Source organism: Sciurus carolinensis, chromosome 14, assembly GCF_902686445.1.
Source record: "Sciurus carolinensis chromosome 14, mSciCar1.2, whole genome shotgun sequence".
NCBI lineage: Eukaryota > Metazoa > Chordata > Mammalia > Rodentia > Sciuridae > Sciurus > Sciurus carolinensis.
In genome coordinates, this window is record NC_062226.1 from 87,146,785 (window position 1) to 87,435,142 (window position 288,358).

Below are 288,358 nucleotides of genomic sequence, written 5' to 3' on the forward strand. Positions count from 1 at the left end.
TGTGCTTAATGTGTTTCTTCCTCAGTGTCCCAGTCTGATACAGGTCAGATGGCTCTCAGGTGTCAGAATCTTTCCTGTATGACTCCCCTTCAAGTTGTCACTCAGGGACCAAGGCTCCTTCCTTTCTCAAGATGTAGCCTCCACAAATACTGTAGCATGAAAACAGAAAGGGTGTGGAGGTTCATGCAGGGGATAGCTATAGCTGGTGCTGGGAATGACATATATACATCTGTTTACAGTCCATACCCAGAATGTAATCTAGTGACTTCCAACTCAGTAAAAAGAGACTGGAAGTGTAGTCCACAAAGAAGGTACAAGCAATCTTAATTTTACTTCCTCATAGACCAGATCTGGTTAAGAAAAACCCAAGGGGTCCTTGCCATTTTAAGCAATGTCTTATAGACTCGGGTTTGACTCTGAACTCTTCCCATCATTGGGTGAAGTAGTGTGCATATTTGAGCCAGTCTTCAAGGCAACATTTATTCACATGATATTTGATTATATTAATGAATATAAGATTGACTGTGCATTTGTAATATGTATTTGGTACAAAGCTAGGCACTGTGTTGAGGTTGGTATACACACACACACACATACACACACACACACACTTATTTGGTCCCAATCCCTTACTTACCCCAACATCCAGTTCCAGGAACTGTAAAGCATTAAGGAGCCAAAATTAGTTTACATAAAATGATAATGAGCAAAACTAGGAAATCCACAATTAAGTGTTGAGGTGTAAGGATCTGAGGGCAATTCAAAAGTTGCAAGATGTCAACCCATCTACTTTGTATCACACAGAGTGTCTTGTTTAAGTAGTCTGAATTCACATTTAAAAGTACAGAAGATTTTTATATAAAATTCTATTGGACAAATAGGTAATCTGGTAACACCTTGCCCATGATAATGACTATGATGGGCTGACAGATTTGGTTCCATGAGAATGTTATAGGCCAGACTCTAAGGGAAATGACTAAACAGACTCTGTGTTGCTCTGAGACTCCATGTTATGTAGGAAATAAGCTTCTCCCATGGGAACACCCTGCCTCTGTGCCCATCATCAGTTACTTGGTGTGACATGTTTAATAATATACAATGGCAACTTCTATGTAGTAAAGAATTGCTCTCTTTTGATTCCTATTGCTCCTAAACAATGTACCATGTGAATGGTGATTGTGTGGATGTTAGCAACCATTCTTTAGTTTGTACCTAGGTAAGGGTCATTTTTACCCACTTCCCCCTCTGTCAATGATCTCATGATGTTAATGTGTAATTTCAAATCATAGCAACAGACACTTATGATTAATGTGATTTTTGGTATAAGAACCCCTACAACCCTGTGGTTGGGGCTGTTCTCCCAATAGCCATTTTTTGGGGGCATTGTGTGAGACAGTCAGCTGGCCAGCTTAATAAGACTCTCAAATTTGGACTTCTCAGTGGTGATCGGTCTGTTCTTAAGTTGCGCCCCATAACATGACCATGGGAGTTCAGCGATAGCTGGTCCCTTGAAACAGGGACCATGTCTCTATCAAAATTATAGGAAATAAAAATTAGCACAAGAAAATCTTGTGTTTCACAAAATATGGGGACAGTTATGTCTGTGTGGTATTGAAGGATGTTTTAAAACATCTGCTGTTTAAAAAGAATGTGTCTCTATCTAAAACATATAACATGTGACTGTCTTTATTACTATCCTGGCCTGACAGACACTTCGACTTTATTGAGGTCTAATTTACATATCATAAAATTTACTTGTAATATAAGCATATCATTCAATTTTAGCAAATTAATCAAGTTGCACGACTATTACCACAATATAATTTTTTTGTGACATTTTCATCGTGTCCCCAATTCCCATGTGCCCAGTTTTCAGCAATATCCTGCTTCCACCCTCCATCCCAGGCAATCACGGATACCCTTTCCTTCTCCATTAACTAGACATTTGAGTTCTCAAATCATGCTCAAAACTGTTGATTCAGAGGAGGACTTTATTCCAATCTGGCACAGGAAGGAACTACTTAGAGTATTTCTTTGATGGTTTGCATGGATAGATGCTATCAAAAAAGGAAGGTGTCCTAAGGGTACTCTCATTTTTTGCTAAACAGTTATTATCATTTTTTTAATGGTAACAAGAATTGAATACAGGGGTACTTTGCCACTGAGCTATATCCCTAGCCCTTTTTATTTTTTATTTTTGATAACATATTCTTCCATGGAATAATTTCATTAGTGACCCTAGATTGATCCTAATATTTCTTTATATTTATACATAAGTTGAAATAAAAAAAAAAACACAAACCATATACTAGTGTATTGAAGTTTTTCATTGTTTTTTATATGTAAAATAAATGAATCACATGCAAATCAAATGCCTTCAAATCATTCTCTTCTCCCCTCTACCTGTTGGGGAATCAAAGATGTTTGAATACTCAAAGCATTATCTTCCACAGATCTAGCAAAAATTACTTTAACTCCAAGTAAATTTTCTCTTTTTCAGACGTCAAACACATACAATTTGTACCACTTGGTAAGCAATTGATCAGCATTTACTCCTGTTCCATATCTTCTATTGTTTCTTGTGCTATTAAGTTTTTGACTTTACATATGCTCAGGTCATACTGAGCATCCATATGCTAAATGTTTAAGAGTTTTTACCTTTGTATTCTTTGTACAAAACCTTAATCCTCTGCTTTTCCTATAGTAAGTGTTTAATAAAACTTGCTGAAGAATAAATGTCATTTATGATTTGTATTTAAGGATTATAATTTGGTTATTCTTCAGCTTTATATGCAATAAAAATAAAATGAGTTGGCTGAGTCAATTCAGACAGGATTTAGCAAGGGTTTTTTGTTTTTGTAATCATTGGAGCTAAAACCACTGAAACAGCTCAATGACAAGAGAATAGTCTGCTTATTTTAGTATCTGAACAATTGAATTAGATCAACTATTTAATTTAATCTATTGTTCAAAGCTGAACCATTTAGTAAGTTAAACAAGGAAATTGGGGACCAAACTAGAAGCAGTGTTGCCCTTTGCTACTTTTCTGTTGCTTCTGCTTTATTTGTTTCTATTTTGCTTTGCTTTTCTCTGCAGCTTTATTTGTGTCTATGTTTTCCATCCCCCTCTGAGTCTCTCTCTCTCTCTTCTCCTTGACCCCTTTGTCCATTTGCATCTCCTTGGTCTTGGACTGGCTTGTACAGTGTTAGCATCCCCCAAGTTCAGAGACATTTTCAGAGTGCAAGCAAAAGGCACAGGGCAAGATCAAGAAGGCATTTGTGCGTTCATGATGGGTCATAGGAGACATGTAGGCAGTTTTTAATTTCCCATACAATTATTTGTGCTAATAAAAATATTTTTTAAAGATGAAGAAGGAACAAAAGGAAAAATAGTAAATTCTCCAAATGGGAAAAAGAGGAAAAAAAAAAAACCTGAAAGATTTTCGAACATACGGAAATGCCACATCATAAAATCTTCATCTTTCATTTGACTCCAGTGGAATTTATTTAGCAAAGGCCATGTAATAGGAAAGCACCAATATATTTAAATGAACTGCAAATTTGTATTAAAGGGATATGATTCATCTTCTTTCTAAAATAGCATGATGTTTCTCTCTCAAAATATATAGACAATGCTTAAAAAAAAAAATTGTAAGATCATCCTTTCAGGCAAGATTATAACTTGATTAGAGAAGTTACAATTTGGAAAGGATTTTTTCCCCAAATGTTTGTGTGCATGCCTGTGTGTGTGTGTGTGTGTGTGTGTGTGTGTGTGTTCACCCTCATCTCATATTCTCAATCAAGCCATTTTGAGATCTTGAAAAAAAAAAAAAAAGTTTTGTAAATAAGAAAGCATTCTTTCCTGGAGGAAAAGAATTCCACGGATGTCCCATCCTCACCCCACAACAAGACTGTCCCCGCAAACCCTCTGGTTTTCCCACTACTCCATATTCATTAATTAGTCTGAGGTTTTCTTCGTGTTTCATTTACAAAGCCACTTAAACCCACGCACCCATTTAACATATTTATGACCCCAGTTTTCTTTCTGTTCTCTGAGACTGTACCGTAATTGTTCTCTGGACCCAGGGACTGCAGAGAGCCTTCCCTGCTGAAAAGAGACAACATAAAGAAGGAAATGAATGTGTGCGGGTTGAATACCTTCAACAAAACGACTGGGTGCAGTTTGGCCCCTGCCCCCCCCCCTCCTGGGGTCACTTTAATTGAGTGGAGCCTCAACCTCTATTGAGTGTATGGGAGACTATTAACTCTTAACAACGCTCCGTCTCAGGTTATTTATTTATTACTTAAATGATTTGTTATTGCTACTTGAATTTAATACACCCTCTGGGAACCAAGATGGCAGCATCATGTTACAGAAAAACTACAAGTTATTTTAAAACTGTAATTGACGTTTTATGAGAGCCATAAAATCTTTCTGAACAAATAACTTACCATTAGTCAGAACCTTCAGCAGGAGATCTGTAAAATTAAGGATATGGTAGAACAGTACTGTATTTGTGTGTGTGTGTCTGTCTGCTGTGTGCTGGGAGGGGTGAGCAGGAGACAAGCAGGGAAGCAGCAGAGAAATTGCAATAGACATTTTTTCATTGCTTCCAAGTGTCTCGATTTAAATGAACACATGCATGAGTCAGAGGGATCTGAGAAATGATGCAAAGAATGACCTATATCTGACCTACATGTTTTAGGTGACTACTCTTGCTGTTCATTGAGACAACTTTCCAACCAGAGAGCTGGTGTATGGTGGTAGTTTTCCCCAGCTTAGCTGATTGAGAAGTTACCAGTTAGAACAGCACACCTCTTTGGGCTCCTAGATCTAATCACATATGGATTCTTAGGACTTTAACAGGAGCCACAGGAACTTATCATTGACAGTTTGAGACCATTGCATTTTCTAGTCCAACAGAACTTATTTTTTTTAATTTGTTCTAATTAGTTATACATGACTAATTAGTAGAATGCATTTTGACATATCACAGGTGAATGGAGTATAACTTCTCATTCTTCTGGTTGTACACGATGTAGAGTTACATGCATCATGTAATCATGTATGAACATAGGGTAATAATGTTCAATTCATTCTACTATCCTTTCTACTCTCACAACCCCTCCCATCCCTTCACTCTCCTCTGTCTAATCCAAAATGCCTCTATTCTTCCCTAGTCACCCCCACTTATTGTGAATTTGCATCTGCATATCAGAGAGAACATTTGGCTTTTGGTTCTTTGGGATTGGCTTATTTCACTTACATGATAGTCTCTAGTTCCATCCATTTACCAGCAAAAGTCATAATTTCATTATTCTTTAAGGCTGAGTAATATTCCATTGTGCATTCTCTTTATCCATTCACCTGTAGAAGGACACTTAGGTTGGTTCCATAGTTTAGCTATTGTGAGTTGAGCTGCTATAAACACCGATGTGATTGCATCATTGTAGTATGTTGATTTTAAGTCCTTTGTGTATAGGCCAAGGAGTGGGATAGCTGGGTCAAATGGTGATTTCATTCCAAGTTTTCTGAGGAATCTCCAAACTTATTTCCATAGTGGTTGCACCAATTTGCAATCCCACCAGCAATGTATGAGTGTACCTTTTTCTCCACATCCTCACCAACATTTATTGTTGTTTGTATTCTTGATGATTGCCATTCTGACTGGAGTGAGTTGGAATCTCAGGGTAGTTTTGATTGGCATTTCTCTAACTGCTAGAGATATTGAATATTTTTTCATATATTTGTTGATCAATTGTTTTTCTTCTGTGAAGTATCTGTTCAGTTCCTTGGCCCATTTATAGATTGGGTTATTTGGTTTTTGGGTTAAGTTTTTTGAGTTCTTTGCATATCCTGGAGATTAATAGAGCTTAATATTTTTTATGTTACTTTGAGATAATAGGATAGACTTTGACTGTAAAATCCCTAATTCCAAAAGCAGTATACATTCCTTTTTTTTTTTTTTTTTTTTTCTATGGATTGCTATACCAGGTGTCACGCAGATTTCTATCAGGATTGCAGTACTCATTCCTCACCTTGACCTGAGTGTTAGCTGCTCAAGGCTTCACACTAGGGATTGCCTTCAACAGAAGTGAGATTGTCTCACCCAAATTACACAATCTCCTCCAAAGTAGTTCAAAACCACTGAAAGCATGGAAACCCAGTGTTCTTGCCTTGCTGTTGGACATCTCAGAATCACCACCCTGGTTCCAGAATTGCAACGCAGCACAAATTCTTCTCCTGCCCTGTCCTGCTTGCTTGGCTCCCTTCCTGATATAGTTCCTGAGAAAACTTCCCAATAAACCTGTGCACCAAGTGTGTGTTTCCAGGCGACACAACTTGAGAAAGGTGTTCACTCTGCCTTCACTAACACATTCAGTCATCTGGACACCCTTAGGAATCACTCATCCACCAGCCAAAGGAGTCCCAAGATTATTTCACAAATGGCAAAGGAAGTCACCAAGCTTCTAACCTATTTTTCCAATGATCTTGTCCCTAGTAGGTTCCAAATGCTCAACTCTGAAACCTTCACCAAATCTCACTCAGGATCCTGGATTTAGGTCACACTTTTGTCTTATGTGTATCTTGACTTTCCAATTGGTTTTAACTTGGTCTACATCCTGCACCTTCTAGGTGATTTTTATAACCAATAGTAAGGATCTCCTCACAATAAATGAGAGAGGAATCCAAACCCTGGTGCTGATACCTGTCTAGTTAATGCTGGCATCTGTTCCTGTAGAGGCCTCCACACCAACTTCCCACACCACCTTCCTTCATGTGCTTCTGAAGCAAGCACATCAGAGAAAGATTAGGAACATTCAGAATATGATATGCTATATGGTCTTCATGACAGGTGAGTATGATATTCAGATTTCGCTGGGTTTAATCTTTAAAAGTATTAGCAATGCATTAGGCAGTGCATTGTGCATAGTACACAAAACTGAATATAATTGTACAGGCAAAGAAATAAATGCACAACATCAGGTTTATATTTGATGTGTCTAACTATGTAGACTAGTACATATAAGAGGAAGCTTCAAGGACATCTTGGACATTAACTTCCTTCCCTGTCCCCCAGCATACACATTCACAACATGTTCAATTTCCTTTTCTGGACAGCTGACATCTAATTACTTGTATGACATGGTATGACACAACTCCAATGACCTAACTTTCTCCCACTAGGTACCACCTCTTAAAGGTTCCACCACCTCCCAATAGCACACCCTAGGGACCAAGCCTCTAACACATGGGCCTTTGGGGAACACAAAGCAGTGTGTCATGAAGAAAGGGTATTGAGGAGGAACATGCAGTGTATTTAACCTCCCTTAAGGCTTTAAAGTTCATTCCCATGACTCCCCAAGACCAACACCTCAACATCATCTTTGACTTTTCTCCCTGGATGATTGATTTATCAGTCTATCTGTCTCAAACTTCCATATAATCCCCAGGTTTCTAAATGTCATTTGTCCTGACCATTACAATGAATGAAGTTCTGTCTTCTATGCTTTCTTGGACTTTTGGAGGTGTCTCTTCTTCCCCAGCACAGCTTCTTCCAAAGCCAGTTTCTTGATGTTCATATCACTCCTCTGCCTTAAAGCTTTCAATAATTTTTGATAGCTTATTAGTGAATGCCATTAACTACCACTGACTGACCACTTTTTCTGTGGCAGACATCACTTTAGTTCAACCTCACAACTACTTCTCTGAGATGAATAGACTTCTGCCTTAGTTATAGAGGTGGAAAATGATGTGACCCAAAGTTAGAAAGACAGAAAGTACAAGCACAATACTTTGGTCTCTTATCTGTCTGATATTCGAGACAATGTTCTAAATGAGTATACTCTACTACCTTCAGAATGCTACTGTAATCTTCTAAATCCCTCATTCTGGAAGTTATGTTCCTAAAAAAATCAAAGGTTCAAATTATTTCTCTTCACTTGAATTCTCAACTTCATCCCAAACTAAATTATTTCTCTCTCTGAGCGAAAGTGATGAGCCACTTGAGTCTCTTTTTCTATCTAGTCAGAATATTAGCTCCTTCAAGACAGGTGCTCTGTGCTATACTCCCTTCTATCTTCCACAAGTCACCTCAAAAAATACTTGCTTTTTAAGAGGAACTCATTCTTTCTTCAAGAGATTCAGCATATTTGCTTTTGTGGTTTCTAATGACTTTCACAGTTGCAGTCCTGGGCTCTGTCTCTTTTGGAATGTTAGAGATGCTTTCTTCTCTTGAGAAGTGTCAGAAAAAAGGCACAATGAAGCTGCATGCTAGACAGGGTCTTAAAAGTTGTAGATTTATGCCATAGCTTGAAGCATTTACTCACATGTTTTATAAAAGAAGATGAAAGATGTTTCTGTAAAAATATCAGTGTGTAGAATTCCAATGTGTGGGCCATATGAACACAGGATTGTGGGGAAATAACAAAACTGCTTACAGGGTCTCGAATTGCTTATGTAGACACCTTCCAGGCCCAGTTGTACACTTTTAGACAAAGGAAGGGAAATATTGTCATTGTCATCTTTGCTGAGTGCTTCCACATTGCAAGAAACAGTGGTATGTTTGGGCTGATTGGCATGATGATGGTGATGTAAACAGGTGGATGCCTAGAGGGAACCAGAGAGCATCTTCAAGACATGTGGCAAAGGGCAGTAGTCATATCCTTGGAAGCATTCACCTGCTGCTCCTTTCTGGAACTCAGAGATGGGGGCCATTCAGCATCAGCTACTTCTCAACCATCTACTGACTTTCCTCCAGGAAATGATTTTCAACCTCGACTACGCAGTGGAGTCGTCTGGGGTTTTAAGAGACTGATGCCCATATTCCACCCTCAGATTTTTACAGACTTCCCAGCCAATCCTAGTACTCAGTCACAGGCTATCAAATAAAAATCAGCATTTTAACCAGATTCCCATATGATAGGTAATTACATTAAATCCTGAAGAGAATAAGTCTAGGTTTTTTTCTCTTCTTTTATAATTTCTGGCCTCCTGAGTCTTTGAAACACTCATGGCTTCTAATAACTCCAAGGGTTTTACTCTGTTTCCCTGCTCTGGGTTGAAAGGTGCACTGGCAAGTGAGTTACTTGTTTTCTCTAGGAATTAGCCAGCCCTGGGAGGGTAGGCCCTGCTTTGTTCCCTGGATTGCTAACTGTCTGCAAGTTTCAGAGTAAATCAACCTTCTGCCATTCCCTCCACATCCCCTCTCCACAACCTCTAACATCCTATTAAACAGAACCATTTATCCCAGGAAGGCAGAGCTGCCTCAGGTCTACTGGTCAACTTTGGAGCAGCTACATGGAAGAATTTCCTCCTGTCTAATTCACTTTGGCCAAATTCAGAAACAGTGTTATGGGACTGGGTTCTTCTGGGAAACTGAGGCATCAGGAAGACCCCACTTCAAATCCCAGAATCTTGTGATCTACCCAGAAAGATTTCAGACATGTTGCTCAGATTAACAGGCAATGAGCTTACTAGAAGGGATAGGAAAGGAGAAAAAGGGACATTCTCAAGTGAGAGAGTATGTCCGCTCAGAGAAGAGAAGGACAGTGTGCCTCTCCTACTGCAGTTTTATTGGGGATCCCAGAGAAGTTTCCAGAGAGTCCCACTCAGGTTCACCTCTTGACTTTTGACTGATAGCAAGAAGACATCAAACTTTCAAGTCTCCACTGCCACGACAACTCTAGGTGATTTTGGCCTGTGCTGACCAGTTCTAATTGACTTCTTAACCACAAATTCTTACAGATTTTATGGTTAATAGGAATTATTCTTATCTCTTCGAGTTTCAGGATCTAGTCTGTGGACAGGGTTACAACAGTCTCCCCCTTCAGGATAACCTGTGTTGCTCTTATCGACATTATTTGGGGCCTGCATCTCTCCCCCAGATAACAGGTACTCTGCTGAGGAATGTGACATATCCTATCCACTTAAGCCAGGCATGGCTGCAGGTAAATTGCTTCTTGGAAAAGAAAGCATGTGAGGGTCAGCACAGTGGGTCCATTTTATAGAATTGTTTCCTTAACCTCATGTTTCCACCATTTGCATCTGTCTGTCCCCTATCAATAGTACTGGAAGCCAGCTTTCCCAATGTAAGGCTTTGGGCCAGGTAGGTATCCACAGAGGCCCCTTTTCTCTAAACATTTCCTTTTAGAGTTTTCACCCTTGGAAATCACTATAATGTCTCACATTGGACTAAAAAGTTAAGAGCTTTCATTGCACTGTCCACAACTAAGAGTTGCTCACACTGGTGGAATGGAATTTTGGTGTTGATGAACAGGGTCTCTGAAGTTAAATGACCACTGGTACGATTTATCCTGGAAACCATGCCCAAGGGTGAGACTCAAGCAGCCTGTTACCAAAAGCTAGTGAGTATTTTCAATTCTGAGTAAGATCAGAAATAGAAGGTAGGAATACGAAGCAGCTGGTTAGTTACAAAAATAAAAAAAGTTTTTGCAAAGTGTGCCTAAATCTTTATTGAAAGTCAAGACAGATGAACAGTATTGAATAACCACAGGTTATCATTAAAAGAAAATGCCCTTGGAAGAAAATAGTCAGATGTTAGGAGTTTGCAAAGAAGATAACTATGAATTGACTTTCCTAAACCCCCTGCCCACTGCTCCCCCACATTCTGGACCTGTAATTATCTTTTTTCTTCCAACAGTTCCAGTCTTCCACAGCAAGCAGTTAGGGATTTTACTAATTAGACTCCTACCAGTCCCAATGCCTGGTGTTTTTTTTTAGAGGCAAGCAAATAAGGAAGTCATTCGTGATTGTTCATTTGTGTGTCAACTATGCTGTGCTCTGGTTCCCACCTGTCTGGTGAAAACCCCAGTGTAGGTGTTGCTGTAAGGATCAGTTTAAAATGTGATTAACTTTTAAATTGGTAGACTGAGTAAAAAACTCTACGCTTCATAATGTGAGTGTGCTTAGCCAATCCATTGACGATCTTAAAAGAAAAAAAAATAGGTACTGTAGTCCCCCCTTTTATCCTTGTGAGATCCATTTTAAGACTCACAATGAATGACTGAAAACTTGGATAGTAGCAGACCCTATATATACCATTGTTTTCCTGTGCTTACATACCTAAGATGAAGTGTAATGAATGAATTAGGCACAATAAGAAATTAACAAGTAATAATAAAATAGAAACATTATGAAATATACTACAATATAAGTTATATGAATGTGTTCTCTCCCCAACCCCCTCTCTCTATTTCCCTAATATCTCTCTATACTGTACTCACCCTTCATATGATGATGTGAGATGAAAATCCCTATGCAGTTGACCTCTAGTAACTGAATCCAAGGCAACAAAATCAAGGCTAAGGGGAGAATACTGTGTTTGCTTTGAAAGGATGACTCTAAGGAGAGCTATGATCTAAGGAAAGGACAAGCTACTTACAGGTATTTTGAAGAAAGTTGTTCAATGGTTTGCTTCTTTGTGGGCAAATCATTTTCCTCCCAGGGTCATCTTTATAGTAAGGATTGTTCCAAACTCTGTAGAGAAGCAGAACAAAGCAAAGGACTACCACACATTAGGTTTAATTTTTAATTTATTTTTAGTTTTACCTGAAATGACTTATTGTAAATGAACTTAGGAATTTATGTATTCATAAATATGCCAGAAACTACTTGCCATGGGGAGGTTCATAATCAACCAGCCATCTTCAAAGCAACTTGCAGGTGTGCCTAAGTTTAGAAAAAATAAAGTTAAAATGGAAACTATAAATTCAACTAGGGAAGGACTGTACTGTAAAATTCATACCTGAACAGTAAGAGCCTCCGGGTTTCTCAATTTAAAATAATAACCACTTTCACAAGAAATCTGTGAGACAGAGCGAGAGAGAGAGACAAAAGAATCAATTGGAACAATTGGAAGTAAATACAAAGTGAAAAGTAAGTCCCCCAGAAACATCATCTGTATATAACTATCCATAAATATAGTTCTATTGACAAAGAAAATTAAAATATGCAACTTGAGGTGAAAGAATCTTTATGTATGTACTGTGCTATGGTCAGAGTATTTGTATCCCTTGCCCAAAACTCACATGTTGAAGTCCCAGCCCTCAAGGTGATGTATTCAGAGGTTTTGAGAGGTAATGGATCATGGGGCAGAGTTTTTTTTAATGGAATTGTACCCTTATAAAACAGGCTTAGGGAAACTCCCTGTCCCTTCTACCAAGGCAGGAAACAGTCAAAAGACGACTGTCCATGAACCAGCAGCAATCCCTCATTACCTACCACATCCACTAGAAACCTAATCTTGGACTTCCAGTCTCCAGAGCTGTGAAGAATAAATTTCTGTTGTTTCTAAGCTACTCAATTTATGATATTTTTTATAGCACCCCAAAATTCTTTTTATACACCCATATATAAAATGGCATTGATGTCATTTTTATTGGTGTATTCTCTTTATATCTTTTTCTTTTTGTGTAATATATGTGTTAGTCAGCTTTCATCACTGTGACCAAAATATCTGACAAGAACAACTTAGGGGAGGAGAAGTTTATTTTGGGCTCATGGTTTCAGACATCTCAGGCCATGGTTGGTCTACTCTATTGCTCTGGGCCTGAAGTGAGGCAGAAGAACATTATGGTAGAAAGGTGTGGAGAGAGAAAGCTGCTCAGCTCATTGCAGCCAGAAAGCAGCCAAGGGAGTGGATATTAAGGGAAAGATAAACCTCTCCAGGGCATGCCCCACCTGTGACCTACTTCTGCCCACTAGGTTCCACCTTCAGGTAGTCCTTTCAGCTATCAATGGATCAATCCATCCAATGGATTAATCCACTGATGAGGTCAGAGCCCTTCTGATCCAATCATTACCTAAAATCCCTGCTTCTGAACTTAGCTGCAATGAGAACCAAGCTTCCAACACAAGCTTTTTGGGGTATGTTCCAGATCCAAACCATAGCATTCTATAAACCAAATTGTAAAATATCAGACAGGCCTCTCTCATTCTACAGTACAGTTGGTTCAAGCTCAGTCATATGAGGGTGTGGCAGATTGTATTTTCTAAAAATGGTCAAAGAATATATTCTATTCCACATGCTATATTACAAATATGAATTTGACAGTCCTCTTATAATCTTATCATGGAGAGATGAGATATCTCCCCTTGAACCTGAAAAGGCATAAGTGCCTCATGTGACTTCTTAGGCTGGGTCTTCTTGAATCTTTTGGGACACCTGCTGTTGGATACCAGTCACCATGCTATGAGAGGTAGCCCAACTAGTCTTTGGAGAAGCCTGTGTAGAGAAGGTCTGAGATCCTCCCACAGCCCTAATGGAGTTCCAAACCATCAACCAGTACCAACTTGCCCATTCTACACCCAAGTTAATTTACTTCAGCTGACTCCAAGTAGAGCAGAGAGGACCCAATCTAAATTGTGCATTCATGAATAAAATAAATTATTTTTTCTGATGTGTTAAGTAATGGGATGGTTTGTCACATAGCAAGAAATAAAAATAATACCAGGTCCTCACCATGCACTTTACAGGATTATGTGAAGATCTCAAGCATAGCTAAATACCAGAAGGAAGGAGTTTTGGTATTGAGGCTTCTGAACGGAACTGAGGTCCCATTGGCAAAACTAGTAAGGGATCCTGAGATCCAGAATCTTTGGTTCCTCACTGACAGGAAATTAGCCAGGGGTTTTGTCTACTACCTAGGACTACTCATAGCCAAATTTCCACTGTACCAGGACATATGGACCTGCAACCCCTGTAAAAGTCATGACTATTGTACCTTAAGAAAATTCGTGGAAATTTTGGTAAAATATCAGAATTTTCTCCAACTCTGTGGAACATTGTAAAACATTTCATTGGATTTACATAACTTTGTATACCTCCAAAGTAGCCAGGACTGCACAAAGAGTCATATGGAAAATGAATGGCGGACACATAGACACATTCTATGAATACTCATCTAGTGATAACTAAAATAGTCAATGACAGGATGTATTTACTTTATCATTTCATAGATATCAGTCCAGGGGGTACATAATTTTTTATATGCATTCACACATGTCCATATTCACATGTATAACAACAGTTATTGTAGTTTCTTGATGAAGCAAATAGTTCGTCAATGGTTTTATAATACGAATATCCATGTATAAGTAATGAAGGAAATCACAGTTGTCTGTAATTAATTTTCTTAACATTTTATATTAATTTTTTACTTTTGCTTAAGAATACTCATGTAACTCACATGTCAAAACCCCAGGAGGATGGCGAGTGAAGAGTTTAAATCTTAGGAAGTCTGGTGATAGGGGATGATTTTGAGAGAAAATAACTATGGACAGTAGGTTTAGGAGGGTAATTTTGTATAGCAGAAAATAGCAATCAAATTTAAGGTGGCATTGAGAGAGCAATATTTTCTCTTTCCACACACACAGAAATGGCCATTTGACAATGGTTTCCAAGTGTGGCAGAATAAATTTTATATGAGAATCCCTGATCAAAAAACTTAATACTTTATGGCAAAGTATAATTTGGGGTGGACTGAATTTGATCGCAATTCAATAAAATACTCAACATTTTTTTAGCATTTCATAAAAATTAAAACTAGTCCACTAGAATGTGACTCTAAATATTTCTAGTAGAATTTCTTATAATAATAAAACATTGGAAATAATAGAAATATTTATCAGAAGATTATATAATAAAATTATGATTCATTTATACACTGGAAAATGATGTTGCCATTAAAAAGAATAAGAAAGCATTATATGTAGTAAACTGTTGAAATAAAGACAGCATGGCAAAGAACAACGTGATTAACATGAACGCGGGGTTTTCTCAATGGCAGATGCTGGAAGGATGTTCTTAGGAACAATTAAGCACAGATGCCTCTGGGATGTAGGAAGGACAGCTACTGTAGCAAAAAGAGGGTGACCCTTCATATTTACTGTGCACTCTTCTGTAACTTTTGTGTTTATATAACATGTGCAAAACAGAAAAATTAAGCTGAAATGGGAACACAATAAAGACCACATCAGTCCCACTTTACATACATGGAATCATTCAGTTTCATATATTAAACCTCATACATTCTCTCTACATTTTTGTATTCCCATTCTCCAACTTTCTTCAAATATTCCCAATAAAATTAACCTGAAACATGCAATGTGAAAAATAAAGTATTCCTCCAAAACAAGAAAACAAATTAAAACAAGAAAATATATTTTCATAGTTAAGGAGAAGTTAGAAGTCAATATATTTACAGATGTAAACATAGATATAATTAAGAGAATGTTGAAGTTAGGTGAAATGATTTGGAAGAGTAGAAAACTGTCATTAATCTGCATATACTAGATTTCAGGAAAATATTTTATAATAAGGAAAAGATACTGTGTTGTCTACATTATTACAGCTTTTTTCCCCTATAATTTTATATTGAATAATTACACCGAGGCAAGGTTTCAATGGGCATGAAAGAAGGTGATTAAAACCATGCCCATAGAAGAGATATTTTCAGGAATAAGAAAGAACTATTATCCACAGATGATTTCTCTAAAACTAGCTATTTATATAAGGATGGTAGGGATGTATTTGCATTATATTTTAGTGCATATTGTGTTTCCATAACAAAATACCTGAGGTATGTGTTCATAATTATAAAGAAAAGAAGACTAGTCAGCTCATTGTTCTGAAGGTTCTAGGGTGGGCATTTGCTTGGCTCTCATGAAGGCTTCATAGCAGATAGTACCACAATGGCAGGAATTCATGTGAGAGTAGTAAGCAATGCAGGTAGCAGAGAGGTTCAGCAGAGGTGCCATGCTTGCTTATACCAACCCGTTCTTTTAGAAACTAATCCAGTTCCATGAGATCTGACCTATACTCATAAGTCAGCATTATTCCACTCGTAAGGATGGAGCCTTCATAGCCTAAGAACTTCCACCAGGCTGCACCTCTTAAGAGGTGCACCACTTCAACATCACACACTGGGGACCTACCTTCCAACACAGGAATCTTTGGGGGACAAACCACATCCAAACTATAGGACCCCAGGAGAAATTTAATAATTTTCAATAGGGAGGCAGAGTATTTTATGACTTTGGGATGAAAGAGAAAAAACAACTACAGTTATGAGGGCTTTATTATATTGACTGTATATTTAAGGGAATGTTGAAGCTACATGAAATAAGGTAAACTAAAGAGTAACAAGCTTTTACCAAAAAATAATTACAATTATGATGATACTGATAGTGATGGCAATAATGATGATACTGATGGTACTGATGAGGGTAATGATGATAGCTCTCTTTTATTGTTTCATATGTATCAGGCATTGTACAAAAAGTTTTACTTACTATTTCATTCAATTTTCAAAACAATTGTGCAAGATAGAAATTATCTCATTTTCTAGTCTGGAAACAAGAACTCAAAGAGGTTAAAAATAAACTTTAAGAAACTCACCACATTTTCTCTCTGGTTTAAAACTAGAGATGAAATTAGTGATGATGTCAATCATGCAATATATCTGAATTCACACAGATGCCATATATGGTATCTTCCCTTTCAACTAAAAGTATTTTCAACAGTCCTAAGAACTCTTCTTTGAAGCCACGAATGTGGATACACCAGACGATTTCTTGTCAGCAGTTTTGGTGATCATAAAAATGTTTTTCCATCATTTTGTTTATCATCAGGAGGTCTAGTTAAAACCTAGTGCCACATGGCTCTCTAAAATAATGGTTCTAATATACCGGGATTTTAGTTAACACTGGAAACTGCATGTAATCTCCACACTAACTCATTCTTGGTTCAGGGTATAAAACATTTGGGTTGGCTGATGTTACCCAAGCAAGCATATCTCAGCTCACAAAAACTGAGGATACCTTCCTATTGTTGAGATAGCAGAAACCTCTTTGCTGCTGATCAATATGGTGGCACAAATGTTTCCACTTACTCTTAGGCCCTATAGCATAGGAACTTTTGACCTCAATTACAGTTTGGGGAACCCAAAACTGGCAGGTATCCTAGGAAATCGGGGAAAGAATTAAGGTCATATAGCAGCACCCAGAATATTTTATTATCATTGTTAGAAAAGACATTAATTAAAGGCATCTACTGATTAGTAATTGGTCAAGGCAAACCGCTTTTGCTTACCATCATGGGAGTCATAGGAGTCTAGCCAGAGTTGGTGGATTGTCTGCATCAACCATTTACTTCAGTCCTTATATTCTTTATTATCCAGTTGATTATTTAGTTGGAAGTTAGAAATCTTGGTGAAACCCATCCAAATGATATGCCTGTCCTTAAACTCACATAAAGTAAAAACAACTTCACAGTAAGAGGCAGTGGGATAGCAGATCTGAGCTGTAATTTTTGTGGCAGATCTCAGAAAAATTGAGTCCTTTTGCAACAAAATTCACTCTACCACCAATTCTTCTGCAGTAGCCTCTCTGGACACAATGACCTGTGCTTCACTGAAGATTAGAGTTTGACTTAGATTTTATTGTTGTATAATAATTACCACAAACTTGGTGGTTTAAAATAGCAGCTATTTATTATCTCACAACTCTTAGATTAAAAATCCTGGCACAGTGTATTAGGTTTTCCATTCAACTTTGTACAAGGCCAAGGTAAGAACCCCAGCTGTATTCTTAACTATAAGTCAAAACTTGTGCCCTCTTCTAAGGTGACATCTGGTCCTTTGAAGTTATAGGATTGAGTTCCCAGTTTCACTGTTGTCTATTACTGGGCACCACTCTTACAGTCCCAGCCATGTTTCCCCTTCCATTTTCAAAGTCAGCAACAGGAACCCTTTTGGATCAATCCCTGTTACAGTTTAAATCGACTTCACTTTTCAAAGGATCACTCGATCAGTGCAGGATGGTCAAGGATAGTTTCCCCTTCAATTGCCAGATGGGTCATGTAACATAACCTAATCACAAGAATACCTATTTCATCATAGTCACAGATCCCACGGTGTTATGCTTTATTTATGGTTTGAATGTGTCCCCCTAAGGCTCATGCTCTGGAAACTCGGTTCCCAGTGCAGCAGTGCCGAGGTGGTGGAAACTTTAAGAGGCAGGGTCTAGTGGAAGGTAAATTGGTTATTGGAAACCCTGCCTTTGGAAGTACTAATGTAGTTCTCATAGGATTACAATTAGTTCCTTCAAGAGTAAATTGTTCTAAAAAGAGAAAGCCTCTGGCTTTCTGGGTTTCTGTTCTGCATATACTCCAGCATTGCAATGCCATTTGCCACAAGGCCCTCATTAAAGGCTGAGGCAGAAGGGACTGTCCAATCTCGGGCTTTCCACTTCCAAACTGTAAGTTAAATAAAACATTTTTCTTTATAAAGTGCCCAATCTCCAGTATTTTGTTACAACAACAAAAAAACTGAGATACAAAGATTTTACAAGGGTATATAAACTAGTGGCCTATAATCTTGGGGGTATCTTACAATTTTGAAATGTTATGTTTTACTGAGATATACTTGTTCTGCTGAGACCTGAAGGTGTGAAATGAAATTCCTAAGAATGAAGAACTTCCTTAGGAGCAACATCATTATCCCAGGTAAAGCCTGGATTTCTTAGACAGGAAAAAGAAATTTCAAAAGTAGGATTAGAATAGTTAAGAAATAAGGCTGTTCCTTTTCTTGACCTTGGCTTTAAGAAACTTGAATGTTTAAGAATCCACCCCTTTGAAGTGCTGGTTAGAGATCTTCACTGCCATTGGGAATAGCCCGGATGTTGGGTAAAAGGGGACCCCTAGAATGGACCTTGGCTAAAGATGAGCAATCTACATTTATAAGTCAAAATAGAAAAGGTATTGCATGTTTTTGTATCTCTTTTCCTTTGCTCTTTCACTCAAAGTGCTTTTACACATTGTAACTCTACAGCCAATTATAAGTGCCACATATGGATCAGGATGGTAAAGTTGAACAGAAACTTCTCCAAGATATCAAAGTAGTAGCAGAAGTTTTCAGCAAAAGTAGTAAGGAGAATGTGAATCCTAGAGACAGAGGTAGAATTGGCTCTCTGTGGCTCAGCAATAGATTCCCACATTTAGCAAAGGAATTCCGGGTTACATTTGTCAAAGAATATGGAGTTTCCTAACAATCATACAGATCAATATGCATTCATGGAAAAAGTAAAGCAATTGGTAAATTGTACAGAGAAACTGAAAGAAAACACATCTCATTACCTACCCTGGCCACCAGCCCCTCATGCCATTATCATAACCAATTCCAAATTATCAGACTTGACATCCATTTAGTGGCCAATTGAATTAATGCTGCCTTTGTATTTACTGCATCTCTAACATCATCTAACATCCTGGGGCCTTGCTGATTCTGGAGGGATGGACTACCTCAGGACTGGCAATTCCTGTAGACAGTAAATGGTGCACCAAGCACACATTTCATATGCAAATCAACCTATCCTGAGTTTATGTCCACCCAGCCCACCTCCTTTATCTGAATCTCACACTTCAGACCACTATTTCCTTGCCTGAATCAACCCAGTGCTAAGTACCAGACAACTAGAAATAGCCAGAGTCTGCTGAAATTACTCAACATAGTCAATCCTAAACTGCTTACTTTAACTTGAAGGATGGAGGACACAAAATTGCCCATGTTTTCCTTCATGTCCTCTATTTCCTAACAGACCATTTCTTCCCATATTTGACAGAGGAATTCTGAGTTCCATTTATTAAAAAAAGTTTTCTAACACAGTCATACTGATTAATATGTATTTATGGAAAAGGGAAATCAATTGAAGGATTGTGCTTCCCCATGTGGTCCTGAAAGGTGTGGCATGCTCCCTTACTTCCCTGGTACTCTGAGTAACAAACTATCTTTTCAATGGCAATAATTATGTGTTCTGTTACCCTCACCATACCTGAATAATAATAAAAACCTACATTCAAAAATGCCAGTTTTCAGATGCGCTGTAGGTTTCCTGGACTAGATAATGGTATCATCAAATGTCTTCCCATGAAAGACATTCTTGATATGGACATAACTGCAGTGGTGTATGTGGATAGTATGAATTCCAGGCACTTTTTTTGCTAGCTGTTTCTTCAACCTAGAGAGTGAGCAACAAAATCAGCAGTTAATTGTATAATTTGAACCCATCCCATAACAAGTCAGGGACATTTTCTAATGCCCAACACTCTTTCACTAATGGTTGTACAATGTGCTTTGAACTGATTTGAAGGCACTAACACCAGCAAGGAACTCAAGTGTCCTTCCTGGTTCAATTCCTTCAAAAATTTCTGCCAATGGCATGTACCTATTATGACTTTCCAGAACTGTTTTCATTACAATGTAGAATCTAATGAAGATCCTGCTATGGTGCAAAAGTGTCCCCTCCAAAACTGAGGTGTTGCCAATGTGATAACATTAAGAGGTGAAGTCTTTTAAGAGGTGATTAGGGCCACGCATGGTGGTGCATGCCTGTAATTCCAGCAGCTTGGGAGGTTGAGGCAGGAGACACAAGTTCAAAGCCAGTCTCAGCAACTTGGCGAGGCCCTGACCAACTTAGAAAGACCCTGCTTTAAAATAAAAAATAAAAAGGACTGGGGATGTGGCACAGTTGTTAGGTGACACTGGGTTCAATCCCTGGTACCAAAAAGAAAAAAAAGAAAGAAGTGACCAGACCATGAGGGCTCCTCCTTCATGAATGGGATCAGGTGCCCTCAAAAGGGGCTTGACAGAGGAAATTTGTCCTCCCCTGTCCTTCTGCCACATATGGACATAGTATTCACCCCTCCAGAGATGCAGAGTTCCAGGTGCCTTCTTGGCAGCAGAGAGCAACCCTAGCTTGGTGGCCTGGTCTTGGTCTTGGACTTCTCAGCTTCCAGAACTGTGAGAAGTAAATTTCTATTCTTTATTATAAATATCCAGTCTACAGTTTTCTGTTATAGCAACACAAATAGACTATGACAGATCCTTAATAATGTATTAAATTATTTGTTAGCTTTTCAATAAAATGAGATGAAAATGATCTTAAGTAAACTACTTCATTTTTTATAAATATATTTTATAGGTTATAAAATTAAAGTAAAAAATAAAAACAATAGTATTATTCAAAGACAAGTTCTAACTTTTCTAAATTAATATGATTCAATCCTCAGGCAATTATAAATTAATTTTGTAAGGAAAAAATGATTTATTGATAAATATGTGAGCAAATGATGTTTTGTTTACATAAAAATACTTTTTAAATCACAGATTGAAATCAAACAATTTGTCATAGCCTCACAATTGATATAAAAGTTCTTTTATTACTTGATATTTGGAATTCATTAATCTTGCACTTAAAAAAATTGTTCTAACAATGGGGTCTCAGGATAGCTTTGAACTTCTGGACTTAAAAAGTCCTCCTGTCTTAGTCTCCCAAGTAGCTGGGACTATAGGCACACTACTGTGCCTGTCTAAAAGTTATCTTTTAGGTTTTTAAAATGATTTTCCTGTTTTCCCTCTAAGAAGTGAAAAAGAAAAGGTTTTAAACCACTGTTTACAATCTTTTCACAGATTAAGTGTTATGGGTACAAGGGGTCTTTATTACATGTAAAACTAAGGTGCATGTATAAAGCCTAATATCTTCTCTTCCTACACTGTGGTTTGATGTCCCAGGTGTGCTATAGAAAAAAAAATTATTAGCTCAATAATATTTACTGTTCTGCAGGTAATTTTTCAGAATTATTTTTACTTTTGCAATCCTTGCCATCCTGTTGTGTTGTGATTCCTTTGTTTCTAACAATTCTGCCTCAAACTAGCAATGCATGTGTTAAACTTGTGTATTCCTATAAAGGAAAACAATTTTAAGGCAAATCATAATTTTAACTTTTGACTTCCATGAATTGCCATGCATTCTCACTGATATTTTAAGGTAATGAGAGCAATATCTCATTTATTGATGGTCATAATACAACTTAAATAGATCTCATAACACCTCAATAAACTTGCTCTATGGGAACACCTTCTTAACCCCTATAATCCACTTGCTGGAAGATGCTTCTTATCCCAGCATTTGTGACCTCATATTCTGGCCCTTGTCTCTCTCTGTAGCTACACGTACATTTGCTCTGCAGATGAGCTTCCAGGTCAATAGTACACACCTTGAAATACTCTTCAGAGCTTGCACATGTGTGAAATTCCACCACTTTCTACCATATTTCACCTGTGTGCTCTCTTAAGGTCACCTTTTTATGCCTTCCCCTGCTCTTCTAGCCTAAATAAGTATGTGTCCTTCTGTGTATACCTTTCTTAGCCTAGAGCAAGAACACTCAGAGAGCTGGTACTGAATCTTGTTTATTTTGTAATATGGTAGTCCCCTCTCATCCATGGTAGATATTTTCCAAGATCCTCAATGAATGCTAAATCCAAAGATACTACCAGATCCTATGTATACTATGTTTTTCCCTAGATATACCTACCTCTGATAAAACTTAATTTATAATTAAGGCATAGTAAGATAACAATGATATTAATAAAATAGAATTATAACAATATATCATAATAAAATTTCCAGCATCACTATTCTTTTATTTACCACCATTTTTTAAGTAAAATAAGGATTATTTAACATAAATACTGCAATACCACAGTAGTAAAACAGATAACAAAGATGACTACTAGTGGGCAGCTAGTATATATAGTGTGGATATGCTGGACAAAGGTATGATTCACATCCCTGGTGGGATGAAGTAGAAAAATGTGATTCCATCATGCTACTCAGAACCACAGTCAATTTAAAATATATGGATTGTTTATTTCTGAGATTTTTCCATGTTATATATCCAAATCATGGTTGCCCATGGGCAAATTAAACTGCAGTTGGTAGGGCACAGAGGACTTCTATACAGTAGCAAGTCCAGCCAACACCTGACAGCATTGGTACTCATTAAATTTGGGTTGACTGAGTGAATGGATGAACAAACAAATGAGTCGAAGGCAAAAAAAAACAAGAGAAAATAAAACAAAGCAAAAACATTAAGGCATAAGTGGGCTGCCTGCTCAGTGTTTTCAGTTTGCCTTTTGGAAATGGCTGAAGAGATGAGCTTAAGCAGTCACGTTTACGCCAGGAGATCCTGTCTTTTGCTCACAATTGATTATAACAGAGTGACACGTGGCCACGTGGAACCAGGCAGCACCTCTCTACATCAAGAACTTGCATGAGAGACCCAGTTCAGATGTTATTGGATACTGGAGTTAATAGGACCAACAGAATTAGGACCACAGCCATCACCACTGTAATCCACTGCTACAAGCCAACCAACATGTGGAGAAGAGAAACCAAGAGCTGCTCAGGGAGCCCCACTGCAGAAAGGTCAAAGGAGGAGGCTTCGAAGGCAAAGTAGACATTGGATCCTCCAGAGTCCTGAGGTGGAATCAGGGTTCTGTTTTGCCCTTTACCTCTTGATGCAGTAATTCTGTGAAATTGAGCTCTACACATCAAAGTCTAAAGTCTCCATGAAGCATTGAAAAATCCCAGAAATTCTGAACAGAAGCAAATCAGTTCTAAATGCTTTTGATTAGCATCTCCATGTAACTGACAAGCATGGTTGAGGTATAGCCAATACATCAGGAGACAACAATGTTGACTACAGTCCACAGTCACTGACCATGTTTCTGAATAAATGTCTTAAGGGCATTTCTAGTCTACACAAACTCATACTTCATCTAAATTTTATTCTGATTCATTGGAAATTGAAACCGACTCATCCCATCCTTCCCCTGGCCCCCACCTCCCTGTTTTCGGTCCCTAAGCAAATTGAACATTTTGTTCTGTCAAATATTCTGGTGCAATAAGTAGACTTTATTATCCCCCCTTATAAGAATACACATCTCAGAATATTCCACATCTGCTAATGTAATGGTATGCATTCCTGGAAGGAATGGCATACTTTCCTGGTGGTGCTGGTTCACAGCTTCCCAGATAGTTCCTACCGATAAGAAAGAACAACATTTGTTTGCCCCTGTAACAAGATTATCACTGAACTCTCAGGTAAGACATCTTGCAGTACCTCTTCCATTACTCTTTAGTGGATTTAATAATGCTCTAAAATAGCTTTTGTGCAGTACTACCGAGTAAGCCTCTTTCCTCATGACCATAATGGCAACATCCCACGGCCTCACTGGCAGATGGCAGGTGAGTGAAACACTTCTAGGCTCCTTTTTGATGGGTATTGAACCAAAGGTTTTCCTGTGACAGGTCACCCTCTTGCAAAATCTTCCCTCTATCTTCCTCAATCTCATCCCAGGAGGTTGTGAGATCATTACCACCAGGGCTTGGGGGAAGGGTGTACAGATAGACAAAGGCCACCCTGGATACTGACAAGTGATTTCTTTCTTTGTGTTACATACACTGATACTGTAAAGTGCTCTGAGCTCTGTGTGACATGATGATGTTGAACAAAAAGGCTGAGATTTTTTTTTCTTTTTTTTTGCAGTGCTGGGGATTGAACCCAGAGCCTTATGCTTTTGAGGTAAGCACTCTACCAACTGAGCTACATCCCCAGCCCCAAATTCTCAGGTTTTAATTCCACCATAAGTGTCAAATTTCCTTTGAGAGTTGTTAGTGGAACAAATATGAACTACTTCATTGATGAGAAACAATGTGTTCTTTTTTTAAAACCTGCACTTTTATTTCAATAACACCACCTGGCAATCTATCCTAAGGAAATACCAGTAATATAAAATATCCGAGCAATTTCACAAATAAAAATGTTTGGAATAACAATATCAGAAAGTGGAAAAACATAAGAAATTGTTTGGAGAATTATAGTAGATAATTACAATGATACATTATTGAGCCTAAAGAGAAAAATAAATGTGAATATTAGCCACACAAAGAAGTATATAAAAAAAATTGGAAGTAAAGTAACATATTTACTTTATCTTATTGTACAAAGAAAATCTATATAGGTGCATAAAAATTAAGAGACCACAAAGAAATTTAGATTGTTTCTAAGCACAGATTTGGTGCTTTTTTCTTCTGAAAAACTTTCAGTTTAGGGCTGGGGAGATAGCTCAGCTGGTAGAGTGCTTGCCTTGCAAGCACAAGGCCCTGAGTTCAATCCCCAGTACCGCAAAAAAAAAAAAAAAAAAAAAAAACAACTTTCAGCTTAAATTATCATCAAACAACTTTGCAATGTTAACTATAAAACATTAATAATTCCTTTTACCTTTGCAATCTATCATAGAGCAAAAATGTAAATTTCTTTATGGTCTTTCAATTTTTATGCACCTATGTAGATTTATTTTGATTACATGATAAAATAAACTAAATATGTTGCTTTATTTCCTGTTATTTTCTATATACTTTTGTGCGTGGCTAATATTTACATTTATTTTTCTACTTAGACTGAATACTATATCATTATAATCACCTGCTATCATTCTCTGAACACATTTTTATTTTTTCCCACTTCTGGATATTGTTATTCCCAGCTGGAACAACCCTCTGAAAAGTATGCATGTCATAGTCAGACATAAACTCACATAATTATATGATACCATTTCAAAATAAGTTGATCCATAAATACAGAATGCAGATTGGTGATGCGATGGCTAGAGATAGGGGAACTTGAGAAGAAATTGCTTAATAATAGGTATAGGATTGTATTTTGGAGTGACAGAAACACTTTGGAAGTAAATTAAGAGTCATGGTTGCACAATACTGTGAAAGTACTAAATCTACTGAATTGTTCATTTTAGAATGGTTAATTTTCCGTGATATGTCATTCACATCATTATCTGTTTAAAAAAAAGTTTAATGACCCTGACTTGGATCCCAAACTAGAGGAGCTGACTGTGTGCAACAGGTTCTGGCAAGGGTCTATATTTTATCAAGTGTCCCATGTAAGTATAATGCTTGTTCAAAATTACATCATGGAGAACTTAACAACCAGCTCTGCCTATTTGCAATGTTAGCAAAGAAGCTCCATATAAAATCAGTGTTATGATAGTGAGCTTCTATTTGTGAAATTTAAATCATGAAAACCTGACTGGTAGGCACAAAAAGAAATGAATTTCAATGTCATCTCATCAGTAGCCTCATCATATTGAGGATGAACTTCAATGGTTAGGGCATCCCAGGGAGGGTGTGGTGTTAACTCATGGTAGACCTTATTTGAGCATCCCACAGTCAAGCAGGAGCATGATCTGCATCTTTTATTTTCTTCTAGCACCTCTGTATAGGCATCCTTAGAAATATGGACCTACCTACCTTCCTTAAGGAGAGGATATTATTCTAATCATAATACAGATATCAGATAAAGTACAGGTTGAGTACCCCTTGTCTGAAATGCTTGGAACCAGAAGTATTTCTGATTTTGGAGTTTTTCCAGATTGTTTACTGTTTGGGTTTTGTTTGTTTGTTTTTTTGGAACCAGGGATTGAACCCAGGGGCACTTAACGACTGAGTCACATCTGCAACCCTTCTTATTTTTTGAGACAGGGTCTTGCTAAGTTGCTGGGGGCATCCCTAAGTTGCTGAGGCTGACCTTGAACTTGTGATCCTCTTATCTCAGCCTCCCAAGTTGCTGGGATTACAGTGCCACCACGCCTGGTTTACCAATTTTTCAGATTTTGGAATATTTGTGTAGATAGTACCATTTGAATATCCCTGATCCTCAAGTCCCAAATCTGAAAAGCTCTAACATCTGAAAATTTCTGAGTGTCCTGTTGGATTAGGGGTGCTTAACCTGTGTTTTATTGTAAATAACAGATTTACTCTATCTGTCCCTAAAATTTATTATAATTGGATCCCACTTTTACCACTAAAAGAGGATTCAATGAGTAGTAAATATTTTAGGAAATGAATCTTTGATTCATCTGAAGCTTTTCAAAGGTAACTTGTCTTCATAGCCATTGGTGAAAACATAATGTTTTAAAACAATGAAAGAAATACAATTGGGTTGAGGGTCACAATATCGAACAATAAAGGAACATCTATCAATTCAATACAAAAAGTAGTATTCGTAAAATCAAACTGACTTATGATATTCCATGTGAAAGTCTCTGAAATGTTAGGACACAGCAGCCACAGGATAGGAAGTAGGCACAAAAAGCAGAACCCAGAGGAATTCCAGGGCTGACTTACAGAGCTCACATTGACTCATTTATCCTCTGCAAAGGTAAACTGCCAAGAGAAAGCTTTGAGGTTTTACAAAGGTGTTTCAAAGTATACATTCGAACATTTGCACTCTTATATTAACTCAAAGAGTATTCCTGATCCTGAGATTCTTCTCTAGGACATTATGAGTAATAACTTTAGGATCCTCAGTTCTGCAAAATGTCCCTTTTGTGGGAAAAGGTCTTGCCAAGATTTAAACAGTAAGTGTATGCACATTAGGATGAGGTTTTTCACCTTTTGTTCTCAGAAATATGGAAAATAAGGGCGGATCAAATGGGTCTGGTAATACCCCACTTTTCCTTTCAGCGGTTTAATCACACGGGAGGTCTCGCATTTCATCAGGGTGTGAAATGTCTTATATTTCTCCTGGTTTCTTTTTTCTTCTTGCACAATGAATGCAAGTCCAGGAACGTGAATAAGGCCTTTCCCCACCACACACAGGCCCTCTCCCACCCCCTGCCAGCTATCCCTGCTCTGACCTCCGCGGGCCTCCCTGAGGACGGTGCCCCCTTCCTCTACAAGTTCCCGTCCTGCAACCCGCGGAGACCCGCTCCTCTCTGGCCCAGACCTCGGTGGGGGTGCGGCGGCCCGGGAAGGGAACGAACTGTAAAACCATCGCCTCCACCAGGTCACCTCCAGCGCCTCCCATCACCTCCACCGCCGCAGAGACGCGGGGTCAAGGCAGCCCCATCGCACAAGCGCCTTCCCAACGCGCCGCCCCGAGACCCCCATTTCTATGCACCCTGGAAAGGGTGATTAATTTAAAGTGAGTGGAGTCTGTTTCTTTAAGACAAGCTCATAAATCGTGAAAGATCACCACTTCTTTTCAAAAGCCTCTCCACGGTCCGAGTCTCCCTTCTGGGTCAGTAAAGTCATTGAAGCTTTAACGGCATGCCATGGCAGATTACACGATACAGCTGTCCCAGCACCGTGAAAATTAAGTTATGCCCCGTGTCAGCAAGGGGGTTTTCCCCTTTCTTTTCCCTCCCCTCCCCCACCCCGTCTCTTTTTTTCTCCATTCCTTCCCACCCCTACTCCTCTCCCTAGGCTCGCTCTTGCTTTCTCACTCCCTCTCTCCCTCTCCCTCACCTCATTCCTACTCTGTGCCTCTCCAAAACCCCCTGTGCCCTTTCACTTTCCCGCTGGGAAGTGCACATCCCAAGAGAGGCAGAAGTTGGCCCACAGGCGGCTGTGCTTTGAGCCTCAGCTATTGATACTCAGTAAATGGAGATGATGGGCTTCTCTTTCAGAGAAGAACTAGCAAAATGGTGCCTTTTGTTCTCACCCCCCCCACACACACACATACACACACATCCTTTGCTTCCTTCTTTCCCTCTTCTTCCTCCTCCTCCTCCCAGCCCTCCCTTCTAGAACTGAGTTGAACCCTCAACATTCCAAAGTGATGCAGCAGCCCAGAATGCGAGGTGCATCCTCTCTGAGTGTGCAAATGCCCCCTTCCATTCTGCCTTCCTCTCCCAACTCACCCCTTTCCCCTGAACAGTCCAGGATGCTTGGTGACCACCTGCCCCCATTCAAGATCAGGATGATCAAGCCTTAGTTAAACATTAGCATGGCTGTAGCTGCATCTCGTCTCTCTGGGAGGAAGGGATGAAGAGGGTTCCCTTCAAACTAGGAGAGCTTCAGTACCCCTCCCTGTGCTCCCTTCCATGCCTGAATGTGATCCATATATACCTAACCTCTTAATAACTCTGGGGGTCCTTCAACACAGAGTAAAAATTCAGAGAGGTAGAGGTAGGGAGAGAGAGAGAGAGAGAGAGAATGAACATAAGCAAGAGAGAGACATAGAGAATTAAACCCTCGACATCATTCAAATATAGTCTTCCCTCTTTAAAAAATTAAAAGGCAATCTAAATAAAGAAATGCACGTGTCTCTTTTCATACACTTGGCATCTGCTCAGAACATGGGAGAAATGTTTGCAACATAAAAAATTATACTTTTCTATCTTGCTTCTCCAAGGAGGTGAAGGGGAAGTTTCAGTTGGTGATTTTGCAAGAGACTCTGAATGGCATTTCCAGTGGCATCCAGGAATTAAAAGATGCCACAATGTAAAGTTGAGAGCAATTGTCAACCTGGATGGAATAATGACTTTACCACTGAGAAAACAAAGGTTTCCTAGAGACTAACTCAACTGGGTGGAAATTTAAGGCAGTAACATTTTAATATGTAAGTATAATATGTTAGATATATGTAGATATATGTAAATACATATATATATGTGTGTGTGTGTATGTATGTATGTATATATATATACATATATATATAAATTCCTGGATCTTCAGCAGGGAAGAGGTAGCTCAGGTGGGACCTAGGTGGTGAGAAGAGCAGTCAGAGAGGGCCTCTGACATGAGGGAAGTCCTGAACTATTGGAAATGGCAATGGACTCAGCCAACCATGGACCCAACCTCTATAACCATGACTCAAAATAAATGTTTCTTCCTCTAAGTTGATCTTATTGGTTAATTTGGTCACAGTGACAAAAACACTGGTGAATACAACAGTCTCCAACACTCCATTGGTCATGGGTTATTTCATGAAGTTAATTTCTTGAGCTGAGCAGGCAAGTAAGCTGGCATAGAATTGGAGGATCTCAGAGCAAATGTGAAGGTGTGTGGCATTGGCTAGAAAAGGAGGGTCCTGTATTGCACACCTCCTTAAAATTGTGCCTTCTTATCCCATGGGTTCCAAGAGAGGGGCACACTCTATAATTTAGAGGTTCAGTGAGAAGGAGGCCTTTGCCCATGATTTCTGCCTAGTGAGTCATGAAAGCAGAGTTTTAATTCAGGAAAATTTCTTCCCACTTTAACCAGATTATGTAACTGAATTGTCTAGCTCCCAATTTGTATCTTGCCTCTTCATCCTTAACTTTTACTACCCTTCTGATTACCATTTGAGGACTAGAGAAACCAAATATGATTAATTGTCCCCTGGTATCTGCAGGAGATTGGTTCCAAGACCTCTGGTGGGTATCAAGTCCCTGCAGATGCTCAAGTGCTTTACATAAAATGACAGCGTATTTGCATATAACATAAGCACATCCTCCTATATACTTTAAATCATACCTAGGTTACTTATAATATCTAATACAATGTAAATTTTATACAAATTGTTGTTTGTTTTGTTTAGGGAATGATCACAAGAAAAAAAGTTTATTTGTTCAGTACAGACATATTTTTAAAAATATTTTCTATTTTGGGTTGATTGAATCCATAATTCAAAAGTATTAATCCATCAAATGAATTAATTCTTTGATTAGGTTACAGTTATCATAATCAAATCACTTTACCTCTGAACATTTTTGCATTGTCATGTGAGATTTTTTTGGGAGGACACCTCATATCCAAACCATTACACAAGACAACATGGATTCTAGTAGATCCCCATCAAAGATCCAGTGCCTCTACTAGCAACCAGGATGGAAAGTTTTCACAGGAAAGGAGACCAGAGAGACAGGACAAAGCCTTGATTGAGTCAGCTGTGACCCTATAGGCATCTTGACCTTCCAGTGACTTTTGGAGGCCTGGAGTTCATCCTGAGCAGATTTTTGTGAGCTCTTCTCATAATAAAAACCTAAGATGTCAAGGCTTGATATTGTGTTTAGAGATACCCTCTTTACTCACTTGCTTTTATTCTTCTCCCTATGTTGTTGCTTTTACCTAGAAAATATCAAGGTATCATATTCCTAAGCATGGTATTTTTCATACAATGTATGCAAACTCCAAACATCAATAAATGCAAAAATATCATAAACATTTAAAAATCTAGTGTAAATTTATGTAAGATTTAGGAGGATGGCTCTGGAAGACATCTAACTATAAATGCCACAAATAAAAAATAGCAGGGCTCCTTCTTACAGGTAGAGCCTTGATCACATTTTGGAAGTTATAGAGCAAGATCTGGAGGCATATGTGCTTGTCGGATAGATTCTGAATGAATGCAATGCCATCTACCCACTACTAAACCCAATCTCCTCGTGCTTATGAGTTTTGTTCCTAAGATCCTGTTTTGCGTGCATAGGGTACAACTTAAAATATTACATAATGTTATAAAGTGAATTTAGAATATAGCATACAATCTCTGTTCTCTTGCAAGTACTACTAAAAGAAAAGGAAAATAATTTTGCAGAGTAAATGACAGTTATAATAAAATTTCATAATTCTTGCCATTTATAAGAAAGTAAAATCAAAGGCAAGTTATATCATAAAAATGTTTGTTTGATGACAATGAAAACAATAAGTTTAGACATTAGTCATTTCCATTCATTTATCCTCTGCATAAATATTTCAAGCTTATTACAAAATAAACTATCATAATCTCAGTATTCTATTTTTGTTACTCCAAACTGAAAGGCTTAAATTTATTTTATTTTAATAAATTTTAATCAAATTTATTTTCAATAAGTCCTGTTTTCATATTTATTGCTGATCCTTAGAGACAAAGGATAGCATTTTGTCACTAAAATAGACCAACAGTTACAGGAAGACTGGCTTATAAAGAACATTCTTATCCTGATTTTGTTCAAATGCTAGTGCTGATATAATTTGATTAAAGTAGCTGTGAAATATGCTGGGTATGTGAGAGGTAAGACGATGGAAGGGGTTTGAGAAATCCTAATCTTGTGGCTCTCAAGACTGCAAGAGTTGGACCCCATCTGGTGTAAATGGATTAAAAATCTTTTCCCATTTCAAAGGTTTGATCTCAACAAAGGCTTGATTTGATGAAATCAAAGTGGCAGCCTGGATTTGAAAACTATTTAGAGTGGAACTTCCTGAAGTTTACATGTAAGGGAAGAATTGGCAGAGATATGAATGTGGGGTGACCATGTATTTATATGTGTGTTTCACTGGAAGTCTGTTTGCAAAGAAATAAAGAATGGCTGGAAAAACAAAGAAAGAAAAAAATAAAGTGAGGTTAAGTATCAGGTTACTTGTCTAATAGAATAGGATGCTTTTATAATTCTTAACTTGGAAGATAAAAAAAGTACATCTGCTTTTAAAGAATAGGGTCTTCTGCAAAAGCCATTGTCCACGTTATCTTCCCTTCCTCTTCCTTATTGCATCCCCAATACATACTCCCAGAGTCTTCCCTTTAATTCCATGCTATCATTACAAACAAGTACTCCAAATGGACACCAGAGAGAGAAAAAATTAGAAAAACAAATGTGTGCTGCATTGGTAGATGATAGGTAGAAGGTTGAGAGTGAAGATGATAGGTAGAAGGTTGTGCTCTTTAAAGCCTATATTCTTAAGGGTTGCATGCTGTTTTCTTTAGAAAGGAATTCATCTTCCTACCTTGCTGGGGTCTTTACTTGCCTCACTGGTAATTTGTACTTATCTCACTGATAATTTTCTGTTGTCTATGGGATGATCCAGGAATAGTTGAGGATTATCTCCCATTCTTCAACCTACCACTTCCATGGTCAACAGGAACTCTGAGAAATTCTGCTTTTGCCATTAGGCAAAGTCCATGCAGCGTTTGGAACAGAAAAGATACTGGGGGCAAGTCTGGTTCAACTTCTTGCATAAATTCAGGGAGGATGCTAGTAACTAGAAATATGGCAGTGGAGGATATGATACCTGACAAAAGACAAAGCAGTGGCCCAAATTAGCTATGCCTCTTGTAGTTAGCAAATCAAGTGTAGCGGTCATTAAACAGGATTCTTATAAATGTGTAAGAAATCCCCAAGATATAAAACAAGTACGTCTTCAAATTTTAAAAACTGTCTTAGACTTTAAATTCATACTCAGTTCTGCTTTCATCTTGAATATAAAGGTATCACCAAAAGCATGATGCCTTCTACAAAGAGGCAATTTAAACTCCACAACAAGCTTTCCTCTTAGCTGCACTTGTAAGATACTGAACTCTTCACTTTCCCTATTTTTTTCCTCCTTTAGTAATCTTATCACCAGGATAGGGAAATACATCTTGTGTATAGCAAATAGATTTTGAATTCCCTCCAAGAAGATACACTAAGGTACTGACTTAGTTTTCTATTGCTGCTATGACAAATTACCATAAATCAAGTGACTTGCAATGATAAAAACATCTCATCTCATAGTTCCGGAGGTCAGAAATGCAAAATGAATCTCACGGGGCCAAAAGCAAGTTTCTTCATAACAAGCATAGAGCATAATTTATTTCTTTTGTCTTTTCCAGCAATTACAAACTGCAGGTAATCCTTGGTTTGTGGTTCCCTTCCATTCTTAAAGCCAGCAATTATACTACCCCAACTTCTTCCAAATCTACTTCTCTGACTCTCCTACTTCCCTCTTTCACAAATAAAGACCTTTTCTTTTACATTGAACCCATCTAAATAATTCAAGATAATCTCCCCCATCTCAATATTTTAACTTAAGCACATTTACAAATTCTCTTCTGCCATGTAAGTCACTGGTTCTGGGAAGTAAGATATGGATATCTTTGCGGGGGAAGTAAGAAGCATTATTCTGCCTACAAAAAGTATGTAAAGCAAAACACACAACCTGGAAAAAGCACTGCTCTATCAGTTTTTAGTATGATAAATTTATTCTTTATCTTGTTCTCTAAATTTATTTGGTCCTATTACCTACCTTCTTTCAATTGAAGAAAAGTAGGGATGTCTAACTTTTGAGACTGGTTAGTGAATATCCAAGTAGCTTCAAAACACTGTTGTGGCCTTCAAGGGTTTAATATGGACATCTGTGATTAGAAATAAGTCAACTAAAGAAGTTATCCATGCATTACTTCCAATCTTGGTCAATAAGGACAGCATGAATAACTAACTCTACTTGATAACTCTTTATGCAGATAACCAGAAAAAGGAGAATGCCAATGCCAGGAAGCCAATTGGTTATTTCAGATATTTGACTCTGGCTCATCCAATTCCATTTCAAATGTGAAAAATCAGACTTCAGAAGTTTAATGGATGAGTTGGACTTCCAGAATAGTAGAATGGGAAACTTTTTAAATGTGCTCCTCCATAAAAGCAACAAAAACATTAAAAAAAAAATCCAAGTCAAAATTTTCATAACTCTGGAAATTAACTAAAAACTTCAACAACCTAAAGAGTATACATATATTCAAGAAAAACTGCCAAACATTTTGAAGAACAACAGGATTCGTGGCTTTTTCAACTCACTCTGCACACATTCCTTTCTCCCCAACTCCAGAGTAGGCTTGAAAGCCAGCAGCAGATCCTGAGAGAGAAGGCCAAGTTTGGAGTCTAACCCTAGTGCATTGTCACTAGTTGATCTGTCTTGTAACTTCTTGGAAAAGCCACTTTTACAAGGCTATGTCATTATTTGACCTGTATCTTAAACCACAGGAAAAATCCTAGCCCCAAGGCATTTGTCGAAAACAAAAAAGAGGTAATTATTTAACATCACAGATCCCCAAGGCTTCTGTATCAGAGAGAACAAGAGACTTGCCACAACTCAAAAGGAAGATCTGTAGAATGAAAAGTCATAGAGGGCTTCGAAAAACTCTGACATATTTCTGGAGATTTACAAGATTTTGTAAATGTGCAGGGCCATGTTCACCCCATATTCTCATCTTTGGCTGACCTTGCAGCTCTGAACAAACAGAAAGCGAAAACCAAGGTGGAGTTGTAAAATGTTGGAGTACTGAGTTTGTACCCAAACATGTACTTAGACCTCCTTGGCAAAGGATGAAAGACTCCTTGATCTCTCTCATGGATTGACCATTATGCTTAACAGAGAGACTTTGATGACTGCACATTATGGGAAATACAGATTTTACAGGATTTATTCAAAAAAGTAAATGAAAAATCAGTGACAATAACGACAAAGTAAGAAAAACAAACTGTGGGTTGGGATGAGAGTAATCTTATTTTTAGAATTGTCACATTATAGTACATAAAATGTTCACTTTTCAACAGAAAGTTATAAGACATGCAAAAATAGGAACAAATCATTCCATATTGGGATGGAGGGAAGAAAATAGAATATCTGAAAGACCCAGGTATTTGTCTTACTAAACAAAGACTTCAGATCAGCTATTATAAATATGTTCAAAGAACTAAAGGAGACTATTTTTAAAGTTAGAGGAATATCAGAAAAAAATGACAAACAAAATAAGGAATATAAAAAAAAGAAATGGGAATTATTTCAAAAAGAACCAATTACGAATCTTTGAAAAATATAGTAATAGAAATGGAAAGTGTACTAGAAGAAGTGACATAAAATATAAACTGGAAGAAGGTAGATTGGGGAACTTGAATTGAGATTATTCAGTTTAATGAATACAAAGAATAAAAAGAATTAGTAAAAACGAACAATTGCATAAACTCCTAACACATCATCAAACATACTGGTATATGCATAATAGGAGTACCAGAAGGAAAGTTAGAATAAGGAAGATAGAATATCTGAAGAACTAATAGCCAAAAACTAAAATCTGATGGGAAAAAAAGATAATTTTTTTAAAAACTCACATGTCCAAGTAAGATTTATCCCAGGATGAAAGATTATTTAACATCTGAAAACCAATTATATTGACAGAACAAAGAACAGAAACCACATCACAATAGATGCAGTAAAAGCATTTGACAAAATCCATCAGCCTTTCAGGATAAAAGCACTCAACAAACTAGGAACAGAAGAGAATTCTCTCAACTAATAGAGGCCAACTCTGAAAAACCCAGAGCTTGCATTCGACTTAACTTTTATATTCTGAATGTTTTCCCCTAAGATCGGGAACAGAACAAGAATGTCTGTTTTTGCCACTTCAAGTCAACATTGTTTGGAGGTTATAACTAGGGTATTTAGGTAAGAAAAATAAGTGAAAGTCATCCAGATTGAAAAGGAAGTAGTAAAACTATTTCTATTGACAACTGACATAATCCAAAGTGTAGAAAATCCTAAAGAATCCACAAAAAGAGTATTAGATGTAATAAACAAGTTCAATGAAGTTCCAAAAATCAAGATCATTGCAAAATAACTAATGAATATTTCAAAAATAAAATTAAGAAAACAATTCAGGAGCCAAGAGTATATAGCTCAGTTGTATAGAATGTACTTTGCATATGTAAGGCCCTGGGCCCAGTTCCTAGTACACACACACACACACACACACACACACACATACCATGGAGAAAATGAAAGGGAAGGGGAAGGAAGAGAAGGAGGAGGAAGGAAGGAAATAAAAGAAGAAAAAAGAAAACAACTCAATTTAGAATAGCAATTAAAATAAATTAAAGATCTAAGAATATGAAAACACACACATGTTCATGAATCAGAAGAACTTACTAAGTTAAATTAGGAACATACCTCAAATTAATCTTCTGATTCATGCCAACCCTATCAAAATACCAACTGACTTGTATATGTGTGTGCCAAAATTGAGTTGATTTTAAATTTCTGTGGAAATACTAGGAATCCAGAGTTTTAAATAAGTAATAAAAAAAGAGTTTTTAATAAGTAACAAAGTCAGGGAGGGACTCACACTGAACATCACGGGATCTTCTAGATCATGTCACTGGGGAAAATATGAGATACTACTTCATAACGACTTGGATGATTAAAATTAAAAAGGTAGGAAATAACAAGTGACAGTGAGGATGAAATGGTATTCATCATAGAACACTGGTAAGGGAGGTTAAGTGATGTGTGTGCATTGAAAACAAGTTGACAGTTTCCTAAAAAAGTGAGTCATAGCGTTTCAATTTCAGCCAGTATTTCCACTCCATTTCTTACCCAAAGATGAAAATACATGTTCATGCAAAAACTCGTATACAAATATTTATAGTAGCATCTTTCATAATAGCCAAAAGTGGAAACAACAAAAATACACATCAACTGATGAATGGATAAACAAAATATGTATATAATGGAATACTATTTGCGATAAACAGGAGTGAAATATTGATACATGGATGAAATATTGATAAATGGAATACTATTTGTTGATAAACGGGAGTGAAATATTGATTCTTCGTAAGTGAAAGAAGCTAGTCACAGAAGGCCAGATATGGCATGATTCCCTTGATGCGAAATGTTTGTAATGTGCAAATCTATAAAGACAAAATATAGATTAGTGTTACCTTAGGTCTAGAGAGGCAGGGAGTTTGAGGTGACTGGGGAATGACAGCTACAGGGAAATGAATTCCTTTTGGGGGCAATTAAAAATGTTCTAAAACGGGAGAGTAGGGCTGGGGAGATAGCTCAGTTGGTTGAGTGCCTGGGTTTGATGCCCAGCACCGCAAAAAAAAAAAAAAAAAAAAAAAACGGGAGAGAAGTAGTTGTTGTGCATGTCTATGTCTATGCTAAAAATCACTGAATTGTGCACTTTAAATGGGTGAGTTCATTGTATGTGAACTATATCTCAATAAGGTTGCTTTATTGAGATATAAATACATTATATATTATAAATATATATTATGTTTCACATATACATATATATGTAATTTATTTATTAGAAAATATGTATATTGGGGAAAATAACAGCCAAAAGAAGGTTGTCAGTTTGAGTATCAGCTCAATAGCCAATCTAACCCAAGATTTTAGGTCAATCACTTTTCTTTTCTTAGCCTATATTCTCAGCTGGAGTTGATACTTCAGAGATGCCATTCTCAAAGTGTGAACTTCAGGCCATTTTCCGGGCCTTACAGAGTTGCTATAAAATCCAGTGAGGTGATATAGATGGAACCAGGGTTCAGATGGACAGATAGAAACCAGGAAGTGTTTTGGTGTAACTTAATCTGTAGAGTATCATGGTTAAGTACATGGACTCTAGGACCACGCAGTCTGTCCAAATTCAGCTACAGCACTGGCTTGCTGTGTGACCAGAATAAGTGACTTCACCTTCATGTGTGTGGTCTCTTCTATAAAATTGGATCATAGAATTGCTGTCTTCTTAGGGCATTTTGCAAATAATATGATTTGATTAAACACATTAAAAACTTTTTTTTAAAAAGTGGACTATGGGATCAAAATGAACTTTTTGAGAGTATATGTGCAAATTCTGGATTTACAAAAATGAAAATGAGGAGGAAAGAAGGAGGGAGTAGAAAGAGGTAAAAAGAAAGAAAGAAAAAGTGAGAGGGGGAAAGGATAAAGAAGGGAAAGGAAAAGAACTATTTCCCAGGTAGAATGCAGAAATGACAAATTTTGGAGATACTGAGTCAGAAAGTTCTTACATCAAATTGCCATTATTGGAGATGATTTAACAAATTATATGAGGCCATTTATGTTGGTGAGGACTAGCCTCAGAAACCTGGGTACCATTTATTAATCAGCTATAGACATTTTGAGAGGAGAAGGATATGACTTTGTTCATATTCCGGATTATTCCATTTTATAACACTGTTATGCATGATGGTGGAAAATATAATAAGGACATAGTCAAATACAGTTTTTTTCTATAGTGTTATCTAAAATGTCTTATGTGACTTTGAAAACGTGATTTCTGAAAAAATCTTGAGCTTACAAAGAGCTCATTTACTCACTGGAACTTTCTAAGCATCTCGATGAGCTCCCAAAGTTGGGGATGCTTTGGACTTAAGGGGCACAAAGGCAAATATTCAAAATGAAGGTGTTTGGCTCATTTCCCAGGAGAATAAACTAACCAAGGCCAATGTAATGTTTTCCCCTGTTGTTTGAAAATTGAACATAATGGAATGAATAAATACATTTTTATTGTTCCCTCAGAAATTTATATTTTCATATTTAACAGGTTCTTTGAGAATTCTATTTGGTTTCTCACATTTCAAGGTCTGAGCCAAAACGTTCAGCAAGTGGGTTTTCAACAAAAAGGTCTTTGTTGTGGAGGATGCCACAGCCTGACAAATGCAGCTCCAGCAGATACTTGGGATAGGTAATGTGCTGTGGAATTCAGGAGGATTGGAGACACAGAGAAATCTAGAGGGAAAGATTTGGAGTTGTTACTTAAGAGATGCCATTTTCAAAGTTTGACCTTCAAACTACTGTATTCCAGACTCTGGGGGTGGTCTTCATAAGTTCTGTAGGTCATTCCATGTAAGTTTGAGAATCACTACCTCAGAGAAGAAAAAAACAGACCAGGCCATATGTTATTAAATGCACAAGTGACATAGTGAAAATGGAGTTTGGGAAAGGTTTTCAAGTCGGACAGGTGGGTTAGCAAAAAGAAAAAGTGGAGGAAATTGCAAGAATCTAGATTTAACAAACTGGATAGGGCAATGACTAGAGAGAGAAACCCTAAACCTAACCCTAACCCTGACTGTACATGAGCCACAGTGAAACAACCAGCTTCTCAACTGTGGCAGGGACATGTTTTGTGCCACATACACGTGTGTACATGCATGCACACATTTGGTGAAAGACAAATCTTCTTTATTCTTCTGTTTTAAATTTCATGCATGATTTTGTTTTTATTTGAAAGGAATACTCTCATGTCACCTTATAATTTCAGTTAATGCTTTAAATTTTTAATGGACTATGTTTTTTGGTACCCAAGATAAATTGGGAAGATAGTATAAAGGGTTCCCAGATACCCTCTACCCTCTCATTCAATTTTTGCTATTACTTATTTTTTGTTGTTATTTGGGAGTGAACACAGAGGCACTTTACCACTGCACAACATCCTAGTTCTTTTTTGTCGTTGTTGTTTTCATTTTTTATTTTAAGATAGGCACTTGCTAAGTTGCCTTTAAGAGTTTCTTAGAATTTCCTTGTTTTTGATGATTTTCCTTGTTTTTGAGAAGAATTTGATGCTTTATTTTGTGATGTGACCCAAAAGAAAGGTATAACAACAAATATTTCCTGAGAATTTCACAACTTATGATCCTCCTGCCTCAGTCTCCTGAATTGCTGGGATTACAAACATGTGCTACTACACCAGGCAACATCTCATGTTTGTATGGTGTATTAGATGCAATCAATGAACCAATATGGATATGCTATTACTAACTAAAGTTTTTTCAGATTTACTTACTCTTCATGTGTGTGTAAGTGCACATGTGCATGTGTACTCCAGGATCCCATCCAGGATATCTTAACACTTACTTGTCATTTCTCTTTAGCCTTATCGTGCCTTTAAGAGTTTCTTAGAATTTCCTTGTTTTTGATGATTTTCCTTGTTTTTGAGAAGAATTTGATGCTTTATTTTGTGATGTGACCCAAAAGAAAGGTATAACAACAAATATTTCCTGAGAATTTCACATGTAGCATCACTGACCATTCACAGTGCTTTCTGACTCCTTTGCATTACTATTTTTGTGATTTCATTGGTGGAGAAACTGAGGCTTTAAAAAAAAATCTCCCATAACACTTCTGACAATCAATTGCAGAAACTGAGTTGGGAAATGATGCTGAAGACAGAGATGTGTATATTTTAAATCCACAGATAAATTTCTGTATTTGGCTGCACCACTTTTCCCTGTGTCTTCCATCTATCCCTACCACCTGGGAGGGCAATTTAAGTTTTTCTGAAATGTACTTACACCTTGGTAATTTATTAGACCGTGTGATTGTCTGTCACATTCCAGTAGAGGCTGCTTCTCACCTCTCCAAGTAGGTCATTGAGAACATAGGTCACAACATTATGTCACTTCAGAGACCTGGGAAAATGGTCTTGGTGTCACATACTACAGAGGCGCGCCTCAACTGCCTTCAATCCAGCCCCGCGTTGAGCAGTCACAGTTAAGCCAAATGTCTGACCATTTTTTCATCAGTGAGCAGATAATAATTCAAAGGCCTGGGCCAAAGCAACCTCTCTGAATAGGTCTTATGAAATCATTTCTCTTTGCAAATCCATAAAAATCAACTGGGACTCCTTATCAATAGGCAGGCTTAAATGGAGAGCAGAAGTCGCTGGATTATGATGTGCTCGTTTTAATGAAATTCCTCTCCTGCTGAGATGCTCCCTGCAGATTTTCCATATTTCAGCCTGGGAAAGGTTTGATGCTTTCCTGCTGGTGCCAAGAGTTAATTGAAAACATTTCAGGATAAATTCGGCTCAGAGGCCAATGCTTCCAGTCCATCATTATTCTTAGCAATAATAGAAGAGTAATACAATTATTAATAGGCATGTTGTATCCTCTTAAAGTGGTGGTGAGTTTAGGAACCGTGTCGTCATTCTTTCTAAAACTCCACACAAAACCCTGAAATATGAGACTGGGAACTTAGAAGAAAAACAAGCTTTTGCTGCTAAATTATACAGTTTGTCTCTTCCTGTTTGTAGTGGATGCATGGTAGTAGATGATTGCTGTTTTTCCCCTAAAGTTCTATTTTCAAATCTAGCATTGGGTTTTGAGAAGTACACACTTTTGGATATTAAAAGAAAATGTCTATAAACATTGGCAAAACAATTCATACCATTATAGTTGTGTTAGGTTTTAACATGTACTTGCTGGGAGAACTATTTTGACATCATCTATTAACATGAAATTAGTTTTTAATGAAAACTACAATCTATATTGCCCTCTGTATATGATTTGACTGTCTTCTAAACTTTATTGAATAACTACTAATATTTAGTAGTTGTTATAAACAAGAATTCTAATTTTTATTTTCTTTGCTTTTCAATGTGGCTTGGAATGTTAATTCTTTTATTAACACCTTTCCATTGTGTTCAAAAACCTGTGATCAAATCTTCTCTTGAAACTTAATCTCTCTGGAGTCCTTGAAGAAAGGTTAGGATCTGAGCAAATCAGCAACACATCTCTGACCTGGATGCTGCCTGCTGAAGGGAGCAATTAACATCATCCAACCTTCAATCTTTCCTAGGATTTCAAATCTTCTAGCCAGGATCCACAGACAGAACATGTATGAAGAAATGGGTAAGTGTTATTTTTTCAGAGCAATAGTATAGCTTTCAATCTCTAAAATGACATTTAAATCACTTGATCAATGTATCTCTTTTTGCTCTCTAAAAATACTTTGGAGTTTTATACATGTATATGTAAATTTTAGATGTGTGTTTTTAATATCACTACATACTCATTTTCTACATAGGAAAGACTGAGACACAATTGGATAAGATAGTGAGTGGCAGGAACGGCTGGGATTCTCTGCCCTTGGCTTCCTACCTAGAGTGGAATCTCAGTGAAGGCAGGGATCCATTTAACCACTGTGTGTGTTTGTGGTTTTTTCCTCCTGTATTTAGGAAGGTTCTGAACATTTATTGAATAAATTCTCTAAATGAATGAATTTTCTGTCTCTTTTAGACTCTTGCCTTTCCTTGGGGATATAAATCCAATTAGAAGTAATTTTCTCCTTCATTAAACTATAATGGTGTGGTTTTGTGGCGTTCTCTAATAAGATCATTTAAACTTTAGATACATAATGAGTACTTTGGGAATGTGCCCTCAGATGTTAGTAGGGAGATTACTACTTCCATATTGGGATTTCAGTATTCTCCATAGAACTATGCTGCTATGGTTTGAACATGTCCCCCCAAATTTATGTATTAGAAACTGAATCTCCAATGCAACAGTGTTGAGGTAAAACTTTTAAGAGGTGATTATATCATAAGGGCTCTACCTTCATGAATGGATTGATACTATAACTGTGGGAGTGGGTTAGTTATCATAGAAATGGGTTCCTGACAAAAGGATGAGTTTGGTCCCTTGCCATTCTTTCCCTCTCATGAACTATCTCTTGCTCTTCCACCTTCCACCATGGAATGATATAGCACAAACGTCCTCACCACATCCCTCGATCTTGGATTTCTTGGCCACCAGAACTGTAAGAAATACATTTCTTTATAAATTATCCAGTCTGTGGTATTCTGTTGCAGCAGCACAAAACATACTAAAATAGACACCAAGTAGACTTTGCATAACATCTCATAATTTCTTCAGCTTGTGTCAGTGTTCCTCAAAGTATGATCAGTAAACTCTCCCAAGGTGCCTGACAAAAACAAGGAAGTTCATGCTTGAGCCCTGGGAGGTTCTGATTCAGTAGATTTAAGAGATTTTCACTGGGGACAAGTTCCCTAGCATTCTTTTTTTTTTTAATTCATTTTTATTGTAAACAAATGGGATACATCTTGTTTCTCTGTTTGTACATGAAGTAGAGTCATACTGTTTTTGTAATCATACATTTACCTAGGGTAATAGTTTTTGATTCATTCTGTTATTTTTTTCTCCCCCCCCCCACCCCTCTTTTCCCTCTATACAGTCTCTCCTTCCTCCATTCTTGCCCCCTCCCATCCCCCATTATGTGTCATCATCCGCTTATCAGCGAGATCATTCGTCCTTTAGTTTTCTGAGATTGGCTTATCTCACTTAGCATGATATTCTCCAATTTCATCCATTTGCCTGCAAATGCCATAATTTTATTATTTTTTATGGCTGTCCCTAGTATTCTTATATATACTAGTGTATGGGAAATATTGGATTCAAGTTTTAACCTCTGTTAAAATAAACATGATCTTAGAAGAAGCTATTGTCATATATAATAAGACATTATGTGATGTTTACTTTAGGAGAAATGAGTTTCCTTTAAAGCAAAACTTAATAAAAGTATACACCAAAAATACTAGAATTCACAACAAAGGGAATTGAATATTTAACCACAACCTTGTTATTCCTCTAAATTCAACTTCTTTTTAAATCTCTTATATTCATTTTCTAGGGCTGCTGTAACAAAGTACCACAAACTTGGTGGCAGAAACAACAGAAATTGCCTCAGGATTCTAGAGACTAGAAATCAAAGATGGAGATTTTAGCAGTTTGTTTCCTTGTGTGGGTTGTGAGGAAGCATCTGCCCCATGCCTGCCCTCCAACTTCCAAAGGTTTGTTGGTCATTCTCAGTGTCCCTTGCTTGTGGGAGTATCACCTACATCTTGGCCTTCATCCTCACACTTGTTCTCCCTGGGTGCCCCTGGGAATTTCACATGGTCAGAAACAGATGAAAGAACCTGGGACTTTCAATTGTCATCTGAAGTCAGGGTCAGTCTTGTGGGACCAACCTCTCAATCTGTGGAAGCTGATGCTACTTCCAGGTAGAATGTCAAAATTCAACTGAATTAGGAGGACTGTTTGCCTGGTGTGTGGAGGGAACCTCCACACATCTGGGGTTACAGAAGGATTTTGTATTATGAGAGGATAGAGAAACCGAGTTCATTGTTCCACTATTCCCAGACAGTGACATCTCAAAATCTCTAGTCCAGGAGCATAAGGACTCAGTGAGCATGCCATCATTTTCACATAGCTCATATAAATATTTTGAATGGCTGGGAGAGATATATTAGAATTGTAGGGATGTCTGAAGCCCCCTGACCCCTCAGCACACCTTATCTCTGCTATTCTTTGCTGTTCAGTGATGATGATGATGGCAATAATAATGATGATATCATCTCTATAGTATGCAGCACAGTTCCTGGCACATATAAGACACAATAAATATTGGTTCAATAAGTAGCTTGATAGGGCAAAGGCCTTACTTAAGAACAAATAGGTTTTCTTCCTGGGAGAAATGTTCTCACTGGTGACATCACAAACAAATTAAAGTGAGGTGGTATGTGTGGAATGTGTTTAGTTGACAAAAGAATCTACTCTCAAAGATCTGGTTTGGCTCTGGAATGTTTTCATATAACCTGAAATGAAAAATGAATGTTTAAAATGACATTCAGCAAGGGAAGTGAAATGTAAGAGTAACTCTGAAGAATCCTTAAACTTATCACTACTGAAAGCTGCTTTTGCTTCCCCTTCCCAATAGACATTGTGTGGATCAGAGATTGAAGAGGAAAGCTGATCTTGAGATGATTTTACTTCTATGACTGGGACAGTATGGTTTGCAGGTCCAGTCATCACAACAGCACCTTCATATTAGTGAATTTTGCATTATACATGAAAAACCTAAGGCAATTAAATTCTAAAGACTAAAGGTTTATTTTGGCTCATAGTTCTGAAGGCTCTGATCCAAATTTGGGTGGTCCCATGGCTTTAGGTCTTTGGCAAGGGCAGCACATCATGGTAGAAGTGCATGTCAGAGAAAACCTCTTAAATCACAATCCAGGAAGCAAAAAGAGAGAGGACAAGAAGCTACAGTCCCACAATCCTCTTCAAAGGCATGTCCTAAAAACCTCTCATTAGGCCCCACCTCCTAAAGGTTCCATTACCTCCCTGAAGCACCACCCTGGGGACTAAATCTTTAACATAGGGACCTTTGGAAGGGATACTCATCCAAATTACATCATCTTCACATTTGAATGGGCTTCTACAGAACATAGGCTACAGTGCTGGGGATGTAATCCAAGGCCTCAGGCATGCTGGACAAGTCCTCTACCAGTGAGCTGCATCCCCAGCAGCACAAGAGGAACATCATAGTATGAACTCATGTGGTCCACATTTTAATACTCTGATAAGTTGGGTAGGGAATCATCATTACTTTCATCAGTGAGAGTAAAAGCTGTCACTTATTGATCATCTGCTCCATATCCCTGCACATCGAGATATAGCTAAGAGCAGTTTGAACTTCCATTCTTGGTTCTACAGGCTCCTGTATTCTAAGAATCTACTAAATTATCAGGGTATCTTTTTTTCTAGTCCCCTCTGAATCTAATTTTCTGATTTCTCTGTACTCTTATTCCCCACTCTGCATCTCAGATCTGCATTTCTCTACTGAGCACTAATGCATAGTAAGACAAAGCTTTTATTGTCTGAGACACTAAGCTCCTCCATTATATACAAAATCAAGAGTAGACAGTGAGGGAAAGTGATGGGTGGCAGACTTTTATTAGAACTTATAGATAATAATGAAGGACACATATGTCAGGATATAGCAAATAATTTAAAGCAAATATTAGATATCCCTCATTATCTGTGAGCCCACCCACTATTTCTGTCACCCAGTTTCTGTCTCTTGCCATGTTGCTACATTCTACATTGCATCGCTCATTCTCTTTTCCTCTCACTTCTTATTTCTCCACCACAACTTATGATTTATTTACCAAATGCACTTGAATCACCATCTTGTGTTTTCCATTCAACCTTTCCATTCTGTAACCTCCCTCCATGTCCCCACCCAGCACCTCATTAAGGTTTTTCCTATGGAGACTGTTTCTTAAGAGAAACTTTGGTTCAAGGTAGTAAAATAAGATGTTTTCTTACTTTCTTTCATATTCTTATAACAATTCTTTAAAGTAAATATGATTTGAATACTTCTATTTTTCTCTCATCCATGAAGAAAATGTATGTTTACTGTTCATTCTAAGTAAAGATGGATTACAAAGAAAAGAATCTCAATAGCAAAACAGAGCAAACAATTTGTGTGATACGACATAAAAGTGGTGAGGATGGTAAAAAAAGGGGTAGCCTTAAGAAAAGTCATTGCTTTCTTTAGGAAGAACATATAGAAACTGATTAACTTGAGATATCAATGGAAAGTAATAGTTTTTTTTTTAATGGGTTAAATTTTAAGATAGCTTTGGGGAAAAGGGAAAAAGTAATTTATAACTTCAAACATTAGAGGAAGGCAAAAGTGCAATAAAACAACAAAAAGAAAACATGATCAATCCAACAAAGATAAATAAAGTAATATTAAAATAAATACACAAGAAAATATGATAAATTTAAAACACAAGGTAAACTGGTAGGAATACATTGAAACAAACCAAGAACCAGTAAATATAAATAGACCTAAATCATTATGAAGAGATAAAAGCTTCAATGGATTAAAAAAATTTACTAATTAACCAACCAATCAAACAAAACTTGTCCTAATAACTATGTGCTGTTTATAAGAAGAGGATGGAAATGAAGAGTTTTAAGAAGCTCTTTACAAGTAATGTTAAAGGGGATTTATGATGAAACAATTTATAAAATAGCATGTATTGTACATTTTTATTTTATTTAAATACTTAGAAAAGATTAAAAGATTATATCTAAATATACATAGATTATCTCTAGGTGTCATTATTATGAATGATTTTTATTCTCTTCTTTTTGACTCACCATATCTTCTAGATGACCAATGTGTGTTATTCTGCAATAAGAAAAAACAAAATGAAAAAAAGTATACACAGTTTTTTAAAAAATAAAATTAAAATAATTAACAAAACAAAAGCGATTGCAATAACATAATTATTACACAAAATAAAAGTTACAGTTCATATTATTAAAAGATACTTTCTGCCACAAAGATAAAATATGTACCTAAATGCTATACCTTCAAAATATAGAAATAAAAGGAGAAATTGATGAACCCATAGTACGGTGGAAGACTTTAATATATTTCTCTAATAAAACAACAAAGATGGAGATATGGGAAAATAAAATAATTAGATGTACATTCTAAGAAATATTTTAAGAAAGAACATTGACAAAATCAGAGATTATACATTCCGTTTTTATGCACTAAAATATGTACAAAATTTTATCATATGGATATTGATAACCACAAATGAAGTAGCTTGAAATTGCAAAAAGGAACTCAACCAAAATGCAATAAAGTGAGAAAATAACAAGCTTAAAATTTGAAAACATAATCTAGATAATCCTGAGGTTAAAGAGCTGATAAAAATAGAAAGTATGTACAGTTTGAAATTAATTACAATAAGATAATTACTCAAATATTTTTCTGAGGGAAAAACTCTCATGTGTTTGTTTGAGTTGTGAATAAGTTATCCACCTTTTAAAACTGAACACCATTTTTACCCAAAAGAATGACTGCAGGACAGCTAAGTTTTTTAGATTTGGAAATGGGCAAAAAGTTTATGTATACATACATAATTGAAGGAAAATAACAATTTATTGCTAATATGAGAAATTTGATATTCATGCAAAAATTAAGAACTTGGAAATCCCAATGATGTACCTTACAGAAATAGAGCAAGAAATTATGAAATTCATCTGGAAGAATAAAAAACCCAGAATAGCTAAAGCAATCCTTGGCAGAAAGAGTGAAGCAGGGGGTATCGCAATACTAGATCTTCAACTCTACTACAAAGCAATAGTAACAAAAACGGCATGGTATTGGTACCAAAATAGAAAGGTGGATCAATGGTACACAATAGAGGACACGGACACAAACCCAAATAAATACAATTTTCTCATACTAGACAAAGGGGCCAAAAATATGCAATGGAGAAAAGATAGCCTCTTCAACAAATGGTGCTGGGAGAATTGGAAATCCATATGCAACAGAATGAAACTAAACCCATATCTCTCACCATGCACGAAACTAAACTCAAAATGGATTAAGGATCTCGGAATCAGACCAGAGATCTTGCATCTTATAGAAGAAAAAGTAGGTCCAGAGCTTCAACATGTCGGCTTAGGACCAGACTTCCTCAACAGGACTCCCATAGCACAAGAAATAAAAGCAAGAATTAATAACTGGGATAGATTCAAACTAAAAAGCTTTCTCTCAGCAAAGGAAACTATCAGCAATGCGAAGAAAGAGCCTACAGAGTGGGAGAACATCTTTGCCAATCATACTTCAGATAGAGCACTAATCTCCAGAATCTATAAAGAACTCAAAAAACTCTACACCAAGAATGCAAATAATCCAATCGACAAATGGGCTAAGGAAATGAATAGACACTTCACAGAAGAAGATCTACAAGCAATCAACAAACATATGGAAAAATGTTCAACATCTCTAGTAATAAGAGAAATGCAAATCAAAACCACCCTAAGATTCCATCTCACCCCAATTAGAATGGTGATTATCAAGAATACAAGCAACAACAGGTGTTGGCGAGGATGTGGTGAAAAAGGTACACTCATACATTGCTGGTGGGGCTGCAAATTAGTGCAGCCACTCTGGAAAGCAGTGTGGAGACTCCTTAGAAAACTTGGAATGGAACCACCATTTGACCCAGCTATCCCACTCCTTGGCCTATACCCAAAGGACTTAAAATCGGCATATTACAGAGATACAGCCACATCAATGTTCATAGCTGCTCAGTTCACAATAGCCAGATTGTGGAACCAACCTAGATGTCCTTCAATTGATGAATGGATAAAGAAACAGTGGTGTATATATATACAATGGAATATTACTCAGCCATAAAGAATGATAAAATTATGGCATCTGCAGGCAAATGGATGAAACTGGAGAATATCATGCTAAGTGAGATAAGCCAATCTCAAAAAACCAAAGGAAGAATGATATCGCTAATAAGTGGATGATGACACATAATGGGGGGTGGGAGGGGTTAGTGTTAGGGTTAGAGTTAGGGTTAGGGAGGGGGGCAAGAATGGAGGAAGGAAGGACTGTATAGAGGGAAAAGAGGGGTGAGAGGGATTGGGGGGAAGGGGAAAAAATAACAGAATGAATCAAACGACATTACCCTATGTAAATTTATGATTACACAAATGGTATACCTTGACTCCATGTATAAATAGAGAAACAACATGTATCCCATTTGTTTACAATTAAAAAAAAAAGCCACTAAGAACATTCATGTACAAGTCTTAATGTAGACACATATCCTTTCTCTTTGGCAATTACTTAGGAGTGAGCTCACCAGGTCATGTTGTAATATGTTTTAAACTCACAAGAAAATGCCAAACTGTTTTCAAGGTGGTTGTAGCCATTTTGCATTCCCACTAGCCATGTTTAAGAATTTCCATTGTTCCATTGTTCATTTTTGTTAACCTAGTATTTTCAATTTCAACTATTCAAACAGATGTAGAGTGGTATTGCAAGGGTGTTTTAGTATGGATTTCCTTAATGGTAATGATTTTGGGCAATGTTTTGTGTTGGTATATTGATGTATTAGCTGCTGGTATGTTCTTCCTTGTGGAGTGCTGGTTCATATATTTTCTACAGTGGTTTTGAAATATTGACATGGCACCCATGTGGTTCAGTGAATGTGCCTTGGGCTACCATGGTGGGTAGACTGGGTTTGTGCTTAATGTTATCTTGAGAACAAATTTCCATGGATAGAAGCAAAAGCTGAAAACCATTGGTATAAATAAAAATTATGAAGGAGAAAAAAAAAAAAAGAACTTGGAAAAACTACACTGTGAGTCTTACACCTTTCCAATAGTTAGAGAATTTTATGATGAGATCAGTGGTGATATTAACAAAGGTGATTTATTTAGTATCATAAAATAAAATGGATCAATATTTAGATTATCTTCATAACTCAGTGAGAAATATCGTTAAAGACCAAAGCATGGTATTTCTAAATCAAGCATGGAAAAAAATTCATTAAAAAGGAAGACAGACCAGTGGATTTTAATGTAGCAAATTATGAAATGTTCACTAATGTGATTTCAGATTCCACCTTACAATTAACCTTTAAAAATCTATCATGGTAAGTTTTGCCATGCACCAAAGAAGAATGGCTACAATTATTTGAGTTTAAGACTATTAAAATACTTCTTTTTCTGACAACGTATTTAATACCAGATTCATACGTGTGCATGTTAAATGTGTATAAGACATATTGGAACAGATTGAAAGCAGAGGTATATAGAGACTCCAAACTGTTCAACCAGATATTAGTTTTGAAAAAATGTAAAACGGTAATGGTCTTGTTACAATTTTTTCTTAATTTTGGGAAATAGACTGCTTTTCAATATATTTTCAAATATATTGTCTATGTTTACATGTAAAGGGTTTATTATTATTTAAAATTAATTATTAAATATTTAAAAATTTATCTGCTTTGATTTCTAATATAAAAATGAATATATATATATATATATATATATATATATATATATCCCCTACATTGTAAAGATGTTAACTTTACAAAGATGTTTACCTTTGCCTTTGGTTCCTGAGAGGTAATCTTTGTCCCTATGCAGATGGTAACAAGATGACTTAAGATGGGGCTGGCCACAAAAGAAAGACCAAAAATACAATTTTGGGGCCACATGGAATCAGTCAACCTGAATATTGAGATCAACTAATTGGGTAATCAGTCAACCAATCATGCCTATAGAATGGAGTCCCAATAACAACTCTGATCATGGAGGCTTAAGGTAAATTTTCCTGGTTGGCATTGATATGTGTGTGTTGTCCTCCAATGGAATGTGAAGCTCTATGAACTTTGTTCCCCTGGCTGATTTTAATCAGCATCCTTTCCTTGTAATAAATCATAACTATGAGTATGATAGCTTTCAATGACTTCTTTGAATGCTTTCAGCAAATTATTGAATCTGAGAATGGTTCCTAAACCTATAATTGGTGTCAGAAATAAGAGCAGACCTGGGGACTGTGCTCCCTAAATCTTCACTGCCATGTGAACAAAATCTCAATAATCTTTTTAAGAGTATAAATTTTCCTGCCATGTGGTGGCATGCACCTATAATCCCAGTACCTTGGGAGTCTACTGTAGAGAATAGAAAACTTGAGGGGTAGCCTGGGAAACTTAGCAAGACTCTGTCTTTAAAAAGCCGATAGGGAGGTTAGATTTTCTAAGACCCAAAAGGTTCAGAAACATTAATATATTTTCCATCTAGAAAGTCAAAGAGAATCTACAGATAATAATTAGAGTCCATAAGATCAATTTACAAAAACCAATAGTTTCCTACTCTACACTTAATTCAACAATTAATTAGGCAGTGTAATAATGATGATCCAACAGAAACTATAAAGTACCTAGGGAAAAAAAAATTTAAGAAACAAACAAGATTCAAATGAGGGGAAAATATATTATTTATCTAACAAAAAAAATGGAAAGATTCATTATTGTAAAGCTATCAATTGTCTCCTCTATATTGAGCTATAAATTAAATCCAACCCCATCAAAGTTTCAGTAAAAGCTTTTTTTTTTTTTTTTTTGGTGGGGGGATTGAACCCAGGGGCACTTAACCACTGAGCCACATCCCTGGCCCTTTATTATAATTTATTAGAGTCAGGGTGTCACTGAGTTGCTTACAGTCTTGCTAAATTGCCAAGGTTGGGTTTGAATTCCAGATTCTCCTGCCTCAACCTCCTCATTTGCTGGGATTACAGGCATGCACCTGGCTCAATAAAAGCTTTTTAAAGAAACTTTCACAAGTTGATTCTCAAACTCTTTTAGAGAGCAAATATTTGCAGAATTACATGTTTTGAAGCAGAAGAAAATGAAGAAATGATTGAATTGGATATCAAATCACATTGTAAATCTTTGGTAAGAGAAATAGAGCAGTAAGTAGTTCAGTTCCTGTCTGGCTTGTTAGCTCTGAATTCTATAAATTCTGAAACTTAAGTCTAGAAATTACCTCTAACATCTCTTTTTGTGAGGCCATCAGAAGACAAGGGAACAGAACCCAGAGAAACCCATTAATTATTATGGAAGATCATTTACAAAATGGCTGCCATCATTCTTCTCATTGCCAAATAAATGACACTCTGCAATGCCACTTTGCCTCTCTTCCCTGAATAGGTGGAGTCTATTTCTCCACCCACTGAAGCTGGGCTTAGTCATGTGACTTCCATTGGCCAATGGGATATTAGCAAATTTGAAGCAAACAGTTGTTTGTAATAGTGTTTGCCCATCGGATTTTCCTCTCTCTAGTTGCTTTGATAGGCATTATGATAAGAAACTGGAGTTAGAGACACCGTGACTCAGTTGCCCCTCATAGTCCCTCTAGTTGCCAGATATACAAATGAGGCCACCAAGAGCCATCCCTCTCCTACCTTCCCACCAGCTAATTATTGCCAAATGAACTAAAAAAGGCCAGGGAGGAAATTACCTGAGTCCAGACCAAAGTTCTGATTCACAGAATTGTGATCAAATATTTGATTAAAAACTGAAGCTATTAAGTTTTGGGGTGGTCTGTTAAGCAACAGAGGCCAAATAATAAAATCACTAATGTGCTGCCAATAACCTTAATACTGGCAGGTTTTCTTTTGTTTTAAAATATTACTAGCTTCAATAGGTTGTATTTTTGCAAAATTAGAAAAATCAGGAGACTGAGTAAAAATTGCATTTGGCAATTTAAATGAAATTTGAGTCTGTTTATTTCTAGAGCTTACTGATGATTGTTTTAAAATAATATGCACTTTGAAATGTTATGGTTAACTTAGTCATTATAGATAATTTTCCTCCCAAAATATAATAGTACATTTTCATTTTAGCACTTGTCAAGAATTAGGGTATATTTTAACCCCAGAAGGTACCATAAGATTTTTTCAGATTAACCTTTCTATCAAAACTTCACTAGGATAAAAACAACTGTATTTTTACATACTTTTTTAATATACTGAAAAATAATGGGATGTTTAAAACCTCAGAATGATTATCATCTATATGAAAGCTTGATTTTTACCGCATGTCCATAAGGCACAAACATGTTTAGAGAAGGGAAAGATAAAATTCTTAGGGAACAGAAATAGAGAAAGAAAAAGGTATGGTCTCCTTATAAAAGACAAAAGAATGAGATTCTAGAAAGCAGGTGTCTAGCATTGAACCACACTTATTGGTTATTTAACTCATTGTCTCTTCAGCATGGCACTTGGCCCACAAAAGATACCCAGTAAAACTTGAATGGATGGGTAAATGAAAGGATGAATGATAATCTCTTGAGAGTCTTCTTACCCTAACATTTTTATGATTTATTTTCACAAACAGAACAATTTTACAGTTAGTATTATTTTCTGCTTCAAAAAAAATCACTTTATTATGAGAATTTGACACCTGCTGAACACATAAAGGGGAGGTAGGGCACATTTCTCTGAAATACAGGTAATAAGGGAGCAGAAACCACAGGTGCTCAATCTGCCTCTCAATTTCTTCTTTATGGTTCCAAATGTTACTGTTTTTAAAAACTTTTAAACTATGTAAGTAGCATAATATACTATGTATTCAGTGATGAAATTGGGAAATATTTTAATTAGTAATGAAGAGGATAATAATGACCATCCATGACCTTAACTGCTAACATTAAGGCACATGTCTTCTCGTAGATAAAATTTATGTGCTGTGTAATGACATTTCAGTCAATGATGGACTACGAATAGGACTGTGATCCCATAAGGTCTTATCACCTGGTGACTTTGTATCCTGTTGTTAAATGACACATCTTTGTAGATGATTCTACAAAATCATTTTAATTTGGGTCAGTATTTCAAATATTCTTAGATCCTTTATTGACTCTGCATTTTGAGACTCAATAATGATAAAAGTTAGAAGAATCTCAATCTTTTGACAAAAGCAGACCTAGATTATGTATTCACTACCTACTAACAATGACTATAATTAAGTTATTTAAACATCTGTTCCTTCATTCGTAAAATGTCAATTCTAATAAAAATAACAATAATTATTATACATAAAGTTGTGATTGAATGGTGTGATGTATATTATGTGCTCAGCATTGCATGTGTTACATAACATTCACTTAATCTTAACCAGCATTGGTTATCATTACTGTTTTTTATGTAATCTTGCTGATTTTTATTGTTAGAGTTAATTGTGATTATAATTATTCATTATTATTATAATAAAGAGTTGTCTATAGTTATGTTTTCTTAGAAATTCAGTGAAATTATCTTGCTTGTTAAGATGCGTTCACAGTATTGGTCTCTTAAACTTTTTAATATTTAGGGGTCCTTGCCCATAAATTTTGTTATTCCTTACTCCTGCTGCTCTTCAGACCTCTCTGACCTTCAGTCTTTCCTGCTGGAGTTCTTTTCTGGGCACCTTTTCTCTACCCATCTCTTCCTTCTTCCCTGTATCCCTCCTTCTCTTCTCTTTCTCTCTGGGTGAGTCACTCTGAGGTTTAGCCCTGGCTACTATCCATCTTACTCCTACCCTGAGTTTCAGACCTGTGGCAGGTTTCCTAAGGTGTACCATCAATTGGATATCCCAAAGGTCCTCAAACATCACTTTCCTTCCATCCTTTCTTCCCTTAGGACCAAAGGTGGCATCATCCATCAGTTGTCTGAACTAGAAACCAGCAGCAGTCATGTTGACATCTCACCTCCATCTATTCCCATATTTGAACAACTGTAGTATCTTGAATCTTTCTTCTTCTTCCCCTGAACCATAAGTCTCTAGGTCAATCCCTGACCTTCCTCAACTGGGACCTGTGGTAGCTTCCCAACTGTTCTCCCATCTCTGGTCTTTATCCCTTAAAACCTTCATAAACTTTGTTCAAAAAGCTGAATCTCTGAAACTTTCAGGTGGGAACTCCCAGAGAGTCCTTGTCTTATACTGTGCAGAGTAAAGTCCATGCCTTGGCATGATCTTCAAGACTTCCATGATTTGGTTTTAACCCTTCCTTCAAGTCCCATCCCTGCCACTCCCTATATTGTACTTTGGTGGTAGCAAGTGGTCACACACATGTGCCTATATATACTACACTATGTTGTTCTACTCCTCCAGGCCTTTGGGCATGCAGTTCCCCAATGGAAATGTTTGCTTCCCCTTTCTCTCAGCAAATTCCTGTTTCTGTCTTCACTGTCATCTCCTCTTAAGCTTTTCTTAAACCCAACACTGGGCTGTCTTCCTCTCCTGTGCTCAAGGTTGTTATGTTAAAAGTACCTATGCATATCTCTCTCCCCACCCTGTCAGCTGGTCCAGAAAATAAGCTGTCACATTCACATGTTACCACCTGTTACACATAGTATCCTCTGTGAATGCCTATGGGACTTTTCTATGTATCCACCCTAACCTGTTCAGGATTATAGAATTAATTTTAGTCATCACAAAAGCTGGCTTCAGTGTTTGTTACAGAAAAATGCTCCAAATAGGTGGAACTCTCTGAAAGGTAAGAAGTGATATGGGTTAAAACTGAAGGTTGAAAAGTACCATTTTCAGAAAAGAATTCTTTACAAGAAAGTCCTCAAGTCTCATTGAAATGTTCCTTATTTTGGTGCTCAGTAATATCTGATCAGGAATAAGATATACATTAAGGTTTTGTTGTGAGCTATGACTCCAGTTTGGTATCCAAGAAACTTCAAATATTCTATAGAACTTATAAAATTTGAATATATTTATAAAGATGCATATTGATATCCAGAGAACACAAGAGTGTCCATGAAATCTGGAAACAGATACTATTGTTTTATTTTTTGTTAAAGATTGAAGATGTCCTTAATGACATTGTACGTGTTCACCTGTTTGCAGACTTTAAAATGCCTTTGGTTTACTTAAGGAGAACATGTCATAACTACCTGTGGTATATGTACCAACCCCACTGATAGCAACTGAGTTTTTGATGAGTTCTATAAAGTTGAACTGAATTATTACAAAATCTGCAAAATATTACTTTGAAAAAAAAATGCCTTGTCAAAAAATGTAGACATTTGTTTTTATTAGGAAGTCCACGCTTCCAAAATAAGGGTTGTCAACACTTTTTGAGTTCCAGCAGCTCCTCTTTCTTCAGTCACATGCATATTACACAGGGTTTGGAGGTAACCCTCCAAAATATTAGCTGAAAGCTTCCTCAGAAAGCAAATCTTTCCCACATCCTTCCCTGCAGTTCCTCTTTAAGAGGTGTCAGCCTGGCTGAAAGAATGAAGTGGCTGCACATTGTTTGGCCTTGCTATTATGTGCTTAACATTTCCATAACAAAAGTGCCACTCGACTTCTCCCCGATTAATGCAGCTCGAGGGCTCTTGTCGTCCTTTAATAAAACATTGTTGAAATCATTTATTTAGAGCCCCTGGTTACTAGTGGGAGAATGACCATCTTTGTGCCAAAATATAGTGTATACAGTCCACTATTTTGTAGTAGATCATTCTGTTATTTAAGAAATTGATTAAATGGATGCCTTAGAAGGTATTTATGCTAATAGCACATTACTTATGTCATTGGATAGCCAAGGGTGAACCTTTTCAACTGTCTTCCAAGGCAATCTCTCAAACAGAATACAGTAATGTCCAACTTAACTCAGGCAGTGAAACCCACTGGAAACTCAGCCCTCCTGTAAGTATTCTGGCCACAGAGCATTTGTAACATGATGCTCCCCAACAACCTTGCTTGGAGTTGCTGGGAGAAACCGGGTCAACTGACAATGGTTTGTGATGTTCCTTGGTATAAGAGGTCAAAAAACAAAGAATATATGCTTTTCCTTTTCCAGCTTTGAAAAGAGATACATGAAGTTACAATAGAGAGCCTCTACAACTAACTCATAAGCTCATGATGCAAAGCCAAAGTATGAAAGTAGAGAGATTTTTAGTGTGATGTTCGATGTCTTGAAAGTTTGGTATTTTTTTCATCTCTTTTTATTTGTTACAACCTAACACTGCTGGGAAGGGGTGAAGGTGATATAGAGCAAAGAAAGGAAATCTTATTCCCATGGGGTTTCTTTGGACTCTTCGGTACAGAAAGACGTGACTTTCTCCAACTGCACTGGAGATCTTAAGGTGTATTCCAGATGTGTACATTTAAGAGCCCAGTGGCCTCTTAAATTTGTGGCAGTTGGGGCCTGGAGTTGCTTCCTTCCTGGTGGACATTTGTAGGGGTGCTGCCCAAGTACAGAGATGTCCACTACTTAGTAGGACAATTTTTTTCCCTACAGCCATTTTTTCCACTTCATGTATGTGTATTGCTAGCATACCTTGCTATATATTGTTAAAGATAAACAGAGACCTTATGCTATGTCCTTTGTGATTATATACAAAAGCGTTGCTGTGTGCTTGGGTGAGCAGTGAAGCCTGAACCTTCTTCTATTTACTGTATGGTCACTGTCAGTTCAATGAACTGCCCCCTTGTTCTCAACCATTGTCCCACACTCCCTTAAACATTTGTCACTGAAGTGGCTCCAAAGACAAATAAACTGTCACTGAGAATTCAAACCTGTTAACTGGGGAAATGGGAAAGGCTGTGAGGACACATGATTTTACATGAAATTCAAAAGGAGTTCCTCTCACTCTGGAAGACTTCTGTGGAAAATAGATGGCAGGGTGCCTGGTGGGAGGGGCACTTTTTGAGAATTTCAAGAAAAGCCAAAGATACCTTCTCTTTCATTAATGGTACTTCCAAGGCATTCTCCATAAGACATTTGAGAGAACCAAATGTCCAGAATTCCAAAGGGCTCCCAGGAAAGGGTGAGATATCACAGATGTCAACATCTGTAAAAATCCTTTCTATCCAGAAGCAGATGGCAACATACAGTTCCATAACCAACAGCCCAAGGGTCCCAATATCTCAACAGCCTGTTCTGGAATCCACTAGATCTGTAGGGAAGGCAGGGGGGTTCCTGGACTCCTGTGTATAATTGTTTAAATTAAAATGGACCACAGATCAGTGTTCACTTTCTTCAAGGAAGAAAGCATAAAGCCTCGTGTCCCCTCTCCCCAAGAGTGAGCTGTGTTGATTTATTCCAGGCAGATGCTTTTGACAGGACCCTGTAAAATCAAGTCGTGAGTTTATTGTAGCAGTTAATTATCAGGCCTTTTCTAGTGCTAATGTCTTTTACTTCTTACTGGGGAAAACTGGGCCTTTTACTGGGACAAAGACTTAACTTTTAGTCAAGAATGTGTTAAAATAACATGGAATGGAGATGATTTAAATATATTTAAGGACAAATGCAGGAGCATTGCAGAGTATTGCTAACTCCTCCTTGTTTTGTAAAGAGAGCTGATTTCATTTACAAGTCTCTTGGAATACTCTTTGTTCACTTCCCAAAGAAACAGCACTCTTAGCTTTGTTTTAACAATATGTTTACTCAACCATTCAGGTGACTAGAGATTCCAACCACACACCGCTTTCCTAGACTCAAGTCTGATGCTACAACTATCTTAGACTTTCTGATACTATACATATAGGAATCTTAGGTTTAGGTGCACCAAGAAGTGTCTGGAATCCTTCCATAAATGCTGGGAAAAGAGTGAGCTAGAAGCAAAAGAAACTTCCAAAGTCGGGGGTGGGAGCTGGTGGAAGGAAGTTGGAAGGGGCATAGCTTTGTTAATTACTTTAGGCAGCAGAGAAATCTGGTTATGTTTTCTCAGTACATGTTAATATCAAATAAAGAGACACCAGATCTTGCTAATCTGTCGACCCCTCAGACAAAGTTTATTTGTGGTGACTTTTAAACTCCTGACTTGCCTTCCAATCACTGCGTTTAAAAGGAAAAGCTTTAAATAAACACCCGGGATAGAAGATAAATAAACTTTTTTTTTCCCCCTTGCAAGTGCCTAGCTTGGCTAGGTTCAAGCTCAAATCCCCAGAGGACAGAGCTCTCTCTTTTGTGTTAATGTTTAAAAGATTTTCCAATGCCGGAGTTTATTCCTACTGCAAACATTTCTATTTACAAGGTCAAGTGTATCAGCACTCGACACAGCTTAAGAGTGTAATTATTTATCTAAGGGCGTTTGAGTGTAGATCAGTAGCTCTGGCAGAAACCCAGCCTTCAGCCCACTGCTAAACAACCCCTCACAACAATATTACAAGTTCTGGTAATTATTCCTCTCCCCAGTGTGTTTACTTTTGTCCGCCTGAATGTTTTGTAACAAAATTTTGTACTTTTCTTTTTCTTTTTTTTAACCAAAAGTGTGAAAATGACTTTGAAGTATTTGAGTCATGTAGGCTTCTTAGAACCTATTGGTAACAGATGTTATTGGCATGTTTGATTGTATGAGAATGTCTGGTAGCCACAGAGGACACTCCTGGGGGTTAGTGGCATAAGGAAGGGGGGTTCTGGGGGGCAGAGGGGGGGTTCCAGTGAAAAGGGGGGAGGGGGAAATGTGCTGCCTGGGTTATTTTCAAATTATACACTGGAGACAAATGTTTTGTGATTTCTTTCCACAAATGCAAAAACCAATGGAGGCCAGTCACATATCTTTTTAACAGCCTCATTTACAGATGTCCAATTGTTCATTAAATTAAAGGCAGAAACAACAGCCTACATTTCTTGTCATGCACTGTATTTTAATTTCAGTTGATTGTTGATGGATTCCCAGTGCCCACTCCAAACACCTCCATACCTATTATTGGGTTAACCACAGTGTAACTTTGAAAAGTAACTACAACATTTTCATTGTTTAAACTCTTTACTGATGCACACATTTTAATAAAACAAATAACAAAAAATACACAAAGTCATAGTTATTAAAACATAGGACTTTAAAAAATGATGTCTATAAAAATACAATGTTTAAGGCAGTTTGGAAATGCATTTGTACATTTCTACAATGTCCATAAATTCTCTTGAAAATAAGAATGTTACTTCAAATCTATAAAATACACTGTACATTTTAAGACTGTTCTAAATAGAGCATACTTCAAAATGGACTGTGGGTTTGGATCCCTAGTGACAAATGGATTCTATACATTTCTGGGGGGGAAGATGTAACATGGATGAGGATTTAAAACTTTTAATTTCTTTTAAAAAATAAATTATTTCTGAAGCATACAATTTATAAAAATTCTATATACAAAATACAGCAACTGGTAACAAACCCAGTTTTAATACACTTTATATACGATGTACCAGGGTTTAATGCCCTGATAGGAGCAGAGGCAATATATAGTCTCTGTATATTTGAACATACAATTAATTTCTTGATGTAAAGTACAAAAATGACGACAAAACCAACGTCATAAAGAGGCTTCATAGATGGCAGTGCAGAGCTTTTTAAAATAAAAAGTTGCATTCTTTAATACCATACATCAGAATTTTTGGACGCTTAATTCTAAGAAATGTGCTAACAGATCAGAGTGGTAGCAATGAGATTAAGGTCAAGGGCTCAAAGTTATCTAACACTAATTTAAGGGTTTCCCCTAAGGCAATCACCCTCCTCCCAACCCAATGTCACTGAGAATTCTGGGTGCTGATGCCAATAGTAAACGAATAAATCGGTAGGTGGGACTTTTCTATTATTTACTTACGATTGCTATGTCCACACTGGCCACAAGCAGTAACAGTCGATACTGGCACTGGTTTTTCCCCTTACCGGGAAAACACTAATAGCCCCTTTGGAAATATAATTCCTTCCTCAATCCCACCCGCCCTCCCTTACCACCTCCAGGTCCCTGGAACTTTGTTAAGCCCTCCACGGGGTCAGCACCCTCTCTTCCAAGTACAGGACTCCAGTTTTCTCCTCCCACGCCCGTTCCCTTCAGGGTATCCTGACCTCAACAGATAGGTTTCTGCAGGGAAGACCACCTGGTTGTTTCCGAAGCCTAAATGGAATGCGAGAGGGGAGGTTCAAGAAATCATGCTCCGGAAAGTGGACGGGTGAAATGCCAAAAGTAGTGGTGGGAAGAATGGCAAGGCCGAATCGATTTGGAAAAAGTTTGGGGAAGTATTCTCGACCATCTTCTTTCTGTCCCGGAGCCACCGGTGCCCCGGAGCGGGGGCGAGCCGGAGAGCTAGCGCCGGAGCGGGGCGCGGGCCCTCCAGCAGCCAGTTGCTGGGGCGCGAGGCCTAAAAGAACCGCCCGAGCAGCAGCAGCAAGATGGAGGCGAGCGGCGTCCAGGCGCCTCGGGGCGCCGAGCGGTCACCGCCGCTGCCGCTTCTGCGCCCGGGTCCGTACGGCAGGTCCCCGCGGCCGCCAGCAGCAGCAGCGCCTCCGCCCGGGCGCGGCGGGTGCGGGACCCCGTCGTCGTCGTCCAGTGGTTGCTCGCCTCCAGTACCCCCCGGGCGCTGCTCGTCGTCGTAGTCCTCGTCGTAGTAATCGTCCAGGCCCCCGTCAGAGCCGCTGCTGCCGGGGCCATTGCCCAGCTCTGAGCCGAAGCACAGGCGGGCCATGTTCTCCTTGACCGACTCACAGATGGGCCGCTCCAGGCCATCGCACACGCAGTCATTGAGTAGTGCCGCCTTGGGCACGGCCAGCATGTCCTCGATGACGGTGCGGCACTCCTCCGTGCAGCGCAGCCCGTTGAAGAGCTTACCGCAGTAGGTTAGGTAGCGGTTGAGCGCCAGGTTACAGCGGCTGTCGCGGTCGCAGCGCCGCCGGGCCTCGGTGCAGCCCATGACCCCGCCCGCGCCCGGGCCGCCCGCGCCGCCGCTGCTCGTCCGGGGCAGGCACGGCTCAATGGCGCGCTTGGTGGACTTGCAGTTCTCGTCCTGCGCGCAATCACAGTCCTCCAGCGCGGGCCCGCGGCGCGTGTGGTTGAGCTGAATGAGGGCCGAGATGCAGTGGCTCGGGCAGCGCCAGCGAGACGAGAAGGAGGCGGCCGAGGCCGGGAAGGCGGCCGCAGCGGCCCCCGGCGCGTCGCCCCCGCTGCGCTGAGCCAACACCGGCGCGCACGCCTCGGCGTACTGGTTGTAGGCGTAGCTGCACTCCGGCTCCCCCTGGCACTGCAGCAGCGCCTGCCAGCAGATGAGGCGGCGGCCGTGCGCCAGTCCCGAGCCCCGCGGCGCCGAGCCCAGCAGCTGCAGTAGCGCCATCAGGCACAGCCAGGCGCCCGGCACGGTTCCCCCGCGGGCCCCGCCGCCGCCGCCCAACAGCGTGGCCACCATCGCGGGCAGCGGCGGCCTCCGGGCGAGGAGGGGAAAGGAGACGAGGCGCTGGGAGCAGTGGACGCGGAGCCGGTGGAAAAGTTTGCCCAAGTCCTGCCCACTTCTTGCATGAGTGTCTTCATAAATCCATGCGCGCCGTTGGCTGATGCCCCGCGGGTGGCAGAAGGTGGGCTCTTGCTCCGCGTGCGGTGGCTTCCTGGAAATGTTTAGCCGCCGAGATCTTGTCCCGCTCCTCCACCCGATAGCACTCTGCTCGGCCCCCAGCGGTGGCGAGAGGCTCTCACTGCCGCCCCGGGGGGCTGCGGGCCGCGGGCCCGCGGCAGGGTTGCAGGACCGCGCGGTACCGCGGGTGCATTTTGCTCGGCGTCTGCAGATACGTGGTGCAACCGGCGGCGTCCGAGCCGGCTGCTCGCGCTGCGGCAGCGGCTGGTCCTTCCTCTCGGGCTCAGCGCCGCGTCGCCGCCGGCTCTCGCATCGCGCCGCTTCCTGGCTCGGCGTCCGTGAGCTGCCCGCCTTCCCGCGGCCCGGCCGCCCGCGTCCCCTCCCCCTCCGTCCGCGGCGACCCCGGCCCCAGCCGAGCTCCCGGAAGGTCCTTCTAGGAGGCGCGGGGAGAACAAGAAACTCGGCGCGGCCGGAGAGCGGCTCCCGGGCTTCCCTTGGCGGCTTCTCGGGTGACCAGGAGCCTGGGGAGCGAATCCGCTGAGCCGGGCTGCGGACTCGCTAGCAGCGAGGCTTTAAATACAAAAGTGGGCTGGGAGCCCCCGCGTGGTGCCGCGGTGCCCCCTCATTATGCATGCATGGAAAAGCAAACAAACAAAAACATTAGCAACGCTCCTCCGGCTCGCCGAGCCCCGGCCCCGCGCGCTCCGAGCCTGCCCGCTTTCTCCTTTCTCTACTCTCTTTCGCCCTTTGCTCGGCCCCCTTTCCCGGCTTTTCGAGATGCTATTGGTCCTGCCTGTTGTTGTTGAAACTTTTTTTTTTTTTTTTTTTTTTTTTACGAGCTGCTGGAGTGGGGATGCGGAGTGGGGGAGGGCGGGGAGAGTGGTGGGCAGCTCACATTCAGGCATTCAGGGCTTGAAAGGAACGGCTTAGGGAGCCTGACAGAGGCCCGGAGCTCCTCCTACTCTTAAGGAGGCTCGGATATGGAGCTCCAGCTTGCGCACAGAACCAATGGCCAGGCTTAGGGGCAGCTGTTAGCATCCGGCTCAGCCACGGGTCTTTTTGTTCGGTTTTCTTTTCCTTTTTCTTTCTTTCTTTTTTGCTTTTGTTTTTTGGAGGATAATTGTATTAATTCTCGCTGATCCTATCCCCTCCCTCCCCCAACTCCCTACGGTGCCTTCGACTAGGTTCGGAAATCAGTTCATTTTTCAGGTTCTCCATCTTTGAGTTCTGGTCATTACGGGGGTCGGGATGGGAAAGAATCCAGATAATTTTATGGGGGACTTTTGAAACCTACACACACATACACATCATGCAAGAAAGACGCACACTCACTTCAGTTGGGGAGATATAAATGAGAAATTTACAGCCCTCCCTCTCCAGCACCCGCTAGCCTAACTGGCAGGTATGGTTCTTGCACCAGGCATCGTTTTCAAATTGCAAGGCAGAAATCCAGTCAACCAAATCATTTTCTTAGGAATATGGTTATAACACGTACGGCAATGAAAAAATTATAACAGCATTAAACATTTTCAGGAATGTTGAGCGGTACCATCTGGTCGCAGTCACAACACAGAGGAAGGAGATAAATCGACACGCAGCAAGGTTTATATTAAAGTGTAAGTTTCAGTCCTCATTAGGACTTGGGAAGCTGGTTTAAGCGAAGCTGCCCTGCAGCCCATCAGTTTTTGCAGTTCTGCAGCGGGACTTTACGAGCTACCTTAACTGGGGCGCAACGCAGCCTTCGGCCACCAGAGGCAGCGGGCGTCTGCGGCCTGTCAAAAACTGGCGCTTTTTTACTCCCCTTTCCGTGGAGAGACTATCAACTCCATCTGTCACAAAATTAAGGCTAAATCTCCTCTCCAGAAGCGGAGGGAACCCAGGGTCCAACGCGCTCAGAGTTGAGCTGCGCCTCTCCCCAGAGTCCAAGTGAATGTAAATGGCAAAAGTCAGAGTCAGAGCCACAGCACGCTTATATTTATCAGATTGCCGAAAAGCCTCCTGCACATGCGGAGGCTATAGTAACCCCCAGAGGCGCTGGGTCTGCCTTGGGAAGCTGGACCTCTGCAATTCCAAACAAATCAAAACAAAACAAAAACAAACAAACAAAAAACCTAACCAGAGCCATCTTGCTCTGATTTGAATAGTAGAAAAGACACAATATTAAACTATACTTAAAAGAATAATAGGAAGACTGCAACTTCGTGATACATCAAAACAACCCTATCTATGACTGTGTGTGTGTGTGTGTGCGCGCGCGCGCGCGCGCATGTGTGTTTTAGGGTTGGGGATTATTTGGACTTGTCTTAGTCCTGTCGTCTCAGACCTGCCAGAAGGGATTGGACAACTCAGTCCTTCTCTGTGACTTGGATCTCTCATGCATAAGGTTCAAGGTTAGATTAGACACTTGATAAGAGTCCTTCCATCAGTAACAATCTGTGATCTTAGGGTCATAAAGAACACGTATAAGGATCAGTCTCTTCTTTAAGTTACTGATTTAAGTTGTTGAGTTCCTTTAGACAAGTGAATCTCAAATAGCCAACATGAGAATTTTCTGGAGGCCTTGTTAAAATTTACATTTTTGGCTTTGGGAGTTTCTGATTGGTAAAACTGGAGACCCTGAGAATCTGCATTCTTAAGTTCTCAGGATACTGCTGCTGCTTGTCTGGGACCATTCTTCTTCTTCTTCTTTTTTTTTTTTTTAATGTTTATTTATTTATTTTTTACAGACTGCATTTTGATTCATTGTACACAAATGGGGTACATCATCTCCTTTCTATGGTCGTACACAATGTAGATTCATACCATTCGTGTAATCATACATGTACATAGGGTAATGATGTCTGTCTCATTCCACCACTTTTCATACCCCCCCTCATTTCCTTCTACATCATCTAAAGTTCCTACAGTCTCTCACTCCCCACCCCCCAACCCTCATTATATATCATCATCCACTTATCAGGGAAAACATTTGGCCTTTGTTTTTTGGGGATTGGCTTATTTCACTTAGCATGATATTCTCCAATTCCATCCATTTATTTGCAAATGTCATAATATTATTCTTCTTTATGGCTCAATAACATTCCATTGGGACCATTCTTTAATAACCTCTACCCTAGAATTTTTTAGATTGATTGATTGTAATATTAACTACAAGATGGCCTTGATACAACTCTCAGTGGGATGGGCAGCCCAAGAGCTCTGAATGCTCTGGGGACACCACCATGCCAGTCAAATAGCCTTGGCATTGCTCAATTGAGGGACTGTTATCTCCCTTTTTGGTGGATTCTTCCCATCCACTGAAAATAGATGATACTTTCTCCTGTTTTACATAAATAACAAAGAACTTCTTTAGACCACAAGTTCCTATACATAAGTATGCCATTTCTATGAAAACCACTTTGCTGTTTTTCCACTCTCTTCTACAGTTCTCTCCTTGATTCATTCTTTTCAATTAATCCTCCATTTCACTCTTCAATGTCACCAATGATGGAAATATTGCTTTGAAAGGTCACTTCTCAGTTGTCATCTTGACTTTTCAGTGGCCAAAAAAAAAATTGGCTTTTGGTACTCAATACTTTCCTGTTCCCATTTTACTCCCAGGCAACTCTTCTCTCTGAAATTTTTTCCTTAGGTGATCTTATTCAATGTCTTGGTTTTAACTACATCAACTAATTTGACATTTTCAACCTCAGTCTTTGATCTCTATGTGTATATATTTATTTACTGGTTCAAAGAATATTTTGCACTTAGTTTGCTAGATGGTCTTTCTGTGGTAGATAGTCTCCAACATTGGTCTCCATCAATCTTCTCTTCCATTCATATTGGTGCAACTCAGATAAAGAGGTAGAGTCTTTTATTATTTAAAAATTTAAAACTTTTTCTGTTTTAGATATACATGACAGTAGAATGTATTTGACATATTATACATACATGGAGTATAACTTACCCTAATTAGGTTCCCATTCTTGTGGTTGTACATGATGGGGAGTTTCACTGGTCATGTATTCATATACAAACATAGGAAAGTTATGTCTGATTTATCGTACTGTCTTTCCTAATCCCATCCCCCTTCCCTTTCCTTAATTCCCCTTTGTCTAATTCTTCTCTCCCTCCACTTATTGTGTGTTAGTATCCATATACCAAAGAGAACATCAGGCCTTTGTTTTTTGGGGGACTGACTGACTTCACTTAGCACAATAGTCTCCAGTTCCATCCATTTATGGGCAAATGCCATAATTTAATCTTCTTTGTGGCTGAGTAATATTCAATTGTGTATATATACCACATTTTCTTTATTCATATATCTGTTGAAGGGCACCTAATTTGGTTCTATAGCTTTGCTGTTGTGAATTGAGCTATTACACACATTAATGTGGCTGCATCACTGTAGTATGCTGATTTTAAGTTCTTTGGTATGGGATAACTGGATCAAAAGGTGGTTCCATTCCAAGTTTTCTTAGGAATCTCCATACTGCTTTTCATAGTGACTGCACCAATTTGCAGTCCCATCAGTAATGTATGAGTGTACCTTTTCCCCTACATCCTTGCCAACATTTATTGTTACTTGTATTCTTAATAATTGCCTTTCTGACTGGAGTGAGTTAGAATCTCAGTGTATTTTTAACTTGCATTTATCTTAATTGCTAGAGATGTTGAACATTTTTTCATATACTTTTTGACCATCCCTACTTCATTTTCTGTGAAGTGCCTATTCAGCTTTTTAGCTCTTTGCCCATTTATTGATTGGGTTATTATTATTATTATTATTATTATTATTATTATTATTATTATGGTGTTAAGTTTTTTGTGTTCTTATTATGTACTGGAGATTAATGCCATATCTGAGATGCAGGTGGCAAAGATCCCATTCTGTAAGCTCTCTCTTCATGTTCTTGATTGTTTCCTTTGCTGTGGAGCTTTTTAGTTTGATACTATCCCATTTTTTGATTTTTGATTTTACTTCTTGTGCTTTAGGAGTCTTGTTGAGGAATTTGGTTCCTAAGCCAGCATGATAGAGATTTGGGCCTACTTTTTTCTAGTAGACTCAAGGTCTCTGGTCTAATGCCTAAGTCCTTGATTCACTTAGAGTTGGGTTTTATGCAGGGTGAGATATAGGGTTACATTTTAGTCTATGGATTTCCAGTTATCCCAGCAACACTTTTTGAAGAGGCCATTTTTTCTCCAATGTACTTTTATAGCACCTTTGTCTAGTATGAGATAACTGTATATATGTGGTTTTGTCTGTGTGTCTTCTATTCTGTTCCATTGGTTTTCATGTTTGTTTTGGTGCTTATACCATGCTGTTTTTGTTACTATTGCTCTGTAGTATAATATAAGGTCTGGTATTAGAAAGGAGGCCAGAGTCTTAATTCTCTTCCTCTTCAGTCTTGGGCAGGCCTTAGTGACTCTGACCAGTAGAATATGGTGAAAGTGACTGACATTCTACAGCTTCCAAGGCTAGTCACATGAAACTTCACAGTTTCTACCTGGGTTTTTGCAATCCTTTCTCTGGAGAAGTCAGTCTCCTTGAGATAGCCATATTGTAAGGAAGCCCAAGTTTTCCATTCTTAGAGGTTGCATGGAAAAGGGATAAAGATCCCTCACCAGCTTCTAGCTATTTCAGCCATGTTAATGCAGACTATATCAGATATGTAATTAAAGATATGTCTTGGATTCCAGCCCATTCCAACCTTCAGATGACTCCAGCTCCAGCTGTGACTTAACTGAAAGCACGTGAGAGAAACCCCAAGCCAGGATCTAGACCAGGTGAGGCAAATGAGAAATCTACATGAAAAATTTAGAAAACTACTCACTGTCATGGTGGTATAGTGGTGCTGCAGAGACCCTAAGAGTGAATGTGGTATAGTTTGGATCTGGAATGTCCTCCAAAGGCCCCAGGGTAACAATTTTCAAAGGTGGGGCTTTTGGGAAGTGAGCAGGTCATGAGGATGCTGATTTAACAATGAACTAACCCACTGATGAATTCATAGTTGCATGGGCTATTAGGATTTGGAGGAAGTAGGACAATTGAGGACGTGTCTTTGAAGAGTGTATTTTGCCTCTGCCCATACCACCTTATAGGGGAAAGCATGAACCTAGTCTCCAACTATCACAAATTATGAAGCTCAGTTTCCCACATATGGCGAAATCACATCTGGAGTGTAATGGGTAAGTCTCACCCTGTGAAAACCAACATCATGGTCATGGTATCACCCCTGACAGTAAAGTATTTTATTGTTTTCTTCAAACTCACAACTCCAAAATGCTATCATGAGATTATAAAAATTTCTGAAATATTCCCTGTGTGGAAGTTTAGGTTGAAATGAGAAAAAATAGAACAATGTAGTAAATTCTTTAAATATCTAAATTTATTCAAAATAAAGACCTTTATTCTCTGCTTATTTCTTTCCTGCCTTAGGAATTTCACATCTCCTTAAATTAATAGAACACTAGAATTAATAGATGACAGAAAGAGGTTTGTTTAGGGTTTGCTAATACTAGACAAAATAAATAGTATCTTTTTTCAAAGACAATCCCATTTTTTTCCCTTTTGAAAATGAACTAGTTTATGAAATCTGAAATTTTGGCAACCACTGTCAGGATTATTTAGATAGAAATATGCCTTTGTATTTTTTCCCCAAAATACACATTCCTTGTTCCCCAGGGAATAATTCAAGTGTAATGAAGCTATAGTGGGCACATGTTGAAAAAGCTCCCAAGTGCTTTGAAAATGCTTCCCTACTTTGAACTCTGGTTTAGAGGACAAGTTGGGAAACACCTAATGTTCAACAACAAGGAAAACTTCTAAAAAACCAGGGCAGTTGAGAGATAGGAAGGGTAGGTGTAAGCAAGTAACATTTTCTTAGTCATAATTAACAAGGCTCAAGGATATGTAGATAGTTCTTAAGGAAGATAAAAGGTGGAGCTCAGAGAAGTCTCCAGATTTTTAGCTGGGGGAATGACCCAACATTGCTGTACATCAGTGACGTGTCCTTCAACATGGGGTTCCCATTCTTCTACTTTGTTCTCAAGAATTAATCCTTCTTAAGAAAATAGTAAAATACTTTTTTGTGCACATACATTTGTAACGTCAGTTAGCATCTGACTGTCCAGAATTTCCTTGTCAGATTAACAAGGCCTTGTGACTAGCCACTTGGAGTGCTACCAGTCCAGGAGCAGACACTTGAATCCTGAGGTTCCTCTTGTGTTTCAAAATAATAGCACTTCAACATCAAGAGGGATTCATTCTGTAGATCTAAGTTCAGCAAATGTAGCCACGTAATCTGCACTAATAAAGAAAAAATATATGATCTTATAAGATAATAATGGGAAAGTGTGACAAAGTCAGCACTGATTTCCCATAAAAAAATCAGGAAAACAAGAAATAGGTAGAAAATTAAATAATATCAAATATACCAACCAGAAACCAATAGCAAATATTTTTTCAAAATGCTAGAACCTTTTGAATTGAAATGTAAAAAGGATAATCAATATCATTATTAATTTTTAGAAGTTTTAATAAATGCAATATAAAAAATGCAATGATATATAAAAATTATAAAACAAAATGTGTAACTATAACTTTCAGTAAACATGGCCAGCATTACTAGTCCTTGTCAATATTTCTGGTTTTCCTTAACTTTCCTTGCCACATAGCCTTTGTAGTTGGGAAAGACTACGTGAATAGTTTCAGCCAACATTCTGGTTGGAAATGACAACCGTCACCTCTAAGATAAGGTATGTTATTGCTAGTGTTAATAATCTCCATTACTCTCTTTCCCTGGTTGCTGAACCTAGAAGTCTCCTTTAGTTATGAAAATGCCACAGAGTAACCATAATGCTGCTGTAGTTTGGATCTGCATGTTAACTGAGGTCTCAAGTTTTAAAGGCTCAGTCCTGGATGCTGCTATTAGGAAGTGGCAGAACTTGTGAGAGGCAGGCCTACTAGGTGGTCCTTAGGTCATGGGTGGCATGACCTTGAAGAAGATGTGGGACTCCAGCCCCTTCCTCTTTCTTTCATTTGCTTTCTGACCATTTGGTGAGCAGTTTTGTTCTACCTCCCTGATGTACCACCACAGGCTCAAAGCAATGGTGTAAATCAGGGGCTGAAACCTTCAAAACTGTGCACCAAAATAAACCTGTTCTAAATTGATTTTTTTGAGGTATTTGTTATAGTAATGGAAAGCTGACTAATACAAATGCAAATTCAACATTTGGAGAACAGCTGTTCTAGGCCAATAGCAGTTTTTGTGTGAGTGAAAAACAGATTTCTATTGTGATAACCTCTGATGTTTTGAAGCTATTTATTGTTAAGACAGCAGAAATTCATCCATAACTACAATAATTTCTAAGTATGAATGCATGCTTACAAAATCCAAGAAGTACTTAATAAAATACTGCTAGATTTAATGTGAAAATTTGGTAAAACACTTACATACTAGAAGAATATCAAAACAAGTTTTCTGGACTCTAGATAAAAGCATGAAGAAAGAAAATTTGGAAAAACTTTTCTCATAGAATTGTGACAAAAAGATGTAAGTTATTTGAAAATAAAGTCTTAAAAGAAAGACTTTGGATGCATATAATTAAAGTTATAAAAACCTTAAAAATATCTGAATATATAGAAAAGTAAAATATAATAAAATGTTAATTTTCCCAAACACAATGTAAATGTAATGCAATCCTAAAATCCCAAGAAGAATGAAATTAAATTAAAATTCATATGGCAAAATCAGTGAATTAAAATACTTAAGAAAAATAAAAAAATAAAATTTGAAGTATCAGAACACATGATGTAGTATTAATAATTAAATTAATATGGAATTGATTAAACTATAACCTTTGTTACATATTAAGTTCACAGAAGGAGTTGGTTTAATCAGTAAGAAAAGTATGATTTTTAAGTTATGGATTTTAACTATTTATATGAAAGTTTTTAAAAAAATCTTCTAGATAAAATTTAAATATAAAAAGTAAAAGAATAAAGAACAAATAAGAGAATCCAGGCTATAACATATATAACTTAGACTTGAGGTAAACTCTTATACTCAAGACTGGAAAACCAGAAGATGGGGAATAAAATATATATATTAGACCACATAAAAATTAAGAAATTGCATATGGAAAAAATACCAGAGATAAAGTCAATAAACAAAGCACAGATCTGGAAAGAATATTGTTTTAATCACTTATTTTTGCTTCTGTGACTAAAGGACCTGAGCAGCACAATTGTAGAGGAGGAAAACTTTATTTGAGGGCTCACAGTTTCAGAGGTCTTGGTCCATAGAATGCTGGGTCCATTCCTCAGGGCTTGAACTGAGGTTGAACATCATGGTAGGAGAGTATGGCAGAGGGAAGCGGCTTATGTGGAAGTAGAGAGAGGGGGAATCCACTTTCCAGATACAAAATATATATACCCCATAGCCATGCCCTACCACTTCAGTTAATCCTATCAGGGATTAATTCACTGATTGTATTAGGACTCTTAAAACCCAATCATTTCTCCTCTGAACCTTCTTGCATTGTCTCACACATGAGCTTGTGGGGTACACCTCACATCCAAACCATGACAAATATTTATAAAGTAGTTGCTTGGGCTGACTGTGTCCTTCCAGAATTCTTATGATGAATCCCTAAATCTTTAATGTAATGGTATTTGAAGGTGGGGACTTTTGAGAAGTAATCAGCTTTGGATGAGGTCTTGAGGGTTGTTAATCTTCCATTGTGTAACAAATACCTGAAAATAACTTTTAAGGACAGAAGGTTTATTTTGGCACACAGTTTAGGAGGTTTCATTCCATAATCAATTGGCCCCATTGCTTTGGGTTCTGTTGCTTTTGTGGTCATTGTGGGGGAATGTTCAGTAGAGCAAAGCCATTGACTTCAGGGTCAGTAAGTGGAAGGGAGGGTGCTGGGGTCCTACAGTTCCCTTAAAGAGCACACACCCAGTGACCCAGAGACCTCCCAATAGGCTTGACTTCTGATGTGTTCTACCATCTCCCAACAATGCCAAAATGAGATCTTGGTCTTTAACATCTGGGCCTTTGGGGGATATTTTAGATCCAAACTAGGGCAAGTTGAGAGTCCCTGTAATGTCACTAGTGTCCTTAAGAAGAGGGAGAGACCAGAAGGCTCTTTACCATATGAGAATATGGCAAGAAGGCAGTTAGTTATCTGTGAACCAGAAAGAATGCCTTCACCAGACCTGTACCATGGGACTTCAGACTCCAGAACTATGAGAAATAAATGTTTTAGATTAAGCCACCTACTCTAGTCTTCTGTTACAGCAGTCCACTAAGACAGTATATCACAAAGACTATATTTTCTAGTAAGCAAAGAGCTCTTTTAAAGTTATAGGGGAATGACAGACCAAGAAGATGGAGAAAAGGTATAAATAGACAATTCACGGAAGCATAAATCCAGATTGACAATGAACAAGCGAAAAGATGTTTAAATGAAGTAGTAGATCAAAGGAAAGTAGAAAACCATGAGAGAGCACTTTAACATTCAGTAGATGGTCTAAAATCTGAAAGTACTCTGACAACTAGCTCTCACTGTGATACCTTCAAACATGCTAGTAGACTTGTGAGGTGGTAAATCGTTTTTTGGAAGGCAATTTAGTAATGCCTTTCAAATGTAAAATGTACCCCCTCTTATATATAATTATAATGCACCAATAAAATATTTTAAAACTGAAAAGCATATACCATTTGGTCCAGCCCATTCTTGAGAATCTTTCTAATGATCTTTCTAACAACAATAGCAATAAATAGTGATAGGGACACAGTGAATCTTCTTGCAGTCCCAATAGAAATAGTTACTTTTTCACCAAAAGTACCAGCAAAAGTTCTGGAGCGTTGTTCGGTCTAGGTGGTGTACCCATGTACCTTAGTAAGAGAGAGAATTCTTCCTAAGGGGAACCAAGGCCGTCTTCAGTACAGCATTCAGGGACATGCTTTCAACCAAAAAAATAAATGGATACCAGTCATTTTCTCTGGTTTTAGAGGTAAATTTGTTGTTAGGTACAGGAACTTAAGTATTCAACACTGTGTGAAGATTAAGAAAAATGTAAAACAATTTTAATTCTTTGGAGAATATCATTAGTAACTCCAGCAGGTAAAATGACAGCAAAGTCTTGCTTTCACTGCCAGGCACATGAATACAGATAGAACAGCTGTTTAACACCATCAACCTCTTGTTCTCTAAGGGGCAGAAAACACACTGCCACACCATTGCTGTGGGATTCAGGAGATCAAGATCCTGGCAGGGTTTCAACATCTTATAACATGCGGAAATCCCCACAAAATCAGTAGGGGCTCCAATTCTCAGGAAACTTGGCTTTCATATTTTCTGAAGAAGAGATATTAATGAAATGGATCTTTAAGCCTAACAGCAGGGTTCACTATAGAACATTTGAGACACCACATGCTTCTACTCTCAGTGGCTTGCAGTTAGCAGTTTAGTTTTCAACCAAGAAAATTTTTCCAGGATAGCACCTTGTGGACATTACCCCCAAGTTCTTCAGAAACTGGGGCCAATTCCACAAGTGGCATGGTAGAATATTTCAAAGCCATTCTGAGCCTTATTTCTAAATCAAGGTTCTTGCTACTGAAATTAAGATGAAACTTTTTTGTAACTGGTTCATACACCTGGATAAGCTTTTTTTTTTTTTTAATAAAAATAGCATAATTTGTAAGAGAACTTATCCACTGCTTTAAGTCTGCCTTTTCTCTTGCAAAGGACTATAGGCTTAAAAAAATAACAACCAAAAAACCTATCAATGAGCCACTTCAAATTTTGTGTCTAATTAATACTTCTCAAATAATTTGGCAGAAACACATTAGAATTGTTTACATCTTTATTGCTGAAAAACTATAGTTATAAAATGTTTGGGGAATAATATATTATTTTATTGACTGATAAAGATAATAAAACATCCAATCTTATTAACAAAATGTGTATCCCAGGACTTTATCATACATATGGATTCAGTTTTCTTATCTTTTACTTACCTGTTCCTTTTTCACTGAATTTGATTTAACTGAATCCAACAAATTGAGCTTCCATTATATAGATCTGGAAGATGAAGTTATAAATGAAAAGATTGCACTTAAGGTCCTTTCTGGGTCAAAGCACAATGCTTTCAGGAAGTTTTAGGGCCGTGAAACTATTCTGTAAGATATGTTAATGGTTTATACATGACATTATGTATTTGTTCAAAGAGTTAACCTAATGTAAATTATTGACTTTATTTCATAGTATCAGTATTGGTTCTTCAAGTAAAACAAATCCACCATACTAATATAATACAAGCTGTAAATAATCACGGAACAGGAACAAGGAGGAGGTGTTGTGTGGGACTCTGTACTTAGTGATTTTTTCATGTATAGCTTCATCATTTAAGGCTTCCATGTTTCATATTTCTGTTTTGCTAATGAGCAAATAAAGCCAGACTTGCTATTTGAATCCAACAGTTGGTCTCTGTGGTATGTATTTCCCCAATACTTAACTATTTATGTTGATATAATCACTCATACAATTTAGTTATCCAACCCAGAAATATTTGTTCCCACCTGGGTAAAGCATTTTGTTATCTTGCTCTTTAGATCAGGAGAATTTCTGAGAGGTAGTTTTATGTTATGTGACTTTGTTTCATACATAGACATATGCTTAATTACTGAAGTCCCTTAATACATTCTTTTTGGTTTTCTAGTTTATTCAAAACAATTTAAATTTATTTTAAAGCAGGATATAAATATAGTAATTCAAAAGGGTCAAAAATGTATGATTTCAGAAAATCTCTGCTCACACAGGCACACACTTCCTTCAGTCACTATTACCAGTTACTTTATTGCATGTACAGAGTTATTACATGTATATACAAATATAAGAATCTTTTTAAAGCAATAGTCTGCCTCGCTTTTTCACTTACCAGTATGTTTTGGACACTGTTTCATATTACTTTATAAAAAGCTAACATATAACTTGCTTATTCTTTTTTTGATGATTGCATAGTATTCATATTTTTGTGTTCTATAAATTATTGAACCAGTGCATTAGTAATGAACATTTAAGTTTCATTCCTTTTTTCTTGTTCTTTATTTTTCCTTTTCTTTTTCAGTGGTACTGAGGATTGAACACAGTGTGCTCTGCCACTGAGCTACATCCCCAGACCTTTTTACTCTTTATTTTGAGACAAGATCTCTCTAAGTTGCCAAGGCTGACCTTGAACTTACCATCTTCCTGCCTCAGCCTCTCAAGTTGCTGGGATTATAGGTGTGTTTCACCATGTCCAACTTAAGTTTCAATTTTTTTTTTTTTTATTCTTCCAGGTCATCAAGGAACATCCTTGCACATTTATCATTTCATAAGTACTTTATTGTGTGTATATATATTTTAGAAGTGGAATTACTGAGTTTAAGAGGAGGTAAATTTTGTGCCAGGGTATGAAAGTGTTTGTTTTCTTGCCTCATCACCAAAACAATGTTTATTATACTTTTGGATCGATGCCAATCTGATAGGTGAAATTACATCTCATCTTAGCTTTAATTTTAATTTCTCTTATTATGTATAATACATGCATTACTTAAATCTTTAGAAAAGTAATAAGATGCAGATTTAAGATCAAGGATGTTAAGTAATTCCACATCACGCCCTGCATAAGGAAGAGTACCCAGAAGTGATCTGCTCTGTCCTTTGTGTTTGCCCCACTTTGCTGTCCACAGCACCAAGCACAGAAAGAAGAGGCTTGGTTAAACATTTGAGTTTCCTGACAGTTTTCCTCCAGTGATCAGTAATTGTCAAAAAAAAAAAAAAAAAAAGAAAAGAAAAAAAAAAGAAAAAAAAGAAAGAAAGAAAAAGAAAATAAGAAAGAAAGAAAGAAAAACAAAAGCCCAGGGGGGCAGGGAGAGGAAGGAAGAAAATTAAAGAAGTCTTTTTATAAAGGCAAATGAGTTCTTACTAAAATGACAAAATCAATTGTTTCTGAAAAATATTTCCAAATTTCCTTTAAAAAAATTTCAGGAAACCCTTTTTTTGCCAGGCATGATGGTACACACTTAAAATCCCAGTGTCTCAGGAGGCTGAAGCAGGAGGATCACAAGTTCAAGGCCAGCCTCAGCAACTTAGTGAGGCCAAAGCAATTTAGTGAGACCCTGTTTCAAAATGAAACATAAAAAAGGCTGGGAATGTGACTTGGTGGTTAAGCGTCCCTTGGTTCAATCCCTGGTACCAGAAAGAAAAAGAATAAAACCCTCTTACCTTCTTTTCTTTACTAGGGATATACCAGAAAAAAAAGTTTAAAAATTTTTATCTGGAGGCTGGGGTTGTGGCTCCATGGCAGAGCATTCACCTAGCATGTGTGAGGCACTGGGTTCGATCCTCAGCACCACATAAAAATGAATAAATGAAATGAAGGTATTGTGTCCATCTACAACTAAAAACATATTTTAAAAAATTAATTTTTTAAAAAAATCTGGGTAACCATCAGCAGATTGATATGAAACATATGTTTTGGACTTATGTTTTAGAGACAATTATCAATGGGAAGAACTTGAGAAACAAAACTTTGCTCTTTCCTTACTGCTTTCTCTCTCTAAAATATGTTTTCTCTGCATGACTTCAGATTTGAAGCACTGGGTTCCCATATCTTATATGAAACCTTGAGAACTTTGTGGATTCTGAGCAACAGTTGATGACTTCATTCATAAATTGTGGATATCCACAAGTTGTGAGTGTTGGGTCTGTCAGGTGAAGGCTTATCCCTGGACTTGAACTGTCTACTGCTCCAGCTGTCCTAATCAGCATCTTGTTAGTAGAGGGGTATTTGCCCTGATTGACATTTATCTAGGGTATGTTTGGGAGGTATGGAAGGGACAGAGCCATCTAGAGAAGAGAGGGTTTCCTATGCTCCCAGGCAGAGTAGTCTGTGACTATTTGATGACTATTAAACAAATCAGCGAAATGACTCAATGAAGTAATTTTGTGCTACAGGAGTTATATCAATTCTGAATTGTGAATTTTCATTGTTATTGTTTTTATTCATCCAACAAATATTGAGTATCTCTATGTGTCAAGGATTGTTCTAGGTTTTACAGGTCCAGCAATGAATAATGCGGGGAAATACTTGTTGGGTGCAAGGTCATTTTATCCAGCGGTCAGCATAATTCTCTTTCCCTGTTCTCACAATGAATCTGAGAACCAAGTGAATCATCATAACAAAAGGAGAGCTCATTTCTGGAGAACCATGGATGCCTGTAGGCTCAGACTTGTAGTTATTCTACAAGCAAAGGAAGCAAACTGTGAACTGAATTCCTTCCTAGGAACTTCTCTAAGATTCTCAAATCCTTGAAAAGCATCTGTGGAAAGCACACATGATGGGGTAAAAGCATCCCTTTAAAGCTGGTCAGCCACTTTGCTGCCAAGGGGCTTGTCAAAATTGCTTAAGAGGAAGGGAAAAAGTTGGGCGGGAAGAGACAAGTGCACATATACATTTTTAAAGTAGCTAGCAACCAAGACAACACCAATTATTTAACCACAGTAAAGAAACCAGCAGCCAAACCACACTGATTATTTAACCGCGTATCCAAGTGCTGAACACAGCCTAGCCAGCCACGTTCATTTAATGTAAATATCCCCAGTAACCAATCCCCGAAGAGGCAAGAGTTGCCATAGAGGACAGCTCCTCACCTTTCCTGGTTTTGGCTCCAGATGTCTCAAGCTGAGAAACTGGCTCCAATCCAACAAATATTTTCTTTAACTTTTGCTTTTTTTTTTTCTCTCTCTAAAAACTGATTCATTCTTCCTTTACTCTTCTGCTGTCTCCTGTGAGCACATATTCTTCATTTGTTGAATTATGTTCTTTGCCTTTTTATTTTCACCTTTCCTTTTAATTTCAATCCTCTCCCCTGTTTCCCCAAGTGCTTTCTTTCCAGCACATTTGATTCCTACTCCTGCGACTTTCACTAATCATTATATGTAAGGTTTATTCTCAAGTGGGTGTTTTATCAGGAAAACAGGAACTTTCTTTGTTGTTTGCAATGGAATAATCCACAATAGGCTAAATTTTACTATAAAAATGGTATCTTTTACTGAGAAATATTAGTCTCATAGATCTGATGAGCCCAGATGTTCATGTTTGAAAATCCTGACTCTACTTCTACTTGGTCACAGGCATGGCATCTGACTCAAGGCCAGTCAATCCATTGGTATCTGGCAGCGAGTCTGATTTCTCCCTTTTGGAATCTTACACAGAGACTGGACTGAAATGTGGCATAGATTGGGGGCTGTCTGACAGGGTGGGCCATATGCCATAGAGCAAGCATGGCTACAGAGAGAAACAAAAACAATTGAAGAGGACCCTGTGGTATACAGAAGTTGTCTGAGGAATTGGTAACTGTATACTTCTCTGAAGGAATGAGAGAGGTGTCCACTTCCTGTTCATGGTTTAATTTTATTTCCCATGAGCCCAGGGTCTATTTCAATTGCTAAACCTGTGAAATAGTTGTATCATCATATTAATGTGTGTGTCAGCAGATATCGGGCAACATCAGGCCCCATGGGGTCATTTATTTGGCCCCCCTTTGTCCTTCTTTATCCTCAATGTTCAACTTTTCTATGGATAGGGAATCAGTTTCAAGAAGATGCTTCCAAACAAAATATTCCTCTTATATTGTATGTAGGGAAGTCTCTTAGATATAATATATCAAGCTTAATGAGACCTTGGGATTTATGGAAAAAAGCATGGAGCTGCTACATATAAAATGCTCATAGTGTGTCATTTATGCCTAATCAGCTCATGCCACACCCTGTCAATGGCAAAATATGATGTTGGTGGACCAAAGCTGCTTCCTTCCCCATTGCCTTTGGAGTATTTGATACCCTATTATGACTTCTTGAATTCAAATCTGACTGAGTTTTGGGAGTAGGAAATTAGCAGTGCTCTTGAAGGTCACATTAGAAATGTCCTTTAAACAACCAAAAAATATATTATGAAGATTAGAGAAAAAATGAGATTGAAAATATTTAAAAAAAAAACAGTAAAAAGAAGAAGGTGATCAATCATAACCAATGGTGCTGAAAGGTCAAATAAGACGAGGATTGAGAAATGATCATTGGGTAGAGCAAGATTTTGGTCTTTAGTGACTTTGATGAGTAAAATGATCAGATAAAACCTGATTATAGTGGTTTAGGTGAGAACACAAAGGGAAAATAGAAAACACTGAGTAAAAGCAACAATTTCACAGAGATTTCATAAAAATGAAATAGTTATTTACTGAAGATTTCCCCAGGGGACTCCATCATGTGCACAGGTGTTGAGAACAGTCAGGGTTTGAATCCCAGCCTCACTGTGGACTAATTGGATGGCATTGTGAAAGTTCATTAACTCAGTTGGAATCAAGTTTCTTAATCTGTAGAATGAAGTTCAGATCATGAAATTATTAACTAAAGAGTTAGGCTTCTAGCACCATAAGCATATTGGCTAAGTTAAATTAAACCATAGACAAAATGGTTTGGTAAATACTTAATATCCATGACAGGAACACATGAGGAGCCACAGGGACTCCTCAGCTAAGCTAAGGCAAGAAGACTCCTACCACGCCATGGCACCGCTCCATCTTGAATTGAGCTCCCCTGGATTGATCATACACACAGACCCCTGGGCTCCTCCCAGACCTACGGAAGACTCTGGTAGTGGGGTCAGGGAATCTGCATTTAGTACTGTCTCTTGTTACTTTTTCTGTACACTGAAATGTGAGGACTCTTGCTAAGGAAACATGGATGCTTATGGAAGTTTCTGAGCAGATGGGTGACAACACATTTGTTAGGATTGATGGGAGGGAAGAAAGGCAGGAGTACTGATTAGAATGATGTAGCAGTCAAACCAGGTGAAGAGTGCTTATGCCAGGAGGGAGCATGGCATACAGAAAGAAAGGCAGGTAACAAGAAGATTGTTTTCAAGGCAAAGTTGACAGCATTTAGTAACTGACTAGAAATAATGAAGTGAGGGGAAGAGATGACTCCACGGTTTTGAGGCAGGTTGCTCCTCTTGTTCCTAGGCTCACTTCTCTGCCTTCTTAGCATTCCATATTGAAGTCCAGTAGTCAGTGTCATTGTATCATGTCAACAGCATAAGCCTGAATTTCAGTCTCCCTTTATCTTCCCTATCTTAGCTAAGATCCCACCACTCTTTTTTTTTGTACCAAAGATTGAACCCTGGAGTGCTTAATCACTGAGCCACAGTCCTACCCCTTTTTATTTTTTACTTCAAGACAGGGTCACTCCAAGTTGCTTAGGGCCTCACTAAGTTGCTAAGGCTGGCTTTGAATTTGCAATCTTTCTGCCTCAACTTCCCATGTTGCTGGGATTACAGGGGTGCACCTTCACACCCAGCAACAACTCTGCTCTTATGGTGTCTCAGGACTATGCTCTAAAGTGATTCTTGACTTCTTCATTCCTCTCAGTCCTATAAGCAATATTCAGATTTACTTTCAAAACTGATAAGCACTCTTTCCATTTTTCATCTCTGCACTGCCAATTCTGACCCAATCCAACATTGTTGCTGGCCTAAACTGTGATGGTTCCTGCCTCTCCTCATGTTCCTCATAGTCTATCAAATCTTGTCATCTCTCTGCTCAAATCCCTTTGATGATTCCCTTTAGTGATTCCTCAAATTATTCCAAGTAAAAGTCAAAGTCTTGTAATGGCCAACAATGCCCTACAGGATCTGTCCTTGTCACCCTGACCCTATGTCTTCTCACCAGTCTGTGAGCATCTACTTTAGATAATCAGACTGCCATATTGTTACCAACTCCCAACTCTGGCTTTATGCTTCTGCTTTTCCCTAATATTCATGAACCTAAACTCCTCTCACAGCCCTCCCAACTCTGGCTTTATGCTTCTGCTAATTCCCTGATATTCATGGACCTAAACTCCTCTCACAGCCCTCCTTCTCCATCAGGGCTTTGGAGTGCTCAATATTATTCCTTGGCCTCAATGCTAGTTTTCCAGAAATCCACATACTGGACTACTATTATTGTTATTATTGAAATTAAGTCCCTGTCACATCTTCCCAGCACCCTTTCATGACCTCTCTGCATGGAATAACATGATCAAACAACTAGCTGTGATTTCTTGTCCCACTTAATTTTTAAATTAGCCCACATTACTTGCTATACTATATATCTATTTTTCTATTATCTGACTTGCAGAATGTAAGATGCTAAGAGAAGGACATTTGTCTACTTTGTTTAGTGCTAGATCCCTTGAGTCCTGAACAGAGAATAGCACATAGTAAACTCTCAAAAAACAATTGTTGAACAAATTTCAAGATGAGTTTTGAGGCAGCAAAGATACAGGTAAAGAACATGGACTTTTAAACCTGGTACATTGGGTTTATAATCTTGCCTCTGCCTCTTACTCATTATTTGATATTGTACAAGTTACTTTGCATCTCCATGCCTCCATTGCCCTATCTGTAGATTGAAAATAATAAGAACAATTCCTTACTTGAAATTAGATATGTTGAAGCCCTAGGAAGAACAAAGCTCCCTACAAAAGCAAGACAGAGATACACTATAATTGTTCTGAGTGGGATTCTAGAGTCAGAACTTGCACAATTTTGTGTTCTTCCATGAACCTAGCAACAGTGCAATGCTCAGAGTAGACATTCCACAAACGTTTGCCTCACTGATTTGATAAATGCACTTGTGTTCATTGTCTCATATAAACTTTATGGAAAACATTGCTTTATTTAGTATTTTCTCCTTTTTTTGCATTGAAATTTGTAATATTTGCTGAAAAGTTGATTGGTACTCTCATAAAATTTGGATGGATGTTTATGGATTACATGGCTAATATTGTTAAGAATGTACAGCACAGCATAAACATGGAACTCTTGCACAATCCTTTCCTGGACTTGTACTTTTTTGAACTGGGTTCAAATCTAAACTGAGCAAGGCCACACAGGGCGTTAAAGCAAAAAACGTATTGTTGGAATGCACTGAAGTCCCTTGACTGTGGGAGATGGGCAGTTGTGGAGGTAATTTTTTAAAAACCTGCTTTTTATTTCTGGTCACCTGGCAAGCCAATCTAAGAAAACATACCACACAAATGTGATTTTCAAGCCACACACATTGACCAGATAGAAAAACAACTTCAAACATCCCATAGTGTTTTGGAAATTATTTGCCGAATATGTCAACATACCCCCTGAAAGAAAAGCTATTGCCTAGTTTTTGGATTCTTCTCATGCAGATTTCTCAAATTTTGAAAAAAACAAAATTCTTAATATAATTACTTGGATATGTATCACAGTTGTTTTTTTTAATGGCCTATTGAATGCTTTACTACAAATCATTAAATGTGTCTATGTTCATTGTGAGCAATCCATGTGTATGAGACATGAGGTAGAAGGAAAAAACAGTAGAAGCAGCAGAGTAATTAAAGAAAAAGAATGGGAGAGGAGAGAAATACACAGATTTAAGCACTAGAAAGTCCTACATAAGTAAATATTAATCTCATTTGAAATTCATAGTCTTCAAATTTTACAATAGCAAATATTAATGCTTCAAGGTCATTTAAAAACAGTATGGTACACTCTACATATTCAAAGTGAAGAGGATTAGTTTTTCTCAGAAACAGTGAAGTCAAGGGTAAAAGCATTGCTAATGATTTCCTATTTATTGACCCAGTTTTGCAGGGTCTGCTGACTTTATGAATCCGGAACAGCAGCTGAGAGTGTGAGAAACATAATTGTGAGTGTCATTTGCTGAATAGACTGAGAAATATTTTTGTCTCAGGCAGAAACAAAAACCAATAAAATTAAAAAATTAAAAAACTAACACATTCATTAAACATACATGTGCAACTGATTTTTCTATTTACCCTGAAATTTTGTTTTAATGATTGGCCTGATAGTCATCTTGCAAAACTTTCTTTATGGATTAGCATTAATTTAATGATTAGTCTTTACTGAGCATCCACACTTACAGGAGGTGTCACTGTTTGAATGTATATGCTTCAGTGTGTTAGCCTATGTACCATGCCTTAATCCTAATTTCCTTCTTCCCATTTTACAGATGACAGGCTTGAAATGTCCAGTGCCACATAGCTAGGATTTGGAGCTTGATCTGTCTGCTTCCATAATCTTGCCTCACTGTACATGACATGTTAAAAACTTCTTATTTGGCTCATCTGGTACTGGGAAACTAATCCACCAGGACCTTAACAAGTCCTCTGGTCTTTAGTCCCTAGCTTAATGTTGGCCAATTATTTCAGCCTAGAGATTGAGAAGTTTGGAGGAGTGAGGTGGTTTTGATATTAGCATGTTGAGGCTGGCAACTCAGCCCCAACTCTGATCTCATTTTGGTGACGTCAGCTTGGCATAGCCCCCACTTGCTAGTTGCTTCAATATTATGTCCAGCCATAAACCAGACACCAAAGACTGCAAGAATTGGTTAAAAAAAAAAAAAAAGAAGAAGACTGGGCAGGATAGGTGGGAAGCATTCCTTCCATAGAATGCCAGTTTCCCAGGTCTGCCAACTTTTGCTTTCCAAAAGAGAAAGAAGAATAGTTAACTGCCTTGGATCAGGATATCCCATATGTGCACAGTGATCCCTTTTGATTCCTTAGGCAACAGGAGAAAAAGAACTTAAAGACTACTTGACACCATTTCACATGTTCCTATCCCCATTTTGAGAATGAGTTTCTTGGTGTCTTCTTTGAGTCATCATATTATATATAATAAACATATATCAAATATATAATATATTTATTATCTATTTATATCATTTTTATATTTATTCATATTACACATATAAAATTTATATAATATTACACATATGTGTAATATATGCACAAAAGTATGACCATTTATTATTATTATTATTTCAACTAATTCAGTTGGCAGTGAAAGATAGGCTCATCTTCAGATGGTGGATCATCCACATGCTTCCTCTCATCCTTAATATAGGTAGGCTGATACTGAACTAAATAAGCCATCAAGAACTTTTTTGTAGGCACAGGGTGTATCTCAGAGGTAGAGAGAGTGCTTGCCTAGTATGTGGGAGGCCCTGGGTTTGATTCTCAATACTGTAAAAAAAAAAAAAAAGAACCTTTTTATCAGTCATTGACTATGAGATCTGAGAGGTCTTTGCATCGATAACAAATTCACTAATGAGGATGAGGAAGACAAGGAAGAAGGCAGCAGAGAGAGTAGCCTTTTGTATTTTTTCCGGATATAACTGATATTTCCTTTACATGAGGAAATAAATTACAGGTTAGGATAATTGCAATGAATTCTGGTACTAAATTTTTTTTTTTTTTATTTACTAAAGGGCATATATACAAATTCTTGTTGTTATTATAAATCATGGTATTTCAAGGGATGCCAAGAAATCGTGCACTTTCACTGACAAAATTCATCTAATGACTTATAGAGGTGAATCTCAGATCTTGGAAGAACAAGCATCTCTATCACTCATTCCTGACACTGCTGGAAGCTGGATTTCCAGTTGAGCTTCCTTCTGTGTTAGCCTCAGAGCAAAAGAGGTTGTTGAATTTCACTTGCTGGATTCCTGTAGTGGATTATTCAGTAGAGAACATAGTAGTACCGTGCAATATCAGAAGAGAACTGAAAAGAATAAAGGGGTGGAAGAAAAACAGAGGAGGAGAAGAAGATGGGGAGAATAAGAAAGTCAAGGAAGAATGACGGATAAGGCCATGACCATCCAGATGCTATTCTTGAGTTACTTCCCGCTTCCATTTTCTGCTTTTCCACACTTCCTGCTTCTCCTATTGCCTTAGGGATGGGGACATTTCTTTCATGGCATTAGTCCTGTGGGAATGCAAACCAGGGACTTCAATTTGTTTTCATCTTTTTGCTTAGAAAGGAGGTAAGTTTCATTTCCTTAACTTACTTATTCTTATCCTTTTATTCTTAGAGTGTATTTTTATTTTTAAAATACAAACTATAAAACCACTTTCACCTCCATTTTTCTTCTTGAAACCAAGTCAGTCTTGTAGGCTAATTTACTGCCAGTTTGTTCTCCATTACCCCAACTGAATGTGACGCACACCCACTTCCCTTTTAGGTTTGCCTTATGAAAAATACAATTCATCCCTTAACTTTGGTTTCTTAAAAAGTTGTACCTTTGGAGATCACATTAATTTGGTTCAAAGAATGGGCAAAATTTAATATCTAGCAGGCTTGGAAATGATATTTCATGCTGTTTCCCCTTTTCAGCAGCAAAACTTCAGGATAGATTGAGATTTAAAATGTTAGCTGTAGAAAAGGTCAATCTTCCCCTCTCCCTCCTCTACTTTTCTCTTTGAAGACACTTCTGAATTTACTGAACTTAGAATAGAAAATAATAGTAAACAGAATTTTGGCAACAATGTGGTCTAGTTAGTGTTGAAGAGTTTAAAGCTAAAAAAGTTCTGTTTGTGAAAGAATTTGCTAATTATTCTGCAGATGTTCCTTCTTTTTATCCCTTATGCGTCATAGTTTCCTTAACATTCGCGCCCTCCCTTTCTCTCTTTCTCTGGCTTTAGCTGTCCTTCATGTTCTCTTTTTAAGCAGGAAAGATAGGTTCAAAGACTGTGTAAAGTTTCTTTTCTTCCCCTGAAACAAGGATATGACTCCCAGCCAAGTTTCTGAGGTCTTGTCTAGAGAAGTCTTATTACTTTAATAGTAATCTCTTCCAGAAAATTTTCTCCCAATTCAGTGATGTGTATATCCTGGATTTAATTTTATTAAGTGAGTTACAATATTAAGTTGTTTGGTTTGATTTCATTTTTCCACCTAAGCTTCTAAGTCCCCCATTAATATAATCAAATATTGGATAATGAGTTCCTATAATTTTTTCAAAGGATTTAAAACGGAGAATTCCCAAACAGTTCTTGGAATTATCACAGAACTATCAAAGCAGCTCAGAACCGTGGCTAGGAATCAATGTTCTTATCTTTTTAAAATTTTTTTAAAGAAGCTTGTTTTTACGATTTGTTGAATAATGTAATAAAGTCACTTAGTGACTTAGTGATGCATTCATCTTAGTATTTTGAGCTTCCATGTTAATAACAACTTTTGAGTAAAGTTCAAATACTTTTGTTTTTAGCAACACAACATCTTTCCCAATACAACTAAAACTTAAGTCTAATCGTTATTGATTTCACCTTATTTTTTCATTTCATTCACATGGTGCATCTATCTAAACCTTAAACATACACAGGCACACATGTGCCCAATTGAGTCAATTCCTAATCACTTGTAAACATGGTAGATCTCACAGTGCAGAGACAGCTTCCTACACATTGTGATTGGAGCTTCAAGCTGCTCATTCCAAAATTTATCCCTGGTGACCCTTCCCCATAGCTCTGCTCCACCTGGACTGAAGTTCTCACCAGCATACTGCCTTGCTGGCTCTGTGTTCTTCTACTGTTCCCACTCAAGTTTAAACAATTAATGAAGAAACCTGAAACCAAGAAGTTACAGTGAGAAAAAGTGCAGGTAATATGAGAGACCTTCCAATTCTCTCATTTTGTGAGATTCATTGAGTAGATGATTTGTTGTACAATCTGATCCCTGGGAAGACTAACTTAACAGCTAGTCTTGCAAATTATAGCTGACAAAACTGACAATTTTGCCTAAGAAAGGACCTCAATACACAGAATTTCCATACTCGTGCCTTATTCTACATGAAATGTGGTTTTCCCAAGTCATCTTTGCTATGAAAACTGCTTGGTGGTTCTTTACTATGGGCCACCACCCCCTACTTCTCCCTGACATATTCACATATACACACATCTCCTGAAGGAGTGAGTAATGGACAGCTTTTCTTTCTCCTCCTTCTCTTCTTCCTCTTCACACACACACACACACACACACACACACACACTCACACACACACACACACATACCTCACCAAGAAAGTGTGCAAGAGTCACAGAGCTGAAGATATGATTTGCCTGAGTTATGGAATACTCTGAATGATGAGGTAAGATCATTTCAATCACCAGAAATACAAATGCTGCATATAAGAGTCATTGCATATAAGAGTCATTGCTGTTTTCAATGTCTTATTTGGTCTTTAGAATAGAGCTTCATTGTTCTCTTTGAGTTATGGCAGATTTTCAAATCTTCAATGTATCTCACTTCCAGTGTACATACACCATTGGATTAGGAAGCATAAAATGTTTTAGATTATCTACGTGAACATCCACCTCATACCTGATTATACATATAACATATTTTCCACAGCTGGCTATGGAACCCTCAACAATGTAATAATGTCAGATGTTCCTATAACTTCCTCACCACAGAAGGATACTGACTGTGATGACTGTTGGATACAAATTTGAGTTATTTGGTAATCTAAAGTATTGGTGTAGTTAAAAAAGTATTCTAACCAAAGTTATATGGCTATTCCCAATAGATGATAGAGAGAGAAGAAAGAAGGAAGTTGTTAGAGAGGGATGGTGTGAATAGTTACCTGTGTCATACAATGAAGTATATTATTAGAGAGGAAGTTTTGCAAATTATGGGGCAATCAGACAATTATTCCTCTTCCTCTAAGTTTAAATGATACTCTGAAATTTAAAGTTTTTCCTTTTGAGTTATGTAAGTATGTGTGTTTGATTCAACAGTGGCACCAATAGTAAAAGCTAGCAATACCATTCCCTATAAGTGTCCCCTTCTACTCAGAAAGTATGCTAAACCTGAAGAAATATAGTGGTGGACTGAGATGAGCCTCTGAGGAAGATTAGGTTTTCCCAAAATATATGTGGATTTCCACACCATGCAGATTAGAAAAAGATAAAGTGGAATGAGGTCCAAGCAGAGTAGTCAATTAATAACTTGACCAGATCGTTTGTGAAAGCACTCGTTCTTCTAACTATGGGTGTTTTTTTTTTCTCCTAAAAGTGTGGAAAAAGACAAATTTAAATATAATCGTAAATTTTCTTCTTTTAAAATGTAATTGCTGAAGTTACTCCATACAGTCAGGAAAGTCCCTTTATCCCTTAAGTGATACCCAGATGAGAAGAGGGGAGGCATGGTCAGGAACCAAATCAATGTCTCATTCTGCTCATCCATATTCCATTGTTCCAGAAAAGAAGGGACAATACCTTTTCAAGCAAATTGTGTCTGATAATGACCTCAGCAAAGTGAGCCAAGATCCACAATGAAGGAAGGAGCCACTTGGGAGGAGCACCCAGAACTGAGGCAGGACTTCCATGAAGATATCACCTCTCGTGAGCAGAGATCCTTATGTTGACAACCAAGGAAAAAAATGTGAGGTTAAAAGATTTTTTAGCAAATACATCAGGCGTGACTATCCCACTAACCAGTTTATCTCTAAGCTATAAACTCTCCTTCACTTGAATTTATATTTCATAATTTCAACCTTATGCTTCAACTGAGAAATTAAAATTCAACAAGGAATCTCACAATTTCATATAATGCTCTGGTAATCTTACAGGACTCTTCAATTATTTAAAATCCATTCAAATGCCTTTTCCCTGCTGACAACTCCACACTGCCCACTCAGAAAAAGACTCACCAGGAGAATAAATTATTTCTTCCCTTGTCAGTGGTAATTTGTGTTCACTAAATTACCTCCAGATCTACTTTCCTGAGTCAAAAATAACTTCATAGTTTTTTTCCCCTCCATGTTTAGCTTGGAAAGACATATAGATTTTGAAGTTAACCTCTCTCTGTTAGATGCTCAAGAATAATTAAGCTCGTTCTCTTCTTAAATCAGCCAGATGTTTCATTTTAAGATGGAACAATACATGGTTTATTTGACCCAAACTCTCATGGAAAGGCCATTGCTTTCATTTTGATAGTCCTGTTTTGCAAGAGGTAAAAATGAAAAACATCTTTAAGAGAATTCCTTTTCTCTCTTTTTAAAATTCCCTGGGAACAATGCTTGGTATCAATAGGAAACCACATTTTTTAGAAAGTTATTACTGATAATGCTTCACAATCTGATCAGACACGTAAGATACAGCCATCAAGTTAGGATTTTTACCATATTGTTCTTCAAAACTTTGAGAGATTTAAATGTATTATCATGTCAAGATCTGTTTCTGGCAAGGCATCTATTACACTATTTCTCTGTCACTTTAATGTTTTCTTCTAATCAAGTTAGGCTAATATGCTTAAGGTACCTTCCTTTTTTTTTTTTTTTTGTCTTAAAAATGCTAATAAATGGTTAAGGGTATTTTTTACAACATGGTGAGTGTTATTTCACAATGTTTCATTAGCCACAAATCCTCAAGTCACTTTTAAGAATTCCAGATGCCCTACTGTAGGTATTTTTGCAGCTGTTTTGTGGGAAATCATGAAAGTGCAACTCCTTTTGACAAAAAAGAACATATCTCTTTCCTGCAGGGATCAGTTTCTTTTACTGTACTTTGTAGGAACACCGGCACTGTAAAGACAGCTGTGCACTGCACATATTCTCTCCATGCACCTGAAGTTCAGATAGTTAAAATATGTTCTAATTCGCAAAATGCTTTGATTTTACTTTGAGGGAAACCTTTTGAATTAGTTATGATACATTCCAAAGTTACATTTTACTTTCTGCTATTTGTAGCACAAAATTTGTCTTAAAGAAATTCTATCTGCATCTGATGGCTTTGCTTTTGCAGAGAGTTTTGTTGTTCTTTGTGATTAGGTTTATAAGTTGAATCTAAGCATTCTTTTATGTAGTAGACAACATATTAAATCAGTTGTCTCTGTAGTCAAGGGGAATTGGTTCTGAGAACCTCCTGGAGTACCAAAATCCATATATGTTCAAGTTCCTTCTGTAAAATGGAGTAGTATTTGCATATAACCTGTGCACATCCTTCCATATATTTTACAGAATATCTAGATTACTTATAATTAATAACACAAATGCTATGTAAATGATCATTTTACTGTATTATAAAGGAGCAATGACAAGAAAAAAAATTGTGTATGTTCAGTACGGACAAAAATTATTTACCAAAATAGTTTTGATCCAAAGTTGACTAACCCCATTATTTCCAGTACTGTACAATCTGTGTGTCTTCATTATCTGGCAGTATCTTCGTCTGAGTTGTTTTACTTCTAGTGGTTATTTCTTTCAAACAAAATCAATAAAAAGTGTTGGAAATGGATATCTAGGGTTCAAAGACCTTTCGGGAACTTATATTGCTAAGATTTTAGCTGTGAAGTCTAGACTAGAAAGACTCTAGTGGTAGGATCTGTGATATAAGGAAAACTAGACCCAAAACACATAATTTGGAGTTAATTATTTCAACTCAATGCCCAGAGACACAAAATCCCATTGGCACTCAAGAATTCTATAGTCCAATTAAAAATCAAGTCAGATTCCTCAGTTTCTTTATTTTACTATTTTGTCCCTTGCTTTTATGGTTTAAACCTAGGTTTATAGACCTCAATGTAGCTTCCGATGAGAGCCATCCATTCCAAAAATACACAATATGGCTTAATATAGCTATGGGGATGACAAGCTGAAATGACACAGTGTTCACTCTTGGGAGTTTGCCATTCAATGAGAAGGTAACATGCAAACCAGGAATTCTAGTATCCTGAGACAGTGGCTGTGATGAGGCGGGCATGGCCTTGGGTGGAGGGCAGAAATAACTGCCAAGAAGCTGAGAATATTTTTACTATAGGGGTCAGTGACTCTCAAAAGTAATGAGAACAGGACAAGGATCTGACTGACTTTCTATGTTCTAAAGATGATTCTAGCAATGCCATGCTTTTCTACCATTGCTATGAAGAGCTCAGCTGATCTTACTGGAAAGAAAAGAATTCCTGTCTTTTCCTATTCAGTAGCTAATCAGAAAATAACTCCTCAAAGCAAAAGGAGAAGCAACACTCTTCCTTAATCTCCATCTGAGCCCTCTCCAGAACACTTAGTGTATATAGATTTTCAGATCCTTCATTAGTTTACTTGAAACCTCTTACACAACTTATAGTACTAAATGTAAGACAATGGTTTCCTTATATTCAACAAAATATTCTGTTTCCTTGAAGTGGTTAACTTGTGAAATTGTTTGCTTTTCTTTTAAAGATGATGAAATTTATTGGGTGTTTTATTGGATTTATGGAACCTCTTCCTTTACATACACAGTTGACACTCTTTATTGGCTGGTTCTGTATCTTCATATTCAACCAACTATGGACTTAAAATATTTTTAGAAAATTGTGTCTGTATAACCATACTCAAATTTTTTTGTCATTATTCCCTACATCATACAATTTACTACTGTTTACATAATATTAACAGTGTGTAAATATTAAAAGTAATTTAGAGATGTTGTGAAGTACACAGGGGGATGTGTGTAGGTTATATGCAAAATGTTATGTCATTTTATATAAGGGACTTGAACATCTGTGAATAGAACCAATACCCTGAAGACACTGAGGGACAACTGTGCTCATATGCTCTTTGCGATGAGGTGGCCCTCAACCCAAATCCTCTTCTAAGCAGAAGAGGAAGTTATCAGCACAACAGTACTTCTGTTGTAGATGTCCTGGGAAAATGAAAGAAGGTAAATTAATTATAGTGTTGTGCATACTGCAGCATGTAGGAGGTGGACAAAAAAATGTGAGCTCCTGTCTACATTTGTGACAGGCTTAGAAAACAGTGATACCTACTTTATTAGACTATGGCTGAACTGCAGGGTGCAGTAAGATTGTGTTAGCCCACTTCACTATTGGATTCTGGCAACAACCATCCTATGAAACAGCTTGGCTCTCAGCCTGGACTGAGGGTCCAGGTGGATCAAGCCAGGACTGGGGCTTTGCAATACCTGTCAAGCAAAAAGAAAGTTGAATTTTAAATAAGGGTCCTAGTGGGAATAAGGGGAACAATCAAACAACTTTTTATTCTAAATAAAGATAGAGTCCTACATGATTAAATTGGGTAAAAACTGGCAGGAAAAAAGGTAAAACATTGCAAATTATTAAAGATATGCAGCTTTCCTCCTTTCAGGCAGGTATAATAACTTAAACTATGTTAATAAAGGCTGTTATATCCAGGAAAACTGAAATGCCTGGTTTAATACAGCAAAATAACAAATTTGGTATTCAGATTTGGAAAGTTAATGCATGTGAAGTGATTGAAAATAACTTGTTTTCTTAACTGGTTTAAAAAAGTCTCTGAAATATTATTGATACTATTAATTTAATCAGCTAACCTTGTCCTCCCTGGATTGTGGCTCTGTAAACTTCAGTACAGTTGTTGCTTAAATATTCTCTCATTCCCAAGTGAAGTCCACATCAATAATGCTATATGATATTTAGGGGTGAAAGACTTGGGCTACATCATGGGCAAACTATTCACAGACTTATAAGATAAAATAGATTCTTAATGGGTTCAGATTTTTGGAAAATATGTTCAAATGATCACTTTTCCTCTTGAAATATGGAGTGTTACAAAGCACATGTGCTTATGCAGCCTAGATACCTGGGCTAAAAATGTTTTTTAAACTTAAGATTTCAGAAAGGAAGAAAACCTTCTAATTAAAAAAGGTTCACCACAAATAAAAAGAGAATAATGTGTCAGTACACAAAGGCCTACCAGGGTTGGCAGTGAGATACAAGATATGACATTTCAGTAATTAATGGAAAGTCTTTGTAAGTTCTGTAATTATCACACTTTCCAGAAAAGCAAAGGGAAGGTTCATATTTAATGTCCCAAACTGGCTCCATCCTATGCATTCAGACTATTTCACTGAGTCCTTCAACTGCGTCCTGGTGACACGATTCACAACGGTCACAGTCACCATTGCAATGCTGGCGCCAGCAAGCTTTAGTTTGTTAGGAAAAAAATACTACTTTCCATGTATGTTTAAATAGTACAGACACATAATATTAAAAAAACAGAAGCTCTGAGTATGTAATTTGATGCTAAGCCTTTGCAAAATAGGCAGAGATCCAAATATTTTTTCTCTGCTGAAAGAGTTTAAAATATGTTTCCAGGGGTGACTTGGCTGGAGAAGCTACCGCTTGGGATTGGTGAGTTGAAAAATTTGATTTGGGGATGTTCTGTATTTCTGAGAGAGTACCAAAAGGGGCTCCAGGGATTGGCTGAGATCCAAAAGGAAGGTCAGTTCTACATTCAAACTTGCCAGGTTGAAATCAAGTGTATATGTGTGTGTGTGGGGGGGGGGTGTATGCAAGTGCAGAGGTGGGGACACATCTTGTTTGTGAAGCTGTAGGTTTGGATCATGGAATCAAGTAAAGTAGTACAAGACCTACCCAGCTCAGGTAGTTATAAATCTAGACTCTAGAATTCTTTGAGGATTTATCTTTGGAATACTAGAGATAATACATTAGTTGGAAGCTGTGTCTTGATGGTGGTCCTGTGACAGGGAGATGGATATAGCTTACCAGTCAGTGAAAATGGCATTCTGTGGACACCATGCTCCCCTGAATCCTTTAAGTCAGTCTAACCACATTCTAATGGGGCTCAAAAGACAAATCTCCCAGCCCAGCAAATGTATTTTGTAATCTTCTAGGTCCTTTCCCATTGCTCCCACCCCACTTATACTTTCTTTAATTTCCTGGCTCCAGATATCTAGGCTCATATGTTAATTGCTGTGTCTGACTTGGTTCTCCTTTGGGTCTGACAGTGCCCTTCCTGGAGGACTGGAGCTGAGCACTTCCACCTGACAGATTTTCCACTCTAGACCCCAATTTGAAAATAACCTTTGGTCGAACCTGCTCCCACCACTTTCCCAAGTGGTTTTTGGACACCACCTTAACAGAAATAAAATGGCTTCTCTTAAAATATGCAGAAAGAGATATAGATGATTACTATCTGGTCCTTACTTCTGAGGACTGTTAATTGCATCAGATAAAATACCTGTAAGTAAATGGAACTAACATCATTATAGTTAGAAGGATTTTCAGGAATCTGTAATAGTGTTTTTATCAGTTGCCTATTGATACTGTAGCAAATTACCAAGAATTCTGTAACTTAACACAAAACAAATTCTTAACTCCCAGAGTTAAAGGTCTGATGACTTGACTTCATCAGACTAGAATCAAGATGTTGGCAGGACTGCATTCTTTCTATAGTCTTTGGGGAGAATCTTTTCCAAACTCATTTGGGTTGTTGGAAAAATTCAGTTGCACATGATTGTAAGACTGACTTTCTCTTCCCTTCTTGACTGTTGCTGAAACTACCCCTATCCAACGCCTCTCTCATTTCTTGTACATGGTTCGTACAATTGGAAGCAGAAATGGTTTGAATCTTACTTATGCTTCACACCTCTTCTGCCTCTGATTCTCCTTTTGTTGCATCTCTCTGCCTTCCTCTTCTGCTCTTAAAGACACCATGATTAAGTAAGACCCAACCTAGCAGTGCAGGTTAGTCTTGCTATTGTAAGGTCAGCTGATTATCAACCTTAATTCCTTGACATTATCACAGGCATACACAAAAGGATGGTGGTAGGGGGCCAGAGCCCTGTCTTGCACCTTGTGGCTATAATGTCGTGAATTGGTAGAAGAATGGAATTTAGCAAAACAGGGTGGAATTCAAATCCCATCCTCATTGAGCATTTACAGACGCTGTGTTACCTGAAAACAGAAGGTAAACCAGAATCCAACTCTTCCTCAACTTCTCAGCATAGAGGGAAAGACAGACTTCTTTTAAAATAATCATGATAAAATGAGTTAAATGTGATATATCTAACCAACATGAAAAATTTGATGGTTTTATTTTGAAAGGGCAGTTTTTTCTCTCAAATTTTGCAAGTTAGCTCATATTTGTGACTATTTAAAAAAAATCCCCAGAAAACTTCTGAGCAAGGCATTGGCCAAAAACTGCAAAAAAAAAAAAAATAGGATGGAATCTAGAAAGACCCATCCTCAATCACTCTTTATCCACAAACTCTCACCTACCTTTTTGCATTACTTTAAACTTTTCCATCCAACGTGGAATGTTTTCTCTTTTGCAGTCAGAGCACTGAAATGGTTTAAAGGGAGAAAATCAGATTGTAATAGCAATGATCCCTGTTGGCATTTTGAAATGTACTGCTTCCATTCTTAGTCCTCATGCAGTTTCTCTGCTTTCTAACGTGCACTCATCCCTTTTTCTATTACTTTTTTTTTCCTCCTTCTCCTCTGTTACTTTTTTTTTTTAAACTCAATTGTATACCTGATAAGGGAATGAAGAAGAGAGTGCATTTCATTCATTTTGGAATCTTCTTTTAGTCTCACTATCCCAGTCCTAATACAGTATTACTGGCAGCGAAGCTATTCAAAAGTTTAGTAAATTTTAAAAAGGCAATGAAAAGAAACAAAACTAAGTCTGTGGTCTTAGGCATTTTAAGTGGGTAGACAGAAAATAGCATTTGCTGCCTGAACTGTTTCTTTTCCATGCAAGAAGCTAAGTGAGTGCCTAAGTGGTGAGACAATGAGTCTCAGAGGATTAAGGGAGTGAAATACAGTTGAAGAAAATATCCTATTATTTAAATGCAGAAGTAATGAAATGAACATTGCTGCAATGTCATGTGACAGAGACACATCATAAATGGTGAGTAAGACCATTGTATACATCCTGGAAAACTAGGCAATAGTAGATATTAAGAACAATTGGTTCTATGTTTGTCCTTTAGTGGTCTCCTTGTTGCTCTGATGGCTGTTTTTACTCTGGTTTGGGTAACCTGGGGCAGGCTGTGGTTCCCAAACTCAACAGAAGATACAAAGCATAAGCACAGTATATAAACAACCAGCTCGTAAGTCACCAGGAATGTGCTATCATTCATGGAGAAGAGGTTCTTAAAGAGAGTTAATGGAAAATGGATCCTTATTTTGAAGATTCAATCTCAACTTCTCCCACTTGAATCAGAGAGAATTTCCTCTCTCTGGCAAGCACCAGGAATGTCCACATCTTAACCTCTGAAACCCATGACTTTATTAGGCTATGTGGTAAATTGGCATTAAGGTTGCTCTTCAGCTGACCTTAAAATAAGATCATCCATCTGATGTAATCAGAAGCATTAATAAAAGTGGAAGTGAAGGTAGAAGAACCAGAGTTGGAAGAGATAGTATGACAGCAGCAAGGCTGGTTCTGAAGATGGAGGCTGAGACCAAGAGTAAAGGAATGTGGGCATCCTTAATAAGCTAAAAAAGATAAGGAAATGGACTGTCCCCTAGAGTCCCTAGAAAAGAACATAGCTCTGGCTACCCCTTGGTTTTGGACCATTCAGAATCATGCCAGACTTCCAACATATAGCACTAATAGTTTGTATTGTCTTAAGCCACTATAGTTGTGCTAATTTGTTAGAGCAGATACAGAAAACAAAAAATCTGTGTGCTTTAATCAATTCCCAGTGTGTTGACCATGACAGAGGACCATGGAATGTGAACAAAAGGCAACCCTCGGCTTGAATAATTCTCCATGCATAAGGATGAGTGACAGACTCTCCAGGGTGTCATGGGGAAAAGGCCACTGTACTCCTGATTCATGAAACAGAAGGCTGGGACTGTAGCTCAGTGGCAGAGCACTTGCCTAGCACGTGTGAGGCACTGGGTTCAATCCTTAGCGCCACATAAAAATAAACAAATAAAATAAAGGCATGCTGTCTGTCTACAACTACAAAAAATATTTTTAAAAAACTGATATCACATGGCCCAATCAGTAGACCTTTCTAAAAAATTGACACATAGTATTTGTACACATTTGTGAGGTATGATTGTATACTTGTAACTTCATACATGTATACAATACATAATGATCAAACCAAGATAATTAGTACTTAGAGCTCCTCAAATATTCATTTCTATAAGATAAAAAACTTCACTCTTCTTCTCCAGTTATTTTGTAAAATATCTTAAATTATTGTAGATTATAGTTACCCTCCTGTATTATATTGAACAGACTCTTTTACTTGCATAAGGAATTTTTAAAAATCAAATTAGTGGCCAATATTTAAAGATTTAACTTAAGCATCAGGATTTCTGACTTTTCTTGAAAAATATATCTTGCCATATTTGCATTCCTGAGAGTGTGGAATAATGAATATCCTGTTAGACAGAATCCTGCTGGTTGTCACCTTCCCCAGAACTCTGCTGTCTCATCTCATATCTTCTCCATATACTCCAGCCAGAGACCCCACCAGCACCTCAGTTTACAATTTTTGATACACCGCTTGTATATAAAAATGAATTTCACTACTGGCTTAAAGTACTGAACTCAATCTAGTCAGTTTCAATGTTTCATAGGGTATGATAACAAACATTGCCTTCATTCTAGGAAAAAAGTCTCAGAGGTGAAATAGTTTGACCCATTCTCTTATTCCTTCCAAATTCTTCATCTAAGCAGGACCAAAAAATGTTGACATTGGTAACTGATAGGAAATTTCCAAATGTGCTTGATGGTTTTAATTTTGATCAGCTAAGTCTTTAACCACCTTTAACTAAATCTGACTTCAACAGATAAGGAGAGATATTTTCAAAAGGATATAAATCAAGCTGGAACACAGATGGTAGATGATGAGCTCAAACAAAAAAGCACAATAATCTGGTAGCATTTTCATATGTGCTGGGCCAGAAATTCCTATGCACTTTTATTAGATTAACATCATGTAAGTTCTGACATCAGTCACCACATGAGCTAGTATTAGAAAATGCACTTTGGAATCCTGATGGATGAATTGATATGTTTGGCTTTATTACCAGCATATCTTTTCACTCATGATCTAAATGCTGATGCTTATGGGCCAAAATTTTTAGAAAAGTGATACCTTACAAGCTCACACTTGAAGTGGCTCTCAATAGCAACTGAAGGTCATAGACATGAGAACAAGAAAGGAAAGTCAGCTCACAAAAGGAACAGTGTCCTCAACATCTAGGCGGGAATGCACCTTTTCCATCACAGACTGTGAGTCTTCAGAACACAATGTAGTGAATAATCAGTTGTCAAGGGCCAGGGGGAGACCCAGCAAGGCTCTTGACATGGCCCTCTGTAGGTGTGATGGATGTGGAGAAACTCTACCCTTCCCAGGGGGGTCAGGTGGCACCAAGTAGACAAAGAGTGCAAACAATTTGGTCCTGGAAAAGAACTTTCCTTTTTTTTTTTTCTTTTTCTTTTTCTTTTTCTTTTTGGTATTTGTCCAAAAAGTTACAGTATCCAGCCATTCCCTATTAAGTTTGAAATCTATGCAAAGAAGAAGAAGAAAAAAGGAAGCCAAAGTGAAACCCTGCACAGAAATACCCACTGGGTAAACCCACATACTTCAATTATGCAAACATTTCTGAAGAAATAAATAAGTTAATAAAATGATATTCACATTAAAGCCTGAGCTAAAAAAAAAAAAAAAATCTGTTTTCTGGATTAGAGAAGGAGACACCATTCAAGTTTGTGGAGGAAAAAGAACAAAACACCAAGGTCTCCCAAATCTTTCTTATGGAGGCTGTGAATAAAAACAAGTGAGAGGAAGATAATTTTTCCTTAGACTGAGAGGATAGAAAAAAGAAACACAATGTATATGTGCTTTCTGTTGCAACTGGTAAATCTTGGAAAAATATTTTTTTCTGTCTTTTCATTGTTTCCTTGTCTTTTCACATCTCTGAGCAGTGGTTCTAATTGGATGTGGATTTCCTCTGGCTTTTGATAAGATATGCAACACTACTGCTTACCTCCCTTTCCTCCAATCCAAGCCTTAAGGAGTTTTAGAAATATCTATAAATTTGCTTAAATGCCAGACAGTTTTTCCACTTGTAAGGCAACAGGCTTCCCTTAGCCAGAGTGTCAGAATCTGACGTATGACATTCAGGAGTTCATATCTGATAACTACCAAATGTTACAGAGATGTTCAGTTTTCTTGACTTAACTTCACTTCAAGACTGGGCATTAGATGCTTGACCTTGGAGCAGGTCTGCTTTTTAGTCCTGATTAAAATGGGCAGAAATGTGCCTACTAACAAGCACATTTGGAGGAAAGAACCCTGGAGGAAAGAAAAGAGAAATGACCTCTATCTACTATAGCCAAGCAGCGTGAGGAGATTTGCATTGTTCTACTCCTGCACATAATGCAACAAATCAATTTTGCCAGTCTTGTTTTACATACAGAGAGATAACATAAGTTGCCAATCCTAAATCAGTAAGTAGTCAAACTGAAATTCCAAATGAAAGCTTTCTGCCATGGAAACTTTTCTTATACACAAAGCCTACTTCTTACTCTCAACAGAAACTTCCAGAAAGATACTTTGATGTTTGGCTCATTTCTTACCACTCCCATGCACCTTAGTCACAGGGATTTCCCATAAAGAGAATTGCATATGGCAGTAAGAGCTTTGCAAAAATAATTATTAACACACCTCAGCTCAAAAATTCATTTCTAAGTTTTGAACCCAGACTACATTTCTCTGGTGAATTGTCAGGATAGAATATGAGAACTGCCATTTAATTTAGGTGATTTGCAGCATTCTACCAGCCCCAACACCATTCACAGTCACCAAATTGTCCTTGTGGCCGTAAACTCATTTTAAATAGGAATTTGGATTGTGGCAGGTTTAGAGGAAAATGTCAGAAGCAGAGTTGTTTCTGAGGGACCAAGTAAATGGGCAGCGTAACAATCAATCCAATCTGAAAACAGATCAGGCAATTAGGGGAATGAAGAGATTCTTCCTCAACCATCTACCTTCTCTTTTCCTAGCAATTCCTGGGGTTGACTTGAACTTTTCAGCTCATGTATAAGTTTTGATTCCAAGACTCCCATTTGGTGTTTTTAACACAAAGGAACAGAACAATGACATGCAAAGGTTGTGGGTGGTGGAATGAGAATATCTGGTTGAAAATCACTGTACCACGTTAACAAACACATGACTTTTGGCTGCTTACCTAACCTCTATGGGCCTTTCTCTGTAAAATCAATTGCTCTAAGTCTTTCTGAAACAATATAAATAACATACTTCCTGACTTATCATAGGAATCAGAAAAAAAATTAGTTTTTCTGTCTTTTCTTCATCTTTCTCCTTATTTGCTACTTCTGGAATGCCCTGTGATCCCTGATCTTAAGGTAAACTCCACTTTTTTGCCACACTCAGATATTCTAAGAAATCTTGTATCCTGTTCACCAGCTGCATAGTGATGAGGTTAGTATTTAACTTCTCTTAACCTCTGTTTTCTTATCTATAAATTGGTTATTATAGTGGTTATAAATATCATGTCTAACCAAACAAACTTAGTACCTTCTTCTGGGTACTTATGAATTCTGGGTCCTCGTAGCTGGCAGAGAGCTCTCAACCACAGGCCTAGTTTACAAATACTGGCTGATAGAATATAAAAACAATAATCTCATTTACCTTTATTAATGAGTACCCAAAATAAACATACAAAATAATCACCAAGATGGAAATGAAAGTCTTAAGACATTATCCCAAAAGGAAAAAGGCTTTTTCCTTGGGCTTCCCACTTGGGTGATTATTGCATATGACCCACAGTCCAGGAGGTATCAAACTCAAGAATGAAAACCAATGGGCTAGCAATGGTGGAAGAGATGACTGGGAGGAGCCTGGGTCCCTGGTGGCATAGTGGAATCACTGATTGAGTCCTCAGCTCTTCGTCTTTGTATTTCTTCTTCTATGAGATAATTGTTGATTAAGCTACTTAAGTCATATATTTTCTTACCTGTAATCAAAAGCATTATTCCTGATTTTATGATATTGCTTCCAGACAGTTTGAAAAATTATAAATAACATATTTAAAGAATTTAGCAAATACCTGCCATTTGGTAAACATGTGGCAATAACACAGCTTGCATTTGAATTTGTTATAGCTTTTAATCAATAGGCTAAGAAGCACTGGGGTCCCCTCAGACAGGAGCAACCTTCTTAAGAAGTACTTCTTAGAGGAAAATCAAGCATTGACTTGTATCTACTCATGGCCTTTAAATCCCTTCATGTTAAGATTCCATAAGATCTTATCAACAGGTGTAAATAATGTAAAATTTCATTATCTTGAAGATGATGTAACTCCGATAAAAAGACACAGAAATAAACAGATATTCTCATTACCAAGGATTTGATGATCTTAACTTCTGGTTTTCCAAACTACTCTTTTTTTTTTTCTCCCTTAGCTGTGAGCCCATTTGACTTATCTTTATGGCATGAGCCAAACTTCAGATCTATCAGTGTCACTGATGGTCTGGATAAACAATTTGCAAGGAATAGGAGATTGAATCCTAATCTATTGTTTGGTTATTATTTGAGGATTATGAGTTGTCTGAATCATAGGAAAAAGACAGAAAATGCTGTGAAAGAAGAGTTCATTCATAAGGTCAAACAATATTTAAGGTCTTATGCTAGATGCTAGGAAAACAAGATCATGTAAGGCAGAACCCTGTCTTCATGGTACTTAAAGACTACCCAATAAAGAAAGACATCTGAACAAGTGTACCCAAAAAGTCATCGCTATTGCCAAATAAAATTGATAACAATAATGATGAAACATATACACCACTGGGACTACTATTAATAGCTACTAGTCATTACTATTATTGACTATTAGATACTAAGTGATTATCATCTCCCATGTCCCAGGTCCTGCCCTAAGTACTTTACATACACTGTCTCTATTGGCTATTTATTTATTTATTTATTTTTGAGATGGGGGTCTTGCTCTGTTGGTCAGACTGTTCTTGAACTCTGAGCTTAAGCAATCTTCCTACCTCAGCCTTCCAGGTTTCTGAGACTTCAGATAAGCACCCAGCACCTGGCTCTTACAGTCTTTATAACAGTTCTTTGTGGTTAGTCCCACTGTTAGGAATGTTTTAGAGATGAACACACTGAGATAGAAATTCACACAAATAGTGGAGAGCTAGAATTCATTGCATATCTCATAATCATAACTAGACCACGGTAGAGATTCAAACAGGGTACAATGGAACTTGAAAAGGAGGATGTAGTTAATTCTGCCCTGGTGCTGGAGAAGGGTTGGGGGAAGAGGGAGGATGAATAAGAAAAACCTTCAAATAGGAAATGGCTCATGGTGGAGGCAAAACTTCATGGAGAAGAACTTTTCAGAAGAAAATGTGCACTGTGCAGTTCTTTAGCATGTATTATAATATGAAACAGGGTTGGGAGAGGTTTGAGAGCAGAATGATATCTGAATTGGCCTGGTGCCCTAGGTAAAGTGCAAATTCCAATGCAATTGGGACTTCAGGGACCTGAGGAAATTACAACTGTTTATTCTACCAAAGTGCTTGACATCTCATGAATAAAAAATTTCTATGACTACAAAATATTATGATTGTCTACATCAGGCCAGGGAAACATTATAGTCAAAGAGAAGGGGAGAAGTCTGAACACATCTATTTAGCATATGAAAATGGGTATTCATGCCAATAATAGTTTAATATGATAGAAACCTATTCGGCAGTGTCTGTCCAATATGGTAGAACATGGAACATAAAGATTTGGTAAATATAACACATGTCAACCAGATTCCCCTGTAGTCAAATTTGGCCCATATAATTCTATAGACCTACCTTGTCCATAGCCCTGGGCCCATGGTATACTTTTTAGCACTCTACTTGCTCTATAGAATTTTTCCCCACAATTCCAACAATTAAGTATTTTAACTTAGCTAAGATTTGGTCAACCCTGAAAGATAAGAGAAAAATAAGGTAAGATTTTTCTGACTTTGAATTCAAACATTAAAATTTAATATTATTTTTAATTACTTGAAATATTTACTTAGTGAAAATTCTGCTTCGAGTAGATAGAATCTTGAGTTTAGTACTTTTTTGGCCTCTTTTAAAGGTGAATGTCTGCCTTATTTGAAGACATGATAAACTATATTGTCTTTTAATTGGCATTTCCTTAATAACAAATGATATTGAACATCTTTTCATATTCTTTTTGGCCATTTGTATATCTTTAGAGAAATGTGTATTTAAGTTATTTGCCATTTTAAAAATTAGGGTATTGTCTTCTTGTTGAGTTTTCAGAGTTCTTTATATGCTCTGGATACTGGACTCTTGTCAGATACCTAATTTGCAAATATTTTCTCCCATTCTGCAGGTTATCTTTCCATCTTCTTGATAATGTCCTTTGATGCACAAATTTTTTTGTTTTTAATTCAGATTTACTTTTTTTTCTTTTCTTGCTTCCCCATGTTTTCTTTGAAGTATGTACACACATGTTCATGGCAACACAATCCACAAAATTCAAAAGATAGAAACAGCTCATTTTTCTATCAGTGGATGGAAATGTGGCATATTCATACAATGGAATATTGCTTAGTCATAAAAAATGTTATACTGTTCCTTGCAACAACATAAATGAACCTTGAAAACATCACATTATGTGAAGGAAGTCAGACAGGAAAGATATCATATGATATCATTTATGTGACACCCAGAAAGATGGAAAAGTTGTGTTTTTTTCCTATTCCTTATGTCAAAAAACCAAAACCAAAACCCTTAAAAAATCAAGAGACACAAAATGTTTAAAAATATTAAATAAAAAATATTGTATAAATATTAAATATATATTATATAAAATATAAACAATATTTTAAAAATAAAATTAATGCAAAAATCTATGATGCAAAATGTAAGTATTAGAAGTAAAGACAGAATCTGACAGGGCAAGATTAGGGTGAGAAGAGTCACACAGTGCAGTATCAGATTTCCTCCCACTGAATATTTTATCCAGCATGGATTAACATTAGTTAATTTTTAGTTTTGAAAAATTGCCCTGGAATGTTTTCTCTTGATTATTGAATTTTCTAGTGTTCCCCTAAAAGTTTGCACCTAAGAGCCTTATTCACCTTACTTTCATCCTCGCTCTACTTAGAGTACATTTTTTTTTTTAACCCTTAAAGCTCTCTAAGTTTTGGGAACTGAGGTTATGGCTCAGTGACAGAGTGCTTGCCTAGGATGTGTGAGGCACTGGGATTGATAAAATAAATAATAAATGAATAAAATAAAGGTGTTATGTGCATCTACAACAAAAAATTAAGAAAAAAACAGCTCTAAGTTTTGCTCTGATGTATAGGTAATCAAATCTGGCTTCACATAAGAATACAGTTATTAGGTAAATTAATATTCAGGACCTATGCTCAGAAAAATTAATCTAGGCTCTGTACAAGAGAAGTTGTGTATCAGAATGTTTAAAAACTTTATGGGAGATTCTAATGTGCAGCTAGGGTTGAGGATTTCTGCCTTAATTTTTAAATTATTCATATAAAATTCAGTAATTAGTAGTATTGATCATCTAGGCAGAATGTGTCAGTTCACCTTTCACTGACTTTGATTCCTTGGGTAAGTTGTTTAAATTTCTAATATCCAAATTCCCATCTGATAGCACAGTCCTAAAAGGAAAAAAAAAAAAAAAAAAGAAAGAAAGACACACAAATATTCAGCACAGTGCCTGGATCATAGAATGGTCATAAATATTGCCCGTTAAGGTATTTCTGGCACTGAAGATGGAAAAAGGAAGAAGCAGGAGCTATCCTTTATTACTGTGAAAGAGAATCTCTTACCAGCCTGTTATCCTCTTTGGAATGCAAATGTTTCTGTAGGATTTGTATTGATCTTTGTTTATTTTGTCAGTCCTCATTTATTTATTTTGTCTTAGATTTTGGTGAGTACATTTGCTCTGGTAACACAAATACTTTTTTAGTTCAATGGCATTTTCTTCTATCATAACTTTTATATTTTCTCTCCTTCTGGCAATATTTATAACTCTATCACTGGATCTGTACTTCTTTTTCCTTCTAATTCCTTGGAGAATGTTTTTAATTTTTTTCTTTTTAATATAAAATTCATATGCATATTCAAGCCAAAAGCTGCACATTGTAGGAAAAAAATACAACAGTATCTCATACTACCCATATTTATTCTTCCCAGAAGCTGCTTATCTTTGCACTGGTTATGGTGGTGCATCCCTATAATCCCAGCAACTTGAGAGGCTGAGGCAGGAGGATCACAAGTTTGAGGCCAGCCTTAGCAACTTAGGGAGAACTTGTCTTGAAAATTTCAAAAGGGACCAGGACATAGCTCAATCTCCAGTACAGAAAAAAAAAAAGCAAAAGTAAAAAAAAAAAAAATTCTTGCTGATATTACCTTAAGATTTCTAAATAGAGTATTTGTAGAATCTTAATGGCATTTATTTTTAATATCCAACACTTTTGCTTTGTCCAATAGTTAAATAAGCACAATTTTCTAGCTTTTTTATATTGACTTTGTCAATAATATCTTAGATACGGCATCAAAAGTACAGGCAATATAAACAGAAACAGATACATGGGATGCTATCAAACTAAAAAGCTTCTGCACAGTAAATGAAATAGTCAGTAAAATGAAAAGGAAACCTACAAAATTCAAGAAAATATTTGCAAATCACATCTGAAAAAGATTTAATCTCCCAAATATGCAAAGTGGTCCTACAACTCCATGAAAAAAAATTAGATAACTTGATTTTTTAAAATGGGTAAAAGTCTTTAATACACATTTCTTCAAAGAAAACATACCAAAGCTAACTTGTATGTGAAAAAGTGTTCAATATTATTAATTGTAAGTGAAGGCAAATCAAGACCATAATGAGATAGCACATCATACCTGTTAAGAATGGCTATTACAAATAAAAACGAAAGATAACAAGTGTGGCAAGAAGGTGGAGAAAAGGAAACCCATGTATGCTGAGATGGGAATACAATTTGGCATATCCACTATTGCACAGTGCAGCAGTTCCTCAACATATTAAAAATGGAAATACTCTGTGATCTAGCAATCCACTTTTGGGTATATCCCCAAAAGAACTGAAACAGGGATCTACACTTCATGTTCATTGCAACATTACATACAATAGCAAAGACAGAAAAATAACCTAAATGTCCATCAGTTACAAGAAGGAAATCCTACCATTTGCTACAACATGTACAATCTTGGAAGACATCCTAAATGAAATAAGCTAAACCCAGAAGAACAAATACTATGTGATCCCACTTATATCAGCAATCTAAAATCATCAAATTCATAGCAGCAGAATCTAGAATGATGATTACCAGGGACTGGGGACAGGGGAAATCAGGGTGGTGTTGATCAAAAGATATAATCTATATAACATGAATTCATTCTACAGAGTACTATACAGCAGAGTGCATATAGTTAATAGTACTGTATCAGATACTTAAAGTTTTTGAAGATATAGCCCAGCAGAACGTTTGCCTAGCATGCATGGGGGGTTGGTCCTTAATACCTAAAATAAATATTTTTAAAAGGATAGATCTGTGAAAAACGTATTTTTACCAAAAAAAGGGGGGCAGGAGGAAAATTTTAGAGGTAATGAAAATTTAGGGCATTGTATTTGGTGATGGCTTCATGAGTGCATACTTATTTGCAAGCTTATCAAGATGTTTGCATTAAATATGTGTAGCTTTTTTGTGTGTCAATCATACCTCAGTAAAAGGAAGCTAAATAATACAGTTTGTCTTCTAGAGGTATTTTCCCCCTGAGGCAAAACTTGCATTTCCATCTACCCATTACCACTGCAACTACCAGCAATATTTAATTACTTTCATCATATTTTTCATAACTTTCCAATGCTTTTCTCATGCAAGTAAAAATAAAGCAAAAAAAAATTTTTTTCTCTCTGAAAGCGTACTTGGGCATATCACTGTTTCTTTTTGCTGAGTCTAATCTTAACTTCTAACTTCCATCACTGGGTTTAAAAACTTTTAAATTTTATTTTAATTTTTGATTGACACATAATAATTGCATATATTTACAGGGTACAATGTGACATTTTGATCCACATGCACTTTGTATAATGATTAAATCAAATAATTAGCATATCCATCACCCTAATCATTGGGGTTTTAAATTACACTTTTTTTTTTTTTTACTTCCAATGAAGTCTTCTTATCTCAGGTTGCATTTCCTCTTCCCCTACCATTCATATTTCCTAAATCCTATCAAGAATATGAATTCCAGACTTTGTTAAGTTTATTTCCATACGTGCTTCACATAATAATTCTGTTTCTTGAGAGGACATTACTTCTGATTCCTTAAAGCCTTTATATTTAAAATTTTTTTCTGTGCCTTTTAAATCACGTTGCTGATTTGTGACCATTTGCTCATACCCAAAGAGGAAAATGATATCTTACATCTTTGCAAAACTTAGAAATTTTTCTTAGAGATTGGGTGACTTTAGGTAAAGAAAGGAAATGATTTAGTTTTCTCAAATTTTGTTTTGCTAATAGAGTTTCAGAAAATAGAATGAAACCAGGAAGGAAGGAGAGTCAGAGGCAGTGAGATGTCAGTTCCAACCTTCCTTTTCCCTAGTGATTACTGGTTGCTCCACTGATACTGAGACTCCTGTCTCCCTTTGGCATAACCTTTTTGAATTCTGGATTATTTCTTGATCCTCTTTTCAGATAAATGTGAATAAGTGTGCTCTTGGAACACTTGCTTCAAGTAGCCAGAAGTGCCTGATTGGATGTAACTTTTTCTGTAAATGATGTGTCATGAACTGACTTTTGCATTGGTGCTTAGAGATTGGTGAAATTCTGCTGATTAAATGGCATTATCTCAAAAGGTGAACTACGGATTGGGACAAGCTGTGATTTGGATATGGTTTGAGTGTGTCCTCCAAATGTTTATGTGCTGGAAGCTTGGTCCTCAGCATAGTGATGTTAAGAGGTTGTGGAATTTTTAAGAGGTGTGGCCTAGTGAAAGGTAATTAGGTCACTGGTTGTGCTGCTCTCAGAAGGGATCAATGTTGGTTTCTTGAAGTGAGTTAGTTTTCTCAAAAGTGTTTTGTTAAAAAGCAAGCCCCACACCCCTGTTCCCATGTGCTTGACCTCTTCTGCTCATGGCTGCTTCCATTTCTCCTTCTCCATCATGTTGTGATGTAGCTGAGGAGACCCTCACCAGAAACTGAACTAGTAGGGTTGCTAGACCTTAGACTTTCAGCATCCAAAATTGTGAGCTAAATAAACCTCTTTACTTTAGAATGTCATTGGCTTCAGGCATTTTGACAGCAACATAAATGTATTAATACAGAAATCTATCCTATTTCTACTACATCTTGCTGAAATTCCTTGAAGTTTTACATATACATATATCATCCTTAAATGATTTCTTGCACAGGTATTTTTCTGTCTCTATATTGCTTTAGCCAAAGGAGAGCTGATGGGTAAGAGACAGGTGTGCTCTTTCTGCATGTGTCCCTTAGAATCCATGCTGCCTTTCTTACGTTTCCTCTACCTAGAAGTGTCTTACTTAGTCACAGAAACACAGATTGAACATTTCAGTTTCTCTGTTGGCATCACAGAAGGCAGCAATGATTTCTCACAAAAGTACCCTGATAACCACAATGCTGTCAGAGTGTGGAGTTTGGGTTACTGCTATATTCTTTTGATTGTTCCATTAGGCATTTTTTTATAGAAATAGAGGTCTAATTTACTTGAAACATGCCCCTTAAGAAATTTGGTCACTGGGGTTAGGGTTGTAGCTCAGTGGTAGAGCACTTGCCTAGTGTGTGTGATGCACTGGGTTCTATCTTCAGCACTGCATAAAAGTAAATAAATAAAATAAAGGGAAAAGGCAAAAAAAAAAAAAAAAGACATTTTGGCCATTGTCCATTGATTTCTTGAATTTATTTTTATTGTAAACAAATGGGATACATGTTGTTTCTGTTTGTACATGGAGTAACAGCATACCATTTGCATAATCATACATTTACATAGGGTAATGTTGCTTGATTCATTCTGTTATTTTTTCCTCCCCCCACCCCTCCCACCCCTCTTTTCCCTCTATACAGTCCTTCCTTCCTCCATTCTTGCCCCCCCACCCCCCATTATGTGTCATCATCCACTTATCAGCGAGATCATTCCTCCTTTGGTTTTTTGAGATTGGCTTATCTCACTTGGCATGATATTCTATAATTTCATCCATTTGCCTGCAAATGCCATAATTTTATTATTCTTTTTAGCTGAGTAATATTCCATTGTTATATATATATAATCACAGTTTCTTTATCCATTCATCAATTGAAGGACATCTAGGTTGGTTCCACAATTTGACTATTGTGAATTGAGCAGCTATGAACCTTGATGTGGCTGTATCTCTGAAGTATGGTGATTTTAAGTCCTTTGGGTATAGGCCGATGAGTGGGATAGCTGGGTCAAATGGTGGGTCTACTCCAAGTTTTCTAAGGAATCTCCACACTGCTTTCCAGAGGGGTTACACCAATTTGCAGCCCACCAGCAATGTATGAGTGTACCTTTTTTCCCACATCCTCTCCAACACCTATTGTTGCTTATATTCTTGATAATCACCATTCTAATTGGGGTGAGATGGAATCTTAGTGTACTTTTGATTTGCATTTCTCTTATTACTAAAGATTGTGAACATTTTTTCATATGTTTGTTGATTGCTTGTAGATCTTCTTCTGTGGAGCGTCTGTTCATATCCTTAGCCCATTTGTTGATTGTGTTATTTGTATTCTTCATGTAGTTTTTTGAGTTCTTTATATATTCTGGAAATTAGTGCTCTATCTGAAGTATGAGTGGCAAAGATTTTCTCCCACTCTGTAGGCTCTCTGTTCGCATTACAGATAGTTTCCTCTGCTGAGAGAAAGCTTTTTAGTTTGAATCTATCCCAGTTGTTGATTCTTGCTTTTATTTCTTGTGCTATGGGAGTCCTGTTAAGGAAGTCTGATCCTAAGCCAACAAGTTGAAGGTTTGGACCTACTTTTTCTTCTATAAGATGCAGGGTCTTGGGTCTGATTTCAAAGTCCTTGATCCATTGTGAGTTGATTTTTGTGCAGGGTGAGATATAGGGGTTTAGTTTCATTCTGTTGCATATGGATTTCCAGTTTTCCCAGCACCATTTGTTGAAGAGGCTATCTTTTCTCCATTGCATATTTTTGGCACCTTTGTCTAGTATGAGAAAATTGTATTTATTTGGGTTTGTGTCTGTGTCCTCTATTCTGTACCATTGATCTACCTGTCTATTTTGGTGCCAATACCATGCCGTTTTTGTTACTATTGCTTTGTAGTAGAGTTGAAGATCTGGTATTGCGATACCCCCTGCTTCACTCTTTCTGCCAAGGATTGCTTTAGCTATTCTGGGATTCTTATTCTTCCAGATGAATTTCATAATTGCTTGCTCTATTTCTGTAAGGTACATCATTGGGATTTTAATTGGAATTGCATTGATCTGTATAGCACTTTTGGTAGTATGGCCATTTTGACAATATTAATTCTGCCTATCCAAGAACATGGGAGATCTTTCCATCTTTTAAGGTCTTTCTCAATTTCTTTCTTCAATGTTTCGTAGTTTTCATTGTAGAGATCTTTTACCTCTTTGGTTAGATTGATTCCCAAGTATTTTATTGTTTTTGAGGCTATTGTAAATGGAGTTGTTTTCCTCATTTCCCTTTCAGATATTTCGTTGCTTGCGTATAAAAATGCTTTAGATTTATGCGTGTTGATTTTATAGCCTGCTATTTGGCTGAATTCATTGATGAGGTCTAGAAGTTTTATGGAGGAGTTTTTTGGATCCTCTAAATATAGAATCATGTCATCAGCAAATAGTGACAGCTTAAGTTCCTCTTTTCCTATTCGTATCTCTTTAATTTCTTTAGTCTGCCTAATTGCTCTGGCTAGAGTTTCGAGGACAATGTTGAGTAGAAGTGGTGAAAGAGGACATCCTGTCTTGTTCCCATTTTTAAAGGGAATGGTTTCAGTTTTTCTCCATTAAGAATGATGTTGGCCATGGGCTTAGCATAAATAGCCTTTAAAATGTTCAGGTATGTTCCTACTATCCCTATTTTTCTAGTGTTTTGAGCATGAAGGGGTGTTGTATTTTGTCGAACGCTTTTTCTGCGTCAATTGATATGACCATATAATTCTTATCCTTAAGTCTATTGACATGATGGATTTTGTTTATTGATTTACGGATGTTACACCAACCTTGCATTCCAGGGATAAACCCCACTTGATCATGGTATATGATTTTCTTAATGTTTTCGGATACGGTTTGCCAATATTTTGTTAAGGATATTTGCATCTATATTCATCAAGGATATTGGTCTAAAATTTTCTTTCCTTGGTGTGTCTTTTCGTGGTTTGGGTATGAGGGTGATATTAGCTTCATAGAATGAGTTTGGTAGGGTACTCTCCTTTTCGATTTCCTGGAATACTTAGAGAAGTATTGGAATGAGTTCTTCTTTGAAGGTCTTGTAGATCTCAGCTGAGAATTCGTCTTGTCCTGGACTTTACTTAGATGGTAGATTTTTAATGGCTTCTTCTATTTCATGGCTTGATATTGATCTGTTTAAATTGTGTATGTCCTCCTGGTTCAGTTTGGGAGGAGCATATGTCTCTAGAAATTTGTCAATGTCTTTGGTAGTTTCTATTTTGTTGGAATACAGATTTTTGATGTAGCTTCTCATTATGTTCTGTATCTCAGTGGTGTCTATCATGATGTTTCCTTTTTCATCATGAATTTTAGTAATTTGAGTTTTCTCTCTCCTTCTCTTTGTTAGTGTACTATGGGTTTGTCTATTTTGTTTACTTTTTCAAGGAACCAACTTTTTGTTTTGTCAATTTTTTGAATTGTTTCTTTTGTTTTAATTTCATTGATTTCAGCTCTGATTTTAATTATTTCCTGTCTTCTAATACTTTTGCTGTTATTCTGTTCTTCTTTCTCTAGGGCTTTGAGCTGTAAAGTTAGGTCATTTAGTTGTTGACTTTTCGTTCTTTTCTGGAATGCGCTCCATGCAATGAATTTTCCTCTTAGTACCGCTTTCATAGTGTCCCAGAGATTTTGATATGTTGTATCGTCATTCTCATTGACCTGTAAGAATTTTTTTATCTCCTCCCTGATGTTTTCTGTTATCCACGTTTCATTCAATAGCATATAATTTAGTTTCCAGGTGTTGGAGTAATTTCTGTTTTTTACTTTGTCGTTGATTTCTACTCTCAGTCCATTATGATCTGATAGAACACAAGGCAGTATCTCTATTTTTTTGCATTTCCAAAAGGCTGCTTTGTGGCATAACATATGGTCTATTTTCGAGAATGTTCCATGTGCTGCTGAGAAGAAAGTGAATCTGCTCGTTGATGGATGGAATATTCTATATATGTCTATTAAGTCTAGGTTATTGATTGTGTTGTTGAGTTCTATGGTTTCTTTGGTTGGTTTTTGTTTGGAAGACCTATCTAGTGGTTACAGTGGTGCATTAAAGTCACCCAGAATTATTGTGTTGTGGTCTCTGTGATTCCTGAAGTTGAGAAGGATTTGTTTGATGTACAGGGATGCACAATTGTTTGGGGCATACATATTTACTATCGTTTCTTCCTGATTTATTGTTCCCTTCAGCAGTATGAAATGTCCTTCTTTATTCCTTCTGACTAACTTTGGCTTGAAGTCCACTTTATCTGATATAAGGATGGAAACCCCCACTTTTTTACTGAGTCCATGTGCATGGTATGTTTTTTCCCATCCTTTCACCTTTAGTCTGTGGATGTCTTCTTCTATGAGATGAGTCCCTTGCAGGCAGCATATTGTTGGGTCTTTCTTTTTAATCCATTCTGCCAGTCTATGTTTTTTGATTGATGAGTTTAGGCCATTAACGTTCAGGGTTATTATTGAGATATGATTTGTATTACCAGTCATTTGGGCTTATTTTTGGTTTATAAGTTGGCTTGGTTTCTCCTTTTAGTGGTTATTCTCTAAGGTAGTTCCTCCCTTTGCTGACCTACATTGTTGTTTTTCATCTTCTCATGGAATATTTTGTTGAGAACATTCTGTAGCGCAGGCTTTCTATTTGTAAATTCATTGAACTTTTGTTCATCATGGAAGGATTTTATTTCATCTTCAAATCTGAAGGTTAGTTTTGCTGGGTATAGGATTCTTGGTTGGCAAACATGTTCTTTCAGAGCTTGAAATACATTGTTCCAGGCCCTTCTTGCTTTTAGAGTCTGGGTTGAGAAGTCAGCTGCTATCCATATTGGTCTCCCCCTATATGTAATCTGATGCTTTTCTCTCACAGCCTTCAAAATCCTATCTTTAGTTTGAATGTTAGGCATTTTCATTATAATGTGCCTTGGTGTGGACCTGTTGTGATTTTGTGCATTTGGTGTTCTGTAAGCCTCTTGTAGTTGGTTTTCCATCTCATTCTTCAGGTTTGGGAAATTTTCTGATATTATTTCATTGAATAGGTTGTTCATTCCTTTGGTTTGTATCTCTGTGCCTTCCTCAATCCCAATAATTCTTAAATTTGGTCTTTTCATGATGTCCCATAGTTCTTGGAAGTCTGTTCATGATTTCTTACCATCTTCTCTGTTTGGGCAACTTTATTTTCATGATTAAATATTTTGTCTTCATTGTCTGAGGTTCTGTCTTTTGGTGATGCTTTTCATTGAGTTTTTTATTTGGTTTATTGTTTCCCTCATTTCAAGGATTTCCATTTGGTTTTTTTTGAGAATCTCTATCTCTTTGTTGAAATGATCTTTTGCTTCCTGCAGATGCTCTGTCAACTTATTGGTATTATCATTCATTACCTGCATTTGCTCTCTTATCTCATCCTTTGCTTTACGAATCATCTTAATCATGTATAATCTGAAGTCCTTTTCTGACATTTCTTCTAACATACTGTCATTGGATTCTATTAATATAGAATCTAGATTCGTTTGGATCATTTTCTTCCCTTGTTTTTTCATGTTGTTCACATATCTTCCCCTCTAAGTAGTGCAGATCTGGGGTATTGCAGATTTCCCCCTATAGGCTTATAGTGGCCCTATAGGTTTCCAAAACCTTTTCTTTAAGGGGAGATCAATATTAGCAGTGCCCAATTCAGACACTATGCAATCCTAGACCAAATAGCCCCTATGAGGACAATAACAAAATTGTCATAATAAACAGAATGAGTTCAAATATTATCTTCAGTAAAACAAACAGATTTGCAATAAAGTCTGCAGTTTCTAATGGAGGACAAAGAGGGTGCAGAGGGATGTAGAATGTGACTGGTAATGGGATAAGAAAGAATATACAGAAGTTCTAGAAAATAGAAAGGGTAAGAGTGTAATCAAAAGAAATTGGATGTTAGCATGCAAAAAAGGAGAAAGAGACTCTGAGGGAACAGGTAAACAAAAGGAAAGAGAACAAGAAAGGTAAAGAAATAAAAACTTAAATTTTTTCAATAAGGAGAAAAAAGAAAATCTACAGTATAAGAGTCATATAGTAATGAAACCTCCCAGTGTTCGGTAGCCTGATGCATGAGAGGTACCTGACATTGAACTTCAAGTCTCCAGCAGGCGTCTCAGGATGGGATTTGCCCCACCTAAAGATTGGAGCTCTAGCTTCCAGGATTATCCAAGATGGGTGCTCTGGCTTTCAAATGTGTTGGCAAATGGGGAGCTGCAGCTCAGGGTGTGGACGTGGTCAGCTGGAGGTCCTGGAGGTGGGATGCAGTTGGTCAGGCAGGGGTCCTGGAGGTCGGGTGTGTTTGGTGTGGTTGTGGGATCCTGGAGGCCGGGTGCAGTCTTTCTGGGGTCCTGGTGATGGGGTGCAGTTAGTTGGTCTGTGGGTCCTGGTGGCAGGGAGCATTCAGTCGATGCGAGGGTCCCAGAGGCATGGAGTGATCAGTCAGGCTGAGGGCTCCTGGAGACGGGGCTCAGTCAGTCTGGCCAGGGATCCTATGGGGCCTGGCTGTTGTCTCAAAATGGCAGCAATCACATGTAATCAAATATGCAGGTATTGTAACAGTGAACTTCCAGGCAACAGCAGGCAGCTGGTGCTCCACTGGCAGTCGGCGATCAGTTTGCTGACTGTTGTCGGACGATCAGGAGGTGAACCTCGTGCATTGGGTGTTGGATATGTGTACGGCCAGTGATGGACAGGCGAGAGGCAGGCAAATGGCGGATGATAGGTGCCTGACAGTGAGCAATCTGCACTCAAATAAGGCGTTGATATGCTGGCAGACTGCAGGGGGTCACAGCAGACAAATGGGGTAAACAGCAGGGGATCGATAAGGAGCAAAAACTGCCTCACCAAGAAACAGATATCCTCTGCTTGAAACCAGAGTTATGGAGTGACAAGGAACGCAGCCTCCCTCTAGTCCACCATCTTGGATCTCCTCTCCATTGATTTTTTTTTCTCCCCTTCTTCTTTCTGTACAAATAATTTCAAAGTTTTTCTCTGGGAGTTCTCTCTGTAACCCTCACCTCATCATTATTTTTCTGTGTATCACATCTCTCATTATTTCTCAAACATTTTATTCACTCATTTATTTGTTCTCTGTGTATTTATCAACACCAGGAATGGCATTAGGTGTTGGAGAGTTAAAGATGATCCAATTCTCCTTGTCCTCAGGGAGCATATAGATTGAGTCTCTAGTGTTAGGAAGGACTTGAGAGTTGAGGACTCTCTGGAAATAGAGAACAGGGGGATGAGAATATGCACATCTTAAATATTTACTGTTACTTTATTTGTGCAGTCTCATTTTTCTCTGATGAATTGGTGATGATAGTCATAATTTTTAGCTTTAAACATTTATTATTTTAAAGGTTCGGTGCTAAATGTACACACATTAGTTTACTCAATCTTATGGTCACCTTATAAAATATTCATTGTTAAATCCCAATTTTACAAGTGAAGGAAATGAAGCCTGAGAATTTAAGTACCTTGCTCAAAGTGGCATAGCTGAGTCTACCAGGGCTGGGTTTCAAACCATAAATCTGCTTCTAAATCCATACTTTCAGCTATCTGACTCTCCAGGTCTGGGAGGAAGCACAACCATAAACTCCTTTTTAGAGGTGCAGAAAGTGAAGCCTAGGAAGAATAAATAACTTGCTCAAGATAACTAGTAAAATCAGTACTTGAGCCTCATTAGTCTGACTTCAACATTCCACAAAACTACCTCCAGACACTCAAATTCAGATGATCTAAGATTTAAGAACTAGAAATTGCCTCAGTGATAACTCTACAGAATAATCTTCCTTTTATAGATTAACTGTAGTGTAATCATTAAATCACTTACTTGAAACAATGATGGGAAGTTAGTGTTTGAAATATTATGTTTATTAAAAAATGCAAGATGAGAGATCCAGCATTGGATGCCAACACAGCTCTTCAAAATGATTCAAATGACTTGTTTCTCTGCAACAAGAAACAAATTGGGAAAGGGTTTTATAGACACTGAGCTCAGTGTAATGTACTGTGGGACCCAGGGGTTTTCATGACAGTGGAAAACACCCATAGGAGATGGAAACAAATTGTTTTCAGAATGGCGTTCACTGAGCTGTCCCCTGAAAAGTGACCCACTGCTGGGCAGGGATCCTTCTATAATGCTGAATTGGAGCCAGCTGGTATCTGGAATGTACCTTGTGTGTCACCTTCTGGTCTCTGTTTGAAGGCCAACTGCATGTGATTAGGGGTAACTGTCACAGAGCTTGTGCTAAGTCCAGTAACTTGTTGAATGAATAGCAATTGACTTGAAAATTGGATGAATGGATTGAATTTCTTCTGTCTCTGTCCCTGTCTCTCTCTCTCTCTCTCCCTTCCTCTCTCTCTTTCTCCCCTTGATTAAGCAAGACTAATCCTCTAGGTCTGGTTAAATCAGTGCTTACTGTTTCTGAGAGGGATATTCTTGAGAAATAGTGCTATAGGACTACTAATTGGGATTTGAATAGGATGAAATTATAACCCAGACATTTACACCATCTAATTAGTATAACAAAAATTGACTGCAAATGAGGATGCATTTAAGTCTCTATGCATTTCCCTTACAGTAGTCAAATGATGTTAAGTGTTTATTATTTTTTTTTAATATACAAAATTCTTGGTGGTTCTCAAACTTACCTACACAATGGAATTGCCTTGAGAATTTAAGAAAAAATATTGATGCTACTGGAGTCTACCCAACAGATTCTAATTTAATTAGTATGGAGTGTGGCATGAGCATTGGGGTTTCTTACAACCTACAAGGAAATGCTAATGTGAAAAGCTGGAGAACTGCTGCAAACCACAGTTAAGATTTCTCACTGGGATGAGGCAGCAGCTGCAAGACTGTTTTACACCAATATATTTGCTGAACATAAACATCCCAGTGCAAACTCTTGCACCCAAAAAACCCAGGGCTGCCTGTGGACAATCTTTGGAAAAGTTCAAATTTGTAAACTGATAATACATATAATTCCACAGGCTCCATATGGTTCCTGTTATCTTGAGGGAAACTATACACATTTGCCTTGCCCCAGGACAGAAAGATAAATAACAGATGTGGATAATTTTTATCATGCTTGTACTGAACAATAATAGAAAAATAAGAAATGCAAGGGACAGTGAGAGAAGTAGAACTCTTGAAAATAAAGCTCACATCAATTTTTCTAGGTCATATCTTTGAATTTTTAAAACTCTGCTATGTAGTAGATCTGACATAACTGTCATACAGGTCTGCTCTTAGACTATTTCTAAAATGATAAGGAAAAATATTAAATATTTTAGTGTTAATAGAGCCAAATTAGTCAATTTATTTGTGATAGTGAAAATAACAAAAATTTCCGTATAGTTGACTATGTGCTGGGCACTGTTCTATGCACCATATATGTATTACCTTTCTTAATACCTTACTATAATGATGAGACAAGCACTATTATTTTTCCTGTTTTACAGATGAAGAAACTGAAACCCAGAAAATTTGAGTAATCTGTTCATGATGACACACGGTGGTAGAACCACAAATTGAACCTAAGTATTCCAGTTTCAAATACCAGGCACGACAGCTTAGAGGTACTGGTGGCAACATCTTCATGGCAAAAGACAGGGCCTTCTAAAGAAGTGAAATAGAGACTGTGGAGCTGATATGTATGGTGTGCCAGACACTGGGTAGCTTTTGGATTGCTTTCCATTTTCTCTACTTTTAAGAAGTGGGAATTTTCTCCTTTGAAGTCCCATGAAGTCAGCGTGATTACCTTTGGCTAGGCTCTCTCAGTGAATGTTTTAAAAACTACATATAAAATATTTTTTAAAAGAATTTTTACTATGAAATACAGCATGCATAGTGAATATAATATAAATGTGTATATATGTATGTTTGTGTATGGTCTTATAACAATAATAACTGAACACTTGTAAATCCATTACTAAGATGGCTGATCAAGGATTGGCAAATTTATAGGCTATAGCCAAATCCAGCCCTCTGCTTATTGGCACTTGGTACAAGCCATTATCTATTTATCTATTTATCTTGTTACAAAGGTGAAGTTGAATGCTTGTAGCAAAGACCATAAAGTCTCAAAAACAAAATTATTAATTTTTTGGACCTTCATCAGTAACAAATGCCAAATCCCACCTTACATACCTCTTCCTGATTCCCTTCTCTCTTTCTCCTCCCTTAAATTCTATGCCAATATTTCCCTTGAAGAAAATTGTTTATTCTTACTTTTTTGACTTTAGAATATGTAAAGAAATCATAAGGATGAATTCCTTGGCAATTTGTTCCTTTCTCTTCATATTATGCTTGTGAGTTCACCCATTTGATGTGTGTGGCTGAAGTTCATTAACTTTTTATTGTCATATGGGAACCTATTGCATTAGAATCTCAATTTATTTATTCAGTCTATTGTTGATAGACAATTGTGTTGTTTATAGTTTTTTTTTCCTTTGATTAAAGCTACTATGACTTAGTATGACTTCTGGTGCAAACATACAAGACATTCTCTGGTATGTAATATTTATTAAAATTTCTGGGTCATGTGATATGTGTGTGTGCATCCATACACCCCATGTGAATGTCCTGTTTGAACTATTTCCAGAATGGCTGAACCAAGTAATATTCCCACCCATAAAGAATGAGAATTCCACCTGCTTTTTATTCTAATCAACTCTTGTTATTTTCTGCCTTTATAAATGTTTACTAATCTGAGGTGTGATAAATGTTACCTCATTATATATTTTTTAATTTTTTTAATTCGTTCTAATTAGTTATACATGACAGTATAATTCATTTTGACACATTGTACACAAACGGAGCATAACTTCTCATTCCTCTGACTGAACATGTTGCAGAGTCACACTGGTTGTGTAACCATATATGTATATAGGGTAATAATGTCTATCTCATTCTACTGTCCTTCCCATGTCCACTGCCCCAACTCTCCCCTCACTTCCCTTTGCAGAATCCAAAGTTCTTCCATTTTTGCCTATACCCCCATTATGGATCAGCATCCACTTATCAGAGAAAACATTTGGCCTTTGGTTTTTGGAGATTGGCTTATTTCACTTAGCATGATATTCTCTAGTTTCATCCACTTACCTGCAAATGCCATAATTTCATTCTTCATTAAGGCTGAGTAATATTTCATTGTGTATATATACCACATTTTCTTTATCCATTCATCTGTTGAAGGGCATCTAGGTTGGTTCCACAATTTAGCTATTGTGAATTGAGCTGCTATAAACATTGATGTGGCTGAGTCATTGTAGTATGCTGATTTTAAGTCCTTTGTGTATAGGCCAAGGAGTGGGATAGCTGGGTCAAATGGTGGTTCCATTCCAGGTTGTCTGAGGAATCTTCCATAGTGATTGCACCAATTTGCGATCCCACCAGCAATGTATGAGTGTACCTTTCCCCCCCACATCCTTGCCAACAATTACTGTTGCTTGTATTCTTGATAATCGCCATTCTGACTGGAGTGAGATGAAATCTTAGTTTTGATTTGCATTTTTCTAATTGCTAGAGATGATGAACATCTTTTCATGTTTGTTGATCAGTTGTATTTTTCTTTCCTTAGTAATGAGATCAGAAACTATTTTGCCTGTTATTGATTCACATAAATTCATTGCATATTCTGGATATGCTATTTTTTTAGAGAACTTCTTCTTTCTACATGCTGTAATAATTTGTGCATTATTAAAATTAGTGGTTCCTCAAATACTTGAATGAATTTACTGTAATGCCATTTAATTCTAGACACTTTTGGGGAAAGATTTTAAAATACTGATTCCATTTCTTTAAATAGCTATTCTATTACTGTAAGCATTGTTTATTTCTTCTAGGAATTTGTTATCAGTTGCATTTTCAAATCTGGTTTAAAGTTATTTTAATAGACTCTTAATGCTTAAATGTCATCAGAATGAAGTTATGCACTCCTTTCTATCCTTTTACCCACCAGATATATATCATTATGTCTTTACGTCATTTGTTTTTAATTTAATTCCATTGTGGTCAGAGAGAATATCTGTATGGCTTTCCTCCTTTTATGTATGTTGAGACTTGTTTTATGGCCTACAGTGTGGTCTATCTTGGTAATTTTCCCCTCCACACTTAAAAAAGATGTTCTATTATTGTTGAGTGGAGTGTTTTATAACTATCAATTAAGTTAAATTTGTTGATAGTGTTGTTAAGTATCATTACAGATGTCCTGTTGATTCACTCTATCAGAGAAAGAGGTACTGACATCTCCCATGATAATGGTGGATTTGTCTGTTCCTACTTGCAGTTATGGTAAATGTTAACTTGGCTTATCCCTTCTCCTCCCCTTTTTTTAACCAATGTATATTTATATCATATATATGATTTATAATATATATAATGCTATATTTTGTATACAATTTATTCTTGGGTTTTGCTTTTTAATCCATGATCTTTGCTTTTTAATTTGGGTATTCAGACCATTTATACTTAATGCAGTTATTTATATGGATTAAGCTTAACACCAGTATTTGAATTCATTTGTCCTATTTGGTTTTTGTTTAAGGAAAACCTTATTTGCCTTCATTAATGATTTTTTCCCCATTTATTTTCTTTATTGGATTATTAAATCTCTTTGTTAATTGAGTAGTTACTTTAGAGTTTATACTATACATGTTTAACTTAGCACATTCTATCTGCTAATTATATTAACTGCTTAATATCTGATGATGTTAATTATTTTTATTCTGACATAAAAATGTTATGAACCTATTCATCAATCTTCCCCTCCATAATTTCATTGTTGTTGTCATACATTTTGCTTATACATATTTCATAAATCTCACATGATTTTGAATTAAATTTTTACATAAGTTTTCACAGTAAACACTAAGAAAAATATATACAGATCACAAAGTTATAATTCCTAGATTTCTTCACTCCTTTGTGTTGATTCACATTTCCATCTAGTGTCATTCTCCTTCTCCCTGAAGACACTGGTGATCATTTTTTCAGTTTTTATATATTAAAAAACCCTCTTTATTTCCTTCATTTAAAAAATATTTTCAAAATGCTAAGATGCCCTTTTTTTAATATCTCAAGGATATTGCTCCATTGTTTTCTCGCATTATTTTTTTTGTGAAAAGATCTTTAAGATTTTCTCTCTTTGTAGGTTTTGAGTAATTTTATTGTGGTGAATTTTAGAGTTGTTTACTTCAAGTGTCTTCTGTTTGGGGTTCATTGAAATGCTTGGATCTGTGGGTTTATAATTTTTAGCTATTTGGATAATTTTCAGTGATCATTTCTTCAAAAATTTTTTTTCTACTTCCCCTGTAGAGATTTCAATTTACAGCACATTAGTTCACTTATTGTGGTCCCATATCTCACTGATGCTCTGTTGGTTGTTTCATTTCTTTCTTGTGTTTTGAGTCATTTTTTCTCCTCTGTTCTACTTCAGATAGTTTCTCTTGCTATGTCTTTCAACTCACTAGTCTTTCCTTTTATAATATCTAATCTTTTGATTATTTGAGTTTTCCCTCTTGTTATGGTTCATATTTTCCTGATTCTTCATATGCCTGGTAGTTTTTTTTTTATTTATATTTTTTAGTTGTAGATGGACACAATACCTTTTTTTTTTTTTTTTTAACGTTTACATGGACACAATACCTTTATCTTATTTATTTATTTTTATGTGGTACCGAGGATTGAACCCAGTGCCTCGTGTGTTAGGCACACACTCTATCACTGAGCCACAACTCCAGATGGCCTGGTAGTTTTTGATTAGTTGGCAGACATTGTGGATTTTACTTTGGTGGGTGCTGGATACTTTCTGCATTTTTGGATTATCCTGGGATGCAGCTGTGTTACTTGGAGACAGTTTGATCCTTTTAGATCTTCATTTTAAGATTCATTAGAAGGGAACAGAACTGTGCTTAGTGATAAAACCCTTCTGATTACTCTACCCAGTACTGAATTAATTATGTCATTCTCTAGTTTTTTTGGTGGGAAGAGGGACAATTTTCAGCTTCATATTAGTGCCAGGCAGTGGCAGTGTTCTTTCTGAATCTTTTGGGAAGTTATTTTCTCAACCTTACATAGTTTCCTCATGAGCATACAATAATCACTACTCTGTTGACTACTAACTAGATAATTCTACAGATTTCTGGAGTTCTTTCTCTCTCTCTGCAGCTTTTCTCTCTTGTATAATTCTGACCAACTTGGAGAACTATTACCTATCTCAAGTTTTAACCTCAGTACCTCAAGTTGATTGCTCTTCTGTATTCCTCAACCCATGCTATGCCCTTGAATAGTTTCCAAGGAAGAAATCTGGAATAATCCTGGGCTTCATCTATTTTTTTTTTCTTGTCTGTCAGGGACCACAGTCTTTTATTGCTGATGTCAGGTGTACAGAAAAATATTGTCTCATACTTTTTGTTTTTTCAAGTGACTGTTTTGATTCTAAGATTCTGTTCTTGATAATCCATCTTGGCTAAGAAAGTAGGTTCAATCTTCTTCTTTTAAAACAATTCTTTTGTTCAATTTTAGTAGAGGTTTGTGGATTTTATCATGCTTTTCAAATAATCCATATTTGACTTTGTCAAGTCTTTTCTTATTCATAAATTTGTTACTTGTATTTTTCTCTATTATTAATTTCTACTCATATTCTTTATTTCCTTCTTTCCATTGGCATAGCAGCTTTATTCACACATTAAACATAAACTAGAGAGGGTTCCACCAACAATAACCTCTGGACAGAATGATTACTCAATAGACAGTGGTATCCCAGCTCAGATAACTCACATAGCTCTTGTCTAACATACATCATAAGGAATTTCTTCTGTAAGACTGAAGGAATTTCTTTTTTCTTTTTGTCCAGTTTTTTTTAATTGGTGCACTATAGTTGTACATAATGGTGGGATTTATTGTTGCATATTTATACATGCACACATTAGAACCATATAATTTGACTAATATCATTCCCCAGTGTTTTCCCTTTCCCTGCCTTCTTCCCACATTCTGGTCCTTTTCTTCTATTTTATTGCTCTTTTCATTTTTGTGAGATCCCTCCCATCTTTTCTTTCTTTGTTCTGCTCTAGCTTCTGCATATGAGAGAAAACATACTTTCTAAGTTTTATTTCGCTTAAAATAATGTTCTCAAGTTCCATCCATTTTCCTGCAAATGACATAATTTCATTTTTCTTTATGGCTGAATAAAACTCCATTGTGTATATATACCCCTGAAGAAATTTCTTGTACAGCAATAACATATACCGTGGTAACGTTAACCAAGCAATATCACCCCTGCAGAAATCATGAAAACTCCACATAATGACTGCTCTTAAAAAACAAAACAAAACAAAACAAACAAAAAAAAACCTACCATAGATGAGGAGTTCATATGCTTGTATGGTGAGGGACTATGTGGTGAGAGGTGTTTATGTTGGGATTAGGATAGGGTCAATCACAGGAAAACAGAGTCCAGAACCCAGTTTAGAATCAAGATTTGGAACTGCTGCATTTACAAAGAGAACAAAATGAATCCTGAACTCTTCTGCGTCCTGTGACAGGCAAAGCACATGGATGATTATTGCTCCAAGAATTGAAAATGGAGAAATGGATCATCAAAAACTTGGAGATCAAGGAAGTCTTCATAATGTGGATAGGAATATTTCAAAATTGTAAAACTGGATAGAAACATTGTTAACAGCATATGTGAGCCTCTTTAAGAATAACTCTGAAGAAAAGAGCCTCTATTCCCACTGTCATAAGCATTTATGCCTTTGCCTTTTTTTCTCAGATGGTCTGTGATCTTTCTCACATGATCTGATGGACAATATTCCTAGGCCCTCTGGTGCTAATACTGTTCCCCAACACAAATATTAAGTCATCTCTTGATTGTATTCTCAGAATCTAGCCTACTAATTTGCAGAAAGGGTTCAAATATTATTCTTTTATTATACAGAATAAAGAGTTTGAGTTTGATTTCTTGGTCAGGGAGAGCCATTGAAGATTTGTAAGCAGGTAAAGGTCACATTAATCTGTGCCGTTAAATCAAGCTGATCAAGTCACACATCATGTGACTTGCAGCCAACGATAGGTAACTGTGTTTGTTTCATTCTTGATCATGGCAAAAATCCTAGATAAGCCAATTGTGGTGTGGGAGGCGCTGTAATGAATGTGGTCATCTTTCAAAAGCTTCAAGTCTAACGGAGGAGCTTTACAAACCAAAACATCCAGTAATGAAAGGTTGTCATTGAATTTACATAAATGTCCTGTTAATAAATAAATTATGGGGGCCTGTCTACTGTGATTCATTAGACAGAAACACCATGGTTGATGAGACCCACAAAGTACTATTGTTGTTGAAGTCACATGTGTCTTGATGGACTGCAGCAACTGGCAAAAGCCACTTTACCCAATTTTTAAAAAATCCCTCTTCATTTAAATAGGTAGGACTTGAGTCATGGAAGAGCAGGAATAAAGACAATATAGAAGTAGTAAAGAAAGTGTTAATCTATTGCTTTTTCCATAATATTCTATTCTTTTAGTTGTACTTTCAGATTTTTTAATTCTAAGGAAATCATCATTCTGTTGTCTAAGTTGTATGCAATGTGTACAAATATTTATTAAATAAGGGCCATAATAATAGGTAACAGTTATGAATGCTTACTCTGTTCAAGGAATGTGCTTTGTGTTTTGCATATATCGTTTCACTAAAGACTCCAAGAATCCCATGACACAGGCATGGTCATCGCCCTTATTTTACAGAGGAGGAAATAAATGCTTAAAGTAACTACAGGATCAAACAGTGTGAAGGGGTAGAAGTGAGATGTGAATGAGGAAGGTTAAGCTCCACTATCACAGGTTACACGGGGCTTGCTGTGTCACCATCATGTAGGAACCACAGATGTGTCTTCCAGAGGGACTGTCCATGTTTCCTAACACATTATTTGAAGACAAAGCAGTAGTAGTGTTGCTAAAAAAAAATAAATAAACTAACACAAAGACACAGTTTTTCTTATTGCATATAGCCATAGGTACTGTGAAAAATTGTCTATATAAACCTACCAATAAGGGTATATATGTATATCTATCTACCTATCTATATTCATAAATTATTATCTTAACTAATTTCTTTTCATAAATTTATCATAATGTTTCAATATTTTAAGATATTGAAAAAACCTGGGCTCAGTGTAAATGCCTATAGTCCCAACTACTGTGGAGGTTGAGGTGGGAGGATTACTTGAACCCAGGTGTTCTAGTCTAGTTGGGCAACATAGCAAGAACCCTGACTCAATGAAAAAAGAAATTAAAAGATGTAATTTCAAAGATAGTATTAGTATTTAAAAACTCATCAATTTATGTATGTATAAATAGATAGGTAAACATATATAAACATGTATACATATGTGTTTGTATAGTAGCCCCTTTTAACTGCAAGGAATATCTCCCAAGACCCCTATTGGATCTCTGCAAGCATAAATAATACAAAATCCTATATATACATACCATGTGGTTTTTTTGTCACACATTTTTTATCAGTGTATTATAGTTGTACATACTGTCAAATTTATTGTTACACATTCCTACATGCACACGATACACAATATGACAATATAATTTGGTCAATGTCACTCTTCAGCACTTTCTCTCTCCCTCCCTACCTCCTACCCCTTGGCCCCTGTTCTCTACTGATCTCCTTTTGATTTTTTATGAGATCTGTCCCCATCTTTATTTTCCTTTTTCCTCTCTAGCTTCTACATATACCTTGTGTTTTCCTATACAAACATATCTGTGATGAAGTGTAGTTTATAAGTTGAGCATTGTGAGAGATTAGCAACAATACTTAATAATAAAATGGAACCATTTTTTTATATACTATAATAAAAATTAAGTGAATGTAGCCCCAACTCCTCAATGTCATTTTGTACCATACACCCTTCTTTTTACCTGACTGTAACTAAATCATGGAAAGTAAAAGCACAGATAAAGGGGACATTACTATATAAATTTACATATAAGTCTAAATGCATCTATTGCATATATACAATTATTATATATACCATACTAGGTATATTTGGATTTTAATTCACTTCTGGAATGTGCAGGAAGCTTGTCCATGTCTGTGTATATTATAGGACAGAATTTCCATTTAGAAAAGGGCTTCTCCATGAATTTTCTTTCTATGTCTCCCAGAACAAAATGAATTTTGACTCTGTGTGTCAAAATGAGTATATTCAGGCTGGGGAGATAGCTTAGTTGGTAGAGTGCTTGCCTTGCAAGCACAAGGCCCTGGGTTCGATCCCCAGCACCACACAAAAAAACAATAATAATAAAAAATAAAAACAAAAGAGTACATTCACTCCCTATCTTTATGTACTACATATTTCCATTTATTTTCAAGTCAGTTGGTGCAATACATGACTTTCCCCAGAGCAAGAGGCTGGAGTGGAAGGCATGGCATTTCTCAGTCAACAGAAATAGAGGTAAATCAGTCTGGGGTCCAAATGCTCTGTGAATGCTGGCAGCCAGCCAGAGAGCAGGTCTAAATTAAACAGATTATGCCAAAGAAAGCACAAATGCAAACCCAAGACAAATCGCCCAAAATGACTTGTATTCCTGCATTCCACCACAGTTTCTGAATATAAACTGTCCCCCAAAATATTAAGGGAGAGATTGAAAACTGCAAATCCTCTGGTGGCTCTAAAACCCTCTGCTTAGATTTCAGAGAGCAAGCCTAGGTCTAGACATTTCCCCTGGTACCAGGCAGGAGGCCTCTGGGGCTGCGACTGTGGCTGTGTGTGTGTGCACATACTCGTTTACGCTCTTATAGGCACAGGCATGTGTGCACACTGCAAATTCATCATGTCAAGGGCAGCACTTGCTCTGCAGGCCTCGTTAGGATAACCACATCACACAATGGTTTCTTTCTAAATAAACAGACGAGGAGAGCTGGCTGATAAGTCACTTACAGAATATACCGGCCAAATTTAATCAGCGGCCCCTGCGTGCAGACAAGTGGCCTTCTATGCTAGCTGGTTTGGGAGAAGATATCATCTATCCTGTGCACAGGCCTCGTAATTGCATCTCATTCCTGACTCCTGCAAAATAATGACCCTCTCCTCCCATGGTTTGCAGAACACATGGGGAGGAAATAGTAGATCTGAGCTAACTGGCCCAGAAATTCTAACCAGATGATGGAAAAATGTTTTGTCAAAGTAAGAGTTCTTTGAATTTTTAAGAGCCCAGCATAATCTAATAACCAGCCTTTCAAGACAGAGTCCAATATGGGGCCAGCAAGACTGTCCACCATTATTTTAATATAATTTTGCCAGTTCTTTCATTTTGACATGTACAGAGAAGAATCCAAAATAAGACATTCCTTCTCAGTCCTTCCTTCCCTGCTTTTTTTTTATTGGCAAAAGAATAAAACACTTTTCCCTCTAAACAAAGCAGTAAATGACACAATTGAAAAAAAAAAAAAAGCCTTGCAAAACTGCATTGTGTTTTCAACTTTATTAAATAACCCAAAAAAGAAAAAGTAATAAAATGATTTTAAGAAGTCTGTTAAACTACCATTGGTTTTTGGAGGTGTTGACCAGTTGTCTAGTTCCCTCAGTAATTGACCTTTTTGATTTGTTTTTATGTTGCTTTCAGCTTTTGTACACAACAGGCAGTCACTCACACAAGGAGGCCTCTAAACACTGAAACTCTCCAGAGGTGGATGCTTTGGTCAAGACTATGGAGAAGGAAGATAGAGACTTTAATCTCAAATGCTTCCCTTGGCACCTCAGAATCAACAGTGACTGCTTTAAAGTTTTCTGAAGACTATGGTCTATAGGAATGAAGTCACCAATTTTCATGTTCTGCCTAGTTTGACTGTTTAGGCAAATCCCCTGATCTCCTCACCTCTTCAACCACCCAGATGTCCATATTCTCTTCCAGGGCAAGACTGCTGGGGATGAAGCTTCATACTTTATAATTATCTTCTCTTCATTTCAAAAAACATTCTTTCCTCTACTGCAACTATTGGAAAGCAGGAAAGTGACTTCACAACAAGACTTATTCATATTAAAGAGAGAATGACTGATACCATTGGGGGGTACCACTTCAACTAATTTATTTGTATTTTTAGGTTAGGAACATTCATTTCTTGGAGCATTATGTTTTATGAACATTAAGCATTCTGTCTCCATTGTCCCTAAGTACCAATTTAAGGTTTAGAATGGATTATTACTGTAATATGAACCCAGAGGGGAAAATCTTCAGTAGTATTATTCTAAAGACTGGGATTGGTAAAGAAGAGCTCTTCATACCCCTAGACCATACCATACTGAAAACTGATTGCTTAGAGAGCTCACTCTCTATTCCTATATCTAATCCAGGACTAAGAGCTAAAGGCTTTCCTGAGGTATCTTTCTAAGATTCATCCTTGGTATGCAGAAGGAGCATCTAGATTCAATACAGATGGGTGTGTTCTACACTGTGCAATAAACAAGTGACTAATGAACTCCCATGTACAGTTGTCCTCAGTATCTGTAGAGGATTAGATTTATGATCCTCCACATATACCAAAATCCTAAAATGCTTAAGTACCTTATATAAATTGGCACAGTATTTGCATATCATCCACACACATCCTACATATGCTTTAACTCATCTCTAGAATACCTAATGCAATATAAATACTACTTAAGTAGTAATTATATTATAGTGTTTAGGGAGTAATGACAATAACATAGTTTGTACAAGTTCAGTACAGATACATTTTTTTCAAATATTTTTGATCCACAGTTGGTGAAATCTGTGGATGCAAAGCACTGACAATATTCATTATTGGCCTTGTCAAGTGTTTGCATAAAGGTTCACCAATTGATCCTCTATCTGTGAAGTGAATACAGAAAAGATAGGACAAGGCAGTTAGTAGAACAGGAAGGAGACTTCAGGGGACTCCTGTAGCTTGTGTAGAAATGGCATGGCAGATGACAGAGTTTAAGGTCAAGGTAAAATGAACCCCTGAAACATAAAGGCAATGGATGAGTTAGCATGGGTTAGGACTCAAAAGCTCAGAGATCCATGTGGTTTTCTGTGTGGAAAACACAGAAAGTGTTTTCACAGAAAGGAAGTGAGGAGGAGGCAGCAGTTACCAAGACAGGAGAAAACCTAGAACATTTGAAAAGGGAATATCAATTGGTCCAGATACCCATAGTGTAAATACTTCAAAAAACTCCTAACAGTTTGATTGAGCTCATGCATGTCCATGGAATGGTGCTTTTCCTCCACCTTTCTCTGAAGGGCTAGTAAACCACAGTGCAGGTGGCCATTCTGATTGGACTCTGTTGAGAAAGGAAAAAGGAAGTATCAGAAAGAGGGAGGAAGATGTCTTCCAGGAATAATGTTTAGGAACATCCTGGGATAACTGGATGAACATCTTTAGTGGGGACCAAAAATGGGAATGAATAGAATGGAGAACAAAGATTTCTTTGACATGGCCTAGGGTAGAAAAAATTTGATTTGAAAGTCTCAATTTTGTTCCTATTTCAAAAGACTACTTTGTGATATTGTCTGTGGTTGTTGTGCAAACTAAAGTTTCTGGCAAAACCATTCATGCATCACATACCACAATGTGCTCTTTAACTCACTCCCAAGGTGATTGTAGCGCTCAAAGGAAGGAAATCACTGATGGAAATCCTTTGTCTTTCTTGGATAGCAAATAAATTGCATCAATTACTTCTGGAAAAATGAATTTGAAGCTGTATAGTAATATGAAGACTGAAATTTGAATTTTTCTTAGTAATTTAAAGATGGATGTTCAGTACCCAGCAAATGACCTGTCTCTCCCTAAGTCCTGTGAAATTACTCTCTCCCTCTTGGGCCATCTGGTATTGGCATTACACCTTCATGTGTTTTTTCACTCTCAATAGCAGATCATCGCCCACACTCTTTCATGCCAAGAATTACATCCCTGCAGTGTTTGGTCCATCCTTTCCAAACTTCCATCACGTATTTCTTGAAGCACCGCAATATCTCTGGATAAGAAAAGCCTTTTTTCCTCATCCTTTTCCTCATATAGAACCTCTAGGCATGAAATCATCATTCATAAGCGGTGTACCTATTTTACCTTTTATTTACTCATGGGTATTGGTTGCTGTTTGAGTGAAGAGTCAAACTGTTCTCTGTAGACTTAGTCTCTTCTATTTGTGTCAACAATGTCCACTTTTAGTTATAACCTACTTAGAGATAGAAAGTATATTCTCCAGCTAGTAGTTTTTGAAAGTGGCTTATAGGAATATCCCCTGAAATACAGGAAAAAAACACTAAAAATCATATATTTAGGTTACATATATATACAAAAATACCCATATATTTATGTGCACACATACAAATGTAAAAATGTAAATGTATACACATGTGTAAATAGTCATATGTACATGTATATGCCTATATACCTACAAGTATATATATTTTAATGTTACCTTTTATATTTTTGTATATACTTTAAAAGATATGCAAGATTTTTGTACAGTGGTGGCTCAATACAGTTAGCTTATATTCAAAATCTTTTTCCTAGGGGTGCATGGTCAGATACTGTCTACACCATCATAAATAGTCTGTGGCTAAATGTCATTTGACAAAGAAACAATGGTGTCAACAACATTTACTCATTGTGTATTTTTTGATGCTCTTAAGATTGTTATCTAATTATAAAATGGTCTTCAATACCATTTCAATATTTTTCAACAAATAAAAGGCAATTTGCAATAACTCCCTTTTAGCAATCTCTGTTTTGAATCATTTCAGAGAAGATAAAGAATAAATGAGATTAATTCCAGGTGATAAAAACTAGGAACCACTGAAATTTCCAAGTCTTTCTCCTTTTTTTCTGCCCCCAGTGATGTATTCACCCACTGCCTGGTCAGATTTTCAAGGATGAGGTGTAGCAACCTCTCCATTGTTCCTGTAGCAGAACTCAACTCATGTTCTTCTTAGTGATAACAAAGCACGTTTAGATTGATTGACCTTTGGTGTTGAGCCTACTACCAAGGTTGAGATTCATCTGGGAAAGGACTGGCATAGTGTGTGCCTGATGTTCAGCTCCTCTTGACCCAGCCACCCCAGCACAAGGGCATGCCTTGTCAGACATGTGTGTCTCCCATATAGGTAAATACAGAGGGATATTATGCCACAGAAAGGTATGGCCTGAGTAGCAACACCAAGGAGAAAACTCCTTTTTTGTTTCTGAGCCCTCCTCCGGAGAAACATCTGCCAGACTGACAGTGACCATGACATGAGACTTGTGTTTCCTGTAGTGGTGAGTGTTCTAGACTACCAAACTGCTTCCCTGATTGGGATCCCCAAATTTTTCATCTCTACCTCTGGTGTCTGCCATGTTGGGCTTGACTTATTCCAGATTTTCTGAATCTGTCATCAGCAGAGCTATTATCTCCCCCACCCCTCGCAAAGGAGCTCTTTATTTTATGGTTAAAAATCCATCACCCTTTCTATAAAGGTGCCAAAAAAAAGATAGCCTCTTCAATAAGTGGTACTGGGAAAACTGGAAATCCATATGCAGCATCCTGCACAAAACTCAACTCAAAATGAAGGACCTAGGTATTAGACCAGAGACCCTGCACCAAATAGAAGAAAAAGTAGGCCCAAATCTTTATCATTTCAGCTTAGGACCAGACTTCCTTAACAAGACTCCCAAAGCACAAGAAATAAAAGCAGGATTCAATAAATGGAATAGATTCAAACTAAAAATCTTTTTCTCAGCAAAGGAAACAGTCAACAATGTAAAGAGAGAGCCTGCAGAGTAGGAGAAAATCTTTACCACATTCACTTCAGATAGAGCACTAATCTCCAGGATTTATAAAGAACTCAAAAAACTTAACACCAAAAATACCAAGAACTCAATCAATAAATGGCTAAGGATCTGAGCAGACACTTCCAAGAAGAAGATATACAATTGATCAACAAATATATGGAAAAATGTTCAACATCTATAGCAAGTAGAGAAACGCAAAATCAAAACTACTGTAAGATTTCATCTCATTCCAATTAGAATGGCAATTATCAAGAATATAAGCAATAATAAGTGTTGGCAAGCATGTGGGGGGAAAGGTACACTCATGCATTGCTGGTGGGATTGCAAATTGGTGCAACCACTATGAAAAGCAGTATGGAGATTCCTCAGAAAACTTGGAATGGAACAACCATTTGACCCAGCTATACCACTCCTTGGCCTTACACAAAGGACTTAAAATCAGCATACTACACTGACTCAGCCACATCCATGTTTATTACAGCTCAATTCACAATAGCTAAATTGTGGAACCAACCTAGGTGCCCTTCAAAGGGTGAATGGATAAAGAAAATGTGGTATATATACACAATGAAATATTACTCAGCCTTAATGAAGAATGAAATTATGGCATTTTCAGGTAAATGGATGGAGTTGGAGAATATCATACTGAGCAAGATAAGTCAGTCCCCAAATTCCAAAAGTCAAATGTTTTCGCTGATAAGTGGATACTGATACATAATGGGGGTGGGATGGTCAGATTAAGGAAAGAATGAAGGAACTTTGAATTGTGTAGGGGGAAATGAGGGTAGGAAAGATGGTGGAATGAGACAGACATCATTATTCTTTGTACATGTATGATTACCCAAATGTTGCAAATATACATTGTATACAACCAAAGAAATGAAAAGTTATACTCCATTTGTGTGCAATGAATCAAAATGCATTCTGCTGTCATATATAACTAAATAGGACAAACGATAAAAAAGAAGTGAGAAAAAAGAATATTTAATATTAAATTAAATTATTATACCAGACATTAAACAATACTACAGAGTAATAGTAACAAAAATAGTAAGGTATTGGCACCAAAGGTATGGCAGGTAGACCAACGGTACAGAACAGAAGACACAGAGGAATTTTGTTTTAAAAAGTATTTTTAGTTTTCTAGTAAAAACAAAAACAACAAAATCCTGAGAATTTCTCTGTGGAAGTGATGATAAATAAAAGGAACTGATCTCTTGGTCATGTCAAAATGCTTGGGGGTCCACAGGTAGACAAGGAAGACACTTGTTGATATTTTGGTTGGAGATCTAGAGTCACCATACAAGACGAGAAGAAATAATGTTAAAACAATAATAGGCAAGATTACAGGTGATTTCATTTTTCTTTGTATGCTAAAATGAAAATTTTCTACAATAAGCATATATTTCTTTTAAATTAGAAGAAAATGTACAATGTTAAAATAAAACCAGTGTACTGTGAATTACTTTTAAATAAATATGTACACAGAGAAACCCTAAAGAAATCAAGGTTGCCAGAAATCACATAGGGTAATTTTATTTAAATTTGAAATGTGAGCTATGACTATTTTTCAGATATTCATGGAATAGAACGACAGAACAAAATTGTTTTATGGATGAGAGAAGATAGTTTTTTGTTTTTTTTCTCTGTCAGATGGTTTCTTCTATTTAACCAAGATTACAATTCCAGAATATCTACTTCTCTATTTCTACTGCCTTTTATTTTTCCATGGTTGCAATCTCTTGTAATTATGGAATTTTTTTTTTTTTTTTTTTTTTTTTTCCTGGAGCAGCACCTCAGAGATTAGCCAGTTTGGAGCCAATCTGACTATTCCCGAATGTTGCTAATAATCTTCTCTGTAGGAACACAAGTTTTTAGGACATTCATATCTGCTCTGAGACTTAAAACAGCTGGAAAATACATGACCTGAATTTTTTTATTTGACATTCAAATTCACTGTTAAATAATACTTAATATCTGCTTTATTTTTTTTTGCATAATTTTCCTGTGCATGAACGATCACCTCAGAAGTTCAATGCAGTTCAAAGTGTAAATTTAGAAGTATAATTCAAAATATCTACTTTTAATAGATCAACCCATTGCTTAGCTAAGCAAATGACAAAGTTCAGAAGAGGGTCACAAAGTCGTGTGTTGTCTTTATTTTTGAACAGCACTGTCTTTTGCATACATTTATCTTTAAACGGTAAGAATTCAATATGAAGGATGAAGAATTCCTCAAATAAAGTCCAGTCCCACCTTGGTGATAATTATTTATTTAAGAAAGCATAAAAACCAGTGTGGTGGTGTATGTCAGTAATCTCAGCAGCTTAGGAGGCTAAGGCAGGAGGATAGCAAGTTCCAGTTCAAAGCCAGCCTCAGCAACTTAGTGCAGACCTAAGCATCCTAGTGAGCTCCTGTCTCTAAATAAAAAATAAAAAAGGGCTGGTGATGTGGCTAAGTGGTTTAGCACCCAAGGGTTCAATCCTTGGCACACATGCACGCACACACACACAAAGAGAGAGAGAGAGAGAGAGAGAGAGAAAGCAAGAAAGCAAAATATCCTCATTTATTTAATTCTTTAGCACTAATTTATTTGTTTGGCTAAACTTAACAAATATCATCTTTGTTAATAGCAATTTCTTTATTTCATTCATTCATTCTAGATCGTTTGCATTACATACACCAGGGAACAAAACAGGCAAAACAAACAAAACAAAACAAAACTGAGCTCTCATGGAGCTTAAATTCTAGAGGGTGGATAATAAGCATAGCAAATGAATAAAAATATAGTTTTAGATTCCAAGGAGAAAATAAAGCATAGAGGGAAAGATCAATAAAAAACAGATTGTTTCTATAACAAAATGTCTAAGATCAATAGAAAGAATAGAAATGTATTTGGTTCACAGTTTTGGAGGCTGTGGAGTTTCCATTGAGGGCCTTCTTGATGCATTTTAAATGGTAGAGGGCATCACAAGATGAAATAGATCAAGAGTGCTAGGTCTCTCTTCCTCTTCTTAAAAAGCTACTTATGCCAGCCTGGGAATCACACCCTCATGATCTCATGGTTATGATTTGGATATGCAGTGTCCCCCAAAAGCTCATTTTGTGAGGCAATGTTCAAGGGTGTGCTTAGATTAATCCATTTGACGGATTAATAATTTGAAAGGTTTACTTGATGGTAACTGTAGGCAGGTGGGGCATGGGACATGGTAGGTCACTGGGTGTGTGTCTTTGGGAATTACATTTTATCCCTGGCTCCTTGCTTGCTCTCTCTGCTTCCAAGTTGCCACAAGCTGACCAACTTTCCTCTGCCATGCTTTTCTGCCATGATATTCTACTTTTTCTCAGGCCCAGAGCAATGGAGTTGGCCAGCCATGGACTGAGTCTCTGAAACTGTGAGCCCCAAATAAATTTTGTTCTCTAAGTTGTTCTTGCCAGGTATGTGGTCACAGTGACAAAAAACAGAATAACATACTCATCTAGTCTTACTTACCTTCCAAAGGCCTCACTTCCAAATACCATTAACATGTGAATTTGGGGAGTAAGTTTCCAATACCTGAACTTTATGGGAACATGTCCAAATCATAGTAGGGGATGTGGATCAGACTTACTGGGAAGGTGTCTTTCAAAGACTTGCAAAAGTAAAGTGGGGTTGGCCAAGCAAAGAGAATGATCTCAGCAGACAGAGTGAATGGTACAACGATACTGAAGAGGAATAGTTTCTTGAAAGGCTCCTTTGAAAATACACTCTACGGTCATGTGTATCTAAAAAGAACAAATAAAATAAATTAAAAAGACTCCTTTGGGTGGGAGGGCTTATCGATTTTTAAAAAAAATTTTTCTTGAGTTTTTTTTCCAAGTCCTACTTCCTGAGAAGCTGCTGGATCATCAATTCCTCAGCACAAAAGAAGTCACTGAAGTTCCCAAGGCATCCAGAGAACAAAGGGGAGCCTGCCTCATGCTGATAAATTACTTGTGTTAGCACCTGTAAGTCGGTTTTGCCTCCTGCTTGAACCTCTACTTGCTGTTGATAACAGCCACAGAAAATGAAACTTGACAGCAGATTGTGATTTTACAGTATCCAGCAGCAAAGTTCAGCTAATTGTGAGCATATGATTTCACAAGCGTCAAATTTTATATTTGGTCTCTGGCTCTGACAACCCTATATTCAGCAGTTGCTAATCATTGAGGCATTAATTGCTTTTCTCCCAGGACTTAAGCAAGATGAAATTTTCTTTCTAAAAAGTAACTTCTGCAAAGCTGAGAAGTCATTGTTTCTTTGTGAAATTGTCCCTGTGGGATTGTTTTCTGCTGAACTCTCCAAGAAAAAACAAAAAACTGTTGGGACAGCAAACAAAGATCCCTGTGCTGAAGCTTTGCAGAAAGGCAATTCCGGTGGTGTCTAGTTTCAAGTTAGAATACTAAGATCATAATTTCAGGCCATGGATGGCTCTCCCAGATGTCTTTGGTCAAGTTAATCACAGTTTGCCTGAAGGTTGAGTTTTCAGGTAATCCATCATGGCATAATTGTAAATCAAGAGCTCCTTCTAGCTGAAAGTTGGGAGTTTTTAGCTCAGCTTGAGACTGAGGACATTTAACACAAGGTTCCCAGTCTCTATCTTTTCAGTTTTGCAACTGAAGCCAATTAAATGACTCTTTAACAAATGCAGTAGAAAGCTCAAGAAGTTACATGTCAAAGGGACACATCAATCTATGATCAGCAAGAACGTGTAATGTTCTGAGAACTCAGTGAAACCTAGTCTTGCCATGGGCCCTCCCCTGATTGAAGATTTTTATCCTAGATGGTTAAGTGTGTCCTCAGTAAGGCCCCAAGGAGGTGCAGAGTAAAGTTAGTGTCACTGGGGGGAAAAGGCACATTTTCCCGCTTCTCCTGACTTTTTGTCCGAAGTCCCACACACCATTAATCTATGTTGCTTTTCTCCGGCCTCAAGTTAATGTTTTCCCCGGTTCACTTTTAATAACAATGTATGTTTAGAAAGCCATGCATTGAAGAAATAGCCTCTAGTCTACAGTGGAGGTTCTCTGGTGCTTGATGTACAAAACGTTATATATGTGGAATCTGGTAGAACACATTTAAAATTTTATATACACATACACACAACTGTATAGTCATTGCATATATCATCTCATTTACTTCTCCTCTAATCCTGTATTATTTTTTTTAACACATGAAGAAGTACAAAGGTGAAGTAAAACATTGTCCAGAATTTTCTAAATGTTTTACATCCACATCCAGCGTTTGAACTCTAATCTGGGTGTCTTCAGAGATAACTTCCATTTGGGGGTTATGTGGCAGTCACTTGGCATTTATATTTTTACCATTACCCATTCTGATCTCCATGCATGGCACACCAACCAGGAAGTGCTGCAAAGGGTTGACATAGCACTTGCTCTGATGGTCTTCCAAGAGACTTGGCCCATCTTAATACCAGTTAGGAGGTACCGCTTGGTCTCTCTCCAAACCTGAGCTTCCCAAAGACATCTCTTGCTGCCAGGGAAAAATGGCATGTTCAAAGAAGAAGAAGAAGAACCTGACTTTCTTTTTTTTCATATCATGCTGTCCCAGGGATAGTTCTAGATATGTGTGGAAGATACTCAAAATCTGTATTTTTTGAAATCACAAAGCCATGTCGCTATCTGTTCAGAAGGAAAGCACAGTGGTGTTTGTAATTCAAGGCTATCAGAATTAAAGTTTCCCTCTATAAGTTTCCCAGATCTTGAAAATTATACATGCTTTTCCCTGCATTTTATCCAGGAATATTTGCAACTATAGGACTCCAGCTAAACTTCAAAGGCAATTCACAATCCTGCCCACTCTTCTTCTTGCTTTTTTTCTTCTCTCAGCCACATCAGTTTTTTCATTAGAATTCTTCATTCCATTCAATCTCTTCCCTGGAGTAAGAGGCATTTTCTTCAACTTCCCTATGTTGCTACCTCTGCAATTATCACAGTCACACACTGCTAAGGGCCTTGGGGAAAAAATCAGACAGTAGGATGCATCTCTTTCCAACTCTCCTTCTGCCTCTGGTCTTGCCATATATCATTAATCACTGCCTTTCGTGTCCTTATGCCCTACCCTATCATGTCCTCATAAGACAGCTGCTACTATTATCAGACTAAATGCATATGATCAAACAGTTTTCATCACAAATCTAGGGTGACACAACAATAATAGCACAATTAGAGAGTTCATTTTTTTTTTTTTTTTCGGTACTGGGGAGTGAATTCAGGGGCACTTAACCACTGAGCAACATCCCCAGTCCGTTTTTGTATTATATTTAGAGAAAGGATATCGCTGAGTTACTTAGGGCCTCGTTAAGTTGCTCAGGCAGGTTTTGAACTCACAATCCTGCCTCAGCCTCCTGAGCTGCTTGGATTGTAAGCATGCACAACCATGTCCTGCAGAGAGTTTGTCTTTTTAAAGTACATATTCTGATCATTGCTGTCTCTGACACAGTTCCTCTCTCCTAGTCTCCTTTTGGAATTCCTTCCTTGTGTAGTTGGGATACAACAGGCCATGTTTATGAGAATTCATGGATGGCATGGAGAATCTACTAACACATCACCAGGAATAAAGGAACTCCCATCCTCAGTTCCCTGTCCTTTCTTTGGTGAGACATCTTCTGTTTGGGAAAAGTTGGAAACAAAAAAACAAAAACACCAGTCTGACACTTATTCTAAGAACATAGAGAGGAAAACCCTAAACTTAGTTTCTTCTATATTCTTACTCAATGATCAACACAGATAAGTTCTGTGACCTCACTTGTGTGGGGATTCTTCCACTCATACTAAGCAAGTCAACCTTCAACAGAAGATGACAGCAGCTGTGTCCTCTCATTCATTTCAGTTCTGACACTGTTTGCCTGAAAGTAGCATCAGATCCAATAGGTTAAGGCTTCTGTCTTGCAAGACATACTCTAAATACCTTTCACAAGTTTAGGAGTCTCTGACTAATAGGTTACAAATCACGTTTCCCACCACCCTCTCCTAAGGTTTAATTCATTTGCTAGAGTGGCTCACACATTTCAAAGGGAAACACTTTTACCAGTTTATTATAAAGGATAGAGATCAAAGATGCATAAGATGAGGCATGTGAGAAGGGCACACAGTTTTCATGTGCTCTCTGTGTGCACCAACACCAGGAAACTCCACATGTTCAGCTATCCAGAAGCTCCCTAAACCTAGTCTTTTTGGTTTTATTAGAGGCCTTATTGCAAAGGTATGATTTATTAAGTCATTGGTTGTTGGTAATCAATTCAGACTTTAGTCTGTCTCCCCACCCTGGAGGTTGTGGCTATGCTAACATTCCCAGCCCTCTCATCATACCTTGCCTTTTCCTGTGACCTGCTCCTACCCTGAATCTACCCAGCCACCAATCAACTCTTCAGCATGCAGAATGATGCATCATTTTGAAGGTCCCAAGGATTTTAAGAGTAGTATGCCAGGAAGCCAGATGAAATATATATTTCACAATGTCATATCAATTTGTTTCCCATAAAGTAGAAGGATTTTTCCCTAAACTGTAAAGATAGTTCTCTGAAATAATTATTTCTGATTCAAAGCCCCATTGCTGCCTATACATTCAGATATCAGGAGCACTTTAACTGAATGTTTTCTTGATTAGATGATTTGAATGCAGGTCACTGGTGGGGATTAGGGACCTTCTCACCACCAGTGACCTGCATCCAATAGGTTAAGGGTTCTGTCTTGCAAGACTGTCCCATACTCTGGATACCTTTCACAAGTTTAGGCCTTTGGAGTCTCTGACCAATAGGCTACAAATCACGTTTCCCACCATCCCCACAGTTACTTAGGAAGTAGACACTAGGGACATAATCTGCTCTCTGCATGCTAGTCGCTTTCCTCTTTCTTCTAGGTATTCTCAAAACAATTTTATAGCTCATTGGGAACAGAAAAAAGTGATGTCTGTTATTAAATTTCCAGTGGTAGCAGGAGAAACACTCTTTCTTCAAACTGGCTACTGTCTATATCCAGAGATTCTCTTCCTCAAGTATCACATCTCAAATGGAGATTAATAGCTAAATAAACTAGTGTCTCATATTGTTGTTTTGTGGGGTATTCCCTCATCTTCTCTTCTTGGCTCTTCACAAGAGAATACTTACTTTTTCTTAATGAAAACAAATTAGGTTTTATAATAGTAGCTTGCTATTTTTGTAACACCATGATTGAGTTGAACACAAAGTATAGTAGTGACTGATCTCCCCTTTTTCCTGAATGAGTGAGCAGATGATTAAATATTGACATCAACATGCTTGAGCATATCTGAATGAGCAGTGTTTGACAATTGCCTCTGTTTGAAATGATGCTGTGTTTTGGTTGCAGTCTGAAGCTTTGAAGTGCTACTTGGCATCTCCTTTCTTCCATGGATCACTCACCAAACATGACAGATTTGGTAAAATGTTAGTTAGGTTGAGTCTTGCTTGCCTCCACTTTGTTACTTTTGTATGAATCCAATAGTTGTTTTGTGGGTTTTTTTTTTTTTTTTTCTGGCTTTTTTTTTTTTTTTTTAAGGTTTTTAGCTGATGTTCATGAAAAAAGTTAGTACTTGGAACTGTGCTGGCAATGAAAGGAAATCCTAAGGAAATGTATTTCTTTCCAGAGCTGTGTCATACCATCCTTTGGGTCCTCTGCTGGAAAAGTAGAATCAAGCCTTAAATAATTGCCTTTTTAATTGTTTCTTCTAGTATTACAGATGTAAGATTGTACTGTATCATACTCTGTGAATGTAAAACCTCTTATTCGATACATGGTAGTGACAATGCTTTATCAGAATTGTTTTTAATTTTAATGATATTACTCTAGAATGTTTTCTTTTCGACTGATTATTGAGAAGTTAATTTAAAAAAAAATGATGCCAGGTATCACAACAGTAACAGAACTTTACTGTTTTTTCAGGTTTTGTTTTGTTTTTGTTATTCCCCCTCCCCTTTTTTAATGGAGTGTGCTAGATGTCTCTATAATTTTGTTCAGATGACTGCAGAACCTGGAAAAACTGTTGCTATTGATGCAAGACATACTGCTATTATTGATCTTTTTATATAAATATATATGTGCATATATATATATATATATATATAAAATTTGAATTTTTGGAAACTTTAGCTGTGCTGTCAACTTGAAAAAGTATCCCAGTTTATTGTGCTGAGTTGGCGTTGTACAGAAATTTATAGTCAAATTGATCTAGAAACGTTAAACTTATTTTTTTTTTCCCATTTGCACAGGGGTAATTGTTTAAATATGTAGGATTACATTTATTTAACTGTATTAAATATGTAGGCTCTTATCTATATGACTTGATTGCAGAAACTAATAAAGTATTCTCTAATGAAAAAAAAAAAACAAATTATGGATTGAAAGAACGTCCTCAACAAGATTAATGTCATCTACAAAACACCCAGTGCTATCATTATACTTAATGAATTTCCCCTAAGATCAAGACTAAGACAAGTATGTCCACTTTTAACACTGATATTCAATATTGTATTGGAAATTCTGTATGACGTTGTTGAGCAATAAAAAGAAAAGTGTATCTGAATTGAAATGGAAGAAATAAGCTATCCCAGCACCATTTGTCTGCCTGTAGGGGGTATGAATAATGGTGGAATGAGACAGACATCATTACCCTGTGTACATGTATGACTACATGAATGGGATGAGTCTACATCGTGTACAACCATAGAAAGGAAATGATGTACCCCCTTTGTGTACAATGAATCAAAATGCAGTCTGCAAAAAAAAAAAAAAAGAAAGAAATTATCTCTTTTGAATTGACAAAATGTTATACATAAACAATTGCAGAGTTCACTAAATACAAATAGATCTAAGAAATGAATTCTGCAAGATTGCAAGATACAGGATCAATCTGCATAATCATTTGTATCTCTAGATATTACAATCCAAAAATGAAATTATTCAAACAATTCCATTTACATTCACATCCAAAAGCAAAACAAAACAAAACAAAACAAACAAAAGCCTTGGAAAAAATTAGCTGAGGAGAAAATCTTGTACTGTTGCAATTTTATAAATTACAAAACATCATTGAAATAAATAGAACTTTAAATAAATTTAAAGGCATCACCTATTCATAGATTAGAAGAATTAATACTTTAAAAATGTCAATGTTTCCCAAATTCACCTACAGATTTAACAAAACCCCAACTTTGTATTTTGCAGAAATTGACAAATTTATTCTAAAATTTATAAGGAAATCACCTGGAATAAGCCAAACTAAAGGTTAAAGATACAGTACTTTATGAAACTGAAATAACTTCAGACATGACTTGCAAGAACAGGGGTTCCCCCAAGGCCACCTTTACTTCTGACCACCTGATCACAAATCTGAGGGGGTTCCCACAACTGCTTTATGAGTTTTATAACTTCTTAGAGTGACTCACAGAAAAGTGCTATAATTTTGAAAAGTGTTTTAATATAGTAAATATAGAGTTATTTCCATTATATACAAAATAGAATTGGCCAAAGTAGGAAATACATATACCAAAGTCTGGGAGGATTCCCAATGTATATCTTCTATCTTCCTTAAGAATGCAGAACACTAAAGGCATCAAAATATGCCAATACTACTCAAAAAGTTTTGCTAACCTAGGAAGCTCACCAGTTTCAGTGTCCACAACTTTTGTTGAGACTTCTTTACATAGGTATGATTAATTGGAACATTGTCTACATTACTGAACTCAAATATAGACCCCAAAGGTCAGGACAATAGTGCATGGCTCAAAACCCCAACTCTTAAATCACAGGGTTGGTCTTTCTGGCCTCCATTCTGAGATTCTGAGTCATCCCCCATTCTGATTTGGATCTGGAATGTCTCCCAATGGCTCATGTGTTGAAAGCATGTTTACCAATTTACCATGTTTCAAAGGTGAAACATTAATCAATGATTGGATCACGAGGGCTCTGACCTCTTCAGCGGATTAACCCATTTGATGGATTAATAATTTAAATAGCCTGACTGGGAGATGGTGAAAACTATAGGTAGGTGAGGCATGGATGGGGGAATTAAGTTATTTGCCTGGCCTTGGGGACTGACTGTATCCTGGGCCCCTTCTTTTCAACCCCACCCTCCTCCACTTTCTGGCTACTATGAATTGAACAGTGTCCTTCCACCATGCTCTGTCACCATGATGTTTCTTTCTTGGAGCCAACAACCATGAATTGAATCCTCTGAAACTGTGAGACACAATAAATCTTTCTTCTTCTAAGTACTTGTTGTAAGGTATTTTGATTACAGTGACAAAAAGCTGACTAAAACATCCCCCTAAAATAAACTATCTAAGGGCTTACCGTAGTTACTTTGTTAGAATAAATTATCAGGTATGGTCCAAGGGCCCACCATGATTAACAAAAACACTCCTATAACCTGAGATGTTCCAAGAGTTCAGAGGTCACCTCTCAGGAATTGAGGACAAAGGTCAGTTACCTTCGTTATTATTAAGAAATGCAAGGGACCCACAACATCCAAAGCATGATAAAAAGAACATAGAAGATTCAGAATTTCTTATTTTAATACTTAGTTTAAAGCTATAACAATAAAGATACTGACCTAAGAATAGACATAGATCAAGGAAATAAAATTAAAATTTAAATGCCCCACCCCCACCAAAAAAAAACCAAAAACCAAAAAACAAAACAACTCTTACCTTTGTGGCTAGTTGATTTTCTTCAAGACTTCAAGACAATTTAATAGAAAAATAATAGTCTTTTCATCGAATGATGCTGAGAAAAATGAATATTTATAATCAAAAATATGAAGATGGATACTTTCCTCATACCATATAAAAATTATTCAAATGAATCAAAGAACTAAATGTAAAAGATAAAATTACAAACCATTTAGAAAAAAATCATAGGGGAAAATCTTTAGGACTTTATATTAGGGAATGGTTTCTTAGTATGACACTGAAAAACTGATAAATTGAGTCAATGAAAATTAAAAACATCTAGGATTCGAACAGTAGCATTGAAGAAAATGAAAAAACAAGCCACACCATGGGAAATATTTTGCATTTTATATCTGCTAAGGAACTTGAATATATTTTTATATATAAAGAACAGTTACAATCCAACAATAAAAAGACAAATAAGCTGATTTAAAAATAAACAGAAGATTTCATTTAGACATTTCTTCTCTGAAGAATTATACAGTCAGGTGCTATGGTACTTGACTATAATCCCAGTGACTATGTAGGCTGAAGTAGGAGGATCACAGGTTCAAAGCCAGCCTCAGCAATTTAGTAAGGCCCTAAGCAACTTAGTGAGATCCTGTCTCAAGATAAAAAAAAATTTTAAAAGGGTTTGGGATGTGTCTCAGTGGTTAAGAGTCCCTGGGTTCAATCCCTGGTACAAAAAAGAAAGAAAGGAAGAAATATGCAAATGACTTACAAGCACACAAAAAGATGCTTAACTTCATTAATCACTATGGAAATGCATATCAGAACCATGACAGGATACTACTTCACAACTATGAAGATGGCTAAAATTTTTGAGGAAGGGGGAAAAGAAAAAAATGTTGGTGAGAATATGGAGAAATTGAGGTTTCATACATTATTGCTTGGTTGTGAAATGGTGCAGCCACTTTGAAAAGATTTTGGAAGCTTCTTGAAATGTTAAATATAGAATTAATATGACTCAATAATCACACTTCTTGTTTTACACCTGAGGGAACTGAAAACATTAAACTCAGAGATTCTCACCACTGAGCCATATCCCCAGCCCTTTTTTATACTTTATTTAAAGACATTAAAATTATTTAAAGACTTTATTTAAAGTCTCTCTGAGTTGCTTAGTGTCTCACTAATTTGCTGAAGTTGACTTTGAACTTGAGATCCTCCTGCCTCAGCCTCCTGAACTGCTGGGGTTATAGGCATAAGCCAATGTGCTCAGAAGATGGTAGCATAATTCTTAGTAGTCAAAAGCTAAAAACGATCCAAAAGTTTATCAAATGGTAATTGGAAAAACAAAATGTGGCATATCAGTACACAATGGAATATTGTTTCATCATCAAAAGGAATAAAATTCTGATAAATGCTGTACCATCAAACCTTAAAAACATGTGCTTAACAAAGCCAGACATGAAAAAGGACGGATCTGGGCACGGTGGTGCATGCCTGTAATCTCAGGGGCTCAGGAGGTTGAGGCAGGAGAATCAGGAATTCAAAGTCAGCAACTGTGAGACACTAAGCAACTCAGTGAGATCCTGTCTCTAAATAAGATACAAAATAGAGCTGGGGATGTGGTTTGGTGGTTCAGTGCCCCTGAGTTCAATCCCCAGTACACAACCACCCACCAAAAAAGAAAAAAAGAAAAAGGAGGGGCTCTCAAAAATAGAAGAAAGACCAACCATAGAGTAAAGGAAGGGAATTGAGAGGGAGGAAGGAGGAGAAGGAATGGGGAAGTGCTGGGGAACAAAGTCTACCAAATTATGTTATGGCTATGTTCAATGTGCTACAATGAATTCCACTGTAGATATATGTGTGTGTATATAATTATGATGTGGTAATTAAAATAACAATAATAAAAATAAGAGGAAGATTACTAGGTGGAGCAAATAGATCAGGAGAGGGAGGAGGGAAAGAGAAGGTATTAGGGAATGAGAGTGATCAAATTATTTTATGTGCATGTACAAAGATGGCATCGCATCTCAAAATCATGTATAATTTATAATACACCAACGAAATAAAGTAAAAAGAAGCCAGACATGAAAGCACACATCATATGATCACCTTTATGTGAATTGTCCAACATATTCAAACACATGAAGATAAAAAGTAGATTACTGTTGCTGGGAAGTGGAGAAGGAGGTCCTGTGGAAAGACTGTGAAAGGGTATGTGTTTTCTTTGAGAGGTGAAAAAATATTTTACAATGAGACACTGGTGATGACTGCCCAACTTGAATATATTATATATTAAACACCGAGTCAGGTATTTTTTAAGTAGTACATGTTGATTATATCTCAATAAAGCTAATGTTTAAAAAATAAAAAAGAGGTTCAAACTTCAACATTAGAGGGAGCAGAACTCATCACCCGAAAACGGCGGTATCAGATTTGGAGGTCCCATGGAGATTTACGCAGAAATGGCAGACTGGAAGGTGACGGCATTTCATGTCGCTCCAGGACTCAGGATTCAAGAAGATGAGGTTTTGAGAGACTCTGAACCAACTCAAAGCTGCTGGGTGAATCTCTCCCATTGGGGAGGCACCCCGGATGGAGCGGTAGTCCTGGAACACATGGAACTTTGTGAAGCAGAGTTGCCCAAGGAGATGAGACACCCCCACTCCCCCAACCCCCCTGGAGCAGTGAACTTGGACAACCCAGAGCATTGTAGAGGAGGAGCCGCCCAGCGATTCGCTCGGACTTAGAGCGACAGTCCCAGGACCGCAGGTGGAGGAGGGACCACAGAGAGACTCTTGGGGTAAAGCAAAGGTCCCAGGACTGTGGGAAGCTTCTCTGAGGAGGGGCCACCCAACAAGAAGCTTCGGTGCAGGGTGAGGCTTCCTGGCCCGGGAGGTAGGTCCTGGCCCCTGGGAAAGTTGCAAAGGAGGGCTGCCCAGTCCAGGCAGTAGTTCTGGATGGAGGGGAACTTTTATGAGGGGAGCTGACCAGCGAGACATCCCCACTGGATGAGTCTTCCCTGCTGGGCGAGGCTTTCCCACAAGGGCGACAGAACCAGAGACACAGGCCCAAACAAACCTTGCCTCAGCCCGCAGTATAGTTCCCCTTTGGGTAACCATTGATCAACAAGTGGAGGTGCCTCTGCCCACCAGCAGGGAATATACCCCACCTGAAGTCCACCACCCCTAGAGGGGCACCTTCTTTGTGGATCACTGCATTATCAAGTTCCTCCAAGATTTTAGGCTACTGAAGGCTAGGAGGTGAGTTATTGGAAATCTACAGGGACACTGTAAGTCAATAGGGGAAATCTGCAATATCTCAGAGTTTCACTACTAGAGGAGTAGATACCTGAGCAATATGAGAAAACAAGGGAAGAAAATGTCCCAAACAAACCTAGATGCTACATCAGTAAAATCCAAGGATGCATGGCAGAGGAAATGACAGAAATGGAGTTCAGAATGTACATAATTAAAATGATCAGAGAAGCAAACGATGAGATGAAAGACCAAATACAGGCATTGAATGATTGCAACAATCGACAGTTAAAAGAGCAAATACAGGAAGCAAAAGATCATTTCAATAAAGAGTTAGAGATATTGAAAAGAAAACAAACAGAAATCCTTGAAATTAAGGAAACAATAAACCAAATTAAAAACTCCATAGAAAGCATAACCAATAGAATAGAACACCTGGAAGACAAAACCTCAGATATTTAATCTTGAAAACAAAGTTGACCAAACAGAGAAGATGATAAGAAATCATGAACAGAATCTCCAAGAACTATGGGATATCATGAAAAGGCCAAATTTAAGAATTATTGGGATTGAGGAAGGCTTAGAGAAACAAACCAAAGGAATGAACAATCTATTCAATGAAATAGTATCAGAAAATTTCCCAAATCTGAAGAATGAAATGGAAAATCAAGTACAAGAGGCTTATAGGACTCCAAATACACAAAATTACAACAGACCCACACCAATGCACATTATAATGAAAATATCTAACATACAAAATAAAGACAGAATTTTAAAGGCTGCTAGAGAAAAGAACCAAATTACATTCAGGGGAAACCAATACGGATATCAGCAGATTTTTCAACCCAGACCCTAAAAGCTAGAAGGGCCTGGAACAACATTTTTTAAGCTCTGAAAGAAAATGGATGCCAACCAAGAATCTTATACCCAGCAAATTTACCTTCAGATTTTATGATGAAATAAAATCCTTCCATGATAAACAAAAGCCAAAAGTATTTACAAAAAGAAAGCCGACATTACAGAACATACTCAGCAAAATGTTCCATGAGGAAGAGATGAAAAACGGTGCAAATCAGCAAAGGGAAGAACTATCCTAAAGGAATAGTCAAATAAAGGAGAAACCAAGTCTTGTGAAAAACCAAAAATGAGCCAAATGACTAGGAATACAATCATATCTCAATAATAACCCTGAATGTTAATGGCCTGAACTCATCAATCAAAAGACACAGACTGGTAATTTAGATTGAAAAGAAAGATCCAACAATATGCTGCCTGCAAGAGACTCACCTCATAGAAAGGGATACCCACAGACTAAAGGTGAAAGGGGAAAAAACATACCATGCAAATGGACACAGCAAAAAAGCCAAAGTATCCATCCTCATATCAGATAATATACAGTTCAACCCAAAGTTAGTCAGAAGGAATAAATAAAGACATTTCATACTGCTTAAGGGAAACATAAATCAGCAAGACATAACAATCATAAATATCTATGCCCCAAACAGTGACTCATCCATGTACATCAAACAAATCCTTCTCAATTTCAGAAACCAAATAGACCATGACACAGTAATACTAGGTGATTTTAACACATCTCTATCACCACTGGACAGATCTTCCAAACAAAAAATGAACAAAGAAAACATAGATCTCAATAACACAATCAATAACTTAGACTTAATGGACATTTATAGAATATACCATCCAACAAAGAGCGAATACACTTTCTTCTCTGCAGCGCATGGATCCTTCTCTAAAATACACCATATTTTATGCCACAAAGCAAATGTTAGCAATTACAAGAAGATAGAGATACTACCTTGTATTCTATCAACTCATACTGGATTGAAATTAGAAATAAATGAAAGAATAAAAAACAGAAACTACTCCAACACCTGGAGATTAAATGATATGCTATTGTATGATGAATGGATAACAGAAGACAACGGGGGGAAATAAAAAAATTCTTAGAGGTAAACGAGAATGAAGATCTCTGGGACACAATGAAAGTAGTGCTTAGAGGAAAATTTATTTCATGGAGTGCATTCAATAGAAGAAGAAAAAATCAACAAATATACAACCCAACACTACAAAGCCCTAGAAAAAGAAGAATAGAGCAACACCAAAAGTAGTAGAAGACAGGAAATAGTTAAAATCAGAGCTGAAATCAATGAAATTGAAACAGAAGAAACAATTGAAAAAACTGACAAAATAAATAGTTGGTTCTCTGAAAAAATAAACAAAATTGCTAAATCCTTAGCCACATTAACAAAGAGAAGGAGAGAGAAAACTCAAATTACTAATATTTGGAATGAACAAGGAAATATCACAACAGACACGACTGAAATACAAAACATAATTAGAAGCTATTTTGAAAATCTATACTCCAACAAAATAGAAACTCTCGAAGATATCAATAGGTTTCTAGAAACATGAATTACCTAAACTGTATCAGGAGGACATACACCATTTAAAAAGACCAATTTCAAGTAATGAAATAGAAGAAATCATCAAAAGCCTACCAACAAAGAAAAGTCCAGGATCAGATGGGTTCTCAGTCAAGTTCTACAAAACCTTTAAAGAAGAGCTCATTCCAATACTTCTCAAAGTATTCCATGAAATAGAAAAGGACGAACTCTCCCAAACTCATTCTATGAAGCCAATATTAACCTGATACCTAAACCAGACAGAGACACATGGAGGAAAGAAAATTTCAGACCAATATCCTTAATGAACATCGATGCAAAAATTCTCAACAAAATTTTAGCAAATCACATACAAAAATATATTAAAAAGATTGTGCACCAAGATCAAGTGGGTTTTATTCCAGGGAGGTAAGGTTGCTTCAACATCCAGAAATCAATAAATGTAATTCACCATATCAACAGACTTAAAGTCATGAATCACATGATTTTTTTGATAGATGCAGAAAAAGCACTTGATAAAATACAGCATCCCTTCATGCTCAAAACACTAGAAAAATTAGGGATAGTGGGAACATTCCTTAACATTGTAAAGGCCATCTATGCTAAGCCCTTGGCAAATATCATTCTCAATGGAGAAAAACTGAAAGCATTCCCCCTAAAAACTGGAACAAGGCAGGGATGCCCTCTTTCACCACTTCTATTCAACATTGTCCTCGAGACTCTAGCCAGAGCAATTAGACAGTCCAAGGAAATTAAAGGGATATGAATAGGAAAAGAAGAACTCAAACTATCCCTATTTGCTGATGACATGATTATATATTTAGAGTACCAGGAAATTCCACCAGAAAACGTTTATTACTCATAAGTGAATTCAATAAAATAGCAGGATATAAAATCAATGCTTATAAATCTAATGCATTTTATACATAAGTAATGAATCTTTGGAAAGAGAAGTTATAAAACTACCCCATTCACAATAGCTTCGAGAAAAATAAAATACTTAGGAATCAATCTAACAAAAGAGGTGAAAGACCTCTACAATGAGAACTACAGAACACTAAAGAAAGAAATTAGAGAAAACCTTAGAAGGTGGAATGATCTCCCATGTTCTCGGATAGGCAGAACTAATATTGTCAAAATGGCCATACTACCAAAAGTGCTATACAGATTCAATGCAATTCCAATTAAAATCCCAATGACGTACCTTACAGTAATAGAGCAAGCAATCATGAAATCCATCTGGAAGAATAAGAATCCCAGAGTAGCTAAAGCAATCCTTAGTAGGAAGAGCGAAGCAGGGGGTATTGCAATACAAGAACTTCTACTATACTATAAAGCAATAGTAACAAAAACAGCATGGTATTGGTACCAAAATAGACAGGTAGATCAATGGTACAGAACAGAGGACATGGACACAAACCCAAATAAATACAATTTTCTCATACTAGACAAAGGTGCCAAAAATATGCAGTGGAAAAAAGATAGCCTCTTCAACAAATGGTGCTGAGAAAACTGGAAATCAATATGCAGCAGAATGAAACTAAACCCCTATCTCTCAACCTGCACAAAACTCAACTCAAAATGCTAGACCTTGGAATCAGACCAGAGACCCTTCATCTTATAGAAGAAAAAGTAGGTCCAAATCTTCCACATGTCAGCTCAGGATCAGACATCCTTAACAGGACTCCCATAGCACAAGAAATAAAAGCAAGAATCAGTAACTGGGATAGATTCAAACTAGAAAGCTTTCTCTCAGCAAAGGAAACTATCAGCAATGTGAAGAGAGAGCCTACAGAGTGGGAGAAAATCTTTGCCACTCGTACTTCAGATAGAGCACTAATTTCCAGAATATATAAAGAACTCTACACCAAGAATACAAATAACCCAATCAACAAATGGGCTAAGGAAATGAACAAACACTTCACAGAAGAAGATCTATAAGCAATTAACAGATATATGAAAAAATGTTCAACATCTCTAGTAATAAGAGAAATGCAAATCAAAACTACACTAAGATTCCATCTCACCCCAATTAGAATGGTGATTATCAAGAATACAAGCAACAACAGGAGTTGGTGAGGATGTGGGGGAAAAGGTACACTCATACATTGCTGGTGGGGCTGCAAATTAGTGCAGCCCCTCTGGAAAGCAGTGTGGAGATTCCTTAGATATCTTGGAATGGAACCACCATTTGACCCAGTTATCCCACTCCTTGGCCTATACCCAAAGGACTTAAAATCAGCATACTACAGAGATACAGCCACATCAAGGTTCATAGCTGCTCAATTCACAATAGCCACATTGTGGAACCAACCTAGATGTCCTTCAATTGATGAATGGATAAAGAAACTATGGTATATATATATATATATATATGGTATATGTATATATATATATATATAAACTATGGTATATGTATATATATATGTATATATATACATACAATGGAATATTAATCAGTCATAAAGAGACATAAAATTATGGCATTTGCAGGCAAATGGATGCAGTAGGAGAATATCATGCTAAGTGAGATAAGCCAATCTCAAAAAACCAAAGGACAAATGATCTCACTGATAAATGGATGATGACACATAGTGGGGGGTGGGAGTGAGGTAAGAATCCAGGAAGGAGAGACTCTATAGAGGAAAAAGAGGAGTGGGAGGGGTGGGAGGGAAGGAAAAAAATAACAGAATGAGTCAAAAACTATTATACTATGTAAATGTATGACTATGCAAATGGTATGCCTTTACTTTATGTACAAACACAGAAACAGTATGTATCCCATTTGTGTACAATTAAAATAAATTTTTAAAAATATAGAAAGAAAAAGAAAGATAGTCCTTATACTCTTTATTATCCATTTGATCATTTTTTGGGAGTTAGAAATCTTGGTGACTTTACTTCGTGTACAAACAGAGAAACAGTATGTATCCCATTTGTGTATGATAAAAATAAATTTAAAATAAAATAAAATAACAAATTTTTTAAAAACCCACATATGTATGCATCATATTTTTACAACACTAATCTTTTATTCATATTGTTATTGATTTGCTCTATTTTTTCATTAAAGAAATAGTGGTTTAAAAATATAAACCATTACTTCTTAAGGCAATCTGATGTCTTGATTTAGTATATCAGCACTATTTTTAATTCCTTATTTTTTAAAAAATGAGCGTCATATGAGATGTTTGCACATCTTTTTGCATGTGTCTCTAGTTTCTGATATCAGTTGACTTCTTCTGGGGGAATTTAATTTAGAAATAAATATGTCTGTGGCTGGGGAGATAGCTCAGTTGGTAGAGAACTTGCCTCACAAACACAAGACCCTGGGTTCAATCCCCAGCACCACAAAAAAAAAAAAAAAGAAATATGTCTGCTCATGGAAAAGCCTGGTATGCTCTATACCATGTAACATATATTCATAGAGAAAGGATTTGTCAAACTATCTTTACTGCTAACCGTATGCCAGGTACTTTGCTAGGCTTCTAAAATTTGCATAAGAACTAGCCCTTCTTGGTTCTCAGGCAGATTGTAATCTAATAGAAGAAACAAATGGATCACAATATAATGTGATGTATGCAATAATGAAGACAAAAATCTTCACAGTATGAAGGTAAAAGAAGCAAGATCATAGATGAGGCAAAGCCTCAACCAGATCTTCTATGAAATGCAGGAATTAGGTAGCTGAATGACTCCATGGTCTCTCTCTCAAGGTTGAGGCAAAATAAGGTGGGATGCTGGTTTGGTGCAGAAGAGGATGACTAGAATTGTGGAATGAAGACATGATGAATTATTGGATTCCATTTTGAATGTAAAAAATGCATTACATATAAGTTTTTTAAAGACAAAAGGAATACTCCTATGTCCTTTCATATATCTCTCCTAGAATTATTCTTGCCTTTTTTTATGCTTAATATTTGTCCTCTATCTCAGTTAATTCCTGACTGTTAATAATGAGCCCTTGTGATAAGGACTTATTCATGTGTCAACTTCTCCAGCTGCTCTTCTCCCTTCTCTCATGGACCCCCATGAGGCCAGTACATCTGCCTGAGCTATTCTTTTGGACCTGCTCCTGGTGATGACTTCAGTGTACATCAGTATCATTTTTCCCTCTCCATTTTTCTGTTAGAAATAAAAGCTTTAAGATACAACACATCCATGGTAATTAGAGTTAAATAATCACACGTAAGTGAAGACTGAACAGAATAACATATTTAGCAACATTGAGCCTACACATGTTCATACAAAAACTCATAAGTGACTGTTCCTGTGAGCATAAGTCTTAATCGTCAAAGAGTAGAAATCATCCAAAAGTCCATCAATGGATAAATGGAAAAACAAAATGTGGTATATCTGTACACAATGGGATATTGTCCCATCATCAAATGATAAAATTCTGATAAATGCAACAACATCAAACCTTAAAACCTTATGCTTAAAGAAGCCAGACATGAAAAAGGAGGGGACTACCCATGAACTCTAATGGAAGTAACTTCCTGAGTTGTATTGTGAGTTCTTTAGGAAGAGTAGCAACACATTCTACAGACATATGGTTTGTTCTAGCAGCAAATGGTTTTGGTTCTTTATTGCTCACAGGCAACTTTCTCTATGAATAGACATTTTAACACTCCAGCATAGTTTTCTAAATATTTACAAGAGTGAAGCAATACCCAGTTGCATTTTGCTTCCTACCACAGGAGAAAGTATAATTAGGCAAGCTGATATTTTAGAATGATGATTTGAATTCCAGTAAGCTAGGGAGAGGCCCTGTGATTTATGGTGTGGAGTGCAATATAATGGAAAAATGCTGAACGGGGAGTCTGATGGTTAGAACTGGAGTGGAAGGTGTGCCTCCCCTCAGCTGCCATTTCCACAAATCTTTCAAACTCTAAATCTGCTTCCTTAAGCAATCCTGCAAAAGGAAGCATTATACCAGATAATTCTGGCATTCTTTCACCCCAGTCATTCAAGTATCTGATTCCCAAAACATGGGGCAAGTGCTTACTCTGTGTCACTATGGTGCAGTCAGGGGACTATCTGCCTCTTGACTTGTCTCTGGGAACTAAGGCAGGACACAATCAGTATGTCAGTAGAATTTCTGATGTGATGATGCTCTAGCTATCACTTTAAGCAGTGATGATGGTTACACGAGCCAATAGAAACGTGGTCTATGTTTGACAAGAATCAAGATAGTCTTTCTATGCCTGACTTATTTCACTTAGTGCAGGATCCTCCAGGGGCATCCGTATTGCCACATTTGATAGGGTTTCCTCCTCTTCTATGACTGAAGAGTATTCCACTGTATATGTGTATACACCACAGGATCTCACTCATTTATGGAATCTAAAAAAAATCGATCACATAGAAATATAGAATAGAACAGTGGTTACTAGAGGATTGGGGAGGAGAGAGGGGGTCGTGAGTGAGATATTAGTCAACTTCATACAAAATTATAGTTAGAAGAATAAATTCTTGTGTTCTATAGCATAGAAGGTTGACTATAGTTAACACTATTTCAACATCACTAGAAGAGAGGATTCAAACATTTTAAGGCTCAACACTGTTTAAAAAATTATAAAACAAAAGAGAACCTACAGAGTGGGAGAAAATCTTTGCCACTCATACTTCAGATAGAGGACTAATTTCCAGAATATTTAAAGAACTCAAAAAACTCTACACCAAGAATACAAATAGCCCAAACAACAAATGGGCTAAGGATATGAACAGACACTTCACAGAAGAAGATCTATAAGCAATCAATAGATATATGAAAAAATGTTCAACATCTCTAGTAATAAGAGAAATGCAAATCAAAACTACCCTAAGATTCCATCTCACCCCAATTAGAATGGCGATTATCAAGAATACAAGCAAAAACAGGTGTTGGTGAGGATGTGGGGGAAAAGGTACACTCATACATTGCTGGTGGGGCTGCAAATTAGTGCAGCCCCTCTGGAAAGAAGTGTGGAGATTCCTTAGAAATCTTGGAATGGAACCACCATTTGACCCAGCTATCCCACTCCTTGGCCTATACCCAAAGGACTTAAAATCAGCATACTACAGAGATACAGCCACATCAATATTCATAGCTGCTCAACTCACAATGGCCAGATTGTGGAAACAACCTAGATGTCCTTCAATTGATGAATGGATAAAGAAACTGTGGTATATATATATAATGGAATATTAATCAGCCATAAAGAGGAATAAAATTATGGCATTTGCAGGCAAATGGATGCAGTAGGAGAATATCATGCTGTGAGATAAGCCAATATCAAAAAACCAAAGGACAAATGATCTTGCTGATAAGCAGATGATGACACATAATGGGGGATGGGAGGAGGGCAAGAATCCAGGAAGGAGGGACTGTATACAGGGAAAAGAGGGGAGGGAGGGGTGGGAGGAAGGAAAAAATAACAGAATGAATCAAACACCATTACCCTATGTAAATGTATGATTACCAAATGGTATGCTGTTACTCCATGTACAAACAGAAACAACATGTATCCCATTTGTTTAAAATAAAAATAAATTTTAAAAAATTATAAAACATTTCAGATGTATGGAAGAGTATAAACAGTCACAATAATACCCTTGTAATAACTATCCACCTTAAGAAAGAAAACACCACAAATACAGGTGAGCTGCCCATCCATGGCACTTCCACATCTGAATTCCTGTCTCTGAGAGGGTCATCATCTGGTATGGAACTTTTTTTTTAAACATGTAACTGCTTTATGTAGGGGTACACTATTTTATCAGCATAAATAAAGAACAATAAGGATGTTTGACAAAAGAAAAAATGTTTCATCTGGAGTTGTGGATGGTGACTGGTGTCTCTCAATAAACCATATCATTTATTTATAGGGAATTTCACTTAAAGATACATCAGGGATATCCTAAAAGGAAGTGTCTCTATTTCTCAGCCTTTTCCTACTATTGGCTATTTGGATAGTTTCTAGCTCCTTGATTAGCAAATAATGCCCTAATAAGTGCGTGTGTGTGTGTGTGTGTGTGTGTGCACGCATGTGTGTGTGTGTGTGTGTGTGTGTGTGTGTGTGTAGATAGATAGATGGAAAATAGATCCTAATGTACTGTGGAATTTTATTTCTAAAGAAAAGTTACTTGCAGTGTGTAAGTGCCAGGTCAAAGACTGCATGTCTTTCAAATTTTAATAAATATTGTCAATGTTTCCTTAAAGCTATGTATTTAGAATCAAAGGTTTTTGCATCTGAAGTGCTGTAATGGAATTCTTGAGTTACCTGGAACAATTTGAAGATTACTAGGTTTGGGATTTTGTTGTTGTTATTCTTACCATGGAACAAAATGACTTATATTACCTTGGATAAATGTGAAACTATAAAATATGTTGGCTTTCTTGTCTATGGTACAATTGCAGAAATTAAAAAGTAGTGCCTGTTGCTAGAAAATGAGCTAAGGTCTGATTTCCTGTTTTCCTGGATTAACTTTCTATTTTAAAAAATGGAACTAGGTCCCCCTTTGGGGATTAAAGAAACATTTATTTAATACTTCATTTTGGTACAGTATAAGCATTAAAAAATAGTCAAATAACAGGGGAAAGCCCTTTCTGTTGTCTACTGAAGATACTGAATTCTGTGGAGTCCTACTTCTTCTGAGATTAAGTGATCCTCCAGCAACACAATATTCTAGCGTTTATTTATGCAAAACTTGATCAAACAAATTACTTGAAAAATAAGACAACAAAAAAGCAATCTCAGATTCACAGTCTTCTCTGAAGAAACTTCTCAATACTAGTATGAGCAAAGTTAAATGAAACAAAATATTTGTAAAGCTTTCTTTGTGGAAAACCAACTCTAGTTCATAGGAGAGACTCCGTCTTAGTTATCAAAACTAAAATATGAATTTGTACAAAATCAGAATACACAACAAATTTATACTGGCTACCCTGGACATGTGGGTCCCCTTTGAACGCCTCCCTGTATGTTCTCATGGATTTTTTTAGTGAGCCCATAAACACTCAGGGGGTTAGACTAATGAACTCTGAAATTGCCACCTGAGTTCCTTCTTTGCAGTCACCATATATGTACGCAGCACATCTCTAAGAAATTTCCAGAAAGTAGATTCTAGAAAAAAAAAAAAAGAAAGGAAAGATGGAAGCAGGATGAGAGAGCAAAAATCATGACCTGAGCAAACCTTCAATGTGAACAAGTTAAACTTAACAGCACTGTGGCATTGGAGGAAACAAAAACAAAACAAATACAAACAAAACAATAACAAAAACTTCATTCTTGTACCAAAACGTGGATTGCTGAAACAAAAAACAAAAAGAAAAAAAATTAGTAAAAAGCATGCAAGCAAGCAAACAAACCAACATATGAGATAAAGGAAAATGTTGGGATGCATTTAATAAAGCTCTTTTAGATCAATTAATGCCATTGTTTATTTAGTCTTCCAATTCTAGCCCATGTGTCAGGCAGGAGAATTGCGCTTCCTTTCAACTGAAACAGTGCAAAACATAGTCTGGATCCAAGGAAATCTTGCCAAAATCCCTGGCAACGTATCACTTTTTTAAGCCCTGTTTTGCTTTTGTGCTCATGGTAACGTTTGCAGCTGTCGAACGTGGCTTCAGGCTGTCTGACTCCCTTGAGAGAATTTATGTGTGTTTCTACTTCCTTTCCTTATTAGGAGGCAGGAATCTGCGACACCTATTAGAACAAGTATGCATAAAGGGTAATGACCATGCAATTTATTAGTGGTCTGTTCTTCCTCAAATGAGCTCTCAGCCTCCCACTTGTCGAGGGCCTTGCCCTGTCTGAATCCGCCTGTGCTTTCCTGGCAGCAGGTGGGCAAAATGTCCTTAATCAAGGGGATGAGAGAAGATGCCAGGCTCGGGGAAGGGCTGATTCTGTCCTCCACTGTAAGGCATGGAAAAGGGATGGGGATATCAAGGTTTGAATTTAATTAGTATGAAGTATTCACTGACAAAGTTGAAGAGGATCAAAATAAAGAGAAAACACAGCTATATGCTTATAACAGTTCCATAGCACAACAAATGTACTTAGTCCTCCCAGTCCTTTTCATTTTCTTCTTTTTAAAATGTTAGGGATGGAGGCGACTTTATTCTTCAAGGTCTGGGTTAAAGGAATGAGCCTTTCCTAGGAAAGTGTTGGAATACCTTGCTTCCTCCAAGTTACCTGGGGTGGGGGGAGTCATACTGAGGAAAGAAGTTAACAATGGATTCATCTCAGAAGGCCCCTTACATAAACCTTCAAAGAGGCAGGACAGAAGTTACATGTTCTAATAAAATTCACATCATTGGCCCAAACACTCCAGGTTGGACTCCACCCCTTCCCAGCATCATGCTAAGATTTGGAGTCCAGATGGAAAGTTCAGGAGAACAAATGCTTGGGGCTAAATTCATTTTCTATAAAAATCACATGCATGTTCAAGAAAACGGAACCCATATGCTTTTGATTCATTTACATTTAACTCATGAGAAAGTTTGGGCGAGCCATATGAGGTCCATGAAGCTTGTTGAGTCATTCTCCTTCAAGTCAGGAAACCATGTCTGGCCACAGAAAGTGAATTCTAACCCCACAAAGGGCAGGTTGGACTTGAAACTCACAGACTCCAGGTATAAGTGGATTCTAGGAAAAACCTAATTGACTTTACTGAGAAACACCAAGACAAAGGCAAGTACATTTTTCTTGTGCAGTTTTTAGAGCAGGGAGGCCATGTGCTAATGTTCTTTTGAAATTTCGAGCATGATCTATGTTGCGAAATGAGGAAAATCATTTCAATTATGTTAACCAGCATGTTGAATAAAGCATTTCAATTCATTCAGTTTTTTTCTCATGAACTCCTGAAGATTCTTTTTCTTCTCCAATATCATTATGATTCTCCTACAACACAGAATCATTTTCTCACCCCACCCCCCACCCCGGCAGAGTATGTCTAGTAGGTGCCTGTGAACATTGACCAGAATTGAAGTAACATTTATTTTCAGCATAGTGATCACAAACATAATGCAGTTATGTCAAATAGCACATGCTGTTAAAATCAGAGAATGATCATTCTGTGCTGAGAAAGTAAAACTGATACATAGAAGAAAAACCCACTAGTAATAAGTTTTCAGGAAAATAAACCTAAAAGATTGTAAGATACACTGCTTAGTTCCTCTTTTCTCTCTGGTGATCTCTGCCTTTTTTTGTTTTGAATGTAGCACTGGAGTAGAAAAGCAAAACCCCCTGCTTTCAGGTTTATCCAGAGTCAGGGCAGAAAGAGAACATTTCATTATGGCGTTTCACTTTAACTAACGCAGATCCCCTGACACATTCACCCCAAGCTACATAAATCTCTCAGTGAGCAGCAAATGAGACCCATGTTTGGGTTTCTGACTAAACTGCTGGCTTCTTTTCCCATTTTGCTCCGTCACTTCAAGTAGCCTAGCCAAAACTGCTAATTAAAGATGGAATGATTTATTTCATAACTTTTCTTTTCCCTCAGGAAACATAACTCAACTCCAGAAACAGCTAGCTAATTTTCCTCGTCCCCTTCAATAAACTACACCCACCTCATTAATAGTTAATTAGGAAAACTGAAATCCCGTGACATCAAGGAGGGACGGGGTTAGACTGTCCAAGCCAATGCACATAGGAGTCTGAACTGATGTCCCTGTAAGACTCACAATCCCACGTGCCCAGCCCCAAGTGTCAATCTTGACCTTGCCCTCCATTACAATTTGAATATGAGGTGTCTCCCCAAAGCCCCTATGTGCTCTTGGGGATTATACCTTGTCCTTCTGGCTCCTCCTTCTCTCTCTGTTCCTCAGGCACTATAAACTGAGCAGTTTTTCTCCACTATGCTCTTCCACCAAGATGTTCTGCCTCACTTTAGGCCCAGAGCAATGGAGTCAGTCAACCATGGACCAAACCTCTGAAATTGTGAACCCAAAGTAAACATTTCCTCTCTTGAAATGTTCTTGTCAGGTAATTTGGTCACTGTGAAACAAAGCTGACTAACATACCCTGCATGCTTAAGAAGCACATTCAGTCCTTCTTTGTGAGTTGTAGGAATAGAAAACCTGACCTTAACCTTCTTATGAAATGTTATAAGAAATTTTTTTTAAAAACCTAAAATATGGAAAACAAAATCGAGAGATCAATATTCTTTCAATGTATATATGTCTCCAATAATGAACACATCAATAAGACCTTTTAAGAACAAGATACCTTTTTTTTTCTTTTAATAAAATAGAGGCCCCAAAGCTTGTATGCTAAGCCCTATATAAACAGTAACTGGAGGAAAGCCAGATCAGGCTGGCTCCCCAGGTTCTCTATATATGGTAAATCAGTTCAATTTGGTGCAAGAAACAAATATTACATATGAGAAATCTAAAACTTATGTCCCCTTAAGGCACTGGAGTTCCTAAACATTCCACAAATACATGAACTAATAATTATGAGGTTAGACTGCCATTTCCTAAACTTTAATGAGCATGTATTTTTTGGAGGTCTTGTTCAAAGGCAGATTCTAATAGGTCTGGAATGGGACCCAGGAATCTGCATTTCAAACAAACTTCCAGATATGACTGCTGCTGTCCATGGACCACACTTTGAGTGGTAGGTGGCTAGAAAACACCACCCATCTTCTGGAGTAGGGTGATGGATTTGAGAGTACTGTTATGACCAGGCATAAGTTATAATATGCATTATACTCTGACTCCTGTACAATCTTGTAGAACATGGGTTAGTAGGTTTTTACTCTAAAATGTCGTTACTAAATATTTTAGGTTTTGCAGTTTATCTGCAACTGCTCAACTCTGCATTGTAGTGCAAATAAGAAAATAAGTGATATAGCTGTATTCCAATAAAACTTTATTTATAAATGTAAACAGTGGATAATAAGCTTATAAAGAAACAGGTTTATGTTCACTCATAGTTTTGGAGGTTCCATGATTGACAGGCTCCATTGCTTTGGGCCTGTGGTGAGGTAGCAAGCACATCTTGATGGGAGAGAGTGGCAAAGAAAAATTACTCACCTCAAGGCCAGGAAGAGAGAAAGAAAGAGAGAGAGAGAGAGAGAGGGAGAGAGAAAGAGAGAGAGAGAGAGAGAATGAGAAAGGGGCTGAGACTTCATAGTCCCCTTTGAAAGCTTGTCCCCAACAGCCTACATCTTGGACTTCTCAATCTCCAGAACTTTACAAAATGAATTTCTATTTTTGACAAATTATCCAGCTGTGGTATTCTGTGACAGTAACAAAATAGATGAAGACAGAAGGCAAGTGGGACTCCAGGGTTTTTTGCTATGAGATTCTGGAACACATCATTGTACTATTTAATGGGATGCAAAAGCCAGAGATTGGGGCAGGGTTTGCTTGCATGTAGGTTGTTTTGTTTGTTTTGTTTTGGGGGGAGAAAGAAATCAACCCGGACAGACAGTGATAGGGGACTCAGAAAAGTAAATGGATGTGGTTGGTCAAGAAATTGTAGGACTTGTGAATGGATGTGGTATTGAGAAAAAGGTGGAATGGAGTGAGGAATCAAGAAAAGTGTCCAGTGTCTTTCTCAGGTCTGTGGGTGAACAGCCACATGAGAGTTTGTGGCTTAAACTTGTGAATCTTCAAGCTCCCCTGGTATATCCAGGTAGATTTCAAAAGGTCCTAGTATATCTGGGGAGTTTCCAGCAAAAAAGTCTGAAGTTCAAGGGAAACATCTTAATGAACTAGAAGAATTTAGGGAGGTATGAAAACATGGGGGAGGGAAAAGATAGGCTGAGAGTTTGTACTCCGGAATGAGAAGGAGGGATGAAACATGGGGGGAAAGGAGGATTCCTGATAAGGCCTGAGCACCAAGCCCTTGTAAAGTAATAAAAGGTCATGTCCAGCCTGGAAAAGAGGGAGAAACAGTGGGGAGGGGCGAGGAGAGAGAGGGGGTATATGGTGGGGGTTGTGCTTACTTTATACTATTTTTCCCCCTCGGGTTGACCTTCAAGCAGGGATGATGGATGACATCAATTTGTTAATTTATAAGTGATTCTTAAACTGTTCTTTGTATCTCTTATACCTATTGATTTAAAAATCTTCTGGTGCAGGGCAGAGGGTTGGAAATTCATTTCTTTGATGGATGATGATAAGGCTTGTGAATGATGCTGCTAAAATTTAGGATGCTGTGAAGGTCCCAGGTCCTCCCATCAATCATTTGTTGTTCATGCCTATATACACTAAAGGGTCCCTGCCACTGACTCGTGCTTTTAGATCATGCCTTCAAAGTTTGTGTCTTTGTCCATTGAGTCTTGAACTTGTCTGATCATAAGAATCATTTGGAACCCTTCTTAAAAACACAGATTTCTAAGCCAATTTCCTAGAAGTTCTGCTTCAGCAGTGCCTGCGTCTGTGTATTTAACAAGTTGTCCCCAGGTGACTCTCATGATCCAGCAAGGTTAGGAAACATTGCTTTAGTAAAAAGTTTTTTGGCTCATATGTGAAAATCTAGGAGCAGATCAGAAGCAAAGGGCAAACAAACCCCCAGCTGAAGAAGCAAAGAAATTCCCAAAGTCTTCCAGATGTTTCCCTGTTTGTGAAGCAAATTCTGGTTTCTTTAGCTGCCTTGCTTCCATTTATGCCTCTGGTTGAGTCAAGCATTCAGATAATAAAGTTCTATGAAGAGACAGTGCTGAGAATTATCACTTTGACTATCAAACAAACAAGCAAAAAGAGAAGGCAAGAGAGGTATGAGGAGTTAGGAAAGTAAGAAATTTTAAAATCATTGAAAAGTAACCAGGAGAGACTTTAAAAGATGGATATAATATCAAAGTATCTTTGCTTTATAGAATTCCTTCCTCCTTTCTACTTCCCAAATAATTTCTCAGCTTTCTTACAGAGTTATGGACCTTTTCAATATTAATAATTCATCACCTAACACAATTAAACGAAGAGATCTATCAAGCTTTCTGAAATCTATAATGTTTTGCTCTAACATTCCTCTTCCCTGTGCAACAAGCATTTGGGAGTTGATTAAAATGTCCCTTTCCTGATAATATAGTTAGATTCTGGTTCAAATATCAAACATTCAACAAATGTGTTGAAACAGAAAGGGAGGCAGAATCCATTTAGTTCCGTATCAATTTGGTGCTTACATTTCAGACAGCAAGCAGTGAATCTTTGTCTTGCAAGGAATTTATCCAAAAATTTCTTCTAATATTTCTTACAGTTAGAAAGCTCATGTACTGGTAAAAATTTGGAGAGCAAGAGTTGAGAGAGCAAAGTATTCCTATAAATCATTAGAGAAAACTGTAACAACATGTTGACAGCATATTATGCATTGTGCATAAAATAAATGCATAAAACTTAAGGAAAATTTGTTAGTTGTCAAATATTTGAGAAAACACCAAAACATCTCCACCTCTAAAATGTTATCCCACTTTTAAAATCTGGCACTGGATTGTTTAGACATGGATAGGAAATGACAGGAAAACATAGACATTTGGCAAATTATGGCTCCAGACAACCTCCTGGTGTCACTTGCACCAATCCAGCACAGACATCCTGTAATCTTGAATTTCAACTGCAGTTGGAGACTGCTTAAAGGGATCTTCTATTCAGCCTGATCTAAGACTTGAAATTCCTATGGTGATATTTCTCTTCTTCTTTAAAATACCTTATCAAGAACCTACCTCACTTTCACATATGATATTACTTACATGTGCTCATTTCTGATGCATAATATTTTTATTTTCTTAAATGAGTAAATGGAAAGAATAATTTGCTATTCTAGAAACTTCTTGGTTCCTTGTCTCCCTGGCATCTTGATTACTCAGTTAATCTGGTCTCTAAGCCTCTTAAAATTCTCTGGTCATTCCATTTTTAGTACATTTAGTGAAGTGTAGCACAGAATGGTCCACATGCACTACTAAGATTGAAGAGCTGCCCCATTGGAATGCAGAGAGTGGGAATCTGAGGCAAATGGAGCAAGCTTGATACACTTTGTACAAAGAAGAGTTCTGCAGCATGGGGGCACTTCAGATCGAATGAATTTAGGGGTGGATAGGAAAGCATGGAATCTGGGTAACTGGGATGTAAAGAGGAATTTGTCAAAGCAACAGATCAGGTTGAATGTGGAGGGGTTTGGGTGGTGACATTAAGGCAGTGAGAAATTACCATCAAGGGACCATTATACATAAAATTTGCCTACTTCATAAGTTTCTCCTGATAACTTGTCAATCTTTTAGTGAATAATTATTTCAAGGCTCAGCTCAAAGTTCAGGCACTCAAGCAAGAGATGATTTGGAAGCAATAACAAAGTTTGGAAATGAGATCTGAGTGTCTCAGTGCTGGCCATGTGGCCTAGGTCAAGTTATTCAACTTTCCTTTGCCCTGGATCCATCATCTGTAAACCAAGGGTAAAGAATCCTTTCCAAAGGATCACTGTGGTGATTAAATATGTGCTATCTATAGAACAAAGTGTCTGGCCCATGGAAAATATTAAATTAATTGAACTTATTATTGTTACCATTTTTATTATGTTTTAGGTAATGAACAAAGTCGTGAACCTAACCCCTTCTGCTCATTCAGGAGAATCCAGTTTCTAAGGAGTCAAGAACAGACTGTAAACCTGCAGTGTGTTGCTTCTGTAATGGGAAGAGGACCATGAACAAATGATAAATAGGGAAATGTTATCGGTGTAACGGAAAAATCACGTTAGCTCCTGTACAAATTTTCCTTGACAAAGGGAGGCAGAGAAGTAAGATTTCAATTAGAACTATTGTAGGAAAGGAAAAATCTCTTAACTTGGCTGCTGCCTATATAGGAATTCTTTTAAAAAAAATTGTCGTTGTAGATGAACAGAATGCCTTTATTTTAGTCATTTATTTTTAAGGATTGAAACCAGTGCCTCACACAGGTTAGGCAAATGCTCTACAACTGAGCTACAGCCCCAGTTCCAGAAGGAGCTCAAGCAAGTTATGTCCTATGAAGTTAGAAATACTTTTCTGCATTAGGGCTTCCCTCCCCAACAGCACCCTAAAGAAAAGGGATTCCTGCTCTGTGTCAGTCAGGGCTTGGAATGAGTTGCCTCCCATGGTCATCTTATTAGCAGTCCATTTCATTCTGCTTGGTCTCAGCCCTTGTAGCTTTGAGCCAAAGCTTGCTGTCACCTTCAGTCTACTGATTTCATTTATTTTTAATGTCTGCAACAGGAAAAGTTCATATCCTCCCAGTTCAAATCATTGCTTTTGTTGATGTTCTAGATATAGCTCTGCACAGGCAATGAGTGCTTTTGCCTCTTCCCCTTTTCTTTCTTTCTTTCTTTCTTTCTTTCTTTCTTTCTTTCTTTCTTTCTTTCTTTCTTTCTTTCATAAACTGCTATGTTGTACGATTTTACAAAATGTGGAGATTTATAAGAATACATGAGTTGCTTTATTTCAAATATATCTGAAGAGCCATAGTGTCTAATATGGGATCCATTGAGGAATTACTAATTGAACTCTTATATAAAATGACTATAATGAAACTGTGTCAGCGGGAAAAGTGGAAGTTGAAAATTCTTCTTCCAGATTATTCTGTTCATATCAGCAATCATGAAGTCAGAAAGAGTGGAAAAGGAGTTCAGAGAAACAACTAAAACAAATGAGAGAAAAAATGGAAAGTGCATTATAGATTATCTTTCCAAAAAAAATAGCCATAAATCCTGGAAACCTCCTGTTCTATTTTGCAATAACACACCCACAGACATTCTTTCCATCTGACTTTTTGATCTGAGGGTTTGTGGGTCATTCACAAAGTACAGCATGTGTATGTATGAATGTGTCTATGTGTGTCTATGTGTTTGCATTATAACCTTGGTTCATCTATAAATAAAGTGGGACTAAAGTCAACAATCTCCCAGAGTAGTCTGAGTGGTTGGAACCACAGCATTGTGATTTAGTGCTGAGAGTTACTATTAAAGTAATAGCCATAAGGTCATTGTCTTCAAGAATTCAAAAAGTTTCAGTGAAGATAAAATGTAAGGCTTTCTGTAGCCTTTGCTATTTTTATTTTGTTAGGTTCTTGTTTTTAATCCAAATGATACTCAGGCTTTATAGTTGGTATAGCCAGGAACTTACAAAGGTTGCCCTTTGAATAGCAAAGAAGTTTAAAGAAATATAATAGCACACTCTTACCTCAAGTTTGATCTTGCTCTTCCCTTTGTCCTGAATTTTTCTTATGGAAGTACCCACAAGGCTTGTTGGTGAGGCACTCACTACCTTTTGCCATGATCCCAATCCTCTTTCTGAATTTATTTTTGTACAGAAAACTAGCACCAGTAAATAAAGTCTACATTAAATTTTATTCAGTAATGGATCAAGAAAAAAAAATGTTGACCAATTCTGAAAGATTCAAATTAAAAAGCTCCAGTTTTCTATTAGTTTTCACCAGGTGGGAAGAGACTTTTATAAGGAGAGAGAAAGGGAGAAAGAAAGAGAGAGGGAGGATGGAAAAGATGGGGAGAGGGGAATTGAGACAAAGAAACAGAAAACTGTAAACAACAAGTCAAAAGAAACATAATTGGAGAAGTTATTTCTGTTTTAAATTTTGTTGAGTTCCTTCAAAATCACATCCCAGAGGCCACTTGCTCTCAAAACTAAATCATGCATAATAGAAGGGAGGCAGAATATACCTTAAGAGTCACTCTTTGTTTCCCAACTATTCAAAAGAAAACACTTTTCCTGTTCTGGGCCACTTTAAAATATAATTAAATCAGAGAGTTTAGTGTGGATGATGTGTGGCAGTCACTCCAATGAAAAATATATAACCTGTGTGACTCTAGAGAAGGCATGGTGGGGGGCAGGAGTCAAAAACAATTTTCACATAAACCTGACAACAATTTAGGTTATGAGATCATTTAAAGAGTTACACTGGAAAATTCCATTAAAAAAAGAGTGTACTTCTTATAAATGCAGTGACGTTCATTTTTCTAAGGTCTAAGGATAGAGCAAGTCCAAAGGAAGCATGAGGGACCTTGTGCATTTGTGCAAACTCATTGAACTAAGGACTAAAAAAAGTGAATTAGACTCCAAAGTGTATAAGACTTCCAGAACCTGACTTTTAAAAACACTGATAGCAAATGAGCAACAACAACAGCAAAACATGTACTCCGTTAAAGAACCTGAGGAGTGGCTGTATTTCAGATGGTGAACTGGGAGACTTGGCACAAGGGTAGGAAGAAGGCTATCAATTAACACATTTTGGAACTACTTGAATTTTGTGCCATACCTACTATATTCCTCTCTCTAAAAATATGCTTAAGTAACAAAAAGTTGTGTATATATACACTAAACTCCAATGAATCTAAATGTCAACATTTCATATTTTAATATCTCTGAACTCAGAGCATCTGGGAGCTAGTCACAGGTTTAATTTCTTATGCTACATAAAACACTGATATATCTTATAATAAATGGTGTCCTAGATTTTAAAAATATATTTTCCAAAACTGGCTGGCTGTTCTGTTAGAGAATGGGATATTAGAAATGTCACCTGAAACAAGTCCACTCAAAATATCCCCTTAACAAAATGCTAATAATGTAAGGTATGTAAGAAATAGCGATAAGAAAAAAGTAGAAAGGGCTATTTTCTTCAACTGGAAAGTAACTATGTGAGTGTTAAACAAAACAAGAGAGTTGAATGTCTTCTACCCAATGCAGCCCAAGTGATGGGAATCAAACTTCTAGTCAAAAAGGTTAGAGGCCAAAAAGGCAGTTCTATGTACAAGAATATGCACATGAATAGAAAGGGTAAGGAGTTTGGGAAATCATTGGCACATATTCACAGAAAATTTATACTGAAGTATGCACTTCCAGCTTACCAATGGATAAAGATAAGAACCTTGACAGTCTTCAGGAAGCCTGAAACCATGTGGCACCAAAGTCAGAATGGAAGACCTTCCTGAGCTTTACACATGGCTCCAGCTCTGGAAAAGTTTCAGAATAAGTTAACCACTTACTGTTACCTTGCCTAAAAAGACAAATTGGGGTAAGAATTATTACCAACTTCAATAAATTGAATGAAATAAAAAAGCTTCCAAATTCATATAGATATTTATATGAATTTATTTTTAATTTATCAAGAAGCCTTTGATTATATATAATTAGAAATTTTCATATATAGATAGCCCTATTCCTTCTTAACCTATTTCTTGCTAAAGTAGTTCTAGTTTTTTAAATTGTTTTTATTAGTGCACTATGACATGCATGGATTGTGCACATATTCATACCTGCACACAACACAATTTGCTCCTAGTTTTGTCTGCATCATTTGTACACTTGTAAACCTCCTGCCATTTCCTTATAAACTTGGGAGGGGCAGTGGTTTGGATATAGTTCACTGTGTCCCCCAAAGGTTTTTGTGCTAGAAGCTTTGTGCCAATGAATTGGTACTGAGGTGGTACAATGTTTAAGCTGTGGGGCCTATTGGGGAGGTCAATAAGTCATTGGGGCACCACCCTTGGAAGGGATGAATGTAGTTCTAGAAGATCTGGGTTAGTTTTTATGAGAGCAAGTTGTTAAAAAGTTAGATCACCCTATGTGCTTGTCCCCTTCTGTTCATAGTCATCTCCCTTTCTGCTTCCCTGCCATGTTGTGATGCAGTCAAATAAACCTCTTTTCTTTATCCATTATCCAGAATCAGGTGTTTTGTTATACTAACATGAAATGGACTAAGATGGGAGGTTTTTGAGATATTGAGGTGGGAAAAATATGATAAGGGAAGAAGAGGCCAGAAGTGCTTAAGGTAGGTCTGGAGATGGAAGATTTAAGGATATTAAAGAAAGGACAGGAGTATCTCAGGGAAGACAAAAGGAGATATTAGTGCAGTGGTCTTTGCATATCCTTTGTTAAAAAAAGTAAAGAATTTGAGTAAAAAATTATTGTGAGATAGGCTGGTCTCAAACTTGTGGTCCTCTTACCTCAGTCTCCTGAGAGGCTGGAATTTCAAGTATGTGTCACCATACCTGGCTCCTATTTCTACTTCCTTTAGTCCTTTTCTATCTATACTACCAATTCCTTGGATCAGCTTATTGGAACACTTATGAGGTGTTGCCTGATTCTAGAAATGCAAATAAAAGACAATTGGATCTTTTTAAAAATTTACTGTGAAATTAATGGGATTCATTTTTTCTGACTGTGCCATTGTCCTGAAGTTGCACCCTATGGATGATGGTTTCAGGTGAGTCTATATCAGGCTGCTCTCTAGATCCTGGATTAAAATTGTAACCCTAGACCTAAGCCAAGAGTAGATTTTCCACATGGTAGGCAGATTATAGAACAAAGATGCTAAAAAATAGGATCCATCAAGTCCAACAGGATAATGGGAATGATCCTGAAGAGCTAAAGAGATGTCAGGAAGTAAAATAATACTTGTTGTCATTAAGGGCAGAATACAGGAGAGATGTATTTTTGCATTGCTATGTCAGTTTTATATGATATGATGATATTTAAAACTCTTTCTGAGAGGTGGTAAATGGACTATAAGCTCTCACCCAACATCTTCTGACATGCAGGTTTTAAAATAGTGAGTTTCCTCGAGGTCAAGAGAAAGTACATACTAGAATACCCAGACTAGTTCAAAGTTATTGTCCTGCTCTATCAGATGATGTGCTGTGGCTGTGGGGCTTAAAGTTAAGCAAACTTTGGACTCACCAGTACAATAATTCTCTGCCAGAAACTTAAGAAATTGATGATAGACATTATACTAGGCTCAAGGAAACAAGAATGAATATGGTTAGAACCTGCCCCAGGATTGGGACAAGAATGTCAAGGCCTGGAAGCCAGCAGATGTTGGTGTTCATGTGAGAGCTTGTTGGGCCTCACCCTACAGTTGTAGACTTAAAATTGTGGGTTTCGATTTGCAAAACACAAACACAAAGCCAAAACTGAAAAAAACTATCAGACAGAATGAAATAGAATGGATTCTTGATACCCAGGGATAAATTCATCAGTACATGAATTACTTTGGTGGGGTAACTTCAATCAAAGCTATCCTGCCACTGCCTGCTCATTTGATGCCTTTATCCACAGTTGGTCTATTTTATGTTCTAACCATGAAGAAGGGGTGTCTGTGTCACCATTCTCTTAGCCCCACCTGTCACTATTGAGCAGGAAATCTATGAGTGAGGATAGAGCATCCAAAGCAAGTCATCCTGGCTTAGGAAGATTGAGAAGGTTCAAGATATGAATTTTGAACTGAGACTTGAAGACTCTGTTTCTGAGAGTAGAAAATATGGATAGAATAACTGTAAATACTGAAAACTACATATTCATCCAGGCACAGTGGTGCACTCCTGTAATCCCAGCAATTTAGGAGGCTGAGGCAGGAAAATTGCAGGTTCAAAGCCAGCCTCAGCAACTTAGAAGGGCCTCAAAGCAACTTAGTGAGCTCAATGATTAACCACCCGTGGGTTCGATCCCTGACACACCACACACACACACACACACACACACACACACAGAAAGTAAAAAGGAAGAAAACTACATATTCTAAGATATATATATATACACACACATACATATATATATAATTGTGTATGTTAAATTTGGAGTACTTTGAGGCATTTTGTGTTTGCATAATTTTTAGAACATAAAAACAGTGATAGAGACCATGGAGATTTTTAAATACCATCCAAAGACTAAATTTTGCCCAGTGTGGTGGTGCATGCCTATATTCCCAGTGGCTCAGGAGGCTGAAGCAGGAGAACTGCAGGTTCAAAGTCAGCCTCAGCAATTTAGTGAGGCTGTAAGCAATCTAGTGAGACCTGTCTCAAAAAGAAAACTAAAAAGGACTGGGGATGTGGCTCAGTAGCTAAGCACCTGTGGGTTCAGTCCTGGTAAAAACAACAAACCCCCCCAAAACAATTTTTCTTCTCCTTTCTCTGACATTTCTCTCCTGGCAGCAAATTAGTGCAGTCAAAATTTTGCTGATGTTGCATGAGCTAGAACAACACCTGATCACTTGTTCAAGGGTGATTTACCTACTAATCTAATGCCAAGCAGTAAGAACTTGTTTGTGTCTATGATTGTAATGGCTAAGACTCAGATGTACAGGGTAAAAAAAATAAACTTATTTTTTCATGTGGGACAATTACTGTGACCGCAATTCTCCTGTACTTCTCCCCTGAGTTAATTGAAATTAACAGTGATTCACCAAACATCAAATGGATTCGTAGGCTTTAAAAAGATGAGTCATTAACTAAGGCTTATCTCTATGAGCTTCAATTTGATTTTTTAAATCTTAGTTGATTCCTAGGCATTTAAGTATAAAGCAAAGAGGATCCCCATTTTTCTTAAGAAAGAAATTTCCCAATCAAAACTGGTTAAATTTCCAACAAAATTTTGGCAATTGAAGGAGAGTTAGAAATAAAGAAAAAACATCAGGATTTTTTTTATGGTTGTAAGAATGAAAAATTTAGTAGCTGGATTTTATTTGGTACTCTTCTAAATTGAATTGTGTATTCCTACAAGGGCAGTAAGTACCTGTAAAACCAGTTCTTAGTATAAATCAGTTTTTAGGATGAAATTCATCCACTTTAGGTTGTTTCCAGTTTTGCCTGGTTGACCCATAAAGTTTGGATGAGATGTTGTCTATTGAAGTCTTTGCATATTTCTTTTTTTTTTTTTTTTTTTTTTGTGGTATTGGGGATTGAACCCAGGGCCTTGTGCTTGCAAGGCAAGCACTATACCAACTGAGCTATCTCCCCAGCCCTGCATATTTCTTAATAAAAAAAAAAAAATAGCAACACAGTAAGAACATCAAAATGTGTAAATCACGCTTAGTACTTTTAATAGGTCACATTCTCTGAGCTTCATTAGAAACCTATAAGTAGAATCATTCCCATTTTACTGATAAATAGTCTCGTTTTGAGGTTATTCCCAATTATCACAGTGTGACAATGCCCTAAGGAGATAGAGGTGCCAAAAAGTACAAGCTACTGTTTTGACATATAAACTCTTAAATTTTATTTCCTAAAAGATCTATTTACTGTCAGTCTCTCTCATAAACTTGAGTGCCCCAGAGATAATGGATCATATCTGTCTTGGTCATGTCTTCATTCCCCAAACCTAGTACAGTGTTGGAACACAGAAGATTCTTTCTTGGTGTCCATTGAATAAGTAATCACAAAATATCCTCTTCCACAGATTTGTCCTCACTGAAGCCACCCTGGTTTGCCCTGCTATTCAGAGGTTTAGCATTAGTTAAGTGGATGCTTATACCTAGATGCCCTTTAAGAGTTTTTATCTCAAAGGAAAAGGAATGTGTCTGGAGGTTTGGGTAGTTTTGTTTGTTTTCCACACAGCAGGAATGGACAAATGTTTACTTTCTAAACTCATCATGACAATCAAACTCATTTAGAGAGATTGTTGCTTTGGTAATAATAGGCTCACTCTCTAGGCTCCAGCTTCTCTTGGAGAGGAGAGGATCTGAAGGTGCTGCTTCACTTCCAGTCATCTGGAGATGCTGGGATGCCTCCTTCTCAGCCCCTTTTCTGAAGAAGAAAAACAAGTCAAGAATAAGAGCTGTCTGTGGTCACATAGGAGAGAGCTCACAAGGCAGCAGTTCACTTAGAAGCAGTAGAGATTCCACCTCATGCTTTACATTTAAGTAATTCCTTTTTCATTAGAAACTCTCTTGAATTCTTTTATTTAAAATTAGATCCTTAATCACAGTTGACCATGAATGTAGCGACAAATAGCATAAGATTAAAAAAAAATCTCAGTTTTATTTTCTGAAACTTTTTCAAAATTTTACTTAAAAACTTTCTTTTTTGAAAGAAAGGAGAAAAGAGAGAGAGAAGGAGAGAAGAATGAAAATGAGGGAAAGAAATGGGAGAAAACGAAGAAAGGAGGAGGGAGGAAGAAAAAGAGGGAAGGAGTGAGGGAGGGGATAAAGGAATTTGTGTGGTGAAATCTCGTAACAAATTTAGTGCCTAGGGCTCAGTTTGTAAAACAGAAGCAACTAAGGATGGTCTTGAAAATACACAAGCTTGTGCCTTTCTTTAAATTGAGTTGATATATTCAATTTATTTTCTAGCCATCTGGTCAAATGAACTTAATCTCTTGATGAGCTCACCTACACATGTGCCATGACCTGTGTTAAGTGACCGCTTCAACAATGACTGTGTGAATGCAATGCAGCCCCTTCCTTCCTGCAGTCCTCTGCCTGCATTGGCAACAAGATAGCTCTCATATACTCTTACCACGTTAGGGCTTCTGCTGAGTGCTTTCCCAATACCAGTTCACAACATCCTTCCAAATTTTCTATTTTATGATATGAGAACCTGGGGTCAAGGGAGATTAAGTAATGATCCCAAGGTCACCCAAGAAGTGGCACAGCAGGAAACTCAGTGCATGGAACTCCAGAACTTGAATATGAACCACAGTTCCCCACTCCTCATCTCTCAGTGCACATTCCTCAAAAACAGAACTTTTTTCTATACCAAGAAAACTCAGAAGAAAAATTCCATAGCGAATTATGTACTGCAAAAATGGTTTTTTGATATTCATGTTTAAGATTCTAAAGCACTTTGTTCTTGTTGGCTTGCCACCAAATCTAGCTAATGAAACTTGATCCACACACACTAAAACAATGCATTTTGTCTGTCCTTGTTCACCAAAGGGGTAAAACTTTCAAGATAAAATTTATAAGACAAAACTTATAACAGCAAATATATCTTGCAGGAAAAGCAGGGCAGCTGGCCAACCTTCATGGTGGAATTTTGCTGAGTCCACTTTAAAAACAGAAAAGCTCTATAGCTGGACTACTATTGCTTTGAGCAAAATACTTGACCATTTCAAGCCTAATTTCCTCAATGTAAAATGGGGAAAATTAATTGTTCTACTTACTTTCTCCTCCCTACATGAAAGCAAAGAAACTGTGGCAACAGCAAATCCTCAACTTTGGACTAAAGTGCTCATTCACTGAGTCATTCATTTAACAAACATTTACTGAGTACACCTTGTGGGAGTACCATGCTAGGCTCTGGGGTAGCACAGTTTTAACTCTGGGAGAAGAAGGTTCTTGGGCTAAAATTTAGTAGTTGGGCTTATTGGGTGATTAATTACACCATCTTCACTGAATTTATTTTAGGACTTGGTATATATAAATAAAATTGAATTTTTAGAAAACTCTGAATCTTTTATTTTATATTTGGCCACAGAATGCATGCAGAATGCAAAGCAAACAAAAATTAATCAATAAACCCCAGCCTTGGATGGGGCTAATCAAGAACAATCTTGGTTGACGAGAGATTGTCAGTTCCTGTGAAAGCCACATAGCTACTCAGGAACATAGTCCCCCAAGAGTTGCGTCCTACATTGCCTGTGTCAACCCTGATCTCCTGGGTGCTACCTACCAGCTCTGTAGTTAGCTGATTTATTGGTGTTTGCCTGGTGTTTATCAGGTGGTAAGAGGCAAGCACAGGCTCTGAAGCACTCCATGTGGGAGTTAGCCTCTGCCACACAACCCTTCTTGAACTATTTTTCTCTATTCCCCCATTCAGATGCTTGCCTTTTCATGGATCAAGTTTTTGATTTCTAAGCAGTCATTGGAAGAAGAGACCACACCTTGGGAAAATAACCATTGCTATAAGCATGCCTATTGACTGCCTTAGTTAAGAGCAAGGTCAGCTTCATTGGCCTGTGGCCTATACCATTGCACATCGTCCATCCTGCAGTAGTGTTGCCCTTTGTGTCCAGTGGTTGCCATTTTGAAATTTTTAATCTTTGGTGGGGTTTTGTAAATGAAGTCTGATGGGACAACAAAGCATGGACTGGGGCCTGGGGACTGGGGGCTCTAAGGCTCGGTTCACAATTGGTCCTACTTCTTTGGAATATGTTCATGGTCTTCCTTTTCCCACCCTGTTCACCTGTTCCCTGCTGCCACCTAGCAACTGCCTCTGGTGAGGACCTGGGCACAGGCAGGGGATGGTTAGGATATCTCAGGGTAGTAGTATCATGGTGTGTTTGATAAGAAACTTGGCAGGGGACCGCTTCTTGCCCACCTTGACTGGAGGTACAGAGGTAAAAATACCATTGGGGTTGTCCATCTTCCCTGGATCATGGCAGTGGACCCAGGGGAAGGGGAAGGGGTACAGCAGTTAATGTAAAAGCTCATGTCCTGAAGGACAGGCCAGCAGAGGCTTATGATGGTCTGCATGCAGTCACAGGCAATATCATTAAATAGAAAATACAAAATGCCATGGCATATTGAAAAAGATAGAGGGAGAACACAGAAGAAATAAAATGTTTAAATTTCAATACCTTTCCTGGCACTGTTCTTTGATTTTTGAACGTGGTCCATCACACCTCTCAAATCATATAGCCAACTCTGAGTAGGAAGCCCAAATTTTCTGGGATTGTAAAGACCTAGGTCATTTTTTAAATTGACAGCTAATAATGTTATACATTTATAGGATATAATGTGATGTCTTGATATATCTATATATCTATTATACACACATTATGGAATGAAGAAATCAAGCTAATTAACATATTGCATACTTATATTTTGTGGTGGTAAAAACATTTAAAATCTATTCTCTTAGAAATTTTGAACTATATATCAAATTATTAACAATCTGACTCAATTTTTTAAAAATCACTCACAGAGTAAAAACAAAAAATAAAATTAAATACTGAGAAGAACTGCTTCCCTATGGGTTGGAGAGGAAAATGACTTTTACTAAGTGAGGGAGGCTGGCACTTTGGGGGTAGGGTAGTGGGCAGAGATTGTCTTTGCTCTAGAAGTAGAGGAATAGAGACTCTAAAGTGAATTGGTTCATCCAGGACATGGAACCAGTGTCTGCCACAGAGTCATCTTGCAAGCTGATGTCAGTGGACATCCCATTCCTCACACTTGGGAACTGAATCCTTGCAAATATACAAACATGTCCTCGACCCTGGTTCTAACTAAACTCATCTTTATTATAATGTCACTGAAATGTGGAGAACATAAACCTAAGTATTACTTTTTCAGATTTGTAGACCATGTGCAACTATAAAATCAAAATACGTTCTCACATTAGATACAAATGAAACTACAAACGAGTTAAACTCAAGTTAACAACAATGATGGCATTTTGTTCAAATTAAGTCATTAACTCAATTTGAATTTAATTAACATTGAATTTAAGTGTGGAAAAAAATACTCCTAGAGCTTGTTTTACTCAAATATTTCCAAAATTTGACTATAATTATGATGTGTGGGTAATTCCTGAACACATGAGCATATATATAAAATGGTATTAATAACTCCAAGCTATTTTTTACTTTATTTTTATTATTCTGTTTCTAGTTAGGGGTTATTAGATGCTTAACAAAAGTTTCCACTTTCAATGATGAGTTTCTTGATCACTTTATACAATTGTACTGTTTGTTTGAAGATAATTTTTTCTTGCAGTGTTGGGGGTTTGAACCCAGGACCTTGTGCATGTGAAGTAAGCACTCTACCAACTGAGCTATATTCCCAACTCTGAAGGTAAATCTTAATATGGTAGCATTAGCAAATCTGCTCTAAATGGGTGTATACACTATTTCTGCACTCAGGACTAGAATACTTCTCTATTTAACATTTACTATCACCCTTTCACTAACAAAATGATTTAAGTAGTTGAATGTAGATGCCAGTGGCTGTTTATCAACTGGTCTGAGGTATTTTAATATTTTTAACACATGGTTATGACTACACCATACCAGTCAATAGCAGCCCTTCCTTTTAAAGAAATTTGTCCTGCCCTTGGCCATAACCTTTCAAACATTGCCCATTCCTGAACAGACATAAATACATGCCTGTATATGTGGTATGAGTGTGTGCTATGTGTGTAAATATAGATGTATACATGTATATATAATTGTACATGTATACATATATGTCAGGAAAGTTATGGACCTGGAGATAAAATGGTAAGGCTTCTGTTTTATATTTGCTTGCTAAATATTTTTTGTCTGTACACACACAGTAGGTACTCAGAAAATGGCTATTATAAGTAATCACAGGTCATCAGACGCTCTCTTTCTGAAACATTCCTTCTTCCTGGTCCTGGGTTCCTTACCTATTGCAGTAAACCATACTATTCTATAGTAAAATTATCTCAGGTTGGTAAAAAACAACTTACATATTTGCTTTATTATAATTTTTAAAATTTAACCAATACTTACCTGGTGCCTAATATAAGTAAAAAATGGTTGTAAACATTTTACAATATTAAATTACTCCATTTCCCTGTGACTAGAATTTTCAGGAAGTGGTTTGTTTGGGAGGAGATTCCAAGGAGTACTAGTCAGGTTGGAAAAGTGAGGTTGAGGGAAGGCCAGGGTTCCAATTAGTTGGTGACCTCTGGGAGAGGATGTAGAGTCACAGTACTGTCCCTCTTTCTCTACAGGGTCAGGGAAGCTGGAACATTTACTTATTCACCTATTCCTTCATTATCAAGAAAGCCTGCTCCCCTAGCCACGAACTTCCTGGCACTCTGGCCTGACTCACCCATGAGTTGAAATGTGATTTGGTGTCCAGGAAGTCCCTGCAAAGACAGGCACCGGAGACTGCAGAACATTAAGTGAAATGAGCCAACGGCATAAAAAGACAAGTACCAGGACCTTATGCTCTGACAGTTTTTAGGAAGCTAAAACAATTGAATCTAGAGAAGTAGAGAGTAGAAAGGAAGTTACCAGAGACTATGGGTGGGGGAAATAGGAAGATGATAGTCAAAGGGCACAAAGCCTGAGTTAGAAAAAGTTTGAATTTTTCTCTTTCCTTTATTTGCAATCAATTTTGCAGCATGACAAAGATGGCTAATAATTGAGTACTGTACATGTAAATTTCTCTGAGTAAATTTTAAATGTTCTGATTACAAAAAAGTAAAATATTTGAAATGAATATGCTAATGAACTTGATTTAATTATTCACATTGTATTAGTAAATGATAACACTAGATTGTTATCCATAAATATATGCAACTAAAATTTGCCAATAAAAATTAATTGAAAAAGAAAGAATTGTCATTCATGGAAAGAAGGGCTGGGGAGGCTGGGGCACCAGCATCCTCTATAATACTTACGACAGCACTACTACTAGACATATTTTTATGGGTGAACAAAGAGAGAAGTTAAATAAATTGTTCAATGTCATACAGAGAATAAGTGCAAGGGATAAGATTCTAAACTGGTTGTCAGGAAAGATTCTGTGCTCCTACTAGCTATGAAGATAATTAAAATGAATTTTATCCCATTCTATATTTTTCCCCACCAAACTCACTTGAGAACATAACAAGCCTTAACTATGCATACTTCATAATTCACTGATGGAATTTCTTTAATAAACATCAAACCCTTAATATTTTTTGTCCCACTCTGTTATCTCCAAATATTTCTAAAATGGTTCTCCTTTTGCTAGGATGGCTATCAGTATAGAGTCTGGCACTTTTCCATTAAGACTGAATGCAAACAAACTAGAAAAAAATGAAAAATAGTATCTAGTAAATTTGAAAGGACAGAGAGGCTGTGTTCCAATCAGGGGTGGAATCACCACCTGACCAGGAAATGGAACTGGGTATTTCACAAATTATGAACATCACAGTATATTATAATATATGAATAAAAGGAAACAGAAGAAAGACTGAGAGTTAGCAGTAGCTAACAGAATCTACAAGAACTATGGGATATCATGAAAAGGCCAAATTTAAGAATTATTGGGATTGAGGAAGGCACAGAGAAACAAACCAAAGGAATGAACAATCTATTCAATGAAATAATATCAGAAAATTTCCCAAATCTGAATAATTAAATGGAAAATCAAGTACAAGAGGCTTGTAGGACTCCAAATACACAAAATTACAATACACCCACACCAATGTACATTATAATGAAAATACCTAATGCTTTACAAAATAAAGACAGAATTTTAAAGGCTGCTAGAGAAAAGAATCAAATTACATTCAGGGGGAAACCAATACGGATATTAGCAGATTTTTCAATCCAGACCCTAAAAGCTAGAAGAGCCTGGAACAACATTTTAAGCTCTGAAAGAAAACGGATGCCAACCAAGAATCTTATACCCAGCAAAACTAACTTTCAGATTTGACAATGAAATAAAATCCTTCCATGATAAACAAATGCCAAAAGAATTTACAAAAATAAGGCCGGCATTACAGAACATTCTCAGCAAAATATTCCAGGAGGAAGAGATGAAAAATAATGATACAAATCCACAAAGGAAGGAAATACCCTAAAGGAACAATCAAATATCCAGTCGTGCCAAAAAAAAAAAAAAAAAAACCAAAAATGAGCCAAATGACCTGGGAATACAAATCACATCTCAATAACCCTGAATGTTAATGGCCTGAACTCATCAATCAAAACACATAGACGGGAAGATCGGATTGAAAAGAAAGATCCAAAAATTTGCTGCCTACAAGAGATTCATCTCATAGAAAGAAGTCCCACAGACTAAAGGTGAAAGGATGGGGAAAAATATACCATGCACATGGACACAGCAAAAAAAACCCAAGTATCCATCCTCATTTCAGATAATGTGGACTTCAAGCCAAAGTTAGTCAGAGGGATAAAGAAGGACATTTCATACTGCTTAAGGGAAACATAAATCAGCAAGACATAACAATCATAAATATCTATTCCCCAAACAGTGGCTCATCCATGTACGTCAAACAAATCCTTCTCAATTCCGGGAGTCAAACAGACCAAAACACAATAATACTAGGTGATTTTAACACACCTTTCTCACCACTGAACAGATCCTCCAAACAAAAATTGAACAAAGAAAACATATATCTCAATAACACAATCAATAATTTAGACTTAACAGACATTTATAGAATATACCATCCAACAAAGAGCAAATATACTTTCTTCTCAGCAGCACATGGATCCTTGCCAATATCATTCTAAATGGTGAAAAACAGAAAGCATTTTCCCTAAAAACTGGAACAAGGCAGGGATGCCCTCTTTCTCCACTTCTACTCAACATTGTCCTCGAAACTCTAGCCAGAGCAATTAGACAGATCAAGGAAATTAAAGGGATACGAATAGGAAAAGAAGAACTCAAACTATCCCTATTTGCTAATGACATGATTATATATTTAGAGGAACCAGAAAATTCCACCAGAAAACTTTAGAACTCATAAGTGAATTCAGTAAAGTAGGAGGATATAAGATTAATGCTCATAAATCCAATGCATTTTTACACATAAGTGATGAATCTTCAGAAAGAGAAGTTAGGAAAACTACCCCATTCATAATAGCTTCAAAAAAATTAAAATACTTAGGAATCAATCTAACAAAAGAGGTGAAAGACCTCTACAATGAGAACTACAGAACACTAAAGAAAGAAATTAAAGAAAACCTTAGAAGATGGAAAGATCCCCCATGTTCTGGATAGGCAGAACTAATATTGTCAAAATGGCCATACTACCAAAAGTGCTATACAGATTCAATGCAATTCCAATTAAAATCCCAATGATGTACCTTACAGAAATAGAGCAAGCAGTCATGAAATCCATGTGGAAGAATAAGAAACCCAGAATAGCTAAAGCAATCCTTAGCAGAAAGAGTGAAGCAGGGGGTATTGCAATACCAGATCTTCAACTCTACTACAAAGCAAGAGTAACAAAAACGGCATGGTATTGTCACTAAAATAGACAGGTAGATCAATGGTACAGAATAGAGGACATGGACACAAACCCAAGTAAATACAATTTTCTCATACTAGACAAAGGTGCCAAAAATATGCAATGGAGAAAAGATAGCCTCTTCAACAAATGGTGCTGAGAAACTGGAAATACATATGCAACAGAATGAAACTAAATCCCTATCTCTCACCCTGCACAAAGCCCAACTCAAAATGGATCAAGGACCCCGGAATCAGACCAGAGACCCTTCATCTTATAGAAGGAACAGTAGGTCCAAATCTTCAACTTGTTGGCTTAGGATCAGACTTCCTTAACAGGACTCCCATAGCACAAGAAATAAAAGCAAGAATCAATAACTGGGATAGATTGAAACTAAATAGCTTTCTCTCAGCAAAGGAAATCATCAGGAATGTGAAGAGAGAACCTACAGAGTGGGAGAAAATCTGCCACTCATACTTCAGATAGAGCACTAGTTTCCAGAATATATAAAGAATTCAAAAAACTCTACCACTCTACACCAGAATACAAATAACCCATTCAACAAATGACTAAGAATTTGAACAGACACTTCACAGATCTAGAAGCAATCAACAAACATATGAAAAAATGTTCACCATCTTTAGTAATAAGAGAAATGCAAATCAGAACTACACTAAGATTCCATCTCACCCCAATTAGAATGGCGATTATCAAGAATACAAGCAACAATAAGTGTTGGTAAGGATGTGGGGACAAAGGTACACTCTTTACACTCATACATTGCTGGTGGGGCTGCAAATTAGTTCAGTCACTCTGGAAAGAAGTGTGGAGATTCCTTTGAAAACTTGGAATGGAACCACCATTTGACCCAGGTATCCTACTCCTCCGCCTATACCCAAAGGACTTAAAATCAGCATACTACAGAGATACAACCACAACAGTGTTCATAGCCGCTAAATTCACAATAGCCAAATTGTGGAACCAACTTAGATGCCCCTCAATTGATGAATGGATAAAGAAATAGTGGCATATATATACAATGGAATATTACTCAGCCATAAAGAATAATAATATTATGGCATTTGCAGGCAAATGGATGCAGTTGGAGAATATCATGCTAAGTGATATAAGCCAATCTCAAAAAAGGACGAATGATCTCACTGATAAGAGGATGATGATACATAGTGGGGGGTGGGAGGTAGGTAAGAATGGAGGAAGGAGGGACTGTATAGAGGGATAAGAGGGGTGGGAGAGGTGGGTAGGGAGAAAAAAATAACAGAATGAATCAAAAACTATTGCCCTAGGTAAATGTATGATTACACAAATGGTATGCCTCTACTTCGTGTACAAACAGAGAAACAAGATGTATCCCATTTGTTTACAATAAAAATGAATTAAAAAGAAAAAGAACTGAATCCAATTCAGTGTTTCAGGTTGTAAATATCAGGGTGGTTCAGAGGAAGTGAGACCTACGCAGGCTCCTGGGAGGAAAAGAAGCATCTTGAGGGCTGATGGCTCTGTTGATTTTATTCAACAGTGTACCCCTTGTGCCTAGAACAGAGTCTGGCTCATAGTAGGAGCTGGGCAAATATTTGATAAATTAATGAATGAAAGATGACAGGGCCTGGATCTCTCCCGGATTTAGAGAATCCAAAAGGAAAAGAAGTCATTCCAAATAGTGTGAGCATTACTTTTCCAAATCACCTTGCAAAATGTTAGGAATTTTTGTGAACTATTGCTACCTGACCATTCCAAAACTGGCTCTTTATCCTTGCTTGTCTCACTCTACGAAGTCCTGCTTTCCTTTACTGCAGTAAAGGAACAAGAATTCTTTCTAATGCTAGAATGCAGATAGACTCATTAACCCAAAGAGTATTTTGGTTGAAATAAAGAATAGATAAGCTAAGTTAAATACTAAACTAATTACAGGGTATCCATGTGTTTAGTTGAATTTATATCTTGATGTTCTTAAGCATATAACTGCCCATTATGTCTTCATTAAAGTATTCAAAGGTATTCCCAGATGAATTATAATGCTTAAAAATAATACAAGAAAAAAGCTTTTGAATGCACATCTCTGAAAGAAAAAGACTCTTCTTAGAAGGAGATGGTTTAGTATTTTCGGCTCTAGTATTTTCATGAAACAGTCTAACATGAGGAAAAATCTATTACAGAAAATCTTTAAGGTAGAAGATATCTGATGATGGGAATATAAGAAGGCTTACCTTTAAAGAAAATCATCAGGGAATGTAATAACAGTTTACAAATCTTAGCAAGAAGTGACTTTTTTTTTTAATAGCTGGAGTAAGTGAGCCATGGACTTCTTCATGGATTTTCCTCTAAGACAGTAGATCTAATCCTCCTATTGTCCACTCTCACATCTATTGAGAGATTAGTTGGTAACCAAATAAAGTTAAAGAAAATTACCTCTTAATTTTCTAGGAAAGTCAGAAACTAAAATTAATGATGAAATGAATAAAAAAAAAAAACTGCTCATCTCCTGTGTGAACTCAAATGACCTTTTGGCTTCTCAAAATGAGGAGTCTGACATTTTTTTCTGGCAGTCTGACTGAGAAGATAAGATAAATTGGAATTCCTGAGATGATCAGGGATACTTATCAGTAGGAATAGCTTCAAGGGAAACGTCTGTTTTCTATCTCCTAGATACTATGAAAGCATTGACAGGAAGAAATTTTTGTATTTGATTAAAAAAAAAAAAAAACAAGCCACATGTATCAAAATGTTCTACAGCATATCAGTTCAGTGTAAAAACAAATTTATCCTCATAATGACTGAAGCTTTTTAAAATACTGTCCCCTGCCCCTTACTCCTTAGCCACCCCCTGCTTGGCCACTGTCTTCCACAGAGATAGTGTTAGTTGGCCTCTGTCCTGTGTTCATTACAGACATCATTACTTTAATCTAAACCTGACCATTCCGTGACATTCACAAGTATTCCTTACAGCTGGCAAGGGCCAGTAATGTAGGTAGTGGCAATTGGTGACTGAGGAAATAGTTTATGGTGACAGTTTATTCCACTCTCTGTACTTCAGGGTCCATCTCTGCCCACTGGGGCCACCTATGGGAGTAACATTGGCAGTGCTCCAAATAGACTATGCACACTTTTTGGTTCTTTCCCAGCACCAGACTCAACCCCTAAAGGTCAACATTCATTTCACTTATTTCCTTAAGGCTCAGCGCTAACACTCTAGCATATTTTCCTGCTGTAAGATTTCAAGTTTTTATTACTCCCAAAGGGGCCAGAAAAGTTACAGAAAAGTCCTTCCTTGCTTGTATTGTCAGTTGCAAAACACTTGAGCTAAAAACAAGAAACTTAAAAGCATCAGATATAGTTTTTAATGGCTATTTGGATTTAGAGACATCTTTCAAATTTGCATCCTGATGTGAATCCTAATAGCATGATTAACACAATTTATATAAAGAAAAATCTACTGAGAAGTGAAAAAATTCTGCCTACTTATTTCCAGTGAGAGTGACCAGGATATGCTGGAAAAAACTGGGTAACAGCACTGCCCTCTCTGTGTTGCTGTTTTGCTTACACCCTTTCACAGTTTCCTTACAACATTAGCACATGTTCATCAGAATTTTGCTGGTAGCAAGGAACAAAAAAGCAACTTTAAAAAGGTTAGTAAAAAATAGGCTCTTGGGTCACGTGGATGAAAATTCCAGAGTATAGGACTGGTTCTAGATAGATCCAGAATTTAAAAATACTTCCAAGAATTTGTCTGTTTTAGTGTGGGGTGTAGGTAAGCTGGGTATCCAAGGTATAAGACTTGAATGCAGCCAGATTGTGCAAGCATTGAGCCCATTTGCACAGTCTTCCCTTCTGAAATTGGTTCTTTAGGCATCTCATTTGCCTCATCCTAGCCTGATCATCAGCTCCATCTCTCAGCTCTTGTTTATGTGTTGCCTTCTTTCTCAGGTGAGTTTTTTATAGGAAGTACCCAGAAGCTCACCAAAGCTCCAGGCACAGTTCCATGAGTTTAGCAAGCTTTCTCCTCACCACGTGTGCCTGTTATAAAACCCATTCCCCAGTAATTTCAGGAAAGAATAATCCCACAGTTTGTGCACATTGGTTCCAATTAACCCACCCCAGATGTGTCAAAATCACTCAATGTACTCCGCTCCCCAAACTATTCCTTTTTCTCCAGGCTATTCAGCTAAACTATACTTCTCAGGTCCCTTGAACCTAACTCTGCTCACATGACAAGTTCTAACCCATGAAATGTAAGTGGAAGTGAAGCCTCATCTCCTCTAGATCCAGACCCTTTCCATATCTACTTCTTCATTCATTGATGCTGGACACAGAACATTCAGCAGGTGACCCAAGGACTCTGAAGCTCCAGTGTATGGCAGAGCTAGTAGAGGAAAAGAGTCCCTGGGTCCCTGTTTGGAGGAAGTCATCATGAAGCAGCACTTGATCAGGAATACATGAAATGGTGTGTGTGTGAGTGTGTGTGTGTGTGTGTGTGTGAGTGTGTGTGTGTGTGTGTGTGTGTGTGTGTGTGAGAGAGAGAGAGAGAGAGAGAGAGAGAGAGAGAGAGAGAGAGAGAGAGGGAGAGAGAGAGAGAGAGAGAGAGAGAGAGAGAGAGAGGAGAGAGAGAGAGAGAGGAACTACCACTGAGATTTGGGGAATGTTTGTTATGAGAGCTAGTATGAAGTGTTGAGATGAAACTAAATTCCCTGCTTTGTCAATTTCCTCTGGGTTCTTGTCTTGCAAATTTTGAAGAATAAAATCCATGGATAATCATAGAAAAGTAAAGAGAGTAGGATTTATTTAAACAAGAAGAGATAGAACTCCCGCCATGCAGGAGGGGACTTGATAGCAGAAAAATCCATTTTGGTGTGCCAACTTAGGAGTTTATACATGGTTCTGGGCAGAACATGAAGCAAAACTATGTAAAATAGGTATTGAAAAGGCATCCTGGCCACCATCTGGGTTCATTTCCATTCTCCTTCCTGTAATTTCCATCTGGGTTCCCCCCTATCTTCCATTTTTCTCCTCTGGGAAAAAGGAGTTGGCTGGAGGTGTTCCTGCAGTTGAGCCTCAAGATCTTTTATATTTGAAATAGGCCTTGATGGTCTACCAGTTAGCCTCCAGGTGTGGTTGAATGAGGCCCATTATCCTGACTGCCTGGTCATTTTATTGTCTATTATTTCATCTGGATTCAGTATTACTTGTTCTATACAATCCACTGGGTACATGCCTTGTTTCCGAAGCCATTACTAGTGTCAAAATAGATTGGATATGTTGATATTTGAAGTGTGACATATGTATAAAGCATACAGTTATTGTTTGCTTTTTACACATGTTGAACATTTATACCTTTTAATTACAATAAAATAAAAGAGATTGAGTAAAATACAAAAAAAAAAAAAAAAAACTGGATATTCTGAATAGCTAAGCATGGGTCATGTGTTATCTTTGGAGACCCAAGTTAGGTTAGGTACAGTCCACAGAAAGAGCCATGAAGGAGCACTATCACAGAAAAAAGGACAAATGTTAGGAGAAAGATAAACAAAACCAAATGTCCACTTGCACATAACTCTTTCTACTTTAAGAATATACAACACTGAAGTTTCCTTTGCAACCTCTGTTGTTCCTATCTTTCATCTTCCTGTCTGCCTCTTTCTTTGACTCATCTTCTTGGTCTACTGTCTTATGTACCTTTCACTTTCCTCTGAAATATTCCTACTTAATCTGAAAACACAGTATGGATCCTTGTCTTTCTTCACAAAGTTTCTTCACATCCAAGGTAAGTTCCATGCTCTTCTTGTTCTCATGAGGCCCTATTGTTTCTCTTCTGTTGTCTGACCTCATTATAAATTATTTAACTGTGGAAGGCTCAAAGGATGAATGGGCCTAGTCATCATCTTGTTCCCAGCCCCTGGTGCAGTGCTTCCACCTGGTTGAAATATTCAGACAAAAGCAGAAAAGAAATAATTCAATTATCCCACTCACTTTTCCCAGAGGATATCTACAAGATATGCATTGCCACTCCTATTACGGGAAAAATAAAAAAAATTCTAATAATAAAAAAATCATTAACTGCATGGATGTTTCTAAAGCATTTGTCTATTTTCTAAATCTTATTGTGCTACTGAATCTCAGAGCTAAATTTAAGATAAGGTACACATAATTTATTTCATGTAGGAGACATTATGGGAATTTAGTTATGTCAAGAACTTACCTGTATAATTACTGTGTGTGTCACGAAAAAAAATCAAGACAAAGAAAAATTTTGAACTAAAAATTTCTTTGTGGGAGTAGAATTCATTTATTTTTCTGTTTTTCCCAATTTGGAAATTCACAAAAGATCCAACTAGTACCCAACACATGCCTGATAGAAGAATAAAACTAAGAATTTTTTAATTTTCTTGTGATCTTTCTCTCAAATAAAGATAATGTACTCATTGTCTGACGAAAACTGAACTCTCCCTACCTCCCTATTAAAAATTGTAAAAAAAAAAAAAAAACCTAGTCAGAGGTTTCTGAAACCTCCATTGATAGCACACAATGGCCTGTTCTTATAAGATGTTTCTTGGCCCTTAAGCAAGTCACTGTTAGTTAATATGATGAAAGGGTGAGAGATGAGAAGAGGGACACTGAGGATTCATCAGCCAAACCCTGTCCTGGCAGGGGACATAGGACAGAAGGAATTCATAAATAACAGACTGGGATAAGAGAAACTGAATTTTTATCTTAATGATAAGAAAAAGATAAATCTTCAAAGTAATTGTTTCTCAGTATCTTTTAGGTTAGAGAAAGAGAAAGGAAAAGAGTGGATGGAGGAATGAATGAGCAGTTTCCATGAGCCAGAGCCCATGCCAAGGTGGTCTTGTACCCTCTTTCCTCATGAACTTCTTGGTGCCACTATGGTTGAGACCATTTTCCCACTATCTCAGGGTGCCTATGAAGATGTGTAATGCTGAATAGTATTTTCTAAACTACATACTTGGGAAATAAGACTGCCACTTTCTGTCACTGTGACCTGGTGTTCATTCTTTGTGAACATACTGAGTCTAATCCCTAGAACCTGTGAATATGTCATCTTGCATGGCACCAGGGACTTTGCAGATGTGAGACTTAAACATGGGAGATTATTCCAGGTTATCTAGGTAAGCCCAACCTAATCACAGGAGAAACTTTCCTAGCTGTGGTCAGAAAGAGAGAGGACTACAGGAGGTCAGAGATACAAAATTGCTACCTTTGAAGATGGAGGAAGGATAAGTCAAGGAATGTAAGCAGCCTCTAGAACTGAAAAGAACAAGAAAATGGATTCTCCTCTTAAGCCTTCAGAAATAAAGTAACCCTAATAAGTGAATTTTAGCCCAGTCAGATCCATGACCTATAGAACTATATAATACAAATTTTTCATTGTTCCAAGCCACTAAATTTATGATCTTTCATGTTGAGTATCCCTTATCTGAAATACTTGAGACTAGAAACATTCCAGACTTCAGATGCTTTTGGATTTTGAAATATTTGCACATTCTTAATGATATATCTAGGGGATGGTAGTCTAAGGATGAATTTATTTATGTTTCATTTACACCTTACGCATATATCCAGAGAGTAATTTTGTATAGAATTTTTAGTGCTCCTGAATTTTGGCTGTGACCTGTCACATGAAATAAGGTGTGGAATTTTCCACTTGTAACAGTAGGTCAGCATTTAAAATCTTCATATTTTGGAGCACACAGGATTAAAAATCTTGGGATAAGAGATGCTCAACCTGTACGTTAATTTATTAGTGCTATTAAGTTGTCCACTGGCATTTTCATGTCACAGCATGGTTGTGTAATAAACCTGTGAACCCCTAATCTGATTTTAAATTCACAATTAGGTGGTGAGATCCTTGAGGAATCTGTCATCCACTGGTGTTCCCACAGTGCTGGGCACCAAATAGGTGATTCTGATTTGCATCATATAGCAGGGCATTATTCAACCAGTGAGGAACTCCTCAAGAAAGTGGGAAAGTAAAACTGAATAAGAGATATGGTTGTGGAACCCCAACTCAGTCTATGTCTTGGCAACTATTGAATACTCAGGAAAGGCTGGGAACAGGGTCATCTGTGACACTTGGTGGCCTCTCCACAAATGTTTCCCTCTAACTACTATACAAAGATAAGCTGTAATGTTCTAGAATTAGTTTGGAGAGCAAAATGAAGCTGGCAAGATGAATCCGAATGGTAAGAGAGAGCAGAATCAAAAGGTGATGGGCCCTGAAGCCACCCTGCCTCAGGAAGGAGCCCTCTAGCTCATAGTCCCATTGAACACCACTCAAACCTGAGTTCTGTTACTCTGCAAACCTGAGAAGGCTTCTGATCTTCATAGTGTTACCTCATTTTTTTTCTAGAACTTTCCAGAAAGTTTCTAGAAATAGTTATTTTGTATGGGAGAATCCTAGGGTCCTTTTCTGGTTAACTTTGGCTTAAGTCCTTCATCCTGTCCCAATAACTCCCTTTCAATCAGTGTGACAACTATCTGCCCTTGAGACTGAGAGGCCAAAGCAAATAGATTAGTGCTGCTATCTTCAGAATGCAGACAGCACTCTTGATGTTGGACAAGTAGCATAGTGGTTTCCGAATTGTCCACCAACCAAGTGCAGCCAGCCCAAGTCACTCTGCCAAGTTTGGTTCCCAAGGGACCTTACAGAAACTATAAAACAAGAGAGAAAGATATGCACATTTGGATAATAAATGCATTTCCACTAGTACCCTTTTTCCCAGTCCCATTTCAGCAATACAGGAGGCTATTACAGAAGACTATGTTTTATCTTTTTTATTGCAAGTTCAGGCAATTATCACTTTATTGCTATATAGTCTCATTTTATCCAAATATGCCCAAGAGTCAAATTCTCATATCTCTTTTCTCTTTCATGGATTAAAATCAATTATTTATCCAAATGAGACTTTTTTGTGTGCTGTATTGCCATGGCCACCTCCCCTCAGTATCTAATGTCTCTTATCAAGAGAATGGCTCTGTCGTTCTCTCTTCTCAGACTGAAGTCCAGAACAGCGACTTTGCCTACTCATAGTGGCAGCCTCCACACTGAGTTTGTAGGACTGGAAGTTTATGAATTCTTTTGATAACCCCACTTCCTTCTTGTTGCACTTCTCAATGCATCTAGTCTATCATGTTAGGATAGCTATGACCAGTTCCTGTCATGATAATTCGGATATATTCCATTCTACTTTAAACATGGTTGTTTTATATTTTGTTGAGGAGATGGCAATTTCTACTTCCTTAAGCCCAGAAACATAGAATAAATTCAATTTCCAGTCATTGTATTATTTGAACTGGAGTTAGAAGGGACTCAGAAATTATCTGACTCAAATTCTTCATTTTTATACAGAAACAAAGTTCTCTTCCAAAGTCAGAAATTCATCTGGACAGTAGAATTTGCAATAGAATCAAACTCCTTCAAAGCTTTTGCCATTACTTCAAGCCATTCCCAGAAAATGGCTGCTGGAAGCCTCTTGGCCATTCCACATCTCCTTGACCATAACCCCATATCACACGCTGCTCCCCCCAAATTATTTTTATATCTTTTTATTTTAATGAAGGACATCTTTATATCATTCAGCATGAGCTGTAGGATGGCTTCTATCTATTGGTGAGGTGGGGGCATATTGTTTTCCAGCCTAATGGCTGCTCAGGCCCTAAGACTCTAGGTGTTAGACTGATGTCACTACTGAACTGGATTTTGGTTCTTTGTGCCAACATCATTCACTCTTACTGCTATGATCCATGTGGCAGCATTGTGGCCCTGGGATAGACACAGGTAAGTGTGCTAACTTGTCAGGTGGCATCTATATGCCAAACCTACGAAGATTATGCAGAAAGACCTGAGTAAGCAAAATGTACTTTGTCATAAAAACACCATTGAATCATTCCTCAGACAGAACTTCTTGGCAAGATACATAATTCTGTTTTACTTTCTGAATAGTCTTGTGGCGAAGATGAAATAAGATGGCATGAGCAAGCACAGAAACTTTTCATCCGTAAAAATCAATGTAGTCAACATTGCTGTTAAGTACATATCTTTATTTTACTGGTCGCTTTATAAATTTTTCCTTAAAATGTGGACAGAATTGCCACATGTAATGTAATAAAAATTATCTGGGAAGAATTTGCTAATTCTCTTATTTTGGTCAAATGATTCCCCCAGATGGATGTGGAACCAAGACCCAAATCCAATATTGGCTGTGTCAAATGAAGAAATGGAAATAAATTTGAAAAGTGGGAACTTTGAATGGAAAAATTTTTTCCTTGCTTTCCAACTTAGGGTATGCTTAGAAGTGTTAGTCAGTTTTCAGATTCCAGAGTGGGAGAACGGGATTTCAAATGGAAAATTTTAAGTGCCAAGAGCCTCTCCTCTTCAGGATAACATTTTTTTTTCCCTTGAATTCTCTGAGTTCTTTTCTTTTGCTGAACTATTTCTAACCATCTTATTAGTCTTTATATGTCATAATGGGCACACTTACGTTTAGATATTTTTGCAGTTTTTTCGATGATGCGAAGTGTAAGTGTATTTTGTAAGATTTCATAAATGTATTATAAATGAAGAATTTAAAGAGTAACAATAGACAGAGAAAATCAGGGCACTTGCTTCATCATAACCCTCTCCTCTTTCAGCATACTGGGTTTTAGGCAGGAGCAAGTCTTTCATAAACATGAAAGTTAAATACTTTTAATTGGGTTTGTTTTGAGTTTGATTGGTGTTTTTTGTTTTTTTCTCGGCACCTGTAAGTTGTTACAATTGTGTTAAACTCTTAAGGAAATAGATGCACTCTACATTCAAGTTGTTGAAATTGTAACTACCTTGTTTGTGTAGGTGGATTCCTGATGTGATTTATGGGATAATTAGTGTAAGTACATATTATGTATGCATTAAGATTTTAGATTAGCTTGCCTCAAACACTATGAGAGAAATAGGAAGTCTTTAGTCTTAAATTCAGTGTTGTTGTACAACTTGCAAGATTGATGCACTGAGAACACACTCATCTTAATTCCTCACCTCAGGGAAATGGCAATCTTCCTCTCCTGCTCTCTGATATGTTACAGTTTGTATCATCACCTGAGGAGTTCATCTGGGTATAATGGTGGTGTTTGCTTCCAAATACACCTCTAGTGATTACAGAACAGAAGGCCTCCAGACCAAATTAGTGTCCTTGAGTCACATGGTTTATTCAATCAATTTAAAACACAGTGAGAAGCAAGGGGAAAGGGCTAGGGTAAGAGTTTAATACACTTATATTAAGGAGTAGAAGGACCATTCTCCCAGAGTCCTCTGTCTTTAATCCAAAAGTCAGAGAACCTGGAGTTTTGTTGTACAAGGGCAGGAGAAGATGGATGCCCCACTCCAAGAGAGGTACATAGAGGTAAAAGAGAAAGACAGAGAGAGAGAGAGAGAGAGAGAGAGAGACTATTAATTCCCTTTTTCTCTTCTTTTTTTATTCTGTCCAGTCTCTTGTTGAATGGATAGTGCCCACTCACACAGAGGATGAATCTTCCCTAAACAGTTCACTGTTTCACAAGTCAACCTCCTATAGACACTCCCAGAAATAATGCTTTACCAGTTCTCTCAGTATTCCTTAATCCAGTCCAGTTGACATTTAAAATTAATCATACCCTATCTTCTGTCTCTCTTTGATATATACCCTTTTTACTTTGTCTATGTATGTCTCCCAGTTTACTCGTTTATCTAAACCTAATACATGTCACAAATTGTGTATATTTCTTATTAACTACTTGTCTACATATCTTTGTTTTACCCTATACATCCTAAAACTTGCATCTATTTCATTTATTTTCTTGTTTTCTATGGAATAATTAAATATTATTAATATGCAACATACTTAACACAATATAGCACCTTCATAACTGGTTGAGCAGTGTGATAAGAAAAAGTAGAATTACTAGACATTCAATAAAACATATTATTTATTGCTGGGGGATATTTCTTTGTGTTTGTGTCCTCTTAATGGCCAAACAATAGGACCCCAGAAATCTAAGAAATTATTTCTTATTTCGGTTAATAGCACTATGATTGTCCCAGGTGCTTACCTTCAAAACCCAGATACCATTCTTATTTCTTTCTAGTCCTCACTTTCCCATATATCAATACATCCTGTTGGTTATGCCTCCTGTACATATTTTAAATCTATCAACTTCTCTCTATATTTAATATTATCACTCATCCTCATTTAGGACACAATTTCTTCATCTCTTGCCTTGACAAGACAATAGCCTATCAATAGCCAAGCATCGCTGTGACCTCACCTGTCCATCTGCAGTTCATTTTTCACATGGCAAGCATAAATATGTAAATTGATGTGGGTGTCTTCAAATTGCTTTTAATCAGTGTAAGTCAAGGTGTAGTCAGTGGAAATGGCAACAACCCAAATGTCCATAAGTAGACAAATAGGTAAGTAATATGTAGTATATCCATACCATGGGCTATTATTTATTCAGAAAAAGGAAGAAAGTTCTGAAACATTCTACAACATAGATGAATTCTTGATTCATTATGCTAGAGAAAAGAAGCTAGTTATAAAAGATCACATATTGTATGATTCCATGTATCTAAAATGTTCCAAACAGGCAAATCTCTAGAGACAGAAAGAGCAGTAGTGATTGCATAGAGCTGGGGAGGAGTGGATAAGGGAGTGCTGAATCAATTGCTAAAGGGTTAGGGTCTTTGTAGTGATGAAAATGTTCTAAAATTCACTATGGTAATGGTTGTACTTATCTGTCAACATACTAAAAATAAATGATTTCTCACCAAAGGTATTTTTTAAAAGTAGTCAGTGGACAGATTTGTAATTCATATGGGAGCTTGGAAAAGTACAAATTCTCAGGCCCTACCCAGATCCACTAAAAATTCTCTAGAGGTGAGCCTAGCAATTTGTGCTTTAACAAACACTAAACTTAGAGAAACACAAACATAAATTGCAATGCAAATTCCATATCAGGTGCTACTGGGCCCCACAAGACCTCAGCAGCTCTCCAACATCAGTTCCTTTCCCAACTGCGTTCATCGTCTTTCTCTACCATCAGCATGATGAATGATTCCTTATCTGAGGTCTTTGTGTTATCAATTCACCTTAGTTAGAATGCCCTCCCCTAAGATCTATTTATGTCTGGTTCATTTTACCATTCAGTTTTTAGTTTAAATGTCATTTCCTCAGAGAAGTCCTCCTAGACTATCTCCCCTAAGTTACAGCACCCTGTTATATTTGTCTTCCCTACAGTTTTAACTATATAATATTTTCTATTGTATTTATTTGTGGACTGTTTGCCTGCCTTCCAGAACATAAGCAGGTTCTTCCATCTAACTTAATAAATTTTGTCAAATTGATGAGGAGACATGAATATTAAGCCCAAGTGCCTGTGAATGGACAGTTTACCACTCAATACACCCTGTACCTGGTTTCTGAATCCTTTAAGTCTTGCCAAGGGATTGTGCTGAAAACTGTCCTACCTCAATGAGCCACATTTCCTAGAGGCACAAATGACCACCCTAAACTAAGGACAGAAGAGAAAGACAAGCAAAATGAATGAGGAAGCAATTTTTCTTCTTCTTCTTTTTTTTTTTTTTTTTTTTTTTTTTTTTGCGGTGCTGGGGATTGAACCCAGGGCCTCGTGCTTGCAAGGCAAGCAGCAATTTTTCTTCTTAATCTCACAAAAAATTCCTCAGGAAAGGACCCCAAACCTGCTACAAATTAGATGCCAAAAAAGTATTTGGTTAACTCTTAACTACATGCTTAAGAAATAAAAAAAAAAGCTCAATTCATTCTGGCTTTATAAGAAACCAGATCCCTGAAAAATGCCCCCTATATTTCTCTAACTCCTTTGAGAATCATGTGGATGCTCTATTCCCTGCCCTCCCTGTCCTTTCTATTAAATGAGATATTTGTGTTTTAAATGAAGACCATAGTTTGCCCATTACTAGTGGAAAAGAATCAAGGAGCATGCATTCCTCGTGTAATAAGAAATAAATCCCTTAAGCCTATAATTTGCTCCTACAGGTTTAAAATCTTGAGGTCCAAGAATGCATTTGCCATCAAGGAAGCTAATTCTGGGGCTGACTGGTTTTGCAGCTATGTATGTGGCCATTGTTTGTGCCAGGGAAATGTGAGGAGGGGCCCAGTGCTCTGTTCTTATAATGAACCTTATGTTTCTAAACACAGGTGTGTTTAGATGTAGACATCTGTGTCATTAAATGGGGGAGAGAAGAAGGCACACAATAGCAGGTCAGAAGTAGACCTGCTGGAAATGCAAGACGCTATTATTGTAGTAGCTCTTATCAACATCATCGTCATTTCTTTGATGACATATCATGGCACAGAGATGGTGGTGACAAATTGAATTATCTCATGCCTGTTTTCAACATGCCACTCTTCGTGGCAGGGCAGGGGAAAGGTATCTTGCCAGAATTCACCTATTGAAAAGTCATCCTACTGAAAAGTTGTCAGAGGGTTCCATTCCATACTATTATAATCTTTTCAATGTGATTCGTACCCCAACTTTGTATGTCTTCTCAGCTGTTTGATGTATGTGAATAAAAGAGTTCTTGAGAAACACTTGTTCCCTGAAGGTTCTGATGGGATGTCCTGGGAACTTACCAGAAATGTGCAGAGTGAGGAAAGGAAGGCTATCAGGTGAACCGTGGGCATTGTCCTGCTGTCCCCGCTGAATAGAGCATAAATGTGCTTGGTGTCTCAGTTACAGGATTCCTGCAATTCAGACATTTTAGGTATTCAAGACAGCACAAGCCTTATAACAATTGACATTCCTGGCCATTTCACAAGTACAGATGCTCTGAGAATTTAGATGCTTGTAGTTAGTTATATAGCACACTATAATTTGTACTTGTCCTATAATAGTGGATTTTTTAAATATGACAAAAGCATATTTTAATTTTAGTAAATGAAGTTAATTTTATTTTCATTTTTTATTAGAGCATTATAATTATACTTAGTATTTGGTTTATTTGACAAAATCATACGTGCAAGGAATTTGGTTTCAATCACTGTCCACCCGTCTCTTCCTCCCCTCTTCCCTCTCCCTATTCTTTCTCCTCAACTCTACTATTCTTCCTTTCACTCCTTTATTAGTTTATTTTTGGTTGCTACTTTCTACATATACATAAAGATGAAATTCTCTTTTTTACTTTTAATGCACTTTATTGAGGTATGATTGACATACAATAGGCTGTCTGCATTCAATGTATACAAACTGATAAATTTAGATAAGTATATACCCATAAAACCATCACCACAATCTATACAATATATCTTTCCATCACCCCCTCTTGCATTCTTTGATTTTTAATTACTTTTTTTTTTCAATAAGAACACTTAACAGGAAAGATAATCTTCGGCCAATTTTTAAGTATGCAACACAGCACTGCTGATGCTGTAGAGTAGATACTTAGGACTTATTCATCTGATGTAATTGACACTTTGCACAGTTTGACTAGTACCTCTCTATGTCCCTCTTCCTGCAGCCCCTGATAACCACCATTACACTCTCTGCTTCTGAGTTTGACCATTTAAGTTACATAAAAAATAAACATGATACCATATAATAATTATCCTGTGTGGGACTTTTTCACTTTGCATAATGTCCTCCAAGTTCAGCCATGTTGTCACAAATAGTAGGGTTTCCTTCTTTAATAATGCCAAATAGTATTTCATTGTATGCATAGACCACATTTTCTTTATTCATTCATGCCTCAATGGGTATTTAGATCACTATTGTGAATAATGCTGCAGTGAACAAAATTTGTTGCAAAATTCATTTTAAACTTTCAAACTTTTGCAAAAAAAATTACTATGGAAAGTTAATTTTAATAGATGCTTTAGATACATAAACACATTTGACTAAAACAATAACTTTTTTTTTCTAATTCTAAAATTCTGGGTAATATCATGTCTTGATAAGTTTTGAATGCTGTGGTGATATTTTACAAACTTCCTCAAACTTGGAGCTGGAGTTACCACTAATGCTCAGTTAATCTGACAAAACTGAGATGCAGAGAAATCAAGTGATGGGCCAGATCCACACAGCTAGTCAAGGCCTGGACTTGAATTCAGTTTCCAATGTGAGTCCATCGTCTCCATCATACCATGTGTATTGGTCAAGGTGCAACTAGAGAGGCAGAACTATTAGAGTGATAGGGAATAAGGGATTTTTATAGGGACAAGATTCTCCACAATCATGGGAGCTGGTAAAGAGGTCTTTAAAGGATGTTGTTTCTGTGCTTGGGGTGAACCTGAAGTAGCTGCATGACAGCAGGGATAATAAGGTAGATGTCAAGTTGTAAAGAATAAGAGTCAACTGGAATCCATGAGAACAAACTCCAATCTGCTTCTCTCCTCCCACCCCAAGCCTCAACAGTGTGAGTGACTTGTAATTCACTCATCTTTTTCACAAAACCACACACACACCCAGCCCAGGACACAGGACAGCAGGAGGAGGAGATGGGCAGAAGCTGAGATATCTTAGCCCACCAAGGGAAGCTCTGATCAACAGTCCTGTGGGGAGCCACAGTGGCACCAGGTACCCTGCACTGGCCTTGGGATACAATGACTATTGCTTCACTACTACCTTCCAAATCTCACTCAGATTTATCTTATGGCCAGCTCTAAGAACCAAACAACAAAGTGAAGTCTAATGAAATTAACACTATCACACCACATTACATTTTGTTGATATATTCATAGAATATATTTTTCCTTGGTTGTGTAGCCTTGAGTACTCAATTGCTCTGGATTGTTTTCTGACCATGTTGTGTTTACTGAGAGGAATTATATCACTTACATGTGAAAAGTGGAGTTGATCATACCTGCTGTGAAAATGAAGCTTCCAGTATTATGCATATCAGATAAATGAGAATTAGACAAAATTCAGAATACATTTGTTGTTACTATTTATATAACTATGTATTTGTGCAATTATTTATATAGGTATGAGTGTGAATGTGTTATATCTACCTACCTACCTATCTGTCTAATCACCTCTTTCTAAAAGAAGATAGTGCTACATAAAATTTAAGAAGAACAATTTTGAGGAGCACACAGATATCTAAAGACTGAGGGCTAGGAGACTGAGAAATTGGGGTAACTTCTGAGTTATTATTTCAACTACTAAACACCTGTCACTAATCTGAAAAGCTGAAAGAACTGGCAACTATAAGTTGTTTCTTCACTTTGACCTTTGGAGATTACCAAAGTAACTATAGATAGGAAATGCAGAAACAATAAACAAACATACATAAATTTGTTAAGATCTCAAACTTTCAGCTTCTGACTTCAAACACTTGTTAGAGTCTCTAGTCTGGTAGTTTGTTTTTCTTTTTTTTTCTTTTCTTTCTTTCTTTTTTTTTTTTTTTTTTTTTCTTCTCTTTCTAGGGGAAAAATACAAAGTTAGGACTAGGTAAATAAATGCTGAGATTTTGACACAATACACTAAGATTATAACAACCTTCTTTACCACCAACCCAGAAACAAAAGTTGGAACAAAGGGTTTCCATAACACTTGATAAAACATGGATTGTGGTTTTGGGCCTAGAATAACCAGATTCAATCTATTTATCCATTTGTTACATCTTAAGCATTACTTATTAGGGTTTGTGTTTCCTTTTCTGCAAAACGACTGTAACTTTATCTGCTTTCCTTGGAAGATGTAGGGTTGAATGTATTAACTCACATGTTGTCTTAGTCTGTTTCTTTCACTATAACAAAATACCTGAAACCAGGAAATTTATAAAAAAGGAAGTTCATTTGATTCATGGCTCTGGAGACTGGGAAATCCACAAGTATGGCACCAGCATCTGCCCAGAATCTGCTGAGGGTCTGTTGCTGTATTATAACATGGCGAGGACATCATATGGAGGAAGAGGGCCAGCGTACTAGTTTGGTTCTATCTTTCTCTTCTTATGTAGCCACAAATGACATCATGAGAGCACCACCCTTTTGAGCTTATCTTATCTGAATTAGTTCCCAAAATTCTGACCTCCAAATACAAATGACTGCAGATTAAATGTCCAACACATGAATTTGTGGGGGAAGCATTCAAATCGTAACTATGTCTACCTCCTAATCTTCCTTACCTAATAACTCCTCAGCTACCTTTGACTCCACCCATCTTATAATTTCCCAGGGATCATAAAATGACTGATATGTGTAAATTAGACCAGCACTAGGTACGGGGTCATATTAAATAGTGAAATCACCAGCTAAAAGCAAAAAAATGTGGCATTAAATACACTGAAGAGGAATTTGTTTATAGGATAAGAGTTGAAACATAAAGGTGGAGCTATGCTCCTGTGACCTCAACGGGGAAAGTGCTTGTTGGTACTTCACCGCTTTGCTCATTCAGGTTTGCAGATGTCTGCAAATATGCCAGGAGTATTGATTTGTGGACAAGAAATAAACATTAACAAATAGACATATTCACAAGTACTAAATCAGCAAACAATGACAATTGATCATATTGTGTCTAGTGAAGGCACAATCCATTTCTTTCCCCATCTCTCATCATGGATGAAGCCAGTTTTACAACGAAAGACCAAATTTATTTTGTCCACTCCTAAGCACTTATAGAAGACACATGTTCACTCCTTGAATTCTCCTTATTAATTAGTGAGATAAAAATATTTGCCATGTGTTCCCTTTATATTTATACAAGAATCATGGTTTTACCATTTTACAAGAAGATCCTTTAACTATTTAGTCTGAATAAAATTTTTAGCATGGCAATTTTATGTAATTCTGTGAAAACACCTTCTCAGAGAACATTCAGAACATGACTTTCAAGGCATCCCAATTCTTTTTAGGAGACCCTGTATTTGCAAATAAGATTAAGGAAACTTACATTTAAATTATGTGACTTGCTCAAGGTCACATAGGTAGAAAATTTTAGTTTGTTGTTAAAGCATAAAAAGACAGGAGTTTAACAAATTATAGATTCAGGAATTTCTGTGCAAATGATGAAGAAATCAGTCTCAATTGCCGTAAGAGTTAGAATCCTCTTCCACCTTTTTGTAACTAAGGAGAATGATGACTGTTTCTGGGTCTTGTTATGCAGATCAAAGGAAACGGGTTGGTTAGTGGGGATTAATGAATAGCCTCTATCCTGACTTACTTGATTTACATTGGAAAGGCAGTCACTATAAAATGAGAAAATAATGGATTTTTGGTAAAAGCTAGTGAAAGGGGTCAGCAAGGGCTAGATTGGGTTTGGGTACTTGGGAATGATGAGGAGGTGGGTGGGCAGTTTTCCTGTTGCCATGAATGGAACTTTAAGTAAACAGGAGACTGGGTGTTGGACTTTAAAAAGAAAATTCTAAAATTTAAGTACTTGTCTTGCTGGAGGGTTACTGACATCTAGTATTACCTAAATTAGGATCATATACTTTTTCAATGATGCAATGTTACCAGGTATCTTTGTGCGGTGACATGGAGGCCCCCTTTTCACCTTGGTTCTTGTGATCATGCCAAAAAGATTTCAGACATGTCTCTCAGAGTAGCAAGCATGCCTGTACTACGAATAAGAAGTGGGAAAAGGGGACACTCTCAAGGGAAAGACAGTGTCTTTCAGAGAGGAGAACAATGTACACCCATCCTGTCCTCTACCTTTAATGGGGGTCCTAGGGAAGTTTCCAGAGAATCTCACCAAGGTCTATCTCTTGACTTTTGACTGACAGCAGGACTTGTGGTTGACTTCAGACTTTCAAGGGCCACTGTGTGTAACAAGTCTAGGTCACTTTGGTTCATGCTGACTGATTCTAATTGGAACCTGTTCTTACAGATTTTCTGGTTAGTGGGAATTATCCTTATCTCCCTAAGCTCTGAGATCTGGTCTGTTTAAGGGAAACAAAATTCCCTACTTCAGGATAACTTGTTTTTCTTAACAGGATTTCAGGCTTGCATTTCTCCTGAAAATTATAGGTAATTTTCTACCTGAGGACTGTAACATAACCTGTGAATTTAAGCCAGAAGTGCTACAGGTAAATTGCTTTCTAAAAGAAAGCATGTGGAAATCAGCACAATTGGACCATTTTATAGAATTTATAGTCCCTTAAGCTTATGTTCTTACCATTCACATTTGTCTGTTTCCAATCAAGAGGATCCCAATAAGAAGAGTTGAAGGAACTCTGGCCTAGGATTCAAAGTTAACATGGGATGATAAAATTTTGGCCACTAATTCTTTAAGGAAGAACAATTTTCTCCAGCTAACTTTTATTATTTTTAATTCTCTTTCTGTTTTGGGGATTCAGAAAATGATAGCCAAAGTATGTCACCTTGGTTGTAGAGTACTTTGAAGAAAAGGACATTAGAAGGTCCAAGATGCATCCTCAGAACCATGGTCTGTCTCTCACCCCTCATTTTCCCCCGAAGTGAGTTATAGAAACTAGAATTCCTCTATCCCACAGTGGGTCCGAATCTAGAACCCTTCACCGTAAAAGCACAAGCCACAAAACCTAAAAGTAATCCTCTAATGTTCCTCCACACTTTTTTGTAACAGTTGGCCAGAAAGAAATTCCCCGATCTTAGAGTAGGCCTTAAGACCATCATTCCAGATGGTTCCTGCCCTATACCTGGAAGGAAAAAAATATTGCACAGAGAGGCCAAGATGATTCTGAACAGATAGGCATTACTGGTTTCCTCACTTAGTCTACTAACATTAGGTCACATCCTTTGTGCCCAATTGCATTTCTACATGACTTTCCATTGTTTATCAAACCTAAAGCTAAAAGTAGCCAGTTTTCCCTGGGTCTTTGGGTGTTCAATCAAGGTTCCCTCATATAATTTTTTTTCTTTTTTTAAAATTCATTCTAATTAGTTAAACATGACAGAATGCATTTTAACACATCATACATAAATGGAGTATCGCTTCTCATTCTTCTGGTTGTACATAATGTAGAATTACATTGGTCATGAAATCATATATGTACATAGGTTGATAATGTTTGATTCATTCTACTATTCTTCCTACCCCCATTCCCCCTCCCCTCCACTTACTCCCAGCTGCCTAATGCAAAGTACCTCTATTTTTCCCTAGCCCCACCCCCTTATTGTGAATTAGCATCTGCATATCAGAGAAAATATTCAGCCTTTGGTTTTTTGGGATTGGTTTATTTCACTCAGCATGATATTCTCCAGCTCCATCCATTTACCTACAAATGTCATAATTTTATTCTTCCTTAAGGCTGAGTAGTATTCCAATGTGCATATATGCCACATCTACTTTATCCCATCATCTGTTGAAGGACATCTAGGTTGGTTCCATAGTTTAGCTATTGTGAATTAAGCTGCTATAAATATTGATGTGACTATAGTATGCTGAATTTAAGTCCTTTGGGTATAAACCAAGGAGTGGGATAGGTGGGTCAAATGGTGGTTCCATTCCAAGTGTTCTGAGGAATCTCCACACTGCTTTTCAGATTGGTTGCATCAATTTATAGTCCCACCAGCAATTTATGAGTGTACCTTTTACCCCACATCCTTGCTAACATTTATTGTTGCTTGTATTCTTAATAATTGCCGTTCTGACTGGAATGAAATGAAATCTTAGGGTAGTTTTGACTTGCATTTCTCTAATTGCTAGAGATTTTGAAAAATTTTTCATATATTGTTGATCAATTGTATTTCTTCTGTGAAGTATCTGCTCAGTTTCTTAGCTTTATTGATAGGATTATTATTATTATTATTATTATTATGTTGAGTTTTTTGAGTTCTTTGTCTATCCTGCAGATTAATGCTCTATCTGAGGTACATGTGGTAAAGATTTTCTCCCGTTCTGTAGGCTCTCTCTTTACATTATTTATTTTTCCTTTGCTGAGAAGAAGCTTTTTAATTTTAATCCATCCCATTTATTAATTCTTGATTTTACTTCTTGCACATTAGAAGTCTTGTTAAGGAAGTCAGATCCTAAGATGACATGGTGAAGATCTGGGCCTACTTTTTCTTCTGTTAGGTGTAGGGTTGCTGGTCTGGTGCCTAAGTCTTTGATTCACTTTGAATTGAGTTTCGTGCATGTTGAGAGTTATATATGGATTTCCAATATTCCTGGCACCATTTCTTGAAGAGACTATCTTATTCCTGTGAATGTTTTGATGCCTTTGTCCAGTATGAGATAATTGTATTTATGTGAGTTTGGCTCTGTGTCTTCTATTCTGTACTATTAGTCTACGTGTCTGTTTTGGTGCCAAAACCATGACATTTTTGTTACTGCAACTCTGTAGTATAGTTTAAGGTCTGGTATTGTGATGCCTCCTGCTACACTTTTCTGAGAATTGCTTTGGCTATTCCAGGTCTCTTATTTTCCAAATGAATTTCATGATCACTTTTTCTAATTATATGAAGAATTGTTATTGGAATTTTAATAGTAATTGCATTGAATCTGTATAATGCTTTTGGTAGTGTGGTCATTTTGACAAATTAATTCTGCCTATACAAGAGCATGGGAGATCTTTCTATCTTCTAAGTTTTACTTCAATTTCTTTTTTAATGTTCTGTAGTTTTCATTGTAGAGGTCTTTTACCTCTTTTGTTAGATTGATTCCCAAGTATTTCAATTTTTTTTCGAGACAATTTTGAATGGGGTAATCTTCCTAACTTCTCTTTCAGTCGAGTCAACACTGATGTATAGTAACACAATTGATTTATGGTATTAATTTTATATCGTGCTACTTTGCTGAATTCATGTATGAGTCCTAGAAGTTTTATGGCTTAGTTTTTTGGGTCTTCTAAATATAAAATCATGTCTTCAGCAAATAGGAATAGTTTGAGTTTTTCTTTTCCCATTGGTATCTTTTTAATTTCTTTCTCCTGTCTAATTGCTCTGGCTAGAGTTTCCAGGACTATGTTGAATAGAAGTGGTGAAAAAGGGCATCCCTGTCTTGTTCCAGTTTTTAGAGGGAATGCTTTCAATTTTTCTCCATTTAGAATGATGTTGGCCTTGGGTTTAGCATAGATAGTCTTTACAATGTTGAGGTACGTTTCTACTATTCCTAGTTTTTCTAGTGTTTTGAACATAAAGGGATGTTGTATTTTGCCAAATGCTTTTTCTGCATCTATCAAGATAATAATATGATTCTTGTTTTTATGCCTATTGATGTGATGAATTACATTTATTCATTTCTGTATGTTGTACCAACCCCATTGATTGTGGTGCACTATCTTTTAAATATGTTTTTGTATTCAATTTGCCAGAATTTTATTGAGAATTTTTGAATCTATGTTCATCAGATATATTGGTCTGAAGTTTTCTTTCCTTGATGTGTCTTTGACTGGTTTGGGTATTGGAGTGATCTTAATAGAATGAGTTTGGAAGGATTCCCTCCTCTTCTATTTCTTGGAATACTTTGAGGATAATTGGTGTTAATTTTTCTTTGAAGGTGTTGTAGAACTCAGCTGAGTGTCCATCTGGTCCTGGGTTTTTCTTGGTTGGTAGGTTTTTGATGGCGTCTTCTCTTTCATTACTTGAAATTGATCTATTTAAATTGTGTATGTCCTCCTGATTCCGTTTGGGTAAGTCATATGCCTCTAGGAATCTGTCAATGTCTACAAGATTTTCTATTTTTGGAGTACAGATTTTCAAAATAGCTTCTGATTATCATTTGCATTTTAGTAGTGTCCATTGTGATGTTTCCTTTTTCATTACAAATTCAAAAATTTGAATTTTCTCTCTCCTCTTCATTAGTGTGGCTAAGGGCTTATCAATTTTGTTTATTTTTTCAAAGAACCAAACTTTTGTCAATTTTTGAATTTTTTTCTCTTGTTTCAATTTCACTGATTTCAGCTCTGATTTTAATTATTTCCTGTCTTCTACTACTTTGGGTGTTGGTTTGTTCTTCTTTGTCTAGGATGTTGAGATATAATATTAGGTCATTTATCTTTGACTTTTTATTATTTTAATGAATGAGCTCAATGCAATGAACTTTCCTCTTAGTACTGCTTTCATAGTGTCCCAGAGATTTTGAAATATTGTGTTGGTATTCTCATTTACCTCTACATATTTTTTTAAATCTCTTCCCTAAAGTCTTCTGCTATCCATACGTCATTGAGTAGAGTACTGTTTAATCTCCAGGTGTTGGAGTAGCTTCTGTTGTTTTTATCATGGATTTCTAATTTTATTCCATTATGAAATGATAGAATGCAGAGTATTATCTCTACTTTTTTGCATTTGCTAGGAATTGCTTTGTGGCATAACATATGGTCTATTTTAGTTAGGGATCCATGTGCTGCTGAGAAAAAAGTGTATTTGCTTGTTGATGGTTGGAATATTTTATAAATGTCTGTTAAGTCTAAATTATTGACTATATTATTGAGTTCTATAGTTTCCTTGTTCAATTTTTGTTTGGAAGATGTGTCCAGTGGTGAGAGGTGTGTTAATGTCACCCAGTATCATTGTGTTGTGGTCTATTTGATTCCTGAAATTGAGAAGAGTTTGTTTGATGTACATAGATTCTCCATTGTTTAGGGCATAAATATTTACAATTGTTATGGTTTGTTGATGTATGATTCTCTTAAGCAGTATGAAATGTCATTCTTTATCCCTTCTGCCTAACTTTAGCTCAAAGTATTATCTGATATGAGGTTGGAAATCCCGGCTTCTTTACTAGGTCCATGTGAGTGGTATGTTTTTTCCCATCCTTTCACCTTTGATCTGTGGATGTCTTTTCCTATGAGATGAGTCTCTTGAAGGCAGCATACTGTTGGGTCTTTTTTTTTTTTTTTAAATCCAGTCTGCCAGTCTATTGATTAATGAGTTTAGGCCATTAACATTCATTGAGATATGATTTGTATTCCCAGTCATTTTGGCTTATTTCTGGTTTTGATGTACTATTATTCTAGTGTATTTCCTCCCTTTTCTGGTTTTCACTTTTTCTTCATGAAATATCTTATTGAGTATATTTTATAGAGCAGGAATTCTGGTTGTAAATTCTTTCAACTTTCATTTATCATGAAAGGTTTTTATTTCATCATCAATTCTGAAGTTTATTTTGCTGGGTATAGTTTTTTTGGGCTGCATCCATTTTCTTTTTTTGGGCTGCATCCAATTTATTTCATTTCATATTACTTTAAGGTCTCCTAGCTTTGAGGGTCTGGGTTGAGAAATCAACTGAGATGAGGGTTGGTTTCCCTCTAAATTTATCCATCACTTTCTCTTGCAGGCTTTAAAATTCTATCATTCTCTATGTTAGCAATTTTCATAATAATATGACTTGGTGTAGGTCTGTGATACTTTTGTCTATTTGTGGTTCTATAAACCTCATGTATTTGATTTTCTGTTTCCTTCTTTGGATTTGGGAAATTTTCTGATATGATTTCTTTGAAAAGATTCTGCATTCCTTTTGTTTGTATTTCCAAGATTTCATCTATCCCAATAAATCTTAAATCTTTTTCACATTATCCCACATTTCTTGGAAGTTCTAATATCTTTTCTCCATGGTCAACTTTATTTTCAAGATTATATATTTTGTCTTTATTGCCTGAAATTTTGTCTTCCAAGTGATCTAGTCTGTTAGTGATATTTCAATTGAATTTTTAATTTGGTTTATTGATTCATTCATTTCAAGAATCTCTGCTTTATTTCTTTTTCAGAATCTTTATCTTTTTAGTGAAGTGATTTTTCACTTCTTGTATTTTCTCTCAAATTTCACTCCTTCTATCATCCTTTACCTCATAGATCATTTTATCTATGTATATTCTTTTTAAAAATTTGTTCTAATTATTTGTACATGACAGTAGAATGCATTTATACATTTTGATAGATCATGCATAAATAGAGTGTAATCTCTCATTTTTCTGATTATACATATTGCTTCTAAATTCCTTCTTGAACATTTCTTCCACTGTGGTGTCAATGGCTTCTGTTTTTAGAGTGTTTTAATGTGTTTGTTTGTTTTTAGAGTGTTTTAATGTGATTTGTTCCTTTGCTTTTTATGTTTTTTATGTGTCTATCCATCTAAAAGTATGGAGCTGAAGTAGTAGAGTTTCTACCCTCTGGACTTATAGATCTCTGAAGTTTTCTAGTGCCTCACCATTTAAGGGGGAACAAATAATAACAACAAACAATACAAAAAATATTCACCATTAAACCAAATAGTTACTGCTAAGATGTTTACAATGTTAATTGTCACAATAAACAGAAAGTATATGATCAGTCATTACCTATAATAAAAATGATAAGTTTGCAAAAGTGTTTACAATTTTGAATGGTGAACAGGGAGAGAACAGAAGTGATACGGGATGTGACAATTATGAGGGGAGGGAGAGAAGATAGAAGTAAAATATTAAAAGAAGAGTAAAAGAAAGAACAATAGATATTAGCAACTAGCAGAAGAAATGTGAGAAAGTGAATCAAGAGAAACAAGTTAGAGAAAAATATATATAAAGTAAAAATTTTAACAAATTAAAAATAAAAATAAATACAAAACAAACTGAAATATACTAATTAAATATCCTAGTCATCAAAAAACTGATCTGTGAAAAATAACTGGCTTCACAAATTCTAGAAATGAGAAAAAAATATGAATATCTATAAATGTCCATGAACCATTAATGTCACAGTTAAAGAGAGAAAAGATGAAAAAGAAAGGAAAATCATGATGAAAAGTTATAGAATTGTTTCCATTGGCATTCAAAAGGTTCTCAGATTCTTTTCTTAGCAGTGTTAGATAGAATCATCTGAAGCATGGTGTTCCACCCTCCAGGTGGATTGCTGGAGTGATAGAGGTAACCCCACAGGTGGAACTCCTGGGGGCAGGGTTTAGGCTTAAGTGGACTCCAGGTTTTTGCTTAATGCCAATTGGTCTGGATATTTTAAATCAGTGCATCTCCAGAGCCCAGAAATTGCTAGTCCACACTGGAAAACTGCACCCCAGTGATCTCTCCTGGGTTCTCATGTGGTGGAGGAGCCAAAGCTTAGTCCACTAGGTCACCTTTGGACCCCAGGTTTACCTGGTCTCAGATTCAGTCTTCAAACTCAATCTATCCCACTCCCATCCTTTTGAATTCCCAGCCAGATGTGTCCCTCCCAACCACTCTTGCAAGCAAAATTGGGGTTTGGGTGGGATCTAGGTGGGTTTCCATGACCAGTTGTACCCTGTGTAAACCTCTCTCCACATTTGATTTTCTCCTGTTCACTTAGGTACACTCTAGGCCATGCAGTGTGGGTTTATCTGGCCTGTATTTCAAGTCAAACTCAGGTTTGCTTTGAATTGGCTCCCTCAGCTGCCAGATCCCATGCCACAACTGCAGAATGGTTCCTTTCTCTGTCCTCCATACACTACTAGGAGAAATTGTGGCTTCTTTACCACACAAGGATATTGTGTAGCTCATCTTTCAGTTTAGTCAGTGTCTTTGATCTCTAAACTCTCCATACCCAGACACACAGTCTCATGAATTCCCATGTTAGCCTCCTGAAAATCTCAAATTACTCAAATGAGAATTAGCATCATGCATTATGCAATAGTGGAAATTTTTATTTTGTCTTCTTTAGTATCTCTAAATGTGCACAGTAGTCAATAATTTATAGTGCCTTTGTAAATTGACACAAACCTAACTATTAGGTAGATTATCAAGGCAAAGTAAAAAAACAAGTCATATTAGTTATTTTACTTGTGAATGCTGAAAGTAATGATAATTGATAGTTCTCCTCACCTTCACTGTGACTGAGAGGTCTTCCTCCTCTGTTTTCTTAGGTTATTGATGAAATTTCTTCTCTTGGTAAAGATCAGGCTAATCCCTCAAAGTCTAATTCTTGCACATTTTTAATAAAATTATAACATAACATCTCCATTATAAGTTTTGGATTAGTAGAAAAAGACAAACTATGTTAGTTTTCCATCACTGTGACAAAGTACCTGAGAAAATAAACTTATAAGGAGGGAAGGTTTATTTCAGCTTATGGCTTCTGAGGCTTCACTCTTCTGTCTTTGGGCCTGTGGCAGCACATTACATTATGTTAAGAGTTCATGATTGAACAAAACTTCTCACCTCATGGTGGCTGGGAAGCACACCAAGAGAGAGGAAGGAAATGGTGCCCCAATATTTCCTTCAAGTCTAAAGACTTAACTAACTTTCACTAGGCTTCACCTCCTAATGGTTCCACCACAAACTGGAGACCACACCTTCAACACAAGGCCTTTATAGGGGGACATTTAAGATCCAAACCAAAACACAAACCCATGATGACTCATTATGCTGCCTCTTTTACCAGTCTATGAGTTCTTCAGGATGGAAAACATTCTTAATTCTTTACCATGTCTAATTGAGCCCAAATAGAAATGCTTAGTATTTTAAAAAATTTTTAATTAATTTTAATTAATTGAATAGTGGATAATATAGTTTTAATGAATTGGTACACATTTGGTCTGGATAAATATTTTGGTCTTTTTTAAAACCAAAAGCATTTTCTGGATAGCCCCATTCAATGTTAAAAAATAAACTAATTCAAATGCCAGCTTGGAGAAAGTGCATTCTACTGTCATGTGTAACTATTTAAAAGAAATTTTTAAAATTCTCATAAAAAAGAAGGTTAAGTTTTTTGAGTTTTATAGATATAGATATAGATATAGATAGATATAGATTTCCTGGAGATTAATGTTCTATCTGAAGTGCATGTGGTAAAGATTTTCTCCCATTCTGTAGGCTCTCTAAAAGAGTGAGATTTTGAAAGCTGGTCTTCCTTATTCTGTCACGAACAGGTCCTAGGAGCTCCTCTTAAGTCTTTTCTGTGCTAAATTAACAGACAGAATTTCAGTGGATTGAAATAAATTTTAAAATATAAATGATAAAGTAGTTACTGGGTCTCTCTGAGCTACATAGCTTCCTTTGTACCCCATAGATGGTGGATCAACTAAGAAAATGAAAGCAAGAACTGAAAATGTTAAGACTTCCATATTTGTTCAACATGGAATTGGGGCAACTAGTCAAACCACTCTCTACATCTGCATAAGGTAAGGGATAAAATTCCCAAGTGCTTCTCCTATGGTTGTGACTCTTTCAAACTATATTTATTTCAGAAATCATTCACTACTCTTAGCCAGATGCAGTGGCACTTGCCTGTAATCCCAGTCACTTGGGAGGCTGAGGCAGGAGAATTGCGAGTTCAAAGCCAGCCTCAGCAACTTGGTGTGACCTTAAGCAACTCAGAAAGACCCTGTCTCTAAATAAAATTTTTAAAAAGGGTTGGGGATACCTGTCTTCAAAAGCTGGCAAGTTGCCTCACTATGTCATCCAAGTCGTCTATGGTTCTGGATTATTGGGATATTCGTAGGCTGGAGCATGCAACCTGCCTGCTCCTGGAGCTCACTGATAGGATGTTATGAGGAGAAACGGTACATTTGCAGAGAAGCTCCTATGATCAAAGTCAATGGCTGGGTGCAAAGTTCAAGCTAAACCTGGACTTTCCTAATCTTCCCTACCTCATAGAAGAACAAGATCACCCAGAGTAATAACATCTGGGGCTACATCATTCACAAGCACAACATGTGAGGTGAAAGTGAAGAAGAAAAGATTTGAGTAGACATTATGGAGAACAAAATAATGGATTCCGGCATGCAACTAATTCACTTCTGCTACAAACTTGATCATGAAAAAATGAAGCCTCAGTACTAGGAACAGCTAACTGGACAACTGAAACTATTTTCCTTGTTCCTGGAGAAGTACTCATGGTTTTCAGGGGAAAGTTTACCTTTGTGAATTTTCTCACCTATGATGTCTTAGACGAGAACTGTATGTTTAAGCATACTCTGGAAGAGTTCCCAAATCTGAAGGCTTATAAGTACCACTTTGAGGCCTTGGAGAAAATAGTTGCCTACTTACAGGCTGACCTCTTCTTCTAGATGCGATAACAATTAAAAGATGGTCAAGTGAGGCGAGAGAAACTTCTTGTTTTATTCTATCCCATACACAGGGGCCTATACTCTTCTCTGCTTTCTCCAATAAATAGCACTTAGGTTAAAAAAAGGTGGTGGATGTGGCACAGTGATTAAGAGCCCCTAGGTTCAATCCCAGGTACAAAATTAAAAAAAAAAAAAGAAAGAAAGAAAGAAAGAAAAGAAAAGAAAAAGAAGAAATTTGGGGGTACCAGGGATTGATCCCAGAGGAGATTAACCACTGAGCCACATCCCCAGCCTTTTTTTAAACATTTTGAGACAGGGTCTCACTAAGTTGCTTATGGCCTTGCTAAGTTGCTGAAACTGGCTTTGAACTTGTGATCCTCTTGCCTCAGCCTCCTGAGACACTGGTGTTAAGACGTGCACCACCATGCCTGGCACTATTTATTTTTCAAAGACTATCTTAGAGGTTAAACTAAGAGTTTTCCAGATGCAAGTCCACAATTAATCACTATAATAGTTTTCACACATAGTATCTGTTCAATAAATATTTAAGCAAGTGAATTTATAAGTAGTCTGTAAAAGAAGATAACATGTTTAGTTTTTAAAGGTCAGTTATCTCAGTAAGTTCTTAATAACCATTGCTTTGAATGACCCAGAAGTCCAAATGCAGAAATTCCTGTATTTGTGGTTTCATATTTTGCCATTAAAGGATTTCTAACTTCCTATTTTTAGAGAAGCCTATGCTTAGATGTCTGTCTAAAAAGCATTTTCCAGAGACATATGTACATTTTTGCAAAGAATCTACAAAGTCTGGTATCTTCCAAGGACTGTAACACAGAGTATAAATTTAGGAGCCAAACAAATCTGGGCTCAAATCCCAGCTCTGTTATGATGTAGCATGACCTTGATCAAATAAGCGGACTTGTCAGTTTTAGCTATAGAAAGAGAGGGAAAAGGAAAGAAGGAAGGGAAGTAGGAGGACAAGAAGAAGTAAAGAAACAAAGGAGGATGGATGGATGGAGGGAGGTAGGAGGGAAGAGCAAAGAGAAGAGGGAAAATGAAAAGAGAGAAAGAGGAAGGGAGTAAGAGTAACAGAGTGTGTGTGTGTGTGTGAGAGAGAGAGAGAGAGAGAGAGAGAGAGAGAGAGAGAGAGAAGGAGGAGAGGGAAATAGAGGAAGAAGGAAATAACCTCTTTTCAGGGTTGGTATGGCAGGAGGGAGATTCGAGATAAAATAAGGAAAATGGAAATACATAGTATGGTTCTTGGCACAAAATATATATTCAAAATGTTAATTACATCATCATCATCATTTGTGATGAATGATTAATTTATCATTCTAAATCAAACACATTATTTTATGAAAAGACACACTTGATCTTTTGCTCTGATAATTCTTCACATTACCTACTTTGTTGCACTTATTGCAATTATGGTCTGAATGACAGTGTTGATTCATAAACTGATCCCTTTGTCTAGAGGCTGGATTTGACCCTGACCTTTCATTATGTCACTTGATTGTTTTTTGAACAATGGTTCAATTGTTCTTCATTTTACTCATCAAAAATCTCACCTTCCCAGAGATGGCTTTGGAAGAAATGGGGAGTGGTAGATGAACCTGCAGTAAGAACCTTGCAGAGTATTTTGAAGTACATAGCACAGGGCATTCACCAACAGCATCAATTAATATTATCATGTATTTCAATCAATATCTTGTCCATCAGGTGAGCCATGGGCAACTGCAATTGAAAACACTAAGAGCTGCCACAAAAAGCACTGTGTAGATTGCTGAAGATCCTGAAACAAGCAGGACACCAACCCTAGAGTCTATGCTGCAAGGCAAGAATAGGAGGGAAACTCTTGTGGAGAGCTGACCAGGACTAAATGAGAAGAAGAATCCAGAATTGCTCAAGGCTGAAGCAAAAATGAATCTCTTAGACTCCAGACTTCTCACTAATTCATTAAGGAAAAGATATCCTCATTTTGATCTTCTTGCTCTACAGAATTATTTTTTTGCTTATATGTTTACATTCAAATTAAACTTAAATAAAATGCTGATGGTTATCATTACAAAGTATAGACCGGTTTGCACTCATGCAACTCAGGACTTTATGAAGACAAAGAACTGCTTCAAGTGTTAGACAAAGGAACTTGGATGATTTAGTCTATATCTTACAATTAATATCAACATTTCAGTGCTCTGAGAATAGATGTTTTACTATGTGTCTCTCCAGAAGTTGATCCTGAGCTAAACACTTGAGTGAAAGTAGTTTATCTGTGAGGTGAGCACAGAATTTATTTGTAGCAAGAAGGGAGTCGACATAGGGAAGGGAAACATAAAGAGTGTGGAAACTGGGGGCCAGTGTGGAGCCAGCACTGAAGAAGGAGGAATGGGGATATTTATAACAAACATGGGAGTGTCATAATTCCAGGGCTGCTCCCAGGGAGCTTTAATTCCTCAGGACTACTGATATTGATCAATATGATTGTTAATCTTATTTTCATTGCTGTGACCAAAATATCTGATAAGAACAACTTAAAGGAAGAAAAGTTTATTTTGGACTTAGAGTTACATTCTGCTGGGCCTTCCTTTTAAATCTTGATGGACGCCTCTGTGACCCCCTACCTCCAGCAGCCTGCTCTCTTGTAGAATCGACACCACATGAACAATGCCAAGTTCTGCCACCAGCTCCAGGAGAGGCTGGGCCCCTGGGAACAGGACCTCAGGGATCTCAGAGTGCCCGAGCAGCTAAGTATGATGAAACAAATCCTGGGGAAACAACTTCCTGGGCACCCCTGTGCAAGCAGAGTGCCCCATGATTTACACCCCTGAGCCTGTCATGTGTGTGGTCTTGCTAATTCTTGAGAAGTCCTCAAGTCATTTTTCCTATTTGTCTCCAACTTCTCTTTAGTGATGGGACTCTCTTCTGCAATTACAATTTCCTTGGTCCCAATTTTACATGTACTTTTCTGGCCAAATAGGAAGTTTTTAGTTTCTTTCCTCTCTGCTCCTTGCTCCTGATTTTCACTGTAAACTTGGGTAAAATTTGACAGTAATATCTATGCCATATATATATGGATAAAATCTCTGGTTACATATATGTATGTACTTTACACAGATTCAATAGGAAAGATATATATACATTATACATTATATATATTATATAGATATTTTTTTCATTGTACACAAATGGAGTACAACTTTTCATTTCTCTGGTTGTACATGATGTAGAGTAAAACCATCCATGTAATCATACATGTACATAGGGTGATGATGTTTGTCTCATTCCACCATCTTTCCTTCCCCCAGCTCCCTCCCCTCCCCTCACTTCCCTCTACACAAGCCAAAATTCCTCCATTCTTCCTTTACACCACCTCCTGGCCCCCCATTATGTATCAGCATCCACTTTCACAGAAAACATTTGGACTTTGGTGTTTTGGGATTGTCTTATCTCAGCATGATATTGTCCAACTCTGTCCATTTATGTGCAAATGCCATAATATTATTATTCTTTAAGGTTCAGTAATATTCTGCTGTGTATATATATCACATTTTCTTTATCCATTCATCTGTTGAAGGGCATCTAGGTTAGTTCCATAGTTCAGCTATTTTTTATTGAGCTGCTGTAAACATTGATGCAGTTGCGTCACTATAGTATGCTGATTTTAAGTCCTTTGGGTATAGGCCAAGGAGTGGGATAGCTGGGTCAAATTGTAATTCATTCCAAGTTTTCTGAGGAATCTCCATACTGTTCTCCAGAGTGGTTGTACCAATTTGTAATCCCACCATCAATGTATGAGTGTACTTTTTCCCCACATCCTTGCCAACACCAATTGTTGCTTGTGTTCTTGATAATAGCTATTCTAATTGGAGTGAGATGAAATCATAGGGTAGTTTTGATTTGCATTTCTCTAGTTACTAGAGTTGTTGAATATTTTTTCATATATTTGTTGAACAATTGTATATCATCGTCTGTGAAGTGTCTGCTCAGTTCCTTGGCTCATTAACTGATTGGGTTATTTGTATTTTTGGTGTTAAGTTTTTGAATTCTTTTTTTTTTCTTTTTTTAATTCATTTTTATTGTAAACAAATGGGATACATCTTGTTTCTCTGTTTGTACATGAAGTAGAGGCATACCATTTGTATAATCATATATTTACCTAGGGTAATAGTTTTTGATTCATTCTGTTATGTTTCCTCCCCCACCCATCCCACCCCTCTTATCCTTCTATACAGTACTTCCTTCCTCATTTCTTGCCCCCCTCCCACCCACCATTATGTGTCATCATCCACTTATCAGCGAGATCATTCGTCCTTTGGTTTTTTGAGATTGGCTTATCTCACTGAGCATGATATTCTCCTACTGCATCCATTTGCCTGCAAATGCCATAATTTTATTATTCTTTATGGCTGAGTAACATTCCATTGTATATAGATACCAGTTTCTTTATCCATTCATCAACTGAAGGACATCTAAGTTGGTTCCAAGTTGAATATTGTGAATTGAGCAGCTATGAACATTGTTGTGGCTGTATCTCTGTAGTATGATGATTTTAAGTCCATGGGGTATAGGCCAAGGAGTGGGATAGCTGGGTCAAATGGTGGTTCCATACCAAGTTTTCTAAGGAATCTCCACAGTGCTTTCCAGAGTGGCTGCACTAATTTGCAGCCCTACCAGCAATGTATGAGTGTACCTTTGTCCCCACATCCTTCCCAACACCTATTGTTGCTTGTATTCTTGATAATCACCATTCTAATTGGGGTGAGATGGAATCTTAGAGTAGTTTTGACTTGCATTTCTCTTATTACTAAAGATGTTGAACACTTTTTCATATATCTGTTGATTGCTTCTAGATCTTTTTCTGTGAAGTATCTGTTCACATCCTTAGCCCATTTGTTGATTGGGTTATTTGTATTCTTGGTGGAGAGTTTTTGAGTTCTTTATATATTCTATAAATTAGTGCTCTATCTGAAGTATGAGTGGCAGATTTTCTCCCACTCTGTAGGTTCTCTCTTCACATTGCTGATAGTTTCCTTTGCTGAGAGAAACCTATTTAGATTGAATCTCTCCCATTTATTGATTCTTGCTTTTATTTCTTGTGCTATGGGAGTCCTGTTAAGGAAGTCTGATCCTAAGTCAACATGTTGAAGATTTGGACCTATTTTTTCTTCTATAAGATGCAGGGTCTCTGGTCTGAATCCAAGGTCATTGATCCATTGTGAGTTGATTTTTGTGCAGGGTGAGAGATAGGGGTTTAGTTTCATTCTGTTGCATATGGATTTCCAGTTTTCCCAGCACCATTTGTTGAAGAGGCTATCTTTTCTCCATTGCATATTTTTGGCACCTTTGTCTAGTATGAGAAAATTGTATTTATTTGGATTTGTGTCCGTGTCCTCTATTCTGAACCATTGATCTACCTGTCTATTTTGGTGCCAATACCATGCCGTTTTTGTTACTATTGCTTTGTAGTAGAGTTGAAGATCTGGTATTGCAATACCCCCTGCTTCACTCTTTCTGCTAAGGATTGCTTTAGCTATTCTGGGTTTCTTATTCTTCCAGATGAATTTCATGATTGCTTGCTCTATTTCTGTAAGGTACGTCATTGGGATTTTAATTGGAATTGCATTGAATCTGTATAGCACTTTTGGTAGTATGGCCATTTTGACAATATTAATTCTGCCTATCCAAGAACATGGGAGATCTTTCCATCTTCTAAGGTTTTCTTTAATTTCTTTCTTTAGTGTTCTGTTGTTCTCATTGTAGAGGTCTTTTACCTCTTTTGTTGGATAGATTCCCAATTATTTTATTTTTTTCGAAGCTACTGTGAATGGGGTAGTTTTCCTAACTTCTTTTTCTGAAGATTCATCACTTCTATATAAAAATGCATTGGATTTGTGAGCATTAATCTTATATCCTGCTACTTTATTGAATTAAGTTATGTGTTCTGAAAGTTTTCTGGTGGAATTTTCTGGTTCCTATAAATAAATAATCACGTCATCAGGAAATAGGGATAGTTAGATTTCTTCTTTTCCTATTTGTATCCCTTTAATTTCCTTGGTCTGTCTAATTGCTCTGGCTAGAGTTTTGAGGACAATGTTGAATAGAAGTGGTGAAAGAGGGCATCCCTGCCTTGTTCCAGTTTTTAGGGGGAATGCTTTCAGTTTTTCTCCATTGAGAATGATATTGGCCAAGGGCTTAGCATAGATGGCCTTTACAATGTTAAGGAATGTTCCCACTATTCCTATTTTTTCTAGTGTTTTGAGCATGGAGGGGTGCTGTATTTTATCGAGTGCTTTTTCTGCATCTATCAAAAAAATCATGTGATTCATGACTTTAAGTTTGTTGATATGGTGAATTACATTTATTGATTTCTGGATGTTGAACCAACCTTGCATCCCTGGGATAAAACCCACTTGATCATGGTGCACAATCTTTTAAATATATTTTTGTATGCAATTTGCTAAGATTTTTTGAGAATTTTTGCATTGATGTTCATTAAGGATATTGGTCTGAAATTTTCTTTCCTTGATGTGTCTCTGTCTGGTTTAGATATCAGGGTGATATTGGCTTCAGAGAATGAGTTTGGGCGGGTTTCCTCCTCTTCTATTTCATGAAATACTTTGAGAAGTATTGGAATGAGCTCTTCTTTAAAGGTTTTGTAGAACTCGGCTAAGAACCCATCTGGTCCTGGACTTTTCTTTGTTGGTAGGCTTTTGATGACTTCTTCTATTTCATTACTTGAAATTGATCTATTTAAGTTGTGTATGTCCTCCTTGTTCAGTTTAGGTAATTTATATGTCTCTAGAAAGCTGTTGATGTCTCTGAGATTTTCTATTTTGTTGGAGTATGGATTTTCAAAATAGTTTCTAATTATGTTTTGTATTTCAATCATGTCTGTATGAAATTTCCTTGTTCATTCTGAATTTTAGTAATTCGGGTTTTCTCTCTCTTTCTCTTTGTTAGTGTAGCTAAGGGTTTATCAATTTTGTTTATTTTTTCAAAGAACGAACTATTTATTTCGTCAATTCTTTCAATTGTTTCTTTTGTTTCAATTTCATTGATTTCAGCTCTGATTTTAAATATTTCCTGTCTTCTACTACTTTTGGTGTTGGTCTGTTCTTCTTTTTCTAGGGCTTTGAGCTGTAGTGTTAGGTTGTTTATTTATTGATTTTTTTCTTCTTTTGTTGAATGTGCTCCATGAAATAAATTTTTCTCTAAGTACTGCTTTCATAGTGTCCCAGAGATTTTGATATGATGTATCTTTGTTCTAGTTTACCTCTAGGAATTTTTTTATTTCCCCCGATGTCTTCTGTTATCCATTCATTACACAATAGCGTATTATTTAATCTGCAGGTGTTGGAGTAGTTTCTGATTTTTATTCTGTCATTTATTTCTAATTTCAATCCATTATGATCTGATAGAACACAAGGTAGTATCTCTATCTTCTTGTATTTGCTAATGTTAGCTTTGTGGCATAGAATATGGTCTATTTTAGAGAAGGATCCCTGTGCCTTTCTTTGTTGGATGGTATATTCTATAAATGTCCATTAAGTCTAAATTATTGATTGTGTTATTGAGATATATGTTTTCTATGTTCAATTTTTGTTTGGAGGATCTGTCCAGTGGTGATAGAGGTGTGTTAAAATCATCTAGTATTATTGTGTTGTAGTCTATTTGATTTCTGGAATTGAGAAGGATTTGTTGGATGTACATGGATGAACCACTATTTGGGGCATAGATATTTATGATTGTTATGTCTTGCTGATTTATGCTTCCCTTAAGCAGTATGAAATGTCCTTCTTTATCCCTTCTGACTAACTTTGGCTTGAAGTCCACATTATCTGAAATGAGGTTGGATACTCCGGCTTTTTTGCTGTGTCAATGTGCATGGTATATTTTTCCTCATTCTTTCACCCTTAGTCTGTGGGACTCTCTTTCTATGAGATGAGTCTCTTGCAGGCAGTGAATTGTTGGATCTTTCTTTTTAATCCAAATTACCAGTCTGTGTCTTTTGATTGATGAATTCAGGCCATTAACATTCAGGGTTTTTATTAAAATATGATTTGTATTCCCGGACATTTGACTCATTTTTTTTTTTTTTTTTTTGCTTTTTGACACGACTTGATTTCTTCTTTATTTAGTTGTTCCTTTAGGGTAGTTCCTCCCTTTGCTCATTTACTTCGTTGTTTTTCATCTCTTCCTCATGGAATGTTTTGCTGAGAATGTTCTGTAATGTCAGCTTTCTTTTTGTAAATTATTTTAGCTTTTGTTTATCATGGAAGAATTTTATTTCATCATCAAATCTGAAAGTAAGTTCTGCTGGGTATAAGATTCTTTGTTGGCATCTGTTTTCTTTCAGGGTTTGAAAAGTGTTGTTCCAGGTCCTTCTAGCTTTTAGGGTCTAGATTGAAAAATCTGCTGATATCCCCCTGAATGTAATTTGGTTCTTTTCTCTCACAGTCTTTAAAATTCTGTCTTTATTTTGTATGTTAGGTATTTTCATTATAATGTGCATTGGTGTGGGTCTGTTGTAATTTTGTGTATTTGGAGTCCTATAAGCCTCTTGTACTTGATTTTCCATTTATTTCTTCAGATTTGGGAAATTTTCTGACATTATTTCATTGAATAGATTGTTCATTCCTTTGGTTTGTTTCTCTGTGCCTTCCTCAATCTCAATAATTCTTAAATTTGGCCTTTTTATGATATCCCATAGTTCTTGTAGATTCTGTTCATGATTTCTTATCATCTTCTCTGTTTGGTCAACTTCGTTTTCAAGATTAAATATTTTGTCTTCAGTATCTGAGGTTCTGTCTTCCAGGTGTTCTATCCTATTGGTTATGCTTTCTATGGAGTTTTTAATTTGGTTTATTGTTTCCTTCATTTCAAGAATTTTTGTTTGATTTTTTTCAATATCTCTAACTCTTTACTGAAAAAATCTTTTGCTTCCTGTATTTGCTCTTTTAACTGTCAATTGGTGCGATCATTCAATGTCTTCATTTGCTCTTTCATCTCCTCCTTCAATGCCTGCATTTGCTGTTTCATCTCCTTGTTTGCTTCCCTGATCATTTTAATTATGTACATTCTGAACTCCCTTTCTGACATTTCTTCTGCCATGCTGTCATTGGATTTTATTGCTATACTATCTAGGTTTGTTTGGGACATTTTCTTCCCTTGTTTTCTCATATTGCTCAGGTATCTACCCCTCTAGTAGAGAAACTCTGGGATATTGCAGATTTCCTCTATTGACTCTGTAGATTTCCAATAACTCACCTCTTAGCCTTCAGTAGCCTGAAGTCTTGGAGGAACTTGATAATGGGTTGCTCCACCAGGAAGTTGCCCCTCTAGGGGTGGTGGCCTTCAGGTGGGGTATATTCCATGTCAGTGGGCAAAGGTGCCTCCACTTGTTGACTGATGGTCAGCTAAAGGGGGACTAGACTGCAGACTGGGGCACGTCTGATCTGGGCCTGTGTCTCTGGTTCTACTGCCCTGGTGGGAAAGTCTCGCCCAGCGGGGAAGACTTACCAGGTGGGGAAGTTTTGCTGGGCAGCTTTCCTCTGAGTAGTTCCCTTCGGTCCAGAACTACCACCTGGACTGGGAAGCCCTCCTCTGTGATGTTCCCAGGGGTCCTGACCTACCACCTGGGCTGGGGAGCCTGGCCCTGCTAGGGATTCCCTTGCTCAGTGGCCCTTCTCTGCTATGTTCCCTGGGGACTGGAGCTACCACCTGGGCCTCGGACCCTCACTCTGCATCAAAGCCTCTCGCTGTGCGACCCTCCTCTGCGATGTTCCTGGTTGACTGGGTTTTTGGCTCCAGCAGGGGAGTCTCACTGGGCCACTCTACTCCACGAAGTTCTCTGCCTTTCGGGAGTGCTGCCCCATCGGGGAGCCTGACCAGTGGGAGACTCACTAGGTGGCTCTGAGTTGGTTCCGAGTCTCTCAATACCTCCTCAACTCCTGGTTCTTGTCAAAGGTCCTCTAGCCTCCTGTAGGTGTCTCAGGAAGGGAGCTGCCCTTCCAATAATGATGGCCACGCCCTCAGGAATAATTAAAACTGCCTGCACCAGCCTATAAAGAAGCCTCTGGCTAGCTCTGCGATGCAGGCGGGCTGGCTCATCTGCAGGCTTGCTCCACAATGGCAACAGACCTTGGCGTGGTGGTCAGGCGGGGTCCCTCAGTGATGGCATCTGTGCTTGGCCTGGTGGTTGGGCGGGCTGGCTGCCAGCACCTAGCTCCACAAGGCAGGAGGCGGGTTGGGTGCCCGCCCGCTACCTCTGTGGTGCAGGCGACCTGACTCACCTACCAGCTCGCTCTGCGACTGCAAACGACCCATGATGGCGCCGCCCCTAGTGCAGGGGTCCGTTTTTTGAATTCTTTATAAATGTCCACATCCTTATCCACATCCTGAGGTTCCCACCAAAATCTCCCATTGACTCTGCTTACAACATTCTAAGTATTCTTCTTTCTGCATCTTTAAACTTTTCCAACTCCTCCCACAAACCTCTTTCAAAGACTTATGAATTGCATGGTCAGATTAGTCACATCAGTGATCCCATTTCTTGGTTCCAATTTCTGTGTTAGTCAACTTTTCATTGTTGTGAACAAAATAATCACTATTGATATTTCCAATTTCAATTTTAAATGAAATGGAAATTGGGTACACTTACAGTAAAGAAAGGAGAAAGAGGATGATGGGAAGGAAGTGACTGAAACAAAGTTTCTCTCCACTACATTTCTTACTCATGCCCAAACACTATGCACCCTTCTTTCTTCTTGTGCTGTGCTCCAGTGTGCAGTTTCAGCACCTGGAGCACACACAGAGTTCATCAGAGATGGTAGTATTTTGTGGTTGTTTTTGTTTTTTGTCATGCCTGTTTCCATGATGAGAGAAATTTGAAAAGCCCACATCAAAATATAAATTCAAGTCCTTAGAAAAGTAAAGAATAAATATCAGCAAAATATTTAAGCATGTACGTTAGACTTGTAAACACACTATGCTTTCCCTATTACCTGAGATCGAGAGTGATTTTGCCAGCAGAGATCAAACAACTACAGTTCAAATTCCACACTGAAAAGGATTCTATTGCCTTGCTATCACATCAGATGCCTGATACTTAAGTGACTCCATTTCTCCAGATGTGCAGTAGTCCAGTTTCCTTAGCTCATCTTGTCCCCAGCTCCCACTCCTGGAAGCTGTTACACATCTTGGGAGCTGTGCCTTTTGGCTCCTACCCAGAGAACAATCATTTCCTACAGAGTACTTATGGGCCCAGAGTTCATGGGAGCCTTCAAACTATGCTCCTCTCTTCCCAGGACTAGATTCTGTCCTGAGAGACTTGAGTTACATAAAAATTTAAACCCAGTGTTCTCTTTGAGAAGGGAAAACGAGTGATTTATTGAAATTATAGACATGGTCTTACTGCTTGCATGGGGAAAGATAAAATCTCTGGCTACATTGACCTGTGTATCCTTGGACTGTAACTTCCCATTAAGTAAAAATAAGGAAAAATCCAAATTCATAACATAAGGAATATTTTATTATCTGATTTCCTCTACCTGTCTTTTGTGTGGAGAAACTGAACTGACTATGAAGAGAGAAGGACTCAAACAGACCATTGTGACTGATGAGTCCAAATGCAGACAGGAAATTATTGTTCAGGTGAGGACTGAACAGGTTTTATTAGAATGGCAGAATTTCTCCCCAAAATGTCACTTAGTTTCAAGTGATCTATCTCCTCCCTGCCACTGGGGGTGCTGGGGATTGAACCCAGGACCGTGTACTTATGAGGCAAGCACTCTACCAACTGAGCTACATCCCCAGCCCTTGACTTGTCTTTAATGGTGGAATTCTTGAATCTTCTCAAGTATGTGCATACACACACACACACACACACACACACAAAGACACATAAACACACACATACACAGAAACACAGACACACTGAGACAGATAGAGCTCTTTCAGCCTGGTATTTTACTGGTTTGATTTTAAGCTAAAAGAGAAATTTTACTGGGAGAAAGTTTTAGATAAATCATCAAACTGCTAGAGAATTTCAGCACTTTTAAAAATGAGAATGTGTGGAGGGATTTTTTTCCTTTGCTATATTTCAATTCCCCCATCCAAAGCTCAAAAAAGATTGCCCTTTTATAAGGTCAGACTTTATGTATTCAGTTTTCATGTCAGATTGTTAGGGAGAAATATAAATTTCTTCATGTTGCAAATGTACCATATTTTAAAGAAACACAGAATTCCATACACTTTTGAAGCTGACATTGTTAGAAAAAAAAATGAGTTATCCTATGACTTAGGCCATAAAGTATCAGGTTGGGAACAAGATTTCCCCTGTGAACATAAAGTTCATTACTGTCCATAGATCCCCACATAATTGGTTTAAATGTTTCCCACTGTTGCTGAAATAGTAAGTTGTGCTAAGATGAGCATAAAACTGGATATTTGTTTTTCATCCTAAAATATGTTCCCCTTGCCGTGTTTGACCTTAAATGGAGTTTGTACTATCTCTGATTCTGTTTTGCTGATGCTCCTGATCTCCTGATAGAAAACGTGCTAGATGAGTCACATGTGACTGCTTTTAAACATCTGTGCCTACAAATAGTTACTGTATTTAATATTCACTTAGTTGATATTCTTTTTGTCCCTTATTCCTATTTGTTAAATTATGCACATCTCTTAAAATAGGCCTCTTAAAGACCTAAAAAATAAAGAGAAATGCATGTAAAAAGGAGAACATTTAATAGTTCATTTTGGTTTCCCAAATACAAGCCCATGTGGAAAATCTTTTACTTACCACCTCAGTCTCTTCCATCATGGGGTATACTCTCATTGATTCTGGGAAGTTCTATGAAGAAAAGATATTACAAAAGGAGAGACAAAAACAAGGGATGATGAGGTTTCAAACTTGACTAGCTTGACAAGATTGACCTAATTCCTGCTTCAAAAATATGCATGTATCTCCAACATACTTGGTTTTGCTTACTTGCCATCACTGACTCCGTCCTTACACTGCCCAGTCAGGCAGTTCATACTGAAATTCAAAGGAAGAATCATTTTTATCAGCCATGGACTAGTTAATACTGGTAAGACCTCAGAAAGGAGAACAATTTTAATGCCATTGGACATCACAGGCTTACCTGTTGATTAGATTATTGTTTGCCTGTCCCTGGGGTCTCTAAGGTCCATGTCGACCAATAGTCTTATGATTTGTTTTCAGTTCTATCTCAGCACCAAAGTAGTCCTCACACATACTAAGAAAATACCTATGAAAAGGGTTCATGGATATGTCTCTTCTCAGTTTCGAGATGTCCTCAACTACTTGGACATGGATGCCCTTTGTGTTCCATGGCTTTATCCTCTTAGCCTAAGTCCTGACAGAGTCTTTTCCACCCCTCTGTGACATATTACAGTCCTTCACCACTCTGGCTAACTGAATTTGAGGACTGCTGCTTCTACTTCTATTCTCACCTTCCCCTCTTTTCCCCCTTCCCTTTCTACTTCTCCTTTTTCTTCCTTTTGTTCAGTCATGCACCACTTAATGACAGGGACACATTCTGAGAACTGTGCCATTAGGTTATTCTGTCTTTGTGTGAACATCATAGAGGGCACTTATACAAACACGAATGATAAGACATACTACACACATAGGCTATATGGTACACATTGCTCTTGGGGGCATGATGAACAAACAATATGAGACTAAATTAAGCACTAGAGAAAATGATGCGTCGAGAGACTCACAAACTGAGATGTGTTGAAGCTACCAGCAAAACATACTATTTTACAGTGCATGGTTTTTATATACACTCATTATGAAGTTTAGTATATTAAATGCATCATATTATATGCTGAACATATTGTGTGTGCTATAGTTTAACATGACTGGCAGCACGTAGGTTTGTTTACACTAGCATCACCACAAACCTATAAAAAGTTCATTTAGTTTCCATAACATAGTTGTATTAGCATGATAAAATTATGTGGGTAGTTGACCATTTTAGATCTAGACTCTTCAAAGATTTGCATAACATAGGGAATGTTTTTTCCTAGAAATTTCTGAACAAAGCCTTGATGTTAAACCTCTCTGGGCCTTTTGCTTTTGGAGAATAGTATTTTGATTCCTGTTTCTTGAATTGAATCAGGTGGTTTAGTTTTAAATGTTATTTTAAAAAAATAATATTTGCATTTAATAAATTTGACCTTCAAATATGACTTTTGCTCCATCCCATAAAATCTTGACATTACTATATGACTTACATTATCTTTCACAATTCTCACTGTAATTTTTCCTCTGAAACTGAAAAATGCCCCACCACTCAAAAAAAAAAAAAATCCATGTTCTAATTTCTGGAATCAATAACTGTTAGCTTTTATGGTCATGTTAGTTAGATTTGCATCACTATAATAAATACCTAAGATAATAACTTACAAAGATAGAAAGTTTATTTTGGCTCATAGTTTTGGAGATTTGAGTCCATGATCAGTTGGCACTATTGTTTTAAGTTTGTGATGACATAGCATATCAGGGAGGAAGTACATGGCAGAAAAAAATCACTTGACCAGGAAGCAAAAGAGAGGAAGAGGAAAGAGTTCAGGATCTTACAATCTCCTTCAAAGGCACATCCCCAGGAACTGAGAGATTTCTCACTAAGTCCCCACCTTCCAAAGGTTCTGCTACCTATCAATAGCACCACCCTAGGAACTGAGACTTTAGTACATAAGCCATTGGAGACATTCAAGATCCAAACTGGAGCAATGGCAAAGAGGTCTTTGAAGAGGTGATTAAATTAAGGATCTTGAGATGAGTGAACTATGCTGAATTATGTGTATGGGCATTAAGTGCAATCACATGTACTCTTTTAAAACAGGCAGAGAGATTTACACTGGCAGAAGAAGGGGAGGCAGAGATTGAGGTGATTCAACCAGAGAATATTCAGATGTATCAGAAACCAGAAGATAAAAGGAAAAATTTTTCTCATAGAGCCTCTAGGGAAAACATAGTTGTGACGCCTTGATTTTAGCATAGTGATACTGATTTCAGATTTCTGATCTATATAATGGTGAGAAAACACATTTCTGTTGTGTTAAGCACCATATTTGTTATAATTTATTGCAAGAACAATAGAGAATTAATATATCCATTAATTCTTTGGAAGCACATTTGTAAGTTACTTAATACACATTTATCCATTTTTATTGATTTCTACTTTAATTGTGTTTAATTAGAAATTATTCAAAGAACACTGGCTATTTGAAATTTTTAGATAATAATTTTGTGACCTATACATAGTAAATTTATAAATATCTTATATGAACTTGAGAATAATACATATTCTTTTTCTTTTTGCTTTTTTTTTGTTTTTGTTTTTGTTTTGTTTTTGAGACAGGAGCTGGTCTTGAACTTGAGATTCTCCTGTTTCAGGCTCCCAAGTTGCTGGGATAACAGACATGACCCACAAACCACAAAACCTGGTTCTCTCTCTCTCTCTTTCTTTTTATTAATTAATTATTATTATTATTATTTTTTTTTTTGGTACTGGAGACTGAACCCAGTTAACTTTTTAAATTAGTTTTTTAGACTGGCCTTGAACTTGCAGTCCTCTTGCCTCAGTGTACTGAATAGCTTTATTTGGCATTGTAGGATTTTCCCTATACTTATTAGAGCAAACTTTTCATTTTCCTCCTCACAATTTCTAGATTCTCCTCAATTTAGAGTCTACTCAATCAATCAGACCTGATACATATCAAAATATACCTAAGGGTTTATGAAGTAGTCAGTTTTTCCTTACAATGATGTCAGGGTTTGCTGTTTTGTATTTTGAGGCCATGTAATTAGATACATACAATTTTGTGACTTTCGTATTTCTTCTCCCTAAAACTCTGAGGCCTCAGCTCTACACCAATAATGTTTGTTTTCCTGTCCTATATCATGTCACAAAGTGACCAATTCAGTGGTTGAATTAACCCTAGTACAGCATTTTTTTCCTTTCTCCTTTAATCTGGAGATTCATCAACCAGACCCTAGTATTGAGCAGTGAACAGTCCTCTAATTTCTTTCTTTTTTTCTTTTCCTTTGTGTAATAAAATTGTCCAGGTCAAACTCCTGGTTCAGGCCATCTTCTTCTAGACCTCCAGCACTTTCTATGATTTTTTTCATTTATGGTCCTTACATATATTTATGTGGCTTTGAGTTCCAACTATTCTCTTTCTTATCTATTTTTCCTTGCATGTATTTGGAGGAGCACCCAGAACCATCTTACCTGGAAAAATGTCTGTATTGTTTAAACTAGTCTGAGTAGGGCATTCTGACATTTGCTACTTAATGACAGGATATTAGTTTCTCCATTTTACAGATTAAAAAACTGAGGCAGAGATGCTACATGGCTATCCCAAGACATATAGTTTATAAACAAAGGAACCAGAAAATCAGTTTAAGTTGTTTGACTGCAAAATCTAGGGTCTTTCATTTTTACTATGCTTGTTCCAAAATAACATTGCTGGAATCTTAAAAGGAGCAGGGATTTATTTTTTACCCACACATAGACCAAGCCAGATTTGTCCCATCCTCCACCAGCTGCTCACTGCTGTTTCTGCTGCCTATACCCATAATTCTAGCTTATTTCATTGATGGTACCACCACAGTTAGATTTAACCAATGTTGCCAGCTGTGGGGTTTCCCAGCAATATTTACTTTGTTGGCTTTGGCTCACGTGTTTCCTGTGTGTGCCTGCCATGTGTAGCATACCACCTTACTGTGATTCTGGCTCCTCTTTACCAGACAATCATCTACAAAATAGACTCCAGAAAGCATAATGTCTGAATCTTCATGCAAATGCTTTTTTTAAATTATTTTTGGTCCTGGGATTGAACCCAGGGTTGCTTTACCACTGAGCTACATCCTCAGCCCTATTTATTTATTTATTTTTAAGTTTTAAGACAGGGTCTTGCTAAGTTACCCAGACTAGCCTTGAACTTGTGATTCTCTTGCCTCAGCCTCCCCAGTTGCTGGAATTGCAGGCATGTGCCACTTTATCTGGTTTGCAATTGCTTTTGAAGGATTCTCAAATGTAATCATATTGTCTTCATCATCAAAAAAATTAATGCTCTTACCTGCCTTGTTCTTCATCATTACTTTCTTTCAGCTTTAACATTTAGCCAATTACGGTCATTTCAAAAGAATACAGTTCCATTTTCCGGTCCTTTTGTTTAACATAACTGTCTTGAAATTAGGGCCAGGCAATACCCTTTTTTTCCCTTTCTTTTTTCTTCCCACTGAGCTAGACAAGAAACTGCTGTGTCTTCCTTTTCCCTTTTCTATTTGTAAGATGATATTTGCCACACTGGTCAAATGAGCAGGACTGGAAGTACTCCATACCCGTAAGAAACCTTCCAGTTATCATAGCATGCAGTCAGCAGATACAAATACAAATAAAGTTAAAATTAAATCAGCTCCAGGAATGTGCTTTCCGAAGCATATAAATAGTTCTTTCAAGAATGCACTCTCTCCTGACTTAAAAAAAAAACAGCACAGTAATGAATTTTGCAAAATTAGGTGATTGATACTGTCTCTTTAGTACAGAGTTAGGAAAGTATGTGGTAATACCAGATTACAAAAGTAGGATTTGAGATATTTTGTTAATAAAGGGATCATATCATGGCAATATAATAATGAAATGGGTTTCTCCAAGAGCCTTCCTGGAGTACACATTTCATAAGATGTTCCCTAAACTAAATGGGTGTAGGATTGTATGAAATACCTTTCGTGCACAACTTCAGATTCTCTTGGCCTCAACTATCTTCTAAAGTTAATGGCAGCTTCTGTGCAGGTCAACTTCCTGCAGGTGCCATTGTTGTACTTGCAAAAAGCAGGGGAAGCAGGAACTTAGACATACAGAGCATGCACAAGCCCAGTAGGTTAGGCCCTGCAGAATGAACTTTAATTAATTGTGGAGGAAACCAGTGCTTAACTTCAGGCTTCTTTCTTCTTCTTCTAGAAAGCCCCCAGCCTGGTTTCATCCAGCTCTTCAGATAAGCCCAGATACAGGATGTTCTTAACATCTGCTAATGATTCTTCCTCTCTTTGTGCCAAATCCCTTTCTACTATAGTTTGGATCTGAAATATACCCCAAGGATCACATGTTAAAGGCTTGATCCCCAGTCCATGATGCTATGGAAGGTGGTGGAACCTCTAAGAGGCAGAGCCTAGTAAGATGTCCTGGGTCACTGGGGCCAGGCCTTTGAAGAACACTAGGGGATCCCAGTCTCTTCCTTTTGTGCTATTTTGTGTCACAGTCATGAATTGAATGATTTGCTCTACTACACTCCTTGCCATGAAGTGCTACCTCACCATAGGCTCAAAGCAAAAGGGTCAATCTGTTATGGTGTGAAATCTCCAAAATTGTGAGCCAAAGTAAATTTTTCCTCTAAGTTGATTTTCTCATGTCTTTTCTTAGAATAATCAAAAGCTAGCTAACAAACTGTCCTTCTGTGGATTATGCTCCCTAGTAAAAAACTTGAACTTAAACCTATTTCGAGTTCTGCTTTTTGGGAAACCCAGGAAACACACATAATTTAAACATTCTCACTTGGAAAATGCCATGCACCATATTTCATTTCTGAACAGCCACAATGCCCAACAGCTTCTTAAAGGTCATAAGAAATTCCGCATTTAAGCAAACAAGGAAGCAAAACAATAAAAAACCTGCTTGCTCTTTAACTTTGGTCGCCAAATGAACAAAATCATTTGACCATAAAACACACTGGAGAAACTGCTTGCTATGGTTTGAATACGTGGTACCCCCAATCTCATGTGTGAGAAAATGCAAGAATGTTCAGAGATGAAATCATTATACTGTGAGAATTGTGACCTAATCAGTAGATTAATCCACTGATAGGGATTAACTAGGTGGTAGCTATAGGCAGATAGACACAGGTCACTGGAGGTGTGTCTTTGGGGTTTATATCTTGTCCCTGGTGAGCAGAGCTCTTCGGTTTCCTGATTGTCATGTCCTGAGTTGCTTTCCTCCATCACACTCTTCTACCATGATGTTCTGCCTCATCTTGGACTCAGAACAGTGGAGTTGGCCATCTATGGATGTAGACCTCTGAAACCAGGAATCCTAAATAAATGTTTCCTCTTCTACATTGTTTTTTTCAGGTCTTTTTGGTCACAACAACATAACAGATGACTAAAACACAGTTCTTTAAAACTGGGTGTAAGAAATGCATCCTGGGAAATGAAAATTTAGAATTTACTATATTCACATTAAAGATTTAGAACTCTTCAGAGAGCTTATTAATACAAGTGAGAATGGTGGTCTCCAAAAGGTATGTCAATGTCCTAACCCCTTAAATTGTGAATTTGACTTATTTGGAAAAAGGATTCTCACTGATGAGATTAAAGATATTGAGAATAAAAAATCATCTTAAATTATTTGGGTGGGCCTTAAATCCAATAGTGTTATTATATGAAAAAGAAGAAAACAAGACAGGTACAGAAGGAAAGCCATGTGACCGGGGAGGCAGAGGTTGGAAAGAATAGCCACAAATCAAGGAATGGCAAGAACCACCAGAAATTAGAGGAGACAAAGAAGAATTCTCCTCTAGAACTCTAGGAGGAAGTACAAACTGCCAGTTTGGGACTTCTGGCCTTTCAAACTGTTGAACAATAAATTTCTGTTGTCCTAAGTCACCTAGTTTGTGATAATTTGTTATGTCAGCCACAGGACACTAACATAGATCTCATGCCTAATGGAAAAGACACACAGAAGGGACTTGCCTCATCACTGAAAGCCTGAATTTGGAATTGTTTACATGCAAGCATGTTATTCTTGGGGGCTTGTTCTTATAAAAAGAGATTCTGAAGGCCTTGTTCTATGTTAGGGTGAGCAGAAGAGAGGAGACGGGAGGAGGGTGGTGAAGAAGGACCCAGTGCCTGGGAGACATGCATTATAAGCGCAATATACATCAGTCTACAGTTCTGGATCTTGCTTTTCCTCATTTGCAAAAGGGTTTGAGGAACTAATCATTTCCCTTCTAGCTCCAAATTTCTTTGATCACCCACAGGAATCCTTAAACCATATCTTCAGTACCCTTTAGACTTTTGTTTACTTAGTTGTTTTTAGTGGTACTCGGGATAAAACTCAGTGTGAACATACTAGACAAGTGCTTTACCACTGAGCTATATCCTCAACCTTTAAACAACTTTTAATACCCATGGTTTAGCTTCCCACAGTTTTAGTCACCCACAGTCAATGGCAGTTCAAAAATATTAAGTGGAAAATTCCATAGTTATTAAAAAATAAACAATTTATTAGTTTTGAATTGCAGGAATCATCTCTTTATCCAGTGTATCTACACTGTATACAGAGTCCTGCAGAACTCTGTGAAGTGCCTCTGACACATTGGCTATGCAGGACAGCAAGCATTGTACAGCTTCACAAATGGAAAAGGCTCCAGTGGGCATGCAGTTGCACCTCCTGCTTGTGATATGAATCACCTATTTATCCAGTGTATCTATACTATATACACTACCTGCTGGTTAGTTACCTAGTAGCTGTTTATGATTATCAGCTTGACTGTCATAGTATCACAGTGCTTGTGTATACAGCTCAGTATTATCTGCCATTTCAGTCATCTAATGGGGATTTTGGAATGCTTTGGAATGGATAAAGGGTGAAAGGAGAAAAGAGGGAAGGAAACAGTGTCCTCTTAAATAGTCAGGAACATGCTTAATACGATAAAATAGATATAATTATAAGTTTATTCAACTATGAACATCCATACAAGACCATGTCCTCTTCTTTTCCACTTTAAGTTAAACAATTATAAAATTATATAATTTAAAAAATTATCAGACTACAGGGGTGACAGGTGCACTTAAAATATTAGGTAACTGTGACTGTGTTACTTTCAGTATAGTTAACTGACTATTAATTGCCTTAAGTTTTGCTTCCTTGACCTATTTCAGAAGAAAATTTGGAGAACAGTCTTGACTGCAAACCCCTTTGTAAATATAGATTTTCCTGAAGTTTCTCTAAAACTGTAGCTTCTATTATCTTTTTGGTCTTTTGGGAGGGAGTAGATTTTTCTTTTGAAACCCTTAAGTTCATGGGGAACTAGTTCCATACAAAAGATTCACCCACCCTTAGTCTTTTGGAAATCCAAATGTTTCCTTTCAATAGTGTTTTTAAAACCTGTGACCTATGACTATTTCAGAAAAGTGAAGTTTAATTTTTTCAAAAGTTGAATTATATAATTTTTATATTATATTTTTAAAGTTTATTGGAGTTATTCACTACTTTAAAGTTCCATGATGATCAGCAGGTAATTATTTGTTTTTGAAAAACAGCCTCCTTAAAGGCCTTTGCCCTTATCTTAAAGTGAGTTTGCACCTAGTGAGGTGTGCTGCATGCCTGGAGCCTTTTCCATATGTGAAGCTGCACAGTGCCTGCTGTCCTGCATATCCAACCTGTCAGAGGCACTTTACAGCGTTCTGCAGGACAACCTCCAGGCTCCAGTAAGCAGCAAAGAGATTCTTGAAATAGAGCCAGATGCAAAACACAGTGACAGCTTTGGATTCCTTCCAGGGTTCCAAAAAGAAGCACTGCAGATACGATTATTTCTTCACAGGATCTTTAGAAAAGAGGTGTGGGGGGGAGTTAACTAACATCTGTAGAATCTTTCCATGGTCAGAAGTAAACAAACTTATTAAAGAGTATATATTTTATATAGATGTTTTCATAGGACATTTGTAGAATGCTACAACCATAGCCTTGTGAGTGTAGAAAATCCAGGACAAGAAACAAGAATGCCTGAATTGCAGTCCTGATGTGGCCGTTCACTACAGGCAGAACTGCAAGCTGGCCCTTCACAGCTCACAGCCTTAATTCCTTCTTTATAAAAGGAGAGGAGGAGACCTGTTTCTCAGGGTCACTGTGAGGACAAAATGAGTTTGATGAAAATATCTGTCATACATATGTAAAATATCATTAAGAAATGTTCCAGAGAGCACTTTCCCAAAAAGGACATGCATTCATTCTTGGATGGTTACACAGTTCTCTACCAAGCAGCAGAAAGGTGCCCTAAATGTCCAGAGTGATTTTTCCTTTTTTGAGAAAACAGGTTAGTATTGAGAATCTTTACTTTATGAGGCAGTCAAAGATTTATGTGCACTATGGTTCCCCTGAGTGTGCAATGGCTATAGAATGTTATTACAATAATTTCCATCTGTGGAGATATTGGGGGTTAAATTCAAGAACTGGAGTACTCAACCTGTGTGACAGAGTCAAAGAAAGGCATAGCTTCAAAATATTCCCATTTATTGGAAGGTTATAAGTCTACAAATGTTATCTTTCTCCTCCCCACTTCCTGTGTTCTTGAAAATATGTCATCGAATGGAGCAAAGAAGCTCGACAAAATTTCCCAGAGAAATTATGCATAATTATGGGTCTCTGTTCTTGGTCAAGAACTTGGCATTAAATGGACCATTGATATGCTACAAAAAGAAAAACACCACAACTGCAAATCACTATACTTATTTAGACTAGGGATACTATGTTCTAAATGGTAGACTATGCAAACTAGAATCTTAAAGGTGACCCAGGCCAACATCTCATTTCAGAAAAAGAAATTAAAACCCAAAATGTTTCCTCTGTTCACAAAGACCCAAGGGTTCCTGATTCAATATTTTCCCTATATTCTACTTTGTGAGTAAAGATCTAGATGAAGAATATGCCATCCACTTGGCTATACAAAGAGATCACAAACCCCATAATTTATAATTTTTATAAGTGAGAAAAGTATAATTCAGAGAGTTTTAAAAGCTTGCTTGTAGTTGCCTGGATCTGTACCATCCAAAACCAAATGATCTTATTATGGTCATTAGAGTTATCACTGACTAGTTGTACAACCTGAAGCTAGCCACTTAAACTTGACCCTTGATACTTAGAAAAGCAATCACTGGGTCAGCAACTTCAGTATCACCTGGAAGCTTGGTAGAAATTCAGAATCTCAGGTTCACCCCATTCTTATTGCAGCATAATCTTCAAGTGAGTATTCCTTCCAGAAGCATTCTTCTTTTTTGTTCATTTCTAAAAAGGGACATCGATTGGGGTGCTCTAGACCATCCCTTTGAGCACTAATAAACTATGAGTTCATCCTTTCTTATCTCTCTACCCCTCCACAACCTTGCAATCCTAAAAAAAAAATCACAAATGTAGTGTAAAGGTAAAGGTAAAGGAAAAGTTAAAAGGGAGAGCATTTCTTTTTATTGGGTTCTTCTTTGAGTCAAATCGAAGAACCACTCTCTTCTCTTTGTCAATACCTTTCAGAAGGGCTAAGGGTGAGTATCCTCCACAAAATAAAGAGAATGAGGATGCCTTGCATATATTGGTTGGACAGGCCTATCTAGTAGAGGGGAAGGAAGGAAACTTTGGCAATTAAGACCAGCTGTGAGCCTTTCTTCTCCCTCTTCACTGTCCTCTGAGATTCTCCTAATTCTTTTCAGGCATATGCATGACATTTGGATCCAATGATTGATGGACCTTATCTATCAGAGTGAACAGAGCTCTCAACCAGGAGTCAAGGAGACCTGTGTGCTTGTCTCAGTTCTGCGACCGGAATAGCTATGGTGGAGAACCTTACGTGATTGGTGCAGGCTCCTCCTTTTTATAATTAAATCATCGTTTTTTTTAAGTACTTTCATTGACACTACCAGTCTGCAAAATCAGTTGTTAAAAATCATCTGCTTATGTGTCTAACTGGCCTGTTGTTTATTGGTATGCGTTTGGTAATAAATCCTTCATTTCTAGCCCAGGAGTTTCTTGCCCAGTGGAATAAGAATGCTCCAAGTGAGTGTAGGGTCACAAGAACCAGGATTCCCATAGGTTCAGAAACCTAAAACTTTTAACTCAGTGGTTTTGTCATTTTGTGTCAGATAACAGATCAATCGCTTTTCCTTAGGTCCTGAACTTACTTAAAGGTGCTACCTTTTCTCACAGTCTTCTTATCCACTTCTACATTTTTACATGACCAGGGAAGCATATACCCAAGAGATTGATCAGCTGAGCCTGTTTTTGTGTCCATGGAAATTAGTTCAAAGGCAAATTTAATAGACCAAGTAAATTTCCTCTTTAAAAAATTCCAATGGCTTTCCTCTGAATTTAGCCCCATTTCTCTGAGGCTGCAACCAGTGTTCATAGCTAGAGCACATAAAAGCCACTTCTTGGTCATTAGCCTCAACCTTTGCGCACAGAGCAAGGCAGAGTTCTTCATACGCATTGAGCTAAATAATGGTTTTCCATTCTCATAAACATGCAAGTTTTAGGACTCTGAAGTTGACTTTGAAAGTGGACACAGAGTTACACAAAGCTTTTGTTTGCCAAACACTTTGCAAATCATTTCCCCTCCACAAAAGCCTTTAAAATGTTGACTTTCTGAATATCTGTGCCCATGGGGTGACTCTCTTCCATGGGACCGTGGAAGTAATTTATTGTCCAGGATCTGCCAGCTCCTGGATCAGGAAAGGTTGCGAATGTTTATGGCTCTTCAGGCAAAACTTTTCTGAAACCAACTAGGAGAAGTTAGGGTCCTTTCATTTCCCCCTATGGTACTGAAACATTCTTGTGAAGCTATTTTAATTTTAAATAATTGAACTCCACAAGTAAATATTAAGTCAGAACTAATGAAATGCTTCAAAATAGAGAGATGGAACAAAGAAATATTGGGTGTAGTAAGATTTTGGTTTTCTTTACTATTTCTTTCTTCTTTTTTCTTTCTTTCTTTCTTACAGGAGTAGATACATGCAAAACTGACATTCAGTCTCTCTTTGAGAATGAGTTCTGAGTAACTGAAATTAGCTCATGTAACTAAGTCAGAGTTGAATGGGCTAAAAACAGATCCACAAATAAGAGCAAGGCTGTAGACTCCATTTTCCCACAGTTACTATATGAAGGAAATAATTAGTCATCTTCCTGTACCCACTTTAATCAATAATTCATGAAGATCACATTTTGCTGTAAACACAATCACAAATCACCAAGAGAGAAGTAGAATTTACTTTTGTTCATAGATGGGCCAAAGAATCATCTGGTCAGGTTTAAAGGAATTAGAGGTAGAATTATGGGCAGGAGGCACACCCAAATTTTTCCCCAAACACATTACTCTCTATTTGACTAACACAATATTCTCAAAAACAAATGAAGAACATAGCATAGCGACTTGTCTTCCAGAATGAGAATTTTAACCCATATGCAAAATACACCACTGCAGTGTTTTAAAGCATACTTCAAGTGTGCATTCAGTGGCTGCTTGGTTCCCTCCCCACAACCACATTCTGTTCTAGGCACTGAATAGGATGTATGGAGATTACCAAGCCACTCTCACTCTGAGGTCACTTTCCTAGCACATATTGAGTCTGACTGACTTTATGGACAAGAAAAACGAAAATGAATTTTGAGAATGATAAAGTTTTGACACTGTCAAATGATAAAGTTTGACAGTGTCAAACAATACAGTGAATACTGTAGACACAATTGGATTTTATTTTGCTTTTGCAATGAGTATTCTAAAAGAAAAAGAATATTTTGAAAATGAAAAAAACTGTGCAGATAAGGATGATGGAGAACCTTACAGACTTCCCAAAATAGATTGAACATTAATTCAGAACCCAGATTTTAGCTGCATTACATTCTTTTAAAGCTTTGTTTATGCAATTCCCCATCCTTGTAGTTTTCATGTACAGAGCAAACATTTGTAAAAAAGCTCCAGTCCCAAAGGATTCAGTTATAAGATATCAACTCCCCAGTTTCATTTCTAGAAAGCTAAATAAACTCCTTTATTTTAAAGCCAATGAAACAACAATAACATAAAGTAACCACTTTTTGCTCATGTTGCATGAACAAATGAAGATGTGCATGTGTACACACATACATACACACAAACATGCACTAACCACTCTAAAACAAAATACAAGGCCTTACTAGATGACTTGAAATATCATTAGCTTTACCTGAAATCGGCAAAGAAAGAAAAAAAAAATACAATTAAGCTTTAACTGTCAAGGCCAGTATAAAGAAATGAGAATATTTTTAAATTTCCCTTTTGTATGCCACTGATGCTAGAGGAGATGTAGGTCCTCCCTTCTCCTCATTGACTCTTCCTGGTCATTTATCCTCCTTCTGCCATAACACCACCACTACCTCAAATCCTGTGAAGTTCAGTCATAAGATGATGCCACATGCTGGTCTTCCCTGGGGCAATCCCTAGTCCCTCTCTCTCATTTCTTGAAGAGTTTAGTTTACTCTTTGCTTCACTGTTGTTCTCTCCACTGCTACTCCTGTTATGATTCATGAAGATTTAAGTATCCACACAGTACTTCCGATAATTTAGGTTCTCGATGCTCCCTTCTCTGAATCCTTACCTCCTATGAACTTGCATTGTACCCCTATCTCAGCTGCCCTCTCCAAATGATCCAGCCCTCGCTGGACCTTATAATTACCATGAACTGTGTCCCTCAATGGTCTCAATGTCAAGCTTTCTACTTTCTGACCATCAGCTCCTATTTTTCCTGATCACAATCTCTCCTGCTCAAACTCCAACAACACCCATACACCCTAGAACCTCTAATCGCCTCTCCCTCATTGTTTCCCTGCTTCTTGCCCTTCACGTCCTCTTCTTCCTTGATCTCACCTCCCCTTCCCACTATGTGCTCCATTGCTCTACTCTCTTTGTACCAAAGTTCTACAGGTAATTTTCTAAATTCATCGCCACCAGATTTTCTCTGTTAGATTTTCTCTCAAATACTTCCAATCAGGTTTTTGCCTCTGTCACTCCACTATAACTCAATACAATTTCCTATCTTAGTCCTCTTCTTTTTTGGTATATCTGCAGAATTTATGCCAGTTGATCATTTCCTTCTTCTTGCAGCACGTTCTTTAACATAGCTTCAGAACACTATTTGCTCTGAGTGTTCTCTTTATATCATTGCCTACTCTTTTTTATAAGCTTTATTGGATTCCTCACATTCTCCTAACATCCAAATGTCAGTGTGTTCTAGAGTTCAGTCTTCACATTTCCTCCCTATCTATGCAGACTCCCCATTTAATCTCATCTAGTAGATGTCATTGCTACACTGATGATTCCCAAATGCCTGGCAGCAGTTTGGGTCATTCTTCAGAACTTCACATTTGTTTATCTACCTGCCTTCTTGGATATATAATGAATATCATAAACATAACATCTTCAAAGTTGAACTCTTTTTCCTCACCATATCCCCATCCCATCTCAGTAAATTACAACTTCATCTTTTCAGTTGCTCAGGCTCAAATTCTTGATGTCTTCCTTCCCTGGCTCCTTTCTCTCAGATCCTTCTAATATAGTATCAGTTACTCTTGGCTGTCTCTTAGGAGTTATATCCAGAATCTTGCCACTTCTTAGTTTCTGCTTCCAAATTTCTTGCGGCGAACACTGCACTAGCCTTCTGAAGTTTGCCTTATTCTGTCTTTGCTTCTTTCTCTGTGGTATGTATGTGTGTGGTTTTGTTTCGTGTTTACACAACAACCAGAGTATTTTTAAGATCTAAGTTGGACCTATAATTCCTCTGTCTCAAATCTGCCAGGAATTTCTATCTTTCTCAGAGTAAAACCAACCCCAAGTTTTCACTGTAACTTGTAAAGCCCTACCTGGCCTGGCTCCTGTGATTTCTCCATCTCATCACCTGTGATTGTCTCTCATTCACTCCACTTCGTCCCAGCAGGATATCAGCTCTGAACAATAGTATTTACTTTTCCCAGATATGTTTCTTCTGACTCATGCAGAGATTTGCTCAAATGTCAATTTACTAACTAATAAAATTAGCACCATGCACCATTTCTTTTTTGTCTATTTACACTGCTTTATTATTCCTTTATACTCACTATTATCTGACACAATATATCTATGTTATTTATCTGTTGCTTGCACCAGAAACCGAACTCTCTGACAATAATACTTTTGCTCATTTCATTGCTTGGCTCAGGACCTACGAAATACAATGGATGACCAATTAGCCTGTATTGCCTGAGTACATTAATCTTTAATCAGAGTATATTTGCATAACTCTACACACTCCAACCCACCCCTGCAACCAAATTCAACCACTGATTTGGCCATTAAGCATTTTTTGAGCCACTTCTTTAGATACAATACAGCTACAAAATAAGAACACTGAGAATATGAGGAGAAATTTGCTCACAGAAGTTGGCACTGATAATCACTTAAATTTTTTTCTACAACTCTCCTAAAATGATAGTTTGAACAATATCTCAGTCAAAAAGCAGGAAATCAATTGTGGCATTTATCTGTCTGTGAAAGATAGATGCAAATACCAAGATAAGTAAAGGTTTAATACCTGCACATTGATTAAATGAAGTAAGAATATAAAGAAAATTTTCAAGGAAATTTGCATGGTATATTTTGATGGCCATAGAGGACTTTGAGTTTTTGTAAATCTCTTATGTTTCACTTGTGATTGATGTAATCTCTCTCCTTGGCTCTCAAAAGACAAAAAACAACTCTACACAGGAAAAACATAATAAATTTTATTTGCAAATTAATATCTCTAATGAGCAGTCTGACACTTTTTTGGAAGATATTTCAGATGTGCAAAGAGTTGTTTTTACAGATTTATTTTATTTACTTCAGTAAATCCTGAAAGCAGCAGCATACTGACATTAGGGTTGGACAAAGGATGGCTATCTTTTATTTGTGCTGCATTGAATTTGTGTTTTGCACATGTGGAGTATGGTCTAGTGGGAAGAACCAGAGAATGAAAAATAGTAAATAATTAGTTATTCCTTATTCCTCTAAAAACCAAAGAAGTTAAACTTCTTTTCACACACTTGCTATTATTTTAGGCTTCCTTATTTGTTTTTTGCTCAGGTTTTGAATTTTCTCTCTTCTGCCCAGAACTTACTTCCCCTAGGTCTTCTCACAACTTTCCTTTAACTTAAATGTCACCCCCTAAGGGTGAGAAGACAGCAATACATAATTGGTCCAGCAATATATAATTCTTGTTAGGGGGATAAATTTCCAGAGTGCTATTGAGCAGCAGGATGACTAAAGTTAATGATATTCTTTTTTTTTTTTTTTTTTTTTTTTTTTTTTTTGCGGTGCTGGGGATTGAACCCAGGGCCTTGTGCATGTGAGGCAGGCACTCTACCAACTGAGCCATATCCCCAGCTGGCATTCTTAAACATGTAAAGAGAACAGATATTATGGTTATGTGCACTCACCATAAAAAGAATGACTATGTGAGGCGATGCGTTTTTTAGTCAGATGTGATCATTCCTACAATACATATGCCTCAAAGCATCATATCGCACATTGTAAAAACACACAATGTCGCCTGTCAATTTTTTAAAAAAATTTTAAACTATAAATAGAATAAGAGAAAATTTACTTCTTCAAACAGCCTTTAACTGAACTGTTCAATATAATTAAACTCTTGCTCATATGCTGTCTTTGACATTACCCTGCTTTATTCTCTTCTTAGAAATGATCACTGCCTGATTAGATTTTTAATTCCTCAAAACTGTGGTAAGTTCCTAATATTTGCATACCCCCTCATTAAAAATAGCTAATGTCCTTGAAGATTGCCAATGATGGTGTTTGTATTAATGCTATGTTTATTATCATGACTGGTAACCATTTGAATTCTTTTAAAAGATAAATTTAAAATGGAAATCTTAAAAAAGTATGTCCACAATTTAAAAAAGAAAAAAATTCACAACTGTCTGAAGTTATTTTGTTTATCTATTTGTTTATTTGTTGATTCACCTTCCTTAGCATCACCAGGTGACTTACTAGAAATGTAGATGCTCAGACCCCGCCCCAGACCTACTGCCTCTAAGATTCTGCGAGTGAGACCCGGTGATCTGTGATTCAGCGTCTTACCTGAATGTGCCCTGCAATTTGAGAATCACTGTGGGAGATGCTCGCTGAGACCTCTTCTCCTTGTTGCACTTAACTTCTTTAGCATTGAAATTACCAAAGAATTTCATAGGCAGAAATGAGAAAAGAAAATAATATGATGAATAACACAGTGGAGCCCAATGGCTCTACTTAGCAAATTTTAGTATTATGTCATATTTATTTTAAAATATTAAAAAATACATTTCAAATATATTTGGAAAATTTTGGGTGCCAATGGTTTCACAGTTCCATTCTCTTCCCACCCTTTCTAGAGAGGCCACCTTAATGAATTCAGAGTTCACCATTTCCAAAGGACTCATATAAATTTACATTTCCATTAATAGGGCATAAGAATATCAATTTATCTATATACTTCCAATATTATCTTACTCCCCTAAAGACAGATCTATGTATTATAAATTAAATGAATACTGCTCTTCAATTGCCAAGGGTATGAGAAGTAGTAGAAAAGATTCCCAGGGGGAAGACTGAGACTTTAGGCTAAGGTTCCCAAAGTGGGTGGACTGGGACAGTTCCTTTTGTTAGCAGAGTTTTCAGAAAAAAAGAACTTATGCAAGGAGTCAGGGTTCTAGTGCACATTCAGGAACTTGGGACTCTTATTCCCATTTTGACCCATAAAAAGACTATTGACTTCTCCTTACAAACCCATCTAGTTTTTCAAGCTCCTCCTCCCACCCTAGGCACCCTAGGGTTTTGCATTTATTTGTTTGTTTTTCCTTCATCCCTCTGAGTTCACAGATCATACTTTCTGGTACACGAACCCTGAAAACATATGTACTTGAAGATTTTATAGCCCCCATTTGAAGCCTTCTATGAAATGTGCTAAATGCAATGCTTATACTATTCCCAGTTCCTGAAAGGTTTAGGATAAAGACAGGATCATGACTTCAATTAGAATATCACAAGTTGAGTCCTACCAATGGACCACTACTTAGCCACAGAGTTTAATATTAGAAGCACCGGTGTGTGTGGGTCATTGAAGGCATCTGATTTCTAACTTGGCATAAATCCCATCCATTAGCTTCACTGTACTGATTTATTATAGCAGTGAAATGTCCACTCACTGAGCCAATGTTGAGCTTCATGATCTGACATGATCTTCATGTCATCCTTTGCATTTTATGTAGGACAGAGAGGTAAACTGAGTGAATGAGAAATGTGACTGTATATACTTGAATTAAAAAAATGTTTTCTGGTTTTATAGGGCATATTGTGACCCAATTTAAAGGGTGCTTTTGAACTTTTATTTTAAATCAGTTTCCTTAGATAATAATTTGATATAATGTCCTGACTTTCAGAACTTCTAAAGTATTATCTTTGTCAGTGTGCTCAGGAAAAGAAAAATAAAGAATAATGAAGAGAAGAGAAAAAAGAAGAAATTATGACAGGGGAGGGAAAGAATATAAGCGGAAAGGAATGGGAGGAAAGAAGAAAGAAAAGAGAGAAGGGGAGGGAAATGTAGAGAAGGAGGATTTACAATGGTAAGATGGTTTTGTTTTCATGGGTACATTGTTGTCCTTAAACTTTCACAAAACATGAAATGCTGAGAAATCAGTAGGCTTTTCAAAATTACTTGGGATACCTGTGACTCAAAGTCTTGCTCCTATTTTTAAATATCTGTCTCCAAAGAAATATCTGTAATATCTATTTGACCACAGTACTAGCTAGGGACAAGTATGTTGTCTTGTGCAGCCTGTCTTGAGGATACAAAGGGACATAAGGCAGGACAGATCTCTTTGGGCTATGCTAAATTGGGTAGACTTTTTAGTTCTCAGTTGTTGGATGACTTCCTGCAACCTAGAAAAGTTTTGTAGTTTAGTTCCAAGAAGTTCATGCCAGGATATCTCAGCTTTCTTTTGAGCAGAGGTGGAATGACACTATTCAATTCTAACAAGAATCTACTTATACCATGGGAAGAATATGGAATAATTACATGCAGACATGTTCTCAATATTTATTTAAAAATTCAATAGAAAGAAACAGTATTCAAAATTGTTTAAAGGATCAATGTTAATTCTGGGTATTCTGAACTATCCTGCTTCAAGGAAGATAATCAAGAAGCCTAGTCCACAAACTGCATTTCATTTGATTTCTACAGAATTATTTTTTAATATTATGACTTTAGGATTATAAAAGCTGAAATAAGGGTCGTTATTTGAAAAAAAAAATCGTATGAAACTCCAATATTCTAAAAAGGATATTGTTGAGGACATTGATTAGTATGATGTTTGTGAGGACTTGTAACAAGACAAAATGGAGCTATTTTCAGTGATGCACTTTATTGTTTTCCATCTTGAAAACACTGTTGTATAAATGACCAGATTAGAGCATATCTTCAACATGACCTAAAGAAATTTAGATCAATACACTGCATGTTTTTGAAGACTCCTTCTTTATTTATTGCATTCTTTCCCTAATAAATCTTTCTTTTTTCACACAAATTACATTTGACACTACATCTTATTTTGATTGTACACATCATTTCTGAAATTAGGTGAAATTATAAATTAATAAATAAGGTCTAAATCTTGGTGGATACTAAGTTCTAAATATCAATTAGGTAAAAAGAAAAAATTTTGAGGTCAGAGTGTTCAAAATATAGCTGTACTACAAAAAAAGATAGTCAAAGTACCATACCAAAAGATTTTCAAAGGGAATATAGTAAGTCTTAAGGAAAAAGAATGATTCTATCACAACAATGTACTAGGATAAAAAATATCCTGCCCTACACCCATGGGTCCCAACTGTATTTTCTCAACCTTTGATATATGATTATTTAGATTACTGATTGTACCCCTGACTGAATCACTCGGACAACATTGAGAGCATACTGTTAGATTTTACATTCAACAAACTCTGTCTTTAAGATGCCCATAGAGGTGCCGAAGGAGGAGATCAGATCATTATGGACCATATTTCCTAGTTTCATTCTTTCTTTGTGTTCTTGCCCTGGCCCATTTTTCTCCTTTTACCTCCTTTTATATTTGAAGATATGTCTTGTTTTTACATGCTGTTATATGCTGTTAACTTATTTCTGGAACTAAGTGGAATGTATAGCAATAAACAATTTCTTGATCTAAAAGTTTGTCTACCTCTAAATTGCAAACATCTGTGCATTTTCCAGTCTTAAAATGGGTCCTTTGGTGCTATTTCACTTGTGGAAGGGAGATTAATGTCCCTTTCCTGAAGCTTGAACATCCTAACCTCCAAAACTTGTGATTGTTAGCTTACCTGGCACAAGGGAATGAGATTGGATGGGAAGATTATTTTGGACTTCTTTGGGTCCAACTTCATCAGAAGGATCCTTGTAAGAGAAAGGCAGGAGGGTGAGAGTAAGAGGAGATTTGATGATGGGAATAAGGTTAAGAGTTAGAGGGGAATTTGAAGATGCTACACTACTGGCTTTGAGGATGGAAGAAGAGCCGCTAAGCCAAGTAATGGGCTCTACAAATTGGAAAATGAAGGGAAATTTGAGACTCCAGAAGAAACTTGACCCCACTGACACCTTCATTTTAGCCAAGTGAAACTTCTGAACTGTAAGATTTTAAATTTGTATTGTTCTAAACCAGAAAGCCTGTGGTCATTTGTTACAATAGCAACAGAAACTAATACAATATTCTTTGAGAAATCTAGGTCATCATAACATCACAATTGTGCTCATGTGTTTTCTCTAGTTTTCTTGGCCTCGTGGACTTTGGTGTTGTTAATTTCACAACCCTGAGTTTGCCCCTGTTTAATGGAGGTTTGAACTCCATGGGTCCAGGTTTGAACTTCATGGGTCCATTTTGGAATTGACATATAACACCCATTCTTGCTACTTTTCCCAGAGGTGACATCACCTTTTACTATTCATCTCTTCAAATAGGTGGTGCCTACCTCCAAGTGTTGATAACTTCCCGCATCTTTAAGATGCCCACTGTGCAGCCCACTTGCCTTCATCCTCTAGGCCTCAGTGCCACCAACAGAACTTTTTGTAATGATGGAAATTTTTAATCTGTGTCTGATATGGTAACCACTAGCTGTCTGTGCCTAGGGAGCACAGAAAAAATATTTAACTTTATTTTATTTTAATTAATTAAAGTTTATTTTAAATATCCACAAGAAGCTAGTCATTACCACATTGGATAGCACAACTAGGCTTTCATTGAATGCATTAATTGAAGCAATTATCAGATACTTATAATCCTTAACCTCAAATCAGTCATTTTTTTCCTTTAAATATTACTTGAAAGGAATAGTTATCAATATGAAAATATCTAAAAATCAAAGACATTCATCCATGAAACAGGACTCAGTTTCATGAGAGAACAGTCAGTACTTCAAGAAAATCCCTGAACTATTAAATCCCTGTGCATGGTGCCATTACCTTCAGGAACTCATAAAAGGAAATGTCCTTAATTAAAAGTGATTTTTTTGTGACTCTAGGGACATTTAAATGTCTGGGGTATAAATAAACCACATTTGTTTTTGGATTTGAAACTGTGCCCTTAATTTGTTCTGTTTCTACCACCCCAAAATTACACTGATGCTCAATTATGTAAAAATCCAGTCTTCTGCTACAAAAACCAGAGAATGACTATTTGTGCATGTTTACCAGTAGCTGTGTCCCCCATGCTGTTTTCTGTGATTACTCTTCCATGACTGTCTTTCCATGTATAAGTAAAAAGGAGTAGGTGGGAGTAATGGGAAATTTGTAAGCATCAGATACTCGCTGGCTGCATTAACTGGAGGAAATACAGCAGGAACTTTGCCAGGGGAACACTTAGCTTGGGCTTCAGACTAGGCAGTATTAGGTGAGCTGTATGATGCTAAATGGAAACTGACATGGTTCCCATGACAAAAACCAGATGGTTCAATGGAAAATGCCATTGTAACCTTTTGCCTCTCTCCTGGCTTCTGCAAGATGATTCTGTAGGATTTGAATCAAAGCATTAAATGTAAAGGAGCATCAGAATACTAAATTTATAGTTTACATTTGCCACCTCTTACTTTTATGTAAACTATTATCCAGACTATTCATTTAGTTTTGCAAACGTATGCTGATCAAGAAGAATGAAGTCACAAGAACCACAGTGACGCTGATTCATCCCAGAGCCAGGATCCAATGCTCCAGTGAGATGGATGATCTGACCTCTGGAGAGGCAATGGACTCCCACATTTGAGCCTTTCTTTAACAGGTTTCAGAATCTATTGGTGTCATATTTGTTTTCACTTAATAATGTAAGAAATAATTTAAGAATAAGAAAATTTAGCTAAAATTTATATATCTATAATATATATAGTCTATTTTTTCAGATGACATAATGAATTCAATCTTACAATGAAATGTTCTCAAGCTCCCTGCATCCTGTATCTCCCAGTTTCTTCAGAAGTGCTTCTCTAGAGCCAGATACCATAGTGCACGTTTGTAATTCCAGCAGCTGCGGAGGCAGATGCAGAAGGATCACAAGTTCAAGGCAAGCCTCAGCAACTTAGTGAGGCCCTAAGCAACTTAGTGAGAACCCATCTTAAAAAAAAATAAGTAAAAAGGGTTGGAGATATAGCCCAGGGTTAAAGTACCCCTTGGGTTTAATCCCCAGTACAAAAAGAAAAAAAAAAAAAAAGAATAAAAAGAAATGTTTCTTTAGAGACTTCAAAATACAGCATGATTTTATGCACAAGTCAACAAATCAATCACATACTAAATATTGATAACTTATATGATATTCCAAACATTTAATGTTGCATAAGAATTAATTCTGTAATTTTCCCCTCAAAGGTCAAGAAAGCTGGGAAAAACTCCATTTTACTATTCCTTCTCTTTTCCCTATATGTGCAGAGTCATTAACTCTGCCAGAATTCAACAATCCCTCTCATCTCTTATGCTCTATATTTTGAAAGGCAGATGCGGCCACAAAACATTTGGTGTGACTCAGACGAAAGTCTTCCACTTTGAATTAAAAATTGAATTAAGATTCCAAGTTTAATACCCTGTAAAAATATTATGTTCAAAATAAAGGCACAGATATTCCTAAAGTGAGTAAAATAATAAACTTTTCTTTAATAGCTTATATTTCCTGTGAGTGCAATTATTTTCTTTATCAAACTTAAAGCCAGCACCACATATTCCTTCATTCCTTACCTTGCCGGCTAAGACCACCTTAATCAAATTCCACAGTACTTACAGAAAAGGGAAAAGGACCATGTAAAGCAAGAGAAATCAGATGCTCTGAATCTGAAAGGTTGCAGATGTCTGAGCTTGATGGGGGTCTGGTGGGTGCTGTGAGCAGCAAATGCATAATATTAGGTTTCCAAGGGACATTTGAAAAATAATACTGCCTATTCTTTCCTCCATTTAGCACATGTGGTTGTGAGATCTTAAATACTTAGAAGAAATGATGTCTAGCAAGGAAGGAGAGAAATCTAATTGATAAAGAGACCAAGAGTCTGCTGCCAGGCGAGAGGGGAAAAATTCAGATGGTCATATTTTTAAAAAAATAATTTCTCATTTGAATTACACCTTTGCTTCTTAGGAGCAGCCAAGAAAATGAAGTTATTGGAACATTTGAATTTTCCTCTCTGCTGTCATTCCAATTTAATGATTGCTCAGACATTTGTAATGGAAAGAACAAGGGGATTAGAGCAGGGTTTCCAGCATGGATTTTCTAAACCTGTCCCTGAATAGATGATGGAATTTGGACAAAGGACAATGACCATCAGAGAGATTTTTGTTGTAGATGTTTTTACCCAAAACCAGGGGATCCCAATTTTTATATTTCAGTTTTGAGAAGATGCAATGAAGTAATGAATGCCAGGCACTAAGTCGATGCTCATCATATTATTCACATCTAAATTCAATTGTCATTTTTTTTTAACTGACTGTAAGATAAAGAGTCTTACTATCTACAAATCCTGAAGTTTTGACTTGAGCTCTTTCAATTTGTAGTACAGGATTTCACTTGTGGCAAATTTGTTTGAATTTGTGGAGGAAGGCCACTACACGGTGTCAGATAGAAATACCTCCAAAGACCTGGAGGCATGGAATTTATTGAAACCCACTCTATTAATTTTGGGAATAGACGAGAATAGGACAATCCTCAAATCAGATGAAATAAACTTATAGAATTGTGTGGTTAACATTTAAGTTTGTTTATTTGTTCTCTGGATTCTCATGTAATGTGAAATAAGAAGGCTCTGACAAAAAACTCAACACAAACAGCTCAACTCTGACCTGGCTCAGCAACCCTTTATATTTAGAACATTTTAATATTTTTTAAATAAACAGATGCTTTTCCAAGTAGCATTTATAATCTCAGAACAATTGTAACCTTTTGCCCCTCTGACACTTTATTCTACAAATTTCTGGAATTCCAGAACTAAATAGAAACAGAGAAACCTTTTCAACACATAAATAATCACAGTTTGATGTGGACAGACTTCCTGTCAAATTAAAGCAAGCAGGGAATGCCATGCTGAGGACCCTGAGCTCATTTTACAACTTCAAGCCCTTCACCAGGGTCTCTTAGAGTCTGTTTTGGGGAGCAAGGGACCCTCTTTAACCAAAGGGAATGAGAGGAACCCTGCTATCCACCACTCATGTGTTCATTCCAGTTCTGATAATAGATTTTGTCAGCAGAAGCCATGCCAGGCTACTGCGGCTCATTCCCCACCAACAGCATTTCCCTGTGGACTGGGTTTCTTCATCAATCATGCATTGCCCATATCGTGTTTCCTGGTTCAGCTGTTCATACCACCATCTCCAAGTTGGGGGTATTGTGAGTCAGTATTAATCACAAGACATGTCACTCTCAGGGTAGGATTTGCTTTGAGGATGACATCTTGTACTTGTCTATAGTTATACTTTTTCCCTGGGGAAATCTCAGGTTAGACAGCAAAAAATTTTTAAAAACCCCAACTTTTGCTTGATGTTTAATAGCTTGCTCATTATGAGGGATCCTGTAAAACCCAACTCCCAGCTGTTTTGGAGGCATTTTGTAACCATAAAATCAGCCATTTCAGCCTCAGCATATTTACTGACTCCACATTTAAGATAATCTACAAGGATTCTAATTTACTTCTCACCTGTCTCCTTACCTAGTTCCCAAACAGTTATCCCTTGAGACTGTGACCTCTCCATTGTTTGTATGTATTACCATTGAGACATGAACTGTTTCTCCATTGTACTCGGTTATGGAATGAGTACACTTAGAAAAGGCATCTACAGAATTGCTGACCATCCTTGTCAGGCACTGTGCAAAGTTTCAATCCTGCTGTTTGCTTTAATGCTAGACATTGCCTCAGCTTGGAGATGTGGGAGTTGTAAATTAGCATATAAAGCAACGCAGCTGTATTCCTGCTGCTACATTTCTAGCCAAGGCCCATGTCACTGTGACTTCCCAGTCTTCTGTTTGGAAGTTGTTATTTGTTGAATTTAATTCCATGTTGGGGAACAAATGTGGGTGTCCTCTGAATTAACCCACAGAAGGAAACTGCTGAGATTTTAGTTATCTTTTTGAGTTTCCCCAGAAGTAGATTTGGTGGCAAAAATTTGAGTGCAAGTTGTTCATTTAGGAAGTGATCCCAGGAAAGATTTGGAGGGGGTAAAGAAGGACAGTAGGAAAGAATGGTAGCCAGTAGAGCAGGTATTATCAGTCAGTTGCCACTCTGGGCAACTGGAGCTTACTTGGCTTCTCTGCAAAACATGGAAATGTAGGGTAGCATTATCCAATTTGATGGGCAAGGGAGTTTGGGGTATTTATCTACCAGTCTCTTTCAATCATGGATTAAAGTTTGCTTCCAAGAGCTGTTAATTCCAGTCCCTTTGGATTATAAAAGCGGAGTAAGCTGCAGAGTCTAGATGAAGCCCCCAAACAGAGCAATGCAGGTGTGTACAGGTGAAGACTGGTAACTGTATAAAAATGGTAAGGCTGTGGGTGGGAGGCAGAGCAGAGCAACAATATTATCTAGTCCACCAACTCCACAGTGGATCGAATATTTGGGGAAACTGAAAGTTCTGTTCATCTCACAACCAAAACGGACCTGGGAGGGGAGTTCATTTGACTCTCTTAAATCCTACAGAAATACTTTCTATAGTATAGGCTCAAAGTTTTCCATTCCACAACTAGATAATTCTAGTTATTATTCTACCTCTTACCTTCTAAATTTCCATGTTTCATTCAAAAGGGCATTCACTCCATGTTTATTGAGCATCTCTGGGATATGGATACAGTGTGATGGACTGGGATTCACTAACAACCCAGCCACTGCAGCTCTCAGGGTTGCATATGGAGAAAGATAGATGACAGATATTTTATTCTTGTACAGATTTCTCATAGTGTACTCTCACTGCACCAGATATAAACACTGCAGAAAAGTGAGTGAGAGCCTCTATAAGTAGAGAGGGCAAAGTCAGTCAGGGTAGGTTTCACAAAGCAGTGAAGAGTGACTACATTCCATTGAATGGGAAAGGAATGGGTGAGATATTTAACATGAGGTCACTGGTGGTGACAGCCACATCAGATACCCTTATGCCTCAAAAACTATGCACCAGTAGGAATTTCCACACTTACAATGCACTTTACTAGTATTTTAAACCAGATCTCTACTTCTGATGGGATTAAGAGAAATAATTTATTCTCTACTCTAAAAGCCCAGAACTTCCAAAGGAAAGTATCAGTAATTTTTTTTCTTCTATCTAGTTTTCCATTCCTTTGTCAAAGTCTTAGCCATGGAACTATAAATAAACTCATCCTACAATATACTTTTCATCTTCCTCTGAAGATATGTCAAGAGGTATTATATCAAACATACGATGCACAGAAATTACTCTCAGTTGTACCATGTACAAACAGATCAAATAAAAGTAGTTCAAGTCAACTATCCATTGGTCTCATAGCCTGTGATTAAATAGTGTTGATTAGTGTGCTTTATTACATGTGGTCCCTTAGTGAATGTGAAAAAGAAGAGAAATCCACAAGTTGTTCATAATGTTAACAATGTTCAAAACAAGATGAATCTAGCCAAATAAGGGTATGACTGCAGTTTATATTTGCATATAGGCATATATGCAAATGTGTTCAATTTGCATATATACATATGTACATTTTAAAATATTTGATCCTGAAAAATGAACAGAAAGAATTATTACACTGCTCCACAAAATAAGAAGTATATATTGAACAATTTGCAGTCATTGTAGAGTGAAAATAGGAAAAAGATGCCAAGATCCCTTATATAGAAAAGTTACAAACTGTCTGCACCTGGGCCAAATTCAGCCTGTGGCTATGTTTTGTTTGGCTCAACACAATATTCGCCCACAGCAAGTTCAAACCTGCATTAGTTGCCATTCATTCAAAATAAGAATAGCATAAATCAAAATCCAAGTTTCCAAATTCTCTTGGAATATCAAAATGTCCATCAGTTCTAAACCTGCATTTCATGAAACATTCATTTAGAGTCCAAAGCTGCTCTTTCTTTGAGCTAAGCAAACACTTCTAGTAGGTCATGTTCCCTCTCACTGTGGAAGAGCAATTATCACCTGTCATTTCATTTCTTATGCCTTTTTTCATTTGCATTACCTGCCTGACCCATGTTAACTTTTGAGAAGGCCAAAAGGAACGAACTAAGTTGTGAGGAAAAAGATTCGGGTACTTAAATTTTATTTTTTATGTTAGCATTTCCTAAGATGACCAGGAAACTGGAAGATGCTCCATTGGTAAAGAAAAAAAAAAAAAAAAAGTACTTCATTGTAAATTAAGTTTGATAAACGGTCCCTTTTTAAAATTCTGAATGTGCCAGTGAACATAGAAAATGATAAAGTCTCTGGAAAGTCTTATGATATGTATACTCATGATATGTATAATTTCCTGTCTTTGGTTAGACATTAGGGAACCTTGGGGAGGCTTTAAGTAGTAGAGGAATTTGATCAGAGCCATGAAATGGCATTTTAAATTTGCTAAAATCACAGTTTCCTTTTCTAAAAATGATTAGTATTAAAGAAGCAACATTCATATCCTCATGCTTTTCCTCTCCCCTTAGTCTTATGCAGGTATTCTGCATTGATAATCTATCCTGGTTTCCATTATTATATGACCCTAGGAGTTTAACTTACATTCCGTGGGCTTCAGCCCCCTTCTTGATACATGGTTAACATCAATGCCTTGTTCTTTTGATATATTGGAGGGTTAAAGGAGATTACATATGAAATAAGTGATACCATTCCTATTCTTTTATTACATATCTTCTTTTCACTATTCCTTTATCTGTAAATTCAGATTTCCATATACCTGTATGTATATAGAAACTTGTGCTTTGTGTGCAATTAGACATAGTATGTAATCCTGCTCACTTGACTCACCAAGTGCAAACTTTGTCCTCCAGAATTCATTGTTGGAGCTTTCTTGATTGAATTACTAATTATACCATTTGAGATTACATATTTTTGTCTTCCCCAGGGATGAACACATGATAAGAGATGGGATTGGTGTGAAGGCAAGAAAGGGAAGAAGAGGAAGGCCAAATAAATCTGTTTCTCCAGAGAATAGTAGCAAAATTAGATAATAGAATCTCCTCTCTACAATCTAGAACAGAGAATTGGTTCAGTCATTTCCCAGAATTCCCAGGAAAATTTCTAGGTCAACCGAACAATTAGAAGTTTATAGCCAAAAATTCAGCCCAAAGAGTCAACAGTTTTTTATGAATCCAAGAGTTTTCTACTACAGTTATGTTTATACTCATTTTCTGCTTTCAACCTGGTGTTTTAACCATGCTATGGCAGAAATTTTTCTGAGGTACCCCTTCTTTTAGTGTTTTAATCCTCTATCTCTGAAGTCAACTGAGGGCATATACAGTAAATATACCTGTAAAGACTATTACCAAAGGTAGGATGTTTTTTGTATAGACGTAGATGAAGTACTCTGAGTTTTGATCCAGAAAACCTAAAGAAAATCTCAGGAGGCAGATCCCCAAGTAACCAGAGAGAGATTCATTCAACATTTCAAAAAATGTTGGGGTCTTATGTTGTTTCAGGCCCCAGGGTATAGATGGGGGGAAATTTTAAAAAATAAAAATAAGTAAAATAAAAAGCAGGAATGACCACTAATGATAGATAAACTTTATAGCTTTGCTTAATGTTCAAAAGAGGAAAATCACTCTTGACTTTGAGAGGGTGTAATACGGAATCTGGGATCATCTTGGAGATCAGAGAAGGCATTAATGGGGAGAATGACTAAGAGTTCACCAAACAAAAGCAGAAAAGGTTCTATTTGCACTGGGCTCATAGCAATAACACAGCAATACTCAAGGACCTGAAAAAAAATGCAGCACAGATGAAGATACAAACAGCAGCACAGTGAAGGAAAAAAATGGAAAGAAGAGAACGAAACAGAAGAAGTATTGGAAAACCAATCAAGTGTCTACCCTCTTTTTCTGGGATGCAATCTGAAGTTATGTTAGAACACAGATCTGAAAGTTATTGAGCACTGGCGTAGTGCCATGAGTAGAAAATCGTACACCTTACCTCATGAGACTGGTCAGTCACAATGCAGGTGTGCTAAAAATACTGTGTAAAATTACCTTCAGGCTATGCATATGTGAAGCATAAATAAATTTTGTGTCTAGACTTGGTTTCCATCGCTAAGAAATCTTATTTATGCATATGCAAATACTCCAAGAAATTGTCCAAACATCAGTCCCAGGCATTTTGGATAAGGTATACTCCTTGTATTATTAATTTTACACACACGTACACACAAATACACATAAACACACAAAACTGTATCTCAATTTTAAAAGCTCTGTCTATAAAAATCACTACCTATAAAAATCAATCAAAATTCTCAGCTTAATTATTCACTTAACTCCCATTCCTAAATAAAGTGAATTTCCAACTTAAGACTTGCACAGCTGACATGTCCCTCTGCAAGATTTTCCAACTGAAGGTACAAGGGCAAATGACAGAACTGCATGTGATGGATAAAGTCTGCCTAGCTGCTGGCGCTCCTACACTCCCTAATCAGTACCTTTAGAGCCTAAAAACTGCAGCCTTCTGTATGGCTAGACAGGATGATGGCCCTGGGGCTCAGCAAGTGCACATATGACAGACTAACTACTTAGCTAAGGGCTCTCTTGAGTGTTACCACAGTCACCTGTTGATTTATGAACATACACATTCACACACCTTGTTTCACCCTTTTAATCAAATGAATTTGCTACATCTCAGCAAAGGGAAAGAAAAAAAGAACTAAAATCACTAATTATCCATGAGTAGGTCAAAATGCAAAGCTCCACATCTGCTAAATCTGAATAGATGAAGTTTGTAAACCACTAACACCTCATTTTCCCCTATTTTATAATGAATTTTTAATTGCATGAGAAGTAAGTTATTTTATTCCCCTCTTAAATATTAGAACATTTATCCAAAAGCACTTTGACCACCTTCCCCCAATCTCCATCCCTCTGAACTCTCCCCACAGATAATTTGAGGTTTGGGAATTTAAGCTTTCTGATTTTTTAAACATATCTTTTAGTATATGTTTATTTCTGTGCCTATAGGCAGCACAGAAAAAATTGCTTAGTTTCATTAAGGTAAAAAAACCTTTTTCTTTTCTTCCTTTCTCTTTCCCTCTCCCTTTGCCTCTTTTTTCTTAAATAAATGGTTTAATATTGAAATTATCATTCTACAAATTACTTATTTTTTTTTAGCTTCAATCAGGCTGATTCAATTAGATCTCATTATGTTAACTACTGTGTATTGTTTTATCACACAAGTACCGCGCAGTATATTCATCTAGTTCCTTGCCAACAGACATTTAGATCATATCCGTTTTTCACCATCGCAAGCAATACTGTCATGCACATAATCATAATTGATCATCCATGTATACCTGTTCTGCCCTTCCAGGTATGGTCAGGACCATAGTCACCACACAAAAATGTCAGGCAGTTTGACAACCAAGTCACAATTTCCTGGACCTTGTGGAGCAGAGCTCCAGTATCTTTTTCTACATCACTAGACCTGACTCTTCCCCTGGGTGAGACATAGAAACCAACAGAAGAAACAGGGTCATCTCTTTTGACCATCACTGCTCCACTCATTACTGGCTCAAACTGACTTGAGCTCATTTTCAGTTTCAATACAAAGTTTCGCTATTTCCCTTAAAAGCTAAAAACCCAACTAAAAACAGTTTAGTATTTAAAGCTCCTTCCACTTTGTCCCTGGTTGAGGAGGCCCTTAGGGTGCCTCAGCTCCAAGGACAGCAGGTCTCCCCAGCTCACCATCACTCAAGTTGCTGCAAGGAATAGGCAAAAGTGCTCGGGGAGTTTTTGCCATGATTTCTTTCACACTTGCTACCTTCCACTCCCTGAATACAATCTAGGCCCTGTTCCCTGGCCCCACGGCCATTTCAGAGTCATGAAGTCATCCCAGCTGCGACTGCAGCCTTGGCAGTGAGCTCCAGGGAACAGGCTGGCTGGCGTCCCATCCCCCCGCCAGCAGGAAATGTCCTCTCGCTAAAACTCAGACGCTGCCAGTGGAAAATGTGAAGGAGAGAGGGGGTGGGGGGAGAGGGAGAGAGAGAGAGAGAGAGAGAGAGAGAGAGAGAGAGAGAGAGAGAGAGAGAGAGAGAGTTATGTTGATGGAGAAGCCAGGGGGAGAAACAGATTCACATCCAAGGACAGACAGGCGTTCTGCTTGGAAAAAAGAAGGCCACCTCTGGGCCTCTAGAGTCCACAAGACTCAAGCCATTTCCCTTTCTGGAATGTCTCACCAGGATGGACTCCAACATGCTGCCTCCATGTCGAGCACAGTTTCACTCAATAATCCCACCTGGGCACGTAGGCAGTTCAAGAATCATTGATGGGGACAGGAGAGGGGCCTCTAAGCAAGGCCCAGGTGGAGAGGCCCATTCTCCTGCTCCATCTGTGGCAATGGAAAAAGTGATGTAAGTGCCAAGTCCCCAGAGAGCTGGTCATAGGCCCCAGGCTTTACAATCTGTTTCATGAGTTATTCCTCCAAGCACTCCTGGCAGTAGAATTTCTTCATTAATGCCACAGCAAGCAGATGGGAACAGGAGCACCCAGGGACTTCCCAGGGAGGACAAAACCTCTCTGGCAAGCGGGCAGCATCCTTGAAAATTCTGGGCTGGCTGTGAAGTTGAAGTGGCAGGTTCTGAAGTTGAAATGGCATGGCATCCCTTTTATCTTGGTTAGGATAGTCCCAGGAGGTGGGTGACTGTTTTAAACCCAGACTCTCACCCTGTCGTTTGTCTGATCCTATAAGGAGTGTCTGCCTCTGCATGTGCACACTTTGGTTCTACAAGTGTTGTAAGGGGTAACAGGGCTTCACAGTCTCAGTGGCTCAAGCTTCCTTTGTTCTGGGGAGAAGGCACCCTGTTATTGGAGACCAGGAGAGGTATGCTGAGGGACTGGCTACAGATAAGAAGGGGAAAAGTTGCTGAAAAGGCTGAATGGCACATGTGGGGTGTTCCACAGGGTTGGAGATTATGTAGTCAGTATTTTCTGTTGCTGGAAACACCTGGAGACACTCTGTGTGATCCTTGTCTTTACTCCTCAGGTTCTGTTTCCTTTCCATTACCATTAATTAACTCCTCTTATTCCCAAATGTATCAGCCTCACAAATGTATGAGAAACAGAATGAAGATCCCTGTTTATCTCAATCTCTGTGGGAAACCTTTTCAAACTGAAGCTGCTACTAAGAAAGGCTTTGAGAATGAGGAGAGGGATGTTAGGGTCTGAATGTTTATGTTCCCCACCAAAATTCATGTATTTAAAACCTAATCCCCAATGTGAGGGTATTAGGAGGTGGGACCTTTGTGAGGTAGTCAGGTCATAAGGATGGAGCCTTGTAATGGAATTAGTTCCCTTATAAAAGGAACCCCAATAGATTACCCTGCCCTTCCCACCATGTGAGGACAGAGCAGGACAGTGCCATCTATGACCCTGATGAGACATGGACTCTGTTGGTGTGTTCATCTTGGACTTCCCAGCCTTTAGAACCCTGAGAAATAAATGTGTGCTGTTTACAAGCCACCCAGTCTGTGGTATTTCACAGAACAGGCTAAGGCAGGATCTTTCTATCCCCACTCACACAGACCAAGCCCCACTCTCCAATATCACTTTTCTTCTTCATGAATGTGGAATTCTGTGGCCCAAGTTCCAATCCAAATCCCTTTTGCACTTCAGTTTCATGAGGAAAGTTATAAGAGGAAAGAAACATGGCCGAGAAGTGATGTGTTGAAACCAACCTCTTGGGAGCTGATTATAAAACACAGAAGAGAGGCAAGCAGGAGGATGTGAGACACTGCTGCTGCTGAGAAAACCACCACGGGGCAGGTGAGAAGAGCTGGGGAAAGTTAGGTAACTGGAGTCACCATCTCCTTCTCCCTCCTGCTTCCCTCACTGACATAATGTTGATCCCCATGCTTCAGGGAGAGGGAGCCAGTGGGTTTGCTGCGTGGGAGTCATCAGAAGAAGAAAATGGAAATTCCTGGAGGTTGGCTGAGATGGGCATGAGAAACAGCTCTGGGAAGCAGCCAACACAAATCCCTTTCAGGGTTCTTGCCTCTCTTACCTGAAGGATCTTCATACATTTTATACCTGCTTTAAATATTTTTAACAAAAAAGAGAGAAAAACATGCAATGTCTATTCCCACAAATGAGGGTTCCTGATGAAGAACTAGGAAAGTACAATGAATCAAGTTTTACAGTAGCATGAAAAGCAAGATTTTATATACTGTGTATAATTCATGTTTGAAAAATTTTAAATGCTCATTATATAATCAACAACATGAGAAGAATGAACTCTGTAACTACATATTGGTTATAAGTCAGGTGTTCACATAATTTATTATCCAAACGAGAAACTCTGGGCACAACTGAGACCCTCTAGAATACTAGTTGCATTGGCTACAACTAAATTCCCTGGATATTGCATCTGCCTGGGGATATTTTAAGTTTCAGTAGCTATCAGTGAACCCCATGAGAGGCAGGAATAAAAGTTGAAAAGGGAGAATGTTAATTCATTTCATAAATTCAGCTTTGTGGCCCAGAAGCAACAAAATGCACTGCCTTTTATTTATTTTTCTCATAAGCCACTGATGAAATCCTGACAAGAAGAAGAAGCAAGAGGCAACAAGTAGATTCCACAGAAGAGAAAATGCCATGTTCAGGGATGTGGCTTCCAGTTACTTGGTTCTCCCCTGAGAGCAGAAAATCATCATCCATCATCTCCAAATTCTATTTTTGAGATCACGATTCAGAAGTTTTATTAAATTCTTGAAACTGGCTTAATAAGTGAAGGACAGGCTAGACTGTTTTGTACATCACAATCACATGATCACAATGATCCGAGACATTGTAGAACACTACTCTGTACCAAGTGGTTCTAGAATAGACCCAACACTCATCTGACCCTCATGACAAGTCCATAACAGGAGATAGCACCTCTTATCCTTCCAGCTAGGGTATGAGTTCCCTGAAGACAGAAAACATTCTAAACTTTATCTGTTCTCTCTCTAATGTAAAGGTGATGCATGTCTTAGGGTAGGAACACAAATACTACTTCAGTTCACATCCCCAATGTAGATTCACTCCGCTTCCATATGCACCTGAATTCTACTTTAAAAACTTCCTTGAATACCTAGCAGCTATGGAATTCCACATATGGAAAGGTAGAAACAGACAGGAAAGAGAGGAGAGTGCATCAGGCCCTCTGAACTGGGCCCTGGGGATCTGCATCCTTTAGGATATAACCTGGGTGAGGCAATTTACAGTGTCTGAAAACTGTAAAAAGCCATGTTTGATGGACATCAGTCAAGTGCTGTGTCCAGTACTGAGGAACACCCTCATAAATGCCCAAGCAGAATGGACATTTTCTGTCCTTAGTCTAAGATACATATGTTCCCCATCTTCTTGAGCCTTAAGAATATGATGTCTAGTTTTTAAAATACAAGAACTTTCTTCTCATCTCTGACTTCAAGACAAATTCCAAGGGCTCCAGCAATCAACAGATAGCTCCAGTCACTGACGGGTGATAAGCAAATATCGAGGTCTTTGTCCTTTTTTATCTGGGAAGTAACCTTTGGTCTCCGCCACGTAACACTAGATTTTCTGAAGTTCCCAGTGTGTACCAGGGGCAGCAGTAACAGTGGGATGCTCTGTCTGGCTTCTTGCTTCATTAGACAGGCCCCACTCATCTTTGCCTTATTTAGAAATAAACTTGTTTTATTACGACACTGACTGTTTGTTAGCACTGAGAGAGACAGAGTGGCTCACAATGTTTGAGTCCCTTATCTTGCATTGTTTATGTTCCTAAAATAATTTAATTAGCTTAATAAACAAAAGCATTTTCAATTCATAAACAAAGAGAGCTCAAAAAAGTCAAATATCCCAAAAGAAAGAAAAAAAGAAAGATTATTGCAAATCCTTTCCTCACCCTGTTTTGCTTTTTTTTAAGTTTTTTTATTAGTGCATACATATTTATACATAAGATCAGAGTTCATTTTGACATATTCATAAATGTCTATAATTTAGTTTGCTTCATTTCAATCCCCAGCACTTCATCTTTCCCCTCCCTTCCACAACTCTACTTACCTACTTATTTTTTTAATTCATGCATTATAGTTATATATAAAATTGGATGGAATTGTGCTATATTTATACATGCACAAAGCATAATTTGGTGAAATTGTTCTGTCCATTCCTACAAGTTCATTACCAAGAGCCAATGAGCCTTCTAAGAAAAGTTTATTTCCTTATTTTGGGAGTACCTTGGAAACCGTCTAGATAGAACAAAATTTAAACTTGTTCTAAATGCCAGAAATAAGTGTTCACCCTCCAAAATGATCCTGAAACAATAAAATGGAAAAGAGGTTTATAACTTACAAAGGAGTTTGAAATACATGGATTCATTTATTTTTACAATAGAAAGAATTTAAAACTCAAAGGTTAGAGGAAGATTTCTGAAAAAGTAAAAGCAATTGAGTAACTCTGAGTGTAAACTCTATCATTGTAATCTTCTATTATGTTTTTTAAATAATTTTTAAAATTTGTTCTAATTAGTTATACATGACAGTAGAATGTATTTTGGCACATCATCCATAAATGGAATATAACTTCTCATTCTTCTGGTTGTACATGATGTGGGATTATACTGTTGTGTGATCATGTATGCACATGGTCATAATGTCTGATTCATCCTTCCTACCACCATATCCCGTCCTCTCCCTTCACTCTCCTCTATCTAATCCAAAGTACCTCTATTCTTCCCTAGCCTGCCCATCCTTATTGTGAATTAGCATCTGCATATCAGAGAAAACATTTGACCTTTGGTTCTTTGGGATTGACTTATTTTGCTTACAATAATATCCTCTAGCTCCAACCACTTACTGATGTTTTATCAATGTGTTATAGTTTGTATCTAAAAATATCCCCCAAGCAACTCATGTGTAAGGCACTGTTACACAGAGGTTACTTTGTTAGTAATGTTAGTAACTTGAATGGATGACTGGGTGGTAAATTGAGGCAGGTGGGGTGTGGCCTAGAGGAGGAAGGTCACCTGGGGCAATGGCCTTGAACTATACTTGTCCTTGACCCCTTCCTTTCTCTGTGTCGCTCTCTTCTTCCTGGCTGCCATGATCTAAGCAGCTTTCTTCTGCCAGTCTTTTCTACTGTGATCTGCTTCACCTCAGGCCCAGGGCAATGAAGTCTGCCAACCACAGACTGAACCTCTGACACTGTGTGCCCAAAGAAAATTTTTCCTCCTCTAAGTTGTTCATATTACGTATTTTGGTCAGAGTGACTAACACACAGTGTTTCTGATTTTCATTATTATAGACTCTTTAGCCAACAAATGGCTATTAAGAACAGTTTCACAATATTTATACTAATCATTTCTATTGTGCATTATAATCACCGCACTTCAAAAACAAATTCAGTTTATGAGTTACAAATATAAATATAAATCAATGGAATATAAATTATTGTGGGTATAAATGTGCTATCTATAAGTAGTTATGTGCTTTATACAGTTAAATTATTAGCTAATTTGATTTAAGAATTAATTACATATTAGTCACACTCTAAAAATTTCATGAGAAATATTTCTTAATCCTCCATAAAGTCATGGAGTAGCTACAATTGTTCCTTCCATTTTACATGAGGAAACTGAGGTTTAGAATTTGTTCCATGAACATCACTAGACTCTAGCCTTAATTCTAACCTCCTTAACTACAAAGACTATTAACTTCTACTCTATCTTGTGAAATGATGAAAAGATATTTTTGCATTATATTATTATTTCAGTAATGGTTATGAATAAAAACAGATGACTTGCCATTGTTTAAGACATGTCTCAAATTTTGTCTAATAAATCCCCTCATCTTTATCAGTCATAGTTCAATCAGACAAGTGGACTCACTAAGAGGTAATATGTATATTAGGAATGTATAAATTTGTGTGTATAAACAAACACATACACACATATACATACACATGTACATAAATACACATTTGTGTGTCTATGTATACATCTTTGCTACAAGGAGTTTTTACTCTATAAAATTGTGTTGGTTAAGCTGTCACTGTATGACTGTTGTCCACAGGATAGGAAGTAGAGAAGAAAGGACAAGTTATACCTTCCTAGCATGAGCCAGAACCCATTAAGACTGAATCTCATGTCAGTTACACTGCCTCCTACTTTGACGGTAAGGATATCCTGCAGGACGAGCTGATACCCTTCATCACAGACCTGGCCCAGGAGTCAAAGGGGCCAAAGCAGGATTCAGGGGAAGGAGGAGCATTTGCTGGCCTGGCTGCTTGCCCCATGCCAATAAGATGAGCCCAACACTTCACTTCTGTGCTCCAATTTTCTCATGAGAGTCTCTTTTCTGACCCACACCAGTCCCAAACTTTCAGGAGACAGAATTCTGGGAAATGCAGCTCTATCAAGTTAACACATTTTCAATTTTCCACATCCCCCACTCCCTGTTTCCTTGCATTAAAAGGGCTGCCATTTTCTATGCAGAAATAATCATGGACATTGGGGAAGATAACGCTGATGTCATGTCCACAGGCCTCTGGAGAATCTCCTCTCTACAGTCTTTGTACACTGTGCACTAATGCACAAAGGTAGATGGGGCATTGTTCCTGCCTTTGAGAAGCTGAGTATCTGGGAGTGTGAAGGAAAAGAGAAGCATAAGTAGATAATATTAACATAAGCATTATAACATATATAAGAGAATCCAGGGTACATAAGAGCCCACAAAAGTGGTTCACCAGACTTCTATCCATCGCCCAAAGCACGAGGTTCACCTCTCTATCTTCCGACAACAGTCAGCAAACTGATTGCCAACTGCCAGTGGAGCACCAGCTGCCTGCTGTTGCCTAGAAGTTCACTGTTACAGTACTTGCAGGTTTGATTTCACGTGCCTGCCGCCATTTTGAGACAAGAGCCAGGCCCTGTAAGAACCCTGGCCAGACTGACTGAGCCCCATCTCCAGGATCCCTCAGCCCAAATGATCACACCCTGCCTCCGGGGACCTCACATCGACTGACTGCTCCCTGCCTCCAGGACCTTCCAGACCAACTGACTGCGCCCTATCACTGGGACCCCAGACTGACTGATTGCAACCAGCACCAAGGATCCCACAACCACACCAAACACACCCGACCTCCAGGATCCCTGCCTGATCAATCGCATCCCGCCTCCAGGACCTCCTGCTGACAACTTCCACACCCTGCGCTGCAGCTCCCCATTTGTCAACACATTTCGAAGCCAGAGTGGCCATCTTGGATAATCCTGGAAGCCGTAGCTCTGATCTTTAGGTGGGGTAAAACCCATCCTGAGATGAGGCTTGAAGCTCATTGTCAGATACCTCTCATGCATCAGGCTACTGAACTCTGGGAGGTTTCATTACTATATGACTGTTATACTGTAGATTTTCTTTTTTCTCCTTATTGAAAAAATTTAAGTTATTATTTCTTTACTTTTATTGCTCTCTTTTCCTTTTGTTTACCTGTACCCTCAGAGTCTCTTTCTCCCTTTTTTGCATGCTAACATCCCATTTCTTTTGATTACACTCTCACCCTTTCTATTATCTAGAATTTCTGTACATTCTTTCCTTATCCCATTAACAGCCACATTCTACATCCCTCTGCATCCTCTTTGTCCTCCATTTGAAACTGCAGACCTTATTGCAAATCTGCTTGTTTTACTGAACATAATATTTGAACTCATTCTGTTTATTATGACAATTTTGTTATTGTCCTCATAGGGGCTATTTGGTCTAGGATTGCATAGTGTCTGAATTGGGCATGGCTAATATTGATCTCCCCTTAAAGAAATGGTTTTGGAAACCTATAGGGACACTATAAGCCTATAGGGGGAAATCTGCAATACCCCAGATCTGCACTGCTAGAGGGGAAGATATGTGAACAACATGAAAAAACAAGGGAAGAAAATGATCCAAACAAATCTAGATTCTATATTAATAGAATCCAATGACAGTATGTTAGAAGAAATGTCAGAAAAGGACTTCAGATTATACATGATTAAGATGATTCGTGAAGCAAAGAATGAGATAAGAGAGCAAATGCAGGCAATGAATGATAATACCAATAAGCTGACAGAGCAACTGCAGGAAGCAAAAGATCATTTCAACAAAGAGATAGAGATTCTCAGAAAAACCCAAATGGAAATCCTTGAAAAAAAGGAAACAATAAACCAAATAAAAAACTCAATGGAAAGCATCACCAACAGACTAGACCACTTGGAAGACAGAACCTCAGACAATGAAGACAAAATATTTAATCTTGAAAATAAAGTTGCCCAAACAGAGAAGATGGTAAGAAATCATGAACAGAATCTCCAAGAACTATGGGACATCATGAAAAGACCAAATTTAAGAATTATTGGGATTGAGGAAGGCACAGAGATACAAACCAAAGGAATGAACAACTTATTCAATGAAATAATATCAGAAAATTTCCCAAACCTGAAGAATGAAATGGAAAATCAACTACAAGAGACTTACAGAACACCAAATGCACAAAATCACAACAAGTCCACACCAAGGCACATTATAATGAAAATGCCTAACATTCAAAATAAAGATAGGATTTTGAAGGCTGCGAGAGAAAAGCATCAGATTATGTATAGGGGGAGACCAATATGGATAGCAGCTGACTTCTCAACCCAGACTCTAAAAGCTAGAAGGGCCTGGAACAACGTATTTCAAACTCTGAAAGAACATGGGTGCCAACCAAGAATCCTATACCCAGCAAAACTTACCTTCAGATTTGAAGATGAAATAAAATCCTTCCATGATGAACAAAAGTTAAAAGAATTTACAAATAGAAAACCTGCACTGCAGAATGTTCTCAACAAAATATTCCAAGAGGAGGAAATGAAAAACAACAATGAGATCAGCAAAGGGAAGAACTACCTTAGAGAAAAACCACTCAAAGGAGGAACCAAGCCTAATTAAAAGCCAAAAATGAGCCAAATGACTGGGAATACAAATCATATCTCAATAATAACCCTGAACATTAATGGCCTAAACTCATCAATCAAAAGACATAGACTGGCAGAATGAATTAAAAAGAAAGACCCAACAATATGCTGCCTGCAAGAGACTCATCTCATAGAAAAAGACATCCACAGACTAAAGGTGAAAGATGGGAAAAAACCTACCACACACATGGACTCAGTAAAAAAGCGGGGGTTTCCATCCTTATATCAGATAAAGTGGACTTCAAGCCAAAGTTAGTCAGAAGGGATAAAGAAGGACATTTCATACTGCTTAAGGGAACAATAAATCAGGAAGACATAACGATAGTAAATATTTATGCCCCAAACAATGGTGCATCCCTGTACATCAAACAAATCCTTCTCAATTGCAGGAATCACATAGACCACAACACAATAATTCTGGGTGACTTTAATGCACCGCTGTCACCACTAGATAGATCTTCCAAACAAAACCAACCAAAGAAACCATAGAACTCAATAACACAATCAATAACCTAGATTAATAGACATATATAGAATATTCCATCCATCAACGAGCAGATTCACTTTCTTCTCAGCAGCACATGGAACATTCTCGAAAATAGACCATATGTTATGCCACAAAGCAGCCCTTAGGAAATGCAAAAAAATAGAAATACTGCCTTGAGTTCTATCAGATCATAATGGACCGAAAGTAGAAATCAATGACAAAATAAGAACCAGAAATTACTTCAACACCTGGAAACTAAATAATATGCTATTGAATGAAACATGGATAACAAAAAACATCAGGGAGGAGATAAAAAAAATTCTTAGAGGTCAATGAGAATGACGATACAACATATCAAAATCTCTGGAACACTATGAAAGTGATACTAAGAGGAAAATTCATTGCACGGAGCGCATTCCAGAAAAGAATGAAAAGTCAACAACCAAATGACCTAACGTTACAGCTCAAAGCCCTAGAAAAAGAAGAACAGATTAACAGCAAAAGTAGTAGAAGACAGGAAATAATTAAAATCAGAGCTGAAATCAATGAAATTGAAACAAAAGAAACTATTCAAAAAATTGACAAAACAAAAAGTTGGTTCTTTGAGAAAGTAAACAAAATAGACAAACCCTTAGCCACACTAACAAAGAGGAGAAAGAACTCAAATTATTAAATTCATGATGAAAAAAGAAACATCATGATAGACACCACTGAGATACAGAACATAATGAGAAGTTACTTTGAAAATCTGTATTCTAACAAAATAGAAACTACCAAAGACATTGACAAATTTCTAGAGACATATGCTCCTCCCAAACTGAACCAGGAGGACATACACAATTTAAACAGATCAATATCAAGCAATGAAATAGAAGAAGCCATTAAAAATCTACCATCCAAGAAAAGCCCAGGATCAGACAGATTCTCAGCCGAGTTCAATAAGACCTTCAAAGAAGAACTCATTCCAATACTTCTCAAAGTATTCCAGGAAATAGAAAAGGAGGGTACCCTACCGAACTCATTCTATGAAGCTAATATCACCCTCATACCCAAACCAGGAAAAGACACATCAAGGAAAGAAAATTTTAGACAAATATCCTTGATGAATATAGATGCAAAGATCCTTAACAAAATATTGGCAAACCGTATCCAAAACCATATTAAGAAAATTGTACACCACGATCAAGTGGGGTTCATCCATGGAATGCAAGGATGGCTTAACATCCATAAATCAATAAACGTAATCCATCATGTCAATGGACTTAAGGATAAGAATCATATGGTTATTTCAATTGATGCAGAAAAAGCGTTCGACAAAATACAACACCCCTTCATGCTCAAAACACTAGAAAAAATAGGGATAGTAGGAACATACCTGAACATTGTGAAGGCTATTTATGCTAAGCCCATGGCCAACATTATTCTTAATGGAGAAAAACTGAAACCATTCCCTTTAAAAACAGGAACAAGACAGGGATGTCCTCTTTCATCACTTCTATTCAACATTGTCCTCCAAACTCTAGCCAGAGCAATTAGGCAGACCAAAGAAATTAAAGAGATATGAATAGGAAAAGAGGAACTTAAGCTGTCACTATTTGCTGATGACATGATTCTATATTTAGAGGATCCAAAAACCTCCTCCAGAAAACTTCTAGACCTCATCAATGAATTCAGCAAAATAGCAGGCTATAAAATCAACACGCATAAATCTAAAGCATTTTTATATGCAAGTGATGAAGCAGTTGAAAGGGAAATGAGGAAAACAACTCCATTTACAATAGCCTCAAAAACAACAAAATACTTGGGAATCAATCTAACCAAAGAGGTAAAAGATCTCTACAATGAAAAGTACAAAACACTGAAGAAAGAAATTGAGGAAGACCTCAGAAGATGGAAAGATCTCCCATGTTCTTGAATAGGCAGAACTAATATTGTCAAAATGGCCATACTACCAAAAGTGCTATACAGATTCAATGCAATTCCAATTAAAATCCCAATGACGCACCTTACAGAAATAGAGCAAGCAATCATGAAATTCATCTGGAAGAATAAGAAACCCAGAATAGCTAAAGCACTTCTTAGCAGGAAGAATGAAACAGGGGGTATTGCAATACCAGAACTTCAACCATACTACAAAGCAAGAGTAACAAAAACGGCATAGTATTGGCACCAAAATAGACAGGTAGATCAACGGGGACACAAACCCAAATAAATACAATTTTCTCATACTTGACAAAGGTGCCAAATATACGCAATGGAGAAAAGATAACCTGTTCAACGAATGGTGCTGGGAAAACTGGAAATCCATATGCAAGAGAATGAAACTAAATCCCTATCTCTCACCCTGCACAAAAATCAACTCACAATGGATCAAGGACCTTGAAATCAGACCAGAGACCCTGCATCTTATAGAAGAAAAAGTGGATCCAAATCTTCAACTTGTGGGCCTAGGATCAGACTTCCTTAACAGGACTCCCATTGCACCAGAAATAAAAGCAAGAATCAATAACTGAGATAGATTCAAACTAAATAGCTTTCTCTCAGCAAAGGAAACTATCAGCAATGTGAAGAGAGAGCCTACAAAGTGGGAGAATATCTTTGCCACTCATTCATCAGATAGAGCACTAATTTCCAGAATATATAAAGAACTCAAAAAACTCTACACCAAGAATACAAGTAGCCCAATCAACAAATGGGCTAAGGATATGAAGAGACGCTCCACAGAAGAAGATCTACAAGCAATCAACAAACATATGAAAAAATGTTCACCATTTTTAGTAATGAGAGAAATACAAATCAAAACTACACTAAGTTTCCATCTCACCCCAATTAGAATGGTGATTATCAAGAATACAAGCAACAATAAGTGTTGGCGAGGATGTGGGGAAAAAGGGACACTCATACCTTGCTGTTGGGTCTGCAAATTAGTGCAGCCACTCTGGAAAGCAGTGTGGAGATTCCTTAGAAAACTTAGCATTTGACCAACCCACCATTTGACCAACCTATCCCACTCCTTTGGGCCTATACCCAAAGGACTTAAAATCAGCATACTACAGAGATACAGTCACATCAATGTTCATAGTTGCTCAATTCACAATATCCAGACTGTGGAACCAACCTAGATTTCCTTCAATTGATGAATGGATAAAGAAACTGTGGTATATACATATACCACATATATATATATATATATATATATATATATATATATATATATACACACACACACACACACACACACAATGGAATATTACTCAGTCATAAAGAATAATAAAATTATGGCATTTGCAGGCAAATGGATGAAATTGGAGAATATCATGCCAAGTGAGATAAGCCAATCTCAAAAAACCAAAAGACGAATGATCTTGCTGATAAGCGGATGATAACATATAATGGAGGGTGGGAGGGGGGCAAGAATGGAAGAAGGAGGGAAAAGAGGGGTGGGAGGGGTAGGGGGGAAGGAAAAAATAACAGAATGAATCAAACCTCATTACCCTATGTGAATGTGTGATTACGCAAATGGTATGCCGTTACTCCATGTACAAACAGAAACAAGACGTATCCCATTTGTTTACAATAAAAATAAATTTTAAAAAAATAATAAAATAAAATAAAGCAGGTACAGAAAAAAAAAAGTAGTTCACCGTATCCAAGCTGGGATTTCAGGACAGCTTCCTCTAGTATGTGATTTCTAAGCAATCTTAAAAGATGAAGTAGGATCTAAGGAAAGGATTAATAAGTGGTAGACAATAAGCATTAATATTTATGACAGAGGTGGGATGGAGATATTTATAAGCAATTATTGTGGGAACCTGGAAGTAGAAGGAAAAAACAATGGAGAAGCTGTTTTTCTACATGTAGTCTTCCAGGGAACTTGGATGTCATGCCCTAGCAACTGGAGAGCAATTCAAGAGTTACACATTTCAAAAAGAAAACCACCTTTAGATTATGTAGAAGGAAATGAGAGGGAGGGGGATATGAAAAATTGTGGAGTGAGACAGACATCATTACCCTATGTACATGTATGATTACATGAATGGTATGAATCTACATTGTGTATAACCATAGAAATAAATGATGTACCCCATTTGTGTACAATGAATCAAAATGCAGTTTGTAAAAAAAAAAATAGATAAATAAATAATTAAAAAATAAAAGAAAACCACCTCACTGGTTTTCCTCCCTGTACGTGTAAGCTGCTCAAGACATTGAAAAGTAGGGTATAATTACCCTCTCCCTGAACTTGGACTGGCCCAAATAAACAACTGCTTCACTAAGGAACAATATCAGAAGTGATATTACAAGGGTGGATCTTAAGAAGTATTTCAGTTTCTGCCTAGGTCTCCCAGTGTTCTCACTCATAGAACATGACATCTCCTCTATGAAGTAAAATGCTATGCTGTTGGAGCATACATCATATAGAGATGCCAGATAATTTAGGTGTTCTTGTCTATCACTCTATCTGAGCTCCCAGTCAAAACCATCATGTACATGGCTATCATGAATGTCCAGTCAGAATGAACCTTTACATAACTCCATGCCCAGTCACCATCTGAATCCAACCGCATGGAAGACCCCAAATGAAAATAGCCCTATCAATCCACAGAATTTGTGAGATATCATAAATTGTTGTTTTAGGCCTCAAATTTTCATGTGATTTGTTATCTAGTAAGATATATCCAGAATTGTCATGTTTTTGCCTTGTATTTTGTTGCTGTTGTTGTTTTCTTCTGGTTTTGGTTTTGATTTGATTAGGTGGGGGTAGAGAAACCTAGAAGGAATCCATTGCCCTAGTCAAATTAAGAACCTGACCTTGAGAATACTTGTGAGATAAAGAGAAAAAGAAGGATTTTAGCAATAGAAAGCAATGATAGGTTTCATAACAAATGGACGGTAAAGGAGAGAGGAAGTAAAAGCTTTATGTGTGCCTCTTGTACAACTTTGTGGAAGCTGGCTCTCTGAATCCTAAAGCTCTAGAATACTGCTGGAGGATCAAATGGTTTGGAGGAATATCATAAGTCCAAAAAGGTTCCTAGATGTGATGTTTGTATGTCAATGTAACTGGGTGAACATGTGCCCTGATACTGCTTAAACATATTTTTGGATGTGTCTATAAAAGTGCCTCAGAAGAGACTAGCATTTGAGTCAGAGGACTGAGTAAAGAAGATTCACCCTCATCAATGTATGTGGGCATCATTCAACACACTGATCACCTGACTAGAACAAAAATGTGAAGGAAGGCTGAAGGCTTTCTCCCTCTTTGTTTGAGCTGAGACATTAATCTTCTCCTACCCTCTCATATTGACATTCCTGAATCTCAAGATTTTGAACTCAAGCTGGAACTTATACCATCAGCCTCCTCAATTCTTAAGTCTTCTGACTTGCACTAAATTACACCATCAGCTTTCCTAGTTCTCCAGTTTAGAGATGGCTCATCATAAGTTTATCAGCACCTGCTACCACATGTTATGTTTTGGATCTGGAATATCCCCCAAATGCACACATGTTCAAAGCATGGTCAACAATGCAGTGAGGTTAAGAAGTGATGCTTTTAGGCAATAATTGAATCATGAGGTTTCTGGCCCCATCAGTGGATTAATCCACTTGACGGATCAAGTACATTATCAAGAGGATGAATCCACTGATAGCTGAGTGGACTACCAGGAGGTAGGTCATTGGGGGTGTGCCCTTGGAAGAGTCTATCTTCTCCCCAGCTACTCTTTTTCTCTCTCTGTTCCTCAGCTATCATCAGCTGAGCAGCCTTCCTCAACCACACCCTTCTGCCATGATGCTTCTGCCTTGGATCCAGCTGACTGTGGACTCAAAACTGTGAAACCAAGAGCTAAAATTTATCTTTTCTCCTCTAAGCTGTTCTTATTAGGTATTTTGGTACTAGCAAAGAAAAGCTGACTTAACATACCACATGAGCCAATTTCTGCAATAAATCCTATCCATTGGTTCTGTGTTACTGGAGAACTCTGACTATGATACTAAGAGACAACTTGGATTGACACGTTCAGGAGGAAGTTTGGTTAAGGAATTGGAAGCCCAGGTTGGGAAGCCTCTAATGATAGATGTCACTTATGAAAGACGATGAAAATGGACAAAATAATTCAAGGAGAGGATGCAAAGTGAACTGAGAGGTAGACCAAGGACGAAACCTTAGAGTAAACCTATACCTAAATCCTCTGTTGTGGACTAACTGCATGAACTTGAGCAAATCATCTAACATTTTTTTCTATATTTTAAGAATGGATTTTTATGAGGGTTTGTATGAGAATTGAATGTATAATACATCCTAACTGCCTGGCATAAGACTCAATACTCATTGGGGTTGGTCACTATTGTTTTATCATCAATATTTTCATATTAATATTCATGTTGGGAAAATGCTGGGCTCCTGATAAATCCGTGAAGGAGATGAAGAACTACTAGAAAAGTGAAAGGGAAAGAAGACTATCACAAAAACAAAAGAATTGAGTTTTGAGTAAGAGTGAGGAGTCAGAGGGCTAGAATGACCTCACTGGAGTTGACAATATTCTGTTGTTAAGGACCTTAATGGAGAATTTTGATGAAGAGTTAGGAGGTAAGCAATGCTGAGATGGGATGTGAACAGGAGGACCTGTAGGTTATTATCTTAATAAGTTTGTCTAGAAAGGAAAGAAGAGATGATGGTAGCCAGGGCAAAGAGATTTTACTTGTCTGTTCTTGTTATGATGACATATTTACATGCTGATTTTTTTGTTTGATTTTTGTTTTGGAACCTCATGAGTATAAGAGAAAAGAACTCCAAAATGGAGAAAACAGCACTGATTCAAGTGAAAACCCTCGGGCCAAGCATAGTGGTGCACGTTCATAATCCCAGCAACTTGGGAGACTGAGGCAGGAGGATTACAAGTTTGAGGCCAGCCTTAGCAACTTTAATGAGGCCCTGTCCCAAATACAAAATAAAAAGGACTGGGGATGTTGTTCAGTTGCAAAGCATCTCTGGGTTTAAATCCCAGGGGTGAAGAGAGAGAGAGACAGGGAGAAAAGAGGAGAAGAAGAAGAAGAAGGAGGAGGAGGAGGAGGGGAGGAGGGGGAGGAAGAGAAGGATAAAAGAAAAGAAAATAATTAAGTGAAAGTCCTCCAATAAGAGACAATAGAACTGAACCCTGCAGGGATAGACTTTAAGCACTGGCAGGCAGGCAAAAGTATTTGAGAAAGTTTGGTTTGTGATGGCCCTTTCGTTGGCTGGCTGGCTAAGGGGAGCATAATTTAGAAGCAGGTAATAGAAGAGCATAATAATGTGAAATTTGACTACTTAGTAGGGGAGGAAGCCTTACATAGTGTAAGGAAGTTGTGAAAACATCTTCTTACAGACTTAAATGGCAGTGCCTCTGAGCATTCAGCTTGTCCTCAGTGGGTAGGGTTGGGCTGACTGAACAGTTACTACCCAGACAACCATGGTTTATAAAAGTGGCATGGTTTGTAGGGGCAGATGAGCCTTCCACTTACCTTAGCAGCAGGGACGTGGAGCCTGAGGTAGGAGACACTGCTGCACTGGGAGACGGGTAATAAAGCATCCCTGACTGCTTCTGAATGAAAGACTCAGAGGTAGGGGTTGCCCTGCTGGAGTTTTCATGGAACAGAGGGGTGGCAGGTAAAGAGGAGATTCTGGGCTGGGGAGATAGCTCAGTTGGTAGAGTGCTTGCCTTGCAAGCACAAGGCCCTGGGTTCAATCCCCAGCACCACAAAAAAAAAAAAAAAAAAAAAAAAAAAAAAAAAAAAGAAGAGATTCTGGGGGTCGGCTTCATGAAAAGTAGGTAGAGCTCCACAACTTAGTTTCTAGACTAGGGAGAATAAGCATGATCTATCCTATTCCTCTTATTAAGTATAACAGAAAGTTCTGTACAAAATTTATAAAGTCACTGACATGCTGGGCATGGCGGGGCATACCTGTAGTTCCAGTGATTCCAGGCAGGAGGATCACAAGTTCAAGGCCAGTCTGGGTAATTTGGTGGGACACTGTCTCAAAAATGAAAATGGCTGGAGATATAGCTCAGTGGTAGAGTACTGCTGGTTTCATTTCAGTGATGGGGGGAAAAAAGACCATGGAGAAGAAAAGATAAGAGACCTTAAGTTCTTCCAGATTCAAGGAAACCTAGCATCAGTGAGTGCTCTGTTTTATTTTTTTGATTATTATTATTTTTATTTGTCTCCTATATTCTGCAGCTTGGGCTCTGGAGAGAAACACTAACAGGTACAGATTTTTAAAGATGCCAAGAAAAGTCTTTCCTTCTTCTTCTTCCCCTCCTCCCCTTCCTCCTCCTCCTCCTCCTCCTTCATTTCTTCTTCTTGTCCTTCTTCTTCAGCAAAGTAAAAATATTCTTACCTACTCCAGGAACACAACACACATACACAATAAGCCTTACCCCTGGCTATGCACAGAGTCGCTTCCCCATCTATCCTATCTACAGAGTTCAGGAGGACTATGTAGAAGAAAGAACTAGAAAAAGTGATTTTCTAAATCCATGTATGAAATCCTGGGCAGAACGTGAAGTGGTCCATGCATACATAAGACCAACAAGAAACAACACAGCAGAAAGTTTAAAACGTCAGAAAAACCCAACACTGGGTCTCCCTTAGATTAGCCTCAGAGAGTATTCAAATGGGGCCCACTGGAATATTTCCCTGCAAGGTTTTGACATTGACTTTTGAGCAGCAGACCACAGAGTGGACTGGGACATGACTTCTGAGCTTAAAAAGGCTGACTGCCTGTTGAATCGAGGGCTGAAATAGGAAGCAGAATAATATAACATAATAAATTAAATGTCCAGGACACAATCCAAAATCTCATCTCAGTGAGATCCATGAAAATCGCAACTTGGAAGAGAAAAGGTAATCAGTACTAAAATGACATAGATGTTGAAATTATCTAATGAGAATGCTAAAGTAACTAATGGTTTAATAAACAAATGCTTTAATTTTAAAAGTGGTTATGAATGCTTGAAACAAATGAAGAAATACAAACTGCACACGGCCAAGAAATAGAAAATATAAGAAAGAACCAAATGGGAGTTTCAAAACTGAAAAATAAGATAGCCAAGAGCTTTCAACAATCACTACAAGGGTTCAATAGCAGAAATTCATTACCGAAGACCAATAACCCACCAAAAGTAGCCAAAGTACCTGTTTCCAGAAAACACGAACAATTGCTACCCAAATAAAAAGATGTTTCACTTCACTCATAATAAGAAAAATTAAAACTGAAACTACACTGAGATGGAGGTTTTCACAGTGTTATTCCTGGCTACATTGTTGGTAATCACAAAAAACTATAAACAATTTCATATCTATCAGTAGGCTACTGGTTAAATTCTTGTGCAACCATATAATGGAAGATTATAAAACTAAAAGACAAACAAATGAAAGGAATGATGCTGTCAATAATTTGTTCTCAAAATGTAAATTTAAAATATATGTGTTTTCCAGTTGCATACCTGTAATCCCAGCAACTCAGGAAGCTGAAGAAGAAGGATCCCAAGTTTGAGGCCAGCCTCAGCAATTTAGCAAGGCCCTAAGCAACTAGTGAGATCCAGTCTCAAATAAAATACAAAAAGACCTGTGGACATAGCTTAGTGATAAAGTGCCCTGAGTTCAATCTCCAGTACCAAAACAAAATAAATAAATAAATAAATAAATAAAAGTGTTTTTATACACATAAAGAAATTCTGAAAAGATAGGTGACAAGAAAGAGAGGCATAGTGTTGGGAAGATGGGAGACAAGGAATAGAAGGGGCTCTGGATTGCCTGCCTATTAATATGTTCTGGTTATTAAACCATATGGACATATTTCCTATCTAAAAAACAAAACAAAACAAAACAAAACAAAATCACTCACACACACACACATACACACACACGAAACCACTAAGTTAAAAACAAACACACACAAAATCCAGAAATCCTCCTTAAGGTCCAATCCCAGGATTTTATCAGTCTTCCCTTTATGTCTAGATGAGGTAAAAGTAGCCAGTGCTTCCATTAGCTCAGCTTACTATTAAGAGGTTTAACACCAGCGGAGATACTGTTTCGTCTTCTGCCATGTTAGATGCCTTCCTGATCCCTATGAGGAACAAGAGCTCCTGAATCACCGGAGACACTGGTCAGAATGAAAGTATTTTATTATGAATCCTTTTCCCTGGTGTCCTAGGCTGCTGGGGGCTTGCAGTTGCTGCTTCCCCCACCCCCCAGAAGAGCCCTCACCCTATCACTGGGTCCTCCTCATGCAAAGCTCCCTGCAAGTGCTTGAGTAGCTTCCCTTTCTGTGTATATCATAAGGCTGACGGCTCTTGGCCCACCGCTCTGTCTCTGGTTCTGCGTGTATGGCTTCCCATGAACACTGAGCAGAGCAAGAGAGTCCTTCCACTCCCTCCCACCTTCCAGGCTTCCAGATGACAACCTCACAACCAGGGCCCTGGGCACTTGCCACATGGCACTTGGCCATGATTCCTTCCTTGGCTCAGGAGTTTGGCTTTGGTTTTCTGTTGGGGTTACTCAGCTCCCATTGTAGGACAGAGTTTGATGATGTGGTCCCTCTTCAGACTCCCCTTGACCCATAATAAATGACTGCAAATGCCATCCCTCTCCACAAGAGGATCAAGTTGCTTCTCTGAAACCGTGGTCCTGAGGAACTTGTTCCTCCTTGCCGTTTGACCTGAGCTGGTTTTTCACGAGGGCACAAGAGCGGACACAGCTGCTCACGTCTGTAACTGAAGCTGACACCCACAGACAGCTGTTGAGAGCACACACCTCCTTCCCCTCTTTCTTCCCTTAGCTCTTGATTTGGGTCTAGAATCCAGGCAATACTCCCTACTTGGCAAACAAAAGTCATAAGAAAAAGGCAGAAAAGACTGGTCCTTGCAGAGCCCTGCTCCAGTCATTTAAAATGAAATCAATCTCACTTCTCCCCTTTTCCCTCAGTGTTCTGAAATAATATTTGAAGTTCTGTCTGGTCTCTTTGGAGGACTGCCAGTGACTTTGAGGCATGCAGTGAAGTGTACTTCAAGACTCAATTACACTCGGGACTTTGGAAAAGTGATTCTCACTTAGGAATAATATACTATATGAATTTAATAATCTACTGCACTATGTCTGTCCCTATTTCTTTTTTCTTGAATAAGTAAGAGTAGAAATCTGACAGTAGCAAAAAGAAAGCCTGTTTTGTAGAAGTGAAAGTGATTGTTAGTCTGTAGTGGGTTTTTTTCATAGATCATTTTCAATGGTGAGTTTTGAAAGGAATAAAATAAACAAATTGTATTTTTTTTTACAAATTGTACTATTTAGAATACTTTTTTCATTGACTATAGCAATGTAGCTGACTTCAAAATAATTTCAATCCATCTTTTGTTAATTGAAAAATAAGAAAAAATTCTTTCTACATTGAAGTTAGGGGTGAAATGTAGTCTTTGAGAGAGAATCCCAAAAACCCACTTGTCTCTTTTCTCCATTTTAACTCTAATTATGTTACCAATTTTCAAATTCAATGCACTTTCCTTTCCAAGATCTATAGTGGGGGTGCACACACCCTTGAACAAAATCATATATACATTTAAATGCAATGATTATATTGATGCATCCTTATGAAATATTTGAGAAATACAGAAAAACCCATATTTTGGTTTGACCAATAGCCCTGCAAACTAAGTACATCATATGTCCATCTTGACCTGTTTAATACTGATATTTACAAACACATATATTTATATTTATATTCAAAAGCAAATATTTGTATTTACATACATGTATAAACAACTACAAATATAGAAATACAAGGTTTAATTTTATGTTTGCTTTTTACTTATATGGAATCATATTGTACACATTAATTTACAACATAATATCTTGGTGACATTTCTTTACAGATGATTGTAAATGTAACATCATTCTTTGGAAGTACTGTAAAGAATTCCATCCTACCTATATTATACCACAGTTTATTAAATTCTTCCCCTATAAATTTAAATGGTTTCCAATTTTTAATTTTTCATAAATGACATTTCAGTGGACATCTTTGTACAGAGCTCATTGTTAGGTCAAATGATCGACACATTTTTATTTTTAAAGTTACTGTTAAATAGTAATAATTTTGGCAAAATACTATGTGACTAAGTCTATGTTAACTCATTATAATCTTATATTAACTCATAATAATCTTCATAATTAGGTACTATAATCACCCCTATTCTACAGTTGAGAGGACTGAGACATAAAGAAGTCAAGTAACTTGTTTAAGGACACTCAGTAGATAATAAAAGAACAAGAATACATATCTAGGCATCTAACTCTGGGATCTAAGCTCTTAACCTAACAACAGGCTGCCTGTCTCTAACATGCAACTGTGCAAATACATCATATATATTCTAAACTATATAATTTTTTAAATAGAAATTAAAAGATGTGACCTAAGGGTTGGAGTGTGTAGATAAGTGGTAGAACACTTAACTAGCATATGTGAAGCCCTGGATTCAATTCCTACCTCTTCAATAAAATAAAAAGAAAAAATACAAATTAAGTAATGCTTTATAATATTTATTAATAATCAAGAGTCATTTCTCCAATAAAGCTATCACTAATGGTAATGTTTTAGTGAGAATAAAATGATTGAATGTACTCCCTTTTTAAAGAATTTGACTCTACCATTCAAAATTCTGGTTCTAAATTCAACTATTGTCTTTCATACCTGGAAATTTTCCTCTCAAAGGCAGACTCCAAGATAAGAAGTACAGCATTAGCTGTACTGATTAAATTGTAATAATCACTTTTAAAATTCCACAAATTCAACAAAGTTTTCAGATAACTTCAGCCTCACTCACCATCTGTAGGAGAGAACTCCAAGTGAGAACCAGTGGAAAATATCCACTTTCCCATATATCAATTTTATCAGTTTGTTTTCCTTACAAAGTAATCAAACTTGTCCGCTTTTGTTGCCTAAAATATTGGGTCTCAAAGTTTAGTAGTTATCCCTAAGGTAGCCACTATTTATTCCTTTCCTTCCTATAAATGTTGCCATCTCCCTGAAGAGAAGGGGAGTCTATTCTGTTTCCTTGAATCTTGGACAACCTGTGACTCCTTTAGCCAAAACATATATGAATACATGACCAGTGTAACTCCACAACATATTCAACCACAAAAATAGGATCAAAATTGCAATGGGGTGCACCCCATATATGTATGTATAATATGTCAAAATACAATCTACTGTCATGTATATCTAAAAATAACAAATAAATAAAATATCACAAGAATGATGCTACCTGACTTCTGAGACTTGGTCATAAAAAACCTTTTGACTTTTGTACATGCATTAGTCAGGGTTCTCCAGAGAGAGCAAAAAAGATTTATATGCGAAGTCACACAATCTGCAATCTGCAAGCAGGAGACTCAGGGAAACCAACAATACAGCAAGAAGACCTGAGCCAGAGAACCAATGTAGTAGATTCCAATCTTGAGTCTCAAGATGAGAACCTGAAGCACTGGAGACAAGAGAACCGTGCACAGGTAGAGGACAAATTCAACTTTTCTTCACTTTTTTATTCTGTTCAGGCCCTCAGTGATTTGGATGAAACCCATCCACATTGGTAAGGGCCATTCACTTTATTCAATACACCAATTAAATGCTAATCTCTAAGGGAAGATCACGAAGTAGAAAAAGGAGATTGAGGTGGAGGGAGGAAGATGGGAAAGGGGAGGAATGAGGAATGCATTTGACGAAATTACACTATGAGCATATATAAACATACCACAGTGGATTTTACCTTTATGTGTATCATAAAGCACTAATTAAAAATAAATAAATAGGAGGAAGACCAGTAGAGTAGAAGAAGAGGAATAAGGGGAGTGAAAAAGGGAGGGAAAGAGGAGGCATCCAGGATTGAAACAGAGTGCATTAAATTCCATGCGTGTATGATTGTGTCAAACTGTACCCAACTGTAATGTATGTATAACTGCAAGGCACTAATAAAAACATTAAAAGTAAAAAATAAATAAATAAATGCTAATTTCTCCCACACACACTTCCACAGACACACACAGAGTAATGTTCATCAGATACTGGGCACCCTGTAATCTGATGAAGCTGACACATAATATTAAACATGACAGCATGCTTCTTTGGAACACTTACTCTGGAGATTTTCAAGTTGGACTACTCAAATTGCCATGCTGTGAAGAAGCCAAACAATCTATGAGGTAAGAGATGGAAAGAGATGCCTGGCCAGCCCCCAACTGTTCCCAGCAACCTTGTCCAGACCCCAGAATTGGAGAAAAGAGATCTTCAGATAACTTCAGGCTCACTCACCAACTGTAAGAGAGAACTTCAAGTGAGAAACAGTTAACCAAGCCTGTCTACACCTGGAGCCATGAGAGATAATACAAAGTTACTGTAAGCTACTTAGTTTTGGAGTGCTTTACTATGCAGCAGTAGTTATGTAGAACAGAGTTCTATTGAAATGCCACAGTTAAAAGATTTTCAACAGATTTTATTCAAATATTATTTAACTGATTTCATTCAAGTGTGCAAATATAAATATTTTATGAGTATAGCTAGAAATTTTTTAAAGAATCATGATAATAAGAAACATTGTCAAACATCCATTCTCAGAATGCTCTTTTGTGGACAAGTTTCTATTTTAAAAGGATTTGATTTAACCACTTATTGTTTCAAATGTCACTTTTCCTAATACGAGCAGATTAAGTACATTTGTTTTTCTATAAAGACCTGCTCAGTGGTATACTACTAATCATGGTCGTCATCATAGAAAAAGTCAAGTAGTTTTTTTTTTTTACTTTTTATTGTGAAATAATTGAGAGAAGAATACAAGGAAACCCTTGACAACTCTTCACATTGATTTCCACAACTGTTTTCATTTTGCCATGTTTGCTTTATCAGCATTTCTGTAAGTGGTCTAAATGTCCTAATTTAAATCCAGAGATTCTCAGAATGGACAAAGCAAAAATCAGCTATATATCCTGCTGTCACGAAATCTACATTAAATATAAAACCACAACTATATTAAAAGATTAGAGAAAGATATACCATGCTAAAATCAATCAGAAGAGAGGTACAGTGGGTTAAATTTTAAGATGCAACTCAAACAAGCATATTCTCTGATGATAATGGAATTTAATTAGAAATCCAAATCAGAAAGATACCTGAAAATTTCCCCATTTCGAAATATAAATAATGCATTACTGAAAAACATGGGCATAGAAGAAATCAAAAGGGAAATTGGAAAATATCTTTAATCTAATGAAAATAGACACAGCATGCCTAGATTTATTTGATAAGGATAGAGCGATAACTTCAACTTCCACCTTCCTTAAGACACTATTAGAAAGAACAGAGAACTAAAGTAAGCAACAGAAAAGATATTGAAATCAGACAAAGACATTACAAGAAAAGAAAATGGCAGAGCAATTTCCCTTATGAACACATATTCAATAATCACTCTAAAAAAGTGGGGACTTTTTCAGAATGCAAGGTGAGGTGATATTTAAAAAGCAATCAATGTAATTCAACATACTAACTTTTAGAAAAACCATTTAATTATCTCAACAGAAAGAAAAACAAAATCCTGAAGACTTTCTGTATAAAGACTCTCAGCAAACTGGAAATATAAATGAACATTCTCAACTTGATAAAAAGCACCTACAAAACACTTACAGCTGAAATATTAATTATAAAAGAATAAATGTTTTCTCCTCAAAATTAGGAGCAAAGAAAAAAAAAATATCTCTACTTTTGTATTTAACATTGTAATGAGGCTAGCCAGTGCATTAAAGCAAAGGTAGTAAAAATGAATTTCCAGAAAAGAAAAGAAGTGACACCGTCATACATTTTTTCACAGATAGCACATCTTCTACGTAGAAAATATTACAGAATCTGCTAAAAAAAATGGTCCCTGGATCAATAAGTACATTTAGCAAGGTTATAGGATGCAAGAATATACAAATATCAATTATATTTCTATATGCTAAAAATAGTGACATAAACATTTTAAAAATATCATTTGTGATAACATCAAAAATATTAAACACTTAGTGATAGATAAGACAAAAATGTTCAAGGCCTGAATGCTTAAACTACAAAAAAAAATCTAAAAGAAATTAAAGAAGACATAAATAATGGGAGACATATTGTATTCATGGACTAGAAAACTAAATAGTTAAGATGAAATTCTCCCCAAGTTTGTCTATATATTCAAAGAATTCCCATTCAAAATCAAAGCAGGGCTTTTTGATAAAAATTCACAACCTAATTCTAAAATGTATATGGAAATTAAGAGGATCCGGACTATCCAAACCAACTTTGAAAAAGGAATAAATTCTTATACTACCTGGCTTTAGACTTATTTTAAAGCTATAGTAATCAAGAAAGCATGGTATTGTTGCCAAGAGAGGGAAGCATAACAATGAAACAGAATTTAAAAATCCAGAAATACACCCACACAATATGGAAAACTAATTTTGCTGAAGTGCAAATGCAATTCAGTGGGAGAATTTTAGCATTTTAAAGGCAGAGAATTGGGAAAATTGTCCATGTATGCAAATATGAACTTTGAACCATACTTCACACCATGTATAAATATTAACTCAAAATACATTATAGATCATGTAAAAACTGAAACTACAAAACTTCAAGAATTCATAAAAGGAAATTCTTGTGACTTCGAGTCATGGAACTATTTCTTAAATACAATACTAAAAGCAAAATCTCTAAACTAAAAAATGAGTACCATTTCTCTGTCTGCCTGTCTCTCTCTCAGATATTTTCATAATGAAGGACCTACTTAAAGGTTGATAGAGATCTGGAAAAGGTAAAAAAAAAAAAAAAAAAAAAAAAAAAAAGTAATGATTACAAAAGGGGTATCCCATGAAAATTGAAGGAAGAACAGTGGAGTAGAGGAAGAGGATCAAAGAGGAGGGAAGGAGAATGGGAAAAGGGAAAAACTATAGAATGAAATTGACCAAATTATGCTAGGTGGGTGTATGTTTATATCATAATGAATACCACTTTTATGTACCTTATACAATAATAAATAAAACAGTAAGTAAATAGAAAACTTATAATTATAAAACAATAAGTAAATAGAATTATAAAGCAATAAGTAAATAGAAAGAAGACAAGTAGAGTAGAGGAAGAGGAGCAGGCTAGGGAGGAGACAAGGAAAAGTACAAGTATTGAGGATTGAAATGGAACAACTTAAATGTCAAAATGAACCTCACTATTATGTGTAACTATAATGCATAATTAGAATATGTTTTTTAAAAGAAAGGAGTCATGACATGGGAAATGGCATCCAGAAAAGAGAGTGGGACAGTCATGATTTGAATGAGCAGTCATGATTGATGAGCACAGGGAGTGTGTCTTTAAAGCTTAGAAAGGCTTTAAATAAGTTTATTTTTTAAAAAGAGTTTTATTACAAGCAGAAACAAAAAAGAATACTGGCTTAAATAAAAGGCAGGTGGGAGCCCCTTTCTCCAACCAGCTTCCTCCTCACTTGCCAGGGCTACTGCATGAGGGCCCAGGGTCCTGACACTGGGGCTGAGCTGGTTCTCCCAGAAGGGCCCTCTGCTGTGGCCACTTCCCAGCTCTGGGACCCACTGTCCTTTTGAGCAAGGATGGACAAGGTCTGGTGACTTCCTATGTCACTTTCCAAAGGCTTCATCCCACTTGAAGGGCCATGAAGTAGGCTAGGGGGTCATTCTCTGTTTTGATAAGAAACTACAGCTTTCAGCAGAGGAGTGACATCCTGTGAGTTCTGGCCCATATTCAGGTCAACCTTCACTCACCTTTTGGCCCATCCTGCTCCTTCCTTCCTGTTCTCTGGATGGAAGCCCCCAGTTGGCAGAAACACCTTGTCCTCTAGTCCCTGGCACTGGGTCCCATACTCAGAGCTTTGTGGAGGGAATGTGGCTTGTCAGATGAATGGCAGCCACGCCCCAAAGCCATCACACTACCTATGGTCTCTGCCTGTATGGGCAGGTCTTAGCTGGAAGCCTAACTTAACAAGGACAGAGGGACCTGTTTGGTTTTAAATCTGCTACCCTCATCAATAACAAAATAGCAGGAAATTTTTATTGAAAACTGAATTCATATCATAAAATTATTTTAATGCTTCCTCTAAATAATCTCATTTGATACACATAATAATCCTATGATGTATACATTTTAATTCTAATTATACAGATGCAGAAAATGGGACTCAAAGAGGAAAGAGATTTGCCCAAGTAGGGCTAGGTGAAACTAACTCAAAAGAATTCATTCAAACATTATTTCTAGGAAGGGGCCATACTCATACTATATTGATAGTCAAAGAACAAAAGAAAGATCTGCATCAGTTGATTAAAAAAAAAAAAAGGTTTAAAACAATCTTCTTTCTTGAAAAAAATGCACAATACTTTGAAATACTGCTACTAAACTAAAGAAATTGACCTTGTATCATGCCTTACAAAAAAACTTAAGTTTTCAATTCTATTTAAATAAGCAAGTAAATCATGTGGCAATATATCATCCATGTGACTTGGTCTTGGAACATAAAAACTGTAAAAATAAATAATGAGTTGTATTATTTTTGCAAGTATAATGCATAACCATCTTCTTTTATAAATGAACAGCTCTACTTCTCTAAAAATCCTGGGCCAAAAGCTTTCTGTGACTAGAGATTAAATTCCTTCATTTGTAGGCCAATAATCAAAATATACTGTTTTTACTTAGTATGGGAGTATTGAGTTTGTCCTTTTTTTAATCATTAATATTCATCTTTCTGGATCATCCACTTCTCTTTGAACTTGGGAGACAGGAATTTGATAGCATACAATATTTAAATCAATTAAAACAAGGACCCAGACAGAACCAAGAAATTCTGGGAGTTAACCATAATACCTCTCTATAAAGTCCAGTTTAATTGTTTATTTGAAAATAACCAGGATCAAGGCTAACTTTCCAGGGTGCATAAGTGTATTTTCCTACATTTTCTAATACAATGTTCTGCTTTCCAAAAATAAGATATGAACCAAAGTCATATTAATATTTGTCAGCAAAAATAAAATTAAAAAGTTTTATTCTAGAAATTAAAAATTCGGACTCGCTTTACAAAGATCTTCCTAAATTTCATTTGATTCAACATAATTTTCATGTCAGTAGGTGTTCAACAAAGTTTCTTGACTCATGATCATGAATGAATAGCAACTGCTATTATACAATTGCTAAAAATATATAAGAATATCTCTAGAGAGAGGATGATGTTTCAACAATCAGTGATAAAAGCAAGAAAACAGTTCATGAAGTTTGGTTTGATCTGATCTGTAAAATGTAAAAAATAAACAATAATAATAATACTCATGATCCAACATAGAACTAATCACTATTAGTGTTTAGCATATTTGCTTCTATATTTTCTATATAAATTTATTTTTTAAAATCTATAAAAAGTATATGGCAATAAAATTTTCTTTTATAGAAATAACTACATACTTTTGAATTATCTTTTGACCTCCTTTTATGTTATGAACTAAATGTTTCCTCAAAATTCATATGTTGAAAATCTAATATACAGTGTGATGGTATTTGGAGGTTGGGATTAGGGGAAGTAATTAGATTTAGATGAGGCCATAAGGGTGGGAACCCTCTTTGTAAGAGGAAGAGACCAGAGAGGAATCTCTTCTTCCACCATGTGAGCAAGAGAGTGGCCATCTGTAAGCCAGGAAATGGAATCTCAGCAGGAACCGGCTCTACCAGTATCTTGATCTTGGATTTCCCATTCTACAAAACTGTGAGAAATAAATGTCTCTTGTTTAAACTACTCAATCTATGGTATTTTATTATAGCATTCTGAGCTGACCAATACAACCCCTGTCTCTCTACTTATGCACTTGATTTCCTTTTCTACAGAGTTTTCAATCATCTGCTTCTGTTTCTTTCTTTCTCTCTTCCTTTGTTCTTCCAAGTCCTTTCATCACCTAGTGTTGTACTATAATGCAACTGGTGCTATTCTATGATAAATTAAGGGCCTTGGATGAGCCAGAATGAACATCTTGCTATAGATGGGAGAATATTAAAATGGACTCTTATCATCCCTTGGATGAATAGCTTGTTGTTCACAAATTTGTAACTTCTAGCTTGGAGTGTCAAAGATTTTTGAATTATTAAATCCAATCTTCTTTTTATTATAGCTGCTCCTTTGCATGGTTCTAACACTACAGATTCCAATAATCCAAATGAGAACAATTTCAAACACCTAAGAAGCCAACATGACATGGAAAAATATCAAAGGGAGATTTTATTCCCCACACCCAAAGGAAATTAATTTTCTTTTACCCTGGATCTGTAACTTTGATAGCTCCAAGCCTGTGGTCCATTCCCAATATAAATGTCTTTTATATTGCCAAAGTTCTTTATTGTGAGATAAAATGAAATAATATATGCAAATGTACCTTGTGAAATAATAACCATAGACGTGTGCATGGTTATTATAATGAATAAATGCTTTAAGTCTCTTTATTCACCAAGTTCAGAATAGTTTCTTTCTTCTCAATTCTACTGTACCATAAAAAAGTGCTTAAAGGAAATGATTTAAAGATGAAGAGAAAATGGTAGTTTTCAGGTCTAAAAATGCAAAGAGTTGTCTTCTAAAATAAATAACAATGAAAACATCTGAAAAAGCCATGACTTCTTACAAAGCCCTTCTCATTAAACATTGACTGGAAAAATCTGAATAATTCATTCTTGATTTTTGTTAAACTAGTTATAAGCTTTATTTTTTTTAATGCTCAATGTAAACCTGTATGTGGAGGTATGTCCCCACTGCAACAATGTCACTTTGGGGAGTCATTGGATCACGAGGGCTCTGACCTCATGAGTGGATTAATCATTGATAACTGAATGGACCACTGGGAGGTGGTGGAAACTGTAGGCAGGTGGAGCATGGTTGGAGGAAACAAGAGATTTGAAGGACATAAGACTAAGATGAGGATTCTGCTGACTTTCCTGATACCCCAAGGTCTCAGCACAAAGGAAGAGGCTGGAACAATAAAAAATTGATGGAAATCGCAGACAGATGAAGGGGAAAACTAAGCAGGCTGTCCACTTTTCTGGAAAGACCAATATGGCCCAGACACAGTAGAACAGCAAAAGTAGTGCAAGATTTCCAGACCACAAACTTGAAATAGCATGCCTTCATCTCTCTGCACTGCATATGGGCTTAAAAGCTCTAACAGCTTCTGCAAGTGCTGTTACTGATAAACAAAAATAACTGAAGAGGAAAGCTGACTTGCCTGTCTGGGAGCAATTCCACAGAAGGAGGCGAAAAGATTGGGAACTAAAAGAGCTTTAGGACAATGAGCTTGGGTTGGTGTAGTAGTCTTGGTAAGATCTTGCTAACTTATAGAAATAGAAAGAACCAAGTTGTCCTGATCAACCTGGAGAGATAAGTTCCCCAAACTGATCAATCATGGTACCTTGTCAGTGAGTAGATCAAGAACTACAATTTACACCACTCATGCATGCATCAGTGGCCATGCCAGCACCCAACAAAACCAAATGGCATCATGTGCTTACCATCTGGCTTCCAGGTTCTAGAAACCTGTGAAGAACAAGAAGACAGCATGCAGATTTCTGGTGGTCCCACCTCCTATTGCCAGGAAACAGAAGGACATTCTGACATTCTAATTTTAATGATTCCTCCAGCATGGGAGCTCAGAAAGGAAAGACAGAGAAGAGACATCTTGACAGACTTTAACCTTGAATTGAACTTGAGTTAGAACATCAGAGATTGTGTTATTTTCAGTTTGGCAAGTTTACAGTAGCTGGAAGACTCCAGAGAAAGAAGAGTTAAGTAATAGAGAATAAAGGATACTAGTATTTCTTTCACACCAGAGACAATGCATAAATCTTACCCCATGGCCTTCCTTTCAAAGGTTGGCTCTCTGCTGTGCTCTGAGAAATCTTCCTGTCATTTCCTTTGCCAAGACAATGCAAGTTTGATATTTGCATTCAAATATCAAAGCGAGATTCTTGCTTGGTTTTTCTGGAACTATCTTCACCTCACTGACTTTTAATTTTTTCAACCTTGTTTCTTTAACCTTTGGTATTCTTGCTAACCCTTCAGGCATGACAAACCCAAGCCCCACCTCCAATGGCAGTTCAAGTTATAAACCAATCTGTTATATATTTAAATGTGTTATATTTGTGTATGACCACAAATCATGGCCTATTCAGCTACATGATACCAATAAGTTGTTTAAGAAATAGTGGCAAAGCTTTATTTTGTTACATTTCAATAGAGTAAAATCTTGGGGCTAATTTTACCATTATGTACATATGATATCACTTCCTGAAAATGCATGAACATGAGGGATCTGTTGTTTTCATTTTAGTACAGCAAAGCAAGAAATTATGTGGAAGAACCTACCTCCAGAAATATGGTTAATTGATATCTCAGGAGTGGGTGTATCAGTTAGGACTGGAGTGAGGGAATACGTTTCTCAAATAGTTGCTAAACCCAGCAGGATCCAGTTAGATTTAAAAATTTTACCAGCATGCATCTTATGTTTCCTTATATTTCCCCCATCTTTGGGACACATTTGCATTAATAGTCTGTACTTTGCCTCAACCCATCCTCTACTACTCAGTCTAAATTTAGTTTCTGCAAAAAGTCCTCCCCAAATATTGCTGAGAATCCAGGATAGCTCCTATGAACTTACCAACTAGTCTGGTCAGATGTTTCTTGACATCCCCCAGGCTCTGTTGTCACTTGGAGTTCAAAGCACAATTTCTGTCAAATTCACTTCCTCTCAGAATACAGTTAGATTCTTTTGTCATGGAGCAATCACATGAATAGCTCCACCCACTTTGACTACCTTCTGTGTATCTCCTGATTGACAGAGGTCCCACTTAAGAAGATGTTCCCAGAGTCAGACAATTTTCTTTCTTTTCTGGGTGTGTGTTTATTTTTTAGGGAGACACAAAGTGGTATCTGTTATAAA

At 37.2% G+C, this 288,358-nt stretch overlaps 1 protein-coding gene, 2 long non-coding RNA genes, 1 other non-coding gene and 2 pseudogenes across 6 annotated transcripts; 2 read left to right on the plus strand and 4 right to left on the minus strand.

The window, feature by feature from the left end:
* Positions 1-59,813: 59,813 nt before the first annotated feature.
* Gas1 (growth arrest specific 1) lies at positions 59,814-63,043 on the minus strand. The gene has a single exon (XM_047525792.1). The coding sequence runs from the start codon at positions 62,334-62,336 to the stop codon at positions 61,299-61,301; it is 1,038 nt and encodes a 345-aa protein (XP_047381748.1). The 5' UTR covers positions 62,337-63,043; the 3' UTR covers positions 59,814-61,298.
* Positions 63,044-68,175: 5,132 nt separating this feature from the next.
* Positions 68,176-131,024, plus strand: LOC124964622 (uncharacterized). Its single transcript, XR_007105009.1, has 3 exons — positions 68,176-68,264; positions 68,580-68,666; positions 128,316-131,024. It is a non-coding gene; the product is annotated as an uncharacterized LOC124964622 (long non-coding RNA).
* Positions 68,577-68,728, minus strand: LOC124965050 (uncharacterized; annotated as a pseudogene).
* Positions 131,025-133,549: 2,525 nt separating the features above from the next.
* On the minus strand, positions 133,550-228,663 carry LOC124964603 (uncharacterized). Of its 3 annotated transcripts, XR_007105003.1 has the most exons (7): positions 228,477-228,663; positions 224,161-224,211; positions 196,124-196,234; positions 173,236-173,336; positions 144,186-144,261; positions 136,095-136,248; positions 133,550-133,772 (listed from the first exon to the last, which is right to left on the minus strand). It is a non-coding gene; the product is annotated as an uncharacterized LOC124964603 (long non-coding RNA). The 3 variants fall into 3 exon arrangements; XR_007105005.1 differs by lacking the exons at positions 144,186-144,261; positions 173,236-173,336; XR_007105004.1 differs by lacking the exons at positions 133,550-133,772; positions 136,095-136,248; positions 144,186-144,261; positions 173,236-173,336 and adding an exon at positions 192,663-192,856.
* Positions 210,747-211,361, plus strand: LOC124964602 (glutathione S-transferase Mu 3-like; annotated as a pseudogene).
* Positions 223,101-223,173, minus strand: Trnam-cau (transfer RNA methionine (anticodon CAU)). Its single transcript has one exon. It is a non-coding gene; the product is annotated as a tRNA-Met (tRNA).
* Positions 228,664-288,358: the final 59,695 nt, after the last annotated feature.

Coding starts and splice junctions, on each gene's coding strand:
- Gas1 (XM_047525792.1), bottom strand. CDS start 62,336: ATGGTGGCCACGCTGTTGGGCGGCGGCGGCGGGGCCCGCGGGGGAACC.